The sequence below is a fragment of the Hyperolius riggenbachi genome, chromosome 9 (genome assembly GCF_040937935.1).
Source record: "Hyperolius riggenbachi isolate aHypRig1 chromosome 9, aHypRig1.pri, whole genome shotgun sequence".
Taxonomy (NCBI): domain Eukaryota; kingdom Metazoa; phylum Chordata; class Amphibia; order Anura; family Hyperoliidae; genus Hyperolius; species Hyperolius riggenbachi.
Genome location: NC_090654.1, coordinates 177,461,318 through 177,749,675, shown reverse-complemented (window position 1 = coordinate 177,749,675; position 288,358 = coordinate 177,461,318). Strand labels below are relative to the sequence as shown.

Sequence of the window (288,358 nt, the reverse complement as noted above, 5' to 3'; positions counted from 1 at the left end):
GCAGTGGTTGGCTTTGTGGTATCCCTGGTTTGTGAGGATTACTACGTGATTACATAGTTACATAGTTATTTGGGTTTGATAAAAACATACGTCCATCGAGTTCAACCAGAAAATAAAGTACAACACCAGCCTGCTTCCTCACATATCCCTGTTGATCTAGAGGAAGGCAAAAAACCCTTGGAAGGCATGGTTCAATTAGCCCCAAAAGAGAAAAAGTCCCTTCCCGATTCCAGATGGCATTGCCTTGTAATTATAGCCATGGATGTCTTTTAATGCAGGGAAAGCATCTAAGCCCCCTTTAAACGCAGATATAGAATTTGCCACAACTACTTGTGGCAATGCATTCAACATTTTAATCACTCTTTACTGTGAAGAACCCTGGCCTGTACTAAATAAATGGCTAAAACGTTTTTCCTCCATGCGCAGATCATGTCCTCTAGTCCTTTGTAAAGGCCTAAGGACAAAAAGCTTATCTGCCAAGCTTTTATATTGCCCTCTGATGTATTTATACATGTTAATTAGATCCTCTCTAAGGCGTCTTTTCTCCAAACTGAATAAACCCAGTTTATCTAACCTTTCTTGGCAATTGAGACCTTCCATCTCCTGTATCAATTGTGTTGCTCTTCTCTGCACCTGCTCTAAAACTGCAATATCTTTCCTGTAATGTGTTGCCTAGAACTGAATTCCATATTCCAGATGTGGCCTTACTAGAGAGTTGAACAGGGGCAACATTATGCTAGCATCTAGAGTTTTCATTTCACTTTTAATGCATCCCAAAATGTTATTTGCGTTAGCTGCAGCAGCTAGGCATTGAATACCACTATTTAACTTGTTGTCTAGAATTACTACACTATATTGGGTTCTCTGTGTCCTTTTCTTTGTTTTGTCATTTACAATATCTACTATTTATCTGAGCATAGGTGATATGAGGTATGCAGTTAGAAGGTATTTAAAAACCCAGAGGAGTGGCTGACTTAAAAGAAACATGGTAATGTTTGTCACATTACAATACAATAAACATTGTAATGATTTGAAAATAAAGGCAACCATTTTCATAGTTTTTCTAGTAAAAAGTGCTGTGCAGGAACCACCTGCTTCTGTTCCTAATCTGTTCTGAGGAAGATATAGCTATACAACAGCATTATGCAAAGGACATATGATCACAGAAGTTTGAAATGTAGATCTGAATTGTTCCAACTGGTTGCAGAGATACCCAGTCGACTTGAACAACAAAAAGCAGCCAGGGCCGGATTTCTACTTTTTAGTGCCCTAGGCCAACTTATAACAACCGCCCCCCTCCTCGCCACACCCACTGCCTTCTCTGCAGGGAATCCATTTTCAAAATAATTCCTTTTAGGATACTTTTCATTAATTTTGACCTAAAATGAATTGAAAGTATTGATCAAACCACACGAAAGATTTACATCAAATTGGCCTGGTGTGGCGGTCGATCTGCAGCCCAAAGCAGTGCACTGCATTAAACAGTGCAATCGATTTTCAATTGATGTCCTGTTGGAATTTATTGAAAATCTTTGAACTGTGTGTGGTAGGAATTGATTCCACTCTATTCAATTTTAATCAGAGTAAAATCGTTTTGCCATATTGCAGACTCATCTGTCAGGATGGCGGGAATTCTTACTTCCTCCTGTGTCTGCCATGTTTTTGAATAGTGATGTCGTTATATGCAGCACTGTCATGTGGTACAGGTGCCCTAATGACAATGAAGAAAGAACCTGGACACAGGAAATGGTGAGGAGTCGCACCGACTTGACAGGTGTGCTGCTTCCACACACTTACCAAGGGCTTGGGGGCAGGGGAGTAGGGGACACATACGCGTGGATGGAATACTGGCTAGGGGTCCGTTGGTTGTCAACGATACCGCCGTGCACCCAATTGATCGCTTTCAACCCAGAGCTTTCTCTCTTTCTTTTAATCGTTTTAGCAGGAAATCAATAAAACGTTCAGCCAGGTGATCATGTTGTGACATCAATCTCTGCCAGATTCCATCACTGTGATTGAATCGGTCCGGATATTGATGCCAAAAATCAACAAATGTATGGGCACCCTCAACCATACAGGCTGTCAGGCAGGCAGAGACAGACAGCATTCAGCAGCAGCCTCCACACACACCCAGCAAGTCAGCTTATCTATATTGCACTGGAGTGCAGACTGCCATTGTTTATTTGTTCACCCAGGTCCCTCCATCCCACACTCACCACAGCTGTTAGGTATGATTGTCTGTGTGTTCCTGTTCCTAGTAATCTCCAAATGGTGGAAGCATGTCCGATCCTATCCCACAGGGGAAGAAGTTTACATTTAATTCTCCCGGCACTAGAGCAGCTTGCGTATGAGACCTGCAGCCCGGAGACAGAGGGGGCGGGGCGGCAAAACTCAGGATAGCTAGCAGCACAGAGCTGTAGGGCACAAGATATTTCTGTGCTGCTGCTCTCATCACAAATCTACCTCAGCGGTGCAGAATGGGAGGGCAGACGGGACTCAGCGAGCGGCACACAGTGGAGGACAGTGATCCGAGCTGCAGCCAGGCAACAGTAGTAGGTTGTCTGCTGCTGTGTGATAGCTCGCTGGCTGCCTCCTGGGCATAATCGCTGATTCCTGTGCCCGATCTTTTATCCCCTGCCAGCCGCTGTGTGTCAGATGACAGATTCAGCCGTCCAGCCTGCCCGTGGCAAATTGTATGCAGGGCGGCCATGGACAGACTGGGTCTGGCTGCTTGTTACTGCAGTGTACGTACTGGCTGAGAAGGAGTAGAGTGCAGACTGCAGCTGGCGGCCGCCGGCCAGGGGGCATAAATAATATGGCGGTTGGGAGCTTTAATTGTCCTAGCTTCCTGACACTTACAGCCCCTCAGCCGCCCTAAATAAGACTAATTTTCTGGCGCCCTAGGCCATGGCCTAGGTGGGCTTGTTAGAAAAAATCCGGCCCTGAAAGCAGCAGCACAATGATGAGATGGTCACTCTTGTAGCACCTATAAGCAATCCTCCAGTATAAGGCCTCTTTTCCACAGACTGTTGATAGGCAGTGAAATGCCTCTCAAACTCTCACAACTGCTCACAGCTGCCTGGTAACTGCTTGTTGCTGCCAGGTAACTGCTCACTGCTGCCTGGTAACTGCTTGCTGAGCACACAGTTTAACTGTCCGTGGTCTAAAGGTACTCATACACGGTACAATAAAAACATTACATTTTCCCATTAAGGCAACCAAAACAATTGAATCAAATGAAATTTTAAATTAATATTTTTTCCGAACAAGAAAAAAAGAATCGATTATCCAGTTTTTCCAATAAAAATCAGATCGGACATGTTGGAAGAATCTTTATATTCGATCTAACGGAATAATCTAACAAAATAATTTAATCAAAAAAAAAATTAAAAATTGTACCATGTATGGTGGATCATAACACTGACCGAAAGCTGTCTGTCCTTTTTCTAGCCTGCATAGTACCGTGCAGAGCATTACAGCAGGCATAGGCCTAGTTCACAGTGCTCACACTGCTCTGTTGTGTTGCAGAATACTTCTGCATGTCACTGCCCATACAATTCTATGGGCCTGTTCACTGTATGGCATTGTAACAGATGGTGTTATTCTAGCTCACTGTCTGCATGCAGGCTTTGTCTATGTTCAGTCTCCATTGCAGTTCACACTCATTATAGCGCGTGTGTTATGCAACTGACTATTGTGAACTTAGCCTAATACAAAAACAGACTTTTATGTTTATACTATATTGTCTAAAAATAAATGTTAATTTTCATGAATTCATAACTGGTTTACATATCTTTTTTCTATTTCATATGGGTTTTGAAGGAAGTAATGATGAGAGGTGTGGTAGGGGCGTGTCTTTTTTTAATCAAACTTAGGAGGCATGTACTATGGCCCCCTACTGTTCTCCCTATACACATCCTCCATTGGCAAGGTTATCTCCTCCATGGGCTTTAACTATCATCTGTATGCAGATGACACCCAAATCTATCTCCACACCCCTGACATATCCACCACTACCATGGACAAGGTCTCCTCCTGCCTATCTGCCATCTCCTCCTGGATGTCCGCTAGGTTCCTAAAACTAAATCTAGACAAAACGGAATTTATGATCTTCCCACTCCGGTCATCCCTGGACCTCCCAGATGTGCAGGTCACTGTTAACCACACTACTATTCACCCTACTTCTCAAGCCCGCTGTCTGGGTGTCACCCTGGACTCCGCACTCTCCTTCACTCCCCACATCCAAAACCTCACAAAGTCCTGCAACTTCCACCTTCGTAACATCTGTAAGATTCGCCCTTTCCTGACCCCTGCCACCACCAAACTCCTCATCCATGCCCTCATAATTTCCCGCCTCGACTACTGCAATGCCCTTCTGTCTGGACTCCCTAAGACCCGAATAGCCCCACTGCAGTCCATCATGAATGCGGCTGCCAGAATTATCCACTCCTCCCATCGCTCCACCAGGGCGACTCCCCTCCGTGAATCCCTCCACTGGCTTCCTATCCAGTCCAGAATCAGATTCAAGATATTGTGTCTGACCTACAAATCCATCCACAAAACCTGTCCAACCTACATTTCTGATCTTACTCAGAGATACACACCAAGCCGCTCACTCCGCTCCTCCAATGAACTTCGCCTGACCGTCCCCCGCATCACCCAGTCCCATGCACGCCTCCAAGACTTCTCAAGAGCCGCTCCGACACTATGGAACTCCCTACCTCCACCCATTAGGGCAGCCCCCTCCTTCAACACCTTCAAGAAGGCCCTCAAAACTCACCTTTTCACTCTTGCCTACCACCCCTCACAATTGCTCTAAACCCAGCCGAACTCTGGTCCCCTACCTCTCGTGTCCCTACCTCTCCCTCTAGATTGTAAGCCTTTGGGCAGGGTCCTCACTCCTTTTGTGTCCTACCTGATCATGCACCTCTATTACTGTGCACCCATGCTATGCATTTGAGTGAACCTAACTTGCCTAACTCCATGCTCCCATCCAGTGACTGACTAAGCATTACCTTGTACTCATACTGTGCTGTGTGATCTGGTTTTCTTGTATTCCTGTATTGTCATATTGCTGTTTGTCACCCCTAAATATTGTCTGTAACCTAAATTAATGTCCAGCGCTGCGTAATATGTTGGAGCTTTATAAATACAACAAATAAATAAATAAATAAATAAATGGCAACCAGGATAAGTGGCGGCCTTTATAACGCTAAACTCCTACTGAGAACAGTGGGAAGGAAGGGTGTATGACATCATGGGCATGCCCCCACCCATCCAATGATCTGAGTGCATCTGCATCACCTTGCAGATTTTAAAAGAATACTGTGGGTATGTGTTTATTTGTATAATAATTATTATTATTTTATTTATTTTTTGCTTCCTGTGAACAGTATAGTTTTGGCCTAAGTAATTTGTACAACTTATCAACAATGTCTTTTTTCTTCCTGGTTCATTTACACTTCGAGATACATTTTGAATCAGTCTGGCTAACTCTTTCCTTCAAATGTTTTATTCTTTTTTTTTACTGAAAGGTTACTTTATAGATACTCGATTCTCTGAGCCATGAAGAAGAGTTAGACAACAGCACCACCAACAGGCTGTAAAAGAATTTATTTGAGGTACAGAAATGAATTTCCCATTTATCCATATATGATGATGATGATATGCTGTGCTTATGAATTAACATAAAGCACAGTATTGCATGCTGTTTGATTCACTCACAGCAATAAATCAGATTCCAGATGTAGAAAAGATTAGAAGTTGAAAGCCTTTGCTGTATGTACTCTGTTATGACTTTGACTTATAGAAATGAAGTATGGTATATTGCTCTTTTTAGGGATGTTTTTTTTTCTTCTTAGTAGTAAATAAAAAATATTTATTGAATTGCCCAAAGACCTTAGGGTACACACCAAACTATTGATGTCGCCCAACAGTACAGACGCATGTAAGCTGCCGGAACAGGAAAAAGGGGCGCAAGTGGAGTAAATGGGTGCCAGCATACTTGCCATTACAAAATTGCGTTTTTTAGGTGCCAGAGTCAAAATTTGGGTGCCCGATATATAGCGGGCTCTGTATCAGCGCCCGCTATATATCATGTTTATGTTCATCACGGACGCCCAAATCCCACTATTTTGTATTGGAGCCTTGCCGCATGCACCCTTTTTTTCCTGCCCCGACAGCCCCGTGCGGTGGCTGAGTGGTGTGTCTGACAGATCGCACTGGGGGAAGAGGCCCGCACAGGCCACCCTGAACCCCACGTTCACGCCAGGGGCTGTGCGGACTACGTACCGGGCCCAGGGGACAGGGGGCGGCTGCTGGGTGGAGCGGGTCCGCTACTTATTGTCTGTGTCGGCTCCCGTGTCGGCTGATGAGGTCAGACTCCCACACCCGCTAATCCCTGTAGTGTGAATGGTCCCTAATACTGTTTTCTTCAGCAAATCCATGCAGTCCAGCAGCAGCATGATCCTGGAAACTTCCCCTCACCACACTGTGCCACCTTTCACCTGCAAGCAACCTATGCTCCTTACCAGATATGTTGGCTGACCCAGCACAGACCAGCAACCTCGCGTTTATGTACTGTTGGAGATACAATTGCATGTACTTTATATAGTACTGAGTATTAACACCACTAGACCAGTAGATGGCACTGTAGCAAATACTACAGTTAACAGTTATGTGTGTCTGTCTGAAAAACTTGTTTTCTTTATCTCTTCCTCTCTCTTCACAACTGAGATGTCTGCTGTTACAGTTTACTGAAATGCTCTGTATGCTTGCAACTTAATCCAGCCAAGTAAACCAAGTTCTGCCTCATCACGAGCTGCTAGTGTCTTCTCTAATACATAACTAACATGTACCCCCCTCCTATGGAGTTCCTGGCGTCTCCAGCTGCTCAGCTTGCCATACCTTAAATTTAGAGAGGTATCCACATAGGGTAATACTGTTTTATTGTAGTTTTATTGCTGGCCACTTCATGTTTACAAACTTTTCATTTTGCTTCTTTTTATTATTACTAGTGTTTTAGGTTCTTATCTTGCTGTAGGATGAACCCTGAACCTGTTAGATTTTACTGCACGGTGCTGCACAATGCTGTGGTAGCAATTTTGGTTCAGGGTGTCTGCTACCCTGTACAAGTCACTGTCCCTAGATCCAGAGAAACAGCCCTATACCATCACACGTTCTCCATCATGTTTGACAGTTTTTGCAAGTCGACCTGTCAAACCTGAATATCGAAGTTTGCTCTTCGCAGTTGAAAACTTACTATGCTCACTATGACAACTATTAACTCGTGTTAGAAGCTGAGCTCCCGTGAACCACCAATCACATAAGCTGTTGACTTTTCAGAAACTTGTCTTTGCTGCTGTTGTGGCTTTGGTTCTGGCAGCCCTTTTCCTCTCTGAGGTTCCCCCAGTTTCTGAGTGCCTTTTGATAGTGAAAGATATTATACTTACTGACACCTTGACTTTCTTTGCTATTTCTCTGTAGGAAACACTTACACTTGTCTGTCTCTCTTCAATTGTCAATTGTCATGTTCTTGTCATTTTTATAGCAACACAGCACATTCTGTAATACATTTACTGTTCACATAATGCTCACAAAGGTATGGCATGACTACTTTTATGCAGACAGATCGGAAAAAGTTAGGACACATAGAAACAGGGCCGGTTCTCTCAAGAAGCAAGGTGAAACATTTGCATCAGGTGCAGAGATTACAGGGACAGCATGTTTGTACTGTGTGTTTACACTAACAGCATGTAGTCAGAATAGGAAGAGAAGCTAGCGGAGAGCAAGCGAGGTGAAGAGTCCATCATTGGGGAAAAGCAGCTTGTTGTGCTGTGTGAGGAGTCTGACAGTGGGTGAGGAGGGAGGAGGTAGGAGAGTAACAGTGTTTCATTTGACTTGCACAGCAGAAGGGAGGAGGTGGCACTGCTGTCCTAGTGAGCAGTTTGTTTGTCACAGACCCACAGCCAGCCAGTCTACTATTGTGTTGAGCTGCAGCATGTCATTTGAGAACATTAAATAAAGAAGAGTAAATTGTCGGGTGCTGTGTGATCATTCCAAATCGGGTGTTGCATCCTCACAAGTTTGCCTCAGGCAGCAAAAAGTCTATAACCAGCCCTGTGTAGAAATTAGTAAAAACAATTTTCAAGGCTTGAAGTGTAGCTATGAGGTGCATGGACTGCCTCGCTGGCCTCTCCGGCTACTCCGTTGTCTTCTAATCCCCCCAATAATCTGGCCAGTTACACAGGAGTGTGACGGGGGTGTGGCCGAGCTGCGCATGCACAGAAGAGCGCAGCAAGACAGATTACCAGGGAGGATTAGAAGACAACGGAGGAAATGGGGAGGGACCCATGCACCTCATAGGGCTGGAGGAAGTTCCAGGGAAGTATAAATATACCCATTATTGTCATATTTAAGCCTCTATCATCACGTTAAGCCTTGAAAGTTGTTTCTAGTATAAATATACCCATTATCATCATCTCAGGTTACATTTAAACAGCTTTCATTGCTGCAGAACAACTGTAAGTTGTTAAAGCCAATGGGTACCGGTTTTAAAAACAAAAAGTTAGATACTCACCTAAGGAGAGGGAAGGCTCGGTCCTAATGAGCCTTCCCTCTCCTCTCCCGGTGCCCCCGATGCTGCGCTGGCTCCCCCGTTCGCGTCCGCCGCCGCAGGGACTTCGGAGGTCTTCGGGAGCACTCGGGCTTCCGAAGACGGGCCGCTCCATACTAGGTACGCGCGAGCGCGTCATAGAAGGCGCTCGCGCATGCGTAGTAAGGAGCGGCCGCGTCATCGGGAGCCCGAGTGCTCCCGAAGCCTTCCGAAAGCTCCCTTCGGCATGTGGAAGTGGCAGTATTTGACCGAACTGGTCGAATACTGCCACGGGGGATCCTGCGCGGGACCGGGCACCGGGAGAGGAGAGGGAAGGCTCATTAGGACCGAGCCTTCCGTCTCCTTAGGTGAGTATCTTACATTTTCTTTTTAAAACAGGTAAACATTCACTTTAACCCATTTCTTGTTCCCTGCAGTTACAGATTGCCCAGCAAGCTCATATTGAACCAGAACTTCCTGCAAAAGCCACTTTGTGTTATTTTGAAACATACATTATTTTCAATTTTTTTGTAACCTTTTCAAACAATTGGCAGCTCATCACTTACCTTTGTACCTTTTCAAGCTATTTATTGGACTTGCTTGGATTTGCTTGAATTTCACAAAAAAAGAAGAAAAATTGTGGTGTTCTAAAACTTTTATCTGGTGTTACAAGTTTTTTGTTTAACTTTATTTTTATTGATTTTTATTGGAAGAATTACAGCACACAACAAGAAAAAAGGTTTGGCGTTGCAAGTATTGCATACAAGAGAAGCTAAATAAACTTCTGCAAAACCAAAATCAGTTATAAACAGCCAGGATACATAAGCTAGGATAGCACATAATATTTGATTGAAGGGTAAGGGATGGCTAATACCAATCTTCATAGAAATTAAGCCCAATCTACACGATACGATTTTTTATACGATTCGATTACGATTCTATTTACGATAAAGAATCGTATCGTGTGGATTGGGCTTTAGATCTATAGCTTTTGAGTTAAAAACTGCCACCTCTAGCTGCATTATATCGACTGAGGATTAGAGCAAAAAGCTATTTTTGGAAAAGATTAATATAAAAGTATATTATTTATTATTATAAAAGTATATTATATTACAAATTATATTATGGGCTGCGGAACTTCATCAGGATTCTCAGGTCAGTTATGCATGGGCGGTAAGGTTTGTTTATCACGACTACATTAGTACAATCTGTAAGGGGTATTGTGGGATGATGTAGGATAAGGATATGTGCTCAGACCTTCATAACCTGGTGCTCCAAATATCCCAAGTTTGATTAAAATACTCAGAAAAGTTTTATGGTTATTCTTCCCTAGGAATTCCTGAAACATAATATTTCCTTTTGGGATTTGGGTCCATTTATCAATTTGTGGGGTTTTTCTTTGGCATACAGTAATGTGGGATTTTTACTTTAGCCACTGCGAGACAATTTCTTAACAGGCCTTTCGACACACAGCTAAACAGCATCCTTGGAGCAATAATTTTCCAAAGTCTGCTCATGGATGGAGCATTGTTTATTGCTGAAGACTGGAGATGCTTGAGGTGATTACTCCCTTGCCATCAGGTAACTAAGAAACAGCAAGTAAAGAATCCACAGCACCACGTCCGTAATGTATAGCTCTTTTACTGTATTACAAAATACAGAGATAGCCATAGCAGTGACAGACGCCGTTTCGGACAGAGGTCCTTCCTCAAGCTGTATCAGGCTCTCTCTGAAGTGTCTCACAACCCCTTATATACTCTTTGAGAACACACATGAATCAATCAGAATGCAGGAAGAATGCAGGGGACCTGATGGAAGACTAGGAAGCACTCATGAAATCCCCACCCCTAACATGACATCAGCTCAAGTGGCCAATCGAAATGTATCACAGGGAATTCAAAAATACAACTCACACATACAAAAAAATGTCCAGAAGGGCGGACCTGATGGAAGACAGGAGCTGTCTTCCATCAGGTCCGCCCTTCTGGACATTTTTTTGGTCTTTTTGTATAGGTGAGATGTATTTTTGAATTCCCTGTGATACATTTCAATACAATAAGATTGTATATCAAACAGCCGCATGCTTATTGATCTCTGAACACTGAGCGTATTTGTTCTGGGGAGCCAGAGTGTGTGAATGGAATAATCAATGGTGGATTCCAATTGCTTTTGTCATTTTTCAAATTATTTCAGAGATCATTGGCCCACATGCAATTGACGTTTTCTCCTGAGTAATATCCTAGGAGATAATATTCATATTCTCTTTAAAATAACTTTTTGGCATTTTACAATTGAAAAATTACTTAAAACTTGGTGAAAAAGTACTAGCAAAATTACTTGAGTGTTTTCTTGCTTGCTGGCGGTTTAAAAGGCATTTTATGACAAGGGCCTATATGCAATTATTTTTTTCTCCTGAGTTTTCTCCAAGGTGATATTTTCATAACTTGCCATAAAATGCCTTTTAAGCCACCAGCAAACAAGAAAATACTCAAAATAAATGTAATGGTACTTTTTCACCAACTTTTGGGTACCTTTTTTCAATTGTAAAATGCTGAAAAGTTAGTTTAAATAGAAGATTAAAATTATCTCCTAGGAGATATGTGCCAAGGTGTGAAAATATCACCTGGGAGAAAACTCAGGAGAAAAAGTGAATCGCATATGGCCCAATAATTGTTTCTTGTTCCTTTAATGAAGGTTTACCAGCAATATGCTCATGTCTGAGCTGGGTCCTGTGTGTACGTATCCTTAGAGGATGCAGAACTGCTTTTGATCGGAGTCAGGGCCGGCGCTACCATAGAGGCAAAGGAGGCAGCTGCCCCAGGGCCCCAGAGCTTGTAGGGGCCCCCAGTGGCTACAAGAAGAAAAAAAAATTCAAATCGACCTTATAGTTCCTGAGAAAATCGATTTTAAAGTTTCAAAGGAAAAAAAATGCACATTTAAAAACCAGCCGACTTTAATGGTTAATAGCAAATCCACCTTAAATGCTAGAAACCCTAAATTTGCAAGATATGTTAAGGAGAACATTGGAAATAAGAGGAAAAAACAATTTTTCAAAAAGAACTTATAGTTTTAGAGAAAATTGATTTTAAAGTTTTGAAGGAAAAAAGTATACTTTTAAATGCGGTAAATGTCACTTTTAGTACCTAACGGTAGTGTAATTTTACATGTATCAAAAGAAAGAGCAATACATTTCCTGACAGGGTTTCCAGGGAGTCCATACGCAGCCGCAGCGCTTTGGCCAGGGATCACTATACAGCCGCAATATGGCTGTATGAAGATCCCCGGCATTTTTTTTCCTATTTTCCCAATTTTTTTTTTATGTTTAGAGTGTGGGAATTTTTTTGTTTTAATTATGTGGGGTCCCCCCTCCTGAAACTTTTTAACCCCTTGTCCCCCATGCAGGCTGGGGTAGCCAGAATGTGGAGCTCTGACCGATTGGGGCTTCAAACCCTGACTATACCAGCTGCAAAAATGGTCCCTTAATGCCAATTTTTGCTCCGGGGTATCTGTTGGGGGGCCCCCAGGTTTATTTTGCCCTGGGGCCCCATTGTTGCTTAAACCGGCCCTGATCGGAGTGCCATGTTGATTGCAAAAATGGTCACAGAAGAGTTGGGTTTAATGCTGCTGAGTCGCCTAAAGATCTACTCCAAGGTAAGTGTGATGCTATCCAGCGATGTCTCCCTGACGATGAGCGCTCTGCCAATCCATCTTCCGGCCAGCGCGTATGCGCAATGTTAAATGACGGGCGCAATGAGACATGATGATCATTAGAGCAGTGCGACATTCACGTGATCGTACGCCTGTACCCATGTCACAAGATCACGCAAACAACCGCTCATCGCTCAAAACATTGCCAGTCATCGAGAAAATTGTTGGAAACATTGTGAGGTGGGTACGGGCCTTGAGAGATTTGTCTAGGATGTTTCCATCTAATGCTCTCACTGGTTTATCCTTTTTACCTTGGAAGGCATCTGTTAAGCTGGAAAAGTGCTCCAATGCGCCCAATCACGTATTTGAGCGATCATGAATTTGACTCTGCCCACTTACGAATTGACTCGTGATCACAATCAGAATAGAAACAGATATCCGACTAGTGTGGTTTTGAGTTGAATTACCCGCATGTAATCGTGATTAAAAACCTGCCGACTTTAGCGGTTAATAGAAAAGCCCCCTTACATGCTAGAAACATAAAATTTGGCAGATATGTTAAGAAGAACAGTGGGAACAAGAGAAAACAACAAATGTCAAAAAAACCTTAAAGTTTTTGAGAAAATCGATTTTTAGAGTTTCAAAGGAAAAAGTATACATTTAAATGCGGTAAATGACAGTTAATGTAGCAACCCTAATGGTAGTGCAAATTTACATATAGGGTCTATTTGAAAAGGGCTCCTGTAAAAAAGGGCTCCTGGTGTAGCCCATATATGCCAACTTCGGCTACAAAGGGCACATGGTGTAGCCTATATATGCCAACTTCGCCTACAAAGGGCGCTTGATGTAGCCCATATATGCCTAATTCGGCTACAAAGGGAACCTAGTGTAGCCAAAAAAGCTAGTTTTAGTTTATTAGGCAACATTTGTTGGGTTATAAAAGGGCTCTAGATATAGCTAAGAAAAGTGATTATTATGACCTAACTGCTCCCTACTCTCACACAGAGCCCTCCCCCGATGGTGCCTAACCCTAATCCCCTAGGAGGTGCCTAACCCTAAGACACCCCCCCCCACCGCCCCCCTGTGATGCCTAATCCTAACCTCCCCTGCACCCTCGAATCAAAAATCTCGGCTATAAAAGTGTGCCCTTTTGTAGCAGAATCAAAAACCTTGTAGCTGAATAAAAAATATGGGCTACAAAGGGGTGCCTTTTTGTACCCAAAAACCTTGTAGCGTAAAAAAAAATATGGGCTACAAAAGGGCGCCCGCTTGTAGCCTATATCAAAACTCCGGAGCCCTTTTTACCACCTTGTAGCCGATATTTGCAGAAATAACATTGATGTCTATGGGGGAGCCCTTTTCATACAGACAGCTCAGGAGCCCTTTTCAACGGATCCCAAGATATCAAAAGAAAGAGTCATGAATTTCATGATGGGGAAACCCCTCCGGAGCGGCAACGCTTTGGCCAGGAATCGCTATACAGCTGCAATATGGCTGTACAAAGATCCCTGGCAACTTTTCCTTTTTTTTTTTCCCCTTTTTTATGTTCAGAGGGTGGGAAATTAAAAAAAAATGACATGGGGTCCCCCTTACCAAGCCTTTTTAACCCTTTGTCCCCCATGCAGGCTGGGATAGCCAGAATGCGGACCCCCTGGCCGACTGGGGCTTCACATCCTGAGCTATACCAGCCTGCATGGTCCATGGTATGATGGGGGAGCTCCGGGGGAGAGGGACAGCCAAGAGGGGTGCTATGGGTGCTCCAGGGTGACAACATAGGTGGGTGCTATAGGTGCGGCGGGCGGGGAGCGAGACGTAGCTCTGCTATACTTAGTATAGCAGAGCTAAAGCATCTTTGAATTTGGCTCCAAGACTCCCCATTGGTCTGTTAATAGACCAATGGGGTGCCTTGCCATTGGTCTCTTAATAGACCAATGGAAAGACTTGGAGCCAAATTCAAAGATGCTTTGAGCTCTGCTATATTTAGTATAGCAGAGCTGGCGGCAGTGAGCTGTGGCGTGTGGTTGCCGAAGATCTTCAATCAAGGTGTAACAGAAGGTCACAAGATAGAGGATATTGGCGTGTGACCTTTTCCGAGGATATTGGCATGGGAATTTTTTTTTAAAGGTACAAGTAAGTATCTCTGGTTAATTAAAAACCATAAAGGACTTTTCTCATGATTGTGTTTTCATTTAACCATTTATGGAAATGGGTAAGGGGTACTTTGTACCCCTACACTCATTTGTCCTGGGAGGGGGGACAGGCATCTGGGGGTCCCCTTCTTAAAGGGAACTCCCAGATGCCACCATGAACCCCCCAGGGAGTCGGCGACCTCCACCTCCTCATGGGGCACCGGAGGTATGGAAGAGCCCTTTGTCCATGGATTGGACAAGAGCTCCGGGGGGAGGGGAGGGCTTGGCCGCCCCTCTCCCACAGAGCTTCTCATACCATGGATTATGTGGGCTGGTATAGCTCAGGGTGCGAAGCCCAAATCGGCTGGGGCTCTGCATTCTGGCTATTCCAGTCTGCATGGGGGACAAGAGGTTAAAAAGTCTCGGGAGGGAGGGGACCCCACGTCGTCTTTTTATTTTTAAATTTCCCACACTCTAAACATAAAAAAAAAAGTTTAAAAAAACAGGAAAAGATGCCAGGGATCTTAATACAGCCATATTGCGGCTGTATAGCAACCCCTGGCCAAAGCGTTGAGGCTCCGGAGGAGTTGCCAGGGGGAACCCCGTCATGAATTTCATTGCTCTTTCTTTTGATATATGTAAATTTACAGTACCATTAGATTTGCTACATTAACTGTCATTTACCGCATTTAAATGTATTGTTTTTTCCTTTGAAACTTTAAAATAGATTTTCTCAAAAACTATAAGGTCTTTTTGAAAAAATTGTACCTCTTGTTCCCACTGTTCTTCTTAACATACATGGCAAATTTGGTATTTCTAGCATGTAATGGAGCTTTGCTATAAACCGCTAAAGTCGGCGGGTTTTTAATCATGAATACCGACTCATGATAATGGGTAACTCGTGATCACGAGTCGGGTACCGAGTGCGATCATGAGTGCATTCGTGATCGAGAGCCAATCACTAATGTTGATTACCACCTCGTGATCGCAAAAAACGTCTTGTGATCACGAGCTACTCATGATCACGAGCTCGTGATGAGCACTCCTGGCTGGAGCTTCTGCAGAAAGATTCTTTGGTAGTGATCTGTTATGTTGGATCACTAGCCGCAGATCTCTGTTGTGCTTATAATATAGTACCTGTAGCAGGACACCACTCAATTGCTCCTTCCTTGCCCTCTTCATAGACCAGAACAAGCTGCCAAGCAGTGAGTCAGTACAAAGACTGTGCAAAGTTATGTTTCCTAGCGCCAGTTATAAATAGTATGTACATAGTTTTATTCTATTCTGGAAACAATACTCATCCTGCTATTTTAGATCAAGATGAACCTTTTTAAAACTACTGCCAGTCGCTATTCCTGACAAGTGATCACTGTCCCCAAGTAGAATTTTTTACCTCTTGCACCACTCGACTTTCATTGGTTTTGAGCAGAAATACTTTTAAAAACCAATCAAACTGCTGCCATTGCTAGCGTTTTACCACACATTCCAGTGCCAAGCTATGAGGCCATCAATCTCTCACCACTACCGCCCGATTAAGAAAGATAAGTCCTATCCAAATTAAGTTCCAACCTGTATTAATTAAATGAGGCTGTAGATCTAATTGATTCCTTTGAAACAATGTTTTATTCAAACATCTGAGTATTTAAAATATTGCATAATATATGGCTAGCTTCATTCTTGACCTGTTTTTTATTCATATAAATTAGAAAATAAAACAATAATCAATGTGCACGGCTACAGCAATCTTCAGTCCCCAAATTAAGAGAAAATTTTTTTTAAAGGCACACTCTATCCAACTTTGGTGTGATTAAAATGTATTAAATGGGGTTTCGATCAGTAACTGATCTACTAGCATTTCACTCCAGTACAGTACAGTAAGCTGGCTCTTGGATAGCCGTCCACACATACTCACTGCTTGCCCTGTGGGCTGATCTGCAGCTGAAGATAATGATTTTCACATAGAGGATGATGAGTGCTGAAGGTACTTTACAAACGTAAGGTTTTCCCTACCCCCATTATATAATTTCCTTCTGCGCTATGTTATCCTCCCTGTGTGTATTGTTAAGGTGCCCGCCTGTACATCACTCGATTTTGTGGGGTAATTGACCTTTCAATTTTTTAATTTTATTACATCAGAGGAGAATCAATACCACCAGTGCTGCTCATCAGGATTCCGGATATCCGGGTAACCCGGATATCCAAACTTTTTTACGCTATCCGATTCGGATTCCGGATTATTTTAAAAATCCGCCTAGCTATCTGCGGATATTTGGCCACATAACCCGGATATCCGCGGATATTGTGGGTATCCAGATCTGAAATACTGTAACTAACGAGATGATGTCCTGGAGCCAATCAGCGGGCTCCCAGCAGAAGCCCTAGCAACCAATCACAGAGGGGAACCCTGGCCAGCCCCACCTGACCTCATTGAGCCAATCAGAGGGCTCCCAGCCTAAACCCTGGCACCCAATCAAAGAAGGGAACACTGGCCAGCCCCCCTGTATATAGGGAGTATGCCATGATGAGACATATCGTCTTAGCTTGCTGAATGCTCACTCAGAGACATGCTCCAGTGCTGGTGGCCTAGGAAGGGCTGTACACAGTTATAAACCTAAAGCTGTTTAGTGATTAATCCCTTCACTACTATCACTACACTATTGTTAAATCGTTAATTAGCTTGATTGATGTCATAGTGTGACAGTCAGAGTGTGTGCTTCAGTGCTGCTGGGCCTAGTAGCAAGGGCTGTACACAGTGATAAGCTGTTCAGTGATTAACCCCTTCACTACTGTCATTACACTATTGTTAAATTGTGTATTAGCTTGGTTAATACCATTGTATGATAGTCAGAGTGTGTGCTCCAGTGCTGCTGGCCTAGCAGTGATAAACCAAAAGCTGTTCAGTGATTAACCCCTTCACTACCACTACACTATTGTTAAATCATGAATTAGCTTGATGTCATTTGTGTGACAGTCAGATTGTGTGCTGCAGGCAGCTGCTATGTGTCTGTGTGTGCTGTGCACAGACCAGGCCAGCTGCTGTCTGCTGGCCAGCTATTAGCCTTAGGTATAGGTTAGGAATTAGGGGATAGGATTACTGTGTTATTCTGTAGTTAGTACTGTAGTACTGCAGTCAGTGTGCTAGTAGTTGTTAGAGTAGTAGTACTACTGTGTTAGTTTTCCACAGAACTGCTGTGCTGTGAGCAGTGACAGTGTGACAGTTAGTGTGCACTAGTGTCTTCTCCTCTGCTGTCTGACTGTCACTTGGCACGTGTCACGTGGCACTTGCCATGTGACACATGCCACATGACACATGGCAAGTGACACGTGCCAAGTGACACGTGACACGTGCCAAGTGACACGTGCCAAGTGCCACATGAGATGTGCCAAGTGCCACATGAGATGTGCCAAGTGACACGTGACACTTGGCAAGTGCCACGTGACACTTGCCAAGTGACACGTGGCAAGTGACACGTGGCAAGTGACACGTTGCAAGTGACACTTGGCAAACGTGGCACGTGATACGTGGCAAAAGTGCCACGTGCCACGTGACGTGTGCCAAGTGCCACGTGACACTTGGCAAGTGCCACGTGACACTTGGCAAGTGCCATGTGACACTTAGTAAGAGACACGTGGCAAGTGCCACGTGCCAAGTGCCATGTGACACATGCTTTGTGTCAATTGCCACGTGCCACGTCCGGCATGCTCCTGGCACACGTTACACGTGCTGCTGCTGCATTGCCCTGCTCCTGCTGCCTGTGCAGCTCCCACTGCCAGGCCAGGGTGCCACAGGCCACTGATACCACCTATATTTAACCCAAAACACAATTGCTGCGTAATTTTTTGGAGGTGTCTTGGCTGAAAACTGTCATGTCCCAGTTGTGCAGTTGGAATTTGGACACAAGGGGCTTGATTCACTAACCGGCGCTAAGTGTTAGCGCCGGTGTGAAAAGCCCTTTTTGGCCGCTAGTGTGCGCACACCTACTTTGCGCGCGGCCCCATGCACTGCACGCGCAGTGTGGTTGCGCCGATATTAGTGCACGGTGCGACAATAACGTTGCACCCGCTGGCCCTTAAAAGTCGCACCCGATGCGATGAAAATAACGCATCGGGTGCCCCCGAAGTGGCGCATCATAGCGCTGCTTAACGGGTACCTGATGCGTCATTTTCGTTGCATCGGGTGCGACTTTTAAGGGCCAGCAATGCGTGCTATTACCTGCGCTGCACGCGCAGTGAGCGGGATTGTTTCAACTGTGTGGGCGCAAACCACCTAACGCCGTGGTTTGCGCACACTAACACTTAGGGCCCACTAACCGGCTTAACAACGGTTAGTGAATCAAGCCCAATGTGGGCTACACGACCGCTGTTTGGAACCTAGGCTTAATGTTAATTGACAGCCATTTTCCTTTGGGGGGGGGGGGGGGATTTTAAGTCCCCACATCATCAATTAGTGTTCCCCTTTAGAAAAGAATGATGCTACATGCCTCATATACCCTAAGAAACATTATTAAAGCAATTTAAAGGCCACTTCCGGTTTTCTATCCTGATATCCGAATCTGCCGGATACTAGGGTCGGATATCCGATTTGGATCGGAAAATTTTGAACTCAGATATCCGACCCGGATCAGATATCGGGATATCTGGATCCAAATCGGATCCAGATTTTGAAAAGGGGTATCCGAGCAGCACTGAATACCACAACTTCAGGGGCGTAGCAATAGCAGCTGCTATGGGGCCCTGGAGAGGAGGGCCCGGGTGCTACTTGATGTATTCAGTGCAGTTTGTCCACCCACTGACTTTACACAGTGTATATTGCATGGGAATTTAAATAGCCCAGTCAACTCATATCCATAGAGTACAGGAACGTGGCAATGCTTAAAGAGAATCTGTATTGTTAAAATCACACAAAAGTAAACATACCAGTGCGTTAGGGGACATCTCCTATTACCCTCTGTCACAATTTCGCCGCTCCCCGCCGCATTAAAAGTGGTTAAAAACAGTTTTAATAAGTTTGTTTATAAACAAACAAAATGGCCACCAAAACAGGAAGTAGGTTGATGTACAGTATGTCCACACATAGAAAATACATCCATACACAAGCAGGCTGTATACAGCCTTCCTTTTGAATCTCAAGAGATCATTTGTGTGTTTCTTTCCCCCTGCATCTCTCATGCACTGAAGTTTCAGGCTGCTCTTTTCTTCCTGCAAACAGCTTTGCCTTGTCTGTAATTCTTCAGTATGTGAAAGCCCAGCCAGCTCAGAGGACGATTTATCCAGCTTGTAAAATATAAGAGAGAAGCTGCTCTAATCTAAATAACACACAGGCAGTGTGCATAGAGGGGCCTGGAAGGGGGAGTTCATAGCAGAACCACAACACTGAAGAACTTGGCAGCCTTCCAGACACAGGCTGACAAGTCTGACAAGAGAGAGATAAGTTGATTTATTACAGAGACTGTGATAGTATAAAGTGCTGCAGTTAGCCAGAACACATTAGAATAGCTTTTGGAACTTGTAGGATGATAAAAAACAGGATGAAATTTTTGTTACGGAGTCTCTTTAAGAGTGCCTAGATCTGATGGCCCAATGAAAATTGTGCTATGGGGCCCCATAGTCTCTAGCTACGCCACTGAATAACTTAGCCACCCAGTCAATCTTTCTATCGATTTCTGGACAAAATCAGTCAAAAGGTTCGATCAAGAATGCTGGAAAATCTAGATCACAAGGGCTCAATCGCGTGTTGAGTGGCAATGGCGTTTGATATCGTAACCACTGACGGACCCCAGAATGTTTCCCCAAGTGTGTCTCCATGCCTGTGTGCAGTGTAGAAGGCTCAATTGTCAGGTTGGCACAAATCCTTGCTTTCTCCAGGGTCTGTTGTCACGTGACACTGGCACATGTAGCTACGTCATGCAATGGTGTCACATGGTACAGGCATTTGTGGTGATGCCAGACAATGAAGGCCAGGTTTTATGCAGGTGTGTGACAGGTGAGCCTTCAGCATCAGGATGATTTTCATAAGATTTCCTGCTGAATTCTATTGTAAATCTGTTTGCAGTGTATGGGCAGGCAATAGATCCCTCTTTGATTGGATTTGATCGATCTGGTGGTACATCGAAGGATGTATGGCCAGATTTACTGTTATCTGTTATATTGTAGTATTGTTACTGATATTTGTTATTGGAATGTATTCTAGCATGAAGGATGTCCATCCCATAATACGCATTAAATATAACCAGATAAATAAATGGATCCATGCTTGAGTATAAGTGCAATTTACTGGAAGTTTCAAAACTGTTGCTGCTTATAGAACTGTTGTGTACAAGTCCTTTTGTAATTTGATGTTAAAAATAAAAATCTTATTTAGTTATGTCTTTCAGTCTAAAACCCGGCCTGATAAGATTTGTTAGAACTACAAAATAAACTTCCAATTTTGAATTATTCACTGTGTTCTAATATAGTAGAAACTAATTATACTGTCCTTTCAGATGGTATATGAGATTGAAAGTTGCTCCCAATAACAAGTCATAAGGAGAACACATATAACAGTCAACCACTAGTGATGGGCGAACATCCAGATGTTCGGGTTTGAGGGGGTTCGGCCGGACATGCCCCCGATATTCGGCATGTTCGGGCCGAACCCCGAACCCAACCCGAACATGTTCCTTTGGGGCCCCTATAGGGTCCCAGCATAAAGGGAGAGCATGCCCCAAGCGCGGGGGGGGGGGGGGGTCGGAAATGCCCCCCTCCCCGCTAAGCTCTCCCTTCTGCTGGACCCTATAAAATTTAATAGAAGTCCCCCAAAGTACCTGTAGCAGGCTGGCAGGAAGAGGACAGCAAGCGGGCAGCCGGAGAGCATAGGCGCTAGTACCATCTGGTACTTCCGCCCTCTCTCTGATGCACTTCCTGTTTACATTTGTAAGTCGCGTCAAGAGAGAGCAGAAGTACCGCGATGACGTGTACGAGGGTACGCGTCATCTACATGATGACACGTACCCTCGTACGCGTCATCGCGGTACTTCTGTTCTCTCTTGACGCGACTTACAAATGTAAACAGGAAGTGCGTCAGAGAGAGGGCGGAAGTACCAGATGGTACTAGCGCCTGTGATCGTCGGCTGCCCGCTTCCTGTCCTCTTCCTGCCAGCCTGCTACAGGTACTTTGGGGGACTTCTATTTAATTTTATAGGGTCCAGCAGAAGGGAGAGCTTAGCGGGGAGGGGTGGGGAGCATTTTCGACCCCCGCGCTCGGGGCATGCTCTCCCTTTATGCTGGGACTCTATAGGGGGCTTTGTTCGGCCGGACACGGCTGTGTTCGGCCGCACACAGAAGGCCTGATCGGGTTCGGGCAGCGTGCCCGAGCACCCTCCCGAACACCATGAGGTGTTCGGGGGGTGCCGAACCGAACCCGATCAGGCCAAAATCCGGGCGAACCCAAACAGTGGCGAACACTGTTCGCCCATCACTATCAACCACCTATAACTAATGCATGCTGTTTCTTTAGCAATACTGCAACTTTGAATGCTCAGATTCACAAATGACTGATATAAGTTTATAGTACCTCCGTGGGGTATACCAACCCCTAAATGCTTCCAGAAACGTGGGGAAATCTCCCAAATCTCCGAAACACAAGGAAACTGCAAAACTTGCTGTAATCCCGATAAACTTGCTGTAATCCCAATAACTTAATAGTGGAGAGGTGTGCTGTTTCCGAGTCACCAGACTGGTGATGTATTTGCTCCACAGTGTATAACGCTCTTCCGTCTTGCTATTCCTCCGCAAATGAGCCTGGCACAACTCTTCCCAGCTGTCGAGCAGGTCAGGCAGGAAGCTGTGTGCATGAGTCGGGTTTTTCTGTCCAGTGCATCCCAGGAATACCTTTAGATGTGCTGCAGCCACCAGAGGGAGCTCTTCTGTATACCAGAATCCAGATATTCACATCCAAGATTGGTGATTATCTGCTGTTTTTAGAGACATCTCTGCCACTGGTGTTCCAGCAAGACTCAGAGTTGGATCTTGTAAGGCCGATCGCTGCTGAAGTTTCCAGTATTGGGAAGTGAAGTCCAGCAACGATTGGTCTACGCCGCTATAGGCTGCTTTGCTATTAGCAGCTATACCCAGGGGCGTAGCAATAGGCCCTGCAGCGCCTGCGCCCGCGGGGGGGCCCGGCCCCCCCCTGGGGCCCGCTCGGGGCCATTTTTGGGGGCTGGAGGGGTGGCAGCATGAGGGGAAAGCCTTGCCCACAGTCGGCGGGGAGAGGGGAAGTTCCCCCCTCTCCCTCACCTCGGGGCTCTCCCCTCTGCGCTCCCCTCCAGCTAGTCAATGTGTGCGGGCAGCGGGCAGCGGCGGTGGGATACATACCTTCTTCCTTGCGTTCCATCGCCGCCTTCTCGCTCTAGCGGCTGACGTCACTTCCGGAAGCGGAAGTGACGTCAGCCGCTAGAGCGAGAAGGTGGCGATGGAACGCAAGGAAGAAGGTATGTATCCCGCTGCTGCCCGCTGCCCGCTGCCCACACACATTGACTAGCTGGAGGGGGATTTTCAGGTGTCTGCTGCCCACATTACGATTTTCAGGTGTCTGCTGCCCACATTACGATTTTCAGGTGTCTGCTGCCCACATTACGATTTTCAGGTGTCTGCTGCCCACATTACGATTTTCAGGTGTCTGCTGCCCACATTACGATTTTCTGGTGACTGCTACCCACATTACGATTTTCAGGTGCCTGCTGCCCACATTACGATTTTCAGGTGTCTGCTGCCCACATTACGATTTTCAGGTGTCTGCTGCCCACATTACGATTTTCTGGTGACTGCTGCCCACATTACGATTTTCTGGTCACTGCTGCCCACATTGCGATTTTCTGGTCACTGCTGCCCACATTACGATTTTCAGGTGTCTGCTGCCCACATTACGATTTTCAGGTGTCTGCTGCCCACATTACGATTTTCAGGTGTCTGCTGCCCACATTGCGATTTTCAGGTGTCTGCTGCCCACATTACGATTTTCAGGTGCCTGCTGCCCACATTACGATTTTCAGGTGTCTGCTGCCCACATTACGATTTTCAGGTGTCTGCTGCCCACATTACGATTTTCAGGTGTCTGCTGCCCACATTACGATTTTCTGGTGTCTGCTGTCCACATTACGATTTTCAGGTGTCTGCTACCCACATTGCGATTTTCTGGTGTCTGCTGCCCACATTACGATTTTCTGGTGTATGCTGCCCACATTACGATTTTCTGGTGACTGCTGCCCACATTGCGATTTTCTGGTGACTGCTGCCCACATTAGGATTTTCTGGTGACTGATGCCCACATTGCGATTTTCTGGTGTCTGCTGCCCACATGGCGATTTTCTGGTGACTGCTGCCCACATTGCGATTTTCTGGTGAACTCTGCCCACATTACGATTTTCTGTCCCACATTACGATATTCTGGTGAACGCTGCCCACATTACGATTGTCTGGTGAATGCTGTCCACGTTACAATTTTCTGGTGACTGCTGCTCACGTTACGATTTTCTGGTGACTGGTGCCCACATTACGATTTTCTGGTGAACTCTGCCCACATTATGATTTTCTAAAGGCCCACATTACGATTTTCTGGTGAACTCTGCCCACATTACGATTTTCTGGCCCACATTACGATTGTCTGGTAAAATGCTGCCCACTTTACAATTAATTTACAGTGAAACGCTGCCCCATTACGATTATTTGGCACCTATGGGGGGGGGGGGGCCCATCCAAATATTCGCAGGGGGGCCCAGTGATTTCTAGTTACGCCCCTGAGTGTACCCCTGAACCTGATAGGTGTTGTGCGCTAGCTGTTCCCAAAACCATGTTCAGATGATACTGGGTACCCACATGCTGCTAACCCAATGTGCCTAATTGTTGAGTGACCTACTTTTAGTCCCATCACCCTTTTATCATAGAGAGTCCCCGGGGTGCTACCTGATGTATCCCAGGATTCTACCTCTCTACTGCAAAATGTCCCCTGATCCATTAAACTAACATCCCATGCTAACCCTTGTGGCCCTCCCCCGAAGAATATGGGTGGGACTCTCTCTTTAGGGAAATTGATTAGCATATCAATGACAAACGCTATTTCCAACTGTCCTGATTGGACCTTTGTCCCCCCTTATGCCCTGAGGCAAAATACGTACCTTCGGTCTGGAAAAATGTACTCTCGGCATTCTTAGGATTAAGAGTACCTGGTCACTTAGCCATCTAACATGAGTGGCTAATTGGCTGTGGATATGGACTGTGTAGTATTGTCTCATATTGTGACCCGTGTAGTGAGGATGATGTTACCTGTGTTGGCACTCCCTTGTCTGGGATCACTCTCCCCATCCTCTTTGTCACCTGAAAATGTTGCTGAATCTCGATTTTTTCTTCTCGTTCCGAGAACTAAACCCTTCTGCCTTTGAGCCTTTACGTGTGTATAGTTGTCTCAGAGACACCCTCTGTTTGTTGCTCCAGAGTGTGATATTGTTCCCTGCTTCTCTCCTGGAGGAAAAGTGACGCTTGCTGCTCGTTTCTCTCTAGTCTAGAACCATCTCACTCTGGAAAACCAAGACAAGGTAATCCTGAACAACACACTTCGGGCTTGATTCACAAAGCGGTGCTAACTGTTAGCACGCCTGTGAAAACCCCCTTAGCACGTCTAAACAAGCTTTTCGCGCATAAAACTTTACGCGCGCAAAACTTTATGCGCGTAAAACTTGCACAGAGCACAGGGCGCACCGCGCGAAGTGCCCATTAAAGCCTATGGGACTTAGCGCGCGTAAAACTTTGCGCGCGTAAAACTTTACGCGCGCAAAGTTAGCGCACGATCTGATTGAGAAATCTGGTGCTAACCTACTTAGCACCCTGGTTAGCGCGTCTAAAGACTTTAGACGTGCTAAGTAGGTTAGCACCGCTTTGTGAATCAAGCCCCTCATCTTTTGCATATACCCAGTATAGTGCAATGTATCTTTTAACCAGACTTTAGATCGGTGTCTGGGTTGAGAGAGCATGACATTCAGGAGTAGCATTGAGCTTCCGTTAATGTCATTCTTTCAGCACACCTGACCCTTCATACCTTTTACCACCATCGTGCCATGAAATTGGCTTCCATCTGGCACCAATGATCCTTTTCTCCTACCTGACTGGGTCCGTACTGACCACTCTGGGCAGGGCAAAAGGATCAGTACCTTTTCCTCCAAACATGAACATGCTTGGGCCTTATGTTCTCATTAACACCTCATTGTCCATGAGAATGTCTTCTCTTCTCCTCGGTCTTCAAGGACGACATGGCAACTTATGATCACCATCAGCAGGGTACTCTTCATTATTAAAGCACCTCCTTGTGAAAGAAAAACATATGCACTTTGGATTATGCTTTGCTCAGACAGTGTCTTTAGTCTCTGTCCAATATTGGAAAACTCGTTCTTTTCCACTGCAGGATTGGCCAGAAACTTTTGCTCATCCGACTGATATCTCCATCGCCAGTAATTCAGCTTTCTCGATTCCATATTTGCCAAACTCCTGAAACAGAAATGCAACCAAATCAATTCGTATTAATGATTTGTATTTAACCCTACTGCTCCAATCTCAATTGTACAACTTAGATTGATCAATGTATATTATGATTGATCTCGTTTCTGTGTAGTTCTTTTGAACTTTGTTAACTTTTTTGACTATGGGATGGCTCTAAAGCCCTCTCCCTTACTTTATGTACCACAGCATAAGTACTTACTTCCCTCGGATCTCACCTTTTGAAGCACGGACCTCTACATTCCCCCTGTACATACTTCGGCCGCTACGCTGACCGCAGTATGTACTGAGTAGGAACCACTTGTCCACTACTGCAACTCGCAGTTGAGCTTGCAATTTTCTTACCCATTTTAGTTCACTTACCTAGGACTTCATATATCGCAACCAGCTCTACCGGGAGTCATATTTGTGAACCTGATTGGCAATGCTACCTCTGCACTTGCCCCAAAAACAAACACGGCTACCTCCCTGTAGGACAGTGTGCTTTCTCTTTTAACTAAGTAGAACCCCATACAGGGATCCGCATGACAGTTTACTACAACTGCCTGTGAGTCTCTGACTCCTGACTGTGTAGGGGATCCTAGACTGGACATAGGACTACTACCCCACAAATACACTGTCACACTATACACGGCAATCCCCTTTGACTGCTGTCAGTCCTGTGCATTGTGTGAACCCTTGGTACGCGCTGGAAGAAGAAAAAAAATACCTTTTGACCAATCCACAGACGCAAAAACAGCACAAACTGTCGGGCCTTGACCTCTGTCAAACTTTGGCTTTGTCCCGGACAAAAAACGAAAATGCTTAATGCTCTGCAAACGTTCCCGAAGACTAAGTCAGTCCCCACACACAGCACCTCTGCCTGCACGCCATGTGACTTGCTGCCTGCCCCAAGTCTAAGTTGCTCCCCACACAGCATCTCTGCCTGCAGGCCGCTTGACTACCTTCTCCGCCACCACCAACAGGGTCCAGGACTCCAGGCGGATTCCTGAATTTTGCTAGCAGCGGCCACTATAATAATTTTTCTGGTGCGTGTACATGCCTGCTTAATTTTTCTGGCTGCACTGCAGCTGCAACAACAAAACAAAAGGCATGTACATGTGTCCATTCCTCTTCATGATCATTACCTTGCCACGGTCAAGGGTCTTGCGTATCACAATGAAGCAATGATCGCCAGCTATATGAGTGTCTTGGGGGGTGGCACACCAAAGATAATAAGGTTGTTGCTTCATTGTGGACAGACCAAATTTGATCAGCTGGACAGTCACTGCTGTTCTATCATTGAGCTACCACATCCTGTCGACCATATTGGCTTGAAAACCGCCACGGCCTGCACTCTGGCCATGGTGCGCACCAGTCCAGCACGGCCGTCACTATGCAAACAGCTGTTTGCGGTGCGTTACACAGTGAGTTTGGTGTGTCAGTGTGAAGCAGTACTCTAATTACACTCTCTGATTGATGTATACACATGCAAGATGTTTTAAAGCACTTTGGGCCTGCAATTTAGCATTCAATGTGATTTCTGTCCTTAAAACGCTGCTTTGCGTTCAATCCGGATTTTTAGAGTATGTCTCTACCAGCTTTGCACATCTAGAGACTGCAATCCTTGCCCATTCTTCTTTGCAGAACAGCTCCAACTCAGCCAGATTAGATGGACAGCGTTTGTGAACAGCAGTTTTCAGATCTTGCCAGAGATTCTCAATTGGATTTAGATGTGGACTTTGACTGGGCCATTCTAACACATAGATATGTTTTGTTTTAAACCATTCCTTTGTTGCCCTGGCTTTATGTTTAGGGTCATTGTCCTGCCGGAAGGTGAACCTGAGCCCCAATCTCAAGTCTTTTGCAGCCTCCAAAAGGTTTTCTTCCAAGTTTGCCCTGTATTTGGCTCCATCCATCTTCCCATCAACTCTGACCAGCTTCCCTGTCCCTGCTGAAGAGATGCATGATACTGCCACCACCATATTTGACAGTGGGGATGGTGTGTTCAGAGTGATGTGCAGTGTTAGTTTTCCGCCACACATAGCGTTTAGCATTTTGGCCAAAAAGTTCCATTTTGGTCTCATCTGACCAGAGCACCTTCTTCCACATGGTTGCTGTGTCCCCCACATGGCTTGTGGAAAACTACAAACGGACTTCTTATGCTTTCTGTTAACAATGCCTTTATTCTTGCCACTCTACCATAAAGGCCAACTTTGTACAGTACATGACTTATAGTTGTCCTATGGACAGAGTCTCCCACCTGAGCTGTAGATCTCTGCAGCTTGTCCAGAGTCACCATGGGCCTCTTGACTGCATTTCTGATCAGTGCTCTCCTTGTTCGGCCTGTGAGTTTAGGTGGATGGCCTTGTCTTGGTAGGTTTACAGTTGTGCCATACTCCTTCCATTTCTGAATGATCGCTTGAACAGTGCTCCGTGGGATGTTCAAGGCTTTGGAAATCTTTTTGTAGCCTAAGCCTGCTTTAAATTTCTCAATAACTTGATCCCTGACCTGTCTTGTGTGTTCTTTGGACTTCACGGTGTTGTTGCTCCCAATATTTTTCTTAGACAACCTCTGAGACCCTCACAGAGCAGCTGTATTTGTACTGACATTAGATTACACACAGGTGCACTCTATTTAGTCATTAGCACTCATCAGGCAATGTCTATAGGCAACTGACTGCCCTCAGATCAAAGGGGGCCGAATAATTATGCACACACCACTTTGCAGTTATTTATTTGTAAAAAAATGTTTGGAATCATGTATGATTTCCGTTCCACTTCTCATGTGTACACCACTTTGTGTTGGTCTTTCATGTGGAATTCCAATAAAATTGATTCATGTTTGTGGCAGTAATATGACAAAATGTGGAAAACTTCAAGGGGGCCGAATACTTTTGCAACCCACTGTAATTGTAATTTTTCATGTTTTTGCTTATACCTTTATATGAAAATCTGTTAATATTCTATGGGAAAATTACTGAAACCAAGAAAATATAGAATGGCTTTTAAATGAAGAAAATCAGAAAATCATAAAAAAAATTAGTGTGCATGAAGAACTGTGTAAGTGAAGCTTCTTTGGACTAAGGCCCGGTTCACATTAGCGTTTTAAACCAAACGGATCCGGTGAGCGGATCCGGTCTCTGCTTCACCGAATCCGGATGGCTCTGTGCACACTGCCAAATGGAAAGTGAAAACTAATCTAATCAACGATCGATCGGATCAGTTTTCACTCAGTTTGCCGTCAAATACATACCTAATGCTCTTTTAAAGCCATCGGTAGAGGCTTCCTCTTCTTCCGCTGTGACTACACAGCACGTCATCTGACTAGTCACATGACGCGTCATATAGTCACATGATGCAGAAGAAGACAGGAAAGCCTCTACCACTGGCTTCAAAAGAGCATTAGGTATGTATTTTACCCTCCCTCACCCACCCGCCCGGCTGCTGCACCCTCCCTCACCTTCCCACTGCTCAGGTTTGCGTTCCCACATCCCCCCATCCCCCATGGAATGGTCTGTTTCTTTACTAGTGTGAAGAAATGTTCCGTTTTCCATTGCCCCAATGCTGCAGCATTTTTTGTCCGGTTCCGCTCCGTTGGGCAGAACGGTCCGGAAAATTAGGGCCTGCAGCATTTTTTAGGTCCGGGGAACAGATCGTACGGAACGGAATATATCCGTACCAATGGAATCGTGAATGGATCCATAGGTTAACATTGGATCCTTTCACATCCGTTCCGTTTGTACAGTATACGTTCCAGGTTACGTTCCGCAAAAAACCGCTAATGTAAACCGGGCCTAACACTTACTGTATTACCTTAAGAGCAGTTTCCACTGTTTTCTCAGCCCAGCCACATTTAATGAATGTAAATCAGCTGTTACAGTAGAGGCAAGAAATAATTACTTAATTAAGCTGTCATCAAGTTATATACTGTAATTACCATGTAGTAAAAAAGATCATAAAAGTAGAATGATCACTTTAATCTCTTTTGTGCTCTTTTATTAATAGGGCCCAAGATATTTGGGTGCTTTTGGTGTACTTCTTCAGGTGGTGTGTACTTTCCTCACCAGTATATCCCATAATCAGTAACTTTTTTTAACCTATGCATACAGTGTATTTGAAGCATAAACCAAAATTAACATCTACCGGTATATGCTGTGCAAGTAACAATTTAAATGATGGTGTTACAATATAAACTGCATAATTTCCATGTTTTATGCATCACATGTGGTATGAAATAGACACTATGAGGACTTGTATTTCTTCTAAAAACCACAACAACGTTATGCTGTAGAAAAATATCTGAATTTACTTTTATTGGCACAAAAATACAAAAATGATGTGATCTTTTTTGCATGAAGTTTCATCCAGTATTTGAATCTTCATAATAATCACAATAGCATAGTTCAAGGTAAAAATTCTTTGACACACAAGGAGAATATATTTCTGGCTTGACGTTTTGGTTAAATCATGAGCATCAGCTTATACTAGATAGGCAACAACACCAGTTTGTTTCGGGTGAAATAATCCCTTCATCAAGCACCTGTATCAAAAGATTCTCATAAATCCAATCTGGAGCAAAGCCAGAAAAATACAAAATGTACAAAAAATGGGGAGCATCAAACCAACCAGATGCATTCACACCAACACCAGCAGGGGGCTGGATTCACCATGTTGTTGCAATAGGCGTGTACTTCTATCAGTCTGGCAGCATACAGTAAGTTACTGTATGTACTTGCGTATAAGCCTAATTTTTCAGCATAAAAAATTCGCTGAAAAGTTACCCCCCTCGGCTTATATGCGAGTCAGTGGACAAAAACAGATGGTGTAGCAGGTTTTGTTAATGGCAGAAGAGTGTAAGGATTGTGCACTAATGATCCTGCTCTTACCAGCTTGCGCCCTGCTGTGTAGAGATGGCCCGAACTTTCGCGAACCGCAATAGACTTCAATGGGGAGGCGAACTTTAAAAAACTAGAAAAAATTATGCTGGCCACAAAATGATGGAAAAGATGTTTCAAGGGGTCTTACACCTGGAGGGGGCATGGCGGAGTGGGATAGATGCCAAAAGTCCCCGGGAAAAATCTGGATTTGACGCAAAGTAGCGTTTTAAGGGCAGAAATCACATTGAATGCTAAATTGCAGGCCTAAAGTGCTTTAAAAAATCTTGCATGTGTATACATCAATCAGGGAGTGTAATTAGAGTACTGCTTCACACTCACACACCAAACTCACTGTGTAACGCACCACAAACAGCTGTTTGCGTAGTGACGGCCATGCTAGACTGGTGTGCACCATGGCAAGAGTGCAGGCCGTGGCGTTTTTCAAGCCCATATGGCCACCGGGCTGTGGTAGCTCAATGATAGAACAACAGCGACTGTCCAGCTGATCAAGTTTTGTCTGTCTAAAATGAAGCAACAACCTTATTATCTTTGGTGTGCCACCCCCCGAGACACTCATATAGCCGGCGGTCATTGCTTCATTGTGATATGCAAGCCCCTTGACCGCGGCAAGGTAATAATCACGAAGGGGAATGGGCACATGTACATGCCTTTTGTTTTGTTGTTGCAGCTGCAGTGCAGCCAGAAAAATTAGGCAGGCATGTACACGCACCAGAAAAATTATCATAGCGGCCGCTGCTAGCAGCGGCCTTAAAAATTCAGGAATCCGCCTGGAGTCCAGGACCCTGTTGGTGGTGGCGGAGAAAGCAAGCGGCCTGCAGGCAGAGATGCTGTGTGGGGACTGAATAAGTCTTCGGGCGGGCAGTAGCCCTCCAGGATCCATGCCTCATTCATTTTGATAAAGGTCAGGTACTGAACACTTTTGTGATTTAGGCGACTTCTCTTCTCAGTGTCAATGCCTCAAGTTGCCCTGAAGGTCCTTTCTGACAGGACGCTTGAGGCAGGGCAAGACAGAAGTTGGATGGCATATTGGGACAGCTCTGGCCACAGGTCAAGCCTGCGCACCCAGTAGTAGTGATGGGCCGAACCTCCAATTTTAGGTTCGCGAACTTCCGCGGAAGGTTCGGTTCGCGGAAAAGTGCGCGAACCGCAATAGACCTCAATGGGGATGCGAACTTTGAAAAATAGAAAAAATTATGCTGGCCACAAAAGTGATGGAAAAGATGTTTCAATGGGTCTAACACCTGGAGGGGGGCATGGCGGAGTGGGATACACGCCAAAAGTCCCGGGGAAAAATCTGGATTGAATGCTAAATTGCAGGCCTAACGTGCTTTCAAACATCTTGCATGTGTATACATCAATCAGGTAGTGTAATTAGAGTACTGCTTCACACTGACACACCAAACTCACTGTGTAACGCACCGCAAACAGCTGTTTGTGTAGTGACGGCCATGCTGGACTACTGCGCAACATGGCGAGATTGCTCTTCCTCACTCAGTGATGTCAGGTAATGTGTGATTGCCTTATCAACTTTCCATGGCATTGTTAAAAAGCTTACGTTTTGTTTTTAAATTACATTTTCTACTTGCTGTGTACTTGTTCAGTACCGCTACAATCAAAATCCTATGGAGGCGAGCAAGTCTGGCATTGTGACCCCGGGTAATGGCTGGGGAATGAGAGTTTGAATCCAGTGTGGAGCCTGAGCAACGGCTACCACTACACATCCAAGGAGGGCAGCAGGCAGGCATGCACGCCCGCCCCGAGGTAGTGACCAAAAATAACAATACAGGAGGAGGACTTTCGAGGACCTGCTGTGTATTTGAATGAATGTACTTTAAATCCTTTAACGAGAACCAGTTATGGCGGGCAAAGATGACACCACATTCCTTTCACGAGAATCATATGGAGGCGGGCAAGTCTGCCATTTGTGACCCCGGGTAATGGCCGGGGAATGAGGGTTTGAATCCGGTGTGGAGCCTGAGCAACGGCTTCCACTACACATCCAAGGAGGGCAGCAGGCAGGCTTGCACGCCCGCCCTCAGGTAGTGACCAAAAATAACAATACAGGAGGAGGACTTTCGAGGCCCTGCTGTGTATTTGAAATGAATGTACTTTAAATCCTTTAACGAGAACCAGTTATGGCGGGCAAAGATGACACCACATTCCTTTCACGAGAATCATATGGAGGCGGGCAAGTCTGCCATTGTCACCACGGGTAATGGGCGGGGAATGAAGGTTGGATTCCGGCCCGAAGTGGGAGCCTTCTGAGTAGTGTTGGGCGAACAGTGTTCGCCACTGTTCGGGTTCTGCAGAACATCACCCTGTTCGGGTGATGTTCGAGTTCGGCCGAACACCTGACGGTGCTCGGCCAAACCGTTCGGCCATATGGCCGAACTAAGAGCGCATGGCCGAACGTTCCCCGAACGTTCGGCTAGCGCTGTGATTGGCCGAACGGGTCACGTGGTTCGGACCCGAACGCGCTCTGATTGGCCGAACGGTCACGTGGTTCGGGTAAATAAATACCCGAACCACGTCATATCTCCGCCATTTGTCTGTGGGTTTAGCTTTGGGTAGGCAGGCAGGGTAGTTCGCGCTCCAGCCACGCTAGCCAGGGTCCCCCCTGTCATTGTGTCACTGCTGGGAACAGTAGTACACCGCTTGCTCAGCCACACTATATAGCATTCTGTTTACTGCCACTCTGTGTACCTCGCTCAGCCACACTATATAGCATTCTGTTTACTGCCACTCTGTGTCTGCTGGGAATAGTAGTACACCGCTTGCTCAGCCACACTATATAGCATTCTGTTTACTGCCACTCTGTGTACCTCGCTCAGCCACACTATATAGCATTCTGTTTACTGCCACTCTGTGTCTGCTGGGAATAGTGGTACACCGCTCGCTCAGCCACACTATATAGCATTCTGTTCACTGTTCTGTGTCTGCTTGGAATAGTGGTACACCGCTCGCTCAGCCACACTATATAGCATTCTGTTTACTGTTCTGTGTCTGCTGGGAATAGTGGTACACCGCTCGCTCAGCCACACTATATAGCATTCTGTTTACTGTTCTGTGTCTGCTGGGAATAGTGGTACACCGCTCGCTCAGCCACACTATATAGCATTCTGTGCACTGTTCTGTGTCTGCTGGGAATAGTGGTACACCGCTCGCTCAGCCACACTATATAGCATTCTGTTCACTGTTCTGTGTCTGCTGGGAATAGTGGTACACCGCTCGCTCAGCCACACTATATAGCATTCTGTTTACTGTTCTGTGTCTGCTGGGAATAGTGGTACACCGCTCGCTCATCCACACTATATAGCATTCTGTTCACTGTTCTGTGTCTGCTGGGAATAGTGGTACACCGCCCGCTCAGCCACACTATATAGCATTCTGTTCACTGTTCTGTGTCTGCTGGGAATAGTGGTACACCGCTCGCTCATCCACACTATATAGCATTCTGTTCACTGTTCTGTGTCTGCTGGGAATAGTGGTACACCGCCCGCTCAGCCACACTATATAGCATTCTGTTCACTGTTCTGTGTCTGCTGGGAATAGTGGTACACCGCTCGCTCAGCCACACTATATAGCATTCTGTTCACTGTTCTGTGTCTGCTGGGAACAGTAGTACACCGCTCGCTCAGCCAGAGTATATAGCATTGTGTTTACTGCCACTCTGTGTACACCGCTCAGCCAGACTATATACCATTGTTTACTGACACTCTGTGTACACCGCTCAGCCAGACTATATACCATTGTTTACTGACACTCTGTGTACACCGCTCAGCCAGACTATATACCATTGTTTACTGCCACTCTGATTCTGCTGGGAACAGTAGTACACCGCTCGCTCAGCCAGACTATATAGCATTGTGTTTACTGCCACTCTGTGTACACCGCTCAGCCAGACTATATACCATTGTTTACTGACACTCTGTGTACACCGCTCAGCCAGACTATATACCATTGTTTACTGAAACTCTGTGTACACCGCTCAGCCAGACTATATACCATTGTTTACTGCCACTCTGATTCTGCTGGGAACAGTAGTACACCGCTCGCTCAGCCAGACTATATACCATTGTTTACTGACACTATATAGCAGACTATATAGCATTGTGTGTACACCGCTCAGCCAGACTATATACCATTGTTTACTGACACTCTGTGTACACCGCTCAGCCAGACTATATACCATTGTTTACTGCCACTCTGATTCTGCTGGGAACAGTAGTACACCGCTCGCTCAGCCAGACTATATACCATTGTTTACTGACACTCTGTGTACACCGCTCAGCCAGACTATATACCATTGTTTACTGCCACTCTGATTCTGCTGGGAACAGTAGTACACCGCTCGCTCAGCCAGACTATATACCATTGTTTACTGACACTATATAGCAGACTATATAGCATTGTGTGTACACCGCTCAGCCAGACTATATACCATTGTTTACTGACACTCTGTGTACACCGCTCAGCCAGACTATATACCATTGTTTACTGCCACTCTGATTCTGCTGGGAACAGTAGTACACCGCTCGCTCAGCCAGACTATATACCATTGTTTACTGACACTCTGTGTACACCGCTCAGCCAGACTATATACCATTGTTTACTGCCACTCTGATTCTGCTGGGAACAGTAGTACACCGCTCGCTCAGCCAGACTATATAGCATTGTGTTTACTGCCACTCTGTGTACACCGCTCAGCCACACTATATAGCATTGCGTACTCTGCCAGTCAGTGTGTATATTGCTGGGATCAGTAATACTCCACTCACCGTCAACCACTATATGAGCTCAACATGAGTTCCCCAGAGACCTCCGCTGTGAGCAGCACTCCCAACAACAGCAACAGCCAACGCCCCACGCAAGCTATAACATCCACCCCAGCAGCCAGTGGTCAGCAGCAGCCCTCCCCGGAGGAGAACGTTGTGTCCATCAGTCCGTCGCCAGAGCGATTAATGAGGGCTGCCATTGAGGAGATGATGGGGCCTGATGTGGAGGAGGAGGTCTGGCTCAGGCCAGCATCCCAAGTTAATGTTGAGGACGATGAGGGGTCTGTGTCTGGGGATGTTGGGGTGGCAGAGGTGGTGGGTGGGTCAGACTCAGGAGAAGAGTTGTATGATGAGGATGATGATCGGGACCATCTGTATGTGCCTCAGAGTCCGACCCCGGAAAACATGTTGTATCGTGTGTTTAGGTACTAAAATCTGCGTTCCCTCCCAGTAGTGTTGGGCGAACAGTGTTTGCCACTGTTCGGGTTCTGCAGAACATCACCCTGTTCGGGGTGACTATATAGCAGACTATATAGCATTGTGTTTAATGCCACTCTGTGTACACGGCTCAGCCACACTATATAGCATTGTGTTTACTTCCACTCTGTGTCTGCTGGGAACAGTAGTACACCGCTCACCCGCCACTGTATAGCATTGTGCTCTGTGTCACTGCTGACAATAGTGGTACACCGCTCACCCACCACTGTATAGCATTTCTGTACTGCCACTGTACTGCTGCCAGTCAGCGTGTACTTTAAGGATAAGTGAAATGAGGAAGAAATCCGTTGAAAGAGGGAGGGGCAAGGGAAGAGGTGTTTCCCCTGACGGTTCACGTACAGGCCACAGGGGAGCACCCAAGAAAACCCACTCAATACTGCCCATGTTGTCCAGGACAACAACCCTCACAGATCCAAAAGAACAGGACCAGATAATTACTTGGATGACCTCTCAAGCGTCCAGCAGTGGGTTAAGCAGCACCAGCACATCACGCACGAGGTCCGAGTCCTCAGCCAGTTAAAGTCTGGGCTTTCTTTGAAGACTGCACTGAGGATGTTACCATGGCGATTTGCAAGGTGTGCAAGACCCGCCTGAGCAGGGGGAAAAGTATTAACAACCTCTCCACCACCAGCATGAGCCGCCACATTCTATCCAAACATCCCACTCTGTGGGCAAACGCGGCAGGACAGGGTACCACCAGCAACACTGCCTCCCTTGGGTTCACCAGACTCACCACCAGACCCGCCTCAGCAGCAGCAGTAGCCCAGCCATTGCGTGGTTCACAACATTCACAAACATCAGACGATGCTGACACTGTCACTTTCCGGACTAGTGCTCTTGAGGTCTCCCAGTGTTCATCAAACACAACAACCAACAGCCCTTCGGTGTGCAGCGCTACGGTTGAGTTGTCTGTCTCTGAGATGTTTGAGCACAAGAGGAAATTGCCAGCAAATGACCCCCGGGCCGTGGCAGTAACAGCCAGCCAGCATAGCCAAGCTTCTGGCCTGCGAAATGCTGCCATATCGAGTGGTGGAGACAAACAGCTTCAAGGGCATGATGTCAGTGGCCATCCCACGTTACGTTGTTCCCAGCCGCTACCACTTTGCGCGCTCTGCAGTGCCTGAGTTGCATGAGCACGTGGTCAGCTAAATAACCCGAAGCTTGAAGAATGCCGTTGCCTGCAAGGTTCACCTCACCACTGACACCTGGACGAGTTCGTTCGGCCAGGGTCGATACATCTCCCTTACCGCGCACTGGGTGAACCTTGTGGAGCCTGGCAGCGATTCCTCACCTGCTACGGCGCGGGTGTTGCCCACGCCGCAAACAGCTGGATAACAACAGCAGCACCTACCTCTCTGACTCCTTCTCCTCCAACGCATCTCAAAGCTGTACCTCATCCGGAAATGCTAACCCAGCACCAGCAGCAGTAGGATCGTGGAAGCAGTGCAGCACAGCTGTTGGCATGCGTCAGCAAGCGTTGCTGAAGCTGATCTGCCTTGGGGATAAGCAGCACACAGGGGAGGAAATTTGGAGGGGAATAAAGGAACAGACGGATTTGTGGCTGGCACCGCTGGACCTGAAACCGGGCATGAAGCTAGACACCTGGCACGAACTGGCAATGTACGCAATAGAGGTGCTGGCTTGCCCGGCAGCCAGCGTTATGTCGGAACGCTGTTTCAGTGCTGCCGGAGGCATCATCACAGATCGGCGTATCCGCCTCTCCACAGAAAATGCAGACCGTCTGACTCAAATTAAAATGAATCAATCCTGGATTGGAAACGACTACGCAACACTCCTGGACCCCAACCAAGTAACCTGACCGATGAACATCTGGGATGGTTTAGCGTTTCCGGTCCCTGTTTATTGAACCTCTCATCTGTATTACATTTATGACTGCATGGCGGCAAAAAGCATTGCTGCTATATCCGCACGCTTTTTGTCCTCATGCAAGGCCTGGGTTGTTGTGTCTCACAAAGCGTGGCCTTCTCCTCCTGCGCCTCCTCCTGTTCCATCACGTGTGCTGCTGCTGCTGCTGCTGCTGCTGGGTTACCGTTGCCGGTCCCTGTTTATGGAACCTCTTATCTTTATTACATTTATGACTACATGGCGGTACAAAGCATGCTATCCGCACGCTTTTTGTCCTCATGCAAGGCCTGGGTTGTTGTGTCTCACAAAGCGTGGCCTTCTCCTCCTGCGCCTCCTCCTGTTCCATCACGTGTGCTGCTGCTGCTGCTGCTGCTGCTGGGTTACCGTTGCCGCGTGGTCCCTGTTTATTGAACCTCTTATCTTTATTACATTTATGACTACATGGCGGTACAAAGCATGCTATCCGCACGCTTTTTGTCCTCATGCAAGGCCTGGGTTGTTGTGTCTCACAAAGCGTGGCCTTCTCCTCCTGCGCCTCCTCCTGTTCCATCACGTGTGCTGCTGCTGCTGCTGCTGCTGGGTTAGCGTTGCCGCGTGGTCCCTGTTTATTGAACCTCTTATCTTTATTACATTTATGACTACATGGCGGTACAAAGCATGCTATCCGCACGCTTTTTGTCCTCATGCAAGGCCTGGGTTGTTGTGTCTCACAAAGCGTGGCCTTCTCCTCCTGCGCCTCCTCCTGTTCCATCACGTGTGCTGCTGCTGGGTTAGCGTTGCCGCGTGGTCCCTGTTTATTGAACCACTTATCTTTATTACATTTATGACTGCATGGTGGTACAAAGCATGCTATCCGCACGCTTCTTGTCCTCATGCAAGGCCTGGGTTGTTGTGTCTCAAAGCGTGGCCTTCTCCTCCTGCGCCACCCTCCTCCTGTTCCATCACGTGTGCTGCTGCTGGGTTAGCATTACCGGTCCCTTTTCCTGGAACCTCTTATATGTATTACATTTATGACTGCATGCCGACAAAAAGCATGTTACCTGTGCAAAGAAAACAGACATTTCCCGCATTTAAAAGACAGTTTTCCCTTTGAAACTTTAAAATCGATTTTCTCAAAAACTATAAGCTCTTTTTGCTAAATTTTTTTTTCCTCTTGTACCCACTCCCAAGGTGCACATACCCTGTAAATTTGGGGTATGTAGCATGTAAGGAGGCTTTACAAACCACAAAAGTTCGGGTCCCCATTGACTTCCATTATGTTCGGAGTTCGGGTCGAACACCCGAACATCGCGGCCATGTTCGGCCTGTTCGGCCCGAACCCGAACATCTAGATGTTCGCCCAACACTACTTCTGAGACCCATGCTGTACCTGCCCTGACCGAGCTTTGCAGACCAGGCATCTGTGGTCAGATGGACCCTTGACCCAGCGGAAGACAAACCAAGTCGAAAGCATTTGCCAAGAATGTTTTATGGAGGGCAAGTTTGCCATTTTTTTCAATTGTTTGAAACTGTAGATGGTTGTATTTTTCAATTGTTTAAAACTGTAGATGGTTGTATTTTTCAATTGTTTAAAACTGTAGATGGTAGTATTGCGTTCCGGAGTTAGAGCCTGAGCAACGGCTACCACCACACATCCAGGCAAGGAGGGCAGAAGGCAGGCATGCACGCCCGCCCCCAGGTAGTGACCAAAAATAACAATACAGGACTCAGGAGGACCTTTTGAGGCCCTAATTGTAATGAATCAACTTTAAATCCTTTAACGGGAATCCGTTATGGAGGGCAAGTCTGATGGTGCCTTCACTGCGATTCACCAGGTTGGTCTCCGGCGAGAATCTGTTATGGAGGTCAAGTCTGCCATCGTGACCACTGACCATGGCTAATGGCGAGGGAACCCTTCCTGGTGTGATTCCGGTCCGGAGTTGTAGCCTAACAAACGGCTCCCACCACACATACAGGCAAGGAGGGCGGCAGGCATGCCCGCCCCGAGGTAGTGACCAAAAATAACAATACAGGACTCAGGAGGACCTTTTGAGGCCCTAATTGTAATGAATCAACTTTAAATCCTTTAACGGGAATCCGTTATGGAGGGCAAGTCTGCCATCCATTGAAGTGCAAGTTATGCACTGACTGCCAGGTATAATGTGCAGCCACAGATGCAGTGAAAGGTATGCAGTGACTGCAAACAGCCATTTGTGTAGTGACGGCCGTGCTGGACTGGTGCGCACCATGACAAGAGTGCAGGTGATGGTGGCTTTTCAGCCCATATGCTCGCCCGGCTGATGTAGCTGAATGACAGAACAGTGACTGTCCAGCTGATCAAATTTGGTCTGACCACAATGAAACAACGACCTTATTATCTTTGGTGTGCCACCCCCACCCTAGACACTCATATAGCCGGCGGTCATTGCTTCATTGTGATACGCAAGCCCCTTCACCGCGGCAAGGTAATGATCACAAAGGGGAATGGGCACATGTACATGCCTTTTGTTTTTTTGTTGCAGCCGCCTGCAGTTCAGCCAGAAAAATTAGGCAGGCATAGAATCCGCCTAGAGTCCTGGACCCTGGTGGTGGTGGCAGAGAAGGCAGTCAAGCGGCCTGCAGGCAGAGATGCTGTGTGTGGGGCCTGACTTAGTCTTCGGTCGTGCAATAGCCCTCAGGGATCCATGCCTCATTCATTTTGATAAAGGTCAGGTACTGAACAATGTCATGACTTAGGCGACTTCTCTTCTCAGTGACTATGCCTCCAGCTGCACTGAAGGTCCTTTCTGACAGGACGCTTGCGGCAGGGCAAGAGAGAAGTTGTATGGCAAATTGGGACAGCTCTGGCCACAGATCAAGCATGCGCAAACAGTAGAGCAAGGGTTTATCGTCGCTGCTCGCAGTCGCAGTGTGTGCATCCACACTTAAGGCCAGGTAGTCGGCTACCTGCCGGTTCAGGCGTTGGTGGAGGGTGGATCCCGAAGGGCTACTGCGAGGCGTTGGACTAAAGAATGTCCGCATGTCCGACATCACCCCAAGATCGCTGGAGCGTCCTGTCCTTGCCTGCGTGGACTGGGGAGGAGGAGGAGGATTACTGCCAGTGGTACCTTTATTGCGTTGTCCTGTCACATCACCCTTAAATGCATTGTAAAGCATTATTGACAGCTTGTTCTGCAAGTGCTGCATCCTTTCCGCCTTGTGTTGAGTTGGTAACAGGTCTGCCACTTTGTGCCTGTACCGAGGGTCTAGTAGCGTGGCCACCCAGTACAGGTCATTCGCCTTGAGTTTTTTTATACAGGGGTCCCTCAACAGGCTGGACAACATGAAAGAGGCCATCTGCACAGTCGGATCCAGACGTACTCTCTATCTCCTCTTGCTCTTCCACAGTGACGTCACGCAACTCCTCTTCCTCCCCCCAGCCACGAACAATACCACGGGAAAATCAACAACCTAGGGCAAGCACCAGTCAATTTATAAAGCTTTCTATGGTCAAGCCAAATAATATTATGTGTGCAGAAAGGGATTGTATAAACCGGGGGTGCCCAATAGGTCGATCGCGATCTACCGGTAGATCGCGACCGCCTATTTGGTAGATCGCGGCCTCTTGGCCGCGTCCCATCACATTTTGCGGCCGGCAGCTGTCCCATCGAATTCTGCTGCCAGCCGCTGGCCAATAGGAAGCAAGGAAGGAGAGAGGAGGCGCGGCTGAAGAGGCCATGACGCGACGTCATGGCTGGGGGCGGCGCCGGGCACGCACGCACGCACGCCTGCCTTCCTGATTCAATCATGCTGCCCGCCGGAGCGCTCCGAGTGCGAGAGGGGAGACCAGACATCGCCGCTGGAGGGAGGTAAGTGATTGAGCACCTATCCCTACCTATCCCCACCCACCTATGTTAAAGGGACCCATCCCCACCCACCTATGCTACAGGGACCCATCCCCACCCACCTATGCTACACGGACCCATCCCCACGCACCTATGCTACAGGGACCCATCCCCACCCACCTATGCTACAGGGACCCATCCCCACCCACCTATGCTACAGGGACCCATCCCCACCCACCTATGCTACAGGGACCCATCCCCACCTACCTATGCTAGAGGCACCCATCCCCACCTACCTATGCTAGAGGCACCCATCCCCACCTACCTATGCTAGAGGCACCCATCCCCACCTACCTATGCTAGAGGCACCCATCCCCACCTACCTATGCTAAAGGGACCCATCCCCACCTACCTATGCTAATGGCACCCCATCCCCACCTACCTATGCTAATGGCACCCATCCCCACCTACCTATTCTAATGGCACCCATCCCCACCTACCTATTCTAATGGCACCCATCCCCACCTACCTATGCTAAAGGGACCCATCCCCACCTACCTATGCTAATGGCACCCATCCCCACCTACCTATGCTAAAGGGACCCATCCCCACCTACCTATGCTAATGGCACCCATCCCCACCTACCTATGCTAATGGCACCCATCCCCACCTACCTATTCTAATGGCACCCATCCCCACCTACCTATTCTAATGGCACCCATCCCCACCTACCTATTCTAATGGCACCCATTCCCACCTACCTATGCTAAAGGGACCTATCCCTACCTGCCTATGCTAAAGGGACCTATCCCTACCTACCTATGCTAGAGGGCACCTATCCCCACCTACCTATGCTAAAGGGACCCATCCCCACCTACCTATGCTAATGGCACCCATCCCCACCTACCTATGCTAATGGCACCCATCCCCACCTACCTATTCTAATGGCACCCATCCCCACCTACCTATTCTAATGGCACCCATCCCTACCTACCTATGCTAAAGGGACCTATCCCTACCTACCTGTGCTAGAGGGCACCTATCCCCACCTACCTATGCTAGAGGCACCTATCCCTACCTACCTATGCTAGAGACATCTGTACCCAGTGAAGGGACCTGTACCCAGCTACCTTTGCTGAAGGGACCTATACTTTGCTACCTATACTGGAGGCACTTGTACCTGGGGGCTGTTCACCCGGGGGGGGGGGGGGGGGGTCTGTAACACTTTAAATGTTGGTAGATCTCCTGGACTTGGCAAATTTTAAAGTAGCTCGCGAGCCAAAAAAAGTGTGGACACCCCTGGTATAAACCTACAACAACCAATTAAAGACTTATCCCCATAAGAACCGCACCACACATAGTTAAGAAGATAACAAAAGCTTTATTGGAACAATTTAGGTTCCAATGATAAAATCAATTAAAACAAAATCATTAAAACATGAATCCAGGATACACACCAATCTCTGTACTATCATAATATATATGCAATAAATATTGAGCTTCCAACATCAGTACAAATAGATAAATAATGATGAAATTCACCAGTCTGCTTCGGCAAGTTAAAGTGCTTGCAGAGCCGGGACAAGGTCCTTCAGCACACAAGGCTGAGAAAGCAAAGTGCGCCCCTCCATCCCTCCCACCCCAGCCGTCGCACACTAATTGCTATTAGACTAAGAGGCACCCTAGGGCCCACAAAATCCCAAACACCTTAATCTCTAGTTATCTGGCTTGCAGTCACTGCTATGCATGCCCTTTTCTTATTTATTTATGCTTCAAACACAATTGGGAATGACAGCAGAATGAATTGGGCGCCCCCTCCTACACTGCGCCCTGAGGCTGGAGCCTCTTCAGCCTCTGCCTCGGCCCGGCCCTGAGTGCTTGTGCTGGTTGATCAAAGTAATCCCAATAAGGGAGAAAGGAGATATAGTGAGTGGGATGCATCAAGGAAAGAGAGTGACCCAGTGAAGTGAAACACAGGGGGGGAGGAGTAGTCCATTAGTCAGAGACAAAGTGAAGGAGGCTGGACGGAGCCAGCTAATATAACCAGGGCCGGCGCTACCATAGAGGCAAAGGAGGCAGCTGCCCCAGGGCCCCAGAGCTTGTAGGGGCCCCCAGTGGCTACAAGAGGAAAAAAAATTCAAATCGGCCTTATAGTTTTTGAGAAAATCGATTTTAAAGTTTCAAAGGAAAAAAAATACACATTTAAAAACCTGCCGACTTTAATGGTTAAAAGCAAATCCACCTTATATGCTAGAAACCCTAAATTTGCAGGATATGTTAAGGAGATCATTAGGAATAAGAGGAAAAACTATTTTTCAAAAAGACCTTATAGTTTTTGAGAAAATCGATTTTAAATTTTCGAAGGAAAAAAGTATACTTTTAAATGCGGTAAATGTCACTTTTAGTAGCAAACCTAACGGTAGTGTAATTTTACATGCATCAAACGAAAGCGCAATAAATTTCCTGACGGGGTTTCCAGGGGGTCTATACGCAGCCGCAGCGCTTTGGCCAGGGATCAATCAGCTGCAATATGGCTGTATGAAGATCCCTGGCATTTTTTTCCTATTTTCTTTTTTATGTTTAGAGTGTTGGAATTAAAAAAAAAATTATGTGGGGTCCCCCCTCCTGAAACTTTTTAACCCCTTGTCCCCTATGCAGGCTGGGATAGCCAGAATGTGGAGCTCCGACCGATTGGGACTTCACACCCTGACTATACCAGCTGCAAAAAAGGTCCCCAAATGCCGATTTTTGTTCCGGGGTAGATGTTGGGGGGGGGGGGGGCAGGTTTATCTTGCCCTGGGGCCCCATTGTTGCTTAAACTGGCCCTGATAAGGAGGGGCAGGCAGGACAGGAGTCACACAGACACACTCTAGATCCCGAGATATCACTAACATTAGTATATCAATGAGATACTTCAATCATTGTAACGGTACGAAGTAACAAGTCCATGCATTACTTCCTGTTCACATGCTTATAGTATGCTAACAGGAAACAATGCGAGAGCACATCTTGTGACCAAATAGTAAAATTACACCTACATTTATTTTAATAAAAAGACCAACACATACATTTAAAAATAACCCCTTACCTCCCATACTCTCCCATAAATACATAATTAGATTATACGCATTTAAAAAAAAAATGACAATTAACAAAAAAATACATACAGTGGGTTGCAAAAGTATTCGGCCCCCTTGAAGTTTTCCACATTTTGTCATATTACTGCCACAAACATGAATCAATTTTATTGCAATTCCACATGAAAGACCAACACAAAGTGGTGTATACATGAGAAGTGGAACGAAAATCATACATTATTCCAAACATTTTTTACAAATCAATAACTGCAAAGTGGTATGCGCATAATTATTCCGCCCCCTTTGATCTGAGTGCAGTCAGTTGCCTATAAACATTGCCTGATGAGTGCTAATGACTAAATAGAGTGCACCTGTGTGTAATCTAATGTCAGTACAAATACAGCTGCTCTATGAGGGCCTCAGAGGTCGTCTAAGAGAATATTGGGAGCAACAACACCGTGAAGTCCAAAGAACACACCAGACCGGTAAGGGATAAAGTTATTGAGAAATTTAAAGCAGGCTTAGGCTACAAAAAGATTTCCAAAGCCTTGAACATCCCACAAAGCACTGTTCAAACGATCATTCAGAAATTGAAGGAGTATGGCACAACTGTAAACCTACCAAGACAAGGCCATCCACCTAAACTCACAGGCCGAACAAGGAGAGCGCTGATCAGAAATGCAGTCAACAGGCCCATGGTGACTCAGGACGAGCTGCAGAGATCTACAGCTCAGGTGGGAGACTCTGTCCATGGGACAACTATTAGTCATGCACTGTACAAAGTTGGCCTTTATCGAAGAGTGGCAAGAAGAAAGGCATTGTTAACAGAAAGCATAAGAAGTTCCGTTTGCAGTTTGCCACAAGCCATGTGGGGGACACAGCAACCATGTGGAAGAAGGTGCTCTGGTCAGATGAGACCAAAATTGAACTTTTTGGCCAAAATGCAAAACGCTATGTGTGGCGAAAAACACTTCACATCAACCTGAACACACCATCCCCACTGTCAAATATGGTGGTGGCAGCATGCTCGGGGGGTGCATCTCTTCAGCAGGGACAGGGAAGCTGGTCAGAGTTGATGGGAAGATGGATGGAGCCAAATACAGGGCAAACTTGGAAGAAAACCTCTTGGAGACTGCAAAAGACTTGAGACTGGGGCGAAGGTTCACCTTCCAGCAGGACAATGATCCTAAACATAAAGCCAGGGCAACAATGGAATGGTTTAAATGGGCCAGTCAAAGTTCAGATCTAAATCCAATCGAGAATCTGTGGCAAGATCTGAAAACTGCTGTTCACAAACGCTGTCCATCTAATCTGACTGAGCTGGAGCTGTTTTGCAAAGAAGAATGGGCAAGGATTTCAGTCTCTAGATGTGCAAAGCTGGTAGAGACATACCCTAAAAGACTGGCAGCTGTAATTGCAGCAAAAGGTGGTTCTACAAAGTATTGACTTAGGGGGCCGAATAATTACGCACACCCCACTTTGCAGTTTTTGATTTGTAAAAAAAAATTTGGAATGATGTATGATTTTTGTTCCACTTCTCACATGTACACCACTTTGTATTTGTCTTTCACGTGGAATTTCAATAAAATTGATTCATGTTTGTGGCAGTAATGTGACAAAATGTGGAAAACTTCAAGGGGGCCGAATACTTTTGCAAACCACTGTAAATAGTTACCTTAGGGACTGAACTTTTTTAATATGTAAGTCAAAAGGGTATATTAATGGTATTTATGAAATTATGGGCTGGTAATAAGTAATGACCACAAAATTGAAAAAATGCACCTTTATTGCCAAATAAAATGTTGGCGCCATAAATTGTAATAGGGAAATATTTTAAATGTTTTAATAACTGGGACAAATGGGCAAATAAAATGTGTGGGTTTTAATTACATTTGCATGTATTATTTTAAAACTATTATGGCCAAAAACAGAGAAGTAATGAATTTCTTCAATTTTTTTCTTCTTTTTCCTGTTAAAATGCAGTTAGAATAAAATAATGCTTAACAAAATGTACCACCCAAAGAAAGCCTAATTGGTGACAGAAAAAAAAACAAGATATAGATTGTTTTGTTGTGATAAGTAGTAATAAAGTTATAGGTGAATGAAGAGTAGGAGCGCTGACAGGTGAAAATTGCTCTGGTACAGAAAAAAAAACCTCAGTAGTGAAGTGGTTAACCTATTTTGGTTCCTGGACGTAGAAACTACATCCAGGAACCATGCGCGCTACCGCGCGCTCCCGCGGCCGATCGGGCGCGTGCGCGCGCACTCCCGGCCGCGGATTCGGTAGCCACGGAATCAATGTATCGGGCTATGGTGCCCGATCACTGATTCCTCTCCCCCGCTGAAAAAGCGACAGCTTCTCTCGGAAGCTGTGCTTTTTCTGGCTGTTCCCTCCCCGATGCGTCACTCTAAGCGTGTGTTACGCTTAGAGTGACGTCATGTAAACAAACTCATGGCCGCCATCTTGTGGCCAAAAAGTAATACTACAACTGAATGTAAAAAAAAATAAAAATTTACACACATTTACATTATAAATGTATTGTTTACCTCCCACCCTCCCAAAACTACCCAAATAAAATGTTTACTATAAAAAAAAAAAACATGTAAATAAAAAAAAAAAACATGTAAATATTTACCTAAGGGTCTAAACTTTTTAAATATCAATGTAAAGATGAAATATTTCTATATTTTTTTTATTTTAAACTTGTTAATAGTGATAAATGCAAAATGGAAAAAATGCACCTTTATTTCCAAATAAAATATTGTCGCCATACATTGTGATAGGGACATAATTTTAACGGTGTAATAACCGGGACATATGGGCAAATACAATGCATGAGTTTTAATTATGGAGGCATGTATTATTTTAAAACTATAATGGCTGAAAACTGAGAAATAATGAATTTTTCCATTTTTTCTTATTCTTCCTGTTAAAATGAATTTACAGTAAAGTGGCTCTTAGCAAAATGTACCCCCCCAAAGAAAGCCTAATTGGTGGCGGAAAAAACAAGATATAGATCAGTTCATTGTGATAAGTAGTGATAAAGTTATAGGCTAATGAATGGGAGGTGAACATTTCTCACGTGAAAACGACGGAACCTGAATGAGTTAAAGAGAATATGAAAATTATCTCCTAGGAGATAACTCAGGAGAAAAAGTTAATTGCATATGGGCCAACATATCTGCCATACCGCATTGCTAGACAGGTCTGCTTTACCAATTTCAGCGTTTTAGTGTTTTTTGACCATGAACCAATCTCTTGACAGCAGTTGTAATTTGGCTGTTATAAGCAAAGTAAAGGTTCCAGGTCAAGTGTACTCTATTAGTCATTTTCCAGTTACATCACCGTACTAAAACTGAAGGACAACTTTTAGGGTTAATTCAAATTCCTTTTACAGATCCGCTAAAGCAGACCAAGGCAAAGAGAACATCCTTTGTGAATAACTTAGCGTACAGATATGCATGGATGCTATCCAAAGAGCTCATTGTTAGGTTTATGTCTACTCCTCCCATAAACGTTTTAATGTGCATTGAAAATCCTGTCTGACCAGATCAACTTTACTCCTAAACTTTCATTGTTCTGTCTAGATTACACATTAATCTTGCTTACCGGTGTTTGCCAGATAAAATAATTCTGAGACATCAGGGCTTGTAAAGATGTACTCATACAAAATGGCATTCACAGGATTATTTCTTTTGAAGGGTGACCCAAGAGATGCAAATGTTTCATGGTGGGCAATAGGAAATGAGAGAACTGGCTAAACTAGCTGTGTTCTTTTAAAGAGAACCTGCAATGCGAGAAATTAGGAGACTGACATATTCAGTCTCTAATTAACAAAAGAGATGGGTTGAACGCTTCGCCAGTGAGCACTATTCGGTGAAGATCAGGTTTTCCATGGCGATAATCGACCCGCCCCCATGCATCATCATTGAGCTAAACTTTGACCACTTACATCACAGTCAGCAGGCAAATGGCAGCCAATCAGCCTGCACTCCCTCATGGATCCCCTATAAAAACGCACTTGCGCCCGCCATGTTCCAGTCTGTCTTTGGCTGGAATAGTGAGAGGAAGGGGCAGAGCTTGCTAGAGTTAGGGAAAGCGTTAGCTAGGCCTGTTTATTTTGATCCTGCCTGACTGACTTGCTGTTAAAGCACCCCAGCCCTTCTGAGGGCAACTTCATCCTTCTGCTGTTTTTGTGTGTGTATCTGTGTGTGTGTGACACTTCACATCCCACAGGCACCCACCCAAAGCTGTGCCCAGTGCCCACTACTATAATTGTCTGTCACATTAGACACAAGCAGAACAGTACTCCAAGGCCTCTGTTATCACTGTATTGTGTTTGACCTGTTGCATATTTCACTGTCTGTCTGATACTCCACAGACATATCTTGGATCCACTTTAACATGTCCATTGATCCACTGCATTCTGATCTGATAAACAGTATGTTTTCAGTGCTAATGTGAACCTACATTAGAGAACCCCAGAATATCTCCTGCTAAGGTTACTTTCACACTGGGGTGTTGCGTTGCTTTGGAGTTAGTATCAGGCTGTCTTGGTATACAGAACTGTGATATAACATAGTCACATAGAAGATGGAGAGGTAAGTAGCTAGGGAATTTATATGAATACCGTATATACTCGCATACAAGCCAAATTTTTGACCCCCAAAAAGGGTGCCAAAAGTTGGAGGGTCGGCTTGTATGCAAGTCTTGGGTGGTGGGTGGTGGTCCGCGGACCCCATCCCTCCCCCGCCCGCCCGCTCCCTCCGCAGCCGCCGCTGCTATTGCCTGTTCACCCGGCGGCCGCTTCCTCTAATCCGGGTGCCCCTCTCGCTCTCCATCATGTATCACAGCAGCGCACCCGGCGCTGCTGCTGTGACGAGGCAGGAGAGAGCGGTTCCCCTGGTAACGGCATGATGGAGAGCAGAACGAGAGGGGCACCCGGATTAGAGGAAGCAGCCGCTGACTGAACAGGTAATAGCAGCGGCTGCCGCGGGGGAGGGGGGGGATCACTATACTGGCTATACTGGGCACTATACTGGCTATACTGGGCACTTTACTGGCTATACTGGGCACTATACTGGCCATACTGGGCACTTTACTGGCTATACTGGGCACTTTACTGGCTATACTGGGCACTTTACTAGCTATACTGGGCACTATACTTGCTATACTGGGCACTATACTTGCTATACTGGGCACTATACTGGCTATACTGGGCACTATACTGGCTATACTGGGCACTATACTGGGCACTTTACTGGCTAAACTGGGCACTTTACTAGCTATACTGGGCACTATACTTGCTATACTGGGCACTATACTTGCTATACTGGGCACTATACTAGCTATACTGGGCACTATACTGGCTATACTGGGCACTATACTGACTATACTGGGCACTTTACTAGCTATACTGTGCACTTTACTTGCTCTACTGGGGCACTACCTACCAATACTGGGGCACTATACTAGCTATACTGGGCACTTTACTAGCTATACTGGGGCACTACCTACCCAGACTGGGCACTATACTAGCTATACTGGGCACTATACTAGCTATACTGGGCACTTTACTAGCTATACTGGGGCGCTACCTACCCATACTGTGCACTATACTAGCTATACTGGGCACTTTACTAGCTATACTGAGGCACTACCTACCCATACTGGGCACTATACTAGCTATACTGTGACACACTGGGGGTATCACGCGGCCTGCACCAATCCAGCATCTCCTACCCCCGGCTTATATGGGGGTCAATAATTTTTCCCTGGTTTGTTAGGTAAACGTTGGGGGGTCGGCTTATATGCGGGTCGGCTTATATGCGAGTATATACGGTACATCTTCATCCATTAAGTAAGGTATATGGGCTGGTTTTATTGATAATTCAAAGGAAACCTAAAGCAAAAAAAAAAGCCTCTGATACTTACCTATGGAGAGGGAAGTTTTTGGATCCTATTGAGCGTTTCCTACCCCTCATTCCAGCGCTGTCATCCCTGTTGTATGTATTCAACCACTTGGTTTAATACACCTTCAGGGACCCTTGGAAGGCTTTGGGAACACTTGTGTCCTGAGTGCTCCCAAAGCACAGTACAGAGCTGCCCAACTTCATAAGCACTCAGTGACATGGGTACTTCCAAAGCCTTCCGAGGGCTCCTGGAGGTGGCAAATTTAAAAGATGGACAGGGCTGGAACGAGGGAACCCGAAAGGGAACAGGAAAGGTTCTGTAGTATCCAGAGCATTCCCTCTTCAATAGTAAATAGTAAAGTATCATTAAAGTGAACCTCCAGACTAAAAATCTACTCAGCAGCACTGAAAAGGCTTGGTGTTTCTTTAACAGTTTCACAGCATCAGAACTTTGTTTTTCTTACCCAAGCCTCATTTTCAGCTGCACAGAAGCTAAGCTCCACCCCATCACAGAAATCTGGCCGGGAATTTTCCCCCTGATGCTGTGCAAAGCATGATGGAATTTCTGATGTTGTTGTTCTCATTGCCTAGCGCACAGCTGGGAGGGGTGATCAGGACACAGGACAGTTGGAACTGTGTCTCATGCTCCCTGCCACCTCCTTTCAACCAAGAAGATGGCTGCCCCCATGAGATCACAAACATTGTTCTTTTAAAACAGAGTGGGTAAGAGATTATATTACCTATATCATTTAATTAACATATGTTTGTTTAAGCTGAAGTTCCTCTCTAAGTAACTTTTTTTTTATCAGCACATATTTGCTTTAACTAGCAAGCACCTACAGGGAGTATCCAATATCAAATCATCTAATTATAAAATATTCCAATTCCACATTACCTGTGCTCAACAAGTTTTGCCACTTCTTAAATCGTTTTCACCCTTACAAATTCCAGTGAAATATTGTGTGCTCTTTTGTAACTACCACTAGACTTACCTTGGTGAGCAATCTACTCGTTAATTGGGAACAAAATTTGCTGATCATCTGCCAGTAATACTTTTAGCCATAGACCCTGAATAAAGATGCAGGTCACATGCTCTGACCCAAGGCTGACCAGATTAGCCACATTTCTTTCAGGTGTGCGATTTAGACACTACTGCAGCAAAATAGATCATCAGGACTGCCAGGAAACTGCCTGGTATTGTTTAAAAGGAAACACAATTTACAGGGAAGTACAGCTGCCCATAATCCCCCATCAGACCATGGCCAGTGCAGTGCCTGGGGACAGGCACAAGTTGAGTCACCAGAATATCTGCAGGCATCCTGCAGCTCACAGCACTGACCCCTTTCTTTTCCTGATACAGTTGACTTTGGATGGAGCAGCAGCATATGTACAGAGCATGGAGCAGCTCTGGGGAACTTAACAGAGTCAGGTATCAGCACAGCCCTTTGCCCTGCTGTTTAAATGCTTCTCTTTCCTCTTCATTAGCAATGTTGGCGGTCCTCATTATTATCTGTATCCAAACTGTTCCTGATCGATCTCGTTGTCGGTCGGACGGGAAATTGCATTAGCATGATGTCCTACCATATTATTATACTGTATTGTGCATGGCTGAGGGAGACCTTTCAGAAATCCCCTCCCCTGAAAATCCTGGGTTTGCACCTGAGATCCTTTACTTATTCAGGGAGTTCCTTCTTAAACAAAAGTCAGTGCAGACTTTTCACATGTGATAAACAAATGCTGTCCATAGTGTAAGTTCTTTTTAAACCTAAAAATACCCACAAGACAGCTTAGCATCTAGAAGGGAGTGGGTGGAGATAATAAGAAAGGTGATAAAGGAACTAGCAGATGTGGATATGAGTCTGGGGGAGGACAATAGCAGATTACAAGCTTGTCTGAAAAGGTGTGTTTTAAGGGTGCCTTTGAAGATTTCAAGGCTCAGAGCCCGTCAGACAAGACGTACAAGAGAGTTTGACAGGAGATACAGTATGAAACTTGTGAAAATTCCTGTGTGCAATAATGAGGAGAGGTTACCAAAAGTGAAGGGCAAGAGGGTTTCACGTGTGGAGCAAAGGTTGCAACTGTGATGGATTCTTGAAATTTAAGCATGTTGGAAGTTAAAGGAAACCAGAGCTGAGAAAATATAAAAGTTTTACACATACCTGTGGCTTCCTCCAGCCCCACATGCACGGATCGTCCCCCACGCCGCCGTCCTCAGTTTTCTCCCTCTTCAGTATCAGGTCCCGTAACTTCAGCCAGTCACAGCCAGTCTGCGCAAAAGAAGTGCGGCCTTAACATATCTCTCCGGCAGCTGGCCGCGACTGGCTGCAGTTACAGGACCCAGTACTGAAGAGGGAGAAGACTGAGGACGGCAGCATGGGAGCGATCCGTGTGCATGGGGATGGAGGAAGCCCCAGGTATGTATAAAACTTTTATATTTGCTCAACTCTGGTACACTTTAAGAAAATAAATAGCTTTAGATACTTACTTCAGTAGTGGTAAGCCAGAGGCTTTCTGGATCCTCATACAACCCAACTTTTCAGCTCGGAGCCTCTCTAAGGCTATGTTTCCACTTGTGCGCCGGCATGCGTCTTGCGAGACGCGATGCCGGCACAGCTGCTGCCTCTCACAGCCAAATCTCTCTAGCCGCGCTATGCGCGGTTATGGAATTCGGACAGTTCCGCACAGAGTTATGCTGCAGCAGGGTCTCAGATTTTTCCTCGGCCACGAATTCGGATAGCTTACATAGACGTCTATAGGCTGCTAAAATCCATCCGAATATGTGGGGGAGGAGTTTCTGCACAGGCACAGCTAGTTCAGCCTGATTGGCTGCAGCCTGTGTCACTCTCACATCTTTTCCTCTTATTGGCTGCCTCCCATGACTGTCCGTGTCTGCCCATCCCCACACTCTAGCCCGACAGTCATCTCAGCCGATTCATGAGAGCAGTGGCTGCCACCACCACATCGCATCACTACCATTTCCTTAGGGATTCCCTGCATTTACAATCAATGCTCGCTATTGGTAGGGGAGGAGGGGGGAGTAAGGGAGGAAATGACCTCACCATTGCTCACCATTGGCTTCAGCTGGAGGGAGTAAAGATGGCCCCTGCCTGCGAACAGAATTCTCACCATTTACCTTTTCTTATTTTATAAAGTTCACTGAAATCAACACTTGGACCATGCAATACACATGTTCTGTAAGTAGAGATAGTATTTATCTACTTATATATGTCGTTTTTTTATCTGGCATAGTGTGGCTGACAGCTCCTCTTTAAAAAGGAGCTGTCAGCCATACTATCTCAGAAAAAAACACATATATAAGTAGATAAATACTTGCTCTACTTACATAACATGTATTGTATTGTCCACATTTTGATTTTAGTGATTTTTCTATAGTAAAAAAAAAGAGAAAATCCTTCTTAGGATTCTTCATTTTAACTGTATCTTTCTTGAAGCCAAGCCATTCCTGATGCCATTTCCTCCCTAAAGGGGCCCATACACCTAACGATTTTCCCGCCAATATACAGCAGATTCGATCACTGTGATCGAATCTGCTGTGAACGCTGACCGAACAATTGATTTCCGTCCGAAATCGATCGTTCCTGTCAATCCATCAGTGCGAAAGATTTCGCTCGATCGCTGGCGGGTCGGGAGTGCATCGATAGCGGCGTTCGAATTTCCAACAACAGACGCTAGCAGCAATACATTACCTGCTCTGCCGGCTCGTGTCACCGCTGCTCCTTCTCCGCTGGGTTTCGGCAGGCTTCACTTCTTCCTGTCCCGACAGGAAGTTTAAACAGTAGAGCACCCTCTACTGTTTAAACTTCCCCGGACAGGAAGAAGTGAAGCCTGCTGGAACCCAGCAGGGAAGGGGCTGCGGTTACAGCGGGGACACGCACCGGCGGTGGCAGCGGCAGCTTCACATCCTGAAATCGATTCAAATCTGTTTGCAGTAAAGGCAGCCATACGGATCCCTCTTTGATCAGATTCGATCAGAGAGGGATTTATCTGTTGGTCGATCTGATGACAAATCGACCAGTGTATGGCCACCTTTACTTAAATAAATAAATAGTATAAGTACAGTATAAGTAGCCAGGTCTATAGGTGTCCCCAGTTTAGGTAGTAGTTCTATAGGTGTCCCCAATTTAGGTAGTAGTCAAATGTAAGTCCAGGCTAGCACACCAGTTTCAAGTTGCAATGGTCCTCTTTTATTGCTCCCTCAACACATACATATGACAATTGTTTCAGGAGGCCAACAGCGGGTCCCCTTCTTCAGAGAGTGCAGACAAACAATACACCACATAGTGCACATCGATTATATACAATTTGGTGGACATCCACCCATGACAATCAGTAATGTTAAGCACCTCCCCTCCTCTTGCATCACATCTAATTAACTAAGTAAACAAAGCTCAAGCCATCCTGTACATTGCATCAACCTAAGTATCAAAGTGAACAATGCTGCGTTACCTATTATACGTGTGCAGGAAGTCCAAATGGATACTGTAACCATTCGTGGATGATGTTAGAAATAGTCCTTACTATCTAACCCCATCTGACAGTCAATGCTGGGGGGCGGGAATGACTGCAGTGTTTTGCCGTCCGCCGCGTCACTTCCGCCCTATGCCACGTCACTTCTGGCGCTATATCCGACCCATCGGTCGCGTCCACATGCGTCCCCATGGTAACCCGTCGCGCTCACGCATTTCCATGGTAACAGCATGTGCTTAAACTTGATACGACCAAAAGGTCGCATCCCCTGCATGTTCCTATGGGAAACAGTGTGTCACCAACGTTAACGCTGTACTGTATAAAACACTCACGCCGCCCACACTGCCATGCAACATCATGCGGCTAGTATGGTCACAGTCGGTCACTCTGGACTCTCCTTGAGGTTCGGGAACAGTTCAAAAGCTGTACTGAATGCTGCCAAAAAAGGCCATAAAACAAAAGGAACTGCGGTCATGGGCATATGTGACAATTGCAGTATCCATTATACAAAACATAATGCATCAGACAATGGGGAATTAAAGAGCACTATCATACAGCATCATTCCAATATTATATTGAGCAATGAATTACCTGGGTTGAGATGCATCAGAGGAGGGCAGGGAAGGGGGGGGGGCAAGGGGGGAGGTTAGGAGGGGGGGGAAGGGGTAAAGGAAAAGAAGAATGTGTGCTGACCCCTGCTACCTCCGTTGTGTGCAGTATAAGCTGTTACTCTGTGCCTGTACTGACAGTAAACTAGCTGCAGTGTATGCTGATCTTTGCTGCCTCCAGTATGTACAGTATAAGTTGTTCTGATAGTAAACTAGCTGCACTGTGTGCTCAACTCTGCTACCTCCAGTGTGTACAGTATAAGCTGTCACTGTGTGCCTGTACTGTTAGTAAACTAGCTGCAGCATGTGCTGATCTCTGCTACTTTCAGTATGTACAGTATCAGCTTCTACTCTGTACCTATAATGATAGTAAACTCACTGTAGACTGTGCTGTTCATTTCTATCCTCAATATGTACTTTACAGCTGTTACTCTGTGCCTTTACTGATAGTAAACTATCTGCAGCATGTGATCCCTGCTATCTCCAGTATGTATAGGATTAGCTGTAAAGCCTGTAACACACATACAATTTTGATTAGCCAATTTTACTACTTCTAGGTATTATGAGAGCCCAGCTCTGTTCATAGTATTCAGTCTGTTGTCCCTCATACTATATAGTGGTGGTAAAATAGGTTAGTGATTGACCAGTCAATCAGGCCCTTTATCGCTAGGTTACACTGCTGTTAAGTTCATGTAATTTGGTTCCACCAATGGCCATGCCCACTTTGTGCATGGCCACACCCATTTTTTTGCAGCGACGTGTGTAAGTTACACAACCTGGTGCCAGGTCCATCGCAGCATTGAGCCCAGCGGTAGCGGTGATCGGAGAAGGAGCTGAGGCTGTCACATATCCGGAAGCCTGCACAAGCAGGCGATATGAAGTTGTAACGACACTGCCCCTGAAATGGCACCCGATGATCAGGAACGGACTTTCGTATCTGGCTATATACAGTGGGATGCGAAAGTTTGGGCAACCTTGTTAATTTTCATGATTTTTCTGTATAAAACGTTGATTGTTATGATAAAAAATGTCAGTTAAATAGATCATATAGGAGACACACACAGTGATATTTGAGAAGTGAAATGAAGTTTATTGGATTGATTTACAGAAAGTGTGCAATAATTGTTTTAATAAAATTAGGCAGGTGCATAAACTTGGGCACTGTTGTCATTTTATTGATTCTAAAACCTTTAGATCTAATTATCAGGGATGAGCAGAAACTACGCCAGTGCGAATTTACGCATCGTAGTTCGCATCTACGCATCGTAGTTCATAGGCGAAGTTTCAAACCTACGCTTACGAATTTAGGTGTAGCGAAGTACCGCTACGCGTAGCTTACGCCCACTATGCGTAGTTAACATGTGTATTGCATAGTAAACTACGAATGCGTTACTCGCGTCTAATTTACCGCATGCGATTGTATGCATACAAATTTACGCATTGGAAAGGGGAATGTACGCATAGAATCGTTTATATGCATTTCTAAAGAAATTAATGCGTACAATTTTCTGCATACGGGCATAAGTATCCGCATACACTACGCTTCGCACTACGCGTAATTGCGTATTTTAAAGCGTAGTATGCATACAAAGCGAATATTTGTTTTCGAAGCCGTAGTTTGGCGAAGCGTAATTGCGTAAAACTACGCGTATTTCCAGCGTAGCGAAGTTGGCTGACTACGACCATCCCTGCTAATTAATGGAACTTAAATTGGCTTGGTAAGCTCAGTGACCGCTGACCTACATACACAGGTGAATCCAATTATGAGAAAGAGTATTTAAAGGGAACCAGAGATCAACAATTCACACAAAATAGACATATCAGTCAATAGCTTGTAAAGAATAAATGCTCTACCTGATAATTTGGCACTCTGGTGTGCCTTTTTGAGTGTTTTTTATCCATTATTGTTTCAGGCTGTCTCAAAACAACTCTCAAATGACCTGAAGATAAAGATTGTTCACCATAATGGTTTAGGGGAAGGATACAGAAACCTGTCTCAGATATTTCAGCTGTCTGTTTCCACATATAGGAACATATTGAGTTAAAGTCAAGTTAAGGCTTGAAGTGGCAGACAAAGAAACATCTCGGATAAACAGAAGTGATGAATGATGAGAACAGTCAGAGTCAACCCACAGACCAGCACCAAAGACCTACAACATCATCTTGCTGCAGATGGAGTCACTGTGCATTGTTCAACCATTCAGGAACTTTACACAAGGAGATGCTGTTTGAGAGAGTGATGCAGAGAAATCCTTTTCTCTGCCCAAACAGAACTGCTTAAGGTATGCTAAAGCACATTTGGACAAGCCATCTTCATTTTGGAATAAGGTGCTGTGGACTGATGAAACTAAAATTTAGCTATTTGAGCATAACAAGGGGCATTATGCATGGAGGAACAACAACACAGCATTCCAAGAAAATACCTGCTACCTAAAGTAAAATATTGTGGTGGTTCCATCATGCTGTGGGGCTGTGTGGCCAGTGTAGGAACTTGGAATCTTATCAAAGTTAAAGGACGCATGGATTCCACTCAGTATCAGCAGATTCTGGAGACCAATGTCCAGGAATCAATGACAAAGCTGAAGACAAGACAACAACCCTAAACACTGCTCAAAATCCACTAAGGCATTTATGCAGAGAAGCAAATACAACGTTCTGGAATGGCCATCTCAGTCCCCAGACCTGAATTTAATTGAAAATCTGTGGTTTGAGTCAAAGAGAGCTGTCCATGCTCGGAAGCCATCAAACCTGAATGAACTAGAGATGTTTTGTAAAGAGGAATGGTCCACAATACCTTCAACCAGAATTCAGACTCTCATTGGAACCTACAGGAAGCATTTATACAGGAAGAACCTACAGGAAGCATTTATCATTTCTGCAAAAGGAGGATCTACTAAATATTGATTTCATTTATTTTTGTGGTGCCCACATTTATGCACCTGCCTAATTCTGTTTAAGCAATTATTGCGTACTTTCTTAATTTTACTTCTCAAATATCACTGTGTGTGTCTCCTATATGTTATATTTAACTGACATTTTTTATCATAACAACCAACGATTTATACAGGAAAATCATGAAAATGAATAAGGTTGCCCAAACTTTCGCATCCCACTGTACTACGGAATCCTTCACCAACAGGAATGTTGGAGGACCCAAGTGTGGGAGAAACCTGGCGGATTGGTGAGATCAAAACCTATATGTAATCTCAAAGTGTGACATGGCTGTACAGTGACTGGCATTACCCAATTGTACTACTGTCAAAACTACTCTTGATATGAGCCCAGCAATACCCGTCAGACAGCAAAGCCGGTACCGGTGTGTGTGTGTGTGTGGTCTGAATGTTAGTAACAGTGTGCATGTAGGTGTGGGAGAGCACCAGATCACAGCTCTATTTTGAATGTTTGTAATTTGATGGTCAATAAATGCCGCTTTTGTAATTCTGGATATCGATGTAGTGGTGGCATATTACTTTAAGTGATAACTCTTATCACGGTCGCTCTAGCGTTATAGCGCGACCGTGAATCAAGCCCCTTGTCTAACTGAACTCATGATTTATCATTTGTTATTTGTTAACTGACTTAGCTCATGATCTGTTTATCTCACGTATTATCTCTCCTTATTTGTTTGTCTCATGAAATAGCTCACCTTATTCACGTCTGATTTTATGCCCGATTGTCGTTCAAACCGGACGTTTGAACAACTTGTCATTCAAACAAAACGTCGTTCGGACTCCTTGTACACACAGATGATAAAATGCTTGAAATGCTACTTACAGCTATTTTACATGTCGTTTGACTGGTCAATGGACTTGAAAGAACAATGGAGTAGAATCTAGTCACTAGATCAAATGACTGATCAAACGACTTGTTGTTTCAAAGTCTATTAGTGTCAAACAAATAGACTTTCAAAAACAGTGGCGTAGCAATAGGGGTTGCAGAGGTTGTGCCCAGTAGGGTCCTCCCTCAATTGCAGTATTAGCTCTTTATTGGTCCTGTACTGGTAATAATCACTTCTATAGATGCTTTGAATAGTAGAAATCATTAGCAAACTATTCCCCACCCCCTTCTTGCACCTCTGACACTGTAGTTGCCATTGGCAGGTTTTGTGGCGCTGTATCAATTGTTATGTATAGAGTGTTGGGGGGGGGGGCCCTATGTAAAACTCGCACTGGAGCCCATAGCTCTTTAGCTACGCCACTGTTCAAACAACAAGTCGTTTGTACACATGTACAGACCTAACTTTCGTTTGAACGACAGTTAGTCCACGAATCCGCCAAGTGGATCAGTCAAAACTGCAGCTATCAATGTAACGATCATTCGTACGCACGCCAAACTGTCGTTTAAACAACCAGTTTGAACGACAAGTCGTTCAGAAATATCAGACGTGTGTACTACAGTCACAGTGAAAAATAAGTAAAGGGAGAACACACACCCATTAATGTCTACAGTAAACTGCTGGCAACATTATTTTCCAGCACTGCCTTTAATCTCATGGGCATGAAGTTCACTAGAGCTTCACTGGTTGCCACTGGAATCCTCTTCCACTCCTATATGATGAAGCTGGTGGATGTTTTTTTTTTTTTGTTGTTGTTTGTTCTGTTTTAACCCTGTGGAACTTAAAAAAAAACAACAACTGAAATGAAATGTTCTGTCCCTCTCTAAAGAGCTGTGAAGTCCTCTCAGTAGTATTTCCTCCTGTTATCTCGCTTCAGTAAAACATGTGTGTAATGGATCTAAGTACTCCTGGATTTGTCCTGTTTGGGTTTGATCTGTTTTGGCACCACAAGCACTCTGACAAGCAAAATCAATTTTTGCATTTTATCGTAAAAACTGATGCTTGTGTATTTTGTTAAAACTCTGCTGGTGTTTGATGCAGGTAAACGTAATCCATGGCTCACCTGTGCTGAAACTGAAACTGAACATAAGCAGTTTTTCCTGTAAAGGAAAGCATTCCTTTATAATGATTACTGTGCAGGTAATTATTCTTAAGCTATCCAAGCTGACAAAGCAGTGCAAGCTGACCCTGTTAGATAGGTATGGTGTCAAACTGCACTGGGTGGAGGTAGATGCTGACGTAGTAAGCTCCAGCAGGTAGGGTGTGTTGTAGAGTGCATGAACTGCCTGAAGAATAGCAACACACTTCATGTATTTCTGCTTTATTACTTTTAATCTCCTCCTCTTTGCAAAACTTCTTGTCCTTTCTACACCGTCTATCAAGCAAGGACTGCCCTGCTGACAGTGATAACAGCTTGTCTGGGTGATCGTAGTCTGAAGTCCACCTGTTTGTCCCAAAGAGCATCTCACTTCTCAAAGTAAGTCACAACATCTTTAAATTCTTTTTTTTCCTGGAAATATAGCTATATAGTGTTTAAACAGACATTTGTTGCAAGTCAACACTTCTCTCCAGATTAAAAGAAAGTGGACATTTTCAGGATTGCTGACCCTGGATGTTATGGTGCACCTGAGTGTGTTGTGAATGGCTGGGTATATGGCGAGGTGGCCATCCCATGCGCTGTTATCTTATTTCAGATTGTGTTATATTTTGTGTTGCTATATTTAATAAATTATATTTTGTACATTTCAGTATCAGTAAGAGTTTGGTGAGATTCTAGTGATCTATTTGGGATTACCACGCATTTCAATTTATTCCTGTCCACTTCCCACATATATTGAGTCTGATGGCTTTAACTTCCAGTTTTTCTGTAGTTCTAACATAGACAGCCTAGGTTCCAATAGTCCCTTATTTTAGAGTGACATTAACAGTTTTGAAACTAAATCTCCTCCAATTATCTATTTTCTTAGTTGCCTCCATTTTTAGTGTGATGTATGGATCTAGATAAATAAATGTATTTATCTACAAACAATGCTACTGTGCTAAACTACGGTAGTTCTAAATTCAAAAGTATTGCCTAGCTTGTGTTGAAATGTCAATAGAAATGAAAAGCAATGCTAAAGTGGACCAGTGTGACTTTATGAATGAAAATATGTTTCTGTTAATGGAAATGTGTTACTGGATGTATGGTGGGAGCATATCCTGTTATTTATCCACTATATTCTCCAGTGCATGAATTGATGAACAAAAACACGACATTGGGAAGGGGTGGGAATCCAATGGTTCACAATTTAGGAGGCAGGGGAGCACTAGTAAGTGACAGAGATACTAGCATCTGTGGATGCTGTAAGTTAGTTATCTAGTTAATGATTGAAGTAACATATATAAAACAGAACTTAACAAAAAATGAATGTGGCAAAGTGGTCTCAATATTTCTCTCACTTGGAATGGACTCTGCTGCTTTGATCAAAAGTTTTAAATACTGGTGGCAGATTCTTCTGGCATCCATGTACAGTGAAATGTTTTAAGGCACTACCACTATACATACGTTTCTCCAGAAAAATCCTTTCTGATGAATCTGTCAGACTTGCATTCTTATTATGCCACTACTTATTTACTGAACTATGTTCCACTGGCATCAGATTGGGCCTTATTTGAACTCGTATCGGTATCTCAGACATGGAAGGGGTTAGGGGTATCAAGTGTAGGAAACAACTTGCAGTCATCATTTCCACAGAAGCCAAAAAAAACTATATTACAGAAGTGGATTACTCCTACTGACCCTGCATTCAAGATTTAAGCACTTTATTGTCATTGTGTAACACAACAAAATTACTTTTCATGACAGCCTCATGACAGGGTTTAATTACTTTTCAAGTAAGCCCCATTGCAACAGTTTAGATTAATACTCTATCATATATTCCTCATGTACTGTGTGGAAACATCCCTTCAAATGGATATACATACCAAACATTTCTTTGAAGTTTGGAGAACTTTATAGACACAATGACCACTTCTATTAGACAAGTTATTGTTGACTCCTCCCACCTTATGAAATGGTTCCTACAGCTACTGCTGCTGAATGATCCACCAGTTCTGGTCCCTATGGATACCTAGTGCTTTCACTCTGTGCCTTGGGGTCTTCCCTCAACCCCCCACCCCTCTTTTCTACGTCACATAGTTTTATCCTTAAATTCCTCAAGTGTAGATGATTAGGCCACAGTCTTGCTTTCGGAACTGTCCTGGATAGATGTTTCTTCTACTTCTGTTCTCTACTCCATTATCATGATGTTGGTCAATTGTTATTATTGTGCAACTTCACAGTTATCACCATGCATGTTTATATCTAGATGTACTGTTTTCTCCCTTATGAAAATAAAAAGAACCTAAACCACAGATGGTACTTTAGTGGGGTCTGCTGTCTATGTATATGTGCCCAAATCACACAGGATGTGTAACAATGCACTCTGTAGCACCTACTTGCACATCTCATATCCAGAACGTAGGTTCCTTGCTATAATATATATAACAGTGGCATAGCAATAGGGAATGCAGAGCTTGGGCCACACCTACCCCCCCTCCCCCGGGGCTCACATAGGGCCATCCTCTACTCACTGCATTAGCTTTATTAGTGTTGTAGTGGTAATGATTGCCTCTATATGTGCTTTGAGTTATGTAATTATTAACAAACCATTCCTTTTGCTCTGCTTACACCTTTCTCACACAGCAGCTGTTCTTGGCAAGCTGGCTTTGGTATACGTTCACACTATCATTCACACTAGGGCCCATGGCTCTGTAGCTGTGCCACTGAACATAATGCCTACTAGTCAGTCCTATGATCTAGGTGGTTGTAGACATTACTGGCAGACATCACAACCAATAAGGTTATGTGACAATTCTCCGCTGCACAAATTGGGGACTGCTGAACCCCTGTATACATAGGCGTAGGTAGAGATCAAGGGGCCCCATAGCAAAGTTTTGGTGGGGCCAAAAAAGGTAAAAAAAAGTAAGGTACCTTTGTGCACCCCCCCCTCGTCCCCATGCCGCCAATTCTATTATAGTATATATAGCCAGACGCAGTGTCCCCCAGTATAGGTATCTGACTTCTACAATGATTACAGAGAGTGCTCTAATCATAAAGAAATGGATGTTTGGAGTAAATAGATCACTGGTGGTGCTGAGAGGTGAGTAACTTGTCCATAATTCTTCCGCTGTTCTGCAATCTGGGGAAGGGGCACGCCGCTGCACACCAGGCCCTCAGTGACTATGGCTCCCATAGCAGCCACTATGGCTGCTACAGTGATCCCTACATCACTGTCTGTTGAGATGTAAGAAGCAACTGGTTGCCTAATGTTGGTACGGGCTTTCATTTTATACATCTACCCCTAACACTGCAGCACTGTTACTAGGCTGCCTTCTTCCTCCAACCAATCTAGTTCTCTCTCAACCTTCATCCCTTTAGTTTTAGGCATTAACCAGTTAGTGTGTGTGGGTGGGGGGGGTTCGTTTTAGGCATTAGTCAGGTAACGTGTGAGGGGGGGGGGGGTTTAAGGTGAGCTGTCAGGGGGGAAGGTTCTGTGTGAGGGTAGGGTTGGCAATAGTAAATAAAATTTCACTACTTAAAACCTATCTACATTCCTGCGCACCCAATTGTCCAGGCACCTTTAATGTATGTATGGCTGATAGGGGCAAGCACATAGGCAGCTAGAATGTTCGCACTTCGCACACACTCTATAGGGCGAAATCACTAGTACTATATTAAACTAAATAAAAAAAACTGCATTATTGATCCGGTGGTAATTTAGTATAAAATTAAATTGTGCGATTAAAGAGATTTGAAAAAATGACACTTAGAGGTGATGCATTCCTGTGACTTTTCCAAAAATAGTCTGGGGATAAAGGAACCCAGGTCAGGCGGCAGTAGACAATGCATTCATGCAGCAGTTTGTAAATCACAAAATTCTAATGATAATGCATATCGGGTTTTAGCATGGACCAAAGATGATGGAGATACACCTCCTCTTTCATTGCTGTGGCGGGGAGGGAGAGGGAGGAATGGTAGCTAGTGCTAAGGAGGTGACCACTCAAGCGGGGGGGGCACATACATACTCTAGCCCTGAATGCACTCTGCGCATGTGCTGAGGTAATTTGTTAGTAGGTGGTGTAGCGTGGTTCGAGGGGCCTGACGCCATGTTGGAATGGATTTGAGGTCTTTTACACAGGTGAGAGATGAGGAGGAGGGAGGGAGAGGAGGCTGCAGGCTGTTGGCAATGTCAACCTGGCCATTGTGTGCACCATGCTGCCTGAACTTTGCTTCTTTGTATTGTGTTAATTTTAAGTGCAGATTTTTTTTATAGTTGAATTGGCAATTATGAAACATGTCCCGGAACTAAGGCTTTAACAATTAACACTATGAATTGAACAGTTTACAGCCATTGCTTTATTATTACACATAGACACTGGTCTGTAGTTCCTCTTCACTGAATGGAGAGTAAAGCATTGTCAGCTGTCTTATATGGCTGATTCACCCTTGTAATCAGATGTGAACTTTGTTCACTTTTGAAACTGCTCAAGTATATGAGATGAATATATGATTGAATATTGACAAGCTACAGTACATCACCCACTTTTTATTGTACATACACTCCTGGGGCGAGAGCTTCCTACCAGACTCTGCAGTGATCCTTTCTAGGGTTGCTCGTCGGATTCCGCGGAATGGAGATTTCCACGATTCCGGTCGGAAATTGGCAGTTCCGTTCCGGTGAGCCGGAACGGAACATCTATAGCTGTAATCGGTAAATAGCGGAATTTCTATGCGGAATTCCGTCGGAATTTAATCAGAAGCGTGTAAAAGCTGCATTTACTGTTAGGCAGAATTTTTAAGCCAATCAGAAGGATCGGAAGGGATAGACTCTTCACAGAAGCTTAAAACATGCTGATTTCTGCATTAAAAACGGAATTTCTGCACCAATTAGAGTCTTAACAAAAACCAACCAATCCTACGTTAGCAACCAGCTCCTAGCTACCTATCATCAGCTATCCCACCCATTTTGAGGTGTGACAGTCACGAAGCTTGTGGGTTTCAGTCTGGTGTTTTGGAGAGAGGAGAGACAGACCCATATTAGTTGTGACAGTAGATTGTTAGTTTGAGTGATAGATTGTAGTGTAGTGTACTAGTAGTTGCTGTGTGGAGAGGGTTAGAGAGAGCCAGCCAGGCCGCAGGCTTAGTGTTTGACAGAGTGAGAGAGTTAGGTGATTGATTAGTTGAGTGTAGTGCACGTTTTTTTTTTAGTTTGTTTTCTAAGTTCATTTTTTTTCCCCTTTATTTTGTTTTTGATTTATTTTCTTTATTTCACCCACTTATTTTGTTTATTTCACCCACTTATTTTCTTATCTGTTCAAGTTAGGTGGTTTTATTTTACTTTGGTTCTGTCGCTCATACCCCTTCCCCAATAAACTTTTTGGCCCCAAAACAATGGAGCGAGAGCTGCAGAAAAGGTGTGTTTGTTACCTTGACAAAGGGGACCCCACGGGGCCCCAAAACGAATCGTCGGTGTTTTATGGAATGGCATGTGTCACTTTATCTGAATTAAAATATTGAACTTGGTTCATTCAGAGTGTGCGGATCTCCTGGATGTTTTGCATATTACTACAATCCAGCACCTCGGCAGTGGTGTGCAATTCCAAGCGGACTCCTAAAAGAAAATGGAGTGATGGTGGTGTTGGTGGATCATGTCAAGTACGTGATAAGGTTGAGGGTGGCAGCAGCAGCAGGAAGCGTTCCGCCCTGATCAGAGATGTCTTCCCTGTGTTCGCACGCAGGAAAATTTTGACAGAGCAGCAGGCGAACAGAGTTGTTGATTATTTTGATCAGGAGCCCTCTACCCAGTGTGAGGAACTTGAAGCTAGTGGCAGCAGCACCAGTAGTGGCCAGGTTCCTCATGACCAGAATCCGACCGCAGCTGCTTTTCTTGACGAGGTTGCTTCCTCCCAGTACTCTCCTCCACAATTAAAGCACACCTATGTCGATGAGAGAGATGTGCAGAAGGATTGGGATGACGCATTGGAGGAGACCATGGGACCAAGGTCCCAAGAAGTGATGGATTCTGTGGTGACAGAAATGGCCCCTGTATTTTCTTCATCCAGTAATCCATCACAACTAGTGTTGGGCGAACAGTGTTCGCCATTGTTCGGGTTCTGCAGAACATCACCCTGTTCGGGTGATGTTCGAGTTCGGCCGAACACCTGATGGTGTTCGGCCAAACCGTTCGGGTTCGCCCGAACTACTAAATGCCCGGCCGAACAGGGCCGAACAGGGCCCCTGTTCGGCCGAATACCGCCCCCCTATGGGGTCGCAGGCATAAGGGGGGAGCATGCCCCGATCGCGGGGGGGTCGGAAATTCCCCCCACCCCCTCCGCTAGCGCTCCCCCCTCTGCCCGCTTCCCCATAAAAAAGTTGGCGTAAAATTAAATATTACCGGTGGTGGCTGCTGCAGTGGCTGGCTGGCAGTGGTGTGAATGAGGAGGAGGAGTCCGAGTATGACGCGTTGAGGCCAGGCAGCGGGCGGTTCAGCGGTAGTACCCTTGTGGTACTTCCGCCCTTTCTCTGACCTCACCTCCTCTACGTGATGACGCATACGAGGGTACGTATGCCCCGCTGCCAGTGTTCTTTCTGAGTGAGTATTTAGTGCTGCAGGTGGGGTGGTCACCGACCAACGGACCCGTCTGTCCACAGACAATGTGGACATACTAACGTTCAATAAAATGAACGAGTCATGGATCAGTGATAATTACAAGGCCCCTCTTACTGATTCATAATGAAGATTAGACAGACTAAGTTAATATTTTGCTGTTTTTCAAGCCTCAAATGGTCTCCCTCTCAAACTCTACTGCCTATCACTATCATCGCATATTTTTGCTTTTTAAGATCATAAAAATGCAGCTTTTGCAGCTGTCCGACGTTATATTCTATCCTAACCCTATGCTTTTGGCCTACAACTTCTCCTGGTGCTCCCAAAAAATTATAATGACTGCTGTGAAACCACCTCTAGGTCCCATGGCCTACAACTAATCCTGCTGCTCCAAAAAAAAATGTAATGACTGCCGTGGAACCACCTCTAGGTCCCACGGCCTACGACAACTCCTGCTGCTCCAAATAAAAATTGCAATGACTGCCGTGGAACCACCTCTAAGTCCCATGGCCTACGACAACTCCTGCTGCTCCAAACAAAAATTGTAATGACTGCTGTGGAACAACCTCTAGGTCCCATGGCCTACGACAACTCCTGCTGCTACAGAAAAAAAATTGTAATGACTGCCGTGGAACCACCTCTAGGTCCCATGGCCTGCGGCAACTCCTGCTGCTCCAAACAAAAATTGTAATGACTGCCATTGAACCACCTCTAGGTCCCATGGCCTACAACAACTCCTGCTGCTCCAAACAAAAATTGTGATGACCGCCGTGAAACCACCTCTAGGTCCCATGGCCTACGAAAACTCTTGCTGCTCCAAACAAAAAACTGTAATGACTGCTGTGGAACCACCTCTAGGCCCCATGGCCTACGACAACTCCTGCTGCTACAAAAAAAAATTGTGATGACTGCCATGAAACCACCTCTAGGTCCCATGGCCTACGACAACTCCTGCTGCTCCAAACAAAAATTGTAATGACTGCCGTGGAACCACCTCTAGGTCCCATGGCCTACGACAACTCCTGCTGCTCCAAACAAAAATTGTAATGACTGCCGTGGAACCACCTGTAGGTCCCATGGCCTTCGACAACTCCTGCTGCTCCCAAAAAAAATTGTAATCAGGATTGTGATTCAGCCACCACTAAAGCCAAAGTTATCAGCAGGACTGCCAGGGAACTGGTATTTGTTTAAAAGGAAACATCCATTAGGTTCCCTTTAACATTGGGGAAATTGTTCCGCCGGAATGCGGAATTCTGCGGAATGCGGCAGGAATCCGCCAGAATGTAGCAGTAGCGGAATTTCGTTATAGCGGAAGGCGGAATTACAGTGATATTGGAAATCGCCTGTTCCGATCATCCCTAATCCCTTCATCTCTGTACATTGCAAGCATTAGACTAGATTCACACTAGGTCTGGGAACGTATCCGTGGCTCCGTTTGTCAAATCTGAACAAAACCGGAGCCACGGATAGCAATGTTAAAAATAGAAGCCTTCTTCACTCAAAAAAAAAAACGGATCCGTCTGCGTTCAGGGGGATCCGTTTTTAAAACCTGAACGGACAGTCCAGATTTGCTGCATTTCCTCGGACCGCACATGGATCCAGGTACACGGAGAGGTAGTGAAGGGCAGTGAAAAGATGGATCCCCCTCTACACAGGCATCTTTGGACACAGAAACGGATCCGTTTTCTGTGTCCCAGCCTGTTGGGGGAAAGGCAGCCGCCGAGGGGTAGCAGCCACGACGGGGGAGGGGGGGGGGGCAGGCAGTGGGATCACCCCCCCCTCACCTGGTCCCCGTCCCCGTTACCCCTCCAACTACTTGTTAAAATGTATAGCGGCAGCAAGCAGGGAGCTTACCTACTCTCCTTTAGAAGTAGAAGGTAAGCTCCCTGCTCGCTGCCGCTATACATGTTAACACGTTTTTTGTGCAAAGTTGCAGGAGGGGTAGCGGGGACGGGGGACCCAGGGGAGAGAGGGGACAACCCCCCCTCCCTGCTGCCCGCTGCCCCCCCTCCTCTCGTCCTGCCTGCTACCCCTCCAGCATGGCGGCTGCCTCTTCCCCCATGGTTGGGCATACATTTCCACGGACTGGAAATGTATGCTGCAAGAACAGTAATTTTAGGAAAAACGGGGGGGGGGGGGGGGGAAGTTTAGGGACCCACTGCAAGCGCTTTGTGGGACACTGCGATTTCACTGCGATTCCCGGAGCAATTGCAATTTTGGCTCTGCATCCACTGATGTGATCGCTTTGGAATCACTCACAAAATGCCGCATGCAACATTTTGTGATCGCTCCACAATCGTAACACTGTAAGTGGAAAATCCCCATAGAGTTGCAGCGCCTTGCCAATTGCCGGTGATTGGCAAGCACTGCAAAAGCACTGCCATTGGCAGGGGAATATAAAACACGGGACAACAAGAGCCCAATATAGTGCAGTAAGTACTGTAAATGTTGAGATATGTAGAATACTCACAAGGCAGGGTTACCTCAAAGGCAACCACTGTAAATCCAGGTGAGGAGATTTTACCTGTCCCCACTCAGGGCTAAGAAGTCGCTCTCTGTAGATAAGGAAAAAGGGGGGATCACCCCTCCACTAGGGGTGGACTCAAACTATAGTATGCAGCAAACAGAGGCGCCAAAAGAAAACACATATGATAAAAGGCTTAAAATTTATAAATAGAGGATGTAGACTTACCTCCTCCAAACAGACACAGGGGAATCAGAAGTATGAAGTACCATCAGAAGCTTTTCTGTTTCAAAATTTTTTATAAAGTTTTTCATTTTCACACAAACATTTTGCAAACCAGTTGCAAATCATCTGACTGAAAAGTAGAAAGGACTAATAAAAAGGCAATCTAAACAATCACAAAAAGAGTTAGAGTAAACACACCGAAGGCCTCTCATTCAAGATCACTTAACAGATGAACTTTGAAATAAATGCCAGGCTCAAAAGAACTAAAGTAAAGAAATATATCTGCCCAAGAAAGGGAAGTCTATAAAAGAAGAGGGACACAAAAGTAGAAAAGAAAGAAACAGGAAAGAGAAATAAGGAGAAGAGAGACCAGGCACCCTCACGAAGGGCAGTAACCAATCTTTGTTGGCTGTTCTCTTATAACGGACCAATGAACAGTCTCCAAGGATCCCACCAGTGTTGCAAACTCATCCCTGTAATTACTGACACATATGAATTATACAGGTTGTATGGCTAGGTCGATTCAGTTAAGGCACTGATTATGTGCAAATAGCCCCAGCACTTAGATGTGTCAGTAATTAAAGGGATGAGTTGGCAACACTGGGTCCCACACCTCTGAGAATTGCTCAACTCTATCTTCTAATGTACTGACCACCTGTTTCTGAACCATAAAGGCCATAACTGTAGTCTTGACTTTTTCAAAGGACACAAATTGTGTTCTCCAGGCCTTAGCAATCATCTGTGCTGCTGCAACAAAAATAAAGTAAGCAAGAGCATTCTGAGTTTTTTAGGGAGACTCCACCTTATGCTGTAATAAAGCTGACCAGGGGTCCTTGGAGACTGTTCTGCTAAATAAAGTTAACAACATTCTGCAAATATTGTTCCAAAATCTAGAAAACATTGAACACATCCAAAAAGTGTGTAACATGTCTCCTTTAAACCCACATCCCCAGAAACATAGATCAGAGTTACCCTCAGAAGCTTTTAATATGGTACACTCAGGGTTTGTGGATAGATTCAACCTGTTTAATGTCCTAGGCAGGGCCGGATTTACCATAAGAAACTGTAGGCACGTGCCTACAGGGACTTGATGATAGAAAGGCGGCTCACTCTGCTCCTCGAATACCTTTCTCCCTCCTTCCCTATGCAATTTGATACTGAGGGTATTTCTGGCTACCTAACACTAAGGGGCACCTGTAGCTGCCTATGACTGGCAGGGGAAGTAAGGGAGAAGTGACAGCCAGCACACTTGCAGTGCAGTTCGGTGGGGGTTTGTAGGCTCATGAAGGGTACATTCTAAGGTGCCAGGACATCTGTGCCTATAGGCTCCTGTGATGTAAATCTGGGCATGGTCCTAGGGTGTAATATATTCTATGTAAGATTAATCAGACAATATCTAGCAGATACTGATTGCCATCTAACATTCCTCCCATATCTGCCTGTCACCTATTAGATCCTATCTGCATGGCCACTCCAGAACTAGTAATGACAAGCAGCAGCTTTTTTTAAGTCATTTATTTCCAGGATCACCCTGCCTCCATATATTGTGTAGACATAGCTTGGCATTAGGACAGCATTTTATTTTACAAGGTAAAGCGGTATAAAACCCTTACATAAAATTCAATAAAACCATGTTTTCCTACTTTTTATATGCCATACGGTTATCATATTTGCATTTGTTCATAAGTACTATTATTCATTTATAAATTACAAGTTCCCCAAAGTACAGTTTTTTTGCTTTGAGAACTGCCTTTGCATTTTATTCATAACTGGTTTTATTCATGTTGTATTGAAGGCAGAAAAGCTTTCATTGTCTCTCTGTGTCCAGGAGCTTCTGCAGTCAGAGAATGTGTCACATTCCTCACTTGATACAATTAAGTAAACACAAGATAACATTATCTACAGTTCCGATGCGTCCAGCTATGCTGGCAGGGAACTTCTAATTCCTGTGTGTAATCCTTTGAATGCTGTTCTAGGAAAAAAATGCTGGTTGTATATAATATGCAAATAATCTATTAGAGCAAAGAAGAAATGCTGGGTTTCATTCTGCTTTAATGTGTCTCTTACACTCATTACTAGGAAGAACTGTGCCTGCTTTTGATATGTGTGTAAGTAACTTAATACCACACTTTGCATACAAAGAGGGGTCAGGGAAGAAAAGGAACTGCTGCAAGTGTTGATTGCCAAAAAGGAGAGAATAGGGTGAAACTACTTCAGAATGATTTAGCAAATTCATTTTGTGGTAGTCTGCCCTGACTGTTGCCTACACACTGTCTGTTGCTAAGAGCTCAAAGATACAACTCTCCTTAAAGAGGAACTCCAGTGAAAATAATGTAGTAAAAAAAGTGCTTCATTTTTTACCATAATTATGTATAAATGATTTAGTCAGTGTTTGCTCATTGTAAAATCTTTCCTCTCCCAGATTCACATTCTGACATTTATTACATGGTGACATTGTTACTGTGGGCAGGTTATTTAGCTGTTTCTAGCTGCTCTGTCTGTTAGACAGCTAATAACAGCTATTTCCTGTCTCTGAACATTGTTACATTGTGGCAGTTTGCCAGCAGTACCGCGGTATTCAGAGCCTCTTGTGGGAGGGGTTTCAGCACAAAATCAGTCACACAGCGCCCCCTGATGGTCTGTTTGTGAAAATCATTGTCTTTCTCATGTAAAATGGGGTATCAGCTACTGATTGGGAAAAAGTTCAATTCTTGGTTGGAGTTTCTCTTTAAAGTGGACCTTAACTCTTGCACAAGACAGAAGGAAAACATACAGAAATGTACCCTGCCTGTCTAATTCCCCCTCATCCATGACTAATCACAAGTGTAATGTGATCTGTGTCAGCTGGTTGCCTCAGCAGGGCAGCTAATTTGTAAACATGATGTTAAACCTATGTCTGCTTCCATGAAAGCAGGAAGTAGATACACTGCAGATTTATTGCAGGATTTTTATCAGCTGTAACAATGAAATTATTTTCTTTAAAGGTTATTATGTGGTACTTATCTTTTAGAGTAGAGAGGAAGTTCCGTGTTCAGGTCCGCTTTAATGGTAAGCAGGTCAGGGACTCAAAGAATCTCAGGATAACTGCCTCAAGTATCACTACTGGATTGGAGCTCTCCTGTGTTAACCACCATCTTATAGTAATCAACATGGCTGCCAAATAGTACTTATGGAAACCAAGTCATGCCAATCCCACTGATCTATGCCAAGTTGTAGAGTATCAGTGGAAATTTGAGGAAACGTGTGACTGGACAAAACCTATCACGGTGATCCCAAGAATTTTGGGGGGAAAAGGCCTTGCAACTTCTTATAAGGCAATTTTTAAAATTTACCTCGTTTAAACTTAGGTAAGTAAATCATTATTTAGAAAATGAATTCTGCCAATTAGAGAGGAAGTACCTACCACATTGCCATCTATCATTATATTTCCATATTAATAGGGCCAAACTGAGGAGTATGAAATAGTTATCGTTCTTATCAATCACTAATTGAATCTATCGACCCAGAGCAGAAAGCACTGCAAATTGGGATCAGGAGCAACTTGGTCAAAGAGAAAGATCCCTTGATTGGTCCCAGTTTATTGTTAGGCCAGGATAGCTTCCAAATGTCGCCCACATTTGCTTGCTCAGTGCTTAAAATATATAGATTATGTTGTAGATAAGGAGAGAAAATTTCTGAGATACAATTATGAGAATGAGCTCCATTACAGTAATTCCTTCTGTTTGATAATTTGTTAATTCCACTGTGTATTTCTCTGCTTTGTTGTCAGTGAACGGATTATAGATAGGTCAGATGACTATTACAAAAAGGGCAGCACAGAGGTAAACGTCTTGTAGGAATATTTCTGGTTGACTGTTCAGACCGTAAAATTAATCTAGAAGCAGTGAGAGCAAAACAGGGAGCTACACATTCATCCACAGGGCTTACTATTATCTGTGTGTAAGTACTTTAATTCATTGTGTCAAATAAATTTAAAGTACCTGGTTAAGAGCCTCTCTCCAGCTTTTTTCTGATGCAGTCCTCTCAGGCGGTTTTGTCTGCTCTGTACCCCATTGTATTCTGAACTGCATGAGGATGCCCAGGCTAGCAGCAGATGCAGTCCACACAGGATGTTATTGTTATCTCCTTCGGTTAATCTGCTTCAATCCACATGACTAGCAGGATTTTTAGCTGCAGAGGCCATGCTTCACACATAAAGTAACATTCGGGTACTCGAAATACTAATGTATCAGCTGGAATTTACAACTATGGCCTCAATTCACGGAGCATTATCAAACGTTTATCAAACACTTTATCAAACGTTTGATAATTTACCTCATGGGTAAAATCTCATTTTGAATTCACTAAGGTGTTATATATTTGTTGAACGTTTTATCGGTAAAACATTCAATAAATATATAACACCTTAGTGAATTTAAAATGAGATTTTACCCATGAGGTAAATTATCAAACGTTTGATAAAGTGTTTGATAAACGTTTAATAATGCTCCGTGAATTGAGGCCTATGTCTGGAGTAGAGCTTAGAAGTAAACCTGTAATGACAGAAATAAGGGAGCTGCCACTGATGCACGTACAGTTTTATAGGATTCTGTTGCCCTGGACGTTAAGCTCCTCAAATGGCTTTTTTTGTGTGCCCATACATGGAATTATTTTATTATTTTTAGATTAGATAATTTTGTTTGATTATTCCGTCAGATCGAATATAAAGATTTTTCTAACATGTGCGATCGGATTTTTATTGAAAAAACTGGATAATCGATTCTTTTTTCTTGATCGAAAAAAGAATTTTAAAATTTCATTCAGTTCGATCGTTTTGGTCAAATAAACGTGAAAAATGAACGTTCTATTGTACCATGTATGGACACCTTTAGGCTTAGCAGACAGCCATGATACACAGGCAGCAATAACAGTTACATTGACGCACTAGTAAAGTATGCTCTATGGTGAGTACAGCTTTATATTAGGCGAACATCTATCACTGTACTGAATTATTATTATGAGGTAAACTATAACATAAGAAACTCTTAAAGTGAAGTAACTAGGGACAAGAACACATAGAAACACAGCCTACTTAGGACCAACTTGTTCCTTTTTACCCAATTGTCATGGCCTCACAGGGCTTGGGGAAGGGATGAAGGAGGTCCTTAAAGGAGCTTGAACAACATTGCGCTATTTGAAGTGATGTGGAGACATCAGGAACTTGAATATTAATTATTTAAGTCTTCATCGTGTGAGCTATTGGCCATGGCTGCATGATATGAGTTAAATTACCAGGAGCAGATGCTGGGTATTTTACTACTTTGATGCTGACAGGGTCTTATAGTACCAGGCAGTAGAGTAGATAGTAAGTTATTAAATGAATTTTTGATCCATTCATAGGATACGGTATATCAATCAGTAGGGAAGGGATCTTCCTCCCATACGACTTTCAATGTAAATGTTACTTCACACTGTAGTTAAAAGCTGGTTAAAGGCACATTGTTTGGAGATTTCCATGAAGCTGTTATAAGTAATGGGCAGAAATCAAGATTTATATAAGTGGTTTATTTCTACTTTCAAGGTAATCCATACTGTGTAGTAACAGAGCTAACTGAGAGCTTAATTTGAATTGAGCTGACATTAGAACTTTGGTACTACTGCTTTAAAACGATGTTAGACGTACTCTGATGCAATGACCTGCAGTTGTCTAAATATCCTATTTATGACCGGAATTGAATGACGTAAAGTTCACCTTTGGACTGATATTTCTTCTGTGCACATGCTCTTAATAAAACATTGTTAACATCAGCAGTCAATATTGGTCAACCATGTACATCTACTGGTAGGGTAGGTCTCAGAGTTAAAGCAACACAGTCCCAAATTTGGGATATAGAAAATGATTACAAGATAAAAAGATACACAGCCAAAGGTTATCTTCTGAGAAAGCTGTATGTAAAACGCATAAAAACAGATACAGGCTGATGAAAATGTCTGAAAACGAAAGTCAACATTTTGACATGCAGTTTGCCATGATGTAAACTTTGATTGAAGTATGTCACTGCGGATAAGCCAACCTTATAGTACAAAATTTTAAGTTCAAATGTTGGGCCGAATCTAGAGGCAAGACCTGGAAACTACACTGTGTAAATAACAGATGTCAAGAGATAGTTGAGAATAATAAGAGACCAGAATATCACTCTGGATCTCTCTGAAAGTCTTGTGAGCCAGTGTACCTTTAAAGTGTACCTGAGGCGGTGGATAAAAGAAGTTTTATACATACCTGGGACTTTCTCTAGTCCCCTTTACGCTGATCCATCACTCACCATCCTCCGCCGCTGCCTGGATTCTCCACAATCTGGCCCCGTAATTCGGCCAGTCAGAGCCAGCCAGCGCAGGTGCAGTACAGCTGCTACCCTGTCGTGTAGTACTGCACAAGCACAGAACTCAACCAGTAAGTGAAGTGTAAATTTGCGTGCGGCTGGGCCGTGCATGTGCAGTAAGCCCTGACTCCCACGGTTACTGGGCCAGATTGTGGAGGAACGAAGCGGCGCAGAATGGCGAGGGATGGATCAGCATGAAGGGGGCTAGAGGAAGCCCCAGGTATGTATAAAATGTATTTTATCCATGGTTTCAGGTTTACTTTAAAGGGAACCTTAACTGTAAAAAAAACATCTACCAGCCCCCTGCAGTCATCCTGCGCCCTCGCAGTCACTCATGGCTCCTCTGGTCCCCCGCTGCCAGCTAGTTTCGTTTTTGCCAACTGGGAGTCGGCCAGCCACCATGCGTACGTTTTTACGCATTCCTGCTGGTGCAGGAAGCTATTGCAGACATCAACAAGTACATTTTTATGCGTTACGGGTGTAATGCGCACAATTTTACGCATTACACCCGTAATGCTCCCAGTCGGCAAAAACGAAACTAGCTGGCATCGGGGGACCAGAGGAGCCATGAGTGACTGCGAGGGCTCCTCTGGTCCCCAGCCCCAGGTAAGTAAAACTCTTTTTTTTTTTTTTTTACAGTTAAGGTTCCCTTTAAGTCTAATTTCAGCAAAACTTTGTGCTAAATATATCCCCCTCCCAGTCATAAGGTGTTCATAAGGAGTTCTATGCCCACCAACAGTAAATATCGTGCTCTATGAGGGGGGGGGAAATTAGCTACCCCCTCTTGCAAGAATCCCCTCACCACATACACACACATGCGCTGCTGAAAGGCGTAGCGGACTGCTAACTAGAGCCTAGGTTTTTTTGTTAGCAATTCGATCAGATTAATGGAATCAATCTGTAGAACGGATCGATTCCATCAATCTGATCAAATTGTATAGCAGTTTTCTTTCCATTAGTGGGCGCAAATGATTGCTTCCGATTGTCCAGAGAATTATATCGTTAATGACCATCTTAAAGGGAACTAGAACCAAGTAAAATTATTTAAAATAAACACATAATGAACCTGCAAAAGAATATAGCATACTTACCTCCCCGTCAGTTCCTCTCAGATGCTTACCATTTTCTTCTTACAATGATTCCTTACAGTTTTGACAAGATTTTGTCAGACCTGAAATGTATCAGTTGCTGTTAGTTATATAGCAGTTGCTATCAGTTATAACTGAAAGGACAACTAATGAGCAAGGTAATGTCCATGTTTCTTTATGGCTCAAGTGGGCGATATTACAGTTTAACAGTGTGCTGACCCGGAAGCTGTTATGCAGTAAAGGCCATTTTCAAAATTGAGGACGGATAATTCCATTGTTCACAGTGGACAAACAGGACCCAGGAGAGGAGAAAGAGATTGATGAGTAGATTACACGCTAGATCCGCTTCAACAAGGTTTCCCCACACTGCCCTTTCTTTCCTTCAAACTGAACTTGTTTAGCACCTTTGAAACACTTTCAGCACCTTGGAAAGGTGCTCAGACAGACATCTGAGCTGAAAGTCATTAGGTAGTGAGTGATGCTTGCAGTGCACACCAGATAAATCTCATGTGTACTTAGGTAATAAGGTATGAAGTAAGGGCTCAGCAGTGGTAACATATGCACCGGTTACTGAACTCTAAACTGCATTAAACCCAGAGATTTGTGAATCTATGACTAAACTGAATATGAGAAGTCATTTGGGGTAACAAATCATACATATTAATACTGGTCATCTACACCCTGCTGACATGAGCTTTCCAGCACACCCCTTTCAAAACCTGATGATTTACTGGCCATTGTTAGATCATCCCGAGCAGCCTTTTGTAGGCTCAAAGTGGCACAATTTGTTCTTGTTGCAGCTAAGCTGAGTCAAGGCTTTAAGCTATAAATCAGCCATTGCAGATTCCAGGACTGCCCTACCTATTCTAATTACATTTAAATGAATTGAGGATATTAGTTGCCTTTGGTTTTATCATTTCCAAGTCATGTGCAGCTTTCTGGCACATAATGAAATCAGAATTCTCATTACAGAGACAGCCTTAGAAGCACTGATGTATCTCATGTCCACAAAAACTTCTTTAACACAACTAAACTTACCTGAGAAGCCTCCTCTATTCCTGCAATAGTCTTATTTCAGCATAGTCTAAATGTCTAAATGGCAACGTATTCAGGGGTGTATGTACTTTTGTTTCCTTCTTGAAATGGCATTAGAGGTTATTATGCAGTCACCACCAGCAAACAAAAATGTAAAAAATAAAACAAAACATTAAAGCAAACTGGTATAGCTGCACTTGGAGCTATCACAAAGTATTATCTAAATATAATAATGTTATCAGGTATAACATATCAAAAAGTTAATGTATATTGTGCTTAAAATCAATTAATGACCTACATATACAGCAGTACTATGGCATAGTGGATGGCACTCTTGCCAAGCAACGCTGGTATGACTATTGAAGAAACTGGATAGTGAAGCCCCTCTGTGGAACAGTTATAGTGACAAGACTATATAAAGTGCTGCTGAATGTCAGCACTATATAAAATACGTACAAAAATATAAAAAAAACTTGCACACACAGGTGGCCAGATGTTACAAGGCACATCACCCAGATCCAACTAATGCTCAGTGAGAGCACTTACAGTGGAACTAAACTCAGAATTCTCTCTCTGCTGTAAAAGATTAATTACAGCATGATAGCCTTTATGGAAACAACATTTTTTCATTACAATATAAGGAAATCATTAAAAAAAAACCTGAAGTAATATGCCCTGCCAAAAGAGTAATACTGTATGCCCCGCCCTTTACAAATCCTCCCCATGCCTGACTCCTCCTCCATGCGTGTTATCCTGGGTCTGCTGAAGAATGCAGGAGGAGTTGAGAGGAGGAGTGACAGGAGCAGTGGGGTAGCAATAGGGGGTTCAGAGTTTACAACCACACTGGGGCCCTGGGATCAGAGGGGCCCACTAGGGGTCCTCCTTCATCCATTGTTTTAGCTTTTCATTGGTGCTAAGCTGGTAATGAACACCACTATATGTGCATTTCACAGTGGTAATCCTCGTGAACTTTTGAGTGAACTCGAATTGCCTAATCTCCATGCTCCCATCCAGTGACAGACTAAGCATTACCTTGTACTCATACTGTGCTGCGTGATCTGGTTTTCTTGTATTCCTGTATTGTCTTATTGCTGTATGTCACCCCTAAATATTGTCTGTAACCTTAAAGCGGATCCAAGATGAAAAACTAATTATAACAAGTAACTTGTCTATATATCTTATCTAAAGTTTAGATAGTTCACACAGCATATCTAGCTGCAAAAGTTTAAAAAGTGTATGATTATTTATTCCTGTGATACAATGAGGGAAGCCATGTTCTTTTTGTCATATTGTCACTCACAGGCAGAAGGCCTGGAGAGGCTATCAGCTTTCTTGTGTGTAAATTCAGTCCCCTCTCCTTCTCCCTCTTCGCCTCTGCCTTTGAAATCAATGGCTAGTAACACCTCCCCCTCCTCCTGCCCAGACTGAGCTCCTGGAAGCCCTTGCTATTGTCTGAAAATGCCTTGGCACTCTGAAAAGCTGTGGGCGTGGCTTGTTTAGTTTATAGGGAATTAAAGTATTAAAACAAAAACAAAAAAGTATTTGGCTTGAGGAATGCCCTATAAACTATAGGAAAGGGACACAATCATGCAATGAGTAAAAGTTTATCTCGAATCCACTTTAATTTCCAGCGTTGCATAATATATTGGCGCTTTTTAAATACAATAAATAAAATAAATAAATCCTTAATAAACTGTTTCCTTACTTTAAATACACCTCTCTGCAGCTGTCATTGATGGATTTCCGGGCTCCAATATAGTGCTCCATGATAGTGCTTGGGGCCCCATGAAAAACTTGCACCGTGGCCCCAAGCTCCTTAGTTATGCCACTAGACAGGAGGAGCAGTGCCTCCCCCTCTGTCACCTTTTCGCATGAGCGCTGGCTGAGCCCCTGCAGCTGTTGAGAGGTGGCTGGGTGCTGGAATGTAGCCAAGGGCATGCGCTGAGAAAAGCTCCTGATGGTACGTTTTCCTGCACAGCACATTGATCAGTGACAGACAGGAAACACTTCATCAATCTTTCAGCTAGCTTCTATTGTTATTGTGTATGACCTGAGCCCTGCATCTTTCCAGGATTTGCTTGTCCTTCTTTCCCCCTCCTCCCCACACACACTTATCTTTCTTTCAGATTCATGGCTTTCTTTTGTCCTCTAAGAAGTTGATGGCAGCAGCCTCTGCTCATTTTAAAGCCTCGTACACACGCCTGACTAAAGTCGGCCGAGGCAGCCGATAATGACTGCCTCAGCCAATGGTCAGATGTATGTACAGATGTATGTACAGATGCCCCCAACTACCGCATGGCAAGCGATCCTACACAGCTGACAAGGCCGACCCTCGATGCCGCTCAAGGGGATAGAATTTTGATCCCTGACAGATGACATCAGTTGTTAAGTGTGTAAGTGTGTATGAACTAGAGATGGCCCGAAACTCCGATTTTAGGTTCGCGAACCTCCCGCGAAAGTTCGGTTCCCTCAAACTTTCGCGAACTGCAATAGACATTAATGGGGAGGCGAACTTTGAAAACTAGAAAAAATTATGCTGGCCACAAAAGTGATGGAAAAGATGTTTCAAGGGGTCTAACACCTGGCGGGGGGCATGGCGGAGTGAGATAAATGGCAAAGGTTCCGGGAAAAAATCTGGATTGGACGCAAAGCAGCGTTTTAAGGGCAGAAATCACATTGAATGCTAAATTGCAGGCCTAAAGTGCTTTAAAACATCTTGCATGTGTATACATCAATCAGTGAGTGTAATTAGAGTACTGCTTCACACTGACACACCAAACTCACTGTGTAACGCACCGGGTCTGCAAACAGCTGTTTGCGTTGTGACGGCCGTGCTGGACTGGTGCGCACCATGGCGAGATTGCTCTTCCTCACTCAGTGATGTCAGGTAATGTCTGACTGCCTTATCAACTTTCCATGGTTCTTTCTCTTGTTCTACTTGTTCTGCTTGCTGTTCAGTACCTGCATCGAGAATATTTTATGGAGGGCAAGTCTGCCATTGCGAGTGACCACGGGTAATGGCCGGGGAATCAGGGTTCGATTCCGGTCCGGAGTGGGAGCCTGAGACCCATGCTGTATAAGTAATGTACCTGCCCTGACCGTGCTTTGCAGACCAGGCATCTGTGGTCAGATGGACCCTTGACCCAGCGCAAGACGAACCAAATCAAAAGCATTTGCCAAGACTGTGTTAAGGAGGGCAAGTCTGCCATTCATTCAACTTTCGATGGTACTTTCTCAGTACCATGGTGACCTTGGGTAATGGCAGGGGAATCCTGCCTGCGTGGACATGGGAGAAGGATTACTGGCAGTGGTACCTTTATTGCGTTGTGCTGTGACATAATCCTTAAACACATTGTAAAGCATAGTTGCCAGCTTGTTCTGCATGTGCTGCATCCTTTCTGCCTTCTGGTGAGTTGGTAACATGTCCGCCACTTTGTGCCTATGCCTAGGGTCTAGTAGCGTGGCCACTCAGTACAGCTCCTTCCCCTTGAGTTTTTTTTATATGGGGGTCAACAGGCTAGACATCATGAAAGACGCCATCTGCACAAAGTTGGATGCAGACGTACTAGCCATCTCCTCTTGCTCTTCTCAGTGACGTCAGGTAAGTCCTCCTCCTCCCCCCAGCCACGAACAATACCACGGGAACATCGAGCAGCACAAGCCCCCTGCGACACCTGCTGCGGTTGTTCTTGTGCCACCGCCACCTCCCCCTCCTCCAAAGAAATACCTTCCTCATCATCCGAGTCTGACTCCTCTTCCCCACACGACTCTTCCTCCTCCTCCCCCCTCTGTGCTGCCGCAGGTGTTTAGGAAACATCTGATTCTGATGAAAATTGCTCCCACAACTGTTCCTGCCGTAACTGTTCCTCTTCACGCTATTCCACAGCTTGATCCACCACTCTACGCATGGCACGCTCCAGGAAGTAAGCGTACGGGATCAAGTCGCTGATGGTGCCTTCACTGCAACTCACCAGGTTGGTCACCTCCTCAAAGCCTGCATGCATTTTGCATTGGGGGCCAGAACATCCCCATCTCCCCAGATTGTGTCTTTCTACTGTAATTGTACAGGTACTGGGTGACGGCTTTCTCCTGCTCTAGCAGGCGAGAGAACATGACCAGGGTCGAATTCCAACGAGTCGGGCTATCACATATCAAGCATCTCACCGGCAAGTTGTTTCTCTGCTAAATGTCCGCAAAGCGTGCCATGGCCGTGTAAGACCACCTGAAATGCGCACACAACTTCCTGGCCTGCTTCAGGATGTCCTCTAAGCCTAGGTACTTTGACACAAATCTTTGAATGACTAGATTCAGCACATGTGCCATGCAGGGTACATGTGTCAGCTTTCCCAAATTCAAAGCTGAAAGGAGATTGCTGCCGCTGTTGATATAAATCACCTTTTTGCTTCGACACCAGCAACTTCTTAGAGTTGCACCTCACAGACTGTGAGATAAATTGACTCTCCACACAGCAAGCATTATATGAGATAGACCGTTCGTTCTCAAACGTCTTCAAAGTACAAGGAGTTTATTCAATACACAGATATAGAGATACAGTTCGTCATATCTTAGCCAAGCAGATTCTTCTTTAAGTCCCTTTTGCGTTACAAGCTCTTGATCACCTTCCTGTTGAAGGTAATCAGGTCATCTTCTTTCTATTCTAAGTTACATTTAACTAGGTATATACAGTATACATTATATCAGCTTACATAAAGAAAGGAAATAATTATGGTTCCAGTCAGTAGAAGTCAGTAGATGGAGAGCATGAAAGTAAAAGTAAGAATTCGCTCCGTTGGCCCATCCAGCCCTTTAATACTGACTAGGAAAGAGTTAAATGTGACCTCATCTTAACCATCCCCCAGAACCCACTATTGGCTTAGACCCCTCGTGGTGTCATAATACCCACCTACTCACTTAATATTTTATGAGCCCCCTTGCTCCAGTTGCAGGAATGTTATGTTTTATAAATATGGCCTATGTTGATTGTTCCCGTAGTCCATTTGTCTGGGGCAGTGTAAGCCTAAGACCTTGGACTAGGAACATCTTCTCAGTATCTGCTTGTATAATCTGCTTCAAGCAGACACTGAGATACTTCTGCCTGCATCACAAAAACCTCTATTTAAAGGTATACTCTGCGAACAAGCCTTTTACCTAAAACTCAGTCCAGATAACTGAGGCCTACTTAAATTAAAACAGTTGTCACACACCACGTTGCCGATCTCCAGCTGGTGCGGAGTCAGCCACTAATCCACCAGTTTGTTAAGAGCAGCCAGGAGAGCTGCTCAAGTGTGACTCCCCGCTTTGAGGCAAGACATGTCTAAGATGGCGTGACACCATCGTACCTAGCATGCAGTACAGGCCCTGGGGAGCTAGGGCTGTGTAGCTGGAGAGGAGATCGCAGCACCAGTAGAGTTTAACTGCCACTCAGCCAAGGAGGAGGAGGATGACGACAGTGAAGAGGATGTAGCAGGAGGAGAGGAGGTGGCAGGAGGCCTGCCTGCAAGCCGTGGAGGTGTCACAAGTTGGACCGCTGCGCAGCCACGTACTCCCTGCTTGCCATCGGTCACCAGGTTGACCCAATGGGCTGTGTAAGTTATGTACCCAGGGCCGGCGCTACCATTAAGGCAAAGGAGGCAGCTGCCCCAGGGCCCAAGAGCTTGTAGGGGCCCCCAGTGGCTACAAGAGGGAAAAAAATTTCAAATCCGCCTTATAGTTTTTGAGAAAATCGATTTTAAAGTTTCAAAGGAAAAAAAACAAACAAACACATTTAAAAACTTGCCGACTTTGATGGTTAATAGCAAATCCACCTTAAATGCTAGAAACGCTAAATTTGCAGGATATGTTAAGGAGATCATTAGGAATACGAGGAAAAAACAATTTTTCAAAAAGACCTTATAGTTTTTGAGAAAATTGATTTTAAAGTTTAGAAGGAAAAAAGTATAGTTTTAAATGCGGTAAATGTCACTTTTAGTTGCAAACCTAACGGTAGTGTAATTTTACATGCATCAAACGAAAGCGCAATACATTTCCTGATGGGGTTTCCAGGGGGTCTATACGCAGCCGCAGCGCTTTGGCCAGGGATCGCTATACAGCAGCAATATGGCTGTATGAAGATCCCTGGCATTTTTTCCTATTTTCCCAAAAAAAATTTATGTTTAGAGTGTGGGAATTTTTTTTTTTTTAAATTATGTGGGGTCCCCCCTCCTGAAACTTTTTAACCCCTTGTCCACCATGCAGGCTGGCATAGCCAGAATGTGGAGCTCTGACCAATTGGGACTTCACACCCTGACTATACCAGCTGCAAAAAAGGTCCCCTAATGCCGATTTATGTTCCGGGGTATATGTTGGGGGGCCCCCCAGGTTTATTTTGCCCTGGGGCCCCATTGTTGCTTAAACCGGCCCTGTATGTACCTGCCCTGACCGTGCTTGGCAGACCAGACAACCATGGTCAGGTGGACCCTTGACCCAACGCTGTGTGCCAGAGATGACACCACTTGCCTCTCAACTTCACGGTACAGTTTGGGTATCGCCTTTTTAGATAAATAATTGTGGCCTGGCATCTTCCAATGCGGTGTACCAATGGCCACAAATTTGCGGAAGGCTTCAGAGTCCACCAGCTGGTATCGTAACAGCTGGCGAGCTAACAGTTCCGGCATGCCAGCTGTTAGACGCCGGGCAAGGGGGTGACTGGCAGAAATTTGCTTCTTCCGCTCAAAGATTTCCTTCACGAACACCTGGCTGCTGTGGGCAGAGGAGCAGGAACCACTCAAGGGCAGAGGCGGAGTGGAGGAGGGTGGCTGTGAAGGTGCAAGGGAGAAAGCGGCTGAAGATGCTACACCTGAAGGAGGAAGAGGAGAAGGAGGGTGGCTTTTCTTTTGTGTGCTGCTTTTGCTCAGGTGCTCTTCCCATTGCAGTTTGTGCCTTTTCTCCATGTGCCTTCGTAAGGCACTAGTTTCTTTCCACGGCTCAATTTTAGGAGGCAGGGAGAACAGATGGCATTGCTCCAATCTGAGACAGACACACTAAAAAATTGCCAAACCGCTGAGCCCCCCTGGGGTGATGGCACTGATGACACTATGGTGGCATCAGCAGCTGACATTGAAGGGCATGTTGGCTGGCTGTACATAGGTGGCGATACATGCCGCCGGACACTGCCACCAGCTGTTTCTGACGACAAGCTCCCCCTGCTTCTTTCAGGAACTCGTCTCCTCCTACTCCTCTCTGACTCCCCCTCTGAACTGTCCCCCAGTTCATCTCCTCTATTGGGAACATACGTGGGATCCATATTATCGTCATTGTCATAAACATCCTGCCCAGCTTCGCTTGCCTCAGACACCTCATAAACTGCACCAACAGCAGGTACTTCATCATCTTTACACGTTACGTCCATAGTGTCGCTGCCTAACTCAGACATATGAGGTGGTGTAACTTGCTTAGCGCCTTCATCTGGTTGTAACAATAATGGCTGTGAATCAGTTAATTCACCACCAATTAACTCCTGCGAAGTGCCAAATGCAATGGATGTGGTGCTTGTAGTAGCGCTGGTTGCTGCGGAAGATGAGGTGTTCTGTGTTAAATAGTCAACCACGTCCTGACAATCTTGGGAGTTGTCACGCTCGGTGGTGTATTCTCCACAGTCATCACGTAATGCATATCCTGACGTTAAGGACACACACACGCAAGCACAAGGAGCAAGGATATCCCCAGTTATAGTGTGAACGCACTAGTGGAGGAGAGGACTGACTCCAGAAGGAGATGTGGTGCACAGAGCAGGCATAGATCTGAGAAACCACAAACAATACTTAACAATATTGGCTCAGTGTAAGGTAGCGCTGAGTGCATTAACCAGAACTCAGAAAGATCAGGACAGGTAGACAGAATGAACGTTTGCTAAACTAGTCACTGCCTCAGTGACAGCAAGCGCCCATAAACAGGACAGACTGAAACAGGGCCGGGACAAGGTCAGACACCAACAGAGGCTGAGCTGCCCAAGTGCGCCCCCCTCCCCCCCCCCCCCCAAAAAAAAAAAACTTGTGAAGTTTGACTTGAGACACCCCCCATCACTGTGATGGTAAGTTAGATGTAAAAGTCACAACAGAGTCTAACAACATCTAATTCTGGATATCCTGCTACTGTAACATCATCATTTCACTAATGCCAAGCATTGCTTCATACATAAGAGTCCCAGAAATGCAGTTAAGAGATCCTGTAGTGACACATAGCATAATGCAGTGAAGAGGCCCAATAGTGACCTATAGCAGAATGCAGTAAAGAGGTCCTGTAGTGACATATAGCAGAATGCACTAAAGAGGCCCTGTAGTGACATATAGCAGAATGCAGCAAAGAGGCCCTGTAGTGACATATAGCAGAATGCAGTAAAGACACCCGGTAGTGACATATAGCAGAATGCAGCAAAGAGGCCCTGTGGTGACATTTAGCAGAATGCAGTAATGAGGTCCTGTAGTGACATATAGCAGAATGCAGTAAAGACACCCTGCAGTGACATAAAGCAGAATGCAGTAAAGAGGCCCTGTAGTGACATATAGTAGAATGCAGTAAAGAGGCCCTGTAGTGACATATAGCAGGATGCAGTAAAGAGGCCCTGTAGTGACATATAGTAGAATGCAGTAAAGACACCCTGTAGTGACATATATCTGAATGCAGTAAAGAGGCCCTGTAGTGACATATAGTAGAATGCAGTAAAGACACCCTGTAGTGACATATATCTGAATGCAGTAAAGAGGCCCTGTAGTGAAATATAGCAGGATGCAGAAAAGAGGCCCAGTAGTGACATATAGCAGAATGCAGTAATGAGGTCCTGTAGTGACATATAGCAGAATGCAGTAAAGAGGCCCTGTAGTGACATATAGCAGGATGCAGTAAAGAGGCCCTGTAGTGACATATAGCAGAATGCAGTAAAGAGGCCCTGTAGTGACATATAGCAGGATGCAGTAAAGAGGCCCTGTAGTGACATATAACAGAATGCAGTAAAGAAGCCCTGTAGTGACATATAGCAGAATACAGTAAAGAGGTCCTGTAGTGACACATAGCAGAATGCAGTAAAGAGGTCCTGTAGTGACATATAGCAGAATGCAGTAAAGAGGCCCTGTAGTAAGATATAGCAGAATGCAGTAAAGAGGCTCTGTAGTGACATATAGTAGAATGCAGTAAAGGGGCCCTGTAGAGACATATAGCAGAATGCAATAAAGAGGCCCTGTAGTGACATATAGCAGGATGCAGTAAAGAGGCCCTGTAGTGACATATAGCAGGATGCAGTAAAGAGACCCTGTAGTGACATATAGCAGGATGCAGTAAAGAGGCCCTGTAGTGACAAAAAGCAGAATGCAGTAAAGAGGCCCTAAAGTGACATATAGTAGAATGCAGTAAAGAGGCCCTGTAGTGACATATAGCAGAATGCAGTAAAGAGGCCCTGTAGTGACATATAGCAGAATGCAGTAAAGAGGCCCTGTAGTGACATATAGCAGAATGCAGTAAAGAGGCCCTGTAGTGACATATAGCAGGATGCAGTAAAGAGGCCCTGTAGTGACATATAGCAGGATGCAGTAAAGAGGCCCTGTAGTGACAAAAAGCAGAATGCAGTAAAGAGGCCCTAAAGTGACATATAGTAGAATGCAGTAAAGAGGCCCTGTAGTGACATATAGCAGAATGCAGTAAAGAGGCCCAGTAGTGACATATAGTAGAATGCAGTAAAGACACCCTGTAGTGAAATATAGCAGAATGCAGTAAAGAGGCCCTGTAGTGACATATAGCAGTATGCAGTAAAGAGGCCCTGTAGTGACATATAGCAGAATGCAGTAAAGAGGCCCAGTAGTGACATATAGTAGAATGCAGTAAAGAGGCCCTGTAGTGACATATAGCAGAGTGCAGAAAAGAGGCCCTGCCTGTAGTGACATATAGCAGAGTGCAGAAAAGAGGCCCTGTAGTGACATAAAGCAGAATGCAGTAAAGAGGCCCTACTTACATTATTGATGATGGCTTCCGGCAGTGCTCATCACTACCGCGCATCCCCCGGCTCTCTATTCCTGACGTGATGTCCGCACCTTGTCTCCGCATCTTGTGCCTCCTGGTACTTGATGCTTCCGGTCTCCCGCGCCCCCGCACGCCGGCTCTCTGTCCCTGCTGTCAGACTTTAGATTAGCGGCAAGTGGAGAGACAGACAGGGCACACACTTCCCGCTGGTGCGCTTCAAACGCAGGAAGTGGCTATGACGTCACTTCCACATGTGACGCGACGGGTGGATTATTTGCGTACTTGTCTCTCCTCTTGCCGCTAATCTAAAATTTGATGGCAGGGTTCAGGCAGAGAGCGGCGGGCGGGGGCGCAGGAGACCGAAAGCATTGGGCATGGGAGGGTGGCACAAGATGCGGAGAACAGCATGGCCCCCATGGAAAGGAAGGGGGGGCGCGGGGGACCGGAGGCATAGAGGAACAAGCGGCACAAGATGCGAAGGTGGCGGGCAGCATTGGGGCAGGCATGCCCCCCTCTAGATCCGCCACTGCTGCCCGCCTGCCTGAAGTGGAGAGAGTAGCGCTGCCTGGTGGTGGCGTCATCATCACCATGGCAATAGGCGCAGCACGAGTGACAGTCCGCTCTGCAACACTCTGACAGCTTAAAAAGATTATAATGTTTCTGGCGGCGGCTGGAGGGGGGCGGTACTGGCCATCACTACGGCAACGCAAACTGAGGCAGAATTAGTAGCGAAACGGGCGCCGGTCAGACACAGCTAACCAAGAATGCGCCCCATCAATCAGCTCACTGACCACCGCCCCGAGGCTGTAGCCTTGCCAGCCTATGTGTCGGCCCGGCTCTGGACTGAAATGAGGTAGCCAATCGCGAACGCAGCGATGGCCTACCTCGCAGAAACAGGATTGAACTAGCTAAGCACGGGTGATCACGATAAGCGCAACCTACCTAAACGTGCAAAAACTGACTGACTGAACACAGGATATCAACAGTTCGAGTACGTATATATCAGCAGCACTGATATATTAACGTAACACGAATACAAGGAAAATAACAAACATGCTAGTATGCATATATATTGACGATGAACCAATATATGATGCAAGACTAGCAAAGTAACAAATACTGATGAACAAGAACAGGACTAGAAGGACTCACTGACTCCTATGCAGTAATCAGTGCAGTCCACACGGGATAACACGAGAACCAGGAACAGGAAGAGGGGCCCAGAGTAACTGACTAAAACTGAAACTATGATAACCCGTGGAGCACTGCAGGAAGCAGCTCTTTATACTGAGGTCATCCAATGGGAGCAGACATGCAGATTTCTAAACAGGTGAATGATAATCTGTCACAAGCTGGCAGCAGGAAAAGGCAGACAAAACTATGCAACCTGCATGAAAGGGATTGCAGCTCCACTGCAACAGACAATGTTTGATTACATAAGAGCATCCCAAACTGCCATGAACTGCAGAGCGACTGCAGATGGAATCAACACTTAGTGTGAGTACAAGCAAAACTATGCGAGCAGATGCAAGTGAAGAAATCAAAAACTGCTTGGCTACAGTACAACTGCAGCCAGCAGTACATGCTGCAGAAGTGATCATAACAGGAGTTGATGGGACGTGCCTTCTTCTGAGCACTGTACTTTGGGCCAGGGCCACATGAAATCACATCAACACGACCTTGCATAGACTTGCCGGGTGGCCTTCCTCTGGGTCTGCCTCTACCTCTGCCTGTTTTGTCTGTTGTGTCCATACTGTATCGGGGGGGATGAAGTGAAAGTTATGCACTGACTTGACTAATACAATGTGCCGTCACACAGGTGCAGTTAACAGGTATGCACGGAGTGATATATCACACTGCGTGCACTCACGTAGGTAGGTGGGTGCACTGAACACAACAGGTAGGTATATGCAATGATGAGATGGGTGCACAGAACACAACAGGTAGGTATATGCAGTGATGAGGTGGGTGCACTGAACACAACAGGTAGGTATATGCAGTACTGGGTATTACAATGTGCACCTGTCACACACAGACAGGTAGCAGACAGGCACACTGACACTGCGTGCGCTCACATAGGTAGGTGGGTGCACTGTAAACAACAGGTAGGTATATGCAGTGATAGGTATTACAATGTGCACCTGTCACACACAGACAGGTAGCGGACAGGTACAGTGACACTGCGTGCGCTCAACTCACGTAGGTAGGTGGGTGCACTGTGAACAACAGGTAGGTAGGTATATGCAGTACTGGGTATTACAATGTGCACCTGTCACACACAGACAGGTAGCGGACAGGCACAGTGACACTGCGTGTGCTCACATAGGTAGGTGGGTGCACTGTGAACAACAGGTAGGTATATGCAGTACTGGGTATTACAATGTGCACCTGGCACACACAGACAGGTAGCGGACAGGCACAGTGACACTGTGTGCGCTCATGTAGGTAGGTGGGTGCACTGTGAACAACAGGTAGGTATGTACGGTATATGCAGTACTGGGAATAACAATGTGCACCTGTCACACACAGACAGGTAAGGTAGCGGACAGGCACAGTGACACTGTGTGCGCACATGTATGTACAGTAGGTGGGTGCACTGTGAACAACAGGTAGGTATATGCAGTACTGGGTATTACAATGTACACCTGTCACACACAGACAGGTAGCGGACAGGCACAGTGACACTGCGTGCACTGACGTAGGTAGGTGGGTGCACTGTGAACAACAGGTAGGTAGGTATATGCAGTACCTGGTATTACAATGTGCACCTGTCACACACAGCGGTGCCTGCCTTTTATAAGGGTAGAGTGGCTCCAGGAGGGAGTGTAGCCTGATTGGCTACAATGTGCCTGCTGACTGTGATGTAGAGGGTCAAAGTTACCCTAATGGTGCACTATGGGGGCGAACCGAACTTCCGGAAAAGTTTGCGGTTCTCCGCGATTGCGAACCCCGGGAGTTCCCCGGGAACCGTTCGCCGGCGAACCATTCGGGCCATTTCTAGTATGAACCTTAAAGTTAACCCGAGGTGAAAATAAACTGATGAGATAAAAAAAAATTACAACAAGTGTGCACACTGGGAATGTGGTGTCCACACAGTGTTTACAAGGGGCGATTTATCACAGTGGTGGAGGTATGCACACACCTGATACAAAGCTGTATTACGCTATGTACTCTTCTCTGTTTTGAGGCAAATATAGGAAGAAGGTGAAGGGACTGTGAGACGTCATCTATTATATGCTGTCTATGCTGATCATAATTAATCAGCCATCAGAGTTGGTGAGCGTGATACCTATTATTGGTGTGGAGACCTGAATTTGTGGAATTTAAGTGGATTTTTCTTCTTTTTTTATGCCAAGGAACTGTGTTTTTTATGCCAAGGAACTGTGTTGTGTAAGACTGTGGACTCCTTTTCTGGCTGATGTAGAGCGCTGTACTAAACTAGCTACATTCTTACAGGGTGTCAATACTCACCCATTTGTACGGCGATCCACCTCACTATTGTGCTGTTTGCTGAGGAGCGCATATACCACTGTATTCCCACCCCATACACATTATCAAGCTTATCCTAATGCCGGGCATAAGCGGCTCGATTTATGCACCGCATCGAGCCAGCGGCTCGATCACGTCGCATCCCCGCTCGTCCGCGCGTGCGCGCGGATCGATTGCCGCTCGTCCCTGCCGGCGCTTCCTTATCACTGCTCGATTCCCTGCCATTAACCGCCGGCAGGAATCGAGCGGGCGCGGGTCGAGCGGCATCATCGGGCCAGCTGAATATTATCAGCTGGTCGATACACGGTACAGAAACGTACCGTGTATCCCCAGCATTAGTCACAATTTATAACTTGTAGAATTGGCTCCTTCTTGCAGAGTGGCAGTCGCTTGTCGGGAGGCTGCTGTGCATATGTCGGATTATTGGCTGAGGTGGTTGTTATCTGCCGCCTCAGCCGACTTAATCATACATGTGTACAGGGCTTAAAGGACACCCAAGGTGAAAATAAACTAATGAAATAAACAATTGTATCGATCCTCCTTCACCTTAAAATTACTTTTTAAGATATTCCACAGTTTTCATTTATATTTAAATCTACTAATTCTACTTTTTAAGTTTTTACTGTTTTATTGTTTTTGCTCAATGACACATTCATTGAAGTATGCCAGAGCGAAAATCTATGAACTATTGACCCTTTTTATCTCCTTCCTGCTCTCAGAAGCCATTTTTTACTAGGAAAGTGTTTAATAGTTGTAATTTCTTATCAGTGAGGGTCACACTGTAGTCTGACCCAGTCCTGACTAAGACAGGAACAGACACTTACATACCTGATGTTTAACTCTTTTAGTCAGAGAAAGAAAAAGAGTAACAAAGAGTAGTTATTTGTGTGCTAGGCACTGTACATACACTATCTCATCATGTCACATGTCATCTCAGGTATCCTTTAAAATTGAGTGTCTACATAGGACTATAAAAACGTTGTTACTGATTTCCTGTCACTCTTATTTTTGCCTTTAGTAGTTCCTAAATTACAAGCTTTTAACCGGGACTTTTTCTGAATATAATGGTGCTCTAGGTAAGACAACCATCTTCAATCCCCCACCCCACCCCCTCATCCCCAGACATTATACTACCTAAACACAGTATAGAGAGAGAGAGTAAGCATGTACAGCTTGCCATGCAGGCTCAGTCTAACCACCTGTAGTAGTATTTCAGGCATTAGTATGAAAAATGTAAGTAAGGGTTTTGTTTTTTTGTCATTGAACAAAAACGATTTCTGACAAATTGAAAAGAGATTGGTAACTTAAAAAAAAAAAAACAAAAAAAAAACTCCACTGCCCACAAATGCATATTTCTGTACTGTGGGTGTGTCACAATAAGGGCACATTAGTTATAGGAATAAGGTTTTTCAAACATTCATAACTTGAACAAAATATTACTAAGAATGTCTAAAAAAAACCTTTTGGATGGATTCCCACTATGCTTGCAGCTTTGTTAAGTGATTGGGCAACAGGCAGAAATAGACAGTTCATAGATTGCAAGGATTTCCTATGGGCCAGTTCACACTGATCCATTCACTTCTGATCCATGGATGAAAAGTAGAGATGTACACAATTTTCCAGTCACTGGATTTTTTATTCTTTTTTCACCATTTATATAATTAACAGTTAATTAATTAACTTCCACTCCTTCCACTTCCAAGTGTTGCGTTAACATGCAACACAACGCTAATTTATAATGTGAACCGAGCTATAGAAAGCATTCATATGAAGGTTCTCATTTATCCAGGTCATGGCATATTCTAAGAACAAAATAAAGTGTCTTCACCTGGACAACTTGTAGAAGACATTTGAGTGAAGGAAAGACCTAGGCAGTTATAAGGTACACTTACTCCAACCAACAATGCAGCTGATTGATGTTCATTATGCAAATGTTAACAGTACCCGGCTGAAGGTGTGTACTAGCATTAATGTCAAAGTCAGCTTCATTGCCATGATAAATCTGGAGTGAATGATAGTGATAAATGGTTTCAGAGATCCCCTCCCATGTTTAGGGATGTTTATTCCAGTTTGACATAGATTATAGACTACACTGTTATTAATCCAGCCATGGCACCTTTCTGGCTCTCAAGAATACAATCTTCTACGCTCGCTTCTCATTTGGTGACTAGGCAATTGTTGGGGGTGTGTGTGCGTTGGGGGGGGGGGGGGTGTCACATTCTCATCCAATGCAGCTTAGAGAGAAAGCCACTCAGGAGCAAATGCCAGGTGAATAACAGCGTGACTTGGCAGCCTTGATCTTAAAGAATTCAACCTCACCTTGGGCAACAGTCACAAGTGGCCAGCAGCAGTAATAGGTGGCCTCCAATGTCAGCCAACAGCCATAGGTGCTCCCAATATCGGCCAGCAGTCATAGGTGGCTTCCAATACTAGACAGCAGTTATAGGTGACCCCTAATATAGGCCAGAAGGTGGCTCCAATGTCAGCCAGCAATTCTAAGTGGCACCCAATATTAACTAGCATTTAAAGGTTACCCCCAATACTGGCTAGCATTCCTGTTTGGCCCCCAATATTGGCCAACAGTCCTAGGAGGCCCCCAATATCCACTAGCAGTCGCCCAATGTCAGCTAGCAGTCATAGGTGGCTCCCAATATCTGTCAGCAGTCATAGGAGGCTCCCAATATCTTCCAGCAGTCAGAGGTGGCTCCCAATATCTGTCATGGGTGGATGCACTCTCTGTTACAGGTGATCCCTGCCTTCATTAGTGATTATTGTAAATACTTCAAAGCTGAGGACATACATCATAGTAAACTGGAAAGTTATAATGCTTTCTGGGGGAAGTTTAGACACAACGGTGCTGAAAAGCACGAAACATACTGGTGAGCAATGGAAGGCTCTTTCAGCAGACTCTTTTTTGCTGTTTAAATTTGAGGTAAAAAAACATGTTCTTCTTCTTTAGGTTTCTAGAAATCTTCTTTCTTAGCTGCCAGTTACGTTTATTTTAGCGTGAAAAAAGCAAAACAAAAAATCATAAACCTATTACAAAATGATTTTCAATGGCTTTTATGTTCGAAAGTCGAATTTTTCATTATTTTCACGAAAATGAATGCATTTTCACTTATCACTGTTCCCCAACTAGCAACTAGCTTTGACTCTCCAACTCCTCTATGCGCAGGAGAGAGAATAACTTTTTGTAGCCAGCCCTGTTAACACATAGCATGCTGTGCATTATTGCGTCGGAACCCACCGCATTGTACTTGTTGTGAAATCCTCATTGGAAGATCATTGCATCACCCTGCGATGATATTGTTCATTGTGACACAACGGACTTTGTGTGAAAGGGTCTTTTAACTGTTTGTGGTGAGCAAACATGCTAGGCAATGTAAGACTAGGCAACTAATAAAGAAATGTTCATGCACTGTTTCTTAAACAGAGCAGGTATTACCACTGGTAAGTGGTAATGTGGCGCCGGACTCGGACGCCACGGCCACAGGGCTCCAGTCTTTTTCACTTTTTTAGCTTTTTTCTCTGTAACCTCCACTCACCTCTGAGCTTCTACACATGAGGCAGGATGCAGAGAACATGGGCGCGCTGGTCTTGCCCTGCTCCTGGCAAGCACCGGGGGCTGCAGGTCGGCAAAAGAACCAGCTGTCCGGGCCAACGTGCAGTGCGCAGGCATGAAAAAGTGACTCGGACTGCTGATCTTCCGCCGCTGCCTCCAGACCGTCGGCATCACCACCCGCGCGGGTCCCACCACAGCACGCAGCTCGCGATCCAGAGGAGGGGCACCACCCATCTTTCACATACCAGCCACGGGGGACGACACCATGCAGGCCGCTGGCCGCCCCGCTAGCCCTTTGGTTCGCCGCTACCCTGACCCAAGCAGCCGGATTCCTCCCACCACGTGGGCTGCGGCGCCGCTGTTGCCTAAGAACCCGGACGGAGCACGTGGATCACTACGCGGGCAGTAGCGGCTTGATCTCTGCTACCACTCCACCATAGGAACATGGCCGCTCCTCCACCGCAGCCACAGAGGGCCTGATGCCGCCACCCACAGCACTCTACTTCCAGGGCAGCCACACAAGAGGAGATGCCGTCGCTCCTCCAGATGGAGCTGCGGCTGCTGCGCCCTCCTCACCATCAGCATGGCAGCCACCGCTAGGGAAGGCACCCCTTCATAAGCCACCTCCGGAGCTGCATCAGCTGAGGCCGCCACCCACGTGGTCCAGACCTCCGCATTGGGACAACACCACCGCCGCTATCAAGGAAGTCAGGGAGCCAGCAACCTTAAGCACACGCAGGGACACTAACCGGCCAGGTGCCACTGCAATCCCAGAGTGGTCTCCCAAGGAACCTCCTGCCCTCCACCACCAGGTCCCCCCAGCTCAAAATGCCACCAGGCCGCAGCTGGGGGATGGATTTGTGCAGCCATGGGATCCTCCAGCCACACCATCAACCAGCTGGACAGCAGGTCTCTCTGAACTCTGCCTCTCTCTAGCCCAACAATTCTTCTGCTTCTCTCTCTCTCTCTCTCTCTCTCTCTTTCTCTTCCTTTCTTCTTTCTTTTCTCTCCTTCTCTACGTACTGTCGAACATTACGGGCCCCCCGAGTTGCTGCGGAGTTGTTGAGCGCCGCCAATGTGGCAGGCAGCTCCTCTCACACAGCACTAGGACACCTCCAGTTTTTGTTGCTTTGTATATGCCTACTCTTGTATACTATGCTGCATGTGTATGCCTATCAAGTGTATATCTACTGCATGTCTGATACTGTACTGTACCATCACCGACCCTGTATGTGCCAAAAATAATTCCGGGTACAACTCCCGTTGTACTTGGCGAAATAAATAAATGATTCTGATTCTGATTCTGATTCTGGTGTAGCGAGGCAAGGGTTCTGCTTCTGATAGCCATCTCCATTCTTGCATATCACTGCTGCTCCCCTGATTTTCAGGATACACTGAATCCTCCATGGTGAGCGCAGATGGAAAATAGCTGATGGGTTGTATAGTGGATTTGTTTGTTAATTAGCCCCTTTAAATTCCCAAAGGAGAGACTGAGCCATGCCTGTACTGCATCTTAAGCCTTCGTTTTAATGGTGCATTTAGCTAAGTATCTGGGAAAAATACTTGTCCACGCTTTCATAAATGTGATATAGGTTGTTTTTTTTGTAATTTTTTCTCTTTAAAGCGGACCTGAACTTAGAACTTTCTCTACACTCTAAAAGATAAGTAACATCATAATAACCTTTAAAGAAAAATATTTCCTTATTACAACTTACAGAACACAGATGCTGAAGTGTGGCTACTTCCTAGTTTGCTGGGAGCACAGAAAGGGTTAACCTCCTGTGTTTACATATTAGCTCAGAATTCAGCAGAGTCGGCAGAGAGCTGACAACTCAAACTACACTGACTTCTTAATTGCAGATAATAGAGAATTAGACAGGCTGTTCTCTATAAACACACACAGGGTGTATTTCTCTGTGCTTTCCTTCTCTCCCGTGCAAGAGTTCAGGTCCGCTTTAACACTGACAAAAATGATTCCTAAAGAAATGAAATTAAAGGAGTCACATTGTAAATTCTCTTTAATGTCCCCAAATAGATGCTTCTGCAAGGTGGGTGTGCTGCAATAAATAATTACACAATATATGTAGGAATTTTCAAACATTCACATCCTGAAAAGATTGGTCAAAAGTGTGTGTAAACATTTACAAAGCATAATATATAGGTTTGAGGCAAATAAGTTAATGTTTTACTTAAACATTAGTAGCAACCACCAAGAAATATTTGAAGAATCTCTCTTTGTGATAACGGTGTGTTGGGCATGGGAGGGAAGTTCATGAATGGTGGATGTCCTTTATGGTATGGGTCATAAAAAGTCGGGTCCGTTAAAAATGGCGCCAGTTATCGTAGTTAAAAAACGGCGCCCCATAGAGAACCATTATCACTAGTTATTTTTCGTTTTTTGACAGCTAAAAAATGGCGCCGGCTTTAAAAACGAAATTTATCGTTTTAAAACTTTTTTTTTGTCCTGCCTGAACTATATTTATCGTTTTAACCCCTGCTTTGCTGCCGTTTGGAAAATATCTGCCCGCCGGCTTTAATGTTTAATAGCGAAGCCCCCTTAAAAGCTAAAAACACCAAATTTGCAGGGAATGTTAAGAAGAAAATTGTGAACAAGAGGAAAAATTTTTTTTTCAAAAAGACCTTATAGTTTTTGAGAAAATCGATTTTGAATATTCTTCTTCTGACCGTGGGAAAATTAAACGCCCGCCGACTTTAGCGGTTAATAGCAAAGCCCCTTTAAATGCCAGAAACACCAAATGTGTAGGGAATGTTAAGAAAAATAGTGGGAACACGAAGAAAAAAAAATTGTTCAAAAAGACCTTATAGTTTTTGAGAAAATCGAGTTTAAATCTTCAAAGGGAATGTATCTATTTAAATCGCGTACTGACATTTTTCCGTGGAAACTTTTTCCGCCGACTTTAGCAGTTAATAGCAAAGTCCCCTTAAATCCTAGCAACACCAAATTTGCAGGATATGTTAAAAAGATACTGGGAAACAATATTTTAAAAAAAAAATTGAAAAATTGTATTTATTTTTTTTTTAAATTAAATTTTTTGGGTTATGTTCAGAGTGTGGGAAAAGTTTTGAAAAAAATGACGTGGGGTCCCCCCTCCCGAGCCTCTGTAACCCCTTGTCCCCCATGCAGGCTGGGATAGCCAGAATGCGGAGCCCCGGCCGACTGGGGCTTCGCACCCTGAGCTATACCAGCCCGCATGGTCCATGGTATGGGGGGGCTCCGGGGGGGAGGGGCGGCCAAGCCTCCCCCTCCCCCCCGGAGCCCCTTGTCCAATCCATGGACAAGGGGCTCTTCCCCGCCTCCCTTGCCCCAGGTGGAGGCGGGGGCGACGACTCCCTGGGGGGGGGTTCATGGTGGCATCTGGGAGTCCCCTTTAAGAAGGGGAACCCAGATGCCTGCCCCCCTCCCAGGAGAAATGAGTATAGGGGTGCAGGAGTACCCCTTACCCATTTCCATAAAGGGTTAAATGAAATAAAAACACAACAACGAGAAAAGTCCTTTAATGTTCTAAATTAACCAGAAATACTTACCTGTACCTTTAAGAAAAAAATCCCATGTCAATTAGGTCCCACGACAGTATCCTCCATCTTGCGACCTTCAGTTACATCTTGATTGAAGATCTCCGCCGCCCCGACGCCACACACGCCGCCTCCGCCGAACTGCTCTCAGCTATACTAAGTATAGCTAAGAGCAAAAAGCATCTTTAAATTTTAGCTCCAATGGTCCCCATTGGTTCCTTAACAGACCAATGGGGATCAGGAGGATCCCCATTGGTCGATAAGGAACCAATGGGGAGCCTTGGAGCCAAAATTTAAAGATGCTTCTTGTTCTCAGCTATACTTAGTATAGCTGAGAGTTGCGTCTATGCATCTATATAGACGCATTAGCGCTGGCTGCAGCTGCCCTCCCTGCCTCCCCCCACCTGTCACCCTCACCCATGCTGGCACCCAATGCACCCATGGGTGCCAGCATGGGTGAGGGTGACAGGTGGGGGGAGGCAGGGAGGGCAGCTGCAGCCAGCGCTAATGCGTCTGTATAGACGCATAGACGCAACTCTCAGCTATACTTAGTATAGCTGAGAGCAGTGCGGCGGAGGCGGCGTGTGTGGCGTCGGGGCGGCGGAGATCTTCAATCAAGATGTATCAGAAGATCGCAAGATAGAGGATACTGTCGTGGGACCTGATTGGCGTGGGATTTTTTCTTAAAGGTACAGGTAAGTATTTGTGGTTAATTTAGAACATTAAAGGACTTTTTTCGTTGTTGCGTTTTTATTTCATTTAACCCTTTGTGGAAATGGGTAAGGGGTGCTTTGTACCCCTATACTCATTTCTCCTGGGAGGGGGGTGGGCATCTGGGGGTCCCCTTCTTAAAGGGGACTCCCAGATGCCACCATGAACCCCCCCCCCCAGGGAGTCGTCGCCCCCGCCTCCACCTGGGGCAAGGGAGGCGGGGAAGAGCCCCTTGTCCATGGATTGGACAAGGGGCTCCGGGGGGGAGGGGGAGGCTTGGCCGCCCCTCCCCCCCGGAGTCCCCCCATACCATGGACCATGCGGGCTGGTATAGCTCAGGGTGCGAAGCCCCAGTCGGCCGGGGCTCCGCATTCTGGCTATCCCAGCCTGCATGGGGGACAAGGGGTTACAGAGGCTCGGGAGGGGGGGACCCCACCTCATTTTTTTTTTTAAATTTGCTATCAATTTTTTTTTTAAATCTTCTGAGTGTGGGAAATAAATTCAAAAAAAAAACAACGTGGGGTCCCCCCTCCCGAGCCTCTGTAACCCCTTGTCTCCCATGCAGGCTGGGATAGCCAGAATGCGGAGCACCGGCCGCGTGGGGCTCCGCACCCTGACTATACCAGCCCGCATGGTCCATGGATTGGGGGGTCTCGGAAGGGGAGGGGCAGCCAAGCTTTCCCCTCCCCCTCCGAGCCCTTGTCCAATCCAAGGACAAGGGGCTCTTCTCCACCTCCGATGGGCGGTGGAGGTGGAGGCCGCGATTTCCTGGGGGGGAGGTTCATGGTGGAATCTGGGAGTCCCCTTTAAAAAGGGGTCCCCCAGATGCCCACCCCCCCTCCCAGGAGAAATGAGTATAGAGGTACTTGTACCCCTTACCCATTTCCTTTAAGAGTTAAAAGTAAATAAACACACAGACACTTTGAAAAAGTATTTTAATTGAACAAAAAACATAACCACGAAAAAAGTCCTTTAATATTCTTAATTAACCATTAATACTTACCTGTCCCTTTAAATAAATGATCCCTCGCAATATCCTCGGAAATGTTCTATCAGTTACAATGTAACAAAGTTATTACAATGTAACAACTTTGTTACATTGTAACTACGCCGCACCCGACGTCACTCGCCGCCACCGCCGCGTCTGCGCTGACCCGACAGAGCTCTGAGCTATATAGCTCAGAGCTCTCTAAGCATCTTTGTATTTGGGCTCCAAGGAGCCCCATTGGTCCTTAGCAGACCAATGGGGTTCCTTTAAATCAGAAGGAACCCCATTGGTCTGCTAAGGACCAATGGGGCTCCTTGGAGCCCAAATACAAAGATGCTTACAGAGCTCTGAGCTATATAGCTCAGAGCTCTGTCGGGTCCGTGCGGGACGCTAAGTCCCCGCCGCCTCCCGCTGTCCTCCCCGCCTCTTCCACATGTCACCCACATGTCGCCCACATGTGGGTGACATGTGGGTGACAGATGTGGGCGGGGTGGACAGCGGGAGAGGGCGGGGACTTAGCGTCCCGCACGGACCCGACAGAGCTCTGAGCTATATAGCTCAGAGCTCTGTAAGCATCTTTGTATTTGGGCTCCAAGGAGCCCCATTGGTCCTTAGCAGACCAATGGGGTTCCTTCTGATTTAAAGGAACCCCATTGGTCTGCTAAGGACCAATGGGGCTCCTTGGAGCCCAAATACAAAGATGCTTAGAGAGCTCTGAGCTATATAGCTCAGAGCTCTGTCGGGTCAGCGCAGACGCGGCGGTGGCGGCGAGTGACGTCGGGTGCGGCGTAGTTACAATGTAACAAAGTTGTTACATTGTAATAACTTTGTTACATTGTAACTGATAGAACATTTCCGAGGATATTGCGAGGGATCATTTATTTAAAGGGACAGGTAAGTATTAATGGTTAATTAAGAATATTAAAGGACTTTTTTCGTGGTTATGTTTTTTGTTCAATTAAAATACTTTTTCAAAGTGTCTGTGTGTTTATTTACTTTTAACTCTTAAAGGAAATGGGTAAGGGGTACAAGTACCTCTATACTCATTTCTCCTGGGAGGGGGGGTGGGCATCTGGGGGACCCCTTTTTAAAGGGGACTCCCAGATTCCACCATGAACCTCCCCCCCAGGAAATCGCGGCCTCCACCTCCACCGCCCATCGGAGGTGGAGAAGAGCCCCTTGTCCTTGGATTGGACAAGGGCTCGGAGGGGGAGGGGAAAGCTTGGCTGCCCCTCCCCTTCCGAGACCCCCCAATCCATGGACCATGCGGGCTGGTATAGTCAGGGTGCGGAGCCCCACGCGGCCGGTGCTCCGCATTCTGGCTATCCCAGCCTGCATGGGGGACAAGGGGTTAAAGAGGTCTGGGAAGGGGGACCCCACGTCGTTTTTTTTTTATATTTCCCACACTCAGAACGAAGTAAGTAAAACTCTTCCCACTTGGGGGAATCTATGAAAATAATACACTATTGTTACCTGTGCAAAAAAAACTGACATTTTCCGCATTTAAAAGACATTTTCGCCCTTGAAACTTAAAAATCGATTTTCTCAAAAACTATAAGGTCTTTTTGAAAAAAAAAATTTTCCTCTTATTCCCACTGATCCCCTTAATATACCCTGGGAATTTGGTGTTCCTAAACTTTAAGCAGGCTTTGCTATTAACCGTTAAAGTCGGCGGGTTTTTAAATGTTTACATTTTTCCTTTGAAACTTTAACATCGATTTTCTCAAAAACTATAAGGTCTTTTTGAAAAAAAATTTTTTCCTCTTGTTCACAATTTTCTTCTTAACATTCCCTGCAAATTTGGTGTTTTTAGCTTTTAAGGGGGCTTTGCTATTAAACATTAAAGCCGGCGGGCAGATATTTTCAAAACGGCAGCAAAGCAGGGGTTAAAACGATAAATACCGTTCAGGCAGGACAAAAAAAAAAAAAAAAAAACAGTTTTAAAACGATAAATTTCGTTCTGCACTATTTTAACCTTTGAAACGATAAATATCGTTTTAAACATATATCGGGCAGAAGGTGGCGCCATTTTTTGGCCGGCGCCATTTTTCACTAGACGCATAAAAAGTAACTCATGAGAAGCAGTGCTTTCCTGGGAGAAATGGCTTTTCCATGTAACAGCCAATCAAAAGGTGTTCAGCAGCATTGTCCTTTGAGATTCAGTTAATGGTACATACAGGTAACCCCTGGTTAACAAACAAGATAGGAACAGCAGTCTTGACAGCAGCAAAATGTTGGATGAAGACCCCTCTCCATTGATACAAGAAAAAAAGTGCAGCATATCATATCACATAAATAGGCAGTGTCATTTAAGCATAACTAGGCAACGTTACCTGGCTTGTGTGCTGGCTGGTCTATCTTTCTGCTGGGCAGGCTGGCCTGCTGCCAGGTTGTCTGGCAGTTCCCCAATAGCATTCCTGACCTTCTAGTGGTCCCCCTATTTTTCTCCTAAGGGCCTCCCATTGAGGCACCACAACTCCCAGCTAGCCCCTATAGAAGAACCACAGCTCCATGCATCACTGCGCCCAGCATGACACCACAACACCCAGTATGACCACATAAAGGCACGACAGCACCCAGCATAACCCTGTTTGATGCACTACAGTTCACAGCATACCCCCACTGAGGCGCCACAGCTGACATCCGGGGCACTCCAGAATAGATCCGGGGCCCGTGCCACTGATCTTTGGGGCTAGCAACGCCCCTGCCCATGATGCATTACTGTTGAATACGCAAATCATCTCTTTATGCCTGTAACAACAGTCATGTCATTGGATTAAGGAGTAAAGATGCTTTGGTTGTATGCATGTTGGATTAGAATTTGTAAAAATTATAAACTAAAGGTACACGGTATACCAGCGGTTCTAGATGTGTGGCTTTAGGGACATTAAGTGACGATTTGCTTATTTGGCAGTGATGCATCATAGTACCAGACTCGCATAGATCTCATGAGAGTTCTGTCTTGCTCATTTAAAGGGAAGGTCCAAGCAAAAAAAAAAAAATGAGTTTCACTTTCCTGGGGCTTCTACCAGCCCCATGTAGCCATCCTGTGCCCTCGTAGTCACTCACTGCTGCTCCAGTCCCCCGCTGGCAGCTTTCTGACCTCAGAGCCACATTGCATACATTTTTACGCATTCCAGCTAGTGCAGGAACAAAAATTTACGCGTTGCACCACTAACGCACCACTAACGCGTAAAAATGTATGTGTTAATGTTTCTGCACTAGCGGGAATGTGTAAAAATGTACGCAATTCGGCCCTGACCTCCGAGGTCAGAAAGCTGCCAGCGGGGGACTGGAGCAGCAGTGAGTGACCAGGTAAGTGAAACTCATTTTTTTTTTTGCTTGGACCTTCCCTTTAAAGTTGAAGTATTGCAAATCCCTTCTGTTTAAAGGCGGCAAAGGTATGTTTAGCATAGCTTTTTTTAGTAAGAGGGATTTCACTCCTAGTGGTTATGTATCTTCATGAGCTTTCTGTGCACTCTTTACTACACAGTCCAAGCCCTGTCTCATAGAGCCATATTAATCCTTGCCATGCAATACTGAGGAGCAGAAACTCTGAACCCCCTGTATGCAATTTGCGTATTATGGCTCTGTAAAATGTAAAGATTATAGGCCAGTGGAGTAGCTAGAGCTCATGGGGCCCCATAGCAAAACTTTTTTAGGGCCCTTTAATGTAGGCACTCTTTAGCTATGCCACCTGCCCCTAACCTATGGACATGAGTTGAACTCGATGGACGTATATTTTTTTTAAACCCAAATAACTATGTAACTATGAGTTAATTGGCAATTTACATTCTCATGCAATCTACACTGCATATACTCCATGGGCACTGAGAGGGCAGGGCAACCCAAGAAAATTAATAGTAAATACAAGAACCACCTGGGCCCCCTCTGCTTAAGGGCCCCATAGCAGTTGCTATGGCTTCTATGGCTATTGCTACGCCCTGCTAGAGCCACACTGTATACCAGCAGTTCTGGATGTGTCTGGCTGACTTCTATAACTGACAGTGAAGCATCATGGGAGACCATTCTGAGGGCTGGTGCACACCAGAGCGGTTCTGGGGCGTTTTTTAAAACGCTTGCAGGGGGAAAACCGCTTAGCTAATGAAAGTGAATGGTCTGGTGCACACCAGAGCGGTTCATTTTTCCACAAACGCAAACTCGGGGGCTGCAACATTTTTTAGATTTCTGAGGCGTTTCTGCCTCAATGTTAAAGTTGTAAGAGAAGGATCCGCAGACCAGACTTGGCTCGGTGAAAAAATGTCTGTTCTTTATTAGAAAATTCCGCATGACAAAAGTGAAGTGCAATAAAATCACAGGATCAACTAACGCGTATCGGGCCTATAATCTGCCCTTAATCATATGTTAAAGTACAGGAAAGTGGAAACCCGCTCTGAAAAATTCTAGATCAGAGAGGTTTTCCAGGCGTTTTTGTTACAGTAGCTGTTCAGTAACAATTTCACTGTAACATTATATGAAATCTGTTACACAAAAAGGCTCCAAAAAACGCTAGGCATGTTTAGAAAATCTCTGTAAACGTGTCTAGAATTGCTCTGAAATCTGCTTCAAAAACCTCTAGCGTTTTGTGGATCTGCTAGAGGTTTTTAGTGTGCACTGGGCCTTACTCACTTAACCTTTTGGGGACCACTGAGTGTAAATCCTACGCTGCACTTGTGGCTGTCTAAGCTTGATGCGGTGTAGGATTTACGCCACTTTCTATTTTCGTTCCCGATGCGATCATGCGTACCTGAGAGGAGACATGAAGCTGTCATATGACAGCTGACATCTCCCCTCAGTGATCACTACGATCTCCGGCGGATCGTAGTGATCACTATCAGAGCAGCGGCGGTAGGAGGGGAAGAAGAGGATCCACTCACCTTCCTGACATTCCCCCAGCGATCGTCACTCCCCTCCACTCTGGCCAGAATCCCTGTTAACTCTGACGTAAGTTTCGGGGCCCGGCTTGATGATGTCATCAAGCTGCGACCCCGAACTTAACAGCAGTACGAGCCAGGATGGCGGCCAGAGTGGAGGGGTTAGAGCTGCTCATCGCTGGAGCCTAGGAGGTAAGTAAAGGCTGCTGGCAATATGGGGGACACCTGGCCACACAGGGGACACCATGCTCGGCAAGCCCTACCAGGGATCCGGCTGCCTCACCCCCCCCCCCCCAATGCGCCCCCCCACCACCACCTCGCATGTAAAATGCCCTGGTCCTTAACTACTTCAGCCTTCAGTCGTTTTCACTTTATGCATCCGAGCAACGTTCACCTCCCATTCATTAGCCTATAACTAAACCTTGTTTTTTCCGCCACCAATTAGGCTTTCTTTGGGTGGTAGATTTTGCTAAGAGCCACTTTACTGTAAATGCATTTTAACAGGAAGAATCAGAAAAAAACTGAAAAAATTCTTTATTTCTCAGTTTTCAGCCATTATAGTTTTAAAATAATACATGCCTCCATAATTAAAACTCACGTATTGTATTTGCCCATATGTCCCGGTTATTACACCGTTAAAATTATGTCCCTATCACAATGTATGGCGACAATATTTTATTTGGAAATAAAGGTGCATTTTTTACGTTTTGCATCTATCACTATTTACAAGTTTAAAATAAAAAAGTATAGAAATATTTCATCTGTACATTGATATTTAAAAAGTGTATACCCTTAGGTAAATATTTACATGTTTGTTGTTTTTTTATTGTAATGTTTTTTTGTTTTTTTTTATATTAAACATTTTATTTGGGTATTTTTTGGAGGGTGGGATGTTAACATTAGTTTTATAATGTAAATGTGTGTTGAGTTTTATTTTTTTACTTTTAGTTGTAGTTTTACTTTTTGGCCACAAGATGGCGGCCATGAGTTTGTTTACATGACGTCACTCTAAGCGTAACATACGCTTAGAGGGACGCATGGGGATGCAACAGCCAGAAAAAGCGAAGCTTCCGAGAGAAGCTGTCGCTTTTTCTGCGGGGGAGAGAAATCAGTGATCGGGCACCATAGCCCGATTCACTGATTCCTGGGCTAACGATCCGCGCTGTGAGCATGCGTGCACGCGCGCGATCGGCCGTGGGAGCACGCGGACGTGCAAATGGCCTCCTGGGCGTAGCTAGTATGTCTAGGAGGCTGAAGTAGTTAAGGGGGTTAGGCAGCCGGTCCCCAAAGGTTTAAAGAGAAACTGTGACCAAGGATTGAACTTCATCCTAATCAGTAGCTGATACCCCCTTTCCAATGAGAAATCTTTTCCTTTTCTCAAATGGATCATCAGGGGGCTCTGTATGGAGAATATTGTAGGAAAACCCCTCCCACAGTGTGATGTCAGGACCATGGTGCTGACATCACACTGCGGGAGCCTTGTTGCATTGTGGGAAATAACAGTTGTTTCCAACTGCCAGAAAAAAGCAAGAAGCAGCTACTTCCACTGACATCACCTGCCAGCAGCAAAAATGTCACCATGTGATAAATGTCAGAATGTAAATCAGGGAGAGGAAAGATTTTACAATGGGCAAACACTGACTAAATCATTGATACATAATTATTGTAAAAATTAAGCACTTTTGTTAATTACGTTATTTTCACTGGAGTTCCTCTGTAAAGCAACCCTGAACTAAAAAATAAACTGATGAGAAAAACATTGTATCTATCCTCCTACATTGGCTTTTTGATTGCTGAAAAGTGATTAATATCGAGCTGAAAATAAAAATTCTTTTGATCAAGCAGGATGGACGATTTAAACTAACTGTACAGGTACCAGTTGTCATTTCAGCTGCTTTCATTTGACTGTAGACCAATTTACTTTCTCTGACAATGCGCTTTGACATAGATCTTATTGCAACTTGTATGAGCGAAACATATTTGAGCGATAATTTGGATGAAATCTATGCAATCTCATTACCGCTGTGTGGGGCTTTGATCAAGTACTTCTTGATCAACATTATGTTTTCTAAAGGGCAAAACTCAATGAATATATAGGTAGCTTTAGTGTTCCAAAGCCACATTTATGAACTATTGACCTTTTTTTTAATCTATTTCATGAACTCAGAAGTTGTTCTCTGCCAGGCAAGATTTCTAAAAAGAAAAAAAAAAGAACATTTATATCGTGCTTTTCTCCAGGCGGACTCAAAGTGCCAGAGCTGCAGCCACTAGGACACGCTCTATAGGCAGTAGCAGTGTTAGGGAGTCTTGCCCAAAGTCTCCTACTGAATAGGTTGCCGGCTTACTGAACAGGCAGGTGCCGGCTTACTGAACAGGCAGAGCCGAGATTTTAACCAAGGTCTCCTATCCAGCCACTCCTAGTGGCTCTGGGTCGCTATGAGCTGTCTGGGTGCTCTCAGTCCAGATTATGCATGTTGCAAAGTTTGTTGCAGACAGAGGGGGGATTCCAAAAGGCACTAGATATATACAGTGGTGTGAAAAACGATTTGCCCCCTTCCTGATTTCTTATTCTTTTGCATGTTTGTCACACTTAAATGTTTCTGCTCATCAAACAATGTTAACTATTAGTCAAAGATAACATAACAATAACACAAAATGCAGTTTTAAATGATGGTTTTTATTATTTAGTGAGAAAAAAAAACTCAAAACCTACATGGCCCTGTGTGAAAAAGAAATTGCCCCTTGAACCTAATAACTGGTTGGGCCACCCTTAGCAGCAATAACTGCAATCAAGCATTTGCGATAACTTGCAATGAGTCTTTTACAGCGCTCTGGAGGAATTTTGGCCCACTCATCTTTGCAGAATTGTTGTAATTCAGCTTTATTTGAGGGTTTTCTAGCATGAACCGCCTTTTTAAGGTCATGCCACAACATCTCAATAGGATTCAGGTCAGAACTTTGACTAGGCCACTCCAAAGTCTTCATTTTGTTTTTCTTCAGCCATTCAGAGGTGAATTTGCTGGTGTTTTTTGGGTCATTGTCCTGCTGCAGCACCCAAGATTGCTTCAGCTTGAGTTGACGAACAGATGGCCGGACATTCTCCTTCAGAATTTTTTGGTAGACAGTAAAATTCATGGTTCCATCTATCACAGCAAGCCTTCCAGGTCCTGAAGCAGCAAAACAACCCCAGACCATCACACTACCACCACCATATTTTACTGTTGGTATGATGTTCTTTTGCTGAAATGCTGTGTTACTTCTACGCCAGATGTAACAGGACACGCACCTTCCAAAAAGTTCAACTTTTGTCTCCTCGGTCCACAAGGTATTTTACCAAAAGTCCTGGCAATCATTGAGATTTTTTTTAGCAAAATTGAGACGAGCCTTAATGTTCTTTTTGCTTAAAAGTGGTTTGCGCCTTGGATATCTGCCATGCAGGCCATTTTTGCCTAGTCTCTTTCTTATGGTGGAGTCGTGAACACTGACCTTAATTGAGGCAAGTAAGGCCTGCAGTTCTTTAGATGTTGTCCTGGGGTCTTTTGTGGCCTCTCGGATGAGTTTTCTCTGCGCTCTTGGGGTAATTTTGGTCGGCCGGCCACTCCTTGGAAGGTTCATCACTGTTCCATGTTTTTGCCATTTGTGGATAATGGCTCTCACTGTGGTTCGCTGGAGTCCCAAAGCTTTAGAAATGGCTTTATAACCTCTACCAGACTGATAGATCTCAATTACAGTACTTTTGTTCTCATTTGTTCCTGAATTTCTTTGGATCTTGGCATGATGTCTAGCTTTTGAGGTGCTTTTGGTCTACTTCTCTGTGTCAGATACCTCCTATTTAAGTGATTTCTTGATTGAAACAGGTGTGGCAGTAATCAGGCCTGGGGGTGTCTACAGAAATTGAACTCAGGTGTGATAAACCACAGTTAAGTTATTTTTTAACAAGGGGGGAAAACACTTTTTCACACAGGGCCATGTAGATTTGGAGTTTTTTTTCTCACTAAATAATAAAAACCATCATTTAAAACTGCATTTTGTGTTCAATTATGTTATCTTTGACTAATAGTTAACGTTTTTTGATGAGCAGAAACATTTAAGTGTGACAAACATGCAAAAGAATAAGAAATCAGGAAGGGGGCAAATAGTTTTTCACACCACTGTAGTTAGAATGGAAGAGTTCTATACTAGGGCAGCTATTAAAGAGGAACTGTAACGACAAAACGGCCCCTGGGGGGTACTCACCTCGGGTGGGGGAAGCCTCAGGATCCTAATGAGGCTTCCCACGCCATCCTGCGTCCCTCGGGGGTCTCGCTGTAGCCCTCCGTACAGCCGTGACGCAATATTTACCTTCCTGGCTCCTGCGCAGGCGCTCTGATGGCTGTCGGCGCCGAAGTAGGCGGAAATACCCGATCGCCGTCGGGTCTGCTCTACTGCGCAGGCGCAAGTTTCCGGCGCCTGCGCAGTAGAGCGGACCCGACGGAGATCGGGTATTTCCGTCTATTTCCGTGCCGAAAGTCGCCACAGCGCCCCCGCTGGAGCCAGCAAAGGTATTGAAGCTACAGTCGGCTCTGTCGCCGGCTGTTCGGAGGGCTGCAGCGAGACCCCCGTGGGACAGAGGACGGCGTGGGAAGCCTCATTAGGATCCAGAGGCTTCCCCCACCCGAGGTGAGTACCCCCCAGGGGAGGTTTTTGTTGTTACAGAGTCTCTTTAAGGTTACAGTTGTTAGCAGATACATATGATTTGCTGTGCGCTTGGCACAATACTGGACGAAATTGTAAGGTGTCATAAAGGATGCAGGGTTTGGTCAGGATGTCCTAGGTTGCAAGGAGGGGGAGACTAAGAGCAAAGGTAAGGAATGTAGAGTTATAAAAACAGATGGTGAAAGAATAGAGTGTGAAGTCTAGCATCACATCTGTGGCCCTTACGGGGAGTTGAACCGGTGACCTTGGCGTTTTCAGTTCCATTGTCAATAAGCTAAAGCTAAACATGGCACCTTTTTGTATTGTTGGAGGTTGTCTTTCATTACATGCGTTCATGTAATGAAAGACAACGGATGAAAGGTAAAAGTAAAAAGGAGTTGGGGTCTAAGGACACAGAGCAGAAACATAAAAGAAAAAAGTGAACATAGCTGTATAAATAAAGAATCCTTAGCAAAGATGTAACTGATAGAAAATGTAGCCTGTGAAAAGCCTCAGATATCTCTGTTAATTAAAATTTAAATTAATTGAAAACTTATTTGCGAAACACAGTTAACCATTTTTTTCTGATGTAGGCAGGAAATTAATCCTCAATATAATCAAACTTTTAAGAGGTGCTTTTTTTCCCTCCGTAATTACATTTGAATTGTTCTCACCTCCATTAGCCCCAAGAAGGTGTGGTCTCTGCGACATTATTCAGGCACTTTAATTAATTCTATAATTAGTGCTGAATTTAGAACAGGCCAGCCACTCTTGATACCAAAAGCTTTTAACTGCTTAGCCGGTCATGTATGCGTTGGGCTGTTTTGCAATTATCTCTTCTTGGAGGCTGATTGAAGAGCTGATGCGGAACTCTACAAAATTAGGTCCTCTTGTTTGTGGACATATGATGAGAGCCCTTTTCCTCCTCTAGTTATTTGGTGTAACTATTTCAGTTCTGCTGTTTTTGTGAAAGTCCAGCTTAAAGAGGAACTATAACCCCCTTTCTCATGACAAATCTTTACCTTTTCTAGAATAGAGCATCAGGAGGGTCTGTGTGGCTGATATTGTGGTAAAACCCCTCCCACAGTGCGATGTCATGACCATGGTCCTGGCAGTTTTCTGCCTGTGAACCTAGTTGCATTGTGGGAAATAATGGCTTTTCCAACTGCCAAGCAAGCAATATCTCTCTGTAAATAGAACTCTCAATAATGAACATTCCGTACAGATCGCCTGGAAGAACTAAAGATGTCACCCCCATTGATACATTTCAGAATGTAAATCAGGAAAAGGAAAGATTTTTACAATGAGCAAACACTGACTAAGTAATTAATTAATTAACTAAGTAAATAATAAGCAATTTTATTAATTACCTTATTTTCACTATAGTTCCTCTTTAACCACTTCATGACCTCGCTGATTGAAATCTATGCCCTGTTTGGCCCCTGTTCTCTCTGCCATGGCGTAGATTTCAATCCTCCCTGCCCTGATGCCACTGCAGCCTCACTCTGCCGTCATTGGTATGATGGCAAAGCTCCCTGAGCTGGCTCCTGACCTGTGATCACTGTGAACCAATCACAACAGCCTTCCTCCCCTTCCCCCCCAAAAAAACAAAGCTTTTGTTTGCTCATTGCTATTGCTAATTACAGCACTCCTTATCTGTCTGCTCTTTTTGCATACAGCAGGCTATTGCCTGACAAACGCTTGCTACTTCTAAAGCAGGCATAGGCAAATTTGGCCCTCCAGCTGTTGAGGAACTACAAGTCCCATAATGCATTGCAGGAGTCTGACAGCCACAGTCATGACTCATAAAGGCAAATGCATTGTGGGATTTGTAGTTCCTTAACAGCTGGAGGGCCAAGTTTGCCCAGGCCTGTTCTAAAGTATACATATTACTGGTTTTACCATGGCAAAATAGTGACTTGGTACCTGATGCACAAAACCTATGGAAATGTAACACCAGCAGAGTACTGCCCATTGCGCAATAAGCGCAATCCATGGTATATGCTTAATGCTAATTGCGCAATGCACAGCACTTTGCTTGTGTTAGTATTGGTGATTCTAAATTGCAAGATCACAAGGGCGCGGACCTCCCCCTAGTCAGGGGTGGCTCCAGGATTTTTTTTGAGGATGCTATGTTGGTGCCGGATCCACTGGTCCAACCATGGATGTGTCCATGCACAGGAAAATGGGCGTGGTAATTATGGGTCAAGGCAGAGCCAAATGTACATGAACTTAGCAGCGGTGTAATTCACAGACAGAAGACATAAACAGCAAAACTTTGAATGAAGCCCCCTCTCCGAATAAAAAAACACTATACATATAGCAGAGATTAGATTGTGAGCAGGGATGATCGTAGTGAGCCAACTACGCTACGCTGGAAATACGCGTAGTTTGCCGTAATTACGCTTCGCCAAAATAAACTACTCGTTAAAATACGCAATTACGCGAAGTTCAAATCGTAGTGTATGCTGACGCTTATGCCCCTATGCGGAAAAAATTCTGCATTAATTCCCCTCCGAATGCTCATACCTGAAACTTTTGTATGCATACATTCCCCTTCCAAATGCATACTTTTATACACATACAATGAGCAATTGTATTTCTGGGAATACGCAAGCGGAAATTTGATCTGTACATGGAAAAATTGACACGTTTATCGCATTCGTAGTTTACTTCGCAATACACATGTTAACTACACGTAGCATGCGTAAACTACGCATAGCGGTACTTCACTACGCGTAAGTGTAGTTTTGAAACTTCGCCTACGAACTACGATGCGTAGATACAAACTATGACGCATATATTCGCACTGGTTAGTTTTTGCTCATCCCTGATTGTGAGCACCCCTGAAGACAGCCTGCGACATGACTATGTACTCTGTACAGTGCTGCAACAGATGTCAGTGCTATATAAATACATAATAATATTATGGTAGGACGTCACACTATGACTATGGTAGGGATTACATTGCTCTGGGGGTGCTATTGGGCAGCTAGGGGGTGCTATAGCACTGGCAAGCCCCCCTGGAGATGCCTCTGCCCCTAGTGTTTCTTGTTTCTGTTGTACGTATTCATATGTGTTAGCATTGGTGATATCTCAAACCACACATCAACTATGCATGTATTTGTACGTGTATTGCTGGAGGTCCTGATCGTAGTGTTTTGAACTTCTCATTTATCTATCCTATTTAAATTTGTAATATGTACAGTGCTACGGAAGATGTTGGTGCTGTATAAATTCATCTTTCTTCTCGCTCTTCCTCTTCTGCTCCTCTCTGGCAAGCTCTTCTTTAGCTGCCAATTAACCAGAGGATCCATTTCAAGATCTTAATCCTAATCTACAAAGATCTCCACAATCTCAACAATCTCTCCTCCCTGTACATCTCCTCACTAGTTTCCAGATACCAACCCAACGGAAATCTCAGATCTGCATATTACATTTATTAGTCTTCCTCTATAGTCACTTTCTCGTATTCATATACAGTATTTCTCAAGTGCTTCACTCCTCATCTGGAATGTGCTTCCAGAACGCGTCCATCTGAAAATGGCGCCTGTGAATAATGGCGCACAGTGTTGCCGCTAATCCGTTTGCCGCTTATCGCTATTTAACGTTAAAGCCTTATCGTTATTTAGCGTTAACACACAGAACCCTCTCTGTACCTATCCCTAACCCATAACCCCCCCCCCCCCGGTGGTGCCTAACCCTAACCACCCCCCTGGTGGTGCCTAACCGTAACCACCCCCCTGGTGGTGCCTAACCCTAACCACCTCCCTGGTGGTGTATATTGTACTGTAACTATACCTAACCCTACTCTTACACAGAACCCAGTTAAATAACGTCTGCAGTTTGGCTTATGTAGGGCGCTATTGATTAATAACGTTAGTGTGGGCCACTATTGATAAATAACGTTAGTGTGTGCCACTATTGATAAATAACGTTAGTGTGTGCCGTTTTTCTTCTTTTTTCCCTGTGCGCCATTATTATGCAGTACTAACGATAAATAGCGATAAGCGTATCTTTTTAATGCGGCGCCATTTTTACGCATAGGCACTGTGCGCCATTATTCACTGATCCCTCCAGAACACATCCATCACTCTCCAACCTTTGAAATCTTAAAGCACTCCATCAAAACTTACTTTTTTCAACAAGCATACAGTCTTACTTAGGCCATTCCCCCTTTTACCTCTGCCTCTAGGTAGTGGTGTCCGTAGGGGGTGGTGCAAGGAGCGGCCCGCCCCTGGTCTCAAAATGCAGGGGGGGTGCCCTCTCCCCCTGCAGCCTCAGTCATGGGCCTTGTCACCTGCTCGCTGCTGTGGGGGGGGGCTTGAAAATCTTGGGTTTGCCCCTGGCAGTGTCCAATGCTGTGCAGAGAATAGTGCGTAGCGGAAGACGTGCCACTATCTCACCTGCTCCCTGGAGTCCAGCGATGTCAGACTTCTTTTCACTGCTAAGCTCTCCCTCTAGTGCTGGCATTGCTTTCTGCACTCGCGTAATCACGTGATGCAGGAAGAGGTGCCAGGCAGTAGGGGAGAGCTGAGCGGTGAAAGGAAGTCTGACGGTGGACTCCGCAGTGGAGCAGGTAAGAACAGCACATCTTCCAGCTGCTCTATACTCTGCATGGCTACCCATACTGGGGGCAATTATTCCAGGCTACCTATATAGGCTATTCCAGGCTATCTGTACTGGGGCAACTATTCCAGGCTACCTATATAGGCTATTCCAGGCTATCTGTACTGGGGCAACTATTCCAGGCTACCTATAATGGGGGTAACTATTCCAGGCTACCTATACTAGGGGCAACTATTCCAGGCTACCTATACTGGGGGTCAACTATTCCAGGCTACCTCTACTGGGCACAACTATACTATGCCACCTATACTGGGGGCACCTATACCTGGCATTACCCACCGTGGTGAGCTTAGCATGCCTGACACTTTTTTTGGGTGCATGGGGGGAGGGGGGCATTTAATATCCAGCACTAGGAGTCAAATGCCCTAGGCATGACACTGCCTCTAGGTATGCATATTATTATATACTACCCCACCTCTTGTTCTCCCCCTTCCTTTAGATTGTGTTTCCCAAGAATCGTATTGGACAGTCGATCATTTGGGAGTTTGTACCGTTAACGGGCATCTTTAGACATCAACGTTTTCCTGACACAGCTAAAAAATGGATTCGATTTTTAAAATGCTTTCATCATTTCTTTGGAAATCCTCTAAAGGGGCCCATACACCTAGCGATTTTCCCGCCAATATACAGCAGATTCAATCACTGTGATCGAATCTGCTGTGAAATCGTTGCGTAAATGCTGACAGAACGATCAATTTCCGTCTGAAATCAATTGTTCCCATCTATTCCCGTCGATCCATCCGTGCAGAAGATTTTGGTCGATTGCCGGTATGTCGGGAGTGCGTCGATAGCGGTGTTCGATTGCCCGACGACCGACGCTAGCGACAATACATTACCTGCTCCGGCCGGCGCGAGTCCCCCTCTGTCCCCGCGGCTTCTTCTCCACGCTGGGTTCCGGACCGACTGCAGCTTCATTGAACTTTTCCCCAGCAGGAAGTTTAAACAGTAGAGCGCCCTCTACTGTTTAAGCTTCCCCGGACAGGCAGTTCAATGAAGCTGCAGCCGGTCCGGAACCCAGCGTGGAGAAGAATCCGCGGGGACAGAGGGGGACTCGCGCCGGCCGGAGCAGGTAATGTATGCGGGGGAGGGGGTTGGCGGCAGCTTCACAGATTGTGATCAGTTTCATGCTGAAATCGATTCACAATCTGTTTGCAGTAAAGGCAGCCATACGATCCCTCTCTGATCAGATTCGATCAGAGAGGGATCTATCTGTTGGTCGAACCTGATGGCAAATCGACCAGTGTATGGCTACCTTTGAACAGTGATAGCTAACCTTGGCACTCCAGCTGTGACAAAACTACAAATCCGATCACGCCTCTGCCTCCCCGAGTTATGCTTAGAGCTGTCAGAGTAATGCAATGCCTCATGGCACTTAGCCATCACTGCCCTTAAAAACTTGTTTTTCTTGAAAAATTGTTATTGCTTAGTTTTCTTATTACCGTAGGCTACCATGCTTTGCATTAGTACATTGTTTTCTCAGGAGTCAAACTTACCCTTCAAAACTGTCAGAAAAAATGTTTAAGGGTGAAAAAGCCCTTTTTTTAAAAAAAAATATGGAACAGGTAAAAAAGAGAAAAGAAGCATTACAAAAATAGCATTGCGATATGATACAAACCGTTGCATTCAGTAGTGCTTCTCTGCACTAATTTATCTTTATAGCTTTATTTTATTTTTTACTTTTGTTTCTTGACTTACAGAACTGAACATTTTTTACACTGCTCCATAAAGGTCTTTCCACTACGCTATTACATTTGGTATACGTTTTCCCGTATGCTAATTTTCGCATTCTAATTTTTGTATGCGTGTAACAATCATTACATAGGAAACAGATGCGTGTTGCAGAAATCTGCAGCACGAAATTCATATTTTTTCTGCAACACACCGCATGCGAAAATTTGCATTCGATGGAAATTACTCCCTTGACATGCTTACATGGATTTTCACCATCCAGTCAATTTGGCGCAGGGAGAGTGGAATGACAGCTCGCCCTGCTGCTCAAATCACACACATACGCACGCACACACACACACACACACACACAGGTCCAAATATAGCACCAACAATTTGCAACGCTCGTTATAGCTGTGGTGCGTCCCTCCCCAAAAAATGCCCTCAGACTCAGTATAGGTAGTTAGGTAGCCAGGTATAGGTGCCCTCAGTATAGGATCTCATGTGTAGGTGCCCTCAGTGTAGGTAGCCAAGCAAAGGTAATATAGTTGCCACAGTAAAGGTAGCTAGTATAGTTGCCCCCAGTGTAAGTAGCATAGTTGTCCCCATATAGGTAGCATAGTTGCCCCAGTGTAGGTAGTATAGTTGCCCCATATAGGTAGCATAGCTGCCCCAAGTGTAGCTAGTACAGTTGCCACCAGTGTAGTAGCATAGTTGCCCCCAGTGTAGGTAGTATGCCCCCAGTGTAGGTAGTATGCCCCCAGTGTAGTAGCATAGCTGCTCCCAGTGTAGTAGCATAGCTGCCCTCAGTGTAGGTAGTATGCCGCCAGTGTAGGTAGTATGCCCCAGTGTAGGTAGTATGCCCCCAGTGTAGGTAGTATGCCCCACTGTAGGTAGTATGCCCCCAGTGTAGGTAGTATGCCACAGTATGTCCCGAGTGTAGGTAGTATGCCCCCAGTGTACGTAGTATGCCCCCAGTGTAGGTAGTATGCCCCCAGTGTGCCCCCAGTGTGCCCCCTACACTGGGTATGCCCCCAGTTTAGGTAGTTTGCCCCAGTATGCCCCCAGTGTAGGTAGCATGCCCCCAGTATGCCCCCAGTGTAGGTAGTATGCCCTCAGTGTAGGTAGTTTGCCCCAGTATGCCCCCAGTGTAGGTAGTATGCCCCAGTATGCCCCAGTATGCCCCCAGTGTAGGTAGTATGCCCCCAGTGTAGGTAGTATGCCCCCAGCGTAGGTAGTACGCCCGCAGTATGCCTCCAGTGTAGGTAGTTTGCCCCAGTATGCCCCCAGTGTAGGTAGTTTGCCCCAGTATGCACCCAGTGTAGGTAGTTTTCCCCAGTATGTCCCCAGGCAATCCCTCCTCCTCCTTCTGTGGCAGCGGGCCGGGCAGAGACTGACTCACCTGACATCCAGCTCCAGTGCCGACGTCACTCTTCTCTCCCCGCCTCCGTTCCATCTGTAGTTAGAGCAGGGCTACAAGAAAATGGCCGCCGATTGTCCGCATTTGTGGACATCGGCGACCATGTTCTTGTAGTCCTGCTCTAACTACAAACAGAGAGGATGCAGGGAGAGACAGCGGAGCGGCAACGGGTGACAGGGCGCATGTGCCCTTGAGAGCATGGCGCCCTGAGCGACCGCTCAGGTCACTCATAGCAAAGGCCGGCCCTAAGTAGGATGAAGTGTTAACACAACAAAATTATATTTATGAAAATGCCAAACTGAACAGGTGGGTTTTCAGTCTGGATTTAAACACATCCAGAGATGGAGCTGTCCTGATCTGCTTAGGTAAGGAGTTCCATAATATAGGAGCAGCATGACAGAAGGCTCTGGGACCAAAAGTTTTCAGGTGGACTCTGAGTATGACAAGATTATCGGAGCCTGTGGATCTGAGATTGCAGGGAGTGCTACACAGCTGAAGCATTTCTTTCAAGTATTCAGGGCCCAGATTATAAAGTGACTTAAATGTCAGTGGGCTGATTTTGAATAGGTTCCTCTATTCTAAAGGTAGCCAGTAAAGGGAGTGCAGGACTGGTGTTATGTGGCAGTGATGGGGTTGGTTGGTTAACAGTCTGGCATCAGTATTCTGTATCAGCTATAGGCAGTCCTTCTTTGGAACGCCGGTGTAGAGAGCATTGCAATAGTCCAGTCGGGATGTAATGAAGGCATGAACTAAGGTTGGGAGATCTTCTGGGGGATGAGATGTTTGATTTTTGTGATGTTCTTCAAGAGAAAAAAGGATGATTTCACCACAGCAGAGATGTGGGTTCTGAAGTTTAGAACCCCATCAGTTAGAACTCCAAGGCTACGCACATGCTCAGAGCTGTGTAGATCTGTGCCTCCTATTCCCAGTGGTAAAGACTGCAACTGAAGTTGTTTTGTTGTCATGCGCTGCCCTCTGATCATAAGGACTTCAGTTTTTTCTGCGTTGAGTCTCCGCCAGTTGTCACTCATCCATTGCTGTAGCTCAGCTAAGCAGGCGTTTATAGTTGAAGTTGGGTGTGTCTAAACCTTCTGAAATGACATGATTTGTTACTTGTTTAAAAATTTAATAAAAATTCTCTTTAAAAAAAAAAAAAAAAGAAGTTGGGTGTGTCACACCAGGATTGAAGGAAAGATATAGTTGGGTGTCAGCATAGCATTGGTAAATCAGGCCGTGTTTTTGGATTAGTTTTCCAAGCGGTAACATGTAGATTGTGAAGAGCAGGGGCGAAAAGATTGAGCCCTGGGGCACCCTATATTTAAGTGGTACAGAGGTGGACAAGAAGGGCCCCATAGGCACTTTTTGAGTTTTGCCACTCAGGAAAGATTGGAACCATTAATGACCTATGCCATCAATGCCACAATATTCCTGTAGCCTGCTAATTAAGATGTCATGGTCAACTGTATCAAAGGCTGCAGTATAAGGATGGAGCACTCTCCGTCTCTTGCCATGAGCAGGTGGTTGCAGATTTGGATGCAGGCAGTTTCAGCGCTGTGATGTTTCCTGAAGCCAGACTGGAATGGGTTATAAATGTTGTTTTGTAAGATTTTGGCTTCTAACTGGAGGTATACGGCTTTTTCAATTACCTTCCCCAGAAAGGGAAGGTTAGAGACAGGTCTGTAGCTAGTCATTGCATCTGGGTCCAGCGAAGGTTTTTTTTGAGGAGAGGCCTGATGATTGCTTCTTTCAGTAAAGTAGGAAATATCCCCGATTGTAAGGAACAGTTTACAATTTTGAGGAATATCGGTATAAACAGGTCAGGAGCAGTTCAACATGAACTGTGTTGGGCCAGGATCCAGGTCACAGGTAGTCTGGCGCAGGGCAGTTTCTAGGCTAAATTTCACCCAGTTCGAGAGTCAAAAAATTGCCCCCCCAATCAAAGCTGCTAAGTGAAATCATGTCAAAAGGCTTCTTGAAACCAACTCACCATTTTTATTTTATTTTTAATTTTTTTACTCTGCGTCTGACCACCTGCCCAGGGAAAAAAAGAGTGACCCCCTCCGCCCCCTAGCCAGGGAGTCACAGTATGGTGGTCTGACCACCTGTCCAGGGAAAAAAAGTGTGACCCTCTCCCCCCCTAGCCAGGGAGTCACAGTCAGACCATGGTGGTTTGACCGTCAGACCACCATGGTCTGACTTTGACTCCCTGGCTGTGGGTGGTAGGGGGGGTGCTCTTTTTGCCCTGGGCTGGTGGTCAGAGCCCACCATGGTCTGACTGTGACTCCCTGGCTGGGGAAGGGGGGTACTCTTTTTGCCCTGGGCTGGTTGGTGGTCAGACTCTGACCACCAGCCCAGAGCAAAAAGAGTGCCCCCCTACCCCCAGCCAGGGAGTCACACTGTTAGACCATCACCATGGTGGGTTCTGACCACCAGCCCAGGGCAAAAAGAGCGCCCCCCTCCCCCAGCAGCCACATCAGAAAGAGAGAGGCAGTGCTGTACATAGACTGCCTGCCTTACTGCCTACTTACCATGAGGTCCATCTCATGGCAGGTGGAACTGGAAGAAGGCGCCGGGCCAGGAACGGTGGGGGTCCGGGCAGGGGACCATGGAGGTGCTAGCGGGCAGCGGCAGCAAGGGCCAAGGCACCCACTAGCAGCAGTGGCAGCGAGGAGCCCGAGTCCAACTGGCCAAAAAGACTCCACCTTCTGGGGCTGGGCTCCGCCGCACACTGCTGCTGCACACAGGGGTGAGCCTGGGGTGCCTGGCACCTGGCAGCAAGATTTTCTCTGGCGCCTATGGGAGTGGTTAAATTAACCGCGCCCAACCACATAACCACACCCATGTCCTGCCTAATCACACCCACACCTTCCACCTCTTTACGCATGCATGTGGTACCCCATTCCTACCCCTCTTCCATGGGCTTGCTCCTGGCTGGCTTTGACTGCCTGGCAGTCTGTTAGTCTCTGGACTGACTCAGGTTGAGAGGCTCTGCGAGTGCGACGCAGTCACACACTGCGTATTTATGGCTGCCTGCGGCCACCGTACTCTCGCTCGCTGTCGTCGGCTCCTCCCCCCGCCAAGCCCAAGCGTGAGGTGGGCTGCCTGTATCTTTCCCGTTGCGCCGCGCAGCCTGCCAGTGTTGCCAACCTTTCACGTTATTTTTTACTGACAAATACCTAAAAATTTACTGACAAAAGATTATTTTTACTGACAAAATTTCCCCACTAAATGCACATAAGAGACAGCGTTTCACCAGTAAATGCACATAATAAGAGACCGCTTTTCACCAGTAAATGCACATAAGAGACCGCTTTTCACCAGTAAATGCACATAAGAGACCGCTTTTCACCAGTAAATGCACATAAGAGACAGCTTTTCACCAGTAAATGCACATAATAAGAGACTGCTTTTTACCAGTAAATGCACATAATAAGAGACTGCTTTTCACCAGTAAATGCACATAATAAGAGACAGCTTTTCACCAGTAAATGCACATAATGACAAACAGCCAGTTTCCCCAGTACATGTAGCCAGCCTGGACCCCCATTAGGCAGTGAGTGACAGGGAGCCCCTTTAGGCAGTGAGTGACAGGGAGCCCCTTTAGGCAGTGAGTGACAGGGAGCCCCTTTAGGCAGTGAGTGACAGGGAGCCCCTTTAGGCAGTGAGTGACAGGGAGCCCCTTTAGGCAGTGAGTGACAGGGAGCCCCTTTAGGAAGTGAGTGACAGGGAGCCCCTTTAGGAAGTGAGTGAGTGACAGGGAGCCCCTTTAGGAAGTGAGTGAGTGACAGGGAGCCCCTTTAGGAAGTGAGTGAGTGACAGGGAGCCCCTTTAGGAAGTGAGTGAGTGACAGGGAGCCCCTTTAGGAAGTGAGTGAGTGACAGGGAGCCCCTTTAGGAAGTGAGTGAGTGACAGGGAGCCCCTTTAGGAAGTGAGTGAGTGACAGGGAGCCCCTTTAGGAAGTGAGTGAGTGACAGGGAGCCCCTTTAGGAAGTGAGTGAGTGACAGGGAGCCCCTTTAGGAAGTGAGTGACAGGGAGCCCCTTTAGGAAGTGAGTGACAGGGAGCACCTTTAGGAAGTGAGTGACAGGGAGCCCCTTTAGGAAGTGAGTGACAGGGAGCCCCTTTAGGAAGTGAGTGACAGGGAGTACCTTTAGGAAGTGAGTGACAGGGAGCCCCTTTAGGAAGTGAGTGACAGGGAGTACCTTTAGGAAGTGAGTGACAGGGAGCCCCTTTAGGAAGTGAGTGACAGGGAGCCCCTTTAGGAAGTGAGTGACAGGGAGTACCTTTAGGAAGTGAGTGACAGGGAGCCCCTTTAGGAAGTGAGTGACAGGGAGTACCTTTAGGAAGTGAGTGACAGGGAGCCCCTTTAGGAAGTGAGTGACAGGGAGCCCCTTTAGGAAGTGAGTGACAGGGAGTACCTTTAGGAAGTGAGTGACAGGGAGCCCCTTTAGGAAGTGAGTGACAGGGAGTACCTTTAGGAAGTGAGTGACAGGGAGTACCTTTAGGAAGTGAGTGACAGGGAGCCCCTTTAGGAAGTGAGTGACAGGGAGCCCCTTTAGGAAGTGAGTGACAGGGAGTACCTTTAGGAAGTGAGTGACAGGGAGCCCCTTTAGGAAGTGAGTGACAGGGAGCCCCTTTAGGAAGTGAGTGACAGGGAGCCCCTTTAGGAAGTGAGTGACAGGGAGCCCCTTTAGGAAGTGAGTGACAGGGAGCCCCTTTAGGAAGTGAGTGACAGGGAGTACCTTTAGGAAGTGAGTGACAGGGAGTACCTTTAGGAAGTGAGTGACAGGGAGCCCCTTTAGGAAGTGAGTGACAGGGAGCCCCTTTAGGAAGTGAGTGACAGGGAGTACCTTTAGGAAGTGAGTGACAGGGAGCCCCTTTAGGAAGTGAGTGACAGGGAGTACCTTTAGGAAGTGAGTGACAGGGAGTACCTTTAGGAAGTGAGTGACAGGGAGCCCCTTTAGGAAGTGAGTGACAGGGAGTACCTTTAGGAAGTGAGTGACAGGGAGCCCCTTTAGGAAGTGAGTGACAGGGAGTACCTTTAGGAAGTGAGTGACAGGGAGCCCCTTTAGGAAGTGAGTGACCGGGAGCCCCTTTAGGAAGTGAGTGACAGGGAGCCCGTTTGAGCAGTAAGTGACAGGGAGCCCCCAGCCGCCGCTCCCGCTCCCCCCTTACCTTGCAGACCTCAGGATCAGCGGCGACCCGACCAGTACCGGCGGGCGCCGGACGCAACCGCTCTATATGCGGAAGTGATGTCACTTCCGCATATCAGTGCGGTGTGCTAGGTCCTAGCGCCCGCACGATTGGTCGCCGCCTGATCGAGGTCTGAGTGAGGCGCCAGGAGGGAGGGAGGGGGAGCAGTGGCGGCGGCCACAGGGACGGCCTGGCGCCCCCCAATCTGTCACTCATCGGCGCCCCGTTCAGCAGAACCGGCTGAACGGGGCAAGAAACGGCCCTGGTCTGGCGGAGGTGGAGGAGGATGCTTGATGTGACTTCTTCATCAATTTCCTTGAAGTATGACCAAGATGTTACGTTGTCTCTGCTAATGGTCTTTGGTGCTAAATAAGGTTCAGATGCTGTAAGCTGGATGGTGGACCGAATAGCAGACACTTTGTCTGAGAAGAAATGGGCAAATTTGTCACAGAGGTCCTTTGAAGACTGGATATTGATTTTTTGGCATGCCGAGTTTTTCCACTGTGCGGAACAGTTGGGCTGGCTTGTTTACTGCATTTGCAATCTCATGATAGAAAGGATGACTTTTTCTTGGTGATTACCTTTTGGTAGTTCTTCAAGTGAAGGATTAAGGCATGTTTGTCTTCTGGGGACTGAGATTTGCGCCACAATCTTTTAAGTTTCCAGCCTTGTCTTTTCAGCTCTTTAATAGAGTTACCAAACCACTGTGCATGATTGTGTGGGTTAAGATGTTTGGTACGCAGAGGAGCAATGGTCTCAAGGGTGGAAGATACATATTTGTTGTATTTAAACACCAGAGTATCAGGGTTAAAGCTGGAGTTTGTCAGTTCATCAAAGCAGAGGTTATCTTGAATATGTTGCGGTGTTAGCCCTTTTAAGCGGCAATATTTTATTTTATTCTTGAGCTGGTGTTTGGCAGCTGGTATTGAGAAGGAGAAGTGGATAGTGTGGTGGTCTGACCAGACTACAGGATTAGTTTCCACACTGGCTATTGACAGACCAATATTGAATATAAGGTCCAGAGTGTGGCCTTTCTTGTGTGTAGCAGAGCTGATTGCTTGGGAGAAGCCCAGTTCATTTATGGTGCGAGGTAGCTCTATTCCTAATTGCGAAAAGGTGTTATCCACCCATGTATTGAAATCTCCAAGAACAATCCATCTGGGGTGTTCCAGTGTTAAGTTGCATAGGAGTTCTACAAGTTCATTAAAGAAGGTCGAGTCCTCTCCTGGTGGACAGTAGATAAGCAATATGTCAATGTTTTTCTCAAATGAGTTGGTAGGTCCTACAGAAAGTGGTCTGATTTTCAAAGCCGATCTGAAACAAAGTGCAACCCCTCCACCCCTGTGTTCTTTCCTGTTGCAGTGTATCACAGAATAATTGATTGGCACAGCAACCTCCAGGGTGTGGCTCACTGGTTCAGAAAGCCAGGTTTCGGTCAGGCAGGCCAGGTCAGAGGACTCTATTAGATCTTGTCTGATTGCTGTTTTGTTGTTACCTAACTGGTAAACTAACCTCCCCCCTATCCTGAGTATTACATCACGGCAGCGGAGAATTGCTAGGGAGAATTGGCCTAATGCAGCCTATGGAGAGCCTCAGGCTGTTGCTGGCCTCTCGGCTGAATATAGACGGACTGAGTGGAGGCGGGACAGGTGAGCAGCGATGCGTACAGGCGGACATGATCAACGCAGGACACATAATCAAATTGGATGAGCAGACCCGGAGCGGACAGTATAAATTGTTGTAAAGCGGATGCAAAACAGACGGGAACGCAACCACCTAGCAGATGTGCTTCTGTATCCGGTTTGCACCCCTTCTAGTGCGAACCGGCCCTTAGCCCTGTCCTGTCATTTCCGGTCCAGTCTTGTCACTTTTGTATCAGTTTTGTATATTTTCTATGGCTGTGTTCACACATAAAAGGTGTACATTTCCAGTCAGGTAAAACTGATAGATAACAGATGTAAAACTGATGCATAACTGACAGGACTGTCCAGTACAGGACCAGAACAGAAATGTACAGATTTATGTCTGAATACAGCATTTCTTTCTTTACCTTACCTTATTTACCTTATGATATCAATTGTACTATTATCAGTACTGCTTGTCAGTCAGTCATCATGGTAATGCTTACTATGTGTTATTAAAACATTAACCTTTTAAAAGTAACTATCCAGAAAAACAGAGGCTCAACACAGGAGTCAACACCTACCAAAACAATGAATAAATTAAACCTGTAAATCCGGAATATCAGGTCACCATGTATATGAGGAAATGGATGGCGGAACACACTCACCTTTCTGCCAGGAAGCATGTTAAGCTTTGGATCAATCAGTCTGATTAACTAAGGTACCTGTGGACTGGAGATCCTCAGAGAGACTCTGCAAATCTGGCCTGGATTTATTAACTATCATTCTCTGTATGGTGGCAGGTTTTGTATTCCTCACATGGGTGATATTGGACTAGCTTTGTGGCTAGGTAAGTGAATTAGAAGTAGTGTGCATGTATTATACACATCTGCAGCAAGATTTTGTTTGGTATAAGGCTAGGTTCACAGTGGGACGTTGCGTTGTGATGCGACGTTAAAGAGAAACTCCGACCAAGAATTTAACTTTATCCCAATCAGTAGCTGATACCCCCTTTTACATGACAAATCTATTGCATTTCACAAACAGACCATCAGGGGGCGCTGTATGACTGATATTGTGGTAAAACCCCTCCCACAAGAAGCTCTGGGACCGCGGTACTCTGGGCAAACTGCCACAATGTAACAATGTTCACAGACAGGAAATAGCTGTTTACAGCTGTCTGTAACGGCCAGAACAGCTAGAAGCAGCTACATAACCTGCCCACAGTAACAATGTCACCATGTAATACATGTCAGAAAGTGAATCTGGGAGAGGAAAGATTTTACAATGAGCAAACACTGCCTAAATCATTTATACATAATTATTGTAAAAATGAAGCACTTTTTTTATTACATTATTTTCACTGGAGTTCCTCTTTAAAGTCACAAGGCAGTATTACAACCCAACACAAAAAAAGGTGACACACTAAGAATGTGGAACTCCGCTCACAACCTCCTTCCACCGACAGTGCAGGAAAGCAGGTTGCCAAGACCTCAGATCCAAGACTGTAGAAAGTGAAGTCCGCACGATGTCGGTAGAATCAGTATGGCTTTATTCAATCGTTACACATAACAAGCTAAAAGCCAGCAACACATGCTGACATGTTTCGGGCGTTACACGCCCTTAATCATAGCATATTTAGCTTGTTATGTGTAACGATTGAATAAAGCCATACTGATTCTACCGACATCGTGCGGACTTCACTTTCTACAGACAAAAAAAGGTGGTAATACACATTAATGCTGCGTTACCATCGCATACAGTAGGAACAGTAAAGCATACAGGCAATGAAAAGTAACTGTAACTGGTAACGTGTGCATTTAAAGGTAACGCACTGCAGCAGTGCGTTACCATAACGCTACATGTTACAATGTGATGCTAACATTGCACTGTAAATGTCCCATAGGCTTATCATTGCAGTGCGGTAAGCTGCTTTATAAGACTTTAGAACACAGCTCCGCAACGTTACACTGTGAACGTAGCCTAAAACTCAAAATTGCATCTATACTTGAAAACATTAAACACAGCATAAAACTAAAGTGTGTTCTTGCATACGCAATCAACAATAATTGGCCGACATCCGGGCGAATCACGAACATTTGTTGGCCAAGCAGGATGGAAGACAAAGAACTGTGTGCTGATAGAAAACTGGTTTCAACTTTTCTGATTTTTAAAAAAGAATTTCAGGTTCTGATTTTGCAAACCACAAGGCAGCTTTCCACTTTGCCTCAGCCCATTTTAAATCAACTCAGGTCTAGAGAAGGTGCTGCCTTCATAGATTTTATTTATGTATATGTTCCTTTTAGCGGCACTGTGCTACAGAAAAAGTTTTTCAGAAGTGCTTGTGAGTCAATGCAGTTATTTGCACTAACGGACTGTGTCTCCTTTTAATGAAGTGCCACACGTTACATACTGTACAAAGACACAGAACATTTACATCGCGCTTATCTCCTGGCAGACTCAAAGCGCCAGAGCTGCAGCCACTAGGAAGCGCTCTATAGGCAGTAGCAGTGTTAGGGAGAATTGCCCAAGGTCTCCTACTGAATAGGTGCTCGCTTACTGAACAGGCAGAGCCAAGATTCAAACCCTGGTCTCCTGTGTCAGAGGCAGAGCCCTTAACCATTACACTATCCAGCCACCACTAGTTACCAGGGCCGGATTTGTGGAATGGCCACAACGGCCCGGGCCTTGGGTGGCTTCAAATAGGGTATTTTTTTAGCACTTTTTTCTGGTCTTGTGTAGCGCCTGCCCCAACATTCTCACAGCTTATCTTAAAGCTTAGGATAGAATTCATTTTTAGTATGCTTTTGTTGTACAGAAAAGGCTATATTGCTTTTTTTTTAGTCTAATTTTTCATTTCACCACGTACTGAAAACTTGGGATAGTTACACAGGTTCTCACTGGAATGCGGATTTTGTATGCTTGTGTCAAAGCATCTGCCACCCACCGCTTATTGGACATTCTGGCATTTTGTGCTGGAATTTAATGTTAGGTTTGCACTGTGCAATTTGCTTAGTGCAGAGTGGCACCCACCATGGTGGGGAAGGGGGGGGGGTCATTCATACTGGAGGGTCGTTCATACTGGAGGTTGTATTCCCTAATTCCTCTTGGCAGTCACAAATGCTGAATGAAGGCCATCTCTTGCTCAGATCAAACTGATTTAGCCAATGAAAGTGGTCAATATACTGCCTGATCTACTGTCCCACTGTACTGGCCTGTAGAACTTAGTAAAGTCTGAATAGCACAACTTTAAAGGGAACCTGAGCAGAAACCTAAATTCAAAAATTTCCCTTACATGGGGCTTCCTCCAGCCCACCGTAGGCCGCGAGGTCCCCCAGCATCCTCTTGGCTCCTCTCCGTGTCCCGCCGGCGGCTCCCGTTACCGGCGACACCCGGCCGGGTGTCGGGCGACTCTTCCTGGATCCTGACGCTCGTCGTCATCACGCCGGCTGCTATGCGTCATCACGGTGACCAGCTTGACAGGCCTGCACATGCACGGCTTAGAGTTAGAAAACCACGCATGCGCAGGTCTGTCACACTGCGCAGCGGCCGCCGTGATGATGATGAACATCAGGATCCAGGAAGAGTCGCCCGACACCCGGCACGTGGGAGTGTCTGAAGACTCTGGAAGGAGGGCAGCTATGAATACACAATGAGCAAGAGAAGGGAGGGGGGAAAACAAGAGTCAGGGAGGATATAAAGTCAGCTTTAGCTTGGTAAAATGGCCACTGCCTAGAATAGGATTTTCTGCTTTTCCTTTATAAAATTCACAGGAATCATTACGTGGATAGCACAATACATCTGTTATGCAAGTAACAGTAGTATTTATCTACTTACATATGTGTTTTTTATTTCTAGGTTAGCATGGGTGTCGCTTGTTCTTTAACTAAGCATGCCCTCAGCAACTTGTAAAAATGTGTGACATGTGATGATCATCAACTCTAGTTGAGACTGGACCAATTCCTGGTGTGAATTCATTTTAATTAGTTTATATACAGTGCAACTCCCATATTACTTTGTATAAACTTCAGTAGGGATTATTACTTTCTCAAAGAACAATGGGCTGGAAGTATAATGCAGCGTAACAGCACGAGTTAGCTAATGTTAAGTGCGCTAGTGAATCAGTGTGCCTTATTGAGGTCTCCCTGCATGCTACGCATGCTAGTGGCAGCATAGCGTGCGTAAACAGGCTCAGTCAGGGGAGCGGGCACTCAGCGCACACTATGCTGCTGTATTGCAGCGTAGCAAAGCTTAGTGACTTAACGTCCGCTCCACTACTTGCGCCCTGTACTTGACAGATGGCCTTTTGGGCAAATCAGAGTGCAGGGATCACCTCCTTTAATGTGACTGGACCTGAATGGGCTCAGGGCAGGAGGAGTGGAGCGGACGTTACTAGTGTTCGATGTGCTGCAATACAGCAGCATAGCCTGCGCTGAGTGCCCAGTCCCGTTAGTGTGCAGTAGTGTTCAGGGAGCCCTCATAAAGGCACGCTGATTCACTAGCTGCTATGTCTCTAGCCATTTTGTCACTCCAGGCGAGAAATCCTGTGGCGCCCCCCCGCCCCCCGTGATTGCCCCCCAGCCCCATTCCCCCCACCCCCAAAACCCCTAAAAATAATCATAATGCAGCAGCATGTCACCAGAAAATCAGAAAATACACTTATTGCGGCATGGGTTCACCAGAAAATACACTTATTGCGGCATGGGTTCACCAGAAAATAGTTGTAATGCAGCAGAGCGTTTCACCATAAAATATACTTATTGCGGCATGGGTTCACCAGAAAATAGTTGTAATGCAGCAGAGCGTTTCACCATAAAATATACTTATTGCGGCATGCACTCTCACACACCACACACAGTACACACACACAGTACTCACACACAGTACACACACACAGTACACACACACAGTACACACACACTATACATACACACACACACACACTATACACACACACACACACACACTATACACACACACACACACACACACACACACTATACACATGCGCACACACACTATACATACACACACACTACACACTCACTATACACACACTATACAAACACACACACACTATACATACACACACACTATTATTTATTTATTTATTGTATTTATAAAGCGCCAACATATTACGCAGCACTATACACACGTACACACACAGTACACACTATACACACGCACAGTACACACACACTATACACACGTCTACTAATCCCTGCTTTCGCTACCTTATAGTGTGTCTGAGCCCTTATGCAGAGAAATAATGAGGAGAGAAAAGCTGAAAGAGAGTCGAAGAAGATGTTTGCCTCACCAGGATTGCACTTTTATTTAGCTTTCCTGTATGACAAGAAGACACAGCCAGCCAGCACTAGGGAAAGAGGGAAACAAAGGTGAATGAAGGAGGCTGGTGCACACTGCACACCAAGAGTGCTTCTGAGCGCTTTTCAAATCAACAGTGATTTGAAAAGCGCTGGGCTATTGTTACCCTATGACGGTGTTCCCACAGCAGCGTTGGGATTTTTTCTAATTTTTTGGAGCGATTCTTTCAAAAATCGCTTCACAAAGTCGCATTTGCAAACTGCTAGCGATTGCTATTGCGATTTTGTCGTGCAGTAGCCCAGAGAGAGGCGGAGTGGAGAAACTTAGAATAGCCTGAGATGGAGCAGAGAGCTTATCTGTATTGTAGTCCTACATTACACAAAGACTACTTACCTGTAATAGGATTCCTGTCCCTGGTGGTCTCTCACACAAGTCAGAAAGCAGCCCTCCTGGAGTGTAGGGACTGTCAACATTTTTCCACTTGTGTAACACCTTATCTGCACAGGCAGTCATTTTAACAATGGTGAGAGACCAGACAGATGTTTTCCCACAGACCCTCCAGGCAAGCTCTGCATTATGTTGTGTATATTTACCAGCTTGCCTGCCCTCTAATTGCACTTTTAGCTGCTAGCTTAGTGTTTGACATAGGCTTACAACAACAAACCTGAATACACCAGGCACTGGACCAGCCCTAAATCACTGAATGAAAGGCGACCTGGGGGGCAGTCCATGCCTGGCTGCTACACTAAGTCTCTCTAAATCCACGAGTTACCAGTAGCAGAAAGAGAGAGGAACTGACTTAATCAGTCAGGACTCAGAAGCTGATGCTGTACTCCCATGGATCCCTGACTGAGTGAGCTGGAACTGAGTGAGCTGGGACCAGTGCCTTCTCTCACTGACCCATTCATTACTGTGGTTCTTTGAATCATTGAGCTGAAGGAACTGAATTAATCAGCTATGAGTGGAGTCAGGCGCTGCTTTTAGCTGCTGTTGTAATCTGACCTCTGAGTGAGCTGAGAGGCATTTCTTATCTCACTACTCAGTGCAACAGCGCTCTTCCCTCCTCCTGTCACCCTAGGCAAAAATTTATAGCTGCCTAATGGCTGAGACGGCTGTGCACTAGCACGTGTAACAGTAGCTAACTCACACTGCTACGCTGCACTATCGTTAACCTGCTGGGCGGTCTGGACGAGCTCAGCTCGTCCAGTACCGCCGGAGCCTGCCGCTCAGGCCCTGCTGGGCCGATTTGGCTCAAATAAAAAGCAGCACACGCAGCCGGCACTTTGCCAGCCGCGTGTGCTGCCTGATCGCCGCCGCTCTGCGGCGATCCGCCGCGAGCAGCGGCGAAAGAGGGCCCCCCTAGCCGCCTGAGCCCAGCGTAGCCGGAACAAAAAGTTCCGGCCAGCGCTAAGGGCTGGATCGGAGGCGGCTGACGTCAGGACGTCGGCTGACGTCGATGACGTCACTCCGCTCGTCGCTATGGCGACGATGTAAGCAAAACAAGGAAGGCCGCTCATTGCGGCCTTCCTTGTTTATTCTGGGCGCCGGAGGCGATCGGAAGAACGCCTCCGGAGCGCCCTCTAGTGGGCTTTCATGCAGCCAACTTTCAGTTGGCTGCATGAAATAGTTTTTTTTTTATTAAAAAAAAAACCTCCCGCAGCCTGCCTGGCGATCTTAATAGAACGCCAGGCAGGTTAATGAATCAAGCCCAGTGTTCCTTATGTCATGGTTCACCTCTAAAATGTTTGGCTCACCTTAAAACTCTGTTACTATGCACTGGATGATACATTAATCCTGTATTTTGCATATGTTGAACGTTTCCTTATCCTTCCTATATCTTTTCCTATCCACAGGAGTGTCTCATTTTATTAATTAAATCAAATTTTATTATATTAAATGTATCTCGTTTTATTGCATTATTTGTCTCGCAACAACCCCCACATCCTCTCCTTTACCTCATGAGCACGTAGTCTACTGAATCTGAAAGGTATTTACTGTAAGTCATACTGAGCCTTGGAAATATATCAATGCATAAAGGATATTATTAACCTTCCTGGCGGTAACCCCGAGTTAGGCTCAGGGTGGAAAGCCGCAGGGGGCCTGTGGGGGGAGAAGTTTCTTTTCCCTGTCCTGAGAGACTGACAACTCTCACAGAGAGAAAAAACTTTTGGCTCTTTGCACAATTGCTCTCATGGCTGCATCTGCTCAGCCACTGATGAAGAATCAAACAAAGTTTTGCAGATAAAGATTTGTAGACAGTCCCTATTCAGTGTGCAGCAGCGTCTTGTGTACAGTACCCAGCCCCCAACCTCTCTACCCCTCCCCAAGTGTAAAGTACTGTCGTGATGCTGGAGAAATCTGCAGAGCCAGTTTTGCTCCATCAGACATAGACAGAGTGAGTGTAATAAAAATTTGAGGCTGGGAGCACACTCATCTGCCGGTTTTCTGTATGCTTTTTCTGCACACCATGTGTGTCTATATGTTTGAAAACATGCACGTTGTATCACAGAAGCTAATGCAATTGATAGAAAAAAATGTGTGCAGTACTTCACTGCTGTCTGTTTTTATCTGAATGGGGAAAACACATTCAAGTGTGCACTAGCCAATTTAATAACATTGGTTCTCAGTTTACCTGTAACGAAAGCGAGGAGGGTGGGGGAGAGAGGCCATCCAAAGTTTCACAGGGGGGTCCGGCCCAGTGATTTCTAGGTACGCCCCTGTTGCGTAAGTTACACATCTGGAACAGGAATGTAGTGGAATCAGTTTGAATTGAGGAAATGTAATCAATATATTCTTCTGGCTGTCACTACCCCAGTCTTCGGCTATACAGGTAGTTTTTGTCCTTGGCAGTCTGTCACATGTGCTCTGTGACTCAAGCGTGCTTTTTGCACAACAAGGTCATTATACGTCTGTAAATGGATGTGGGCTGTGTAGAGCCCAGGAATACTATAATTATTGCTGGATAGTTATGGTGCTAACTTCAGTGTATTATTGCTCTTTTATCTCATTCCAATTGGTCCTACTCCGTATTAGTTTGCTTGGACTGTTAAACCCATAGATGACTATGTGCTAGGTTTGACTATCTTCATGCCTTCTCCCTAATACCATTCTCTCACTATTGACCTCCTGTTCTGTCCTACTGCTACATTTGACCATGCTTCTGCCTACTCCCCAGTTCACTGAACTTCAACCTTGCACTTATTCAAAGAATTACATCAAGTCAAGGTAGTCATCTCCTTCTTCCAAGGCAACGCTAAACCCTGGGCACATCTTTAAGAGCAACAAAGCCTTCTACTGACTTCCAACCAAGCCAAAATTTATCACATGCTTGGCTATGTAGCCATTGTCGAATGGGCTGTCTGCAAACTTTACTCAAAATGCAAGCCAGCAAAGGAAGAAGCTATGTTGCTAGAATAATAATCCTCTTTAGTGTGAGTTTAGACAAGACCTCTCTGATGCTCACTAAGATTAAATTGCTAGGGTGACCATTCGTAAATCAATGGAAGAACTTCCATTGATCTGCCAAGCGGATCCATGAAAACCAGCCTCATCAGCCGAATGACCGTTTGTACACACTCCGATTTGACGTTCGAACGGCCGGTCCAAACGGCCGGTCGTTTGGAAAAATCAAACGTGTGTATGTACCTTTACCCTCCAAGCAATGTAGATTGACAACAAGTGTTAATTATTAATGAGGGATGGTAGCAACAGCGATTCTATGATCAGTGCTGCAGCTAGTTAGTGACAGGTGGGCAGGGGTAAGCCATGGTCTGAGAAAGGAGTGCTTCTCTTGGTCAATATTACCCTGTTCATGAGAGCACTTGCTGGGCTATGGATCAAACACATGGCTGGTTGGATTGACTAATGCTACTCTAGGGACATATTGGCCTGGGACTAACTTGCTGCAGCATTAATCGTGGCAGTTGTGGAGAACAATGAGAGGTCTGGTGAGCGTACGCCCAATGAGACTGTACCTATGCTTTAAAGCGGGATTGTCACCATAAAAATCTAATTTCAACAGCAACTGGTCTGAGTGTATTAAGTGATAAAGATGCTAGTCCTGCATTCAAAACTTTCAAAACTTGTTCTGCTGTTTTGGTTTGGAGTTATCACATACCTTAGGAGCACTGGCCCTTTAATTGCCATTACCATCGGCTGGCAAAACAGTTGCATGCTGGGGAGTCTTTTTATCTATAATATATTCCTCCTCTTCCCTTTATTTCCCTCTCCTTCTAAATGCCCAAGCTGGGCTGCAGCTCTCTCAAGCTGCTCCACAATGCGCTTTGAGTCCTATGGGAGAAAAGCGCTTTACAAATGTTATTGTATTGTATTGTAATGACAAGACAGTGCACTTCCTAGTATAGACCTCAGTGGGAGTGTCTGAAAACTCTCGGAGGAGGGCGGGTAACGATTACACAATTAGCAAGAGTGAGGGAGGAAATTATGTCAGGATTAGCTTTATTCAAAGGTAACCAAGATGGAAACTGTCTAGAATAGGATTCTCTGCTGTTCCTTTATAAAATCCACAGGAATCATAACGTGGACAGTGCAATACATCTGTTATGTAAGTAGAACTAGTATTTATCTACTTATACATGTGTTTTTTTATTTCTAGGTTAGCATGGGTGTCACTTGTTCTTTAAGTGACTGTATAAAGGAGCAGTTAAATAGGTTTACCATTCAAATTGCTGCTGCTTCTATCTGCCATGAATAATTGCCAAATGTTAGGATGCTGGATTCTGTGTTTACATGTGGCTGTAGGGATGGGTGAATGAATGAGAAGTGGTACATTTATTCCTCCTCTCAGATTGGTTTCTAGGTGGTTCTAGGTTTTGGTATTGTTTGAACTCATTAGTATACCAATGGAGCTTTTCTATAATAACTCATTATCACAGAAAGTGTTTGTTTCTTCTGTGGTAGTAAATAATTCACAGGCAACATCAGTAAAGGGTTTGGCAATTTTTATATAGCGCCGAGATCTTCTGCAGCTCTTTACAGAGTTTATATAGTTTTGTCACTAACTGTCCCTCAGAGGAGCTCACAATCTACAAACTGTACAAATTGAGTTACAGAAAATGAATGCTGCCTTCTTATACTTACATAAGATACTCAGATATCAGAAGTCAATAACTATGTCAGAAGTTTTACCTTAGCTCAATTCTGTGCTCAAGGTCTTTGCCCAATCTTCATCAATGGGATCCTACCATAAACCAGTTTTCCCCTACAAAAGCTCTCATACAGCCCTGACGAGTGACGGCACAGCAGAGAGCAGGTGGAGCCAGTTAGGGTAGCAGAATAGTGAATTTAGGGCAAGATAATATAGCAAAGATCTGCAGGTGAGATTGGTATCAGTAAAGCAGTGTTGGGAAGAATCATACAAAGTTAAAGAGAACCCGAGGTGTGTTTAAAGAATGTTATCTGCATACAGAGGCTGGATCTGCCTATACAGCCCAGCCTCTGTTGCTATCCCAAACCCCACTAAGGTTCCCCTGCACTCTGCAATCCCTCATAAATCACAGCCGTGCTGTGAGGCTGTATTTACATCTGTAGTGTCAGTCTCAGCTGCTCCCCCTCCTCCTGCATAGCTCCGGTCCCTGCCCCCGTCCCTTCCCTCCAATCAGCAGGGAGGGAAGGGATGCAGGCGGGGACTGGAGTTCTGCAAGAGGCGGGGAGAGCAGCAGACTGACACTATAGAGATAAACACAGCCAGCTCTGACAAGCTGTTTGTCAGCAGAGTGGCTGTGATTTATGAGGGATTGCAGAGTGCAGGGGGACCTTAGGGGGGTTTGGGATAGCAACAGAGGCTGGGCTGTATAGGCAGATCCAGCCTCTGTATGCAGATAATATTCTTCAAACCCACCTCGGGTTCTCTTTAACCCTCCTGGCGGTTTGCAAAAAAATCGCCAGGGGGCAGCAAATCTTTTTTTTAAAATTTTTTTTTTTTTTTCATGTAGCGAGACAAAGTCTCGCTACATGATAGCCGCTGCTCAGCGGCATCCCCCCAGCCCCTCCGATCGCCGCCGGCGATCGGAGATCCGGAGATCCTGTTCAAAGAACGGGATCTCCCGGAGGGCTTCCCCCGTCGCCATGGCGACGGGGCGGGATGACGTCACCGACGTCATCGACGTCGTGACGTCAAAGGGGATTCCGATCCACCCCATAGAGCTGCCTGGCACTGATTGGCCAGGCAGCGCACGGGGTCTGGGGGGGGGGGGCGGCTGCGCCGCGACGGATAGCGGCGGATCGGCGGGTAGCGGCGGCGATCGGGCACTGCACGCAGCTAGCAAAGTGCTAGCTGCGTGCAGCAAAAAAAAAATTATGCAAATCGGCCCAGCGGGGCCTGAGCGGTGCCTTCCGGCGGCTTACCCCGAGCTCAGCTCGGGCTTACCGCCAGGAAGGTTAAGGTGCAGTGCATACACATCCTTCAATGGTTGTTGCCCAAAGGGATTGGGACTCGATCCCTCAGCAGCTGTTCATGAGCTGAGTCTTGTACAAACGCTTCATCTTGCTATAGCAGAAAAACATGTCTCTTGCTATAAAGAGAGGAGATAGGACACGTGATGCACGATGGATCGGCCTAAGGCTGGAGGGGAAAGAAGAACAATGGCTTTTGGGTTGCTTCTGTTTAAAGATCCTGTGTTCTGGATCTTTATACAACTGGAGACGTTTTTAGGCATAGGCAGTACAGGCCACCGCCTAGAGTGCCATTGGTCCTGGGGGCACCATGCCTCTGTTAAGCCCCATCCCTGAACTAAGCCCCACCCTGGATGAAGCCATGCATCCCGAACGAAACCACACACCCCACGGGTGTTTTTACCTCCTTCTGTTCCCTTGTGACACCTTCTGTCTCCTTGTGCCACCTTCAATCTCCGTGTGCCCCTCTGTCCCTCTGTGTGTCCCTTTGTCCCTCTGCGCCTCCTTCTGTCTCCTTGTGCCACCTTAAAGTGACTCCGAGCTCATCTAAAAAATAAAAGTTGTACTCACCAGGGGCTTTCTCCAGCCCAGTGCTGGTCGGGAGGTCCCACGCCGGCGTCCTGGCTCCTCTCCATGTCCCCGCTCCGGAATGGCTGACAGGCCGCAGCCCGGGCGACACTCTCCCGAGTGTCGGGCTGCTTCTTCTGCATATGACACGGATTACGTCACACGCCGGCCGCCTCGCGTCATCACGGCGGCCGGCGTGAAAGTACTGCGCATGCGCGATTAAAGCGCGCATGCGCAGTACTTTCACGCTGGCCGCCGTGATGACGCGAGGCGGCCGGCGTGTGACGTAATCCGCGTCATATGCGGAAGAAGCAGCCCGACACTCGGGAGAGTGTCGCCCGGGCTGCGCCCTGTCAGCCATTCCGGAGTGGGGACATGGAGAGGAGCCAGGACGCCGGCGTGGGACCTCCCGACCAGCACTGGGCTGGAGAAAGCCCCTGGTGAGTACAACTTTTATTTTTTAGATGAGCTCGGAGTCACTTTAAAGCCCCTGTGATGGATTAAAGTGAAATGGTGCCCTAGGCAAGCAGCGACTTTGGACCCACACTTTATGGCCACCTAGGTTTTTTGGTAAGATTTGTTGGAGGTTGGCATAAACCAGGCCCCTAGACTCTCTCCAGGCCCTAGGCACCTGTCTAAGTTACCTTGTGGATGATCCGGCTCTGTGTGTATCCCTTTGTGCCTCCCTCTGTCCCTTTGTCCCACTATTTGTTCATGTCCCCCTCCTGCACTCCTCCAGTCCACTGTGTAAAGATAGAGCATAGAACAGCAGAAGCTGTGCTCTAACCTCCCCTCTGGAGTCCAGTGCTGTGCCTGTGTGACCATCCTGTCTGTTTTCTGCTACCTCTAGTGCTGGCTCTCCTCATGTAGTGGGTAATCACACTACATGCAGTAGGTGATGCTGGGCCCTAGGGAGAGTGGTGAGCAGACAGGTGGAAGCACTGGACGCTAGCAGAGAGATGAGAGCACAGCTTCTGCTGCACTATACTCTGCATTTCCACACTAAGCTGAGGTAGCATAGGAAGGGGGTGTGCAACAAAATGCAACAGGATCGGTGGGTTGTTTATATGTCAGGGTCTCCCTGTATTATGTATCCACCCTATGCGGCACATGGTTTAGATTACATTCTCTAGTGTGTGGTGGGGTTTTTTTGGGGGGTCAGTGGCTTGAAACGCCTATGTTGTACAAGTGTTAAACAAGCTTTGGGGCACCTGTGCACACTTGATTCTCGGTTGGCCGAGGTGGCCGAGTTCTATCTAGTGTGTGTACATGCAGTAAGGGATTCATTTTATAAAACGAAACACACGCAGTAAAACTCACAAGTCACACACATAGCAAACCAGAAGGTATAGGAGAACAGTATGAAGACTGTGAGACTCAAGTCACACAGAGTAACTAGAAGGTCAGCATTGAAGGCACATGGTGTTAATGCCAGTTCTAGGGTCAATACTTATTATCAACCAGTAGAAGCAGGAAATTGCTAGATCTCAGGGGCATATGCCCAGATCAGAGAGTAGTGCAAGAAGTCATACTTGATTAGCGAGATGCAAATATTCTGGATTTGCATATAAATCCCAACTTGACAATCAGCCAAACAAACTCAGTAGCTAAGTAATATTAATAATATAGTAATAATAATCACCGTTATCATAAAATAGCTGCTGGCTCAGTCTCACATTGCTTTCTACTTGCATTGGATTCTGGAACATTTGCATCTCTTTGATCATCTCTGATGCTTATAAGCATAAAGGAGGTTCGGCACAGGGCGTGGCATCTGTTCACGAGTTGGAGTTCAAGGCAAAAAGTTACAGGAAATTCACATTAAAGGTAAAACGTGAATTTCCTGTATATTCTGTAGTCGGATCAATAGTTTATTGATTCTACTTACTTTCCTTGGTTAATCTTTTATAGCAAGTCTCAGTTATTTCTTCACACAGAATCCTGTTTCCTGGAGGAGTTTCCAGTAGAGCAACTTTTTAAAAGGTTTTATTGGTTGCTACATTACAACTTTGCAGTTGTTATCTTGTGTCACTGATGTGATGTTTATGTCTGAATCATCCAGGCAAAGCCTTTGCTGTCATATTTACATGATGTGTCATCTTCAGAAGTTCAGCAGAACCTATGAGATAGATGTTTTTCAATGCAGTCACACACAGTAATATAAATAGTAAGGTTATGTATTAAAATCTTAAAGAAAACCTGAACTGAAAATTAAAAGTCAATATAAACATACACAAGTCATACTTCCCTCCCGTGTAGTCTACTCATCAATCTCTTTCTCCTCTCGTGCCATGCGTCCTGTTTGTCCACTGTGATCAAGAGAATTATCTGTCCTCCATTTTGAAAATGGCCATTACCCCATAACAGCTTCCTGGTTAGCACCAGTGGCATAGCTAAGGAGCTGTGGGCCCCGATGCAAGTTTTACAATGGGGCCCCCCAAACACTCCATACATAACAATTGATACGGCGCACCAAAATCTGCCAATGACAACTACAGTGTCAGAGGTGCAAGAAGGGGATGGGGAATAGATTAATGAGTACCACTATTCAAAGTATCTATAGAAGTGATTATTATGAGCACAGGACCAATAGAGAGCTAATACTGTAGTTGAGGGAGGGCCCTTCGGGGCCCCTCTGGCCCAAGGGCCCCGATGCGGTTGCTACCTCGGCACCCCCTATTGCTACGCCCCTGGTTAGCACACTGTTAAACTGTAACATCGCCCACTTGAGCCATAGGGAAACATGGACAGTAACTGGCACATCAGTTGTCCTCTCAGCTATAACTGACAGCAGAGGCGGCCTTAGAATACGTGGGGCCTGGGGCGAGTGTCATATGCGGGGCCTAGAGCCATAAGTGAAGGCCATGTACCGTACCACCACAATCACGGGCTTGTCCACCTCTAAAGCACTATGCCTTATTATTGTTTAAAAACTAAGCCAACCAATATAGGAACAATTACAATACGTAATGTAATCAAACTAGACCTGTCCCTAGCTCCCCAGCCAGCCTCTACCTATCCCTAGCTCCCCATGAAACCTAGCACCAATCCCCAGCCAGTCTGGAAGCTCCAGCCTGAGCCCCCTCCAGCTCCAGTCCTTGCTAGACTGAACTAAATGCCCCTGGGGCCCTCAGGCTGAGGCTCTTGCACGTTACCTTAATCGGACATTTGGCAAGCTTCATGTCAGTGCAGAAATTCATTACAAAAATGCAAACGGCATAGTACAGTAAAGCATGCTGAAAACGAAAACCTGAGCAATAAAAGGGGGGTGCAAAATATAAGGTGTGTAAAACAAAATAGGAAAATCTGAGTATTTGTAAATGACACACTGCTCAGAACACAAACAGCTAGACTTCTGTAGACCTTTCCTTCACCACCACCAAAATGAGCATGGTATGGCGGGCATGACATGCGGGCCCTCTTTATGTGTGGGGCCTGGGGCGATTGCCCCACTTGCCACCCCCAAAGGCCGCCTCTGCTGACAGCAACTGATATATTTCAGTTCTGACAAAATGTTGTCAGAACTGGAAGGGATCATTGTCAGAAGAAAATGGTGAGCTTCTGAGAGGAACTATGTAATGTTTGTTTGAAGTTACCTCGTGTGTTTATTTGAAATAATTTTACTCAGTTCAGGTTCCGTTTAAGTCTTTCCAAGTTTTGATGAAATGCAGTGTGTGCTTTTATTTATATGAGATAACTGTGTGCTGTACAGACATTGATACCTGTTTCAGAGCCCAAAGGTAGATGTTTATAGCATAAATATTTTAACTCATCCCAAAATTGAAAAAATACACTATTGTTATAGAAATAGCTGACATGTTTGTGTACAGAATATATATAAATATGCACTACTGTGTGCTGAGATAGCTATTGTATTTATATACAGGAATCGGCGTTGCTTACAAATTTTCGCCAAGTCATTTTCGCATTCAATTTTGAGAACATTTTCACAAAAACCATGAATCACCGATATTCGATATTTTACCTCAAAAAGCACTTTATTAATTTATTAAAATGACATTCAGTCAGTAAATATAGCAAAAGATTGTAGCAATGGCGACAGCCCGCTGTTTCGGACTTGACGTCCTTTGTCAAGCCATACTGCAGTATGGCTTGACAAAGGACGTCAAGTCTGAAACAGTGGGCTGTCGACGACTGTCGCCATTGCTACAATCTTTTGCTATAATTACTGACTGAATGTCACTTTAATGATGTTTGAATAAAGAGCATTTTTACTTCATCTGGTGGTGCCAGCTCTGTGGAATTTATCGTAATTGGGCCACATGGTACTGTGACCGTGAACTGAGGCACACTGAAGTCTTCTCGCATGGGTGCTTCTCCATCTCTGTGACAAGTGCACCTCAAAAAGCACGAAAACTCAAAATGATATTTTTACCGTAAAAAAAATTATTGCAAAAAAATCAATATTTTTACAGCGAAAATTTGCGACAATGTGAAAAATAACAAAACTTATTTTTGATGGCATTTCGTTCAAAAAATCTAATTGAACATGATTTTCATGAAAATGAATGCAAAAAGAATATTGCCATTTTCACTCATGTTTTTTGTGGAAACTTCAACCATGAAGTTTTGTTAAAAAAAAAAGTGTGGATCTTATAATACATAGTTACATAGTTTGGTTGAAAAAACACATGCGTCCATCAAGTCCAACTAGAGTATTAAAAAAAATGAAAGGCAAATAAAAAGGTACAGTAAATATTGTTTCTATTTCTGTCCTGCATCCTCACATATCCCAGTTGATCCCTTACTTTTAAAGGGAACCTTAACTGAGGGTAAAAAAAGAGTTTTATTTACCTGGGGCTTCTACCGCCCAAACCCCCCCCCCCCCGCCCCCCCCGCAGATGTCCTGTGTCCGCACTGGGACAAGCAAATCTTCCAGTCCCCTGCAGTGAGACAGTTTTTTTCCGGCGATTGGCCCATCGGCGGGCCACTATGCCTGTGTGGCCCTAGCCATGCGCATCCTAGAGCATGCTCCCATTGCTGTCTTGTGCATGCACAGTATGAAAAATCTCATACTGTGCATGCAAAGGACGGCTACAGCGACAGGGCTGGGCAGGCGCAGTGGCTCGCCAACTGACCAGTCGCCAGAAACAAAACTGGCTTGCTGGGGGTGGCCAAAGGATCAGTTTGTCCCGGTGGGGGGCACAGGATTTCTTCAGTGGGCCGGTAGAAGCACCAAGTAAGTAAACCTCTATATTTTCACCCTCAGTTAAGGTTCCCTTTAAGGGGACCTAATTCCTTTCTGACTCAACATGGCAGTCAGGTAAATGTCCTGGATCAACTCTTCAATGCAAGGAAAGCATCCAATCCTCCTTTAAATGCCGATATTGAATTGACATAACTACTTCCTGTGGAAAAATATTCCAGATTTTATCAACTCTGTAAAGAACCCCTTCCTAAATAGATGGCAAAATATTTTTTTCATACGCAGATCATGTCTCCTTGTCCTTTGAGCAAGCCTAGGAACAAAAATCCCATCTACCAAGCTTTTGTTTTGCCCTCAAATGTATTAATACCTGTTTATCAGGTCACCCCTTAGCCATCTTCTTTCCAAGCTAAGTAAACCCAGTTTGTCCAACTTTTTCTACTGGAACATGATAAACCCCTATGGTGTATTTGCAGATCTCCAATCTGGAGTATACTGTTTCTATAACTGTTCATTGTAGAGGGGTGACCAGAGCCGGGACAAGGTCCTCCAGCACCCAAGGCTGAGATACCAAAGTGCGCCCCTTCATTAATCCCCCCAGCCGTCACACACTGACTGCTATTAGACTAAGAGGCGCCACAGGGCCCACAACCTCCCCAACACCTTCATATCTAGTTATCTGGCTTGCAGTCACTGCCATGTATCCCCTTTTCTTATTTCTTTCTGCTACAAACACATTAGGAATGACAGCTGAATGAATTCTGCGCCCCCTCCTACATTGCGCCCTGAGGCTAGAGCCTCTCCAGCCTATGCCTCGGCCCGGCCCTGGGGGTGACTACCAAAAGAAAGAACATCATGTTGCCCTTATCGTATTTTGTTCTCTAAACAATAACACTATCATAAGAATTCAAATATGTGAGCAATGCTGAGACACGCAGTAATGTAGGCATTCGAAATACAAGGAGAAGCATGAAGAACTGGTTCGACCTGCAGGCAGCAGTCCCATTAGGAGTTACGTGGGAAATTATATTTTACAGTTTACTTATTTTTAATACACCTTGATTACTGTATATATAATGTTCTCTGCACACATAGAAGACTCAGTGGCTAGTGAATGGATTGAGCTGCATGAATCTTATATACTTATAGGCAGTTGTAATGCACGGTATGGACGTAGCTGCACGTGTCCATGCCGTGCAAAGCAAGCCACAGCAAGTCCCCGCCCACCAAGTGGGGGTGAGGGGGGCTGATAGAGGGGGAGGAGCAGATTGAGATTCTTAATACAAATTGGGGGATTACTGACGGGGGATAACTGATGTATCCTAAACAAACCACTTTTGGTGAATGATTGTTTGACAGTCTGTCAAGACTTTGATCCATTCTGTAAATAAACTGGTACAGAGGTGCTTCAGACATCTTACAAGTTCATGTGTGCACTTTTGGCCCTTCCTTTATAGCAACTCTGCACTCCAACCATGAATGGTGGTGCCCATCAGTAGTATTGATTGGCCTCTTAATCATGGTAGATGGATTTAGGGGATGGAGTATAGGGGTGCCCTGAGCTCTTTTAAATGTCCTTTCCCACAAAACAGCTGTTAGCCGCCAGCTCTACACCCCAAGCCTCCAAGCCTGGGCATCTCATGCTACTCCAATTCAGCAGTACATATAAATATCTGGTGATGATGACCTTCACCTTTGCTGTGAAGAAGTGCTTGTGGGATGAAGGTTCTAATGTTTGCTCATTGCTCCTTAGGACTGATTCATATGCCTCATGCATATAATTACCTTAATTTTAATATTACTTTTCTTGCCCTAATCATATTTTTTTTTTGCTCTTTTGGAGGTTACAATTTAACATAGATAAGGTGAGAACTCTCCCCAATGTCTCTGTATATAATCTGTTTACTAAATTTGACCTGTTGAATGCCAGCAGCATTTTTATAAATTTGTCATCAGCTCAATGGCCATGATTCAATTCACTCTTTATCCTAAGTTTTCACCTAGGGGCCCATATGCAATTCACTTTTTCACCTGAGTTTTCTCCTAGGTGAACTTTTCCAATTTGACAATAAAATGCCTTTTAAGCCACCAGCAAGCAAACCAATACTCAAAATTATTTCAATAGCAGTTTTTCGCCTACTTTTTGGTACTTTTTCCATTGCAAAGTGCTAAAAAGTTGTTATAAATTGAAGGTGAAAAATGTTCTCCTAGGAGAAAACTCAGGAGAGAAAGTGAATTGCATATGGCCCAGGAGATCATTTTTTCATTGTTTATTGAAAATAACTTTTCAGTACTCTACAAGTAAAAAAGAACTAAAAAGTAGGTGAAAAGGTACTATCAAAATTATTCTGAGCATTTTTGGCTTGCTGGCAAGTGGCAACTTAAGGTATTTTATTGATAAGGTGGGAAATTACTGCCTAGGAGAAAACTTAGGAGAAAAAGTGAATTGAACAGGTGCCCATGTCTTCTTTCTTTATTGCAAACTCATCACCCACTGATCAGTACCTGATGTTGAATGGCAGAATCCTAGTATTGCACAATGACTTCCCACTGTTTATGCTGGCTAATGTAATTTTAAAACTGTGGCCAAAAGGCAAAATATATGTTTTTTTCATCAGGACATTTTAAATTTGTAAAAAAAATACAGAAAAAACACAAAGCAAATGATTCACTGATGCTTTCCCTGTGTTTTGTGGTAGTTGCGGATGAGACCAGTACAAACTAAGTTACAGAAAAAGACTTGACACACTGATGTGGATTATTGTAACCAATTTCTGTTGTTTTTGTGTTTACAGAAAATTACAGAAATTACGGACTTTGTGGTATCTGTTTTTCTTCCTCACTGAAACACTATGAGGTGGTTAGGTAAGATTTCAATAATTTGAAGCTTATATACTATTAGAAAAAAAAGGTGCCATTGTAACTACAGTGGGTATAGATAGAAGAGACAATTGTTCCCAGATGAGGGACCTAACACTTAAAGTGAACCTTCATTATTCCCTTCAATTCAGCTCTTTCTTTCTTTCTTTTTTTTTTAATATTGTAAACTTATAAATGTTATATGTAGACATTTCATTCTAATTTTACTCCTTCACCTAATCATGTTTTGTTAGCAGAATGGAGTGTTCCTTCACTGCGGAAATAAAGAAGGTTTGACATTAGGGGCTTGATTCACAGGGCCAGATTTATCAAGAGTGCCTGAGACAAAATGCTGGTAGGCTTGTAGAACTCCATGCAGAACTGTCTCAGGCACCTTAAAGGGATCTAAGCAGCTCCTGGCTTCAAATAACTGAAAGGGCTGCCATTGTTCAGAAGCTCACTCCCCTGCTATTTTACTACTGCTATTATCCAGGCTAGGTGTGAAATTTTTCAACTGTAACTGACGTTTTCTGTTTGAAGTACAATGGGGGTTTGTTTGTGGTCAATTAAGTCTAATGAGGTGATTTCTTATCTGCCTTCCACCATCTCCTGCTCAGCGTCCCCAGGTCCTTTACGGTCGGACAAAGTGGCTATTTTAACCCTTAGATGTAAAAAAAAAAATGAGGTAAAATGAAAGTTTTTTTAATAATAAATCACATTTTTAGAATGCATTTTTAATTTGCTATAGAGCTGCCCTGGGTGTTAAAAATGATGCTCGGTTCACTTTAAGAAGCCACTAGATGGTGCTGTTTCCTTCCTAAACTGTTCGAAGTGACGAGGCGCTAGAACAGTGCCTCAGACAAAGGAACACAACAGTGTATGACTTGTTTGTTTATCCATCTGGGACACAAGCAGCCCAGGCTGTAATTTCTCTCCTAAACTTTCATTCTCAAATAATCCCAATGTCTGCTCTGTCTTTTACACACTTTTTTAACATGCTCTAACCAGTCAATTCTCCACACACTCGTCTGCAATTCCCCTCCTTCTCTTAAACAAATAAACATCACCAGGGTGAAGGGGAGTTCACCTCAGTAACAAATGAGTGTGGGTAGATGGCAGTAAATTAAAAAGGAAGCTATGAGGTGTCAGCGTAAACCTGCTCTGCGGGGTTAAGAAGTGGTATTAGCCACTTCTTATTCAGGGACAGTTCTGCGCTGTTCTTAATCTAAGGAAAACATTCAGAACTGCCGCAATCTCCCTTCACTTAAAAAAGCATTGGGAAGCTGAACACTCCCCCTGCTGGTAAGGACAGTTTAAGAAGAAAAAACGGTCGGTAATGCTTTGATAAATCTGGCCCACAAAGCCGTAATAACTCTTATCACAGTCGCACTAGCGTTATAGCACGCGTAACGTTTTTTGCACGCAAACGCACATTTCAGCAATTTTGCATGCAAATTCGCATTTGCGCTTCAAAAACATTATGCGCGTTGTAGCGCACGCAAAACACTACCGCGACCGTGATAAGAGTTATCACGCCTTTGTGATTTAAGCCCCAAGTGTGCAGTCACACTGTGTGCTTTGGGTGAAATGGGTTTGATTCACAAAGATTACTTATTCTTCACCTTAACTGATAGGCCTCTTTCAGACAGACGTCTGAACTTCGCACTTCGGTCTTCCATCTGCCACCTGCCAGTGTAATTCAGGTAAAATGTAAATACATCCGAATTGCAGAGGTAGTAATACCACACTTGTCAATTGCTGTTATGCAGTGGGGTTAGCGGGCGGCAGAGGAAGGCGACATGTCGAGGAGATTTAATTCATGAGATATACAAATAAGGAGAGCTAATGTGTGAGATAAATAGATAAAGAGAGATTATGAGTTAAATCAAATAAGCAGAGATAAGCCAGGAGTTAAAGAGGAACTGTCACAAAACTCTTAAAATTTAAAACACATACAAATAAGAAGTTCATTTCTCCCTGAGTAAAATAAGCCACAAATTACTTTTCTCAGGGGCGCCTTAACCTACAGACCACCCAGGCAGCGGCTTGGAGTGGCTTTGATGGGGAAAGGCGCAATAAATTACTGTCAGTCCAAGGGGAAATAAAAATTCCTGCCCTGAAAGACTGTTGTAAGGGACTGGAGAGAAATAGATTTCCTTCTGTTTTAAGAAGGCAAATTACACCAAGCTTTGCTTTTTTAGTAGGAGGGCATTTTGGTTCCTTTTATCCCCCTATACATTCCTAGTAGCTTGGGTCACCCTGAGCTGCTTGGTTACTCTGCTCTTTTCACAAATAGACTTCTGCTAAGTCACTGATAAAGAATCATTCAGAGTTCAGATTTATAGATACTCCCTAAGAAGAAGGTGTCTGGCTTATAGCTGTTCTCTGCCCCTCCACAGAGGCAACAGCGACAGCGCCCTACCCCCAAATGTTACTGAGTCTGCAGAGTGAGACAAACAAACAAACAGTAAACTTTGCAGACAGCAGTGGGCTCTGCTAGAATGTCTGGCATGTCTAGATGTCAGGACGATCGCCATGACTAGCTATGGAGCGGTAGGATCATCTGATCCTCTCCCCTACACCGCCTGCACTTCTCCCTGAATTCACAAGGACAGTGTTTGAAGACTGAAGTGTGTAATGGACACATTGGGGGTTGCAGGTTTTGTCTTTCATTGTGATAGAGTGAATAGGAGGGCAGCATCTAAAGCTCAAACAATGATAATGGACATGTAAGCAATGTGTGTAATTACATCCATCACTACTTATAATTGAAGCTGGCATAATAATGTATTTCCATTAATGCTGTCTGTTTGCCCTCTCTTTAATGCTATGTACCACCTCACGATTTTTCCAACGATTTTCCCGATGTCCATCAATTTTTTTTTTCGAGCGAAAAGTAGTCATTTACACGATGTCTTGACATCGCTTAGCGTTGTGTGGTGAAAAGTAACCATCACTGAGGATCGGATCTTTAAGATCCTTACCGACACCCCGTAAAGTACTGCGGTCGCTTGACTTCTCGTTCGCGCCCGTCCTGTAAAGATGAATCTCTGGACGATTGTCATGAGGGGACACCTCGCTGGATCCATCTTCCTGTGTTGTTGCAGTCACTGTGGTAAGTGTGAAGCTTAACTTTGCTCGCCCTCACCCTCTGCTCCTGTCTCTCTGACCAAACAACTGCTACTTGGGGAACAATGTGCACAACTATGTACACTAGTCTGAGCACTCTTCAGGGGAGCCAGTAGCATTTGGAACTATTATTGTGTATTTATGTAGCACTGACATCTTCCCACTTTACAGAGTACATAGTCATGTCACTGACTGCTAGTGTTGGGCGAACAGTGTTCGCCACTGTTCGGGTTCTGCAGAACATCACCCTGTTCGGGTGATGTTCGAGTTCGGCCGAACACCTGATGGTGTTCGGCCTTTTAAGTTCGGGTTCGCCCCGAACTTCTGTATGCCCCCGAACAGGGCCGAACAGGGCCCCTGTTCGGGCGAACAGGGCCCTGTTCGGCCGAACAGGCCGCAATACGGCCCCCCTATGGGGTCGCAGGCATAAGGGGGGAGCATGCCCCGATCGCGGGGGGGGTCGGAAATTCCCCCCACCCCCTCCGCTAGCGCTCCCCCCTCTGCCCGCTTCCCCATAAAAAAAGTTTAAATCAAGTTCAATAGTAGTGTACCTGGGCTGGTGGCATTGGCTGGCAGTGGAGTGAGGAGGAGGAGGAGTCCGAGTAGCAGAGTGACGTTGAGGCCGGGCAGCGGGCGGTTCAGCGCTAGTACCCTTGTGGTACTTCCGCCCTTTCTCTGACCTCACGTCCTCTGCATACGAGGGTACGCATCACGCGTACCCTCGTATGCGTCATCACGCAGAGGACGTGAGGTCAGAGAAAGGGCGGAAGTACCACAAGGGTACTAGCGCTGAACCGCCCGCTGCCCGGCCTCAACGTCACTCTGCTATTTGGACTCCTCCTCCTCCTCACTCCACTGCCAGCCAATGCCACCAGCCCAGGTACTATTGAACTTGATTTAAACTTTTTGTATGGGGAAGCGGGCAGAGGGGGGAGCGCTAGCGGAGGGGGTGGGGGGAATTTCCGACCCCCCCCGCGACCGGGGCATGCTCCCCCCTTATGCCTGCGACCCCATAGGGCCCCCAAAATGGGCATGTTCGGGGGTCCCATTGACTCCCATTGAGTTCGGCGTTCGGGCCGAACATGCCGAACATCTGGCCCATGTTCGGCCTGTTCGGCCCGAACCCGAACATCCAGGTGTTCGCCCAACACTACTGACTGCTCACTAGAGCTTACAATTTAACCCCTACCATAGTCAAACTGTAATGTCCGACCATATTATTATCATGTATTTATATAGCACTGACATCTTCTGCAGTACTTTACAGAGTACATAGTCATGCCACTGACTGTCCTCAGAGGAGCTCACACTCTAATCCTGCCATAGTCTTAAGCCGCATCTACACGAGTAGATGCGGCCGCGATGCTGCTTATCAATCGAGCCGCTGATGCGGCTCGATTGATAAGATCCGACAGGACGGATCTCCGCACCGCCGATTCCCTGCTCGATCCCCGCGAGGGGACAATGGCAGGGAATCGTGCGGGAGATAAGCGGCGCCGGCGGGGACGAGCGGGCACGAGCGGGGAATCGAATGCGGCGCACGCGCGGGGACGCGGCGGGCACGCGGAAGAGGCGATCCGGCGGCTAATCGAGCCGCCGGATCGCTACAATGTCCCTCCGTGTAGATGGGGCTATAGTCTAATGTCCTACCATACTATTATTATGTATTTATATAGCACTGACATCTTCTGCAGCACATTACAGAGTACATAGTCATGTCACTGACTGTCCTCAGAGGAGATCACTATCTAATCCTACCATAGTCATAGTCTCATGTCCTACCATATTATTATTATGTATTTATAAAGCACTGACATCTTCTGCAGCACATTACAGAGTACATAGTCATGTCACTGACTGTCCCCAGAGGAGCTCACAGTCTAATCCTACCATAGTCATAGTGTAATGTCCTACCATATTATTATTATGTATTTATATAGCTTAACTTTGCTCGCCCTCACCCTCTGCTCCTGTCTCTCTGACCAAACAACTGCTACTTGGGGAACAATGTGCACAACTATGTACACTAGTCTGAGCACTCTTCAGGGGAGCAAGTAGCATTTGGAACTATTATTGTGTATTTATGTAGCACTGACATCTTCAGCACTTTACAGAGTACACAGTCATGTCACTGACTGCTCACTGGAGCTTACAATTTAATCCCTACCATAGTCAAACTGTAATGTCCGACCATATTATTATCATGTATTTATACAGCACTGACATCTTCTGTAGTACTTTACAGAGTACATATTCATGTCACTGATTGTCCTCCTAGGAGCTCACAATCTAACCCTACCGTAGTTATAGGTAGTTATTGTTTAATGTCCTACCATATTATTATTATGTATTTATATAGCACTGACATCTCCTGCAGCACTTTACAGAGTACGTAATCATGTCACTGACTGTCCTCAGAGGAGCTCACAATCTAATCCCTACCACAGTTATAGTCTAATATTTTCAATATAGGATTGTTTTGGGGTAAACCAGTTGACTTATTAGTATGTTTTTTAGGATGCAGGAAATGTCTGAAGTGTCTGAAGACAGAAACTCCATGCAGATTTTGCCCTGACCAATGTTCAAGCCTAGGACTCAGCACTAAAATGCAGTAGTGCTACCCACTGTGCCTCTATTCTACTCATAGATATCTGCTCATCCATGTCATCAATTCTGACCCTCTACTACCCTTCCTCCCTCCATTCTACTTCTCTTCTCTTGTATCACTTACACTACAAACACACTGTGCTTATCTCCAGAATGGGTTATGAATCAAACCATTAGGCCCAGTGCACACCAAAACCGCTAGCAGATCCTCAAAACGCTAGCGGTTTTTGAAGCAGATTTCAGAGTGATTCTAGGCATGTTTAGAGACATTTTCTAAACATGCCGAGCGTTTTTGTGAAGCAGATTACAAATACTGTTACAGTAAAAGCTGTTACTGAACAGCTTCTGTAACAAAAACGCCTGGAAAACCGCTCTGATCTGGCGTTTTTCAGAGCGGTTTGCATTTTTCCTATACTTTACATTGAGGCAGAATCACTTCTGCAAACCGCAAATGTGCAGCAGGAGGCACGTTTGCAGTTTGCTAAAAACCTCAAACCGCTGGTGTGCACCATCCCATTGAAATACATTAGCCAAGCGTTTTCACAGACAGATGCGGTTGGCGGATTGCTGCTCAAACCGCTTGGTGTGCACTGGGCCTTAAACCACCTTACCATATTAGCCCTTCAATGTCATGATATTTATATCCACTCCAGTCCTACCCTAACAGGTGGTAACATATTTGCATGTCTCATAATGTTTGTGAAAAATTATTTTGAAAGTAAGAATGTCTTGCTTGATAATCCGAGCTTGCAATGTGACTGCCATTGAAACTTGTAGTGTGGATGCTGTATTTATTTGAGGTGCATACTGGCTGCATGTGCTGTATGGCATACAATGCTGATCATCCACAAGGCAAACTTAGGCAGCTGCCTAGGGTCTAAAGAGAGTTTAGGGGCCTGGTGGTTGCTAGCCCCCACCAAATCTAACTAAATAAGCCAGGTGACCATCAGTGGAGGGCAAAGTGTTATCTTGCCTAGGGCCCCGTTTCATAGTTATCCTTCTCTGATGGCTTATATCATGTGTGAAGTGTTCTATAATGTATATGATTTTTGATTTATTTTTTATGGGGAGGGGGGGCGCCACAGCATTTCTTGCCTGGAGTGACAAGAAGGCTAGAGGCGCCCCTGACTTTTCTCCTATGTTGCTGTCACTTACAGTAAGTAGTAGAAATCTGACATTACCAACAGATTTTGGGCTACCCCATGTTCTCATAGGGGGATTCTCAGCATGGCATTTATTCTTTAAAAAGACGTTCCCTGTGCGCAGAATTTCCAGCAATCAGCACAGCAGTCTGAGTACCAGTCATGTCTCAGCCTCACTGTGCACAAAATTTCCAGCATTCAGCACAACACTCTGAGTACCAGCCATGTCTCTCCCTCACTGTACACAGAATTTCCAGCAATCAGCACAGCAGTCTGAGTACCAGCCACCTCAGAGGGGTTTCACAATCTGCCATGTTTTTTTCTGCAGAAACACTGCTCAAATCCCAGTCCAGCAGATCTAAAAGGCATATATTACTGCAACACTAGCTATAGATTTTTCAGCATGAAATCTATAAAAAGTCTATAGAACCGCAGCATTGCACTGTTGCATGCAGTGCAACGTTATGGGCTCTCAATCTGCCGCCACTCCCGACCCACCACTGATCGATATCGATTAGTCAATTTGATCAATCGATTGGCCTGCTGGTGGTATCCATGTCAGAGTGATCAAATCTGCTGGATATCGATGGGTAAAATTGTAAAACATTATTATCCACCAAATAAACTGCGCAACAACAAAATCATAATTTATCGTTTTTCACACTTAATACTTATAAAACACTATTATCCATCTGATAAACTGAGCAATAGCTAAATCTGACGAATAATGGTTACAAACATACTAAACATATCTATCGTATTTAACTAAAACGTTGTTTAAAATGTTATCACTTACTCTTTGTAAAACATTATTATCCATATAATCAAGCGATCAGTAAGTACATTGTAATATATTTTTTACAGTATCTAGTTGTAAAACATTATTATTCACACAATAAAGCGATCACTATGGGGGGGATTTAGGATTAGTTACCACCAGGGAAGATTTAGGGTTAGGCACCACCATGGGGGTCTCAGGGTTAGGCACCACCAGGGGGATCTTAGGTTAGGCACCACCGGGGGGGGGTCTTAGGGTTAGGCACCACTAAGGGAGATTTAGGGTTAGGCACCACCAGGGGAGATTTAGGGTCAGGCACCACCAGGGGGGTCTTAAGGTTAGGCACCACCAGGGGGATCTTAGGGTTAGGCACCACTAGGGGGGTCTTAGGGTTAGGCACCACCAGGGGTCTTAGGGTTAGGCACCACCAGGGGGGTCTTAGGTTTAGGCACCACCAGGGGGGTCTAAGGATTGGAAATAGGTAGAGGGAGGGTTCTGTGTGAGAATAAGGTTAGGTTTAGTTGTAGTAAAATGTTAGTAATATTTACTAATGTTTTACTACATACATACTACTTACGTACTTATATTTTTTTATGATTTGATTTTTTGAAATATGTGAATTAAGTTTTACTCTGTACTAAATGCCTTTTTTAAAGGCTTATCAATTTGATAATAAAAATTGTTACAAAATATTGTTTAGAAACTTTATAGTAGTATTAAAGTGACTCCGAGCTCAACAAAAAAATAAAAGTTGTACTCACCAGGGGCTTTCTCCAGCCCAGTGCTGGTCGGGAGGTCCCACGCCGGCGTCCTGGCTCCTCTCCTTCTCCCCGCTCCGGAATGGCTGACAGGCCGCAGCCCGGGCGACACTCTCCCGAGTGTCGGGCTGCTCCTTCCGCATATGACGCGGATTACGTCACACGCCGGCCGCCTCGCGTCATCACGGCGGCCGGCGTGAAAGTACTGCGCATGCGCGCTTTAATCGCGCATGCGCAGTACTTTCACGCCGGCCACCGTGATGACGCGAGGCGGCCGGCGTGTGACGTAATCCGCGTCATATGAGGAAGAAGCAGCCCGACACTCGGGAGAGTGTCGCCCGGGCTGCGGCCTGTCAGCCATTCCGGAGCGGGGAGAAGGAGAGGAGCCAGGACGCCGGCGTGGGACCTCCCGACCAGCACTGGGCTGGAGAAAGCCCCTGGTGAGTACAACTTTTATTTTTTAGATGAGCTCGGAGTCCCTTTAAACATAAAGATATGTTTTTGGATCATGATCTGGTTAAATCATAAAAAAGAAATAAATAACAAACAGTTCTTAAACAATTATAATCATCATTGTGAATTTACAAACGTTATTGTAATTTTCCATCTATAATTACAGAGAATAGTGTTTTACCAATACAACATTTCATAGACATTATTTAATGATTTGAATTTGTAAAACATTATTCTAAACAAAATATTAAAATATAATTGTTTTATAAATGATATTTCAGATTAACGTTTACACCAGGCGCCCTTTCTTCCCGATGCCCTTTTTGCATGTACGCATATAAAGTATGAATTTAAACGTTAGAGGCTCTATAAAGCTGAACTAATGTCAAATAAGGAAATATGACTGCTGTTGTTTTCCTAAACTCCGCCCCCTTACTTTGCTTGACTGTACCTCTGTTTTGTACAGGTATTATACGAATTGTGGTGATTTTGTTCACACTACTATCAACGTGGTATTTCGCAGAAACTATACTTGCCACAAAGTGGAAAGGCGGTAATATTGGGAGCATATTTGGTAAGCTGCAAATAACATTATAACTGTTGTGAAAATTATTTATAAAATTATCTAAAGGATCTTCCTTTTTTTTACCCTCTCCCCCTGGTTTATGGGAGGTGGCATAATTCATTAGGAACTTTGTTCATTTCACCTCTCTTCTGGAACTGTCTAGAGCAACACATCTGTCTTGCTTTGAGACTTAAAGTGAACCCGGGGTGAAAATAAACTGATGAGTTAAACAATGATATTAATCCTCTTACTCCTAAAAATTATTATTTTAAGTATTCCATAGTTTTCTTTTATATTTTAACATTTATAAAGTAGATTTAATATTTAAAGGAATACTATCGATTCACATATTTTTTTCAATTGACACAGGAATTGTTTGGGAAGTGCTGCTAAGTACTGGTGTATACATTTTAGTAGCAACTTCTTTGTTTACTGTTATCAAAATACTTTCAAACTTTACTGACGCCAAAACTGAGGGCAGACTGAGCCATGAGGAGAGGGGAAATTCCCCTCACACTTGATCAGTTAACTCTATGTGTAGCTCTGTGTATGACAGAGAGAAAGCTCCCAACAGCTGCAGCTTCTGTGTCCTGTGTTTCTGACTGACGTGTCTGAAGAGAGCAGAGGAAATGTAACTAATTGTCACAGCTTTTCATACTGTTTTTGCTTTCAGAGTTTGATATGTTTGATATTTGCTTTCTGTAGTCTGATATGCAAATCTGGCTGTGCATTGAAGCAGACACCCCTTCTGCAATTGATTTGTCCTAATATAGCTAAATCCTATCCTCAATAAATTACAGCTTTTGCCTCTGATATTTAACATGAAAAGTAGGAAAATGTTTACACAGCTACTTAGACATTATTTGTACATTGTCATTTTAGAACACTTGGGTATTGATAGTATTCCTTTAACTGTTCCACAGTTAGAAAAAGGTCAGTAGTTCATGTATTTTATATCTCCCTCCCCTCAAAAGTTGTATTCTGCCAGGAAAACTTTTATGGCTGTAATTTGCTTATCAGTGATGTTTGCCACATTCCCCACAAGGTACCAACAAGAAAAAAGCTGACCCTTCCTTGCCTAAAAATTAACTCTTTCAGCAAAATAAATCAAGTAAAACAGCCTGGTTATTAATATATTTTGTACTGTACATACACATCTTTATCTCATCATGTTACATATCGCCTCAAGAGTAGCATAACATGCATTACTTTCAGTAAGCATATCATTTGTAAAAAGCACCACCCAGATATGTCTATGTCTACACCTCCCCTCCCATTACCTGCAAGAAATCTGATATGTTACCAGCTGCCCCTCACCTACAGTTGTGTCACCTTACTTAGTGTTTTCCCAAACCTCTCTCCTCTAGGCTCCTAAGGGCAGGGCTCTCCATCTATTGTTTCTTGTGTAATGGTTCTGCCTTAGTGTGCACCAGATTGTTGTTTGTTATTATACTTTGTATTACTTATTTGTGTGTTTATATAATTGTACTGTTAGATTTTTCTAATGTAATAACTTTTATCAAAGTATTGTTATGCATCAATGTGGTCATTCTACCCTGTACAGTGCTATTAAATACAGTGGTGTTTTATGAATAATATATAATAATTGCTAAATCATAAGGATGTAAAAAGAACACCCAGGTGCATAATCTTTGACAGTCAGACTTTAGTTTTCATTATGCAGTAAGACACATTAAAGAACTGTTTTGATTGGCTGTGGAGTCCACAGAACTTATAGATTTTAAAACAAACCTAGGAGGGTCTTGACACCAAACTGCAGATACCCTAGGGGTGTCTGGGAGAAAACCAAATTCCTTCCTGTTTCCCAGAGAGCCTTTCTAAAGTCTTGTACACATGCTAGATGGTTCTTCGCCCAGGCAGAGGCAGCTAGTCCAGCCTGCCTCTGCCAAGAATCTAGCTTGTGTACAGTGCCCTTGACCTCCCTCTGTGCCTAAGCCATCATTCAGCCTGGCAGATTGACTTGGCCAAGCCCTGGTCATTGTTCTTCCTCCCCACTGGCTTGAAGCCATGATGTCTGTGGAGCCTCAGCCATGCATTGTTGTCCGAGGGATCAAGTCCTCAGCCATGAATTGTTGTCCTAGGGATTAAGTCCCCATCCCTCCCAGGCGACAATCCTTGTACTTGTGTATGCAGAGTTAAAATGTAGGGCACTGGAGTGTAATAGCTTTTTTGTATTCTGTTTGCTTTAAAGCAGCCATGCAGTCCATTATAACATAAGATTCATCATTAATGCTACAAAGACCAGTATATTGTTATTACCAGAATAAAGCAATGTATAATAAACACAGTAAAGCAATGCACAGTAAACACAAGGGGGAGAACCCTGCCTTTGAGAGCTTACCATTTAAAGCGGATCCGAGATGAAAAACTAACTTTAACAAGTAACTTGTCTATATATCTTATCTAAAGTTTAGATAGTTTGCACAGCAAATCTAGCTACAAGCAGCTTCACCAGTATATGATTATTTCTTCCTGTGATACAATGACAGCAGCCATGTTCTGCTTGTCACATTACATAGGCAAACATGCCTGCATCTCCACCCCTCAGCCTGTGAAAACTTTACCCCCTCTCCTATTTCCACCTCCCCTCTGCCTCTGAAATCTCTGGCTGGTAACACCTCCTCCTCCTGCCCAGACTTGGCTCCCATTAACCCTTGCTACATGGCTCTCAGTGTGCCAAGGCACTGAAGGAGCTGTGGGCGAGGCTTGTTTAGTTTATAGGGAATTAGAGTATTAAAACAAAACAAAACAAAAAGTATTTGGCTTGAGGAATGCCCTATAAACTATATGAAAGGAACACAACTATGCAATGAGTAAAAGTTTATCTTGGATCTACTTTAAAGGCCTAGGGAAGAAACAAGAGGCGAGACAATAAGTAAATTGTGTATGCAGAGGTGAAGCATTTTTAGATTATATTCAGAAAGGAAAAGTCCAGAGACTGAAAGGAAGTGGCCTAGGTTAGATTGTATGCTTGTCTGAAAATGTAAGTTTTAACAATGTGTTCTAGGCCGAGTTCACACTGCACTAAATAAGGATTCATGTATGAGTCCTGCACAATGATTCCAGATAGGTCACACGAAGCGGATGCCAACAAAATCAGTGGTAGCCTATGGGTCCTCTGCCGTACCGGTACTCGGTCCACTACATGGAAAAAGCGCCGAAATAGAGATCCGAGCCCCCATCAAAAGCATCAGGCTTCCACTGGATTGCAACAGACTAATGAGACTCCTCCCCGGTTAGAGAGATGATTCCCATTGGTCTGTTGCTGTCCAATGAGGAGCCTCAGTGCTTCTGCTGGGGCTCCAGTCTCTATACCGGCGCTTCTCCCATGCTGTGAACCCGAGCCGAATGTGACAGCAACAAGTGTACTGAGAGAATGGCGATGCAAAACAGAACTGAAAAACAATAATGACATTGTACCAAGCTGATCTGTTTGAAATGGAAAATGGATCAGATTTTACAGGATCCGTTTTTTATTCAGTAGCAGTAGGGTATTGTACCGTGTTAGCCATCAGTAAAAGCAAGAAGTTTTAAACCAGGATGATACCATTTATTGGCTAACTAAAAGATGAATAAAAATAAGCAAGCTTTCGGCCTTTCAGCCTTCGTCTGGCTTATATCCTGAACAGGATATAAGCCAGACGAAGGCTGAAAGGCCGAAAGCTTGCTTAAAATAAGCAAGCTTTCGGCCTTTCAGCCTTCGTCTGGCTTATATCCTGAACAGGATATAAGCCAGACGAAGGCTGAAAGGCCGAAAGCTTGCTTATTTTTATTCATCTTTTAGTTAGCCAATAAATGGTATCATCCTGGTTTAAAACTTCTTGTTTTTTATTCAGTACAGTGTGAACCTGGCCTAAAGGTTTCAAGGGTTGGAAAATGAGGGATGTGTAAGCAAATTACAGAGTAGGGCAGAGGCTTGTGAGAAGTCTTGTATACATGATGATGGATGTGTGTAAGTGATTAGAACTTATATGTTACTTGTTGACAAATAGCTTAATCAGAAATAAAAAAACAACAACTAGAAACAGTACTAGATATACGCTGACTATATCTGGAAAACTAATATTAAGTCCTTTTTTTTTTTTTTTCATTCAGGTAGGTCACTAGAAATCAAAGGTAAGTGCGGCTTTATTTCTTATGCAAGCTATGTTTCTGTCACTGAGAAATGTCACAAATATAACTTTTTAGAAACTAAACTATATGTGAAATATAGCTTTAGTTGTTACACAGAAGTGATGACCGTAGCCAGGAGCGAGACTGCAAATCATGCGGCCCCCCAGCAAAACTTTGATGGGGCTCCTTAATGTGCACAACCCTTTCTTTGCCTCCCGTTGGTGATCCTCACAGCCTGGTGACCCATCTAACAAGGGTCATAAAACAAGTGTGGCCATCACACCCATAACAAGTGTAGCCACAAAAACACCTGATCTGGAGTGTCAGAAAAAGGGAAAGTTAGTAGTTGGGGCCCCCCCACACCTCTGGGCCCCCTGCAGTCGCAGGGGCTGCTCCCCTCTAGTTATGCCCCAAGCCGTGGCTGTGCAGACACATTTCTGCTCATGCTGGAAGTTTTAATTTTATTTAACCCTTTGTGGAAATGGGTCCTATACTCATTTCTCCTGGGAGGGGGTGGGCATCTGGGGACGCCCAGATGTCGCCATGAACCCCCCCAGGGAGTCGTCGCCCCCATCTCCTCCTGGGGCACCGGAGGTTGGGAAGAGCCCCTTGTCCATGGATTGGACAAGGGCTTGGGGGGAGGAGGGGAAGGCTTGACCGCCCTCTCACCCGGTGCCCCCCCATACCATGGACCATGTGGGCTGGTATAGCTCAGGGTGCGAACCCCAGTTGGCCAGGGCTCCTCATTCTGGCTATCCCAGCCTGCATGGGAGACAAGGGGTTACAGAGCCTCCAGAGGGGGAACCCCCTCGTCCTTTTTTTTTTTAATTTCCCACCATCTGAACATAAAAAAAAAGTTGATAGCACATTTTTAAAAAAAAACGACATGGGGTCCCCCTCTCTGGAGGCTCTGTAACCCCCTGTCCCCCATGCAGGCTGGGATAGCCAGAATGCGGAGTCCCAGCCAACTGGCCAACTGGGGATTCGCACCCTGCGCTATACCAGCCCGCATGGTCCATGGTATGGGGGGGCTCCGGGGGAGAGGGGCGGCCAAGCCTTCCCCTCCCCCTCAGAGCCCTTGTCCAATCCATGGACAAGGGGCTATTCCCCACCTCCAGGAGGAGGTGGGGGCGATGACTCCCTGGGGGGGTTCATTGCGGGCGGCATCTGGGAGAGAGGCAGGGAGGGAAGCGGGAGAGAGGCAGGGAGGGCAGCGGGAGCCTGCGGTAATGCATCTGCATAGACGCGCTCTCAGCTATACTAAGTATCCCCATTGGTCTGTTAAGGAACCAATGGGGAGCATTGGAGCCAAAATGTAAAGATGCTTTTTGCTCTCAGCTATACTATAGCTGAGAGCAGTTCGGCGGGGGCAGCGTGTGTTGTGTCGGGTGCGCACAGAGATCTTCAATCAACATCTAACAGAAGATCGCAAGATAGAGGATATTGCCGTGGGAAAATTGGCGTGGGAATTTTTTCTTACGGTACAGGTAAGTATTTCTGAAGATCGCAAGATAGAGGATACTGTCTTTGTGGGACCCAAGGATATTGGCGTGGGAATTTTTTCTTAAAGGTACAGCTACATTTTTCTGAAGATCGCAAGATAGAGAATACTGTCTTCGTGGGACATAACAGATTATAGCGTGGGACCTTTCCAAAGGATATTGGCTTGGGAATTTTTTCTTAACGGTACAGGCAAGTATTTCTGAAGATCGCAAGATAGAGGATTCTGTCTTCGTGGGACATAACAGATTATAGCGTGGGACCTTTCCCTAGGATATTGGCGTGGGAATTTTTTCTTCAGGTGCAGGTAAGTATTTCTGAAGATCGCAAGATAGAGCATACTGTCTTCATGGGACATACCAGATTATAGCGTGGGAGCTTTCCCGAGGATATTGGCGTGGGAACTTTTTCTTAAAGGCACAGGTAAATATTTCTGGTTAATTAAGAACATTAAAGGACTTTTCTCGTTGTTGCATTTTTATTTCATTTAACCCTTTATGGAAATGGGTAAGGGGTAATTTGTACCCCTATACTCATTTCTCCTGGGAAGGGGCAGGCATCTGGGTTCCAAGGTGACTCCCAGATGCCACCATGAACCCCCCCATGCGGGCTGGTATAGCTCAGGGTGCGTAGCACCAGTCGGCCAGGGCTCCGCATTCTGGCTATCCCAGTCTGCATGGGAGACAAGGGGTTACAAAGCCTCCAGAGGGGGGACCCCACGCCATTTTTAAAAAAAATTCTCACACTCTGAACATTAAAAAAAAAAATTAAATATTTTTTTTTTAAATATTGTTTCCCACTATTTTTTTAACATATGTTGCAAATTTGGTGTTGCTAGGATTTAAGGGGCCTTTGCTATTAACTGCTAAAGTCGGCGGGAATTGTTTCCCTAAGAACTGTCATTACGGCATTTAAATGTATCCTTTTTTTTCTTTGAAATTTTAAAATCGATTTTCTCAAAAAGTATAAGGTCTTTTTGAGAAAAAAAAAATCTTCTTGTTCCCACTGTTCTTCTTAACATTCCCTACACATTTGGTGTTTCTGGCATTTAAAGGATACTGCAGCCGAAAGGCTGCGGAGAGATAAAACCTGCAATGTGTAGGGAAAGAAAAGGACATACTCACCGCTTCCCTCGCTCCCTGCCGTCGGGTCCCGCTTGTCAGCCACAGCTCCCGATACTGCACCGCGCATGCGCAGTAGGTCCTGTAATCTTCGCTTCTGACGTCGCATCATGATGCCAGAAGTACGGACACTCCCCCGCCGCCTGCTAGCTTTATAGTGGAGCCGCTGGAGTGCAAACGCAGGAGGCGGGGTAGTGTCCGTACTTTTGGTGTCATGATGCGACGCCAGAAGCGAAGATTACAGGACATACTGCGCATGCGCGGCTCAGTATGTCCGGGTCAGGGGTCAGGAGAGTCGGCCAGTACCGGGAGCTGTGGCTGACGAGTAGGACCCGACGGCAGGGAGCGAGGGGAGCGGTGAGTATGTCCTTTTCTTTCCCTACACATTGCAGGTTTTATCTCTCCGCAGCCTTTCGGCTGCAGTATCCTTTAAAGGGGATTTGCTATTAACCGCTAAAGTCAGCGGGCATTTAATTTTCCCACGGTCAGAAGGAAAATTTTAAAATCGATTTTCTCAAAAACTATACGGTCTTTTTGAAAAAAAATGTTTTCCTCTTGTTCCCAATTTTCTTCTTAACATAACCTACAAATTTGGTGTTTCTAGCTTTTAAGGGGGCTGTGCTATTAAACGTTACAGTCGGCGGCCAGACATTTTCCAAACGGCAGCAAAGTAGGGCTTAAAATGATAAATATCGTTCAAGCAGGACAAAAAAAGCAGGTTTTAAAACGATAAATAAAGTTTTGACGGTCGGCGGCATTTTTTAACTTTATAAAAAGATAAATATCGTTTAATAATGATTTTCAATGAGGCGCCATCTTTATAGCGCCTGGCGCCGTTTTTCACTGCTTCCAGATTTTCCACATCTTAACCACTTTTACTGTGTAGAACCCCTTTTTAAACAGGTGGTGAAATATGTTTTCTTCTATGAACAGATTATGTACTCGGGATAAACATATTGTTTGCCAAGGTTTTATATTGCCTTTTGAATGTACATGTCAGTTAGGTCACCTGTCACATAACTTTTTTTCCAAGCCAAATAAACCCAGTTTGTCTAAGCTTTCTTGGTCAGTGTGACCTTCCACCCCTTTGATTACTTTAGTTGCCTGTGCTTGTACCTGTAAAAGTACAATTAACCACTTCACCACTGAGGGGTTTTACCCCTGAAACACCAGAGCAATTTTTACCTTTGAGCGCTCCGTCCATTAATTTGTCTATAACGTTATTATTACTTATCGCAATGAAATGAACTATATCTTGTTTTTTCGCCACCAATTAGGCTTTCTTTAGGTGGGACATTATGCCAAGAATTATTTTATTTTAAATGTGTTTTAATGGGAAAATAAGAAAAAGTGTGGGAAAAAATCATTATTTTTCAGTTTTCGGCGATTATAGTTTTTAAATAATGCATACTACTGTAATTAAAACCTATGAAATGTATTCGCCCATTTGTCCTGGTTATAAAACCGTTTAAATTATGTCCCTATCACAATGTTTGGCGCCAATATTTTATTTGGAAATAAAGGTGCATTTTTTTCAGTTTTGATCCATCCCTAATTACAAGCCCATAGTTTATAAAGTAAGTGTTATACCCTCTTGACATAAATATTTAAAAAGTTCAGTCCCTAAGGTAACTATTTATGTTTTTTTTTATTGTACTTTTTTTTTTTGAATTACAAAAAAAAAATTGGGGAGTGTGGGAGGTAATGAGTTAATTTATTGCGTAAAACTAATGTATGTGTATATGAAAAATGCTTTAGGGTGTAGTTTTACTATTTGGCCTTAAGATGGCCACAGTGATTTGTATATGCCACCTGTAAGCGTCTGGAAGTACGTTTACAGGAAGCACAATGAGGCTGGGAAAATCACAATGATCGCGCTGCTTCATTGCTGGGGGCTTAGATCAACGAACGGGAATGGTTTTTCTCGTTCATTGATCTCCGTGCGAGCGGGCAGCGGCGTGCACGAGTGGTGGGAGCGCACGCACGAGCGAGCGTGAGCGCGGACAGCGGCGGTAGCGCGGGAGGTGCGGATATCTCCATCCCTGGGGGTGAAAGGATGGAAAAAGGGACGGAGATATCCGCACCAGTGAGGGTAAAGTGGTTAAAAGTTGTAGGTGCAACAGAAGCCCTCATTTTAGATTGCACGCCTGGCCTACAAGTGCAAAAAGGAATGGTTTTAGGGCTCCACCCACTTCCCTGAAGTAATGCATCATAGGATTCCTTTTTGAAGACGTGAACACCATCAATTAGATTATGTTTTAAGAAGGCATTGCTACATTTTTCAGTGCTTTTAGTAAAGGCGTTTAGACTGCTTTTAGCCAATTAAACAAAATCGTGGTGACTCCAGTACTCCTTTCAAAAGTAGAGACAAGGCTTGATGAGATGAAAGAATTGACTTTATCAGCCATTACTTTCTCTTTAATTCATGCCCTATTTAGTAGATATGCAGTACAGCCACATACTGTCCCTTTTTTCAGAGGCATTACAGACATAGGCCATTGGTCCTGGGGGCGCCATGCCCCTGGATTAAGCCCTGATCTCTAACGGAACACCGTTACTGACTAAGCCCCACCTCCATGGGTGTTCTATTACCTGCTTTTGTTGCGTCTGAGTAGCGCAAGATGCAGGCAGCTGCCACTGTGTCTCTCTATGCCACCTCTTCCCCCTCCCTCTGCCCCCTCCCTCTGCCCCCTTGTGCAAATCGTCTTTCCTCCTTTGTGCCTCCTTCTGTCCCCCTTTGTGCCTCCTTCTGTCCCCATGTGCCACCTCTGCCTCCCTGTGCCTCCTTCTGTCCCCGATGCCTTCTTTTGCCCCTTGTGCTTCCTTTTCCCCCTGTTCCTCCTTCATTCCCCCTCTCCTCCTTCTGTCTCCCTTTGTGCCTCCTTTGTGCCTCCTTCTGTCTTCAAGTGCCTCTTCATTCTACCTGTGCCACCTCTGCTCCCTTGCGCCTCCCTATGTCCCTTTGTGCCTCCTTCTGTGCCCCCTTGTGCCTCCTTCTTTCCCCCTGTCCCGGGAGGGGGTGACATAAGACTTCTTCCCTGGAGTGACAAAAAGGATAGAAACGCCCCAGAATACATACAATTAATTTCAAATCAGGGTCTACTTTACCACTCTATGACCACCTAACACCTATCGGCAGCTACAGATTGGCTCCACCAGGACCGCCTAACGCCGAAAGACTTGACCTGGGGGAGGAGATGCGCAAGCATCCCCGATTGAGTGACGGAGCGGAGCTCCATAAACAGTCTGCCGGCGGCGATCGTTGCCAGCAGACAGCGAGACTGCTGTTTATATACATTGTACAGCGCTGCGATCTATTGCAGTGCTGTACTGGGGACAGTCCTGTCACTTTGCTGTCCCCTGGAGCGACTCGCTATGCGATCCCCTCTCATAGGCTGATGCCTATGAGGGAGGATCGCTCTGATTGGTCCTCGGGGGAGAGAAAAAAATAGACATTTATATTTACAAAATAAATACGATTAAATTAATTAAAAAAAGAGAGAAGATGAAGCAGCGATCAGAGTCCACCAACAGAAAGCTCTGTTGGTGGGCAGAAAAAGGAGGGGGGATTCCTTTGTGTGAAAATTTGTATGGCTCTGCAGCAAGCTGTTAAAACTGAACAGCACTGAATTGTAAAAAATAGCCTGGTCTCTAGGTGGGTGTAAGCCTGTGGTCCATAAGTGGTTAACCTCCTCAGCGGTATGGACGACTATACACGTCCATCACCGCCGGAGGTCGCCGCTCAGATAAATATCTTGCAAACGCTGACTAAATCTTCTGATTATTTTTCTATTATTTCCAGCAGTTGCACAAAAAATCCACAAAAAATGCGGAAATGAGAAAGACTGTCCGGACAAATACTTTGCCTTTAAAATCATTAGTGGAGCAGCCAGTGTTGTGGGCCCTACGATCTGCTTGGAGGACAGAATGTAAGTGAGATTTTGCTAAACTTCAATCTAAGCATTGACATCTACATCATTACCAGCCTTCTCATGGTCTACCGGTATATACTAAAACAAGATTCATAAACAAAATGTTTTTTCTGGTGTGCATCCTGTTTATATAGTTACTCAGTGTCCCTTTTTCAGAAAATCGGACACATTTTTTTACACAAATATTCCTATCTCCATCTGAATTGGTCTGAATTTATCTTTTTTCAGGTGGCTATTAACAGTACAAGCCTGCGGCTGATTGATTGTTTATAATTGCTGCAGTAATTGATTGGAAATGATCGTGCCTACTAACAGCCGAATTCCCACTAAGCAATCAGAATAATGCAATCGATCAAAAAAATTGATTCCAGCAACGATTGATTGGCCGCAGAATTGTACCATTAATAGTCACCTTTAGGTATTATTCATAGATCTCGGCAACTGAATATGATAGTGAGCTAATAGAAGTTTGGAAATGTGTGTGCAACATTTTAATTATGTGATGTCATCTCTCTTCCAAAGCTACAGTGTGTGCTCTTCTAGTATGGTCTTTGTTTTCTTCTTTTTTCTGATGTTTATATCATTTGAGACGTGCATAAGTGCATCAAAATCATTCTCCAATGTATGCTACTGATGAATTTGTACAGTAATTTATTCTTGATTCATGGCTGAAAGCAAGGCAGGACATGTCCTTCATTTAAACAGTTTGAAGGTGTCCCTCTTTTTTCATCCCAAAAAATAGGAAAGTATGGTTATCTCAACATTGTCCTGACCTGAAATAAAACTAACTAGCATGTGGATGCAGGAGACAATAGCAGAACGGTTATTTAGTGACTACATCATTACAGATTTCATGCACACTAGTGGCTCACAGTGGTCTTCCTCTGTCATCGATCATCACCTCAGTATGATGGTCATGTGACACAACACTCATGTGACCAGCGCTAAACAAGTACAATACAATACATAAATGCCAGACTAAAGAGGTGGGTTTTCAGTTTGAACTTAAATGCTTCAAGGGATGGAGCTATCCTTGATTGGGTGTGGCAAGGAGTTCCAAAGTGTAGGGGCAGTATGATAGAAGGCTCTATCTCCAAAGCTTTTTGTAACGATCGGTGTAACACAGAGAGGGTCTGATTACCGGTGAACTGCAGTATCACCGAGAATACAGAATATACCCGATTATTGGTGATCTGCAGTATCACCGATAATCAGATATATCTACTAACCTCTGGACACCTGAGATAACAAGTGAGTGATTGGGTGTAACAGTAACACAGTGGACTGTACCTAAGGAGTAGGTACAGTGGCAGTAAGAAATACTGCACAGATGAAAGCTCCTTCTGTAAGCCTAGACTCTCCCGGGGGAGGAGCTAAGCAGAATGTGGGAAGGACAGAGCATGAGTGACACCAATGAGCGGGTGTCACTAACAGATCTGGGAACTGCCTCTAACAGTAAGGCTAGTTCTCGAGGTCGGCCAGCCAGGTCGTCAACACACAGACAGATAAAGTACAGAATCAGAAGGCAGATACGGAATCCAATAACAGGCAGGGTCAGGTAACGGAGAATCAGAATAACGAGGTACAGAATCAGGAGGCAGGTACAGAGTCCAGGAACGAGCAGAGGTTGGCAAAAGGATATCAGAAATAGCAAGGTACAAGATCAGAGTTCAGAGGAATAGTCAAGCAGGCAGAAGGTCATAACAAATAATTCAATACAATATTTCTAATGCTATGGTGTGAACTCCTTGATGCCAACACCTTTGAAAACTATGCTAGAACACAGAAACAGACAAGGCCTGAGTGCTACCAGGTAGTGATCGAAACGACAGACAACCAGAGAATGACCAGCACCCAGTATATATACTATAGCGCTCTCCAGCGCCACCCTAAGTGCTGGGCCAATGAAAGGTGGTGGAGATATCAGCTGACCAGCTTGGTCAGCTGACCTTCTTCTGGCTGTCATATAAACTCTGCCTCTCAGCGCGTGCGCGCGTCATTCTGAACCTGTGTGGACTATCAGTCCCAGCCACACCAGTCACACTTTGCAATGTCTCTGCTGGCCTGCACGCGGGGCGAGGCGCACCGCTATGTGCACATGCGGTGGCCTCCCCACGCCTGGTCAGACCGTCAGTAGCAGGCCTATGCGTGCAAACCACCGTGTCAGACGCGGCGGTTTTTCCGCGTTCCGCTATGTCAGCCGTGGAAACAGCCGCCTCATCCTGCGTCCATGTGGCGACTTTTCCGTGTTTCTTCACAGTACCCCCCCCCCTCCCTGAGCAGTGGACTCCGGACAGCTCCTTCCAGGCTTCTCAGGATGTAAAGCGTGGAATTCCCTTCTCAGATTGTCAGCATGCATGCGACATTCAGGTACCCATGATCTCTCCTCAATACCATACCCTTTCCAATGAACCAGATATTGTACTGAGTTCTGAACTATGCGTGAGTCTAAAATCTTCTGTACCTCGTACTAAGGTTGGTCATCTATCATCACAGGAGGAGGAGGAGTGGGACCCACATGGACAGCTGGCTTAAGCAGAGACACATGAAAGGATCTTACGCCATGCGCACTGGCAGGAAGATTAATGGCATAAGTAACATTGTTGATCTTTCTAGTTACTGAAAATGGACCCACAAACCTGGGCCCCAATTTGGCTAAATGGCTGTTTCAAGTTCAAGTGACGTGCGGACACCCAGACTAAGTCTCCTGGTTGAAACCTCCACTCTAAGGAACGCCTTTTGTCAGCTTGACCTTTCTGACTTTGAAACGCCTTCTCCAAATTATTTTTCACGATCCACCACACGTCCTTAAATGACTTTTGCCAGGCCTCCAGAGCTGGAAACGGAGTGGAAGCGATTGGCAATGGGGAAAATTTGGGCAGCTTCCCAGTAACTATCTGAAATGGACAGAATCCCGTGAAAGAACTTTTCAAATTATTGTGCGCAAATTCTGCGAAGGGCAAAAACTTGACTCAATCATTTTGCGCTTCTGCAACGTAACACCTCAAGAATTGTTCCAATAATTGGTTGACTCTCTCAGTCTGACCATTGGTCTGTGGGTGGTAGCCCGATGAAAATGACAGTTCCCTGCCCATTTGGTGACAAAATGCCCTCCAAAATCTCGAAACAAATTGGACTCCCCGATCTGACACAATGTTTTCCGGAATGCCATGCAATCGGAAAACGTGGATGATGAACAAATCGGCCAACTCCTGGGCCGAGGGGAGTCCTTTCAAGGGCATAAAATGGGCCATTTTACTAAAGCGGTCGACTACCACCCAAATGACTAACATGCCCTCAGACCTGGGAAGCTCACCCACAAAATCCATGGACAGGTGGGTCCATGGCTCACTCGGGGTGGGCAAGGGCTGCAACGTTCCCACAGGTGTCAGCCAGGAAGGCCAGAGGCGTATTTACAGACATGCACATGGGGCACCTGCTATAGGCGCCCCTTGCCACTCACCTGGAGGGGGGGGGCGCATCTCTGACCAAATAAATCACCCCCCTCCCTCAGGTCAGAGCACCTCCTCATGCTCCTTCCTCCTATGATCTGCGGCTGCCAGCGCTGTTAGCGCTATGCTGCCCTGCCCGGAGGAGAGGTCTGACACACTTACAGTGTCGGGTGGAATCCTGTAGCTACTCTCGTTGCCCTGGCAACATCCGCAACTTCAAGCACAGTCTGCACAGTCTCCCTTCCTCCCTCCTGTCTCCAGGAAGCCCGAAAGACAAGCAGTGGAACGCAGGGCAGGACAGAGCAGACCATCTGACGTCAGCTCCTTCCCCCGCTGGACTGTGCAAAGACTTGCTGAAGTTTGAGAAGGCTGATGCAGGAATCAGGATAACGTGTCATATACCAGCCCAGCATGTAGCCTGTAATTATCTGCACAGCGGCTGTCTGCGAGGCTTCACTTCACTAGTGATTGGGCTGATTGATATCCCCCTCTCATCACTGTCCCCTGGCTGCAGGTACTTTATACTCACACCCACCATCAGTCAAAACTTTTGTTGCACACAGAAGTCATTTGGATCACCACACTGTGTACTAAAAACTATTTGCTTCCACAGGTTTAACTGTTTATTGTTTGATTTATTTACTACTGGGGCTACTGGACTGGCCCTTATAAACACAGGGCAGCTTACCAATTACCATTTGCTTTCAGAGCTGAAGCTAAGTTAGAAATTAGATAATTAGAGATAAACTGCAACCCATTATTATAAAATCTGTTCTGCAACAGCAGCAGCTGGCCACTACTTTCCCACTGTCCCACATTTTATTTAAAGAGAACCCGAGGTGGGATTTACTTATGCTAGTGGGGCACAGAGGATGGTTGTGCACACTAACACCAGCCTCTGTTGCCCCATGGTGTGCCTCCAGGACCCCCCTGCGCGCCGCTTTACCCCCCGCAGTGCTGGCGACACACAGAGTGTCGCCAACACAATGTTTACCTCTGATTGTCTGTTAGCGCCGCTCCCCCGCCTCCTCCGTATCGGCGCTACCCGCCCGCGTCACTTCCCTCCCGCTGATTGGAGACAGGCAGAGGTAAACATTGTGCTGGCGATACGCTGTGTGTCGCCAGCACTGCGAGGGGTATAGCGGCGCGCAGGGGGGTCTTGGAGGCACACCATGGGGCAACAGAGGCTGGTGTTAGTGTGCCCAACCAGCCTCTGTGCCCCACTAGAATAATTAAATCCCACCTCGGGTTCTCTTTAAGTTAACATTTCCATGCTATAGCAGGCCCGGCCCAGGCTTCACCACATTTTAATTCTTACAATTTCCATCCATTCTACAGCAGGCCACTGCTTTCCCATAAGTTCTTCTGGGATTTTCCCAGAAGAAATGAAATTCTGTGGGTAAGCCCTGCAGTGGCCTGCTGTAGAATGGATGGAAGTTTGTAAGAACTACTGAAATGTGGGAAAGCAGGAGCCTGCTGTAGTATGGAAATTGTAAATGTGTGTGTCCTAAGGTTCCTTGCCGTTGAAAATAATGATTGTTCATGTGACGTATTTTACTTACCTAGGGCTTCTTCCAGAATCCAGGCCCTGAAGTCTTGTTGTTCTCTCGCCCTCCTGGACCTCATCCTTGATTCGTTGTGTGGCCCTGTAAACTGTGTACACTACTGTGCATGTGTTGGCTTGGTGGGCGAAGCACTTTGATTGCACTCCTGTAAAGCGCTATGTACAGGTGCAGAATGCTCCTAGCCACAGGAGGCATGCCGCCAGGCTAGTGCATGGGCATTATTGCACGACTTAGCTAAATCACACACCTTACTGGGCCACAGCGGACCAAGGATGAGGACCAGTAGGTCAGCGAGGAAACTACAAGATTGTGGAGGCCCCAGGTAAGTGAAAGAGTGTTTTATCTGGTGTTATGGGGGGGGCGCAATTTCAGTGCTTGCCATAGGCGCTATTTTCCCTAGATACGCCTCTGAGGAAGGCTTACTTTTTGCACACACCGCACACTCTCTAACATACTCCTTGCAATTTGTTGCCAGAGAAGGCCACCAAGCGCACCTGGCAACAAGATCCTGTGTTCTGGAGGCCCCAGGATGTCCCGCATTTCTGTGTGAGTGGAACATCTGTAAGATCTGGAGACGGAATGTCAGTGGTATAAACATAACCCCTTCAGGCTTCCCCTCCAGAACGTCCTGCTGAAAGGGCCCTAACGTCTCCGTCCAGTCTTTCCATGTCTCAGTTGTTGCTAGAACTAGTCTTTGTGGGACAATGGTCTCTGGGGTAGAGGGTTGTGCTGTCTCTGGCTCAAAGCATCTGGACAGGGCATCTGCCTTAATGTTCTTGCTACCTGGAGTGTACGTAATTATAAATCTGAACCTCGAGAAGAACAAAGACCATCGAGCCTGACGGGGGCTTAATCTCTTAGCTTCCTCGATATATTCCAAATTTTTGTGATCAGTGTAAACTGTGATCGTATGTTCTACTCCTTCCAACCAATGACGCCATTCTTCAAAGGCCAACTTGATGGCCAGGAGATCCCTGTTGCCTATGTCGTAGTTTCTCTCTGCCGGAGAGAACCTACGAGAAAAATCGGCACATGGGTGTAATCTACCCTGCAACCCTGATCGCTGAGACAGCACAGCCCCTACCCCGACCTCCGAGGCGTCCACCTCAACAATAAATGGATAGGAAATGTCAACGTGTCTAAGGATGGGTGCAGAGCAAAACAAGTTTTTTAAAGTGGAGAATGCTTGCAGAGCTTCTGGAGACCAGTGGGTAGTATCTGCCCTTTTTTTTAGTGAGACTGGTGAGGGGTGCAATGACCGTGGAGTACCCCTTTATGAACCTTCTATAGTAATTGGCAAAGCCTAAGAATCTCTGAAGAGACTTTAACCCCACAGGTTGAGGCCATTCCAGTACAGCAGAGACCTTGGCAGGGTCCATAGACAAGCCTGAGGTGGAAATTATGTACCCTAAAAAGGTGACAGATGTCACCTCGAAGATGCATTTCTCCAATTTAGCGTAAAGCATGTTTTGTCTGAGTTTGTCCAATATAAATTTGACATGTGACCTGTGCTCAGTGAGGTTGTTTGAAAAAATAAGTATGTCATCCAGGTATACTAACACAAATTTGCCCAACACCTCTCTGAATACCTCATTGATTAATTCCTGGAAGACGGCTGGGGCGTTACACAGCCCGAAGGGCATCACCAAGTACTCGTAATGCCCGTCGGGCATGTTAAAGGCCGTCTTCCATTCATCGCCCTTTCTAATCCGCACCAGGTTGTATGCACCCCGTAAATCTAATTTCGAAAAGATCTTAGCGTTGGTAACTTGTGTGAACAGGTCATCTATCAGGGGCAAAGGGTGGCGATTCTTCACTGATAAACCCCTTGGCTAAATTATCACGAATGTACTCCATGTCAGGCAGGCAGAAGGTCATAACAAATAATTCAATACAATATTCCTAATGCTAAGGTGTGAACTCCTTGATGTCAACACCTTTGGAAACTATGCTAGAACACAGAAACAGACAAGGCCTGAGTGCTACCACGTAGTGATCGAAACGACAGACAACCAGAGAATGACCAGCACCCAGTATATATACTATAGCGCTCTCCAGCGCCACCCTAAGTGCTGGCTCAACGAAAGGTGGTGGAGATGTCAGCTGACCAGCTTGGTCAGCTGACCTTCTTCTGGCTGTCATATAAACTCTGCCTCTCAGCGCGCGCGCGCGTCATTCTGAACCTGTGTGGACTATCAGTCCCAGCCACACCAGTCACACTTTGCAATGTCTCTGCTGGCCTGCACGCGGGGCGAGGCGCACCGCTATCTGCACATGCGGTGGCCTCCCCGCGCCTGGTCAGACCGTCAGTAGCAGGCCTATGCGCGCAAACCACCGCGTCAGACGCGGCGGTTTTCCGCGTTCCGCTATGTCAGTCGCGGAAACAGCCGCCTCATCCTGCGTCCATGCGGCGGCTTTTCCGCGTTTCTTCACACTTTTGAGGTGGACTCTGGGGGCTACCAAGGTATTACATCCTTTTGATCTAAGATTGTGGGGAGCGTGATGCAGTTGCAACAAGTCCTTCAGGTATCCAGGGCCCAGATTGTGCAAGGATTTGAATGTCAATAAGCCAATCTTAAACAGAATTCCTCATTTTATCAGTAGAGAGTGGAGTGAGCAAAGGGTTGGTGTTATGTGGCAACTAGTTAACAGCGTTATGTCGGCTAGTTAACAGCCTTGCGGTGGCATTCTAATCTGTACTAATTGCAGCAGGCGGTGCAGGTCTTTGTTTGGAAGGCCTGTATAGAGAACATTGCAATAGTCCAGCCCTGATGTGAAGCATGAACTAGAGTTGAAAGATCTATTGGAGGTTTGAGGTGTTTAATCCTTGCAATATTCCTTAGGTGAAAAAGGGAATTTTTCATATCAGCTGAGATTTTATTTCTGAAGTTTAATTTCCTACAATCAGTACACCCAGGACGCGCACAAAGTCTGAGTTGTTGAGGTCAGAGTTTCCTATCCTTAATGGTGCTGGTTGAGACTGGGGCTGCTTTGCTGTCTAGCACTGACCTTCGATAACAAGAACCTCTGTTTTGTCAGCATTTAGTTTAAAGGGAATCTGAAGTGAAAATAAACTTATGATATAATGATTTGTATGTGTAGTACTGCTAAGAAATAAAACATTATTAGCATAGATATGAGTCTCATATTGTTTTCAGTACAGGAAGAGTTAAGAAACTTCAGTTGTTATCTATGCAAAGAGCTTCTTTGAGCTCTGTGACTTTATAAAGTCATGGACAGCACTGTCTTTTGAAGCACTTATCTCAACTTTCTCTCATTGTTTCTTCTTTGTTTATGGTTCTTCTGCAGAGAAAAGTTCAAAGGGTCATTAGCCTTCTCTGTGAAATAATTCAGAATGTTGAGTGTATTGTGGAATCTGCAATTATTAGAGAATGATGCAATGTTATAAAAAAAAAAGCTAAATACCTGAAAATAAAAATATGACACTATTTACTTTGCTACTAATGTTCTATTAAGTATCCGTATTGCACAACCAATTCATAATGAGGGTTTTTTTTTTTTTGCTTCAGTGTCACTTTAAGCCAGTTATTATTCATCCACTCCTGAAGCGCAGCTAAGCACACGTTTATTTGTAGAGTAGGGTCTGTGTCGCCAGGTTTGAACGATAATAATAGCTGTGTGTCATCAGCATAGCAATGATATGTCAGGCCATGTTTTTGTATGATTTCTCCAAGTTGCAGCATGTAGATTGTAAAAAGAAAAAGGTGATAATATCATGCCCTGGGGTACACCATATTTTAGTGGTACAGGGTTGGAGAGAAAGGGCCCCAAGGCAACACTTTGTCTTCTGCCAGCCAGGAAGGAATTGAACCACTGGAGAACTAGGCCATCTACACCACAGTACTCTTGTAGCCTGAAGTGATCTCCCCAGGCTCTTGTAGCCGGGTGCGCCACCCAGCTAATTTTGGTCAGTACCCGGCTGTCATCGGCTCACCTCCTCATCCTCCTCCTATGCTGTAAGCAGAGTTGCATTCCCCCATCATGCTCCACCCAGCTACTTTTTCATGCCACACGGCTGGAAAAAAATTCTGGGGAGAACACTGACCTGTTAAGCAAGATTTCATGATCATCTGTGTCAAAAGCCGCTGAGAGGTCAATCAAAATCAGAGTAGAACATTGGCCTCTATCTCTTGTCATAAGAAGATCATTACAAATCTGGGTGAGGGCTGTTTATCAGCTGTGATACTTCCTGAAGCCAGATTGAAGAGGGTCAAGGATGCAGTTTCTGGAGAGCATAGCTCCCAACTGTCCCTCTTTTGGAGGGACAGTCCTTCTTTGGGAGCCTTGTCCCTCTTTTCTCCTCATTTGTCCCTCTTTCAGGACATTGTCCCTCTTTCTATGTAAATATATGTATTTCTCTACTGAAAAATGTGTTTGCTTGACTCTAAACTTCATTCCCATCCTTTAAATTGATATATTACAAATTTTAAAATGTTAATATGAAGGAAAATGAACCAGGATAGAAAGGGCCAGTGTGGTTTGAGTTATAAAACAATATATTTTTCTTATGAAATCTTTATGGTATGCTTGACTATTGGCAGGAGCGTGATCAGGGGTGTGGCAGGGGCGTTTCTTAAGTGTCCCTCTTTCTCATCTCAAAAAGTTGGGAGGTATGGGAGAGCCTGGCTTCAAATTGGAGGTAGACAGCCTCTTCAATAACTTTTCCCAGAAAGGCAAGATTTGAGACAGGTCTGTAGTTGTTCAGAGCATCTGGGTCTAGGGATGCTTTCTTGAGTAGCGGCCTGACAATTGCTTCTTCTCAGGGCCGGATTTACCATAAGGCACGCTAGGCACGTGCCTACAGGCGCCTGATTGGTTAAAGGGCGGGTTTGTGTCATGTCCCCTTTAAATTGAAATGAGTGAAAGTGCAATAGCGGCCGCTCGCGCCCTCATTTACATGACAATGGTGTGGCCGTGGCTGCAACTACAGAGAGGGGCGGGCTGCGGGTGGCTAGTGACAACACATGCACACACACACATTCATTACCCTGCTCTTCCCGCCCACCGGCCGCCGTTTCCATGCCTGCACGCAGCGCTATAACTTGTTTGAACAGCTAGCTGCGTGCATAGGCGGTGGGGGGCGGTGAGATTGTCCGTCTGCTGCTGGCTGGGAGTTTGAGGAACCACTGCCCGCCTCGGCTGCACTGCTTACATTACAACTCCGCCCCCCGCCCCGTGTATATTCTATTGGGGGACAGTGAGATGTAGACAGTGTGAGAGCGGTGCCATGGACGGGGGTGTCGGGGAGATGAGAGCAGCATACACTGTCCTCCGGCTGGCTTTATTTATTTTTTCACTCTAGCCGCCGGGGGTTATAAGGGGAGAAAGTTGCCGAAGTCACTAGAGGGGGAGGGAGGAAGAGGAAGTGGAGCTTGGCCAAATACATAAAGCTCCGTCCCCCCTTCCATTTCTCATGGTGCAGGCAAAGGTAAAGTGACAGGCGAGTGGTGGGGAGAGCAGCAGGGAATGATGTTACATGTGGCTTTAGGATGATTGCTGCACAGCGTGATGGGCTACAGCTCTGCCCTTATCCCCCCTCCCTGTGTCTATTGGTTCAGCCTGTGCCCGGGACTTTTGAAGATGCCATTCCTTCCTGCTCCATGACATCACAGTTACAGGACCAGCGTGCATTTACACAGACTACCTGCATTGCAGCCAGGACATCTGCAGGCAGTTACAGGGACAGTAAGTGGCTAATCTTTTATGCAGAGAGGCTTGGGACCTTTGATTCTCTCTCCCCCCCCCCCCCCTCCTTTTCCTACCTGAGACTATAATGCTCCCCCCTCCCCTCCTGAACAGTCCCCCCTGCTGAGACAATCCTGTGATGTTTCCATAGGGTGACAGGCAGCTCTGTCCAGATATCACCTGACCTGATCAGATGTATTTGCTGCTCTGATCAGATCAGGTGACAGCTGGTCAGTGCTGAGGTGTCACTCTGTGAAAACACTGCTGGAGGCTAGGACTAGGTGTCAAATGGGGAGGGGAACCACATGAAAGAGTAAGGGGAAGCATAGGATTGCCTCAGAAGGGGACATGTTTAGAAGGAGGAAGTAATGTAGTCTCTCAGCTACAGATCAGTGAGGGTTAAAGGAAATATGTATTTTAAAGAAAATGCAATCTACTTACCTGTTCCTTCCTCCAGCCCCGGAAAGCTATGTGTCTCTTGCTACAGTTCTGCTCCCAGCTGGTCTCCGCAGGTCCCCTCTGTTGCAGATGCCAACCCAGCGATGTCAGTATCTTCTGCTCCTGCAGGATCACGCTCACGTAGCCGGGAGTGTTCTGTGCAGGAGCAGAAGTGCTGCATCTGTACACAAATCTCCCGGCTACGTGATCACGAGCAGCCGCACACTGGCGCAGAAAATAACGACCTTGCCAGGTCAGCATCTGCAACAGAGGGGACCTTTGGAGACCAGCTGGGAGCAGAACTGTAGCAAGAGACACATAGCTTTCCGGGGCTGGAGGAAGCAACAGGTAAGTACATCGCATTTTCCACATTTTCGCGAATGCCTGATATTTCTTTTAAAGGATATCTTAGTCCTAAACATATCCTCAAATTGTCTGTGTGAGGGGAGCTGTACATATTCTTACTGCACCTCCCGTGGGCCGGTGTCTGCCTCCGTTTGCCTATTTTCCTCCCCATTCTAAGGGTCCTGTTGACACTCTCAAGCCTAGACATACTACACTGTGCATGCGCAGTATGTCCACTTGGGCGCCTTGTGACCGAACTTGCTGGGAACCTCCAAGTGCTTTACGTGCGCACTCTCGCACCAAGACGTACCCGTCGGACAAACTGCACGTGCACAGCATAGTATGTGAGGGTCACAGGGTGCTGACCAGGACTCTGAACGGGAGGAAAACGGGCAAACGGACGCAGATGCTTGGACACGGGAAACACAGTAAGCACATGGACAACCCCCCCCCCCACACACACACACACACACACACACACACACACGGGGCATCAATTTGATGATATGTTTAGGATTAAGGTATCCGTTGAGGACTGATGAGGCGCCTATTATAATAAGTGTCACCTGTAAGGATTGAGCTCAGTCCTTAGTGTGACATCACTTGGATATACCCAAACAGTGTGCTGCTTCCCACAAGCAGACTAATTGCAACCAAATTTGGATCAACTCACAGACCATCCATATTGCTTACCTAAACCTTCCTATAAATAGAATCTACCCATCACTAAAATCTACTCATTAGTACCTGCCTGCAATTAGAAACTGTGTTATGTGTATTAATGCCTTGTGATTAGTATTATCTTCTTGTTGTTGGTAATATCATATATTTGGTAAATTCTGCCTGTCATTGGCAATATCTGCATACTGTTAGTGTTCTCTAATGGCCTTTGGTAATATCTACATTAGTTTTCGTAAGAAAAGGTGGCGTGAGTTGGGGGTGTGGCCTGTGCTGATAGGCGGGGCTTAGGGCGCCAGAACTTCTGTGCCTATAGGCTCCTGAACTGTAAATCCGGCCCTGCTTCTTCTTTTAGACTGGTGGGAAATTCGGGAAGAAGGACTTCAGAATATTAGGCTGATAGTTTTAATGTGTTGGCTGATGAGCTATTAGAAGACACACACAGTGGTGGACCTACAAGAAGAACAAAGGGAGACAAGGAAGCTATTCATTACTAGGCTATCTAACAGAACAGTCACATCACTGCTGAAGCATTGCTTATTAGTAGGAGGGCCTTTCGGTCTATTTTATCCCCCTATTCATTCCTAGTGGTTTGGGTCACCCTGAGCTGCTTGGTTACTCTGTTATCACTGCTGAAAGAAATGATTGTAAACAGACAAGCAGTAGCTCCCCACGTCACTACAGTGGGATGGAATTTATGATGCATTATGATCTAGTTTTCATCAAGGTGCAAATTTGGGTTGATTAAGCAAAAGTTCACGTATCTTTTAGGCCTCATTCACACTAGAGAGTTTTCCTGGCCATTTCAGATTGTCTTTAAATCGCTAGAGCTTGAGAAGGCGCTATGGCAATGAAAATGAATGTAGTGTTCACACTGTAGCGATCGCCAGCGATTAGCAATTCGCAAATCGCAAACATGGTTAATGCAGCATTTTTTAGCAATTTTGAAGCAATTGCATTTCAATGTTAACCACTTGAGGACCTAGCCTTTACCCCCCCCCCTTAAGGACCAGCACTGTTTTTCAGATCTGTGCTGGGTGGGCTTTACAGCCCCCAGCACAGATCAAATGACAGGCAGAGCGACCAGATCGCCCCCCCTTTTTTCCCCACTAGGGGGATGATGTGCTGGGGGGGGTCTGATCGCTCCTGCATGCTGTGTGTGGCGGGGGGGCACCTCAAAGCCCCCTCCACCGCAAGATTCCCCCTCTCCCTCTTCTCCCTCCCTGCCCGAGAGATCGGAGGCTGCACAGGAACGGATCTGTCCTGTGCAGCCTCTAACAGGCTCCCCGCTGTCATGTGACAGCGATCCCCGGCCGCTGATTGGCCGGGGATCGCTGATCTACTACAACGCTGCTACTGTAGCAGCGTTGTAAAAATGTAAACAAAGCGGATTATTTCCGCTTGTGTTTACATTTAGCCTGCGAGCTGCGATCGGCAGCCCGCAGGCTATTCACGGAGCCCTTCGCAGTGAAATGACAGGAAACAGCCGCTCGGGCGAGTGGCTGTTTCCTGATTAATTATCCAGCAGCCGGCGACGCAGATCTGCGTCGCTGGTCATGCAGCTACCACTTTGCCGACGCGCGTTATGAGTGCGCGGTCGGCAAGTGGTTAAAGAATCAGAAAACGCATTTGCTCCAAAATCGCTTTCCTGTAAAGTAAAAAATGACAGGAAAATTACTTTGCAAAACACTAGTGCTTTTGTGATTCCCAATGTGAATGGGGCCTTAAGCATTATGGATTTGGATGGCTTTAGCACTGTGTATGCAGCAATTAATATGGTGTTATTGCTGCTACGTGTAAATATACTTTAAGATATTTGATTATACCTAATATAATCCACTCACTTCCTTATTCTTCTGGGGTTATGCAATATAAGCCTGGGAAGCTTTGCGTTTGTTTATCCTGTCTTTGCATGATTTGCTACGTGGAGCATGCGAGGACATGTGTGGCTTATCAGGCAAATTTACACAACACTTTTCAAGGATCTACATACAAAGGAGAAGGCTTGATACAGACAGGCTATTGTATTTCTTGAACTCTATAATTCATTCATCCAGGCGAAACCTATTTAAAATCACACATCCTGGACTTTCTCCAGAAATGTCATTACATTGCTTGGCTTGTGCAAGTTCATTAAAATAGTCTATAACCAAACTACATGGATTTCCCTGGCAAAAATGTTATAGGGCTCACCTTTCTAGATTCCACACTCCTCTCCCCTTACCTGTAGTGACATGTGATCGTGAGGGCGGCCATCTTAACACTCTTCTCCAATAAGTGTGGGCAGTATAACTCTCTCCACATAGCAAGTGGGGCTGTGTAACTCCCATCAACCCAATTACAAGAGTGGGCTGTCCCATCAAGACCATACTTCACTATAGTTTGAGATAAGAAAGAGTGACGCTTTAAGACACTCCCTTGTCACATCTCTAACCACGCCTTCAGACCACACTGGTCCTTTCTATCATCAGTAGTTTTCCTTTTTTGAAAATACGCAACATATCAGTTTAAAGGATGTTAAAGTTTAGAGTGAATTAAACACATTTTCAATATAAAAATACATATATTTACATAGATCTGTACATCAGTCCTGAAAGAGGGACAAAAAAAGGAAGAAAGAGGTTCCCAAAGAGGCACTCCCCTGTGAAAGAGAGACAGTTTGGAGCTATGTCAAAACAACAAGTGTAGCCTGTATAATGTCCATTGTACCCTTATAACAAGTGTGGCCAACTACATAAAGCCCTCCAATCCCGGATAGCAAGTGTAAAGAGTACAGCAGCCCTTGTCCAGGGTAAGTGTGGCCTATATAAATAACCCCACTCCCCAGTATATCAACCCTCTCTTCAAAACAAGTATGGTCATCATTTCACCCCTCCCCTCACAACACACTTGGCCAGTATAAATAGCATTCCATTGCAAATCTGGCCCTCCTTCCTCCATTCCCAGTTATGGCCTTGCACCCCCTTCCCCATATGACAAAGAGAGTAGTGCAGTGTTCCATATTCCTGGTTTTAGTGCGAGGTCAGTACACACTGCTCTTCACTGCAAACAAGCAGTGCAACATACATACATGTAGTGTGACACGCAGCAAGAGTCATATATATCTGAGGTATGTGGTATGTTGCAGCACAGTGTATGGCTGCAATCAGGAGGACTGTTCGGTGCTGGAGGAAGTTGAGCTCCACTGCACAGCTCTGCAGTTGTAGAGGGTAGGGCAGAAGTAAGAAGGTGTTGGTGTTCCCCAACCCTGTCCTCAAGGCCCACCAACAGTGCATGTTTTGTGTAAATCCACACAGGTAGTTAATCAGCTCTGCTGAGACACTAATTACCCCACCTGTGCAAGTTTGTGATTTCCTGCAAAACATGTACTGTTGGTGGGCCTTGAGGACAGGGTTGGGGAGCTCTGCTTATAGGCATTCAGCAGCAAACCATTTTGTTGTCAATAGGCACTTTAATTTGCTGGCTACTATTAAATCTATTTCTGTTCCCCAGTTGATGGAATGGCATACAGGGTAAATTTTTCATTCTGTCGTTATCATTACATTGCTGATGTGTTCATGGGAAGAAGTGGAGTTCACTGATGTCCTAGTGCAGGTTTTTTTTTTTTTTTTTCTTAACCTATTTTGGTTCCTGGACGTAGAAACTACGTCCAGGAACCATGCGTGCTCCCGCGGCCTATCGCGCGCGTGCACGCGTGCTCCCGGCCCGCGGTTCGTTAGCCAGGCAATCAGTGAATTGGACTATGGTGCCCAATCACTGATTCCTCTCCCCCGCTGAAAAAGCGACAGCTTCTCTCGGAAGCTGCACCTTTTCTGGCTGTTACCTCCCCCATGCGTCGCTCTAAGCGTGTGTAACCGCCATCTTGTGGCCAAAAAGTAATACTACAACTAAAAGTAAAAAAAAATGAAAATCAACACACATTTACGTTATAACCCTATTGTTTACCTCCCACCCTCCCAAAACTACCCAAAAAATTTTTTAATATAAAAAAAAAAAAAATACATTACAATAAAAAAAAAAATGTAAATATTTATCTAAGGGTCTAAACTTTTTAAATATCAATGTAAAGGTGAAATATTTCTATATTTTTTTTATTTTAAACTTGTAAATAGTGATAGATGGAAAACGGAAAAAATGCACCTTTATTTCCAAATAAAATATTGTCGCCATACATTGTGATAGGGACATAATTTTAACGGTGTAATAACTGGGACATATGGGCAAATACAATACGTAAGTTTTAATTATGGAGGCATGTATTATTTTAAAACTATAATGGCTGAGAACTGAGAAATAATCAATTTTTTCCATTTTTTTCTTATTCTTCCTGTTAAAATGCATTTACAGTAAAGTGGCTCTTAGCAAAATGTACCCCCCAAAGAAAGCCTAATTGGTGGCGGAAAAAACAAGATATAGATCAGTTCATTGTGATAAGTAGTGATAAAGTTATAGGCTAATGAATGGGAGGTGAACATTTCTCAAGTGAAAACGACGGAACGCGAATGGGTTAAATGTATGAATTTCACATTTTAATTAAAATGAGAAATAAAACTCATACATATGGGTGTCAGGAGTCTCTTAACCAGTCATCTTCTTCACCACAGATGACCCAAATGACAGGCTGCAAACTAGTCAGACACCTGTGCCGTGCCTTCTTTTTCTGTGCACTCCAAGATGATGCAAAGCCAAACAGTGGAAGCAGCTTTACCTTCATAGGCTATTGTTGACGCCTTCAGCTGAGCTGTTTCAGGTCACGTGGCCAAATTTTTCAAACAAGATGTTTAACTGCAGCTGTCTTTCTCACACAATAAGGTGACATTTAGCCACCCACTCTGCTTGTGAAACTTATATACTGTACATAGGTCAGCATGGGAAGTTGAACTTGAAACACGATAATGTTGGCATAGAACTGCAAATGGAACATTTAAGCCCAAAATATGGCATAAATTAAAGAAGAATTGAACTGAAAAAATGTAATTGATAAAATTGCTTAGTTTTTTTGCAATATTAATGTATAAATTATTTAGTCAGTATTGTAAAATCTTTCCTCACCCTTCTCTCTCCCTCATTTACATTCTGAAATGTGTCAGGGGGGGGGGGTGATCTTTAGAGCTGTCAGATGCAGTTTTGCAGAATGTTTGCATATTCTGAAGCCAGTAGAAGAAAATACCTGGTCTCCCAGAATGCTCTGGGAGGAGAATTCAGCACTAACCTTTTTTAGGGGACCAAGCAGGAATTCTCATAGGGAACAGTTCTCCAATCACAGCACAGCACAAAGCATTGTGATTGGCCAAATAGTGTGGGCGTAGTTTACTACAACCTATTGGAAACCTAGCAGTTTGAGAGGATGCCGTCCACCTAATCATGTTAGCTGAATTTCCCTATGTGGTTTCCTGTTGGGTCACCTAAGTAGACTAGCGCAGAGAATTCAGCATAGCTAAACAGCCTAGGCTATGATATCACTGGGAGGGCGGGGTTACATACCAATATACATCAGCACGGTGGCGTAGTGGTTAGCTCTCTCGCCTTGCAGCGCTGGGTCCCTGGTTCGAATCCCAGCCAGGGCACTATTTGCAAAGAGTTTGTATGTTCTCTCTGTGTCTGCGTGGGTTTCCTCCGGGCACTCCGGTTTCCTCCCACATTCCAAAAACATACGGATAAGTTAATTGGCTCCCTCTAAAAAATTGGCCCTAGAATACAGTACTTACACTACATAATATAGACATATGGCAATGGTAGGGATTAGATTGTGAGCTCCTTTGAGGGACAGTTAGTGACAAGATATATATACACTGTACAGCGCTGCGTAATATGTTGGCGCTATATAAATACTAAATAATAATATAAAGATACAGGATGTGTTTTTTTATGCTGAAACCAGGATAATAAACATAAAAGTGAGTAATACTTTACTACATTATGCCACTTTGGTGCCTCTTTAAAGATAATCTGTATTTTTTAAAAAATGCCCCTGGGGGGTACTCACCTCGGGTTGGGGAAGTCTCTGGATCCTATCGAGGCCTGCCCCATCCTCCTTCGTCCCACGGTGGTCTCGCTACATGTCCACGGCTCAGAAAGCTAGAAAATTTGTACTTACCTCGCTAATTTTCCTTTTCCTAAAACAACTCCACGCCGTCATACTTAATGGGTTAGCTCCGCCCCCCTGACCCCTATAGGACCGAATACAAAATTATAAATAAGGTCATGACCCTACTGCACCCCATTCTCGTTACCAGTACTCAGACACTAGCAACAACAGGGTGGGTCATATGACGACATGGAGTTGTATCAGAAAAGGAAAATTACCGACGTAATTTCAAACTTTCTAGCTTTCCTGATACCTCCATGTCGTCATACATAATGGGATACAACTAGCACAAAGAGACCAGACGGGTGGGAATTCAATGCAAATTATTCATTTATGTGTTGCCTTAAGTACACTTTTTCCAAAATTCACAGAAGTCAATATTGAAGGGTCAATTTTATAATGTCTAATAAAAGTGTTGGGAGTAGCCCAATTCGCTGCCTTGCAAATCGTTGTTAACGAAACTCCAGAAATTGTCGCCCATGAAGAAGACATACTTCTTGTGGAATGTGCCGAGGTCGTAGCAGGTTGATCTGTCCCTCTGGCATTATAAGCGGCTTAAATCAGCCTCACAATCCATGTTGCTATTGTTCTGGCTGAAAATTCCTTACCCTTCCTCGGCAAATAAACAAGTGTTCGGTATCCCGAAAAGACTCTGTTGCAATCAAATAATGTCTTAATATTATGGCTACTTCCTGTGAGAGAACGCGGAAAAGCCGCCACGTGTGCTGCTGAGGAGGCGGCTGATTCCGCGTCCAATGCGGCGGTTTGCACGCGGAGGCGTGCATCTGGTAACAGGGCAGAACGCGGAAAAGCCGCCGCATGTAACAACTGTAAGGCGGCTGGTTCCGCGTCCAGCGCGGCGGTTTGTCTGGTGTGGCTGAGTCTGTTAGTGCACACAGGCTTAGGAATACGCGCGCGCGCGCGCGCTGAGAGACAGAACTCTTATACTGGGCAAGGAGAGCTCAGCTGATCATGCCGATCAGCTGACTCCAGAGCAGTACTCTATTGGTTGATCATTTAGGGGTGGTGCCCGAGAGCACTACTCCATATTTAGTTACTGCTGGCCAGTCTCAAGTTGTCTGCCGTTGCGAACACTACGTTGAAAGCACTCAGACCTTAGTCAGATCCAACAGTGTGTTTGAACCAGGTGGACCTGGGAATTCACACTGAGCCAGATTACTTGTATTGTTACTCTGTTTATGCTTAGACTAGTTCCAGGGTGTAGAGACCACGGACCTCACACCCAGAATAGGGAACTTGCATTATCATTTGTGTTATACTCCAGAGTAGTTCCAGTGTGCTGAGACCACGGACCTCGCACCCAAGACTAGGGAACTGTATTATCATTTGTGTTATACTCCAGACTAGTTCCAGGGTGCTGAGACCACGGACCTCACACCCAAGACTAGGGAACTTGTGCGATCATTCTGTTATTCATCAGACTAGTTCCAGGGTGTAGAGACCAAGGACCTCACACCCAGACTAGGCATTGTTTGATATCTGTTATGACTTATTGCTTTCCTGACCACTCGTCTGTCCTCTGATTCGGTACCTCGCATATCTGATACTCTGTTGCCAAACCCTGCTAGCCTTGGATACTGAATGAGCCTTCTGTCTATGTACTTTATCTGACCGTGTGTTGCCGACCTGGCTTGCCCGACCTCGAGAGCTATCTCTCCCATTAAGAGATAGTCTCCAGATCAGATAGTGACATCCACCTTCAGGTGTCATTCACCTTCTGGTCCTTCCTACCTCCAAGGTTTCCAACCTAATTTCTAATTTTTTACGGACAAAAGGCCCAAAAAAGCAGGACACCCAAAATGTTGGACGGACAGGGGGAGGAGTTAGGGGCGGAGTCAAACGCGGACTTTTTTAGTAGAGATGTGGGTGGCGCTAAGCTCTGGGCATTATTATTATTTTTAATATTTATATAGCCAGGGCTGTGGAGTCAGAGTTAGAGCAATTTTTGGGTACTTGGAGGTTGGTAGTTTCATAAACTAAGGCAGTCGGAGCTGGATGATTTTTGTACTAGCTCTACAGCCCTGTATATAGCATTGACATCTTCTGCAGCGCTGTACAGAGTACATAGTCATGTCACTGACTGTCCTTAGAGCAGCTCACAATCTAATTCTACCATAGTCATAGTCTAATGTCCCACCATATTATAATTATGTATGTATATAGCACTGACATCTTCTGCAGCACATTACAGAGTACACAGTCATGTCATCGGCTTTCCTCAGAGGAGATCACAATCTAATCCTGCCATAGTCATAGTCTAATGTCCTACCATATTATAATTATGTATTATAGTATACAGTATATAGCCCTGACATCTTCCACAGTACTTTACAGAGTAATGTCACTATCCCACAGCCAACATGCTTATGATTCAGTAGGGGAGACTTATTGGTATGCTTATTTATTCCTTTTTTTTTTAATGTAATCCTGATTCCTGTATTTACAGTCTGTTGAACCATAATGCTCAGTATGCCCTGCCAGATCATGCTGAGGAGTTGCAGCTCATAAGGTTATAATTAACTATACTCTTGGGTACTGCAAGTCTCAGCATGCTCTAAGAGGACTTGCTGGCCCATGTTTCCAGAGGCTTAAAGGGAACCCGAGATGGTGTTAAATCTTTGTAATTATACTTAACTGGGGCTTCCTCCAGCCTCATGAGGTGTATGGGCTCCCTCATCATCCTCTCTGGCAGCTCTGTTCGCTATAGCTCCCAGTAATCTGGCTGGCCACGCTGTTCTGTGCATGCACCTCTTGTCACGCTACCGCAACTGTAAGCATTTTGTGCCTGCGCAGTAGTACTGCAAAGGCACAGAACACTCCTGGGTACAGGAGCATGTCACATTACCGAGAGCTGTAGCAAACAAACTGAGTGGCCAGTGAGGGAGCACACACCTTATGAGGCTGGACAAAGCCCTAGGTAAGTATAAATATACAGATTAACACCATCGCAGGTTCCCATTAATAAGTATTTGCCTCTAAAAGGTCAAGAAAGACAACTGGCAGGAAATAAAGCTGATTGATGATCATTACCCTGACCCCAGGTCACCGGAATATCTGCAGATCCGGAGGCTCTCTTCTTCCCTGCATGTGTGCTCAAACCAAGGAGGTCTCCCTGCTGCCAGAAGCCCCAGCCCCCCACCTTCTGCATTGCAGCCAGACTCACTCGTCTCACGCTGTAGTAGTAATGTTATGCAGGCTGTCGGTCACTGAGTGCGTACACGGCTCCTCTGCTGCTCTCGTGCTCTGCCCTCCTCCCCCTCCAGTGACAGACAGCACAGCTCCTCCAAGTCTCCCCCACTCGTGCCTCTCTCTCTCACAGAGACTCACAGTGGGTGTGCTAGGTCGGCTTTTTTTCTCCCTGCCCTGGTCGCTCCTGGCGGGCAGTGGCGGCTGTGCTGGGCTCCGATCACTCTGTGGACTCAGCCAAGGCTGAGGCTGCTTGCTGGCTCGGCTGCTGCCTGTGGCGCACTGGCGCTGCGACCTCAGCTCCGGCCAGCCGTGACACTCGCTGTCCTCCTCCTCGTGACTCGCTGGGCTGGCTGCCTGCATCTCTTATTGGGCAGCGAGTGGCGCCGGTTAGTGTTGGGCGAACAGTGTTCGCCACTGTTCGGGTTCTGCAGAACATCACCCTGTTCGGGTGATGTTCGAGTTCGGCCGAACAACTGATGGTGTTCGGCCAAACCGTTCGGCTGCATGGCCGAACTAAGAGCGCATGGCCGAACGTTCCCCGAACGTTCGGCTAGCGCTGTGATTGGCCGAACGGGTCACGTGGTTCGGACCCGAACGCGCTCTGATTGGCCGAACTGTCACGTGGTTCGGGTAAATAATTACCCGAACCACGTCATATTTCCGCCATTTGTCTGTGGGTTTAGCTTTGGGTAGGCAGGCAGGGTAGTTCGCGCTCCAGCCACGCTAGCCAGGGTCCCCCCAGTCATTGTGTCGCTGCTGGGAATAGTAGTACACCGCTTGCTCAGCATTCTGTTTACTGCCACTCTGTGTACCTCGCTCAGCCACACTATATAGCATTCTGTTTACTGCCACTCTGTGTCTGCTGGGAATAGTAGTACACCGCTCGCTCAGCCACACTATATAGCATTCTGTTTACTGCCTCTCTGTGTCTTCTGGGAATAGTGGTACACCGCTCACCCGCCACTGTATAGCATTGTGCTCTGTGTCGCTGCTGGGAATAGTGGTACACCGCTCACCCGCCACTGTATAGCATTGTGCTCTGTGTCGCTGCTGGGAATAGTGGTACACCGCTCACCCGCCACTGTATAGCATTGTGCTCTGTGTCGCTGCTGGGAATAGTGGTACACCGCTCAGCCACACTATATAGCATTCTGTTTACTGTTCTGTGTCTGCTGGGAATAGTAGTACACCGCTCGCTCAGCCACACTATATAGCATTCTGTTTACTGCCACTCTGTGTACCTCGCTCAGCCACACTATATAGCATTCTGTTTACTGCCACTCTGTGTCTTCTGGGAATAGTAGTACACCGCTCACCCGCCACTGTATAGCATTGTGCTCTGTGTCGCTGCTGGGAATAGTGGTACACCGCTCACCCGCCACTGTATAGCATTGTGCTGTGTGTCGCTGCTGGGAATAGTGGTACACCGCTCAGCCACACTATATAGCATTCTGTTTACTGTTCTGTGTCTGCTGGGAATAGTAGTACACCGCTCGCTCAGCCACATTATATAGCATTCTGTTTACTGCCACTCTGTGTACCTCGCTCAGCCACACTATATAGCATTCTGTTTACTGTTCTGTGTCTGCTGGGAATAGTAGTACACCGCTCGCTCAGCCACACTATATAGCATTCTGTTTACTGCCACTCTGTGTACCTCGCTCAGCCACACTATATAGCATTCTGTTTACTGTTCTGTGTCTGCTGGGAATAGTAGTACACCGCTCGCTCAGCCACACTATATAGCATTCTGTTTACTGCCACTCTGTGTACCTCGCTCAGCCACACTATATAGCATTCTGTTTACTGTTCTGTGTCTGCTGGGAATAGTAGTACACCGCTCGCTCAGCCACATTATATAGCATTCTGTTTACTGCCACTCTGTGTACCTCGCTCAGCCACACTATATAGCATTCTGTTTACTGTTCTGTGTCTGCTGGGAATAGTAGTACACCGCTCGCTCAGCCACACTATATAGCATTCTGTTTACTGCCACTCTGTGTACCTCGCTCAGCCACACTATATAGCATTCTGTTTACTGCCACTCTGTGTCTGCTGGGAATAGTAGTACACCGCTCACCCGCCACTGTATAGCATTGTGCTCTGTGTCGCTGCTGGGAATAGTGGTACACCGCTCACCCACCACTGTATAGCATTGTGCTCTGTGTCGCTGCTGGGAATAGTGGTACACCGCTCACCCGCCACTGTATAGCATTGTGCTCTGTGTCGCTGCTGGGAATAGTGGTACTGTATAGCATTTCTGTACTGCCACTGTACTGCTGCCAGTTAGTGTTGGGCGAACAGTGTTCGCCACTGTTCGGGTTCTGCAGAACATCACCCTGTTCGGGTGATGTTCGAGTTCGGCCGAACACCTGACGGTGCTCGGCCAAACCGTTCGGCCATATGGCCGAACTAAGAGCGCATGGCCGAACGTTCCCCGAACGTTCGGCTAGCGCTGTGATTGGCCGAACGGGTCACGTGGTTCGGACCCGAACGCGCTCTGATTGGCCGAACTGTCACGTGGTTCGGGTAAATAAATACCCGAACCACGTCATATCTCCGCCATTTGTCTGTGGGTTTAGCTTTGGGTAGGCAGGCAGGGTAGTTCGCGCTCCAGCCACGCTAGCCAGGGTCCCCCCCAGTCATTGTGTGTCGCTGCTGGGAATAGTAGTACACCGCTCGCTCAGCATTCTGTTTACTGCCACTCTGTGTACCTCGCTCAGCCACACTATATAGCATTCTGTTTACTGCCACTCTGTGTCTGCTGGGAATAGTAGTACACCGCTTGCACAGCCACACTATATAGCATTCTGTTTACTGCCACTCTGTGTACCTCGCTCAGCCACACTATATAGCATTCTGTTTACTGCCACTCTGTGTCTGCTGGGAATAGTGGTACACCGCTCGCTCAGCCACACTATATAGCATTCTGTTCACTGTTCTGTGTCTGCTTGGAATAGTGGTACACCGCTCGTTCAGCCACACTATATAGCATTCTGTGTACTGTTCTGTGTCTGCTGGGAACAGTAGTACACCGCTCGTTCAGCCACACTATATAGCATTCTGTGTACTGTTCTGTGTCTGCTGGGAACAGTAGTACACCGCTCGCTCAGCCACACTATATAGCATTCTGTTCACTGTTCTGTGTCTGCTGGGAATAGTGGTACACCGCTCGCTCAGCCACACTATATAGCATTCTGTTCACTGTTCTGTGTCTGCTGGGAATAGTGGTACACCGCTCGCTCAGCCACACTATATAGCATTCTGTTTACTGTTCTGTGTCTGCTGGGAATAGTGGTACACCGCTCGCTCATCCACACTATATAGCATTCTGTTCACTGTTCTGTGTCTGCTGGGAATAGTGGTACACCGCTCGCTCAGCCACACTATATAGCATTCTGTTCACTGTTCTGTGTCTGCTGGGAATAGTGGTACACCGCTCGCTCAGCCACACTATATAGCATTCTGTTTACTGCCACTCTGTGTACCTCGCTCAGCCACACTATATAGCATTCTGTTTACTGCCACTCTGTGTCTGCTGGGAATAGTGGTACACCGCTCGCTCAGCCACACTATATAGCATTCTGTTCACTGTTCTGTGTCTGCTTGGAATAGTGGTACACCGCTCGCTCAGCCACACTATATAGCATTCTGTTTACTGTTCTGTGTCTGCTGGGAATAGTGGTACACCGCTCGCTCAGCCACACTATATAGCATTCTGTTCACTGTTCTGTGTCTGCTGGGAATAGTGGTACACCGCTCGCTCAGCCACACTATATAGCATTCTGTTTACTGTTCTGTGTCTGCTGGGAACAGTAGTACACCGCTCGCTCAGCCAGAGTATATAGCATTGTGTTTACTGCCACTCTGTGTACACCGCTCAGCCAGACTATATACCATTGTTTACTGACACTCTGTGTACACCACTCAGCCACACTATATACCATTGTTTACTGACACTCTGTGTACACCGCTCAGCCAGACTATATACCATTGTTTACTGCCACTCTGATTCTGCTGGGAACAGTAGTACACCGCTCGCTCAGCCAGACTATATACCATTGTTTACTGACACTCTGTGTACACCGCTCAGCCAGACTATATACCATTGTTTACTGACACTCTGTGTACACCACTCAGCCACACTATATACCATTGTTTACTGACACTCTGTGTACACCGCTCAGCCAGACTATATACCATTGTTTACTGCCACTCTGATTCTGCTGGGAACAGTAGTACACCGCTCGCTCAGCCAGACTATATACCATTGTTTACTGACACTATATAGCAGACTATATAGCATTGTGTGTACACCGCTCAGCCAGACTATATACCATTGTTTACTGACACTCTGTGTACACCGCTCAGCCAGACTATATACCATTGTTTACTGCCACTCTGATTCTGCTGGGAACAGTAGTACACCGCTCGCTCAGCCAGACTATATACCATTGTTTACTGACACTCTGTGTACACCGCTCAGCCAGACTATATACCATTGTTTACTGACACTATATAGCAGACTATATAGCATTGTGTGTACACCGCTCAGCCAGACTATATACCATTGTTTACTGACACTCTGTGTACACCGCTCAGCCAGACTATATACCATTGTTTACTGCCACTCTGATTCTGCTGGGAACAGTAGTACACCGCTCGCTCAGCCAGACTATATACCATTGTTTACTGACACTCTATGTACACCGCTCAGCCAGACTATATACCATTGTTTACTGCCACTCTGATTCTGCTGGGAACAGTAGTACACCGCTCGCTCAGCCAGACTATATACCATTGTTTACTGACACTCTATGTACACCGCTCAGCCAGACTATATACCATTGTTTACTGCCACTCTGATTCTGCTGGGAACAGTAGTACACCGCTCGCTCAGCCAGACTATATAGCATTGTGTTTACTGCCACTCTGTGTACACCGCTCAGCCACACTATATAGCATTGCGTACTCTGCCAGTCAGTGTGTATATTGCTGGGATCAGTAATACTCCACTCACCGTCAACCACTATATGAGCTCAACATGAGTTCCCCAGAGACCTCCGCTGTGAGCAGCACTCCCAACAACAGCAACAGCCAACGCCCCACGCAAGCTATAACATCCACCCCAGCAGCCAGTGGTCAGCAGCAGCCCTCCCCGGAGGAGAACGTTGTGTCCATCAGTCCGTCGCCAGAGCGATTAATGAGGGCTGCCATTGAGGAGATGATGGGGCCTGATGTGGAGGAGGAGGTCTGGCTCAGGCCAGCATCCCAAGTTAATGTTGAGGACGATGAGGGGTCTGTGTCTGGGGATGTTGGGGTGGCAGAGGTGGTGGGTGGGTCAGACTCAGGAGAAGAGTTGTATGATGAGGATGATGATCGGGACCATCTGTATGTGCCTCAGAGTCCGACCCCGGAAAACATGTTGTATCGTGTGTTTAGGTACTAAAATCTGCGTTCCCTCCCAGTAGTGTTGGGCGAACAGTGTTTGCCACTGTTCGGGTTCTGCAGAACATCACCCTGTTCGGGGTGACTATATAGCAGACTATATAGCATTGTGTTTAATGCCACTCTGTGTACACGGCTCAGCCACACTATATAGCATTGTGTTTACTTCCACTCTGTGTCTGCTGGGAACAGTAGTACACCGCTCACCCGCCACTGTATAGCATTGTGCTCTGTGTCACTGCTGACAATAGTGGTACACCGCTCACCCACCACTGTATAGCATTTCTGTACTGCCACTGTACTGCTGCCAGTCAGCGTGTACTTTAAGGATAAGTGAAATGAGGAAGAAATCCGGTGAAAGAGGGAGGGGCAAGGGAAGAGGTGTTTCCCCTGACGGTTCACGTACAGGCCACAGGGGAGCACCCAAGAAAACCCACTCAATACTGCCCATGTTGTCCAGGACAACAACCCTCACAGATCCAAAAGAACAGGACCAGATAATTACTTGGATGACCTCTCAAGCGTCCAGCAGTGGGTTAAGCAGCACCAGCACATCACGCACGAGGTCCGAGTCCTCAGCCAGTTAAAGTCTGGGCTTTCTTTGAAGACTGCACTGAGGATGTTACCATGGCGATTTGCAAGGTGTGCAAGACCCGCCTGAGCAGGGGGAAAAGTATTAACAACCTCTCCACCACCAGCATGAGCCGCCACATTCTATCCAAACATCCCACTCTGTGGGCAAACGCGGCAGGACAGGGTACCACCAGCAACACTGCCTCCCTTGGGTTCACCAGACTCACCACCAGACCCGCCTCAGCAGCAGCAGTAGCCCAGCCATTGCGTGGTTCACAACATTCACAAACATCAGACGATGCTGACACTGTCACTTTCCGGACTAGTGCTCTTGAGGTCTCCCAGTGTTCATCAAACACAACAACCAACAGCCCTTCGGTGTGCAGCGCTACGGTTGAGTTGTCTGTTTCTGAGATGTTTGAGCACAAGAGGAAATTGCCAGCAAATGACCCCCGGGCCGTGGCAGTAACAGCCAGCCAGCATAGCCAAGCTTCTGGCCTGCGAAATGCTGCCATATCGAGTGGTGGAGACAAACAGCTTCAAGGGCATGATGTCAGTGGCCATCCCACGTTACGTGGTTCCCAGCCGCTACCACTTTGCGCGCTCTGCAGTGCCTGAGTTGCATGAGCACGTGGTCAGCTAAATAACCCGAAGCTTGAAGAATGCCGTTGCCTGCAAGGTTCACCTCACCACTGACACCTGGACGAGTGCGTTCGGCCAGGGTCGATACATCTCCCTTACCGCGCACTGGGTGAACCTTGTGGAGCCTGGCAGCGATTCCTCACCTGCTACGGCGCGGGTGTTGCCCACGCCGCAAACAGCTGGATAACAACAGCAGCACCTACCTCTCTGACTCCTTCTCCTCCAACGCATCTCAAAGCTGTACCTCATCCGGAAATGCTAACCCAGCACCAGCAGCAGTAGGATCGTGGAAGCAGTGCAGCACAGCTGTTGGCATGCGTCAGCAAGCGTTGCTGAAGCTGATCTGCCTTGGGGATAAGCAGCACACAGGGGAGGAAATTTGGAGGGGAATAAAGGAACAGACGGATTTGTGGCTGGCACCGCTGGACCTGAAACCGGGCATGAAGCTAGACACCTGGCACGAACTGGCAATGTACGCAATAGAGGTGCTGGCTTGCCCGGCAGCCAGCGTTATGTCGGAACGCTGTTTCAGTGCTGCCGGAGGCATCATCACAGATCGGCGTATCCGCCTCTCCACAGAAAATGCAGACCGTCTGACTCAAATTAAAATGAATCAATCCTGGATTGGAAACGACTACGCAACACTCCTGGACCCCAACCAAGTAACATGACCGATGAACATCTGGGATGGTTTAGCGTTTCCGGTCCCTGTTTATTGAACCTCTCATCTGTATTACATTTATGACTGCATGGCGGCAAAAAGCATTGCTGCTATATCCGCACGCTTTTTGTCCTCATGCAAGGCCTGGGTTGTTGTGTCTCACAAAGCGTGGCCTTCTCCTCCTGCGCCTCCTCCTGTTCCATCACGTGTGCTGCTGCTGCTGCTGGGTTACCGTTGCCGCGTGGTCCCTGTTTATTGAACCTCTTATCTTTATTACATTTATGACTACATGGCGGTACAAAGCATGCTATCCGCACGCTTTTTGTCCTCATGCAAGGCCTGGGTTGTTGTGTCTCACAAAGCGTGGCCTTCTCCTCCTGCGCCTCCTCCTGTTCCATCACGTGTGCTGCTGCTGCTGCTGCTGCTGGGTTAGCGTTGCCGCGTGGTCCCTGTTTATTGAACCTCTTATCTTTATTACATTTATGACTACATGGCGGTACAAAGCATGCTATCCGCACGCTTTTTGTCCTCATGCAAGGCCTGGGTTGTTGTGTCTCACAAAGCGTGGCCTTCTCCTCCTGCGCCTCCTCCTGTTCCATCACGTGTGCTGCTGCTGCTGCTGCTGCTGCTGGGTTACCGTTGCCGCGTGGTCCCTGTTTATTGAACCTCTTATCTTTATTACATTTATGACTACATGGCGGTACAAAGCATGCTATCCGCACGCTTTTTGTCCTCATGCAAGGCCTGGGTTGTTGTGTCTCACAAAGCGTGGCCTTCTCCTCCTGCGCCTCCTCCTGTTCCATCACGTGTGCTGCTGCTGCTGCTGGGTTACCGTTGCCGCGTGGTCACTGTTTATTGAACCTCTTATCTTTATTACATTTATGACTACATGGCGGTACAAAGCATGCTATCCGCACGCTTTTTGTCCTCATGCAAGGCCTGGGTTGTTGTGTCTCACAAAGCGTGGCCTTCTCCTCCTGCGCCTCCTCCTGTTCCATCACGTGTGCTGCTGCTGCTGCTGCTGCTGGGTTAGCGTTGCCGCGTGGTCCCTGTTTATTGAACCTCTTATCTTTATTACATTTATGACTACATGGCGGTACAAAGCATGCTATCCGCACGCTTTTTGTCCTCATGCAAGGCCTGGGTTGTTGTGTCTCACAAAGCGTGGCCTTCTCCTCCTGCGCCTCCTCCTGTTCCATCACGTGTGCTGCTGCTGGGTTAGCGTTGCCGCGTGGTCCCTGTTTATTGAACCACTTATCTTTATTACATTTATGACTGCATGGTGGTACAAAGCATGCTATCCGCACGCTTCTTGTCCTCATGCAAGGCCTGGGTTGTTGTGTCTCAAAGCGTGGCCTTCTCCTCCTGCGCCACCCTCCTCCTGTTCCATCACGTGTGCTGCTGCTGGGTTAGCATTACCGGTCCCTTTTCCTGGAACCTCTTATATGTATTACATTTATGACTGCATGCCGACAAAAAGCATGTTACCTGTGCAAAGAAAACAGACATTTCCCGCATTTAAAAGACAGTTTTCCCTTTGAAACTTTAAAATCGATTTTCTCAAAAACTATAAGCTCTTTTTGCTAAATTTTTTTTTCCTCTTGTACCCACTCCCAAGGTGCACATACCCTGTAAATTTGGGGTATGTAGCATATAAGGAGGCTTTACAAAGCACAAAAGTTCGGGTCCCCATTGACTTCCATTATGTTCGGAGTTCGGGTCGAACACCCGAACATCGCGGCCATGTTCGGCCTGTTCGGCCCGAACCCGAACATCTAGATGTTCGCCCAACACTACTGCCAGTCAGCGTGTACTGTAAGGATAAGTGAAATAAGGAAGAAATCCGGTGAAAGAGGGAGGGGCAAGGGAAGAGGTGTTTCCCCTGACTGTTCACGTACAGGCCACAGGGGAGCACCCAAGAAAACCCACTCAATACCGCCCATGTTGTCCAGGACAACAACCCTCACAAATCCAAAAGAACAGGACCAGATAATTACTTGGATGACCTCTCAAGCGTCCAGCAGTGGGTTAAGCAGCACCAGCACATCACGCACGAGGTCCGAGTCCTCAGCCAGTTACAAGGAGCCAGTGGGCACAAAGCTGACACAACCGGCAGCGACACCACGCACACAACTGCCAGATAACCAGTCCGATGAATTACCTCAGGACACAATGGGGTATTCGCAGGAGCTATTCCCAGCCCAACAAACTTCCACCTTTCAAAGGTCAATGGAGGAACAGCCAGAAATGTTGTGCCTGGATTCACAACCATTAACTGTGGGAAATGCACCGCGCACTGAAATACAAGGCGAGTCCGAGGAGGACTCGGAAACCCAAATCCCAGAGCAAGTTGGGCAGGAGGGGTTGCAATTGCAGGAGGTCGGCCGACAAGATCTGGAAGACGACGTTGGAGTGAGCTGCGCAGAGGTTGTTCTGGGGAGCTCTACTCCACGGCGGCGGCCCCCCACAATGACATATGACGAGTTTCAGGAGATGGAAGAGGAGGGTATGGACAATGTGGACAGAGACCCAGATTTTGTTTGTGAACGAGAACATCGCCGTCGTAGCAGCAGCACAGATGAGTCTGTTGAAGAACCCACTGCTGCACGAGTTCGCCTTGTGCCACAAGGTAGGCGGCGCGCAATTTCAGGCACCACAAGCGTGGAAGTTCAAGTGAGAGGCAAAAGAGGAGCAAACAGAAATCGCCAGCAAGGCAGGTGCTCCAAAGTCTGGGCTTTCTTTGAAGACTGCACTGAGGATGTTACCATGGCGATTTGCAAGGTGTGCAAGACCCGCCTGAGCAGGGGAAAAGTATTAACAACCTCTCGACCACCAGCATGAGCCGCCACATGCTATCCAAACATCCCACTCTGTGGGCAAACGCGGCAGGACAGGGTACCAGCAACACTGCCTCCCTTGGGTTCATTAGACTCACCACCAGACCCGCCTCAGCAGCAGCAGTAGCCCAGCCATTGCGTGGTTCACAACATTCACAAACATCAGACGACGCTGACACTGTCACTTTCCGGAGTAGTGCTCTTGAGGTCTCCCAGTGTTCATCAAACACAACAACCAACAGCCCTTCCGTGTGCAGCGCTACGGTTCAGTTGTCTGTGTCGGAGATGTTTGAGCGCAAGAGGAAATTGCCAGCAAATGACCCCCGGGCCGTGGCAGTAACAGCCAGCATAGCCAAGCTTCTGGCCTGCGAAATGCTGCCATATCGAGTGGTGGAGACAAACAGCTTCAAGGGCATGATGTCAGTGGCCATCCCACATTACGTGGTTCCCAGCCGCTACCACTTTGCGTGCTCTGCAGTGCCTGAGTTGCATGAGCACGTGGTCAGCAAAATAACCCGAAGCTTGAAGAATGCCGTTGCCTGCAAGGTTCACCTCACCACTGACACCTGGACGAGTGCGTTCGGCCAGGGTCGATACATCTCCCTTACCGCGCACTGGGTGAACCTTGTGGAGCCTGGCAGCGATTCCTCACCTGCTACGGCGCGGGTGTTGCCCACGCCGCAAACAGCTGCACCGCCGTCCCTCCCACTGGATAACAACAGCAGCACCTACCTCTCTGACTCCTTCTCCTCCAACGCATCTCAAAGCTGTACCTCATCCGGAAACGCTAACCCAGCAGCAGTAGGATCGTGGAAGCAGTGCAGCACAGCTGTTGGCATGCGTCAGCAAGCGTTGCTGAAGCTGATCTGCCTTGGGGATAAGCAGCACACAGGGGAGGAAATTTGGAAGGGAATAAAGGAACAGACGGATTTGTGGCTGGCACCGCTGGACCTGAAACCGGGCATGGTTGTGTGTGATAATGGGAGTAATCTCATTCGCGCTTTAAGGTTGGCTAAGCTGACACATATCCCTTGCCTGGCGCACGTGATGAACCTAGTAGTTCAGCGGTTCCTGAGGACATACCCAGGCGTGGCCGATCTTCTGTTGAAGGTGCGTCGAGTGGCCAAACATTGTAGAAATTCCAGTACTGCTTCGGGGGCACTCGCCAAGATGCAGGAGCGCTTCAATCTCCCCCACCATCGCTTGCTGTGTGATGTCCCTACGCGCTGGAATTCTACACTGCACATGCTAGCCCGCTTTTGTGAGCAGAAGAGTGCAGTGGTCCAGTACATGACGGCGCAGTACCGAGGCGCATCCGGACAGCTGCCAAGCTTCTGTGGATCCGATTGGGCCAACATGTTGGACCTCTGCCAAGTCCTCCAAAATTTTGAGCAATCCACGTTGCTTGTGAGCAGTGACAACTCTTCAGTCAGCATTACCATACCACTGCTGTGTTTACTGAAGAGGTCAATGTTGAAAATCAAGGAAACAGCTGTCATGATGCAACTGGGGGAATCTGAAGGAGAAAACGATCAGCGTGATGGTACCAACATCAGGCCATCCGCCTCAGGGAACGCTGGCCCCAGCAGCTATGACGAAGAAGAGGAGGAGGAACAGCTGGAGTTGGAGCAGGAATTTCATGCCACCACTGACGAGGGCCAGAGCGGTGCACGTTGGACTTCCACAATTCAGCGCGAATGGTCAGCAGAAGCAGACCAGGAGGAAAGTGACGACTATGATGCATCACAACAACTATCACAACGCTCACATGAGGATGATGAGGATTCTGGTAGGACACTGGCACACATGGCTCAATTCATGCTAGACTGCATTGAACGTGACCCACGCATTGTGCGCATTCTGGACAACACCAATTACTGGGTTTATACCCTTCTGGATCCACGGTACAAACACAATGTTCCAAAACTGCTTGAAGAAAGAGTCAGACAGGTCAAAATGGAAGAATACCAGCAGGCCCTTGTGGAGACTTTAGAGAGGAGATTGACATCCTCCCCCTCCTCTAGCCAGTTGTACGCCGACAGACTGACTTCCGCAAACCCAGGACGACCAGGAGGGCAGCAAACAACGCAAGCCACAGCTAGTGCCCAAAAGGGAATGGTATCGGCAGTGTCCTTGGAGTGGGAAAATTTTCTGACACCCATGCAGCAGCAGCCCACTGAACAGCAAGCGTGCAGATCCACCTCCAACTCCGATCGCCTGGAGAAGATGGTCAAGGACTACATGTCAGATGACGTAGCTGTGTCGAACAATCCATCTGCACCCTTCAACTATTGGGTATCGAAGCTAGACACCTGGCACGAACTGGCAATGTACGCAATAGAGGTGCTGGCTTGCCCGGCAGCCAGCGTTATGTCGGAACGCTGTTTCAGTGCTGCCGGAGGCATCGTCACAGATCGGCGTATCCGCCTCTCCACAGAAAATGCAGACCGTCTGACTCAAATTAAAATGAATCAATCCTGGATTGGAAATGACTACGCAACACTCCAGGACCCCAACCAAGTAACATGACCAATGAACATCTGGGATGGTGTAGCGTTTCCGGTCCCTGTTTATTGAACCTCTCATCTGTATTACATTTATGACTGCATGGCGGCAAAAAGCATTGCTGCTATATCCGCACGCTTTTTGTCCTCATGCAAGGCCTGGGTTGTTGTGTCTCAAAAAGCATGGCCTTCTCCTCCTGCGCCTCCTCCTGTTCCATCACATCTGCTGCTGCTGGGTTAGCGTTGCCGCGTGGTCCCTGTTTATTGAACCACTTATCTTTATTACATTTATGACTGCATGGCGGTACAAAGCATGCTATCCGCACGCTTCTTGTCCTCATGCAAGGCCTGGGTTATTGTGTCTCACAAAGCGTGGCCTTCTCCTCCTGCGCCTCCTCCTGTTCCATCACGTCTGCTGCTGCTGGGTTAGCGTTGCCGCGTGGTCCCTGTTTATTGAACCACTTATCTTTATTACATTTATGACTGCATGGTGGTACAAAGCATGCTATCCGCACGCTTCTTGTCCTCATGCAAGGCCTGGGTTGTTGTGTCTCACAAAGCGTGGCCTTCTCCTCCTGCGCCTCCTCCTGTTCCATCACGTCTGCTGCTGCTGGGTTAGCGTTGCCGCGTGGTCCCTGTTTATTGAACCACTTATCTTTATTACATTTATGACTGCATGGCGGTACAAAGCATGCTATCCGCACGCTTCTTGTCCTCATGCAAGGCCTGGGTTGTTGTGTCTCACAAAGCGTGGCCTTCTCCTCCTGCGCCTCCTCCTGTTCCATCACGTCTGCTGCTGCTGGGTTAGCGTTGCCGCGTGGTCCCTGTTTATTGAACCACTTATCTTTATTACATTTATGACTGCATGGCGGTACAAAGCATGCTATCCGCACGCTTCTTGTCCTCATGCAAGGCCTGGGTTGTTGTTGTGTCTCACAAAGCGTGGCCTTCTCCTCCTGCGCCTCCTCCTGTTCCATCACGTCTGCTGCTGCTGGTGCTGGGTTAGCGTTACCGGTCCCTTTTCCTGGAACCTCTTCTCTGTATTACATTTATGACTGCATGGCGAAAAAAAGCATGTTACCTGTGCAAAGAAACATGACATTTTCCACATTTAAAAGACAGTTTTTCCTTTGAAACTTTACAATCAATTTTCTCAAAAACTATAAGCTCTTTTTCAAATATTTTTTCCCTCTTGTACCCACTCCCAAGGTGCACATACCCTGCTAATTTGGGGTATGTAGCATGTAAGGAAGCTTTACAAAGCACGAAAGTTTGGGTCCCCATTGACTTCCATTATGTTCGGAGTTCGGCGCGAACACCCGAACATCGCGGCGATGTTCGGCGAACGTTCGCGAACCCGAACATCTAGGTGTTCCCCCAACACTAGCGCCGGTGCCAAAAAGACGGTCTCTGATTGGAAGGGACACCCGGGGAGGAGAGGGGAGGCTGAGGGGGATTGACGAAGGGAGAAAATAGAGCGTGCATGGCGCAAGACGCATGCACAGAATAGATCTAGATATTAATGCATATTTGGACGGACAACTGCCCACGAAATACGGGCAGTACGGACAGTAGTATTTCAAGTGCTTTTGTACGGACAGTCCGTCTTTTGACGGACGCTTGGCAACCCTGCCTACCTCCAGCCTGACTCCACCCCTTGGAGAGTCTCAGGCTGCTGGAAGGTTTCTGTGTCCTCAAGAGCAGTATTCCTTTACTGCCTTTGATCATCTGCTCAGCAGGTGCATTACTCAAAGTATTACTGTTACACCAAACACTCACATACCATAGGTGTCCAGAGGTTAGCAATATATCTGTATTATCAGTGATTCTGCAGATCATCAATAATCAGGTATATATCTGCATTCTTGGTGATACTGCAGATCACCAATAATCAGATTCTCTCTGCGTGCTGACACCAATCGTTACACTTCCAAAGGATGATTTGAGGCCGAATCCGGATCATTTTCGAAGCATGGTAATGTCCACTCTTGGTTTAGGTGCTTGACGGATACCACCTTGGGCAAAAAACCTAACACCGGTCTAACTACTCTGTCTGGAAAAAACATAATATGAGGCTCTGAGTGTCCCAATGCTTGAATCTCCGAGACTCTCCTCCCTGAGTAGATGGCCACTAAGAATGTAGCTTTTAGCGTAATATTCCATATTGAGCATGATTCCACTGGTTCAAAAGGCGAGGCAGAGAGACAGTGGCGTAGCTAAGGAGCTGTGGGCCCCGATGCAAGTTTTACAATGGGGCCCCCCCAAGCACTCTATACATAACAATTGATACGGCGCACCAAAACCTGCCATTGGCAACTACAGTGTCAGAGGTGCAAGAAGGTGATGGGGAACAGTGTGTTAATGATTATCACTATTCAAAGTATCTATAGAAGTGATTATTACCAGCACAGGCCCAATAGAGAGCTAATACTGTAGTTGAGGCATGGCCCTTCGGGGCCCCTCTGGCCCAAGGGCCCCGATGCGGTCGCAACCTCTGCAACCCCTATGGCTACGCCACTGCAGAGAGATATTCCAGAACTTATGGAAAATCCCAACTAGGCAATATCTTTTTAATAGGTGGCCTTATCTTCAATAGTGCTTGAAAGAATTGTTGGACCAGTCTCTCTGAGGCAAGTTGTCTACCTATTAAGGCAGAAATGGCAGAGATCTGAACTCGTAAAGTACTCACACTTAACCCCAGATCCACACCAGATTGAATAAAGTCTAGAATATGTGGAATAGATGAATTCAAGAAATTTACCTCCTTTCCTGCCGAAAATTCAATGAACTCTTTCCATGTTCTGTGGTAGGCCTTGTCCATAGAAACGTTTCTTGCTTTTAGCAGAGTTTCCACTAATGGGTTAGAAAAACCTGCATCTAATAGGATTTTCCTTTCAATCTCCATGCCGTGAGGGATAGCATCTGTGGACTCTGATGTAATATGTTGTTCTGTGTTAGTATGTCTGCTACTACCGGCAATTTGATTGGTGGACATAACAACATCTTCATCAATAGAGGAAACCAAGGCCTCTTCGGCCAATATGGAGCGATCACTATGGCCTCTATATTCTCCGTCTGCAGTCTCCTCAGGAACCTCAGCAGGAGCGGAACTGGTGGAAAGGAGTAGACTAATGAAGCCTCCCAAGGCATCAGAAAGGCATCCACTCCCTCTGTTCCTTGTGTCGGATGTCTGGAGAAGAATTTCGGTAGCTGATTGTTCAGGTGGGAAGCAAATAAGTCTATTTGAGGGAGACCCCAAAGTTGAACCAGTTGTTTGAACACTGTTGGATTCAGCATCCATTCGTTGTTTTGGATCTTTCTTCGAGACACTACATCCGCTTGAATATTCTGTATTCCAGGGATGTATGATGCTCTGAGAGCAGTCAAGTTTCTTTCCGCCCATCTCATCAGAGGCGACAACTCCTTCATCAGGGCCACACTCCTCGTACCTCCCTGCTTCTGGACATATGCAACTGCTGCTCTGTTGTCCATTTAAAGGCAGACAGCCGCATTCTTGATCTTTGACGAGAAGGCTTGTGTAGCCTTGAATGCCGCTCTCAGTTCTAGTATATTCGATACTTCCTTTCCTCTCAGTAGGATGCCACACACCCTGTGCCCATGCTTGTTGGAAGTGGGCTGCTCAGCCCAAATGACTCGCATCTGATGTAATTGTGATCCAGGAATGTGGCACTAGACAATGTCCTTGTAGTAAATTCTTCTGAATTGTCCACCATTTCAGGGATAATCTGGACTGGATTGATTGGTTGATAGTCTGTTTCATGGACCAGTGATTCCATTGATTCAGAAATTCCATTTGTAATGGCCTCATGTGCCACCTGCTCCATTTCACCATTGGGATTACTGATGACATTGTCCCTAGTACCTGTACACATTCTCTGGCATGAATTATTTGGCAATGCAATAGTGAAATCATCATTTTTCTGACTAATGTCACCTTTTCTTGAGGAAGCGACACTGTGTACGTAAGTGTTGAAGTATGCTCCCAGATACACTAGAGTTCTTGAAGGAATCACCTGGCTCTTCTTCCAGTTTATTACCCTTCCTAGGTCTGAAAGGAAACTGATAACTTGATCTCTATGACAAATTAATTTCTCCTCTGAGTCTGCCAGAATCAGTATGTCGTCTAAGTAATGATGGACTCGTATACCTTGAATCCTGAGCTCTGCTATCACAGCCACTAGCACCTTCGTAAATGTCCAAGGAGCAGTTGACAGTCCAAAGGGCAGCGAACAGAATTGTAGATGCTTGTTGTCTATGCAGAACCTGAGAAACTTTTGAAATTTGTGATGGATAGGTACATGCAGGTATGCGTCCTGAAGGTCTATTGAAAGTAACCAGTCATTTGTTAATATGGCTAGTATTATCGACTGTAATTACTCCATCTTGAACTTTGGCAAGGATATCAACCTGTTCAGGTATTTCAGATCTATCACTGGTCTGTAATATCCGGTCTTTTTCTGTACTAGGAACAACTGCGAGTAAACTCCTTGAAACCTTTCTGAAGGAGGAACCGAAATTACCGCTTGATGAGAGATTAATTAATCTAAGTAGTCCCTTAACGTCTGCTTCTTTAGTGAGTTTCTTGGTAACTGAGTTAGTAGAAACCTGTCTCTTGGTCTCCTTTTGAAACGCCACTTGTGGCCTCGTGATATAGTCGAAATGACCCAAGGTTCTTCTATCTTGTCCACCCAAACATCCCTGAAGGCTCGTAGTCTGGAACCCTCCTTGAACGCCTGGATGGGCTTAGCTTCAAAAGGACTGCTTCTGTTGTCCTGAGGTCTGATTAGTGGATTTCAAGGATCTTGCTAATGAAGCTTGGGAGCTTTTCCAATTCTTTTTAAATTGCCTTCCAGGGTGGTATGTCTTTGAAACTACGTCCAGGAACCATGCGCGCTACCGCGCTCTCCCGCGGCCGATCGCGCACGTGCACGCGCGCTCCCGGCCCGCGGTTCGTTAGCCAGGCAATCAGTGAATCGGGCTATGGTGCCCGATCACTGATTCCTCTCCCCCGCTGAAAAAGCGACAGCTTCTCTCGGAAGCTGCGCCTTTTCTGGCTGTTACCTCCCCCATGCGTCGCTCTAAGCGTGTGTTACACTTAGAGTGACGTCATGTAAACAAACTCATGGCTGCCATCTTGTAGCCAAAAAGTAATACTACAACTAAAAGTAAAAAAAAATGAAAATCAACACACATTTACATTATTTACTATTTACTATTGTTTACCTCCCACCCTCCCAAAACTACCCCAAAAAAATTTTAATATAAAAAAAAAAATACATTACAATAAAAAAAAAAAATGTAAATATTTATCTAAGGGTCTAAACTTTTTAAATATCAATGTAAAGGTGAAATATTTCTATATTTTTTTTTATTTTAAACTTGTAAATAGTGATAGATGCAAAATGGAAAAAATGCACCTTTATTTCCAAATAAAATATTGTCGCCATGCATTGTGATAGGGACATAATTTTAACGGTGTAATAACCGGGACATATGGGCAAATACAATACGTGAGTTTTAATTATGGAGGCATGTATTATTTTAAAACTATAATGGCTAAAAACTGAGAAATAATCAATTTTTTCCATTTTTTTTCTTATTCTTCCTGTTAAAATGCATTTACAGTAAAGTGGCTCTTAGCAAAATGTACCCCCCCAAAGAAAGCCTAATTGGTGGCGGAAAAAACAAGATATAGATCAGTTCATTGTGATAAGTAGTGATAAAGTTATAGCCTAATGAATGGGAGGTGAACATTTCTCAAGTGAAAACGACGGAACGCGAATGGGTTAAATGTATGAATTTCACATTTTAATTAAAATGAGAAATAAAACTCATACATATGGGTGTCAGGAGTCTCTTAACCAGTCATCTTCTTCACCACAGATGACCCAAATGACAGGCTGCAAACTAGTCAGACACCTGTGCCGTGCCTTCTTTTTCTGTGCACACCAAGATGATGCAAAGCCAAACAGTGGAAGCAGCTTTACCTTCATAGGCTGTTGTTGACGCCTTCAGCTGAGCTGTTTCAGGTCACGTGGCCAAATTTTTCAAACAGGATGTTTAACTGCAGCTGTTTTTCTTACACAATAAGGTGACATTTAGCCACCCACTCTGCTTGTGAAACTTATATACTGTACATAGGTCAGCATGGGAAGTTGAACTTGAAACACGATAATGTTGGCATAGAACTGCAAATGGAACATTTAAGCCCAAAATATGGCATAAATTAAAGAAGAATTGAACTGAAAAAATGTAATTGATAAAATTGCTTAGTTTTTTTGCAATATTATTGTATAAATTATTTAGTCAGTATTGTAAAATCTTTCCTCACCCTTCTCTCTCCCTCATTTACATTCTGAAATGTGTCAGGGGTGGTGATCTTTAGAGCTGTCAGATGCAGTTTTGCAGGATGTTTTGCATATTCTGAAGCCAGTAGAAGAAAATACCTGGTCTCCCAGAATGCTCTGGGAGGAGAATTCAGCACTAGCCTTTTTTAGGGGACCAAGCAGGAATTCTCATAGGGAACAGTTCTCCAATCACAGCATCCTCTACAACACAAAGCATTGTGATTGGCCAAATAGTGTGGGCGTAGTTTACTACAACCTATTGGAAACCTAGCAGTTTGAGAGGATGCCGTCCACCTAATCATGTTCGCTGAATTTCCCTATGTGGTTTCCTGTTGGGTCTCCTAAGTAGACTAGCGCAGAGAATTCAGCATAGCTAAACAGCCTAGGCTATGATATCACTGGGAGGGCGGGGTTACATAACAATATACATCAATATAAAGATACAGGATGTGTTTTTTTATGCTGAAACCAGGATAATAAACATAAAAGTGAGTAATACTTTACTACATTATGCCACTTTGGTGCCTCTTTAAAGATAATCTGTATTTTTTAAAAAAAATGCCCCTGGGGGGTACTCACCTCGGGTGGGGGAAGTCTCTGGATCCTATCGAGGCCTGCCCCATCCTCCTTCGTCCCGCGGTGGTCTCGCTACATGTCCACGAACGGCGGCCATGTAAATATTTACCTTCCCGGTTCCAGCGCAGGGGCAGTTGCGGCTCTCGGCTCAGAAAGCTAGAAAATTTGTACTTACCTCGCTAATTTTCCTTTTCCTGATACAACTCCACGCTGTCATACTTAATGGGTTAGCTCCGCACCCCTGACCCCTATAAGACCCAATACAAAATTATAAATAAGGTCATGACCCTACTGCACCCCATTCTCGTTACCAGTACTCAGACACTAGCAACAACAGGGTGGGTCATATGACGACATGGAGTTGTATCAGGAAAGGAAAATTACCGAGGTAATTACAAACTTTCTAGCTTTCCTGATACCTCCATGTCGTCATACATAATGGGATACAACTAGCACAAAGAGACCAGACGGGTGGGAATTCAATGCAAATTATTCATTTATGTGTTGCCTTAAGTACACTTTTTCCAAAATTCACAGAAGTCAATATTGAAGGGTCAATTTTATAATGTCTAATAAAAGTGTTGGGAGTAGCCCAATTCGCTGCCTTGCAAATCGTTGTTAACGAAACTCCAGAAATTGTCGCCCATGAAGAAGACATACTTCTTGTGCAATGTGCCGAGGTCGTAGCAGGTTGATCTGTCCCTCTGGCATTATAAGCGGCTTAAATCAGCCTCACAATCCATGTTGCTATTGTTCTGGCTGAAACTTCCTTACCCTTCCTCGGCAAATAAATAAGTGTTCGGTATCCCGAAAAGACTCTGTTGCAATCAAATAATGTCTTAATATTATGGCTACTTCCTGTGAGAGAACACGGAAAAGCCGCCGCGTGTGCTGCTGAGGAGGCGGCTGATTCCGCGTCCAATGCAGTGGTTTGCACGTGGAAGCATGCATCTGGTAACAGGGCAGAACGCGGAAAAGCCGCCGCATGTAACAACAGTAAGGCGGCTGGTTCCGCGTCCAGCGCGGCGGTTTGCACGCGGCAGCGTGTGTCCGGTGTGGCTGAGTCTGTTAGTGCACACAGGCTTAGGAATACGCACGTGCACGCTGAGAGGCAGAACTCTTATACTGGGCAAGGAGAGGTCAGCTGATCACGCCGTTCAGCTGACTCCAGAGCAGTACTCTATTGGTTGATCATTTAGGGGTGGTGCCTGAGAGCACTACTCCATGTATAGTTACTGCTGGCCAGTCTCAAGTTGTCTGCCGTTGCGAACACTACGTGGAAGCACTCAGACCTTAGTCAGATCCAACAGTGTGTTTGAACCAGGTGGACCTGGGAATTCACACTGAGCCAGATTACTTGTATTGTAACTCTGTTTATGCTTAGACTAGTTCCAGGGTGTAGAGACCACGGACCTCACACCCAGACTAGGGAACTTGCATTATCATTTGTGTTATACTCCAGACTAGTTCCAGGGTGCTGAGACCACGGACCTCGCACCCAAGACTAGGGAACTGTATTATCATTTGTGTTATACTCCAGTCTAGTTGAAGGGTGCTGAGACCACGGACCTCACACCCAAGACTAGGGAACTTGTGCGATCATTCTGTTATTCATCAGACTAGTTCCAGGGTGTAGAGACCAAGGACCTCACACCCAGACTAGGCATTGTTTGATATCTGTTATGACTTTTTGCTTTCCTGACCACTCCTCTGTCCTCTGATTCGGTACCTCGCATATCTGATACTCTGTTGCCAAACCCTGCTAGCCTTGGATACTGAATCAGCCTTCTGTCTATGTACTTTATCTGACCGTGTGTTGCCGACCTGGCTTGCCCGACCTCCAGAGCTATCTCTCCCATTAAGAAATAGTCTCCAGATCAGATAGTGACATCCACCTTCAGGTGTCACTCACCTTCTGGTCCTTCCTACCTCCAGCCTGACTCCACCCCTTGGAGAGTCTCAGGCTGCTGGAAGGTTTCTGTGTCCTCAAGAGCAGTATTCCTTTACTGCCTTTGATCATCTGCTCAGCAGGTGCATTACTCAAAGTATTACTGTTACACCAAACACTCACATACCATAGGTGTCCAGAGGTTAGCAATATATCTGTATTATCGGTGATTCTGCAGATCATCAATAATCAGGTATATATCTGCATTCTTGGTGATACTGCAGATCACCAATAATCAGATTCTCTCTGCGTGCTGACACCAATCGTTACACTTCCAAAGGATGATTCGAGGCCGAATCCGGATCATTTTCGAAGCATGGTAATGTCCACTCTTGGTTTAGGTGCTTGACGGATACCACCTTGGGCAAAAAACCTAACACCGGTCTAACTACTCTGTCTGGAAAAAAACATAATATGAGGCTCTGAGTGTCCCAATGCTTGAATCTCCGAGACTCTCCTCCCTGAGGAGATGGCCACTAAGAATGTAGCGTTTAGCGTAATATTCCATATTGAGCATGATTCCACTGGTTCAAAAGGCGAGGCAGAGAGATATTCCAGAACTAATGGAAAATCCCAACTAGGCAATATCTTTTTAACCACTTGAGGACCTAGGGCTTCACCCCCCTTAAAGGAAAACTTAAGTCAAATAAAAAAAATGACATTTACTCACCTGGGGCATCCCTCAGCACCCCGAAGCTGGATGGTGCCCTCGCAGCCCCGCTCCGATCGTCCTGTCCCCGCCGGCGGCTACTTCCGGTTCGGCGACAGCCGCCGACAGGCTGGGAACGCGGCTGATTTTCCGCGTTCCCAGCCGCTGCTATCACCCTCTATGCTGCTATAGCGTATATATAGACGCTATAGCAGCATAGAGGGTGATAGCAGCGGCTGGGAACGCGGAAAATCAGCCGCGTTCCCAGCCTGTCGGCGGCTGTCGCCGAACCGGAAGTAGCCGCCGGCGGGGACAGGACGATCGGAGCGGGGCTGCGAGGGCACCATCCAGCTTCGGGGTGCTGAGGGATGCCCCAGGTGAGTAAATGTCATTTTTTTTTTTTTGACTTAAGTTTTCCTTTAAGGACCGGCCACTTTTTTTCCATTCAGACCACTGCAGCTTTCACGGTTTATTGCTCGCTCATACAACGTACCACCTAAATGAGTTTTGGCTCCTTTTCTTGTCACTAATAAAGCTTTCTTTTGGTGCTATTTGATTGCTCCTGCGATTTTTACTTTTTATTATATTCATCAAAAAAGACATGAATTTTGGCAAAAAAATGATTTTTTTAACTTTCTGTGCTTACATTTTTCAAATAAAGTAAAATTTCTGTATACATGCAGCGCGAAAAATGTGGACAAACATGTTTTTGATTAGAAAAAAACCCATTTAGTGTATATTTATTGGTTTGGGTAAAAGTTATAGCGTTTACAAACTATGGTGCAAAAAGTGAATTTTCCCATTTTCAAGCATCTATGACTTTTCTGACCACCTGTCATGTTTCATGAGGGGCTAGAATTCCAGGATAGTATAAATACTCCCCAAATGACCCCATTTTGGAAAGAAGACATCCCAAAGTATTCACTAAGAGGCATAGTGAGTTCATAGAAGATATTATTTTTTGTCACAAGTAAGCGGAAAATGACACTTTGTGACAAAAAAAAAAAAAAAAAGTTTCCATTTCTTCTAACTTGCGACAAAAAAAAAATGAAATCTGCCACGGACTCATCATGCCCCTCTCTGAATACCTTGAAGTGTCTACTTTGTGTGTTTACTGTCCTCGCATTTTGGGGGGTGCTAATTTGTAAGCACCCCTGTAAAGCCTAAAGGTGCTCATTGGACTTTGGGCCCCTTAGCCCAGTTAGGCTGCAAAAAAGTGCCACACATGTAGTATTTCCGTACTCGGGAGAAGTAGTATAATGTGTTTTGGGGTGTATTTTTACACATACCCATGCTGAGTGGGAGAAATATCTCTGTAAATGACAATTTTTTAATTTTTTTTACACACAATTGTCCATTTACAGAGATCTTTCTCCCACTCAGCATGGGTATGTGTAAAAATACACCCCAAAACACATTATACTACTTCTCCCGAGTACGGCGATACCACATGTGTGGCACTTTTTTGCACCCTAACTGCGCTAAGGGGCCCAAAGTCCAATGAGTACCTTTAGGATTTCACAGGTCATTTTGCGACATTTGGTTTCAAGACTACTCCTCACGGTTTAGGGCCCCTAAAATGCCAGGGCAGTATAGGAACCCCACAAATGACCCCATTTTAGAAAGAAGACACCCCAAGGTATTCCGTTAGAAGTACGGTGAGTTCATAGAAGATTTTATTTTTTGTCACAAGTTAGCGGAAAATGACACTTTGTGAAAAAACCTATAAAAATCAATTTCCGCTAACTTGTGACAAAAAATAAAATCTTCTATGAACTCACCTTACTACTAACGGAATACCTTGGGGTGTCTTCTTTCTAAAATGGGGTCATTTGTGGGGTTCCTATACTGTCCTGGCATTTTAGGGGCCCTAAACCATGAGGAGTAATCTTGAAACAAAATTTCTCAAAATGACCTGTGAAATCCTAAAGGTACTCATTGGACTTTGGGCCCCTTAGCGCAGTTAGGGTGCAAAAAAGTGCCACACATGTGGTATTGCAGTACTCGGGAAAAGTAGTATAATGTGTTTTGAGGTGTATTTTTACACATACCCATGTTGGGTGGGAGAAATACCTCTGTAAATTACAATCTTTTGATTTTTTTTACACACAATTGTCCATTTACAGAGTTATTTCTCCCACCCAGCATGGGTATGTGTAAAAATACACCCCAAAACACATTGCACTACTTCTCCCGAGTACGGCGATACCACATGTGTGGCACTTTTTTGCACCCTAACTGCGCTAAGGGGCCCAAAGTCCAATGAGTACCTTTAGGATTTCACAGGTCATTTTGAGAAATTTCGTTTCAAGACTACTCCTCACGGTTTAGGGCCCCTAAAATGCCAGGACAGTATAGGAACCCCACAAATGACCCCATTTTAGAAAGAAGACACCCCAAGGTATTCCGTTAGTAGTATGGTGAGTTCATAGAAGATTTTATTTTTTGTCACAAGTTAGCGGAAATTGATTTTTATAGGTTTTTTTCACAAAGTGTCATTTTCCGCTAACTTGTGACAAAAAATAAAATCTTCTATTAACTCACCGTACTTCTAACGGAATACCTTGGGGTGTCTTCTTTCTAAAATGGGGTCATTTGTGGGGTTCCTATACTGCCCTGGCATTTTAGGGGCCCTAAACCGTGATGAGTAGTCTTGAAACCAAATGTCGCAAAATGACCTGTGAAATCCTAAAGGTACTCATTGGACTTTGGGCCCCTTAGCGCAGTTAGGGTGCAAAAAAGTGCCACACATGTGGTATCGCCGTACTCAGGAGAAGTAGTACAATGTGTTTTGGGGTGTATTTTTACACATACCCATGCTGGGTGGGAGAAATATCTCTGTAAATGGACAATTGTGTGTAAAAAAATCAAAAGATTGTCAATTACAGAGGTATTTCTCCCACTCAGCATGGGTATGTGTAAAAATACACCCCAAAACACATTGTACTACTTCTCCTGAGTACGGCGATACCACATGTGTGGCACTTTTTTGCACCCTAACTGCGCTAAGGGGCCCAGAGTCCAATGAGTACCTTTAGGCTTTACAGGGGTGCTCAAAATTTAGCACCCCACCCACTTTCCAGGACAGTTAACAAACCCCACAAATGACCCCATTTTGGAAAGAATACACAACAAGGTATTCCATGAGGGGAATGGTGAGGTCATTGAAAATTTTATTTTTTGTCACAAGTTAACGGAAAATGATACTTTGTAAAAAAAAAAAAATTCTGCTAACTTGTGACAAAAACTAAAATCTTCTATGAACTCACCGTGCACCTCACATAATACTTTAGGGTGTCCTCTTTCCAAAATGGGGTCATTTGTGGAGTCTGTCCTGGCATTTTAGGGTCTCTGCAATCATTACATGTATGGCCAGTATTAGGAGTTTCTGCTATACTCCTTATATTGGGTATACGGGTAATGCACTCTGGGCTGAAAGGAAAAATGAACGGCAAACATACCTTGCTCCACATCAATGGCAGATCTTCCTCCACATCAATGGCAGTGATAACCTCAGGAGAGAGACACCCCGTGCCACCCTGCACTCAGGGTGAGCCACCAACTTATGTGACTGGGCCTCAGAACTTTAGTATACAGCATTATGCCTGTAGGATACAGCAATATGCCTGCCAATAGAGATGACTCTGTGTGGCATTAAAGCATCATCATTGGCCCAAAGTAAATCACATATAAACAGGGGGTGTCCACACTCAAGGGAAATTCAAACATGCCGTCTTATATCGCCAACCCAGAACGGATCAGCAATATCAAGCATGGAAACCGATCCTTCTTCCGACTTTTATGCTTACCCGTTTGGTTTTCAAGCTTACCTCTCCTCTCCCTGCGACAATGTGCGAAAGACCACTGAGTGTGTGCCTACTCCTGTGTCTGGAGTTCCCAAGGTTCTAATAGTGTACCTGCTCGTGGTACCTCTCAAAACACTCCCCTATGCATAGGCCAGGCTGGTCAGGACAATTGGGACAAAAATAAACGGTGTCAGTCCTTCTTCAAGCCCTGCTGCAGACACGACAACATTTTCTTCGGATGCGTTGACCTGGGGCACACAGAAGCTGATAGGCATAATGCCTTCCATGCAGTCGGCTAGTTGCATCTGGGGGGGGGGGGGGGGGGGGCTGGCACCTCCTGGATACAGGATGTCCATAACTGCCAATTGAATCAGATAAAAAGACACTTTCTTATACCAGCGTCTTGTTTTCCGGGTAACTAAATAGGGCGCTAACCTCTGGTCATTGAAGTCCACCCCTCCCATGTTGACATTATATTCGTGGACGACAAGGGGCTTTTCAATGACCGCAGTTGCCCGTTGAATTTGGACTGTCGTGTCTGTGTGAATGGTGGACAGAAAGTAAACGTCCCTCTTGTCCCTCCATTTCACCGCGAGCAGGTCTTCAGTACGCAAGGCGGCCCTCTGCCCCCGTTCAAGTCTGGTGGTAACGAGCCGTTGGGGGAAACCCTGGCGACTAGGCCGCGCAATGCCACAGCATCGGATTCCTTCTAACTTTAAGTGCTGAAAGAGGGCCACACTTGTGTAATAATTGTCCACAAAAAGATCGTACCCCTTCTGGAACAAGGGTGACACCAAGTCCCACACAACCTTTCCACTGCTCCCCAGGTAGTCAGGGCATCCAACCAGCTCCAATTTTGAGTCTTTTCCCTCATAGACCCTAAAACGACATGTATAGCCTGTGGCCCTTTCACAGAGCTTATACAGTTTCACCCCATACCGGGCGCGCTTGCTTGGGATGTACTGTTTGATGCCAAGGCGCCCGGTAAAGCGTAACGCAGATGTTCTGTTCAGGGATATAAGCATCTGCAAATGTTGATGACAGGTGGTCTATGAGGGGCCGAATTTTGTGGAGCCGGTCATAAGCAGGGTGGCCCTTTTCATGACAGGTTTCGTCGTCGTTGAAGTGCAGGAAGCGCAGGATGGACTCAAATCGTGTCCTGGACATGGCAGCAGGGTACAAGGGAACATGATTTACTGGGTTCGTAGACCAATACGACCGCAGTACATTCTGTTTCATTAGTCCCGAGTGAAGGATAAGGGCCAAAAAGATTTTAATGTCGGAAACTTGGACTGGTTTCCACCGGAAAGGCTGGGCATACATGCTCTCCGGGTGCTCGGTGATGAATTGTGTGGCTTTACGGTTGGTCTCAACCACAATTAAGTCCAAGAGAACCTGGGTGATGAACAGCTGCAAAAAGTCTAGGGACGTTCCTAGATGAGCTGTCACTAGTGTTGGGCGAACATCTAGATGTTCGGGTTCGGGCCGAACAGGCCGAACATGGCCGCGATGTTCGGGTGTTCGACCCGAACTCCGAACATAATGGAAGTCAATGGGGACCCGAACTTTTGTGCTTTGTAAAGCCTCCTTACATGCTACATACCCCAAATTTACAGGGTATGTGCACCTTGGGAGGGGGTACAAGAGGAAAAAATTTTTTAGCAAAAAGAGCTTATAGTTTTTGAGAAAATCGATTTTAAAGTTTCAAAGGGAAAACTGTCTTTTAAATGTGGGAAATGTCTGTTTTCTTTGCACAGGTAACATGCTTTTTGTCGGCATGCAGTCATAAATGTAATACATATAAGAGGTTCCAGGAAAAGGGACCGGTAACGCTAACCCAGCAGCAGCACACGTGATGGAACAAGAGGAGGGTGGCGCAGGAGGAGAAGGCCACGCTTTGAGACACAACAACCCAGGCCTTGCATGAGGACAAGAAGCGTGCGGATAGCAATTTGCATTTTGTCGCCATGCAGTCATAAATGTAATACAGATGAGAGGTTCAATAAACAGGGACCGGAAACGCTAACCCATCACAGATGTTCATTGTTCATGTTACTTGGTTGGGGTCCGGGAGTGTTGCGTAGTCGTTTCCAATCCAGGATTGATTCATTTTAATTTGAGTCAGACGGTCTGCATTTTCTGTGGAGAGGCGGATACGCCGCCGATCTGTGACGATGCCTCCGGCAGCACTGAAACAGCGTTCCGACATAACGCTGGCTGCCGGGCAAGCCAGCACCTCTATTGCGTACATTGCCAGTTTTGTGCCAGGTGTCTAGCTTCGATACCCAATAGTTGAAGGGTGCAGATGGATTGTTCAACACAGCTACGCCATCTGACATGTAGTCCTTGACCATCTTCTCCAGGCGATCGGTGTTGGAGGTGGATCTGCACGCTTGCTGTTCTGTGTGCTGCTGCATGGGTGTCAGAAAATTTTCCCACTCCAAGGACACTGCCGATACCATTCCCTTTTGGGCACTAGCTGCGGCTTGTGTTGTTTGCTGCCCTCCTGGTCGTCCTGGGTTTGCGGAAGTCAGTCTGTCGGCGTACAACTGGCTAGAGGAGGGGGAGGATGTCAATCTCCTCTCTAAAGTCTTCCATTTTGACCTGTCTGGCTCTTTCTTCAAGCAGTTTTGGAACATTGTGTTTGTACCGTGGATCCAGAAGGGTATAAACCCAGTAATTGGTGTTGTCCAAAATGCGCACAATGCGTGGGTCGCGTTCAATGCAGTCCTAGGCCGAAGAGGTCATAGCCTAGGGTCACAAAACCTGTTTATTGGGCAATTTCAATGGTGGCGAGTCTGACGTACATAAATCGCAGCAATGGCCGTTAGCAACGTCTGAATCTCACGAAATGTCTCATGCAGGTAGACGACATATTGTTAGACTTGGGCTCCAAAGATGGGTTCCCTACATCTCTGCAAACCAGAGTTACAGGGCTCCAAATTTGGTAAAATCCCCCATAGGCTTTCATTGGGCCTCCTATTTACAGTTCCAAAATCTCACATCTTTTCAAAGGGCAATTACTCAGCAGTGGCAAATTTTCTAGCATTGTAGGGACCCTTAGGGGGAACATGACTGGTGAGTTTCGGGCCCCTAGGCCGAAGAGGTCATAGCCTAGGGTCACAAAAACCTGTTTATTGGGGCTATTTCAATGGTAGTGATGGTGACGTACATAAATCGCAGCAATGGCCGTTAGCAAAGTCTGAATCTCACGAAATGTCTCATGCAGGTAGAAGACATATTGTTAGACTTGGATTCCAAAGATGGGGTCCCTACATCTCTGCAAACCAGAGTTACAGGGGTCCAAAATTGGTAAAATCCCCCATAGGATTTCATTGGCTCCCTATTTCACTTTCCAAAATCTCACATCTTTTCAAAGGGCAATGGCTCAGCAGTACCAAATTTTCTAGCATTGTAGGGACCCTTAGGGGGAACATGACTGGTGAGTTTCGGGCCCCTAGGCCGAAGAGGTCATAGCCTAGGGTCACAAAAACCTGTTTATTGGGGCTATTTCAATGGTAGTGATGGTGACGTACATAAATCGCAGCAATGGCCGTTAGCAAAGTCTGAATCTCACGAAATGTCTCATGCAGGTAGAAGACATATTGTTAGACTTGGATTCCAAAGATGGGGTCCCTACATCTCTGCAAACCAGAGTTACAGGGGTCCAAAATTGGTAAAATCCCCCATAGGATTTCATTGGCTCCCTATTTCACTTTCCAAAATCTCACATCTTTTCAAAGGGCAATGGGTGCCAGCATGTATATAGGTGACATGTGGGAGAGGCGGGGAGGGCAGCGGAGGCGGCGGGGACTTAGCGTCCTTCACCCGACAGAGCTCTGAGCTATATAGCTCAGAGCTCTCGAAAGCATCTTTGTATTTGGGCTCCAAGGAGCCCCATTGGTCCTTAGCAGACCAATGGGGTTCCTTCAAATCAGAAGGAACCCCATTGGTCTGCTAAGGACCAATGGGGCTCCTTGGAGCCCAAATACAAAGATGCTTTCGAGAGCTCTGAGCTATATAGCTCAGAGCTCTGTCGGGTCTGTGCAGCGCAGACGGGTATGCAGCGGCGGCGGCGAGTGACGTCGGGTGCGGTGGTGTTACAAAGTAACAAAGTTGTTACATTGTAACAACTTTGTTACATTGTAACTGATTAGTATATTTCCGAGGATATTGCGTGGGAACTGGCTTTTAAAGGGACAGGTAAGTATTAATGGTTAATTAAGAATATTAAAGGACTTTTTTCGTGGTTATGTTTTTTGTTCAATTAAAATACTTTTTCTATGTGTTTGTGTGTTTATTTACTTTTAACTCTTAAAGGAAATGGGTAAGGGGTACAAGTACCTCTATACTCATTTCTCCTGGGAGGGGGGGTGGGCATCTGGGGGACCCCTTTTTAAAGGGGACTCCCAGATGCCACCATGAACCCCCCCCCCAGGAAATCGCGGCCTACACCTCCACCGCCCATCGGAGGTGGAGAAGAGCCCCTTGTCCTTGGATTGGACAAGGGCTCGGAGGGGGAGGGGAAAGCTTGGCTGCCCCTCCCCTTCCGAGACCCCCCAATCCATGGACCATGCGGGCTGGTATAGTCAGGGTGCAGAGCCCCACGCGGCCGGTGCTCCGCATTCTGGCTATCCCAGTCTGCATGGGGGGCAAGGGGTTAAAGAGGTCTGGGAGGGGGACCCCACGTCGTTTTTTTTAATATTTCCCACACTCAGAACGAAGTAAGTAAAACTCTTCCCACTTGGGGGAATCTATGAAAATAAAACACTATTGTTACCTGTGCAAAAAAAACTGACATTTTCCGCATTTAAAAGACATTTTTGCCCTTGAAACTTAAAAATCGATTTTCTCAAAAACTATAAGGTCTTTTTGAAAAAAAAAATTTTCCTCTTATTCCCACTAATCCCCTTAATATACCCTGTGAATTTGGTGTTCCTAAATTTTAAGCAGGCTTTGCTATTAACCGTTAAAGTTGGCGGGTTTTTAAATGTATATATTTTTCCTTTGAAACTTTAACATCGATTTTCTCAAAAACTATAAGGTCTTTTTGAAAAAAAAAATTTTCCTCTTATTCCTTCTGATCTCCTTAATATATTCTCCAAATTTGAGGCTCTTAGCACTTAAGGGAGCTTTGCTATTAACCCTTAAAGTCGGCGGCTTTTTTATATTATACGGGAGCGTAATATTACGCGATTACGGCAGACTGTGTAATTTCAATGGGAGTTTACTGTCTTACGCGTAATTTGTTACGCGTAACAACGTAACCTAAGGTCTACGCGTAATTAATTACGCGTAATACCGTAACCTTACACTTAACGCTTACGGTGCATTTGTAGTGAATTACGATGCGTAATTACGCTAATGCGTAATTTCGGCCCAGCACTGCCTCCGAGACTACCCAGAAAAAAAGAGCACCTACCTAGCAAAAAGGGAGTATTTGAGAGGTATTGGGGTTGGTGGGAAGTGGGGTCTCAGAGGCAATCAAACAATCACGGGATACAGTGGCGTAGCTAAGGAGCTGTGGGCCCCGATGCAAGTTTTACACGGGCCCCCACAAGCACTCTATACATAACAATTGATACGGTGCACCAAAACCTGCCAATGGCAACTACAGTGTCAGAGGTGCAAGAAGGGGATGGGGAACAGTTTATTAATGATTACTACTATTCAAAGTATCTATAGAAGTGATTATTATGAACACAGGACCAATAGAGAGCTAATACTGTAGTTGAAGGAGGGCCCTTCGGGGCCCCTCTGGCCCAAGGGCCCCGATGCGGTCGCTACCTCTGCACCCCCTATTGCTACGCCCCTGATGGGACAATCAAATACAATTACAGCACAATTGACTCCAATCACAGCACAAGCAAATCTGATGCACTCGGAAGGTGGTGGTTGGAGGTGGTGTGGGGGAGGGTGGGGTTGGGTGTGGTGGGAAGTGGGGTCTCAGAGGCAATCAAACAATCACGGGACAATCGAAGCCGATCACGGGACAATCAAATACAATTACAGCACAATCGAATACAATCGCAGCACAAGCAAATCTGATGCACTCAGAAGGTGGTGGTTGGAGGTGGTTGGGGGGAGGGTGGGGTTGGGTGTGGTGGGAAGTGGGGTCTCAGAGGCAATCAAACAGTCACGGGACAATCGAAGCCGATCACGGGACAATCAAATACAATCGCAGCACAATCGAATACAATTGCAGCACAATCGAATACAATCACAGCACAGTCAAATACAATGCACTCGGACGGTGATTGGGGGGGGTCTGAGGGCGATTTGAGGGGGAGGGGGGTTGATCAGCAGCCCGCACGGGGCAGAATGAGTCCTGATCTAATGAGAGGCAGACACAGGGAGTGATTGCTGGGGAGGACAGATGTAAACAAAGAGCAGGGGATGTAATCAGGAGGGGGGTCTGAGGGCAATCGAGGGTCTTTGCAGGTGATCGGTTACCCCCGCGGGGCAGTTAGGGTCTGCTCTGATGGGTGGGGGTGCTGAGGGGTGATGGACAGGTGATAGACAGGTGATCAGAGAGGGATCAGAGGGGGATCAGGGGGTAAGGTAGCTGTATACAGATGTATACAGTATACAGGGGGGTAGTCTGGGATGGGGTGTGGGTGTGATCTAAAGGTAGGGGGGGGGATCAGGGGTGACTAGGAGGCAGTTAGGGACCTAAACTAAGGGGCAGCGTCGCTAGTTAGTGGCAGGTGGGGGGGTGGGGGTTTTACAGGGGTGCAAGGGTGCTGGGCAGGGGTCTGCTGGGGTGATCAGGGGGGGTAGGAAGGCTGGGGTGGGTGATCAGGGAGGCTGAGGGCAAAAAATACTGTGTAGCTTTGTAACTTACAAGTGCTTCCTCCTCGCTGGTGGTCTCTGCAACAATGAGACCACGAGGCGAGGAGAAGCAACGTATAAGGCACTTTGTTTACCTAACAAAGTGCCTTATACACTCTGATTGGCCCCATGCGTGGATTCCTCCGCTCGCCGGCGCTGCTAAGTGGCCGGCGAGCAGAGGAAAAATGCCGGGCTTCCGACTCCCGGCGGAGGATCGCGTCACGGATGCCGCGATCGCTCCGCCCATGCCCCTAAAAGGACCGCCGCCTCTGTGGGTGAGCCGGTCCTTCAGGGCTCCACTTCCCGGCCGCCCCTGTGCGTTAGGCGGTCGGGAAGTGGTTAATAGGTGGCCTTATCTTCAATAGTGCTTGAAAGAATTGTTGGACCAGTCTCTCTGAGGCAAGTTGTCTACCTATTAAGGCAGAAATGGCAGAGATCTGAACTCGTAAAGTACTCACACTTAACCCCAGATCCACACCAGATTGAATAAAGTCTAGAATATGTGGAATAGATGAATTCAAGAAATTTACCTCCTTTCCTGCCGAAAATTCAATGAACTCTTTCCATGTTCTGTGGTAGGCCTTGTTCATAGAAACTTTTCTTGCTTTTAGCAGAGTTTCCACTACTGGGTTAGAAAAACCTGCATCTAATAGGATTTTCCTTTCAACCTCCATGCCGTGAGGGATAGCATCTGTGGACTCTGATGTAATATGTTGTTCTGTGTTAGTATGTCTGCTACTACCGGCAATTTGATTGGTGGACATAACGACATCTTCATCAATAGAGGAAACCAAGGCCTCTTGGGCCAATATGGAGCGATCACTATGGCCTCTATATTCTCCGTCTGAAGTCTCCTCAGGAACCTCAGCAGGAGCGGAACTGGTGGAAAGGCATAGACTAATGAGGCTTCCCAAGGCATCAGAAAGGCATTCACTCCCTCTGTTCCTTGTGTCGGATGTCTGGAGAAGAATTTCGGTAGCTGATTGTTCAGGTGGGAAGCAAATAAGTCTATTTGAGGGAGACCCCAAAGTTGAACCAGTTGTTTGAACACTGTTGGATTCAGCATCCATTCGTTGTTTTGGATCTTTCTGCGAGACAATACATCCGCTTGAATATTCTGTATTCCAGGGATGTATGATGCTCTGAGAGCAGTCAAGTTTCTTTCCGCCCATCTCATCAGAGGGGACAACTCCTTCATCAGGGCCACACTCCTCGTACCTCCCTGCTTCTGGACATATGCAACTGCTGCTCTGTTGTCCATTTGAAGGCAGACAGCCGCATTCTTGATCTTTGATGAGAAGGCTTGTGTAGCCTTGAATGCCGCTCTCAGTTCTAGTATATTCGATACTTCCTTTCCTCTGAGTAGGATGCCACACACCCTGTGCCCATGCTTGTTGGAAGTGGGCTGCCCAGCCCAACTGACTCGCATCTGATGTAATTGTGATCCAGGAATGTGGCACTAGACAATGTCCTTGTAGTAAATTCTTCTGAATTGTCCACCATTTAAGGGATAATCTGGACTGGATTGATAGGTTGATAGTCTGTTTCATGGACCAGTGATTCCATTGATTCAGAAATTCCATTTGCAATGGCCTCATGTGCCACCTGCTCCATTTCACCATTGGGATTACTGATGACATTGTCCCTAGTACCTGTACACATTCTCTGGCATGAATTATTTGGCAATGCAATAGTGAAATCATCATTTTTCTGACTAATGTCACCTTTTCTTGAGGAAGCGACACTGTGTATGTAAGTGTCAAAGTATGCTCCCAGATACACTAGAGTTCTTGAAGGAATCACCTGGCTCTTCTTCCAGTTTATTACCCTTCCTAGGTCTGAAAGGAAACTGATAACTTGATCTCTGTGACAAATTAATTTCTCCTCCGAGTCTGCCAGAATCAGTATGTCGTCTAAGTAATGATGGACTCGTATACCTTGAATCCTGAGCTCTGCTATCACAGCCACTAGCACCTTCGTAAATGTCCAAGGAGCAGTTGACAGTCCGAAGGGCAGCGAACAGAATTGTAGATGCTTGTTGTCTATGCAGAACCTGAGAAACTTTTGAAATTTGTGATGGATAGGTACATGCAGGTATGCGTCCTGAAGGTCTATTGAAAGTAACCAGTCATTTGTTAATATGGCTAGTATTATTGACTGTAATGACTCCATCTTGAACTTTGGCAAGGATATCAACCTGTTCAGGTATTTCAGATCTATCACTGGTCTGTAATATCCTGTCTTTTTCTGTACTAGGAACAACTGCGAGTAAACTCCTTGAAGCCTTTCTGAAGGAGGAACCGAAATTACCACTTGATGAGAGATTAATGAATCTATGTAGTCCCTTAACGTCTGCTTCTTTAGTGAGTTTCTTGGTAACTGAGTTAGTAGAAACCTGTCTCTTGGTCTCCTTTTGAAACGCCACTTGTGGCCTCGTGATATAGTCGAAATGACCCAAGGTTCTTTTATCTTGTCCACCCAAACATCCCTGAAGGCTGGTAGTCTGGAACCCTCCTTGAACGCCTGGATGGGCTTAGCTTCAAAAGGACTGCTTTTGTTGTCCTGAGGTCTGATTAGTGGATTTCAAGGATCTTGCTAGTGAAGTTTGGGAGCTTTTCCAATTCTTTTTAAATTGCATTCCAGGGTGGTATGTCTTCGCATCTCTGTATCGATTGGATTGTGGTCTTTTATATGTTGAAACATTTTTCTTTGGAGGTCTATCCTGTGGGATAAGTTCCGATTTACCCCACGTGACTCGTGAGATCGCCTTGTCCATTACCGGACCAAATAGATTGGACCCATCGAAAGGGATTTTTATCCAGTTCTGTTTAGAGCTGATATCTGCCATCCAAGGTCTGAGCCACATTGTTCTCTTGGCTGCCACCGAGCTTAACATAGAGCTTGATGCTGTTCTTAAGATATCCATGGAGGCCTCTCCAACAAAATCTGCAGTGATTTTTAAATCCTCCAATGCTGAAATAATCTCTGATGTATCTGTGTCATTAAGAATAGCCTGTTCAATGGTAGATGTCCATATCCTTAAGGCTTTGGCCACTGAGGTTAAGGCTATAGCCGGTTTACAAGCTGCCTCAGCAGAAAGATACATTTTCCTAAGTTCATTATCCATCTTTCTTTCCAAAACATCCTTGAAAACTACAGCATTGTCTGTTGGTAGAGTGACATGTTTTACCAGTCTGGATAAAGAAACGTCTAAGGTTGGTGGATTTTGCAGAAAAGGAATCTCCTCATCTTTCAAAGGATATAAATCGGTTTTGTACTGACGTCTTGTTTTCAACTTTTTTTCCATTCATCAAGCATTATATTCTTTATTTCCTTCATCAAGGGAAACGTCTGAGTCTTCTTATTAAGATGAGCATAGTATTCCTTGTTTTGGCCTTGCTCATCTACCGGACCTGACCAATCTAAGGCTTCCTTTATTGTCCTTATAAAGGGAGCTGTCGGTTTAAAGTCAAACAGACCTGGTATATCATCAATTTCGTCTGCTGCAGGTGCATCTGAATCATGTTCTTGGACCTGTGCTGTGTTGGAGGTGTTAGCCATCACCTCTTCTCTAACTAATCTTCTGATCACATCCACGATCTCTTCAGATCTGTCTCCGTGTCCCTTTGCGAGTTGTGTGAAACACGACTCGCACACAATTTTGTCAGGCATTGCCTGATGGGGGCATGCCCAACACTGTCCCTCCATTGGAAGTTGTCTGGTCTCTTTAACGATGATGGTGATGACTTGATTTTGAAGTGTGTTTTCTCCTAGATCTAGATCTTGAATGTGAAGGTAATTTATGATGCAGTTTTTTTGATTTATGTTTCCTGGTCTTTGACCTGGATCTCGATTTATTAGCTCTTGAATCACATCTCTCCTCTTGACGGGAGCTAAAAGACAAAAAAGCAACAATTTATATTGCTTAGTCTTAGTTGAATACTTTTTATTTTTTTTCAATATGTCCCCTTTTAGAAAACCTTACCCAGAGGGACAACTAGGACCAGCTTGCTCGGCATCTGCATTCGCTGTGGGAACAACAAGAAAAAATGTTTTAGAATCACTATCCTGCACAAGTCAAAAATGTAGCCAAAGAAATGCTTCTTAAAAGAAGGAATCCTATATATATACATACAGAGCCGGGACAAGGTCCTCCAGCACCCAAGGCTGAGACACCAAAGTGCGCCCCTCCATCCCTGCCACCCCAGCCATCACACACTGATTGCTATTAGACTAAGAGGCGTCACAGGGCCCACAACCTCCCCAACACCTTAATATCTAGTTATCTGGCTTGCAGTCACTGCCATGTATCCCCTTTTCTTATTTCTTTCTGCTTCAAACACAATTAGGAATGACAGCTGAATGAATTCTGCGCCCCCTCCTACACTGCGCCCTGAGGCTGGAGCCTCTCCAGCCTATGCCTCGGCCCGGCCCTGTATACATATATATGTGAGTTACAAGTCTCCATAAATGTAGTTTAAATTGCACAACAAAATCCTCCAGCGAGACACACAGGAACCTCTGCCGACTAGTGAGGGAAGGAAAAACGCTTCCCTCCTCGCTTTATATAGGCCGCCCCTGCACGTATCTCCGCCTATCGCGGAAAGGGCACATTTTCCCTTAACAAAGATGGCTGCCGCACACCGTCCATAGGAAAAAAGAGCTCCGAGCATGTGCATCGCATACTTCCGGATGCCTGCAGAGCGCACAAGAACAAAGCCTGCGCCATCTTACCTCCATCATGCCGGCAAAGGCTTCCCAGCGCTCTGGAACAGCCGGACAACCGATCACCGCAACAAAAACTATTGGAAAATGGTATATGGGCGCATGCGTGCAGCCACTGAGAGCAGATGAGTGCTCCGTGAGCTCCACACCACCGTCACCAGTTGCCACCTTCATGACGACTTTTAACAAGATATGAGACCATATTTCGCAAGGGGAACACCCACGCAATGAGAAGAGGCACCAGCGACTACAATACACGGAGCAAAAAGCACTTTTTAATCAAAAGTTCTCACCAGGGGTACACGAGAGCTTCAAACAAGATGGCCGCAAGCTCCGCCCCCTCCGGCTCCTCTTCCGGAATCCGTAGCGGTAAAGCTTCCCACGCTGAGTCTTCAGCTGCAGCCACCACTACGAGAGGCACTGATGCCCGCTCCCAGAAGCCTAACCCTAAGAAGCCCGACACTTCACCTACTCCAAGCTCGCCGGCGGGATCGAGCGGCAGGAACTCGGACGAGCTGCTAAATTCGGCATCCCCAGCATCCCTCCGCTCTTCTCCGGCCAGCTCTCCGCGCTTGGTCTCCGCCATCAATGAGCAGCCCTTAGAGGCTCGTCCAGGCAAGCCAGAGGTATCACCAGCTGGGAGCTCTTCATCAGAAACAAGCAGCAGGAGAACGAAGGCAAACCCTAATAGGGCATCCCCTGCATCCCTCCGCTCTGATATAAACGGATCTCCATATATGCAGCACAGTAGCATGGAGCAGAGAGCTTCCACCTCATCTCCTGTGACAGAAGAGGAAAGGATCTCTAATAAAGAAATGATCGACACTATCAGAGGTATGTTCAGGGCCGAGCTGCAGGAGGCTGTGGCAGAATTCTCTAGACAGATCACAGTTTTAGGTGAGAGAGTATCCACACTAGAAAATCAGACTGACAACATGGCCACCGCTATCAAAGCTGACAGAAAGCTAGTACAGAAGCACGACTCTCGTTTGGACACTGTTGAATCCAAATTGGAGGACCTTGAAAACAGGAGCAGGAGGGCAAACGTCAGGATCAAGGGACTCCCAGAATCTGTTACTGATCTGGAACCGGTAGCTAATAACCTGTTTTGCGCATTGCTTACACAAGTTGACCCTGCCATATTACGCATCGTTCGCATACATAGAGCCATGGCGAGACCCAGAAATCCCGAGCTCCCTAGAGATGTAATCGCAAAGCTTTGCACCGAAGATGCAAGAGATAAGATACTATTGGCAGCTCGAGACCTAACTGTACTTCCGGGCATGTCACAGTCTGTCCAGATCTTCCCCGACCTGGCACCCCTCACAATCCAAAAACGAAGATCGTTTAGGCCATACACCTTGGCTCTTCAACGAGATTCCATCCGCTATAGCTGGGGATTTCCATTTAGACTCTCTTTCCGTTTTAATAACAAGACCTACACCTGCAGGACAACCCAGGAAATGGAAGATGCATTAAATGATGCCGGCATCACCTTTGAACTACCAGTGGACTTGAACCAAGATCCTGGGTCGTCCTCCACCAGCGGGCTACGTAGGGTCTGGTCTTCGACCAGAAGATTCCAATCTTCCACCTGAAAACATCCTTTCTGCAGCTTCCCTTGCCACATTTAGGCCACATCCCTGTTTGCTAATGACTGATCACTTTATGATGCTGATCAGCCTTACCCCCAGTGTTTCTCTATGTGGCCCTGGCTCTTCGTCCTCTTATTGTGGGGGATCATACCTCACTATGGTCTAGGAATAACTATTGCCTGACCCTCAGCCCTCGCGCAGGCAGGCCCAGCTTAACTCTTCTCGGAACTAGGACCCCTGTGCCTCTATAGGCCTCTGACACTGTTGTTGGTCCCTGATCCCACCACCGCACACCCTTAATCATATGCTATGCCTCCCAACGCTGAACTTGCAGGTTCACTATGGCACTTTTGATAACAGGTTTCTGGACAAGTTTGAGAGTCCGTAAGATACAGCGCTTTTTGTTTTATACACTGTAACACTTAATCTCATGATGTGCCTATAGTCATAGTCTTAATCCATATGACGATGCTACCCTTGCACATCTTAGGTTAAATGTGTTGACTGTGGTTTCATCACTATGTCCTGTATATTAGTTTGAATATTGTTGTGAAGCTTATATAATTTGTTAAATATCTTTCTAATAGTCCATGGCAACTGGTGAGGTGTTACCATGTTGGTACCCCACTTGGTGCTTGTCGGTCACCCAACTAATAATGGGTCACCCCACAGCACAATGCCACTTGTTAGTTCTCCCCTCCCCCTTGATTGGCTTTCTCCCTTCAATACCACGATCAGCTTTCTTCTCAGGTAAAAAAAAACATTATTTGCCCAAGGACCTCGCCCCCCCGGGCAGCCACTTTGTATCCTATCATTATATCCTATACCTTATGTCATGGCACCCCAGCTAGTTAAAATTATATCACATAATGCCAGAGGCCTTAATTCGCCACAGAAAAGAAAAAAGGCCCTCTCTGATTATGCAAAACATAAACCAGAGGTGCTGTGTATTCAAGAGACACACTTTCCTAACACATTCATCCCCAAGAGTCTTCACAAGAACTATAAACGGTTCTATATGTCTTCAGCTAAGAAAAAGCATAGAGGTGTTTTGACCCTTCTCTCAGACTCCTTCCCATTTGAATTACAATCCCAAATATCTGATACTGATGGTACATACCTCATACTACTAGGGACCCTTATGACTAAAACCATATGCATTGTTAATGTATATATCCCTCCTGAAAAAATCTCGGCCTCTCTCTCAGCAGTCTCAGATATCTTGCTTACACTCAAATATGATACCATCATCTGGGCTGGAGATTTCAACTCTACCCCTTGTGATGATATAGACCGCTCTCAGACCCCCAAGAGATCATCAGCCTCCAGACAGTCAAAGGATCTGTTCCTTGAGATTTTTAGATTACATTCAGTCTTTGATTCATGGAGAGAATTTAATGGCAGCAAGAGGGGCTATACGTTCTTTTCGCACCCACATAACTCTTACTCCAGAATCGACCTAATCTTACTTACAGCCGCATGTGCCTCTGACCTAGCATTTTCCAGGCATCTTATTTGCCCTTGGTCAGACCACGACATGGTTTTCTCAGCACTGCTATCTCCTGTCCCTCAGCTCTGTAGATCACCCTGGAGGCTGAATGAGACTCTTTTACTTAATCCTGAGATATCTGGACAACTGAATACATGCCTTAACAATTATTTTCTCGAAAACGATATAGGAAATATTAACCCAGGAATATGCTGGATGGCCCACAAAGCCGTAGTTAGAGGTGAGCTTATTGGCCATGCATCCAGGTTGAAGCGTGATAAGGCGTTCATTATCCAAAACCTTGAACATAAGATTTTAAATCTTATGACTGCCAATCAACTGACTCCTTCACGATATCTGTGTAAGCAGATCTCTGAATCTCGTCTTCAGCTTGATGCCCTGCTTAATGATCACCTGGAAAAGAGTTTGAGATGGACTAAGGCAATATCTTATGTTCAATTGAACAAGCCCAACAAATGGTTGGCCAAAAAACTCCGCAGTCAACAAACAATAAACAAAATCATCAAGATTAGACAATCATCCGGACAAATCACCACTAACCCAGATAAAATATATAAAACATTCCTTGAGTATTATTCTAATCTCTATAAAGATGATACCCCAGATGCTTTTTCCTCTAAAAAACACTCCTTTATAACCCAGACAATACTACATAAGCTAGCCCCTGATTCCTCTAAACTTCTTAATCTACCAATTTCACACGAAGAAATTCATGATGCTATCAAGAAATTAAAACGGGCTAAAGCTCCAGGCCCAGATGGCCTATCTGCCATCTATTATAAAAAATATGCCAATATTCTAATTCCCCACCTTCTGAAGTTCTACAACTTCATGATGAGAGGGGGCGCCCCTCCTCCTGAATTCCTCAAATCTTCAATTACGGTTATCCCAAAGCCTAATAGAGACCATCTTGACCCGAAAAATTATAGGCCTATCTCCCTTTTGGGAGTCGATTACAAAATGTTCACGTCCATCTTAGCTACAAGATTGAACAAAGTTTTGCCTGCCCTTGTTCATGGGGATCAGGTGGGATTCATCCCCATGAGGCAAGCACCAGATAATGTTCGTAGGACCATCAACATCCAACATTATTGCAAACGTTACTCCAAACAGCTCTCCATTCTTTCCCTAGACATGGAAAAGGCCTTCGACCTGATAAAATGGCCCTATATGGTCGATGTCCTCAAGAGATTTGGATTCTCTGGTGAATACTTAAATGCCATTCAGGTTCTTTATTCCTCCCCCTCAGCAAACCTTAAACTTCCCTCTACCTCCCAAACCACTTTTCCGATACAGAGAGGAACGAGACAGGGGTGCCCCCTCTCACCGGGAATCTTTGCTTTAGTAATGGAGCCCCTGGCAATCAAAATCAGATCTTCACCTGATGTCCAGGGCGTCAGAATTGGGCAAAACGAATATAAAATGAGTCTCTTTGCGGACGATGTCCTTTTAACCCTCACGAGTCCCTACACCTCTATCCCTAATCTTTTACAAATTCTCTCGGACTTCTCCACTTTCTCCGGCTTCCGTTTGAACTTGGATAAGTCCGAATTAATGGTAACTAATATGTCCACTCAAACTGCCATTGATATGGCCCAATCTCTAGGCCTCAAGTTGCAAACTAAATACATTAAATATCTAGGGGTTAATCTTCCGTTAAACCCAGACACTCTATACGAAACTAACTACCCCGCTTTGTATCATAAGTTATCAAATGATTTACAAACTTGGGCCTCATATCCTCTGTCTTTATTAGGAAGGGTGAACTCCATAAAAATGACCCTCTTACCAAGACTTTTGTATCTCTTTAGAACCCTTCCTATCAAACTCCAGCCTAAACCATTTAAAGAATTCCAAAATAAGGTTCATAAATTTGTCTGGCAGAATAGGAGAGCAAAAATTAATAAAGTGGCCCTGTCCAGGAAAAAGCATCTGGGAGGTCTTAACCTTCCCAACCTACCGATCTACTACAAAGCAGCTCAGATTGCCCAAATGGCTGCAATTAATGCAAAAACCCATACGCCTCTATGGGTTCACCTCGAGTCGCAGCTATTAGCCCCTTTGACCCTACCTGGGATAATGTGGGCCCAGAACATCCCATTAGCTTCCATTAGAAAATCCTCGCCTATATCAGCTCACTCCTTCGCTATTTGGCAGAAAGTTAGGTTCGCACATAAGCTACAATCACCGACCACACGTCTAACTGAAATTTTGGGCAACCCTGACTTTCCACCCGGCCACCAAATCAACCTCTTTAAATGGTGGATTGAAAAAGGTCTTACGAAAATGGGCAGCTTTATTAGTGCTTATAAGCTTATCCCAATCCGTCAGTTTATGACTGAACATCACCCCCCTCCAAGCGAAATCTTCAGAGTATCACAAGTTTTTCACTTCCTTAGATCACTAAATCCCTCCAATTCCATTACCTCCTACATGGCTTTCGAGGTCCAATGTAAAGATTCTCCACTTGAGAGGGGTCTGATTTCAGAACTATATGATATATTTACACAGGTCCCCCCAGACACTAAGTTTCCCTTTCAATCCAAATGGGAATCTGATATGCAGTTTGAGCTCTCGACCAGCAGATGGACTCATTGCTGCACCTCTGTATTAAAAAACAGTGCCTACTACTCATCCATTGAAACTTCGCTCAAACTCCTCCATAGATGCTATATAACCCCAGCAAGGATTCATGACTTTGACAGATCAGTCTCGCCCCTATGTTTTAGAGGTTGTCAGGCTCGAGGTGACATCTGGCATACCTGGTGGACTTGCCCGATAGCTCAGGCATTCTGGTCTGCTATTTGGTCCAAATTGTGTTTCATTGCTAAAGTCTCTCTACCAATTGATCCATCAGCTATCCTTCTTGGGAATAAACCGCCTACGCTTAACTATACTACCCATAGACTATTCCAGCATGCCTTTGCTCTCGGGAAGCGACATTTAGCCTCTCGATGGAAGTCCCCCTCTCTATCGCCAGAAACAGTATTTTCAGATTTAAATTCCACTATGTTATCTGCACACATCATGGCAAAGATTCAGGATAACCTACCTAACTTCTTCAAAACTTGGAACGATTGGATAGAATGGCAGGACAATAATGGTCTTAATTATGTACTTCACTCTTTCTAGCTATATACCTCTGGCACGACATGGCATAAGCTGGCTGGCTGCCTAGGGTATGTAGGTCCCCCCAATCTTACTTTTTCCACTTCATGAGATGAACACTCAACTCATATGTGGTTTCTGAGAAGGCCTCCCCTTCCCCATGTCCTTCCCCACCCCGTATCAGCGACCCATTGGCATGTTGTGCTTTGCACCCATGGGTCCTCCAGGTCTGTCTAATCCTTTGTTGCCCCTCCCTTCCCTTCTCTTACCCTCCCTATAGTTACATATTCTATAAAATGTGTTTTCTCTTGATATTTTTATGAACGTTTCATATCTTTGCTATTACTGAAGTTGGCTCTCAAGCTAATCCCCCTGCGTGGGGAAATATTGTTCGCTGTGAAATGTTCATGTATTTGCGTTTCTACTTTAATAAACACCTTTGAAACGGAAAATGGTATATTATATTATGCATAAGAAAAAAGTTGAATTTGGAAACGAATTGCTCAAAAGGGACCACAGCGAATCCTGTAGGTATTTAAGCTAATAAAGCCTGCCAAGTCCTATTATAGAGACCTTATATGGTACATTTAGTAACCCAAGGATTCTCTATGGAGACAGGAAAAGATTGATTAGAAAAACCTGCTCCAGGGTAAAGTGCTCAATGAGCCATTCAAAATAGAGGAAGGATAAATAGATAGAATAGAATATAAAAAAGGTACTTCTAACATATGGATCCTATAGTGTCTGAGGACAAAAAGAGAGAATGGGGTGCAGTGTGGTCATGACCTTATTTATAATCTTGTATTGGGTCCTATAGGGGTCAGGGGGTGGAGCTAACCCAGTATGACGACGTGGAGTTGTATCAGGAAAAGGAAAATTAGCGAGGTAAGTACAAATGTTCTAGCTTTCTGAGCCGAGAGCCGCAACTGCCTCTGTGCTGGAACCGGGAAGGTAAATATTTACATGGCCGCCGTTCGTGGACATGTAGCGAGACCACCGTGGGATGTAGGAGGATGGGGCAGGCCTGGAAAGGATGCAGAGACTTCCCCCACCCGAGGTGAGTACCCCCCTCATTAAGTATGAAATAGAAATAGCTGATCCCAGTCGGGTCCGCTCTACTGCACAGGGGCAAGACATCTGCGCAATAGAGTGGACCAGATTGGGATTGGCTATTTCTGCCTATTTCCGAGCTGAGAGCCACAACAGTGCCACCCGCTGGAGCAGGGGAAGGTAAATATTGCACAGGGCCAGAGCGAAATCACCATGGGGTGGAGGAGGACGGTGAAGCCCTGAGAGGATCCAGAAGCTTCCCCCTCTCGAGGTGAGTAACCCCACAGGCATTTTTTTTCATGTACAGTCTCTTTAAGTGCTCAGGGTATGGAGTACTATAAATACTTAGCTAATGATGGCCACACAAAAGAGGACATTATTTCACATCTATAGCATAAGCTTTCATCAACATCAGAACACGTTTTTCTTGCTCAAGTCACTTTTGTTGCCAAAGTTTCTGCTAGCATTTGTTAATAATTAACAAATATAAAGTTTGCACATCAGAGTCTGACATATGGCATTGCTCAGGTTTTATTGTTCTATTTGCAAGTATTGTACGTAATCTGGCATGTCATCTATCTCCTTTTATTACCTTTTTTATATGAAATGATTACCTTCTGTCAGCATGTAATAAGAAGAAGAATGTACAGATAATGAGGGTTACCAGGCCCCAGTATTTGTACAGTCACAGGAATGAATGTCACTGTTTATTCCTGCATAGTTACTATTCACATCCTTTATTACATGACAGGGATAAAACCAGCAAAGCCATGATTCTGTACAAAATCCCCCCTGCCCCCCAACCCACGTTAGTGTGGGCAGTGTAATCCCTGATGTCCCCCCCTTTGGCTGTGTGTGGTGATGAGCATTGTCACCGTATGGTGATGTAGGGGTTGTGGGCAGTGCAGCCTTTAGGGCCTGTTTCCACTATACGCAGATTGGATGCAGAATGGATGCAGAAAAACTGACTCCAATGAATGTCTATGGGCCTGTTTCCACTAAACGTGATTTTTCTGATGCAGATTTTCCCATAAGCATTCATTGGAGTCAGTTTCTCTGCATCCAATCTGCGTGTAGTGGAAACAGGCCCTTACTGTTCGTGGCGGTGGGCAGCAGCTTGGCTGCTGTCAGCGGGTGCAGGATCTAGTGTGGGCAGGGCGTTGATGGTGGTGGGTGGCGCAGTCTTTGGTATTGACCGCAGTGGGCAGCGGCGAGAGTTTGGAATTGGCGGCTTGCTCTGGCTTTAGGACGTGTGGACTTTATGAACTGTGGACTCAGCTGCTGCACAATCTGAAGTTTGCCAATATGCTGGCTTAGCAATATTGTGCAATAACATACACAGAAACCTATTCAGAAAAGCAGATAATGGGACATGCCTATGTTACTATCCTTGGAGTGTGGAGTAATAAAAATGTTTTTCGCTTGTTGTGTTTACCTCTCCCCCAGATGATACCCATGTAGGCAGGTCATATGGTGCAGAGGCACTTCAAGAGGATTGCCTACTTAGGCGTGGACATTGATGAAAAGTAAAATGATTGCCTGCTTAGCAAGAGTAGTGGAGAATGTTAAAATCTGGATACTTGAGACCTGCAGAGAACTGCAAAGAGTGGAGGACACTGGGGCATGCCTCTGTTCAGGTCAGATACCCCAATCAGTTTTGTTGCCAAAGGTAGTGAAGATGATTATTTAACCTACTGAAACCTAAAAAAGTTCCTGGGTCTGTTTGTTGATCTCTTCACCTTTTTGCCAGTTGGTTCTGGTTTCTGGCTAGCGCTCTTGCCTTGCAGCGCTGGATCCCCGGTTTGAATCCCAGCCAGGTCAACATCTGCAAGGAGTTTGTGTGTTCTCCCTGTGTCTGCGTTGGTTTCCTCTGTGCACTCCGGTTTCCTCCCACATCCCAAAAACATACAGATAAGTTAATTGGCTTCCCTCTAAAATTGGCCCTAGACTATGATACATGCACTACCCGATACATACATAGGGCTTGATTAACAAAACTGTGCTAACTGTTAGCACGCTGTGAAAAGTGGTTTGCGTGAAATGTTGCTTGATAATGGTTATCATGTGCAAAAATTCACGTTCACGTGTTAACATTCGCGTCCACAGCATAAATTCGCGTTACTGCGCGAATGCGACCGTTAACGCGTGAAAAATTTGCACGTGATTTTTTTGCGCGTGATGACCATTTTTCACGCAAAACACGTTTTTCACATAAAAATGCGCTAAAACGCCCAAAAAGCCGTGCTAACAGTTAGCACCATTTTGTGAATCAAGCCCATAGATGTATGACTGTAGGGACTAGACTGTGAACCTCTGTGAGGGACAGTTAGTGATGAGACAATATACTCTGTACATCGCTGCGGAAGATGTCGGTGCTATATACATTCTAAATAATAATAATAATAAAAATAAAGGCCGGTTGGACTGCTGGCACTTGTTGTTTATTCTTCTTCAGAGAACTTTATCCATATTTAGATTTGTTTAAATACACAGTGCTGCTGAAATTTGCAACATTCGACGAACCCCTGGCGCTGTCCTCCTGGTGCCCCATGCAACATGTGAATTACCTGTCACCTGCCTCTGCTTGTCCTCAGCAGGGGACAAGCGGAGGCTGCGGACAGGTAATGTATACCTTGCACTGGGCACCGGGGGGACATCTATCATTAGGGACAGCTTCGGGGCGGCGAGGCAGGCTAATGCAGCATCACAAGGCCAATTCCGGATCGATTTCAGCATGAAATTGATCGAGAATCGGCCTGTGGTGTATGTGCAGCTGACAGATCTCTCTCATCAGATTTGAGTAGAGAGAGATTTGTCTCTTGGTCAAATCTGCCCATACATTACATGGCTACCTTAAGTTTGCAGATGATAGGTTACAAGGCCTGTACATCTAGATAACCTGCAGCATCCCATACACACTGCATAGCCCTGTCTACAGAAAAGCTACATACATGTTTAACTTTTATTTAATTAACACTGTTCTAGCATACTTGTTACTTTTTATATCACAAATGTGTTCTTATACGCCTGGTAGTACTTCCTATATATATAGTTTAATGTACCCCAAACAAGTAATCAGGTACATCACATGTGAAGCGTTAACAACTGACATACCGTAATGTTTAACACAACAGACCTTATTGGTAGTAATCCAGGAAAAAGCATCACCTGCAGAAAGATGTGCACAAGAAATTAATTTTCTTGTTCCACATTCAAGAACCCAAACATTTCAATTATCGCAGTGAAACTTTAGCTTAGATTTAGCTATAGGGCTAGGTTTAATAGAAATAGTGAAAGTAATGCATAACAATAATGGCAGTACTGGTGACAGGTAATTTGTTAAAGTTAGTATTAGGCAGAGGATGGGTAAGTACTGGCTGGAGAATGAGGTTAGGAGTAGACTAGATGGCAGGGGCATGTATGTGGGGAATCTGGGGATACTGAAAATCAGAATAACACATATGCAGTAATAACACCAATATCCTGCTCCAGATAAACAGATTGTTTAGACATAAAGCAATCAGCCGCAAAGCCCATTATTTCATTATGCACACATTACCTCAAGACCGATGGGAGCTGCTAATCCCAGTGTCAATAGGAATGGTCATAATGTTAAAGCAGGAAGTACTTTAACCTCCCTGGCGGTTAATTTTTTTTGCCAAATTGGCAAAAAAACTTTTTTTTTTAATTTTTTTTTTTTTGTTTCATGTAAAGCTACCAGAGTGGTAGCTACATGAAACACCACTAGAGGGCGCATGTGTCCCTCTAGTGCGATCGTCGCCGGCATCTATAGCAAACAGGGGAACGCGTATACAACGCGTTCCCCTGTTTGGCTTCTCCTGTCGCCATGGCGACGATCGGGATGACGTCATGGACGTCAGCCGACGTCCTGACGTCAGACACCTCCGATCCAGCCCATAGCGCTGCCCGGAACTCATTGGTCCGGGCAGCGCAGGGCTCTGGCGGGGGGGGGGGCCCCTCTTTCGCCGCTGCGTGCGGCCGATCGCCGCAGAGCGGCGGCGATCAAGCTGTGCGCGCGGCTAGCAAAGTGCTGGCTGCGCGCACAGCAATTTACAGAATAAAAATCGCCCCACCAGGGGCTGAGATCTCCCCCTGCGCGGCATAGCCCGAGCTCAGCTCGGGCTTACCGCCAGGGAGGTTAACAGAATGCATAAAGTAGTTTATTTTTTCCAACGTGATTAACTGTGTGTTGTGCAAAACACCCTTCACTCACCCCAGAAACCCACCCCACTAAAAACACTAGTCCACGTGGTGTGGTGGGCAGAGGGCCCTGATAATCACACTCAAAACGCTAAGCAATGCCGCAGTTTCCTTTCCAGCAAGCCCCTGGCAACGAAATTTACCTTGTTAGCCACAAATCAGGCGTCCCCGGATCCAAAAATGTACATTCATTGCTGCATACCGTGTTTTGCAACGGGGGTTAAGATTTAGGAGGGGGTAGGGTTAGGCGCCATCAGGTTGGGGGTCTTAGGGTTAGGCACCCCCAGGGGGGGTCTTAGGGTTAGGCACCACCAGGGGGTCTTAGGGTTAGGTGCCACCAGGGAGGGGTCTTAAGGTTAGGCATTGGTAGAGGGAGGGTCCTGTGTGAGAGTAGGATTAGGTTTAGGTTTCGCCATAGCAAAATACGGGTAAGCATTATTTTACCAGATTATTTACCAGATTATTATATTATTTTATTTTTTCAGAATCCAGCAGTAGAATATAGATAATTTAGCGATATTCTACTAGCAGCACCCCCTGCTCCCTTTTTTCCACGTGTCTTTTTTTCATGTATGCCTCAGAGGCACTGTGACGCCTTCGATATGACATATCGAATGCATCATGGAGTCACAAACGCAAGTTTCATTACAAGCAACCAAAATGACATTTCTGGTTTAAATCAACTTTTTTTTTCTCTCCTTCCTGGCTCTGCTAGCAAGCACTGGCAGTTTTCTAATTACATAGTCTCTCGCATCCAAGTGTGAAGAGCGGGTTTCCTGGCCTCATGGGAACCCCTAGAGAGTTTATAGATCATCCATCAGAGATTAGATGGACAGAAGCTAATAAAAAGCATCCTTTTCTAGACTGTTGGAACTGACCAAGCAGGTGCCGACACGTAGCTGCCTTCTGGCCTGAGTTGAAAGAGACACAGGAGTGATCCTTATCACTCCAGCTGGGGACTCCCAAAAGTTCAACCAACCTTAAAAACTATATTTAATAATAGGAACAGTTTTGTAATATTTCTGGTGTTACCAAGATACCAGGTTCTTCAAATTTGTAGAGTATGTTGGACTTCACGTGACACTGGTTCTGAGAGATTTTCAAGCATCTGGATCTTCCAGAACCAATACTACAAAGGGCGGAAGTAACAAGCAGTGTTATTTGTCTCCCATGGTCCTCAACGAATTGTACAATTATGCTGAGTGCGAATATGCATTCTGTTCCCTGGTGTGACCTACAGCTACAGGCACGGAGAAAGCGGGCAAAAGATGAATTGGGCCAAAATTTCTCTCTGTCTAAAGGGGCACTGACTTATTCAAATTGCACAAGGCTGGGCTTTCACGTGTCATGACCCCTCCCCCCTACAGTGAGGATTAAAATTCCAATGACACAAAGGTCCGAAGTCCTTCATCTAAAATCTTGTCGAATAACATCCCGGCAGCCAGCTGGACACTGGCGCAAATCTCTTGGATTATTTCTCACAAAGGCATGGCAATCTCCATCTTGGACTTTCCGCCAAAGACCTGCGATTGCCGCATGGACTATCAATAATGCTATTTGAACTGTACATTAAGACATTCTGTTTCTTTTCATCTCTACTCTCCTCCTTCAAACTAATCTGTTCTGCCGGACAGGTATATTTATCTGTGGGCTAAAGTAGGCTGTGTGTATGTAGTTTTAGAATAAAAACTAACGATTTTATCGTTCAGTCTTGTGCCTGTTCTAGTCATGTGATGGCTGCTACAATGAATCTGCCCTCTGAAGAGTCAGAGTCATACTACCGCATTGTTTTATTATTTTCTTATAAATTGTTGATTTGCTAGCTAGGTTGTAAATAACCGTTTCTTCCTTTTAGGAGTAGCTAGTTGGAGACTGTCTGTTCTATTCAACAGACAGTGGTGGCAGTGAAATTACCCGATTTCCAATGCGAAATCGATGGGGTTTTTTAGTTACTGATTGTACATACAATCAGGATTGTACATGTATGGGCACTTCCAACCAATCTTAACCGTTTACTACGCACACAGTGAATTTGCCTCCAGAAGTCTCTAGTGCATGAGACCTGCATGGCAACAGTGGCCTAGCAATACGGGATTGGTGAGTGATTGTCACATTACATATTGTCGGCAGCTGCGCAATCAATCTTTATGGTCAGTCTGCTCACCGTACTTTCTGCGTATGTTAACGGGACCAGATTAGACGGGATTGGCATTCTCTGTCACATTAACTACCTTCTTCTGACGATCCAGCAACCGGTCTTTATTGTCAGTCTGCTCAACGTCTTTCCTGCGTATACTAACGGGAGCAGATTAGATGGGATAGCGGGGCTGGATTGTCACAGGCACCCTTGCTGGAAGCTGGTTGTGAAGTTCAAGCCTTTTAAGATTTTCTTTTGTGGAAGACAGGTGCTTGTTAATCCAGCATTATTTTACATAGAAACAAGGTTTTATAATAAGCAGCCAAATGACTGACGGAGTGACAAGCGCAGCCAGTTGTCTCGCCCTACTCCAAGGACACCTGGAAGGTGGCCTGTAAGTGACACAGAGAGGAAAAGAAGGAACTAGGTATAAGGTTGCAGAGTTCATTTGTCTGGATATACATTTAGCAAAAGAGCCATAGTATATTTAAAGTGCACTTATTATTTATGCAAAAGTTTAAAAGGAGAGGCATTCCATATTAAATACATATAAGTCCAAAGGTTAGCATTGCTATTTTTCAAGATAAAATCTTATTCTGGCCACTATACACACAGAGACAGAGCACAATAAATTGTATTAATACTGTACACGGCCGGCCTTTGACCTGAGCGACCAGAGCGGTCGCGCAGGGCGCCGAGCCGCCGGCTTCCAGGGGGGTGCTCCTGTCCTGCCGCCCTGGCAGCATGTTATTTTATGCTGCGGACGGCTGTGGGCTTCGGCTGCGTGCATTGGGTCTTGCTCCGCCCCCTGGTGCCGCCGGGGGTGATGGGAGCGAAGACCAGGAACTGCTGCGGCGCTGCCTCTTGGAGTCAGTGCGAGACTCCGCCCAGCCCCACGATAGGATGGATGGAGCCCTGAAGCGCGCAGCAAGTGTGCCAGCCATCCTGTGTGACTGAGAGAGTGACACGAGTCCTGGCCATCCTGCTCCCAGAATCCATCTCAGCTGGCACCAAGTGACCAGCAGCAAGTAAGGCTCCCCATCCCCAACCTACCTATGCTGAGGGGAGGGGGATATCTGCTGCCTACCTAAATACACTAAAGGGGATCTGCAACTAGTAGCCTAAGCCTATACACTAAGGGGGGGATCTGCCTATATATACACTAAAGGGAGGATCTGCCTACATATACAGGGCTAGCAGCCTATATACACTAAAGGGGGATCTGCCTATAGTAGGCAGATCCCCCTTAGTGTATATAGGCTGCTAGTCTTTTATATGTAGGCAGATCCCCCCTTTAGTGTATATATAGGCAGATCCCCCTTAGTGTATATAGGCTGCTAGTCTTTTATATGTAGGCAGATCCCCCCTTTAGTGTATATATAGGTAGATCCCCCCTTAGTGTACATAGGCTACTAGTCTTGTATATGTAGGCAGATCCCCCCTTTAGTGTATATAGGCAGCGTATATATATATATATTAAAGGGGGGATCTGCCTACATATACAAGTCTAGTAGCCTATATACACTAAGGAGGAATCTCCCTATATATACTAAAGGGGAGATTGCTCCTTTGAGAGACTCCCTGGACTTATTTTTCCCTTTGGGGGTCCTTGGATTGCCTCCCTCTCTGTGGTGGTCCCAGGAGTGATCTTTTGAGGGAGTCCCTGGACCTCTTACCTGGAGTAGGGGTCCTGGTGGGGCAGCTCCCTCTCTGTGGGGGGTCCCAGCAGTGCTTTTTTGAGGGGGTCCTGACAGTACTTTGTTTAGGGGTCCTGGATTTCTTTCCCCTGGGTGGGGGTTCTTGGACTGCCCCCCCCCCCTCTGTGGTGTTCCCAGAAGTGCTCCTTTGAGGGGGTTTTGAGAGTGCTCTATTGAGGGGGTCCCTCAATTTATCTTTCCCTTGGGTGGGGGTCCTTGTACTGCAGAACTCTGCTATGTCTGGGGGAGCTTCCTGCTGCTGAACTCTACTGTATTGCCTCTTTGTGGCATGGTATGTAGTGTACAGATGTGTCTCTGCATTGTGGGCTGTGTCTGCTTCTGACAGTCTGAGCAGCACAGCTTTACATGGACTTCATCATTTGCAGCTTTCTAGGGACACATCTGGCTAGAGGTTGTGTAGCTGCAGTCATGGGACAGTGCTGCATTCCATGGGGCTTGACTGACACAGTACTACTTTATTTCTTATTTTTTGTTGTAGTTTTCTTTTTAGTATACTTTGAAGTGTTTGTGTTCCTCAGATTACTGTATGAGTGACCTCCTCTCCCTGCCCATGATCCCAGGATCTGCCTTTCATCACAGAAATGGCATATTACTGCTTTGCATTGGGCCACGTTGAAATCCATGATCTTATTAGTACTGTTATTTTTTTTATAATTGGCTTTTATTATGTCCTGGAGTTTCCATATTCTATTTGTTCCCAGAGTGCCCCCCTCTCTCTCCTCTGCCTCGAGATCTTATGCCAAGTTCAGCTAAGCCTTGTACATACGTCCAGGGGTGTAGCAATAGGGGGTGCAGAGGTTGTCACCGCATCGGGGCCCTTGGGCCAGTATTAGCTCTTTATTGGTCCTGTGCTCATAATAATCACTTCTATAGATACTTTGAATAGTGGTAATCATTAACAAACTGCTCCCCATCCCCTTCTTGCACCCTAGCAGCCTATATACACTAAGGGGGGATCTGCCTATAATAGGCAGATCCCCCTTAGTGTATATAGGCTGCTAGTCTTTTATATGTAGGCAGATCCCCCCTTTAGTGTATATATAGGCAGATCCCCCCTTAGTGTATATAGGCTGCTAGTCTTGTATATGTAGGCAGATCCCCCCTTTAGTGTATATATAGGCAGATTCCCCCTTAGTGTACATAGGCTACTAGTCTTGTATATGTAGGCAGATCCCCCCTTTAGTGTATATAGGCAGCGTATATATATTAAAGGGGGGATCTGCCTACATATACAAGTCTAGTAGCCTATATACACTAAGGGGGGAATCTCTCTATATATACTAAAGGGGGGATATGCCTAAGTGGGGGGGAATCTGTCTTCACTGTCTATATACACTAAAGGGCGTATATGCTGCCTATATATATAGTTAGGGGTGTGTGTGTGTGTGTGTTTGTGTGTGTGTGTGTGTGTGCACGCGAAGAGGGTGAATGGGGGGGGGGGCACCAAAATATGGTTACGCTCAGGGCGCTGTGAAACCTAAGGCCGGCCCTGATACTGTAATATTGTCATATTAACCCTACATAGCATGTGAAGACTTTTCCCGTGACACCTGTTTACACATAACCACACATCCCAACTTTTTGAGATAAGAAAGAGGGACAGGACAGGTCTGAGCACTAAAAAAATAAAAAATAAAAAAGTTTTATTCACCTGGGGCTTCATCCAGCCCCTAGAAGTGTGTAAGGTCCCACACCGTGGTTCCACTGTCAGCCAGAGCTCCTGGCCTCCCCTTCAGTAGATCACAACCTGTGGCCAGATCGGGATCTTCTGCGCATGCGCGGGCATGCCTTGCGTCTCTCGTTGCTCCCAGTGCCAGGAGCACTCTGTGCTGTCGCTGTTTGGTGAGAATTGAACTGCGCAAGCTCAGATCGCTCCCGACACCAGAAATGCGATGACAGTAGATACATGGCACACTCCCGCATGCACAGAAGATCTTGATCTGGCCGCGGGTCGATATGGCCGTGGGTCGTGATCTACCGGAGAGGAGAAGGGAAACCCTGGCTGACAGCAGAACCGCGGCGTGGGACCTTACACACTTCTAGGGGCTGGATGAAGCACCAGGTGAGTAAAACATTGTTTTAACTGCTTGGACCTGTTCTTTAAGCCACACCCCTAGCCACACCCCCAATACACCCCTTGTCAGGGATACCATAAAGATTTCATAAGAAAAATATGTTGTTTTATAATTCAAACCACACTGGTTCTTTCTATCCTGGTTCATTTTGCTTCATATTACATACCTCCCAACTTTTGGAGCCAGGAAAAAGGGACACTAAAACACACCCCTGTCACACCTTTAACCACACCCCCATTTTTCAAAACCACGCCCCTCCCTTATAAAGTTTCCCCCTCCACCCTATGCAGAGATTGGCACATGGAGCGATGTTAGGCAAGCTATTTAAAGAATAATCACAGCAAACATATGTCATAAAGGATATAAATCAGAGTAAACAGCTCTACATGAAGAGTTATGAATATATTAAATAAGAAAATAAAGACTGAACGGTGCAAAATATTAAATTCTTTATTTCTGGCAAAAAACTTCATATACAGTATAAGAAATGTTAACACAGTGCCTACAAGTTCATAACTCTAGTCCCAGGACTGTAAATGCATAAAATCACACAGCTACCCCTAATTAAGGATCTTGTATCACAATATGGGTTATTAATAAAAGCAATAGCACAGAGGAATGCAACCAATATGATTTATTCATACAGGATTTCTAGCACTTCACAAACATATTGAAATGTAAGATATCCACCTTTCTATTCAGATGCTCTGTAACCAGATAGCCAGGGTAGAGATCGCTATCTCTTACTCTCTATCAACTTCGAAGCAATGCCTTGCTGAGCCTGGAGTTTATGTTGTTGTGCTGCTGCTGAAGTTCAGTGTGAAGCAAGGCTGCAGAGTGTGATGTGATGCATGTATTTTAGTGCTCTCTGCAAAGACTCTGGGCAGTGAAACAGTTAACTGCAAAATCTCCTGCTCTGTGAAGAGGTCGGGACATTTGACCCGTGCCCCGTGATCCCGTGATAGAGGCTGGAAATCGTTGGTGCCATGGCAAAACCGTGACACTTGGCCAATCTGACATTTGAAAATAGGAAATAGATCACTCTTAAAGCGGATCCGAGATGAAACACTAACTATAACACGTAACTTGTCTATATAGCTTATCTAAAGTTTAGATAGTTTACACAGCAAATCTAGCTGCAAACAGCTTTAATAGAATATGATTATTTCTTCCTGTGATACAGTGACAGCAGCCATGTTGTTTGTAAACATTACACAGAGGCAGGCTTATCTGCATCTTGAGCAAAAACAACTAATCCCCCCTCCTACTCCCTGCTCCCCTCTGCCTCTGAAATCTCTGGCTAGTAATACCTCCCCCTCCTCCTGCCCAGATTGAGCTCCCATGAGCCCTTGCTACTGTCTGATTGTGCCTTGGCTCTCTGAAAACCTGTGGGCGTGGCTTGTTTAGTTTATAGGGAATTAGAGCATTAAAACAAAAAAGTATTTGGCTTGAGGAATGCCCTATAAACAATAGGAAAGGAACACAATTATGCAATGAGTAAAAGTTCATCTCGGATCCACTTTAAGGATGGGAATAAAGTTTAGAATCAACCACATTTACCAGTATAAAAAAACATGTATGTACATAGATCTGTACAGGAGTCCTGAAAGAGGGACAAATGAGGAAGAAAGAGGGACAGAGGGACAGAGTTTCCAAAGAGGGACTGTACCTCCAAAAGAGGTACAGTTGGGAGCTATGACATAACAGCCTAAACCAAGAGTTACAAAATGTGTCTAAACCTCAAATCACCCCCCTCCCCCCATACACACATGCACAACCCGATATTACCCCTCTACTGCTTTACTTTACTCCCAACCCACCAAAGCTTAGCAAACAGCAGGCCCCTAATAATTCTCATCTCTATAAGTCTGACAATGTAGTAGAGAACTGCTCTGCACTGTGCTAAAAAGATTGGCTTTGAGAAGGTAAAACTGAGGTAACGCTGCCAAGTGCGTCATTTCAGTGCAGGCCATTGTGCAGCTCACAGAATAGTATACTTATTTTTAACATTAATATTTTATACATAAAAATGAACGTTACATTTTGTTGGCATGTAAACCTTTCATTTTATGAAAATATATTACACGCTTGTAAACTCTCAGGCACAAGGTGTGTAGTTGCTCCAGAGGCGGCAGAGATTTAAAGGGCTAGCACTGCCAATTGTACTACTGAGCTGTAGATAATCCAGACATCTCCATCTCTACTCTGAGGAGCATGTATGGATTCCTGATACAGGACAACAGTGGCATCATTGGAACAAGACCATAATGTGTTTGCTGCATACATTTAATGCTGCAATCTGGTCTGCTTCCTCCAATGCGTTAGAGTTCACTATGCAAATTTACTCCCCAGTGCCCGCGAGCTGGCTGACACCTCCCCCACTCTTCTTCCCACCTCTCCCTCCAACTCTAACTCCGACTTTTGTCCAAGGGGCCCCTTTCAGAAGTGTAGCTACCCATTTGTCCCAGCGGGCATACTCCTCCATTAATCCATGCTCTCCCGCCTTTATTTTTACAGGGCACCTCTTCGCAGTGACCCAGCTGGCGGCATGTTATCCCGTAACAACATATGCCTGGTCACAGAGAAGAGGCACTCCTGTGACAGGCTTATTTGTTACGGGCTACACTGCTGAAAACTCTGCAGGGACCCCAGAAACAAAAATAAGGTTAAGGAGAGTCCGGGGGGCGGGGGCATGGGGTTATTGCCTAGTTTGCCGCTATAGAAGTGCTGGTTCTGTGTCTACGGTTTGCCCATTCCCAACATAATGTACAGACTTGGGGTGTCAGTGTGCGGGAAAAGATTGATATTTGCACTTGTTTGAGGCAAAGCTTCTTCTCTGTTCACAATCCATTTTGGTTGTTTTACCACTTGTAAAGTGGATGATGGTAATTTAAAACCTGTAGCTACATTGCTTAGATTCAAAATTGTTTGATGTCAAGATTATTTTTATTGGCTTTTCTAAGCTAAACAATGTGCTTGTCTCTTCCAGCTTAATGAGTAGCGTGAAAAACAACATTGGAAGAGGACTTAATATTGCCCTAGTCAATGGTAAGAAAATAGGAATGAAGTCTGATTTTGTACTATATGATTTAACCTGGGTGAACATGATTTATTTACTGTATTAAAATGCTTTGTTACTGTAATACCAATGTTTGCATGAGGATGAACATGCAGCTGGATCTGTCAGCTTTTATTACTCACTCAGTAAAACTGAATTGTAGGAAAGTGTAATGTGTGGAAGGAATGGAGTTAAGAGTAATGCTAGTAAGTGCACCTGGAATGCAGAATGCTTTCCCTAATTCCTGATACATGCATAGGTTCTGGGAGCTGCTCTGTGCAGTGATGGTAGCTGGATAATCCTCCTAGTCTTCAGTAGCATAGCTAAGGAGCTATGGGCCCTAGTGCAAGTTTTACATTGCGCCCCCAAGCACTCTATACATAACAATTGATACGGCGCACCAAAACCTGCTAAGGACAACCACAGTGTGCAAGAAGGGGATGGAGAACAGTTTTGAGTGGCTGGATAGTGTCCTGGTTAAGGGCACCGCCTTTAACATGGGAGACCAGGGTTTGAATCCTGGCTAGGGTCAGTACCTATACAATAAGGAGTTCAAGGCAAAACTCCCTAACACTGCAGGGTGGCCTCGTAAAGCGGCTTCCGGTGGCTGCAGTTCTTGAATGCTTTGAGTCCGACAGGAGAAAAGCGCCATACACATGTTTGGATTATTATTATTGTCACAGGGCCCCTAGTGGCCAGACCGCAAATTGCCTTCCAATCGGTTTCAGCACACAGACCATGCAAGCTGTGGTTGCATTCGATGTGCAGAAACCGTCGGAATTTGGGCAGCAGACCGACCAGAAGGGAGCCTGTGAGGTTACGGTAATTACAAATTACACACTATTTCAGGGTATAACTGCCACCACCCCTGTTTTCTGAGACAGGGGAACTCACTGACTGGCTATTTCTCGACCTGTAAATAAAACGGTTAAATATACTCTATTCTGTCTAGCTAGCAACAACAGTAGCGTCTCCTCAGAAGTCTGGGTTCAGTTTCTGTATGGCTGAATAATAGGGTAGCTGGAGCAACAACGGACGATAGCGTCGGTTTGTTGAAATACAATATAGATAATTAATATATACAGAAAATCGTTAAAATCAACAATTATAGAGACAAAGGGTAACACAGTATAGAAAATAAAAATGGAGACAAAACGGATACTTAATTCATGGAAAGATGTCCTTTCTGGGAAAATCATAAAGTTCCTGGTTTCAATTCAGTTCAGTTAGTAACAAAGTTCTTTTGTTCCAGAGCAAAGTCCAAACAAGATGGCCGCTAACCACGTGTTCTCTGGCTAGCAGCAGACAGGCTCTCATACAGATGGAATTTGGAGGACTGAGGTCCGCCTGCTGGCAAGGTGCTTTTGATGAAGCTGGCTCGGGGGTGTGGCCGTGCCCTCCCCCTCTGAATTACCAACCAACCACAGTTCAAGTCCTTGGGGAGAGATTTTAGGTTTACTTATAAAATGCCGTAACTCATAAACAATACATGTCATATTTAGGTGGATAGCAGATTCATACTTGTCGGGTAATACAGATTAATATGATATCAGACGTGACTTGGGCAGCGGGTCAGATTCCTGAGAAGATTCATACCGCAATAACTGGACAAGATATTGCCATGAATTGTATATCCACATGTTGGGCAGACTCTAACAAATAAGACTATATGAATTTCATAGCTGTGTGATATACGGTCTTCGTATACCGACAAGAAATCATACAACACATGCATTCAAATCTGCCCCTGTCGGTGCCGCGCTGGCTGGCTTTCTCATGGCCACCTGGGAAGCCAGCTTCCTGGCTCTTTTAATGCAGCCATTTGGCTGTTGGGGGAATGAGCTGGTCTCTGCAGGGGATCCGGCCACGTGCGGCATTCCTGAGGGGTGAGGGGAATACTTTACTCACAGGAGGACAGATCTCTGGTTTAATAAAAAAAAAACACAAAGAAGTCATTTTCTGATCGCTCACACGACTGCACAGATCTAAACAGGAAGCGATCAGGAAATCGACTGCGAATACTCCAGATTCACCTGCGTCTCTCACGGCTATTCCGTGACAATTATTATTAGTTTTTTAATTATTACCACTATTTAAAGCATCTATAGAAGTGAATATTACCAGCACAAGACCAATAAAGAGCTCATAGTACAGTTGAGGGAGGGCCCTCTGGCCCAAGGGCCCCAATGTGGTCGCAACCTCTGCACCCCTATTGCTACACACTGCTAGTCTTATAAGGACCCAAAACATGGCACACCGGACTTGGATTTGTACTAGGAGGCGGTGTAAGATCTGTGTAAGATAGCTAGTTGGGGCAACATCTAAATGTACTTTACTGGCAGATGTAAAGTAGGAGCTGTTTATCAGTCACTAAGTGTTATAGACCTAAAATATCATTTTCAAGCTACCATAACAGGCACAAACATAGGTTTATATATGATTGTAAGAAGACATCCGGCACTGCTTGAACAGTTTATTGACAGAGAAATAATAAGATACACAGTACATGCACATACCATGGGTACCTGTTGGATGAGCAGGTAGTGATTGCAGGGCACTGGCTCTGCCGGATGGCCATGTAGCTCACTGGGAGCTTCTTCCAAGGCAAATGGTGGAGTTTTTGCCTGCAGAAAAAGCTCACTGTGAGCAAAACTGCCATCCAGCAGAGCCAGTGCCCTGTACCCCCCCCCCCCCCCCCCCCAGTCATCCAGCAGGTAAACATGATATGTGCACATAAAGTGTGTATCAGCTCGAGCAGTGCAGGAGGTCTTCTTACAATTATCTTTGAATCCTTTGCTAACAAGTTCAGAGCATGCTTTTTTGCTTCTGCTGAATGCATCCACAAACACTGAAGGCCATCAACAACTGGTAGTGCTGGTGTCTTTACACTCCTCAATTGCTCAAAAGTATAATAGTATAGTGTGGTATAAATGATTATGTTACTTTTTGCTCCATCCATTTGCACATTTATGTAGTCCTGTTTGAAAGCCCAACTTAAAGGGAAGGTCCAAGCAAAAAAAAAAAATGAGTTTAACTTACCTGGGGCTTCTACCAGCCCCATGTAGCCATCCTGTGCCCTCATAGTCACTCACTGCTGCTCCAGTCCCCCGCTGGCAGCTTTCTGACCTCGGAGGTCAGGGCCGCATTGCGTACATTTTTACGCATTCCCGCTAGTGCAGGAACATTAACATATACATTTTTACGCGTTAGTGGTGCAACGCATACATTTTTGTTACTGCACTAGCTGGAATGCGTAAAAATGTATGCAATGCGGCCCTGACCTCCGAGGTCAGAAAGCTGCCAGCGGGGGACTGGAGCAGCAGTGAGTGACTACGAGGGCACAGGATGGCTACATGGGGCTGGTAGAAGCCCCAGGTAAGTGAAACTTATTTATTTTTTTTGCTTGGACCTTCCCTTTAACAAAGATTAAAGTTGTTAAATTCTTACATGTTGTTTAGTGTAAGTTATAAATATTACTTTTGTCACTGCATTTTCAAATGTAACAATTGGTTTATAGCTGAGCTTACCTGTAGCTGTACACCTTTCCCTAATGATGCAAGACTACTGCACTGCCTGGCTTCCTGTTCACAAAGTGAGGTCTTGGAATCTCACCTCTCATTTAAACTAGTCTACAGCAGGCTGTGCCAGCATAGTGATTTACATGAGCTTTTGGATAACTCTTGGGCATTAAACTGAACATGGCAGGTGGGCAGGGATGCTCATCCAGATCCGGGTACCCGGGTAAACCTGGATACCCGACCATTTTTACACTATCTGGGTCGGATCCAGATCCAGATACCTGGGCCAATATCTGGATAGCTCTATGCGGGTATCTGGCCGCATAATCCAGATACCCGCGTGTACCCGCGGATATCCGACGGGTATCTGGATCTGGGTACTGTAACAAGGGAGATGATGTCATTGAGCCAATCAGAGGGCTCCCAGCAGAAGCCCTAGCAACCAATCACAGAGGGAAACTCTGGCCAGCCCCACCTGACCTCATTGAGCCAATCAGAGGCCTCCCAGCCTAAGCCCTGGCACCCAATCACAGAAGGGAACCCTGGCCAGCCCCCCTGTGTAATAAGGAGGGCTGGCATGATGAGACAGATCGTCCTTGCTTGTGTGGCTGGCTGGCTGGTCACTCACAGACTTGCTCCAGTGCTGTTGGCTTAGCAAGTGCTGCCTGTATACAGTGATAAACCTAAAGCTTTGAATGCTAAACACCTTCACTACACTATTATTCTATTGTTTTTTTTAGCTAGCTAGTGTAATTGTTTGATTTCATTCACTCAGTTAGGTCCTGTCTGTGTCTGTGTGTGCTGTGCAGGCCAGCAGGACAGTATAGGTTAGGGAATAGGATTACTGTGTTATTGTATTGTATTATATAGTTAGTTAGTACTGCAGTTAGTTGTTAGAGAGAGTAGTACTGTGTTAGCAGCACTGCAGTAATCTGTAGTAAGTTGTGCTGAGCATTGTCAGTGTGACAGTTAGACAGATAGTGTGCACTGTCTGTCCTCTACTCTGCGGTCTGTCACTCCGTGCTGATTTGATTTAAAGTCCAACCCCGATTTCATTAAAGTAAAAGTACCCCACATCATCTGGTGACATCATCACGTATAAGTTGTACTATGTCTGCTGGCAGCGGCAGCCGGAGGAGGGGCAGCAAGGGCAAGAGGACAGGGAGCAAGATTACGGCCACCCTCAGAAGGTCTGCCGTGTCAGTGTCGACCCCAGCGGGCAGCCTACCCTCGGTCAGCAAGCTTTTCGCTCCAGGCGCCACGATTGAACTTAGGGCTGTTAGCCGCAAGGAGTTTGAGGAGGATGTTCTGGGTTTTGAGGAGGGGGAGTATGATGTTGATGATGGGATGAAGGACCGTGACTACCATCCACAGGATGGGGATGTCAGCTCTGACTCTGAGGATGCATCGGTGGGTTTGGCATGGAGGATCAGCATTGTAGACAGTGGCCGTGGAATGCGGGACCCACCACATCCTTCTGCCGCTACCACCAGCCGCACCACTCAACCCCCAACCGCCACAGGGAGAAAAGCCGCAGCATCCCATTCAGGCTGCAGGGGAATCTTCACCTCCCCAATCTGGCGGTTTTTCACTCTGCCCTCATTGGACAGCAAGTTTGCCAAATGCAATGTGTGCAAACTACAGATGAGCAGAGGTTGTGACCCCTACAAGTATGGCACCTCCAGCTTCATAAACCTTCTGGCCAAAAAACATGTTGTTGAGCATGAGGAGTTCAAGAGGCTGAAGCAAGCTGGCGCTGGCTCCCACCGCTAGTGTTGGGCGAACACCTGGATGTTCGGGTTCGGGAAAGTTCGCCGAACATGGCCGCAATGTTCGGCATGTTCGGGCCGAACCCCGAACTCCCCGAACATCCCTCTTTTGGGGGCCCTATGGGGTCGCAGGCATAAGGGGGAAGCATGCCCCGATCGCGGGGGGGGGGGGGTCGGAAATTCCCCCCACCCCCTCCGCTAGCGCTCCCCCCTCTGCCCGCTTCCCCATACAAAAGTTTCAGGAAGTACCGGTCCAGTGGTAGTGGGTGGCTGGCAGTGGGCGGCACTGTGAAGTGAGTGACTGAGGAGGAGGAGTCCGGAGAGTGACGCGTTGAGGGAGGCCGGGCAGCGGGCGGTTCAGCAGTAGTACGGTACTACTGCTGAACCGCCCGCTGCCCGGCCTCCCTCAACGCGTCACTCTCCGGACTCCTCCTCCTCAGTCACTCACTTCACAGTGCTGCCCACTGCCAGCCACCCACTACCACCGGACCGGTACTTCCTGAAACTTTTGTATGGGGAAGCGGGCAGAGGGGGGAGCGCTAGCGGAGGGGGTGGGGGGAATTTCCGACCCTCCCCCCCCCCCGCGATCGGGGCATGCTCCCCCCTTATGCCTGCGACCCCATAGGGGGGCAGTATTCGGCCGAACAGGGCCCTGTTCGGCGGCCAATTAGTAGTTCGGGGCGAGCCCGAACTTAAAAGGCCGAACACCATGAGGTGTTCGGCCGAACTCGAACATCACCCGAACAGGGTGATGTTCTGCAGAACCCGAACAGTGGCGAACACTGTTCGCCCAACACTACCCACCGCCACAGTGCCACAGGCCACTGCTGCTGATACCACCTCCTATATTCAAACCAAAACACAATTGCGGTGTCATTTTTTGGAGGTGTCTGGGCTGAAAACTGTCATGTCCCAGTTGTGCGATTGGACTTTGGACATAATGTGGGCTGCACGACCGCTGTCTGGAACCTAGTCCTGATGTTAATTGACAGCTTTTTTTTTTTTTTTTTTCATTTTATGTCCACCAAATAATAAATTAGTGTTTCCTTTTAAAAAAAACATGATGCTACATGCATCATTTACCCAAAAACCCTTTTTAAAGCTATTTAAAGGGCACTCCCGGTTTTTCTATCCAGATACCCGAATAGGTCGGGTACCCATGGGTAATTTGGTCAGATACCCAAATTCACTCGGGTATCCGCAAGGTCGGATCCGGGTACCCGAATCAGATCCAGATATCTGGGTACCCAGATCCGGATCTGGGCGGGTGTTAAAAAGTACTACCCGAGCAACCCTGCAGGTGGGCAGTGAACTATGCAGCTGAATTAAATGTGTAAATTATTACCATGCTCCATCCTTGTCACATACTTTGTCACCTCATTTGTCAACACCTTCAGCCACATGTTGTCTACTGGAATGCTGAAATGGATGATACACATGAGCCACAGTGGTGGCTCAAGCCGTAAAAAAAAAAAAAAAAAAAAGCAGCGACAGCTCGTCGGCAGGTCCCTCTGTGCAACAGCCATACACACGGCACACAGAGGGACACAGATTCGGCGGAAGCTGTCGCCGAAGGTCCCCCCCCCCCCCCCCGCGCCGGAAGCTCCATACATTTTGTATGGAGTTGCTGTCGCTAGTCCGCACTCCGCATACACACGGCGGACTAGCGACAGTTGCGTCGATGTTGCGGTGAAGTTGCAGCGACAGCTGTTGCCGGCGATTGGCCGTGCCAATCGCCTGGCGACAGCAGCGACTAGCGATGGTTTGGCGTGCGCGCCTCATACACACGGGCGACCTGTCGCCGCAACATGCGCGTGCCACGTGGTTGCGGCGACAGTTGTTGTATGAGGCTAAAAAGTACTGCAACAAGAGAGTGTGTGCATCAAACACCAAGTGAAACCTGATATATCTGGCTGAAACTTGGCCTGATTGGCTCAATCAAGAGGCATTGCTCATGCAAATTTGCATTTGCTTTCATTTGCTAGAATATACAGGGCCTTACAACTACAGTAATGACACTGCAAAATTTTGCTGATTAGTCTGTGCAACATTTAACACTTTTAAAGAGAACCTGTAACAAAAAAAAAACCTCTGTGGGATTCTTACCTTGGGAGGGGAAAGCCTCAGGGTCCCAATGAGACTTGCCCAACCTCTGAAGCTTGGAGGAATCCAGCACTGGCTCCCCCGACAAGCTTGACAAGCAATGATATATTTACCTCTCCGCAATCCTGCGCAGGCGCACTAGCGGCTCTTCGTTTGGGCTAGGCGGAAACAACCAAGCCCGATCATATCTGCTCTATTGCGCAGGCACAAAGGACTCGCGCCTGCGCAGTAGAGCGGATGCGATCGGGTTTGGTTATTTCCACTTTACCTGAATGAAGAGCCGCTAGTGCACCTGCACAGGATTGCGGTAGGTAAATATTTATCTTGCCACACTTCGGTGGGTCCCAGTGCTTGAACGGAGGAATGGAGGAGGACAGGGGCAGCTTCGTTAGGATCCAAAGGTTTCCCCCTCCCAAGGTACGTATCCCTCAGAGGGGGTTTTTAGTTACAGATTCTCTTTAACAGTCTGCAGCCAGATATATCAGGTTTCACTTGGTGATGGATGCACACAATTTCTTGTTGCAGTAATGCTGAAAAATGTAGTCTGGCCTCTATTGTTTTTCCTGCTTTGGCAGTCACATGGTCTCTTCAGTTTGACTCACATACCAACTGTACACCATGTACTTTTAAACAACTTTTCCGCACAAGCACAAAGATCATGTAGGCTGCAATGCTTGTCTAGGCACCAGATACCAGGTAATGGTCATTTGGGAACTGGTACCAGATCATTAGAAAAGTGATTGAGGTGCTGAGGTAAAACAATTTATCTTTTCATGGATCTGTTGGAATCTGAATATTAGTTAGCGGCATGTGTCTTTGGAATTACTGAATGGTGTGACATCCCACTTTTCACTGAGGGTATTCTCTGTTTATATAGGTTTTCATTCAATTCTTAGCCTCCATTGCCTAGGCCTATGACTGTTGTTTTAAGTTAAGTCTGTTAAATATAAGCCCCCCACACCTATTTTACTTTTGTACACTAATCCTTTTTCATTTGTGTTATTTTTTTGTAGCCAGCACAGGAGAGCTGATAAAAACAGGCCATTATGACATGTACTCTGGTGGTAAGTTACAGTGTTTGTCTATTGTATTGTCATTTTCTATCTTTACTGATGCATGAAAGATCAGCAGGACTGCAAAGAAACTGGTATTATTTAAAAGGAAATAAATATGGCAACCTCCATACGCCAAAAAGAAAGAATCAATACAAGCATTTCCCAAGAGCAAATGTCACTATTGCAGCCAAGGACCTATATTCCACTGATAGAACAGATGATTCAATCCTCCTTAGTGCAGACAGTGCTCTTTGCAGTAAACTTTACGCAGTTATCAAATAAACCTGCAGATACCCAGTGCTCCAACACAGATAGTGGTACCACAACCAAATATGAGAGAGACACTGGTTAGTATCCAAAACTTAAAATGCAATTTATTGGTACAAATGCCTTAAAGGGATACTTAAGTCAAAAATAAAAAATGATTTTTACTCACCTGGGGCATCGCTCAGCCCCCTGAAGCTGTATGGTGCCCTCGCAGCCTGGCTCCGATCCTCCTGTCCCCGCCGGCGGCTACTTCCGGGTTCGGCGACACGCGAGTGATTCTCCGCGTCCCCAGCCGCTATATCACCCTCTATGCTGCTATAGCGTATAACATATACGCTATAGCAGCATGGAGGGTGATATAGCAGCTGGGAACGCAGAGAATCACTCGCGTTCCCAGCCTGTCGCCGGCTGTCGCCGAACCCGGAAGTAGCCGCCAGCGGGGGCAGGAGGATCGGAGCCAGGCTGCGAGAGCACCATACAGCTTCAGGGGGCTAAGGGATGCCCCAGGTGAGTAAAAATCATTTTTTATTTTTGACTTAAGTATCCCTTTAAGCAAGTTAAAACAAAAATTCACATTCGTGCCTCCTGTATCACAGGGAACCAGACAAAATAGAATCACCTTAACCACCCTGGCGTTCTATTAGAATGGCCAGGGCAGCAGCTCAGCACATTTTTTTTTATTTATTTTTTTAATCATGTAGCTAGCCTAGTGCTAGCTACATGATAGCCGCCGTGCAGCAGCATCCCCCAGCCCTTCAGATCGCCTCTGGCGATCAGAGCAAACAGAAAATCCCGTTTAGAACGGGATTTCCTGATTGGCTTCCCCCGTCGCCATGGTGATGATCGGGATGACGTCATTGACAAAGGGAGTCCCAATCCACCCCTTAGCGCTGATAGGCCAGGCTGTGCACCGGGTCTCGGTTACGCGGCGGGTAGAGGCTCATCGGCGGCGAGGGGCGGTGATTGGTATAAAAACACAGCTAGAAAAATGCTGGCTGCTTGGTTTTTTTTTTTTTTAAATATGAAAATCGGCCCAGAGCAATCCAGCGCGGTGGTCATGGACGAGCTGAGCTCGTCCATACCGCTAAGCAGGTTAATGCACTATTCAGTGCTAATAAAAGTCAGATAAACCTGGAGATGCCCACTCTCTAGTTGCAGAGTGGGCATCTTCAGGTTTATCCGACTTTTATTGGCTGCAGGTTTGTCCTGATCCCACATGTATCCTTCCAGCCTGATACTGATCTGTCTTATCTACATACAGTGGGTTGCAAAAGTATTCGGCCGGCCCCCTTGAAGTTTTCCACATTTTGTCATATTACTGCCACAAACATGAATCAATTGTACTGGAATTCCACATGAAAGACCAATACAAAGTGGTGTACACATGAGAAGTGGAACGAACATCATACCTGATTCCAAACACTTTTTTACAAATAAATAACTGCAAAGTGGTGTGTGCATAATTATTCGACCCACTTTGATCTGAGTGCAGTCAGTTGCCTATAGACATTGCCTGATGAGTGCTAATGACTAAATAGAGTGCACCTGTGTGTAATCTAATGTCAGTACAAATACAGCTGCTCTGTGAGGGCCTCAGAGGTTGTCTAAGAGAATATTGGGAGCAACAACACCGTGAAGTCCAAAGAACACACAAGACAGGTCCAAGACAGGTCAGGGATCAAGTTATTGAGAAATTTAAAGCAGGCTTAGGCTGCAAAAAGATTTCCAAAGCCTTGAACATCCCAAGGAGCACTGTTCAAGCGATCATTCAGAAATGGAAGGAGTATGGCACAACTGTAAACCTACCAAGACAAGGCCATCCACCTAAACTCACAGGCCAAACAAGGAGAGCGCTGATCAGAAATGCAGTCAAGAGGCCCATGGTGACTCTGGACGAGCTGCAGAGATCTACAGCTCAGGTGGGAGACTCTGTCCATAGGACAACTATTAGTCATGCACTGTACAAAGTTGGCCTTTATGGAAGAGTGACAAGAAGAAAGGCATTGTTAACGGAAAGCATAAGAAGTCCCGTTTGCAGTTTGCCACAAGCCATGTGGGGGACACAGCAAACATGTGGAAGAAGGTGCTCTGGTCGGATGAGACCAAAATGGAACTTTTTGGCCAAAATGCAAAATGCTATGTGTGGCAGAAAACTAACACTGCACATCACTCTGAACACACCATCCCCACTGTCAAATATGGTGGTGGCAGCATCATGCTCGGGGAGTGCATCTCTTCAGCAGGAACAGGGAAGCTGGTCAGAGTTGATGGGAAGATGGATGGAGCCAAATACAGGGCAAACTTGGAAGAAAACCTCTTGGAGACTGCAAAAGACTTGAGACTGGGGCAGAGGTTCACCTTCCAACAGGACAATGACCCTAAACATAAAGCCAGGGCAACAATGGAATGGTTTAAAACAAAACATGGCCCAGTCAAAGTCCTGATCTAAATCCAATCGAGAATCTGTGGCAAGATCTGAAAACTGCTGTTCACAAACACTGTCCATCTAATCTGACTGAGCTGGAGCTGTTTTGAAAAGAAGAATGGGCAAAGATTTCAGTCTCTAGATGTGCAAAGCTGGTAGAGACATACCCTAAAAGACTGGCAGCTGTAATTGCAGCAAAAGGTGGTTCTACAAAGTATTGACTCAGGGGGCCGAATAATTACGCACACCCCACTTTGCAGTTATTTATTTGTAAAAAATGTTTAGAATGATGTATGATTTTCGATCCACTTCTCACATGAACACCACTTTGCATTGGTCTTTCACGTGGAATTCCAATAAAATTGATGCATGTTTGTGGCAGTAATGTGACAAAATGTGGAAAACTTCAAGGGGGCCGAATACTTTTGCAACCCACTGTAGATAATGCTATTGAACAGGGACAAGCAAAAATATGTACTCCTAGATATCCTAATATATCCTAGATATAAATTTAGTTTGGTTCTCTGGAACTCTATGGGGAGAGATAATAAGACAAGCCAGTTGCTTGTGGTCCGGTATTAGTCACAGAGAGAATCAGAAGACAAAACAACAAGTTGTTTAGGTGATACCTTTATTGATGAACTGTGCAAGATTTCTTTGCAAGCTTTCGAAACTTTACGTTTCTTCTTCAGGCATGATTCAGAACTGGATCGGAACCAGTTCTGAAACCTGCCTGGAGAAGAAAGGTAAAGTTTCAAAAGCTTGCAAAGAAATTGTAATGATCCGCTCAGCTGTCTGCACAGGCAGACAGCTGTTTGACCATTCCTTAACTCTGAGGGCTGCAGGTCTCTGGAAAAGAGACCTGTCTTTACTTTGCAAGTTTCAGACTTGCCCTGTCACTGAGGAATTTGCATACACTTGTCATGCAAATTGCCTAGCCGCCTCCTTTGAAGGCTTGCAGTATAAATACCATGTTCTCCCAGGATCCTTTGCTGGTCATTTGTTGTTTTGTTACTGCTAAAACACTCCTGGAGTGTCAGCCTTGCTATTGTTTGCTAAAGATTATCTTAGAGTATTCCTGGGGACTGTACTAGGCATTCCTTCTAGTGCAGTCAGGTTGTATTATTTGTATTGCCTTGTTCTCCCTCTCTGTCTCGATTGCCTTGTCGCCAGCGGCGGTCGACAGGGAATCGTTCTGTCTGTCTGGGAGTGTAGGCCAGAGCTGCGGTTGCTACTGGTTACTCCTTCTGTCTGTCTTGCCGCGTGGATCGCACTCACTCTGGCGGAAAGAGCAGTGGATCCTGCTAAGCCTATTCCTGTACTCGGATCACACTTGCTCTGGTGGAAAAGAGCAGTGGATCTTGCTAGCTCTGTTTCTGCACTTGGATCACACTTGCCCTGGTGGAAATGAGCAGTGGATCGTGCTAGCTCTGTTTCTCTACTTGGTTCACACTTGCTCTGGTGGAAAAGAGCAGTGGATCCTGCTAGCTCTGTTTCTGCACTTAGATCACACTTGCTCTGGTGGAAAAGAGCAGTGGATCCTGCTAGCTCGGTTTCTCTACTTGGTTCACACTTGCTCTGGTGGAAAAGAGCAGTGGATCCTGCTAGCTCTGTTTCTGTACTGGGTTCACACTCGCTCTGGCGGAAAGAGCAGTGGATCCTTCCTGTCCTGTCCCTGAACCCGGATCGCACCCGCTCTGGCGGAAGAGTGGTGAATCTTACCTGACCTATTTCTGTTTTCCGTTCGTCCGTCTGTCTGGAGCAAACGCTTGCGGTTGCCTGAGGTAAGGCAGCCGTTTAGCAAGCGTTCCTGTTATTTGTTCATTTGTGTTTATTCGTTAGTCAGGGTGGCGTGCTTGTCTCTGTTGCGCTTATCGTGCGGAGACCGCGCCGTAAACGCACTTGTCGCTGTTGCGCCTAACGCGCGGTGACCACGTTTAGGTATTGCGTTTGTTATTTTCATTGACATTCTCATTGTATGATATTCTGTGCCTTTTGCTCTGCTCCTGTGTTTAACCTTTACTCTGTCTTGTGTCACTGTTGGCAATTGCCACTCTTGCGATTGCGTTCACACTTTGGTTTTCGCTGTTGTATGTCGACCGTCGCCGGGCGGCGACTAGATTGGTGGACATACATACGTTCTGTCTCTGTGCTCTCTCCCTCGAGAGAAACTATCCTGCTCCGTATTGCCCCATTACGTACAATCCTTAACTTGCATCTGTGGCTGTGCAGAGGGTCTGTTCCTCTGCACTCCACAGCTCCATCTGCCGGTTGGAATTCCCCTCTACGGGTGCATCTGCACCTTAGCTGGTTTCTCTTATCCAAACGTTTGTGGAGGATTTCCGTGGTGTCGGCGCACAGGTTGTGCGCTGACCACGGAGATAATTCCCCAATCGTTACAGAAATCTTGCACAGTTTGTCAATAAAGGTATCACCTAAACAACTTTTGTTGTTTTGTCTTCCAATAATAAGTAAAAATAGCATTAAATCAATCACATATCCCCTTTATAGCATAACAAAAAAACTAACCAGTCACTCATGCAAGAATAGTATAATAACAACTTCATTACAATCCACAAAAACAGGATTCTCCACACAAAAGGAGATCACCACGATAACATTTATGATACTCCCTTATTAAGTAATTCTGGAAAAATACAGAGACATATTCATGTTATAACTGACGAATGCATAAATAAAGTGTTGTGCATGTAGTATGCCAACCCATCTATGAGTTTATGTGAGTCCGGAGGTACTGCCCCTCACTATACGGTATATGGGCTAATGCCCTATCATATATTCTATAACTTCTGCCACCATATGCTTTGACATGTTTATGTGGCACGTCCCAACTTCCTTGTTCAGCCCCAACAACAACCATCTAGTCCGGACTACTGCACAGAGGTAATCAATGAGTCACTCTATAACTGGTAGTGCTCTATCTTGTGGGCATTTTATATAAGTGCAAAGTTAGAGGGTTGCAGAGCCACAAGTGCAGATAGCCCAGTCTCTCTATTGTCCACAGATTCAAACTCACTTCACCATGCAAAAGAAGGCAAAAAAAGGTGTGTATGTGTGTGTGTGTGTGGGGGGGGGGGAGGGGTAGGGGGAGTTTGGAAAGGGGGAAGGACTGGAGGGAGGACTGGAGGGAGGACAAGGAAAGAAGAGCAGGAAGGAGAAAAGAAAAAGGGTGAGAAAACACTGCAGGGAAGAGAAGGGGTCCGTTTGGACAGTTGGGTACTATAATTGCAGGTATGATCTGACTGAAAAATCCACATTGAGACCCAAAGGATACATGGTATCAAGTTTTTACATCCACATGGCCTCATTCCATCTGAGAAACCTGTCTAGATTGCCTCCTCTCGTGCCGGTAGGGACCGTGTGGAAGCCCATTGCCTGGAATCCCAATGTGGAACCAACATGCACAGTCTGGAAACGCTAGCAGATAGTTCTAAGGTGCTCTCCTTTTAATTTTTTTAGGACCACCGTTGTCTTTCTCACATATTGTTTTGGGCAGGGACACCTAATAAGATGTACCAGCCCTTCACTCTCACAGCTAATAAAATATTTCACCATGAAGTGCTTTGTGTTGCTGGTAGACCCAAAAGATGCTGTCTGCTTAATGTAGGGTGGTACATGGCAATGGCCACATCACAAAATAACCCTGGGCAGTGGGGCACGTTCCAATCAAGTACCCACGGGCCTGTGCCGGGAGCACCATGTGCACCATTAGGGATCTGTGCCCTCCTCATGGTTGTCATTGTCAAAGGGCGAGGCCCAATGAGGCCAGCAATATCTGCATGAAGGCATAACACTGCCCAATGTGCCATTGCCCTTTAAACCTTCCCAGTGCATGCTGATTGAGCTACTGCCAGGGCGGCAGCTCAGCACATTTTTTTTATGTTGTTTTTTTTAATCCCGTGGCTAGCCTAGTGCTAGCTACATGATAGCCGCCTTGCAGCGGCATCCCCCCATCCCTTCCATGAACTTCAATACAAACAAAGTGTTTTAAATCCCTCCTCCAATAATTTTTTTGAATTCAAAACACTATGGGGCAGATGCAATAAACAAGACAAATAACATTTATATTAAGCTTTTCTCCTGGCAGACTCAAAGTGCTTAAACTGCAGCCACTAGGATACTCTCTATAGGCAGTAGCAGTGTTCAGGAGTCTAACCCACGGATTCATTACTTAATAGGTGCTGGCTTACTGAAGAGCTGAGATTCGATCCCAGGTCACCTGTGTCAGAGGCAGAGCTCTTAACCATTGCACTATCCAGCCACTAACCATGCATTACCATAGCAACACCCCCATTACTGCGGTAATGCCCGTGGCGTTAACTGGTGGTGCTCCACAGGCGAAAGTAACTGTAAAATTGCCATGCACTCCTCGCACATGGCAACTTTATGCAGTTTATTGCATCTAGCTCTGTGTGTTTGTGTGTGTGTGTGTGTGTGTGCGTGCGTGCGTGCGTGCGTGCGTGCGTGCGTGCGCACACATATGAAATGAGAGTTGGGGCATGGAACACAAAAGGCCACCCTGCCAATGCTTATACCAGCTGTTGCGCAGCCCTCATCTCCCTGATCTCACTTTTATCCTGATTTTACACCTTCCTGTTTAGCTAAAAGACGAAAAAGAAATGAGCATGATTGCTCAAAAAAAACTCAAATAAGTACAAATTAATCACCTGGCCCGATTGATTACATGTCTTATCCTTGAGGATAATTCTGTGGAAGAATTTGATCATCTTTATGTGTCATCTGTGTACTCATATATTTAACCTAGCTGACAACTACGATACATCCATACGAAGTGGGAGGAGGTGACCTAAAATGCAAAGGATGATTATGGAATAAATCAAAACAGTGTTACCTCAATAGGGAGGTTTAAACACATATTTATTGGACACCAAACAGGGCCAGTTCTGTCGTGAAGCAAGGTGAAACACTTGCATCAGGCGCAGAGATTACAAGGGCAGCATTTTTGTACTGTAAGGTCATCATTGGGGAAAAGCAGCTTGTTGTGCTTTCATTTGAATTAAATGAATCAGAGTAAATTGTAGGATGCTGTGCGATAATTCCAAATCAGGAAAGGGGGGGGGGCATACTCACAAATTTGCCTCAGGTAGCAAAAAGTCTAGGACCAGTACTGACACCAAAAAAGATTATGCATTTTGTGGGACTTGCCTGCTTCCTCAGGTCAATATAACAGTGTCTAAGGGATAGAAAGCACAAACTTGGAGCGGCAAGCTAGCTAATATGCACAATTGTAGGGTAAAAGTTAACTTAGTATTTTACCCTCATATTTTGTAAATTTAAAGCGGACCCAAACCAAACATTTTTTTAAATAATAAAAAAAAAAAGTGCACCACTCTGACTCATACAAAGATAAATAAACACTCCTTCAAGCCTGTGAGCATTTCAGTGCATGAGTTTCACCCTTCTCTTTCCATAACTAGGGTTATACAGGTGGCAGCCATTACTTCTGAGCTTAGTAGGAGGTTTTAGATCATGGGTGCGTTTGTCATCAGCTACCCTCCCTCACAGGGGCATTATGTGAAATCTCACACAAGCTGAGATCACCGCCCCTGTGACATCATCAGTAGCAGCCTGTGTTTTCTTTTTTTGATTATCTCCTCCACCAATTGCTGGAAAAATCCCGGCAATATGAAAGGAAGGGAGGGGTTCCTCCAATAAATGTAAAATATTTTATATTTGTCATCATGCAGCTGAAAAAAGGCTGCTTTTTTCATTATAATTTAGAAAATAGATTTTATTTCTGAAATCTTGTATTTTTAATTTGGGTCCACTTTAACATTTTGTTCTTGGTGTTTAAGATGTTAAAGATGCGTTGAAGTTCTTTGAAGATATAAAGGATGGGACACTGGTATTTTTGGCATCATACGATGATCCAGCCACAAAGTGAGTCATGGAAATGTTAGTTGTATTATCTTAATGAATCAGTCATCTAGCTATACCATGATCTACAAATGCTTATCATTAAATGTCATAAATACTACTTGTGCAAGTTAGGTAGGTCACAACAAGTGCTTAATACAATGTATTAGAAAAGTGATCATCGCTCAGGTGATAATTGTTACTGTATAATTTTTTTTACACAGAACTGTGGGATCTCTGTTTAGAAACATGTTGTGTAAAAACTTACAACTGTTCACAAGAGTGTAAAAAAAATGACAAGAAAAAACTGTATAAAATGCAAATAAGTTTTTATTACATTTTTATTATAAAAGTTGTTATGACATTTGTTAATATTTATTGTAATTTCGAATCCCAGCCAGGGCACTAACTGCATGGAGTTTGTATGTTCTCCCCATGTCAGTGTGTGTTTCCTCTCGGCACTCCAGTTTCCTCCTAAATCCCCAAAACATACACAGAAGTTAATTGGCTTCCCCTAAATTGGCGTTTGACTACAATACATACACTACAACACGCTACTTACATAGCCATATGACTATGATAGGGATTACATTGTGAGCCCCTATGAAGGGACAATTAAGTGACAAACCAATATAATATGTACAGCAATGCGGAGATGTTGGCACTAAATAATAAAATGTAGGGTAGGGTGTAGTTTTAAATTATGCCACTAGATGGCAGCGTTCTCCTTTATAGAAGAAACTGCAGCAAGTTGAAACTTTATTACTATTATTATTTGTATCCACTGTATTGTTATCATTTTGAATTCATATTGTGACAGCATCCCATCCTTTGTGGCACTGTACAATAGAGAATATAATCTATAGATGTTGCTTCTTTGTTTCCTCACTGTGATTGTTATACATGCAAGGCACAAAAGAGGAACACCCTTCAGATGATGAGGGCATCCGCCAAAAAGTCATCTCTTCTCTGGCTAATGGGTGTTGGCAGTTGGTAGTGAGGGATGAGGTTCTGTGATGAAAGGGAGAGAAGAGGAGATTGTCAAAGGTTCCCTAGCCATGTATAGTGTGTAAATGTAATTTAGTCACCCGGCACGGAAACTCTTGGTGTCACCCCAAACTAATAATACTTTTTTAGTAGTAACATAACTGACATTTCTTAAGAATGGGGTTTGGAATGAATCATACTGGACCCATTTGCTATAGGTGGAGAGAGGAGTTTGGGTTAAGGATCGTTATACTGGCCACATAGGGGATGGGGAGGTGCTGGCCATGGTATCTGTTGGAAAAGAGGGAAGGGTAGCACACTGGACACGCTGGTGATTGTTGGTTGGAAGGGTTTATATGGGATATACTTGCTATGGAGGTCTAAGAAGGGATTAATGATTGTTATGCCAGTCCAGTCCTTTCCAGTCCTTTCTCAAACAGGGTTCCCTAGAGCCCCAGGGTTTCTTGAGGACCTTGCAGGGGTTCCCTGGCATTTCTTCATCCGGTGAGACTGGCCTCAATTGGCAGGGTGAAAAAGTACTTTCTTAGCTCCTCGATAAACAAGAAGGGCTAAATTGGGGATCAGTTTAAGGTACGCAGTAAGAAAAAAAAAAACAATGTGAGCAGAATAATAAAGACTATAATAAAGATATGTAAAAATATACCCACATCGCTATTGTATAAAAGTCGTCACAACAAAGTTGAATCAATAAATATATTGGGAAATTCTTTGGATCTCTAACCATTTGGCACCTCCCCCTCCCCAGACTTTTATGCCACCTAGGTCATACAGACACACCTCACACACACTCTCACTGCAGTGAGTTGGGGGCAATAGTCCACACAAAACATTGTCTTTTGCTGCATTTTACGTGCTACATTTTTATTGTTTTTTTTATGCTCATTTTTAGCTCGAGCTGAAAAGTGGAATATTTTTGTTCTCTTACTGAGTCCCATTGGTGGACTATTTCCCCCAACTCACTGCAGTGAGAGTGTGTGTGAGGTGTGTCTGTGTGACTTAGGTAGCATAAAAGTCTCAGGAGAGGGAAGTGGCAAATGGTTAGGTATCCATGTGGATCCAAAGAATTTCACGATACATTTATTAATAATACATTAATACATTTATTAATAATACTAGAGCACTGTGGGTATATTTTTACATATGCTTTTGTTCAGAGCATTGAGGGACACAGCTGCTGACAAGTCCTAATGGAGCAGGTAACTCACCTACAGTATAATAAACAGCCCTATTATAGGGGAGCACTATAACTGCAGTAACTATAATAAGCAACACTACCGCAGGTTACTGTAATAGGGAACACTATAGAGGAGGAACGTGGAATGGGAGGACAAGGAGGACATTACAGTTAATAAAGTTTTTTGCCATAACTTCTTTTAAAGATCGGGACTTCTGCAAAATAAATCCCCACTCTCTCTGCTAATACAGAAGTTCTCTGAGATCCAAAAATTATTTAAAAGATTCCTAGAAGGTGAATAGATTAAGTAAGACAAATAGTAGAGAAGGGGAGTCTGCTTATGTTTGCTGTGGGGGAGGGGGGTACCATGCAGGAAACATATGCTATGGTGGAAGGGGGGGTGATGGGACACCTTTGCTAAGGGGTGAATAGGGGACTGTTTAGGTGGCCCTGGTGGCCTAATGGCCCATACTCACGAGGGACAAATGTCGCCGCAACATGCGGGGCGCACGTGTTGCGGCGACAGGTCGCCCGTGAGTATGGGCCGCGCGCACCCGGAACTGTCGCCCGGAACGGGCGCGCACCCTGAACTGTCACCCATCGCTGATGTCGCCAGGCGATTGAAATGTTCAATCGCCTGGCGACAGTTGCCGCCGCAACTCCGCCACAGCTGTCGCTAGTCCGCGTGAGTACGCGGACTAGCGACAGCAACCTCCATTGAGCTACGCATAGCTTCCGGCGTGGGGAGGAGGAACGTCGGCGACAGCTTCCTTAGCGCCGCTGGTCCCTCTTCCGCGTGTGTACGCGGAGGGACCTGGCGAGGAGCTGTCGCCGGCCTGTCGCCCACACGCTCACGTGTGCTGGCGACAGGCAACTTTTGCCGCCCGTGAGTATGGGCCATAAGAGCCAAGCACAGAGCAGCCAGAAGGAAGAAACGATGGAGGGAGAGACATCAGACACTAGCCTGGTCTATATGTACATAGCCGTACTCTCCTGTTAGCCTGGATCTAGGTGTCGACCCCTCTGTTGGTGACACCTAGTGCTCCGCACCTAGAAAAAAATGTGCTTCACTTTACTGTCTTCAGTAAAAAGTCTCTAACATTGCAAAAGCAAAGTGCCCAAATACTTTCGCTGTGACACGGTCTGTAAAACAAAACTAACAAACCTTTGCAATCAAACTTGCTGCTGGATCTTAATGCAGCAGAGACAGCCATACTATCCCAGGGGGAAAAAAGCATATATAAGAGAAATACTAGTTCTATCTACATAACATATGTATTATACTGTCCACGTTTTGATTTCAGTGAATTTTATATGGTATGAAAAGAGAAACCTGTTTCTGGCCTTTACCATTTTTACTTCTTCTGCCTGAAGCCAATCTTTATGTCATTTCCTCCCTTACTCTTTTTTTTTCTCCTAGAAACGGCTTGTCATATCTAGAATGCTTTGTAAACACGTAGGTCTCCCAGAATGATATGGGACGGAGAAAACTGCATAATAAAAAGATCTTTTTACACTTAATGCATTTAATACATTGCTTTGTGTTGCATTTTAATGGTTTTTTTTCCATAGCAATGCATTAGGAAAAACCTTCAGTTTTTCAGTGTATAGCCTGAAAGAGGCCACATAAACACTGGACTGCACATTAGTTGTCCTTTCAGTGAACAACTGACAGCAGCTGATATAGTATAAAAGGACCCTTAGGCCCCGTTTATACTTAATCATTTGCTCTCAGTTATAACTTAAAGGTCAACTGATTTTCAAAGTAAGTCCCGTGTTAGATCCTATGGCACCTTTCACACTTAATGGGCTTGATTTACAAAACGGTGCTAACTGTTAGCACGGCTGTTAGGATGGCTCTTCGCGAGAATTTATCACGTGTTAACGGTCACATTCACGCGATAATGCAAATTTATCGCGCGAAAATCCTTAACACGCAAATTTTCGTGCAAAGCACTTTTCACAGCGTGCTAACAGTTAGCACCGTTTTGTGAATCAAGCCCTATGCGTTTTAACTGAAATCTTTTTCACAGTGCACTGCTATGGAAAAAAAAAATGCGAACCAACTGTTTAAGTGTAAAAGGGCCTTACCCTCAGTGGGAGGGCGGGGCTAAAAACCAACATACAGCACTATATAGCTACTGGAAGTGTTTCTGATGCTGAAACCAAGATATTTAACATAAAAGTGGGTAGCCTGAATAATTTACTGCATTCTACTATATGTTGTTACATTTCCTCTTTAATGTCCTGGGAATGAGTTAAGGCTAAGGTGGTTGATTACAGAATACCACTGACTAAGCACCAAAGAATGGAAGAATAATTAAAAACAGGTTAAAAATAAGGGTAAGGCCGGTTTCACACCAGCAACCAGCGTCTTGATTGCGGTGCGATCAGATCATCACATTGCTAAAAACAGGCTTTGTAGATACCTGCGGTAATGCGCGGTAATGAGCCTTCATGTAATTCTTGGCAGCGAATCAAATCTTAAGTGAGGCCCTCTAGCGCTCGCTTCCTGTGGCAGAAATACACATTGGGCCTGATTCACAAAGCGGTGCTAACAGTTAGCATGCTGGTGAAAAGCCCTTTATCACGCCTAAACTCAGTTTAGGCATGATAAGTTTAGGTGTGATAAGTTTAGGTGTGATAAGTTTAGGTGTGATAAGTTTAGGCGTGATAAGTTTAGGAGTGATAAGTTTTTAGGCGTGATAAGTTTAAGCACCAACTGGGTTAGCACCGCAGTGCACAGCTGATCAAAAGTTTTGCGCTAGCAAAGTCTGGTGCACTTTGCATAGAGTTTAATGGCGCTGCTTTGCGTGCGGGACTTTGCGCGCGATCTAAACTTATCTAAACTTATCATGCCTAAACTTATCATGCCTAAACTTATCATGCCTAAACTTATCATGCCTAAACTGAGTTTAGGCATGATAAAAATGGTTATCACGCCTAAAGTCTTTAACTGGGTTATCACCGCTTTGTGAATCGAGCCCATTGTAAGCAAGTGTATTGCCAAAACTTGATAATGCACATGCGTACCGCAACACAAAAAAGTCACTACGGAAGTTGCCCCATAACGTGCTTATATACATAATGCAATATGTGCATCGATCCGCATCAGGTATGAAAGGTCCCACAGAGTTTCATTGCTTTAGCATGACCCTGTGGTAAAAAGGGTAAATCAATGCTATGAATACACACTAATGTGAAAGGGGCCTGAGGCGTGAATGAAAAAAGGGCGCAGCGAAAAAAAGGGCCCGGCTGGATAATGAAATGGCGCCAGTGGATAACGAAATCTGCTAACGTTAAACATCGTCATCAAACTGGGTTAACGAGTAATACTGTTGATAAAACAGATGGGAAATAATAACGAAAACATATTAACATTAAAAATCGTTACGTAATTCAACAATACAGCTTAACCCAACCCTACTCTCACACAGAACCCTCCCCCGGTGGTGCCTAAAACTAACGACTCCCCTGGTGGCGCCTAACCCCCCGGTAGTGCCTAACCCTAACCAACCCCCGGTTGTGCCTAACCCTAAACCCCCCCCCCCCCTCGGTGGTGCCTAACCCTAGCCACCCCCTGGTGTTGCCTAAAACTAACCGTCGCCCGGGTGGTGCCTAACCCTAACCACTCCCCCTGGTATTGCTTAACCCTAATACTCCCTCTGCAGAAACACCCTTTTAAACATAGAAGCAATAATATCTTTGATAACGTAAAATCTGTACATACAAACAAAATAATATGATAAAAATGTTACAAGCTTCTAAAATGATAACATACTTCAAAAACTTTAATGCTCTAATGTTATTAACGATATTTATCATGGCGCCCTTTTTTCTGCTTTTTTTTGCCGTATTAACGATAATTGCATTAAAGTCTATGGCTGCGCTCTTTTTGTCCACCCTCAGCCGGTGCCCATTTTTCCTGCTACCGGCATAAGTGTTGGCTTACAATCAGGCTTACAACATTTTTGGCTAAGTGACAGATTTTCAAATATGGTTTATTGAACACTGTAAAACACAAAGGGGTTGATTCACAAAGGTTACTTATTTTTCACCTTAACTGTAAGGAGTGCTAATACATGAGATAAACAATTTAAGAGACTCTGAAGTCTCTTAAAAATCCTTTTTTTATTACAAAATCCTGTTTAACATGTTAGCCCTACCTAAACTGCCGCATCTCTGCTGCTGTAATCTATCTAAATCCCCCCTAACTCCCCCCTCCCTCTCCCCCGCAAAATCCACGACTTTCTTGGTCATGGATTTTGCTGCTGTTGAAGGCAGAGCTATGAGCCGGAGCTCTGCCTCCATTCGTGTCTATCAGTGGCGGATCTCCGCCTCTCCCCCGGCCCTCTCAGTGAAGAAAGACTGAGAGGGGCGGGGGAGAGGCGGTGATCCGGGCTGACAGATGCATAGCTCTGCCGCTCACGGAAGCACTGCCCGGATTGCCCCCCAGGGAGTTTGGGGGGATTTAGTTAGATTACAGCAGCAGAGATGCGGCAGTTTAGTAAGGGCTAATATGTTAAACAGGATTTTGTAATAAAACGACGATTTTAAGAGACATTGGAGTCTCTTTAAGGAGAGACAATTCATGAGATAAATAGATAAGGAGAGCTAAACCATGAGTTATGTCAAATAAGGAGAGCTAAACCATGAGTTATGTCAAATAAGGAGAGCTAAACCATGAATTATGTCAAATAAGGAAAGCTAAACCATGATTTAAGTTTGATAAGGAAAGGTAAATCATGAGTTAAGTCATTTAATGAGAGATAAATTGTGAGTTAATAAATAAGGTGAGATAATTTAACAGAAAAGCTTTGTGAATCAGGCCCAAAGCGTTTTGCGAGTATCAGACTCCCTTCCTTGGGTCGATAAATGGCTATTATCTGGCCGGGTTTCAGTCTCAGAGCATCCCAGTCCTCATGCTCACTGACTAGAAGTTACTTGCTCTTCTGCCAATGCTTTGCTGTAAAAGGGTGAAAATCCTATGGTCATTATAAATAATGGTCATCCCTAGCATCCCCTGGAAAGTAGCTGAATATTGGTTTTCTGTTTCAGGCTAAATGATGAAGCCAGAAATCTGTTAGCCAGCTTTGGAAGTACATACGCAAAGAAAGTTGGATTCCGAGACTCCTGGACATTTGTTGGAGGAAAAGGATTAAAGCATAAAAGTCCCTTTGAACAGGTAAATTATTATTATTATTGATTTATAAAGCACCAGCATATTATGTGGTGCTGTACACAGTAAGAAAAACAATATATTACAATGGTATACAACAAATATGGACACTGGTACAAAATATGGAATTGGTAATTACAGTGACACATGTAACATTTGAGTAAAATGTATAACAGGTTGCAAGACACAAAATGAATAGCAAATTGGAAGACTCAAAAGTGTGAGCGAGCCCTGCCCTTGCAAGCAATCACCCCCTCAATGGATGAAGCTGTGTGTGTGTGGGGGGGGGGAGGGGGGGGGCGCTGTGGGGGTGTGGCTCTAGGTCCCAACCATGGACATTTTTAGAGGCTGGAGGGGGCAAAGTACAGGAGGGGGAAGCAGCGGGGCACACACAGGGATGGGTAGAGGGGCTCAACTCTTCACCTGGGGCTTCCCCTTCAGTGCTCCTCCCTTCAAGAAAAACAGCAAGCAGGCAGGGAACGCCACGACGGAGCTCTGGACTTCTCTGTTGCAGCACCTCACTCCACTTCCTGATTATCAGTTGTAGTAGAGTGAGGCACTGTAACAGAGAAGAGGAGGGAGCGCTGAAGGTGGAGTCAAAGTTGAGGGAGGGGGGAGTCGGGCCTCCCTCCCCACCGCTGTGTGTGCCCTCTGCTCCTTCCTCCTGCTATATCCCTGATTTTGGGAAACCAATACCCAGCTATCTATACTGGGAGCACCTACACCTGACTATACTGGGGGCACCTTTACCTGGCTATCTATGCTGTCTATGCTGGGGGCACCTACAGGTCCTTCTCAAAAAAATTGCATATTGTGATTATTTTCTGTAATGTACTGAAAAACATCAGACTTTCATATATTTTAGATTCATTACACACAACGGAAGTAGTTCAAGCCTTTTATTGTTTTAATATTGATGATTTTGGCATACAGCTCATGAAAACCCAAAAATCCTATCTCAAAAAATTAGCATATCATGAAAAGGTTCTCTAAACGAGCTATTAACCTAATCATCTGAATCAACTAACTCTAAACACCTGCAAAACATTCCTGAGGCTTTTAAAAACTCCCAGCCTGGTTCATTACTCAAAACCGCAATCATGGGTAAGACTGCCGACCTGACTGCTGTCCAGAAGGCCATCATTGACACCCTCAAGCAAGAGGGTAAGACACAGAAATACATTTATGAATGAATAGGCTGTTCCCAGAGTGCTGTATCAAGGCACCTCAGTGGGAAGTCTGTGGGAAGGAAAAAGTGTGGCAGAAAACGCTGCACAACGAGAAGAGGTGACGGGAAGAGGAAGATTGTGGAGAAGGACCGATTCCAGACCTTGGGGGACCTCGGAAGCAGTGGACTGAGTCTGGAGTAGAAACATCCAGAGCCACCGTGTACAGGCGTGTGCAGAAACAACGGCAGAAGCGCCTGACCTGGGCTACAGAGAAGCAGCACTGGACTGTTGCTCAGTGGTCCAAAGTACTTTTTTCGGATGAAAGCAACTTTTGCATGTCATTCGGAAATCAAGGTGCCAGAGTCTGGAGGAAGACTGGGGAGAGGGAAATGCCAAAATGCCTGAAGTCCAGTGTCAAGTACCCCCAGTCAGTGATGGTCTGGGGTGCCATGTCAGCTGCTGGTGGTCCACTGTGTTTTATCAAGGGCAGGGTCAATGCAGCTAGCTATCAGGAGATTTTGGAGCACTTCATGCTTCCATCTGCTGAAAAGCTTTATGGAGATGAAGATTTCATTTTTCAGCATGACCTGGCACCTGCTCACAGTGCCAAAACCACTGGTAAATGGTTTACTGACATGGTATTACTGTGCTCAATTGGCCTGCCAACTCTCCTGACCTGAACCCCATAGAGAATCTGTGGGATATTGTGAAGATAAAGTTGAGACGCAAGACCCAACACTCTGGATGAGCTTAAGGTCGCTATCGAAGCATCCTGGGCCTCCATAACACCTGAGCAGTGCCACAGGCTGATTGCCTACATGCCACGCGCATTGAAGCAGTCATTTCTGCAAAAGGATTCCCGACCAAGTATTGAGTGCATAACTGAACATAATTATTTGAAGGTTGACTTTTTTTGTTTTAATACACTTATCTTTTATTGGTCGGATGAAATATGCAAATTTTTTGAGATAGGAATTTTGGGTTTTCATGAGTTGTATACCAAAATCATCAATATTAAAACAATAAAAGGCTTGAACTACTTCAGTTGTGTGTAATGAATCTAAAATATATGAAAGTCTAATGTTTATCAGTACCTTACAGAAAATAATGAACTTTATCACAATATGCAATTTTTTTGAGAAGGACCTGTATAACTGGCTATCAAAGATGGTTTCAGAGAACAAAGAGCTGACACAGAAATCATTCACCCATCCCAGTGACTCAGCGATTTTGTTTTCACTTTTTTTTTCCTGAACTGTAGCTATTTTACCTTTTACTTGGATTATTATATCTTACTTGATTCTTTCTTATATGTGATGAATGAGAGTGTTTGGTTCTTGTACAAGGTTAATGATCTTTTCTCCTTACCTACCCCCATCTTCTCTGACAGCTCATCAAGAATGACAAGGAAACCAACAAGTATGATGGCTGGCCAGAGGTTCTAGAGATGGAAGGCTGTATTCCCCAGAGGATGGATTGATTGCACCTCTCCTTTGGTTATCGTGTGAGACATCCTAGTGCTTCAGGGACTTTATGCTTGCTTTCTTAGCTCTTGTATGTGATAAGACTACTTTGGAATGCATTGAAAAGTTTTATATTTTCTTGTATATATTATTTTATTTAAGAAATAAAGATAGGATTGGGGTAAACGCTGCTTTATGGTGTTTGTATGCACAATTACATTGTAAGACACATTGCAGGCTGCTCAGATGTGACCCGATGTGTCAAATTCTGAATTATTTTTTTTCATTTTTTTACATAACCTGAAGCAGCGCAGATGATGATGTTAGCAGCAGACAGGATTGCTGCTGCTTGGCTCTGCATCATCATGTTGTTAAGGCTTCAAGAGGGAGTACAGACAGAGCTACCTGAGAACAATGTGGTGCAAACCTGTGGAACTCTGTGTTGTAGAAAGTGCATAAGGTAGTCCCTGAGCAGTTCTTTGAAAGTTATTTATTTTACATCAGCTAACCAAGGAGCTAATGCACATTCTACCGCCGCTTCATGAATCAGGATCTATCTGCGTTTTGCAACAATTGCGCTACAACACAAACATAAAACAACATACATGCTACACATCAAAACATGCGCATTATTTTTCTTCATGTATATATTGGCTATGTAATGTTCACATTATTGCATATTTTCCAGAAAAAAACTGTAGAAAGTTTTTTTTGGGCTAACATCATGATCCGTTACATTGCAGAGATGTCAACATGCCCTTACAATTGTATTGGCAGTACATTCACTTCTTCTTACTTGCTGATTGGCACTAGAGATGGCCCAAACCTCTGATTTTTGGTTCGCGAACCGGGTTCGCAAACTTCTGCAAAAGTTTGGTTTGCGCGAACTTTTGCGAACCGCAATAGACTTCAATGGGGAGGCGAACTTTGAAAACTAGAAACATTTATGCGAGCCACAAAAGTGATGGAAAAGATGTTTCAAGGGGTCTAACATCTGGAGGGGGGCATGGCGGAGTGGGATAGATGCCAAAAGTCCTGGGGAAAAATCTGGATTGGACGCAAAGCAACGTTTTAAGGGCAGAAATCACATTGAATGCTAAAGTGCAGGCCTAAAGTGCTTTAAAGGGAACCTTAACTGGCGAGGAAAAATAAATTCACTTACCTGGGGGCTTTCCCAAGCCTCCTGCAGCTGTCCGGTGCCCGCGCCGGTCCTTCGGTGCCCTCCGGTCTCCCTCCGCCGCTAAGTTTCGTTTTCGGACGACTGCCAGTCGTCCTCGGGCCACTTCTGCATTCCTCGTCGTAAACTGCAGTAAAGCGCGTCCGCATGACGCGTTTGGCGTCATGCACATGACACGTTTGGCGTCATGCGGACGCGCTTTACTGCAGTTTACGACGAGGAATGCGGAAGAGGCCCGAGGACGACTGGCAGTCGTCCGAAAACGAAACTTAGCGGCGGAGGGAGACCGGAGGGCACCGAAGGACCGGCGCGGGCACCGGACGGCTGCAGGAGGCTTGGGAAAGCCCCCAGGTAAGTGAATTTATTTTTCCTCGCCAGTTAAGGTTCGCTTTAAAACATCAATCAGGGAGTGTAATTAGAGTACTGCTTCACACTGACACACCAAACTCACTGTGTAACGCACCGCAAACAGCTGTTTGCGTAGTGACGGCCATGCTGGACTGGTGCGCACCATAGCCAGAGTGCAGGCCGTGGCGGTTTTCAAGCCCATATGGTCGCCGGGCTGTGGTAGCTCAATGATAGAAGAACAGTGACTGTCCAGCTGATCAAATTTGGTCTGTCCTCAATGAAGCAACAACCTTATTATCTTGGTGTGCCCCCCCTCCCACCTCCCACCCCCACCCCCCCCCCCCGCCCAGAGACACTCATATAGCCGGCAGTCATTGCTTCATTGTGATATGCACGCCACTTCAACGCAGCAAGGTAATGATCAGAAAGGGGAATTGGCACATGTACAGTACATGCCTTTTGTTTTGTTTTTGCAGCTGCAGTGCAGCCAGAAAAATTAGGCAGGCGTGTTCACGCACCAGAAAAATTATTATAGCAGCTGCTGCTAGCAGCGGCCTTAAAAATTGAGAAATTCCACCTGGAGTCCAGGACCCTGTGGGTGGTGGTGGAGGAGGCAGTCAAGCGGCCTGCAGGCAGAGGTGCTGTGTGGGGAGCGACTTAGTCTTGGGGCAGGCAGTCACACGGCGTGCAGGCAGAGATGCTGTGTGTGGGGACTGACTTAGTCTTGGGGCAGGCAGTAGCCCTCCGGGATCCATGCCTCATTCATTTTGATAAAGGTCAAGTACTGAACACTTTTGTGACTTAGGCGACTTCTCTTCTCAGTGACAATGTCTCCAGCTGCGCTGAAGGTCCTTTCTGATAGAACACTTGAGGCAGGGCAAGACAGAAGTTTTGATAAATAATTCCGGCCTGGCATCTTCCACTGCGGTGTCCCAATGGCCACAAATTTACAAAAGGCCTCAGAGTCCACCAGCTGGTATGGTAACAGCTGGCGAGCTAACAGTTCCGCCAAGCCAGCTGTCAGATGCCGGGCAAGGGGGTGACTGGCAGAAATTGGCATCTTCCGCTCAAAGATTTCCTTCACAGACACCTGGCTGCTGTGGGCAGAGGAGCAGGAACCACTCAAGGTCAGAGGCGGAGTGGAGGAGGGTGGCTGTGAAGGTGCAAGGGAGAAAGCGGCTGAAGAGGATGTACCTGGAGGAGGAAGAGTCCGAGGATTCATTGCTGCTCACAGTGACTACATCCACACTTAAAGAGAACCTGAACTGAAAATAAAAAGTCAAAATAACCATACACGGGTCATACTTGCCTCCTGTGTAGTCTACTACTCAATCTCTTTCTCCTCTCCTGCGTTCCATGTGTCTACCGTGATCAATGGAATTTTCCATCCTCCATTTTAAAAATAGCCATTACCCCATAACAGCTTCCTGGTCAGCACACTGTTAAACTGTAATATCACCAACTTGAGCCATAGGAAAACATGGACATTACCTTGCACATTCAGTTGTAACTGACAGCTGCTGATCTATAACTGACAGCAACTGGTATATTTCAGTTCTGACAAAATATTGTCAGAACTGGAAGGGATCACTGTAAGAAGAACATGGTGAGCTTCTGACAGGAACTAATGGTGAGGTTAGTATGTGATATTTATTTGCAGCTATGTCATGTGTTTATTTTAAATAATTTTACTCGCTTCAGGTTCCCTTTAAGGCCAGGTAGTCAGCTACCTGCTGGTCCAGGCGTTGATGGAGGGTGGATCCGGAAGGGATAAGACTAGGCATTGGACTAAAGAATGTCAGCATGTCCAACATCACCATGAGATCGCTGGAGCGTCCTGTCCTTGCCTGCGTGGACATGGGAGGAGGATTACTGGCAGTGGTACCTTTATTGCGTTGTGCTGTGACATCACCCTTAAACGCATTGTAAAGCATAGTTGCCAGCTTGTTCTGCAAGTTGATGGAGGGTGGATCCGGAAGGGATAAGACTAGGCATTGGACTAAAGAATGTCAGCATGTCCAACATCACCATGAGATCGCTGGAGCGTCCTGTCCTTGCCTGCGTGGACATGGGAGGAGGATTACTGGCAGTGGTACCTTTATTGCGTTGTGCTGTGACATCACCCTTAAACGCATTGTAAAGCATAGTTGCCAGCTTGTTCTGCAAGTGCTGCATCTAGTGTTGGGCGAACAGTGTTCGCCACTGTTCGGGTTCTGCAGAACATCACCCTGTTCGGGTGATGTTCGAGTTCGGCCGAACACCTGACGGTGCTCGGCCAAACCGTTCGGCCATATGGCCGAACTAAGAGCGCATGGCCGAACGTTCCCCGAACGTTCGGCTAGCGCTGTGATTGGCCGAACGGGTCACGTGGTTCGGACCCGAACGCGCTCTGATTGGCCGAACGGTCACGTGGTTCGGGTAAATAAATACCCGAACCACGTCATATCTCCGCCATTTGTCTGTGGGTTTAGCTTTGGGTAGGCAGGCAGGGTAGTTCGCGCTCCAGCCACGCTAGCCAGGGTCCCCCCTGTCATTGTGTCACTGCTGGGAACAGTAGTACACCGCTTGCTCAGCCACACTATATAGCATTCTGTTTACTGCCACTCTGTGTACCTCGCTCAGCCACACTATATAGCATTCTGTTTACTGCCACTCTGTGTCTGCTGGGAATAGTAGTACACCGCTTGCTCAGCCACACTATATAGCATTCTGTTTACTGCCACTCTGTGTACCTCGCTCAGCCACACTATATAGCATTCTGTTTACTGCCACTCTGTGTCTGCTGGGAATAGTGGTACACCGCTCGCTCAGCCACACTATATAGCATTCTGTTCACTGTTCTGTGTCTGCTTGGAATAGTGGTACACCGCTCGCTCAGCCACACTATATAGCATTCTGTTTACTGTTCTGTGTCTGCTGGGAATAGTGGTACACCGCTCGCTCAGCCACACTATATAGCATTCTGTTTACTGTTCTGTGTCTGCTGGGAATAGTGGTACACCGCTCGCTCAGCCACACTATATAGCATTCTGTTCACTGTTCTGTGTCTGCTGGGAATAGTGGTACACCGCTCGCTCAGCCACACTATATAGCATTCTGTTCACTGTTCTGTGTCTGCTGGGAATAGTGGTACACCGCTCGCTCAGCCACACTATATAGCATTCTGTTTACTGTTCTGTGTCTGCTGGGAATAGTGGTACACCGCTCGCTCATCCACACTATATAGCATTCTGTTCACTGTTCTGTGTCTGCTGGGAATAGTGGTACACCGCTCGCTCAGCCACACTATATAGCATTCTGTTCACTGTTCTGTGTCTGCTGGGAATAGTGGTACACCGCTCGCTCAGCCACACTATATAGCATTCTGTTCACTGTTCTGTGTCTGCTGGGAATAGTGGTACACCGCTCGCTCAGCCACACTATATAGCATTCTGTTTACTGTTCTGTGTCTGCTGGGAATAGTGGTACACCGCTCGCTCAGCCACACTATATAGCATTCTGTTTACTGTTCTGTGTCTGCTGGGAATAGTGGTACACCGCTCGCTCAGCCACACTATATAGCATTCTGTTTACTGTTCTGTGTCTGCTGGGAACAGTAGTACACCGCTCGCTCAGCCAGAGTATATAGCATTGTGTTTACTGCCACTCTGTGTACACCGCTCAGCCAGACTATATACCATTGTTTACTGACACTCTGTGTACACCGCTCAGCCAGACTATATACCATTGTTTACTGACACTCTGTGTACACCGCTCAGCCAGACTATATACCATTGTTTACTGCCACTCTGATTCTGCTGGGAACAGTAGTACACCGCTCGCTCAGCCAGACTATATAGCATTGTGTTTACTGCCACTCTGTGTACACCGCTCAGCCAGACTATATACCATTGTTTACTGACACTCTGTGTACACCGCTCAGCCAGACTATATACCATTGTTTACTGAAACTCTGTGTACACCGCTCAGCCAGACTATATACCATTGTTTACTGCCACTCTGATTCTGCTGGGAACAGTAGTACACCGCTCGCTCAGCCAGACTATATACCATTGTTTACTGACACTATATAGCAGACTATATAGCATTGTGTGTACACCGCTCAGCCAGACTATATACCATTGTTTACTGACACTCTGTGTACACCGCTCAGCCAGACTATATACCATTGTTTACTGCCACTCTGATTCTGCTGGGAACAGTAGTACACCGCTCGCTCAGCCAGACTATATACCATTGTTTACTGACACTCTGTGTACACCGCTCAGCCAGACTATATACCATTGTTTACTGCCACTCTGATTCTGCTGGGAACAGTAGTACACCGCTCGCTCAGCCAGACTATATACCATTGTTTACTGACACTATATAGCAGACTATATAGCATTGTGTGTACACCGCTCAGCCAGACTATATACCATTGTTTACTGACACTCTGTGTACACCGCTCAGCCAGACTATATACCATTGTTTACTGCCACTCTGATTCTGCTGGGAACAGTAGTACACCGCTCGCTCAGCCAGACTATATACCATTGTTTACTGACACTCTGTGTACACCGCTCAGCCAGACTATATACCATTGTTTACTGCCACTCTGATTCTGCTGGGAACAGTAGTACACCGCTCGCTCAGCCAGACTATATAGCATTGTGTTTACTGCCACTCTGTGTACACCGCTCAGCCACACTATATAGCATTGCGTACTCTGCCAGTCAGTGTGTATATTGCTGGGATCAGTAATACTCCACTCACCGTCAACCACTATATGAGCTCAACATGAGTTCCCCAGAGACCTCCGCTGTGAGCAGCACTCCCAACAACAGCAACAGCCAACGCCCCACGCAAGCTATAACATCCACCCCAGCAGCCAGTGGTCAGCAGCAGCCCTCCCCGGAGGAGAACGTTGTGTCCATCAGTCCGTCGCCAGAGCGATTAATGAGGGCTGCCATTGAGGAGATGATGGGGCCTGATGTGGAGGAGGAGGTCTGGCTCAGGCCAGCATCCCAAGTTAATGTTGAGGACGATGAGGGGTCTGTGTCTGGGGATGTTGGGGTGGCAGAGGTGGTGGGTGGGTCAGACTCAGGAGAAGAGTTGTATGATGAGGATGATGATCGGGACCATCTGTATGTGCCTCAGAGTCCGACCCCGGAAAACATGTTGTATCGTGTGTTTAGGTACTAAAATCTGCGTTCCCTCCCAGTAGTGTTGGGCGAACAGTGTTTGCCACTGTTCGGGTTCTGCAGAACATCACCCTGTTCGGGGTGACTATATAGCAGACTATATAGCATTGTGTTTAATGCCACTCTGTGTACACGGCTCAGCCACACTATATAGCATTGTGTTTACTTCCACTCTGTGTCTGCTGGGAACAGTAGTACACCGCTCACCCGCCACTGTATAGCATTGTGCTCTGTGTCACTGCTGACAATAGTGGTACACCGCTCACCCACCACTGTATAGCATTTCTGTACTGCCACTGTACTGCTGCCAGTCAGCGTGTACTTTAAGGATAAGTGAAATGAGGAAGAAATCCGGTGAAAGAGGGAGGGGCAAGGGAAGAGGTGTTTCCCCTGACGGTTCACGTACAGGCCACAGGGGAGCACCCAAGAAAACCCACTCAATACTGCCCATGTTGTCCAGGACAACAACCCTCACAGATCCAAAAGAACAGGACCAGATAATTAGTTGGATGACCTCTCAAGCGTCCAGCAGTGGGTTAAGCAGCACCAGCACATCACGCACGAGGTCCGAGTCCTCAGCCAGTTAAAGTCTGGGCTTTCTTTGAAGACTGCACTGAGGATGTTACCATGGCGATTTGCAAGGTGTGCAAGACCCGCCTGAGCAGGGGGAAAAGTATTAACAACCTCTCCACCACCAGCATGAGCCGCCACATTCTATCCAAACATCCCACTCTGTGGGCAAACGCGGCAGGACAGGGTACCACCAGCAACACTGCCTCCCTTGGGTTCACCAGACTCACCACCAGACCCGCCTCAGCAGCAGCAGTAGCCCAGCCATTGCGTGGTTCACAACATTCACAAACATCAGACGATGCTGACACTGTCACTTTCCGGACTAGTGCTCTTGAGGTCTCCCAGTGTTCATCAAACACAACAACCAACAGCCCTTCGGTGTGCAGCGCTACGGTTGAGTTGTCTGTCTCTGAGATGTTTGAGCACAAGAGGAAATTGCCAGCAAATGACCCCCGGGCCGTGGCAGTAACAGCCAGCCAGCATAGCCAAGCTTCTGGCCTGCGAAATGCTGCCATATCGAGTGGTGGAGACAAACAGCTTCAAGGGCATGATGTCAGTGGCCATCCCACGTTACGTGGTTCCCAGCCGCTACCACTTTGCGCGCTCTGCAGTGCCTGAGTTGCATGAGCACGTGGTCAGCTAAATAACCCGAAGCTTGAAGAATGCCGTTGCCTGCAAGGTTCACCTCACCACTGACACCTGGACGAGTGCGTTCGGCCAGGGTCGATACATCTCCCTTACCGCGCACTGGGTGAACCTTGTGGAGCCTGGCAGCGATTCCTCACCTGCTACGGCGCGGGTGTTGCCCACGCCGCAAACAGCTGGATAACAACAGCAGCACCTACCTCTCTGACTCCTTCTCCTCCAACGCATCTCAAAGCTGTACCTCATCCGGAAATGCTAACCCAGCACCAGCAGCAGTAGGATCGTGGAAGCAGTGCAGCACAGCTGTTGGCATGCGTCAGCAAGCGTTGCTGAAGCTGATCTGCCTTGGGGATAAGCAGCACACAGGGGAGGAAATTTGGAGGGGAATAAAGGAACAGACGGATTTGTGGCTGGCACCGATGGACCTGAAACCGGGCATGAAGCTAGACACCTGGCACGAACTGGCAATGTACGCAATAGAGGTGCTGGCTTGCCCGGCAGCCAGCGTTATGTCGGAACGCTGTTTCAGTGCTGCCGGAGGCATCATCACAGATCGGCGTATCCGCCTCTCCACAGAAAATGCAGACCGTCTGACTCAAATTAAAATGAATCAATCCTGGATTGGAAACGACTACGCAACACTCCTGGACCCCAACCAAGTAACATGACCGATGAACATCTGGGATGGTTTAGCGTTTCCGGTCCCTGTTTATTGAACCTCTCATCTGTATTACATTTATGACTGCATGGCGGCAAAAAGCATTGCTGCTATATCCGCACGCTTTTTGTCCTCATGCAAGGCCTGGGTTGTTGTGTCTCACAAAGCGTGGCCTTCTCCTCCTGCGCCTCCTCCTGTTCCATCACGTGTGCTGCTGCTGCTGCTGCTGCTGCTGGGTTACCGTTGCCGGTCCCTGTTTATGGAACCTCTTATCTTTATTACATTTATGACTACATGGCGGTACAAAGCATGCTATCCGCACGCTTTTTGTCCTCATGCAAGGCCTGGGTTGTTGTGTCTCACAAAGCGTGGCCTTCTCCTCCTGCGCCTCCTCCTGTTCCATCACGTGTGCTGCTGCTGCTGCTGCTGCTGCTGGGTTACCGTTGCCGGTCCCTGTTTATGGAACCTCTTATCTTTATTACATTTATGACTACATGGCGGTACAAAGCATGCTATCCGCACGCTTTTTGTCCTCATGGAAGGCCTGGGTTGTTGTGTCTCACAAAGCGTGGCCTTCTCCTCCTGCGCCTCCTCCTGTTCCATCACGTGTGCTGCTGCTGCTGCTGCTGCTGCTGGGTTACCGTTGCCGGTCCCTGTTTATGGAACCTCTTATCTTTATTACATTTATGACTACATGGCGGTACAAAGCATGCTATCCGCACGCTTTTTGTCCTCATGCAAGGCCTGGGTTGTTGTGTCTCACAAAGCGTGGCCTTCTCCTCCTGCGCCTCCTCCTGTTCCATCACGTGTGCTGCTGCTGCTGCTGCTGCTGGGTTAGCGTTGCCGCGTGGTCCCTGTTTATTGAACCTCTTATCTTTATTACATTTATGACTACATGGCGGTACAAAGCATGCTATCCGCACGCTTTTTGTCCTCATGCAAGGCCTGGGTTGTTGTGTCTCACAAAGCGTGGCCTTCTCCTCCTGCGCCTCCTCCTGTTCCATCACGTGTGCTGCTGCTGGGTTAGCGTTGCCGCGTGGTCCCTGTTTATTGAACCACTTATCTTTATTACATTTATGACTGCATGGTGGTACAAAGCATGCTATCCGCACGCTTCTTGTCCTCATGCAAGGCCTGGGTTGTTGTGTCTCAAAGCGTGGCCTTCTCCTCCTGCGCCACCCTCCTCCTGTTCCATCACGTGTGCTGCTGCTGGGTTAGCATTACCGGTCCCTTTTCCTGGAACCTCTTATATGTATTACATTTATGACTGCATGCCGACAAAAAGCATGTTACCTGTGCAAAGAAAACAGACATTTCCCGCATTTAAAAGACAGTTTTCCCTTTGAAACTTTAAAATCGATTTTCTCAAAAACTATAAGCTCTTTTTGCTAAACATTTTTTTCCTCTTGTACCCACTCCCAAGGTGCACATACCCTGTAAATTTGGGGTATGTAGCATGTAAGGAGGCTTTACAAACCACAAAAGTTCGGGTCCCCATTGACTTCCATTATGTTCGGAGTTCGGGTCGAACACCCGAACATCGCGGCCATGTTCGGCCTGTTCGGCCCGAACCCGAACATCTAGATGTTCGCCCAACACTAGCTGCATCCTTTCTGCCTTCTGGTGAGTTGGTAACATGTCCGGCACTTTGTGCCTATACCGAGGGTATAGTAGCGTGGCCACCCAGTACAGCTCATACCCCTTGAGTTTTTTTATACGGGGTCCCTCAACAGGCTGGACAGAATGAAAGACGCCATCTGCACAAAGTTGTGCAGGTGTACTATCCATCTCCTCTTGCTCTTCCTCAGTGACGTCAGGTAAGTCCTCCTCCTCCCCCCAGCCACGAACAATATCACGGGAATGTTGAGCAGCACAAGCCCCCTGCAACGTCTGCTGCAGTTGTTCTTCGGCTGCCGCCGCCTCCTCCTCATCATCATCCGAGTCTGACTCCTCTTTCCCACACAACTCTTCCTCCTCCTCCACCCTCTGAGCTGCCGCAGGTGTTGAGGAAACATGTGGTTCTGATGCGAATTGATCCCATAACGCTTCTGTAACGATCGGTGTCAGCACGCAGAGAGACTCTGATTATGTAAGAAAACGCGGAAGAGCCGCCGCCATGAGCCAGCGGCAGGCGACTCTTTCCGAGCACGGTGGCGCCACACACGGAGAGGCAGCCGCTTCCTCTCAGCATGAGGCGGCTGTCTCCGTGCAGGGACCCATGGAGCGCGGAGAAACCGCCGCGTTGGACGCGGCGGTTAGCGCGCATACCCCCGCTGCGGAGACACCGCAGAGCGGGGTTGCTGTTGCTGGGACTCGTAGTCCCCCTGGTTTCAGAGTGACGCGCGCGCGCGCACTCAGACAGAAGATTTATGATAGCCAGAAAGGAGTCAGCTGACCAGGCTGGTCAGCTGACTCTGGCTCCACTCGTGATTGGTCCAGCACTTAGGGAGGTGCTGGGGGGTCATCTGTGTATATATACTGCTACCTGGTCATTCCTCTGGTGTCTGGCGTTGCGATCACATACGTGGGAGCACCCAGATCCGTAGTCAGATCCGCAAGTGTGCTGGGACCAGCTGGAGCTGTAATCCTACACTTAGCTAGATTCTGTTGATAGCTAAAGTACTAGTTTGATTGTGATTATCTGTTATGACCTATTGCCTGCCTGACTCTCCTCCTGAACTTTGATCTTGTACCTCGATATTACTGATACTCTGTTGCCGAACCCCGGCTCGTCCTTAAACTCTGCTTCTGCCTCCTGATATTGTACCTCGATATTTCTGATACCCTGTTGCCGAACCCTGCCTGTACCTTGACTCCGCCTTTGCCTTATGATACTGTACCTTATCTGTCCGTGTGTGTATGACCTGGCTTGTCCGACCTCGAGAGCCGACCTTACTGTAAGAGGCAGTTCTCTGTCCAGTTAGTGACACTTCCTCCAGAGTGTCACTCTCTGATATCCTTCCTTCTCTCCGCCTGACTCTTCCCGTCTTGGAGAGTTCAGGCCTTGGAAGGAATCTGAGCAGTACTACTTACTGCTCTGAGGCCTAGTCCTCTAAGTGTTACTGTTACACCAAACACTACACTACTCAGGTGAACAGAGGTTAGCTAGTATATCGGATTATCGGTGATACTGCAGATCACTTATAATCTGGTATACATCTGCATTCCCCGTGATACTGCAGATCACCGGTAATCAGATACTCTCTGTGCTTCACCGATCGTTACAGAACGCCAGACCAAAAACAATATGGACGGACACTCTGACCGTCTGGGAGCAATGGCCTCCTCAATGGACGAGATCAATCGTGTGCTGGGTGGGCACCAGACGTTGATTGATTCATTGTCCGGGTCGTTACAAACCCTCCGGACGGCTATAGATGAGGTCCGATCCCCTCCTAGTTCTGATATACGTATGCCAGTACCCGAGAAATTTTCCGGCCACAGATCTGACTTCCGCAATTTTACGATGGCCCAAAGGGTCACATTTCTTAAGACCCTACTGACAGGCAACTCTCAGACCTGGGCGTACAGCTTACTTGAGGGTGATCCAGCCCTAACATCCGTTGATGAATTTTTCAAAGCAATGGTGGTAATCTACGACGACCCAGATATTGCCTCTACCTCTGAGCAGCAGCTCAAGTTATTACGCCAAGGCAAGGGTCCAGTCGAGGATTACGCCTCTGAATTTAGGAGGTGGTCAGTGACTACTAGGTGGGACAACTTCGCCTTGTTGGACCGCTTCCTATCTGGGTTGTCAGATAAGGTCTCCAGCCTCATGTTGAGTCAGCCAGAGCCCATGACACTTGATGGCGCCATCTCGGCGGCCATCAGGATTGATCGCAGATTGCGTTATCAGCGTCAAAACCGGGGTAAGGACCAGGTTAGACTTGTCTCTTACGCAACTCCTCCTGATATTCCACCTACGCCTGTTGTACCTCCACCTGAACCCATGCAGATAGGTCGGTCAAAACGGTCTCAGGTAGAGCGGAGACGCAGACTGACAGAGCAGTTATGTTTATATTGTGCGGAGCAGGGTCATAGAGTACGGGATTGCCCCAACAAGCCAGGATATGGTCCCAAGAAGCCGGGAAACGGGCATGCCTAGGAGTAGTGGGGGGTGACACCCTAGGCACTCAATTCTCACCCCTTAAAGAAAAAAAATTGCTTCTTCGAAGTACGATTACCTGGGAGAACAATTCTATAGCCACTGAAGCTTTTTTGGATTCCGGTTCAGCGGCTAATTTTATGAGTAGTGAATTTGCTAAAAGTATGGGTATTCCTCTCACCCCAGTGAAACCTCCCATCCAAGTCACGGCAGTGGACGATTCCCCCCTGCAACAGAATCGTTCCCTGTCACAGACTCCAGTGATGAAGGTCACTATTGGGGTACTACATGGGGAACTATTGCAATTTTTTGTTTTACACATGTCCACCTCCACTATCATTTTAGGCCTGCCATGGTTACAAATTCATTCACCTCAGATAGACTGGGCCACAGGGCAGTTAACAGCATGGTCACCTCATTGTTTCCAACAGTGTTTGGGGAGGCTGACGTTAGGTCAAACCAGGGTACAGGTGGAAGGTGTACCTGAACAGTATTCGGATTATGCTGATGTGTTCTGTCCCAAGGCTGCGGATAAATTGCCCCCGCATCGCCCGTTTGACTGCCCCATTGACCTCCGTTCTGGTTGTATGCCTCCTCGAGGCCATCTGTATAATTTATCTGGCCCTGAAAAACTAGCCGTGCAGGAGTATATCCGGGAGAACTTGGCCAAGGGCTTCATTCGGCAGTCCCGGTCACCCGCTGGGGCAGGCTTCTTTTTTGTTAAGAAAAAAGACGGGGGCTTACGGCCTTGTATCGATTGTCGTGGCCTTAACAAAATCACAGTGAAGAATCGCTATCCGTTGCCACTAATAGACGATTTATTCACACAGGTCACGGAGGCTAGGATATTTTCAAAACTGGATTTACGGGGGGCATACAATCTGGTGCGTATAAGAAAGGGCGACGAATGGAAAACGGCCTTCAATACACCTGACGGGCATTACGAGTACAGGGTGATGCCCTTCGGGTAATGTAATGCCCTGGCCGTTTTCCAGGAACTCATTAATGAGGTCTTTAGGGAGGTGTTAGGGAAGTTCGTTTTAGTCTACCTAGACGACATTCTCATCTTTTCTAACAACTTCTCTGAACACAGAACCCATGTCAGGATTGTATTAGACAAACTGAGGCAGAATATGTTATACGCTAAACTCGAGAAGTGTACTTTTGAGGTTACGTCGGTTGCCTTTCTGGGATATATAGTCTCCACCTCAGGCCTGTCTATGGACCCTGCCAAGGTCTCCGCGGTCCTGGAGTGGCCGCAGCCGGTGGGGTTAAAGTCTCTACAACGGTTCTTGGGTTTTGCGAACTATTATAGAAGGTTTATAAAGGGGTACTCCACAGTAGTCGCACCCCTCACCAGTCTTACTAAAAAAGGGGCAGACACCACTCATTGGCCTCCCGAGGCCTTACAGACATTTTCTACTTTAAAAGGGTTGTTCTGCTCGGCGCCCATACTGAGACACGTGGACACTTCCTTCCCGTTTATTGTTGAGGTAGACGCCTCGGAGGTCAGGGTGGGGGCTGTGCTGTCTCAACGTTCAGGTCTCCAGGGTAGATTACACCCGTGTGCCTATTTTTCCCGGAGGTTCTCTCCGGCAGAGAGAAACTATGATATAGGCAACAGGGAGCTCCTAGCCATCAAATTGGCCTTCGAAGAGTGGCGTCATTGGCTAGAGGGAGCTGAGCACACTATCACGGTTTATACCGACCACAAGAATCTGGAATACATCGAGGGGGCTAAAAGGTTAAGCCCTCGGCAGGCTCGATGGTCTCTATTTTTCTCGAGGTTTACATTCTTGATTACGTACACTCCAGGTAGTAAGAATACCAAGGCAGATGCACTCTCTAGGTGTTTCCAGCCAGAGACAGCACAGCCCTTTGTTCCCGAGACCATTGTTCCACGAAGATTGGTATTAGCCGCTACTGAGACTTGGGAGGACTGGAAGGAGACTTTGAGTCCTTTCCAGCAGGATATCCCGGAAGGGAAACCAGATGGGGTTTTGTTTATCCCGTTACCATTCCGTCTCCAGATCTTGGAGATGGTCCACTCTCATAAGAATGCGGGACATCCTGGGGCGTCTAGAACGCAAGATCTCGTGGCCAGGTGTGCGTGGTGGCCCTCGATAGCAGCTGACTGCAAAGAGTTTGTCAGGGAATGTGCGGTGTGCGCAAAAAGCAAGCCCTCCCGGCTGGCATCTGTAGGTACACTGCAGCCTTTGCCCACCCTGAGTGAACCATGGACCCACTTGTCCATGGATTTTGTGGGTGAGCTTCCTAGGTCTGAAGGCCTGTCGGTCATCTGGGTAGTAGTCGACCGTTTCAGTAAAATGGCCCATTTCGTGCCCCTGAAGGGACTCCCCTCGGCCCAGGAAATGGCCGATTTATTTATCACCCATGTCTTCTGACTGCATGGCATTCTAGAAGACATAGTATCTGATCGGGGAGTCCAGTTTGTTTCAAAATTTTGGAGGGCATTCTGTCACCAAATGGGCATGAAACTGTCATTTTTCTCGGGCTACCACCCACAGACAAATGGCCAGACTGAGATGGTCAACCAATCGTTAGAGCAATTTTTGAGATGTTACGTTGCCGAGGCGCAGAGTGATTGGGTTAAATTTTTACCTTATGCAGAATTTGCATACAACAACTTAAAGAGTTCTTCCTCAGGGTTTTGTCCATTTCAGATAGTAACCGGTAAACTACCTAAATTCTCTCCGTTGCCGATTGCGTCCACTCCATTTCCAGCCTTGGAGGCTTGGCAAAGGTCATTTAAGGACATGTGGTGGACCATTAAGAATAATCTGGTAAAAGCATTTCAGAGTCAGAAAGGTCAAGCTGACAAAAGACGCTTGTTAGAGTGGAGATTTCAACCAGGAGACTTGGTTTGGGTGTCAACCCGCCACTTGACTTTGAGACAGCTTTCTGCCAAGTTAGGGCCCAGATTCGTGGGTCCATTCCGGGTAGCAAGAAAAATCAACAATGTCACATATGTCGTTGATCTTCCTGCTAGCATGCGTGGTGTGAGGTCTTTCCATGTATCCCTACTTAAACCTGCAGTTCATGTGGTTCTCACTCCTCCTCCTCCTGTAATAATTGATGATCAACCGGAATATAAGGTCGAGAAGATTTTAGATTCTCGGGTGGTTCAAAATTCTACACAGTATCTGGTACATTGGAAAGGGTATGGCATTGAAGAGAGGCAATGGGTACCTGGGAACCGCATGCATGCGGACGAGTTAGTGAGGGAGTTTCATGCTTTACATCCAGAAAAGCCCGGAAAGAGCTGTCCGGAGTCCACTCCTCAGGGGGGGGGTACTGTAAGAAAACGCGGAAGAGCCAGCGGCAGGCGGCTCTTTCCGCGCACGGTGGCGCCACACACGGAGAGGCAGCCGCTTCCTCTCAGCATGAGGCGGCTGTCTCCGTGCAGGGACCCATGGAGCGCGGAGCGTTGGACGCGGCGGTTAGCGCGCATACCCCCGCTGCGGAGACACCGCAGAGTGGGGTTGCTGTGGCTGGGACTCGTAGTCCCCCTGGTTTCAGAGTGACGCGCGCGCGCGCGCACTCAGACAGAAGATTTATGATAGCCAGAAAGGAGTCAGCTGACCAGCCTGGTCAGCTGACTCTGGCTCCACTCGTGATTGGCAGTGGCGTAGCTAAGGAGCTGTGGGCCCCGATGCAAGTTTTACAATGGGGCCCACCCAAGCACTCTATACATAGCAATTGATACAGTGCACCAAAACCTGCCAATGGCAACTACAGTGTCAGGTGCAAGAAGGGGATGGGAAACAGTTTGTTAATGATTACCACTATTCAAAGTATCTAT

General features: G+C 45.8%; 1 protein-coding gene across 3 annotated transcripts; it reads left to right on the top strand.

Annotated features, from left to right (window-relative positions):
• The first annotated feature begins 60,912 nt into the window (after nt 1-60,912).
• Nucleotides 60,913-272,032, top strand: FAM3D (FAM3 metabolism regulating signaling molecule D). 3 transcript variants are annotated; one of them, XM_068251747.1, is made up of 10 exons: nt 60,913-61,113; nt 145,114-145,183; nt 154,511-154,618; nt 158,726-158,746; nt 165,170-165,293; nt 244,750-244,808; nt 253,222-253,272; nt 261,793-261,877; nt 269,094-269,220; nt 271,774-272,032. In XM_068251747.1, the coding sequence occupies exons 2-10, from the start codon at nt 145,171-145,173 to the stop codon at nt 271,861-271,863; spliced, it is 678 nt and encodes a 225-aa protein (XP_068107848.1). In that variant the 5' UTR covers nt 60,913-61,113; nt 145,114-145,170; the 3' UTR covers nt 271,864-272,032. The 3 variants fall into 3 exon arrangements, with proteins under 3 accessions (XP_068107848.1, XP_068107846.1, XP_068107847.1); XM_068251745.1 differs by having other exon boundaries at nt 60,915-61,113; nt 165,167-165,293; XM_068251746.1 differs by lacking the exon at nt 60,913-61,113 and adding an exon at nt 125,346-125,695 and having other exon boundaries at nt 165,167-165,293.
• Nucleotides 272,033-288,358: the final 16,326 nt, after the last annotated feature.

Excerpts from the sequence above, each read along its gene's own strand:
- FAM3D (XM_068251745.1), top strand. Across the intron at positions 165,294-244,749 it reads ATCTGCTTGGAGGACAGAAT|CTTAATGAGTAGCGTGAAAA; the intron begins GTAAGTGAGATT and ends TGTCTCTTCCAG. Across the intron at positions 261,878-269,093 it reads TACGATGATCCAGCCACAAA|GCTAAATGATGAAGCCAGAA; the intron begins GTGAGTCATGGA and ends TTTCTGTTTCAG.